At 38.1% G+C, this 244,633-nt stretch overlaps 9 protein-coding genes across 26 annotated transcripts in view; 3 read left to right on the top strand and 6 right to left on the bottom strand.

Annotated features, from left to right (window-relative positions):
• Window positions 1–1,185: 1,185 nt before the first annotated feature.
• On the bottom strand, window positions 1,186–10,066 carry LOC309498643 (cytochrome P450 2J2-like). The gene is made up of 9 exons (XM_082169487.1): window positions 9,745–10,066; window positions 8,144–8,306; window positions 7,794–7,943; window positions 6,400–6,557; window positions 6,037–6,213; window positions 3,310–3,451; window positions 2,971–3,158; window positions 1,676–1,817; window positions 1,186–1,582 (listed from the first exon to the last, which is right to left on the bottom strand). Exons 1-9 carry the CDS (start codon window positions 9,925–9,927, stop codon window positions 1,407–1,409), a joined length of 1,479 nt encoding a protein of 492 aa, XP_082025613.1. The 5' UTR covers window positions 9,928–10,066; the 3' UTR covers window positions 1,186–1,406.
• Window positions 3,462–5,718, bottom strand: LOC309500112 (uncharacterized protein; the record flags this gene model as incomplete). The annotated part of the gene is made up of 3 exons (XM_082171677.1): window positions 3,462–4,736; window positions 4,907–5,285; window positions 5,690–5,718. 3 exons carry the CDS (start codon window positions 5,716–5,718, stop codon window positions 4,194–4,196), a joined length of 951 nt encoding a protein of 316 aa, XP_082027803.1. The 3' UTR covers window positions 3,462–4,193.
• A 3,225-nt stretch (window positions 10,067–13,291) lies between the features above and the next one.
• On the top strand, window positions 13,292–170,263 carry ank1a (ankyrin 1, erythrocytic a). Of its 17 annotated transcripts, none has more exons than XM_082170914.1 (45): window positions 13,292–13,617; window positions 64,482–64,574; window positions 77,660–77,758; window positions 82,018–82,116; window positions 83,562–83,660; window positions 83,908–84,006; window positions 84,684–84,869; window positions 86,193–86,291; window positions 86,372–86,470; window positions 86,556–86,654; window positions 87,647–87,844; window positions 87,967–88,065; window positions 89,128–89,226; window positions 89,591–89,689; window positions 90,816–91,013; window positions 91,115–91,213; window positions 92,295–92,393; window positions 92,509–92,706; window positions 93,823–93,921; window positions 94,496–94,594; window positions 98,053–98,151; window positions 98,254–98,346; window positions 98,430–98,502; window positions 98,648–98,668; window positions 102,053–102,083; window positions 102,394–102,472; window positions 104,619–104,731; window positions 105,953–106,177; window positions 106,757–106,911; window positions 107,792–108,003; window positions 109,739–109,943; window positions 111,670–111,766; window positions 112,011–112,239; window positions 113,405–113,533; window positions 121,714–121,833; window positions 121,942–122,026; window positions 122,171–122,245; window positions 123,426–123,557; window positions 134,504–134,665; window positions 145,012–145,639; window positions 147,567–147,897; window positions 153,910–153,993; window positions 156,022–156,165; window positions 160,985–161,082; window positions 164,812–170,263. In XM_082170914.1, the coding sequence occupies exons 1-44, from the start codon at window positions 13,492–13,494 to the stop codon at window positions 161,057–161,059; spliced, it is 5,982 nt and encodes a 1,993-aa protein (XP_082027040.1). In that variant the 5' UTR covers window positions 13,292–13,491; the 3' UTR covers window positions 161,060–161,082; window positions 164,812–170,263. The 17 variants fall into 17 exon arrangements, with proteins under 17 accessions (XP_082027040.1, XP_082027035.1, XP_082027039.1 ...); XM_082170909.1 differs by having other exon boundaries at window positions 102,053–102,149; XM_082170913.1 differs by having other exon boundaries at window positions 13,293–13,617; window positions 104,616–104,731.
• Window positions 166,724–176,815, bottom strand: spaw (southpaw). Its single transcript, XM_082170985.1, has 3 exons — window positions 175,653–176,815; window positions 172,602–173,434; window positions 166,724–172,162 (listed from the first exon to the last, which is right to left on the bottom strand). Exons 1-3 carry the CDS (start codon window positions 175,906–175,908, stop codon window positions 172,010–172,012), a joined length of 1,242 nt encoding a protein of 413 aa, XP_082027111.1. The 5' UTR covers window positions 175,909–176,815; the 3' UTR covers window positions 166,724–172,009.
• Window positions 176,816–177,442: 627 nt separating this feature from the next.
• Window positions 177,443–186,643, top strand: sftpbb (surfactant protein Bb). Its single transcript, XM_082170999.1, has 10 exons — window positions 177,443–177,599; window positions 178,002–178,060; window positions 180,204–180,278; window positions 180,693–180,809; window positions 180,923–181,060; window positions 182,752–182,832; window positions 182,927–183,110; window positions 185,804–185,937; window positions 186,084–186,161; window positions 186,264–186,643. Exons 1-10 carry the CDS (start codon window positions 177,548–177,550, stop codon window positions 186,291–186,293), a joined length of 948 nt encoding a protein of 315 aa, XP_082027125.1. The 5' UTR covers window positions 177,443–177,547; the 3' UTR covers window positions 186,294–186,643.
• A 299-nt stretch (window positions 186,644–186,942) lies between these two features.
• Window positions 186,943–199,226, bottom strand: usp39 (ubiquitin specific peptidase 39). The gene is made up of 13 exons (XM_082170978.1): window positions 199,075–199,226; window positions 198,647–198,725; window positions 198,456–198,550; window positions 197,374–197,510; window positions 197,063–197,215; window positions 196,542–196,767; window positions 194,929–195,003; window positions 194,749–194,816; window positions 193,649–193,837; window positions 191,545–191,687; window positions 191,296–191,431; window positions 191,112–191,198; window positions 186,943–187,901 (listed from the first exon to the last, which is right to left on the bottom strand). The coding sequence occupies exons 1-13, from the start codon at window positions 199,124–199,126 to the stop codon at window positions 187,848–187,850; spliced, it is 1,494 nt and encodes a 497-aa protein (XP_082027104.1). The 5' UTR covers window positions 199,127–199,226; the 3' UTR covers window positions 186,943–187,847.
• A 55-nt stretch (window positions 199,227–199,281) lies between these two features.
• cUnh2orf68 (chromosome Un C2orf68 homolog) lies at window positions 199,282–205,201 on the top strand. Its single transcript, XM_082171023.1, has 4 exons — window positions 199,282–199,673; window positions 200,509–200,624; window positions 201,391–201,536; window positions 204,096–205,201. Exons 1-4 carry the CDS (start codon window positions 199,564–199,566, stop codon window positions 204,216–204,218), a joined length of 495 nt encoding a protein of 164 aa, XP_082027149.1. The 5' UTR covers window positions 199,282–199,563; the 3' UTR covers window positions 204,219–205,201.
• A 10,356-nt stretch (window positions 205,202–215,557) lies between these two features.
• Window positions 215,558–224,714, bottom strand: mat2ab (methionine adenosyltransferase 2Ab; the record flags this gene model as incomplete). 2 transcript variants are annotated; one of them, XM_082168818.1, is made up of 9 exons in its annotated part: window positions 224,531–224,713; window positions 222,225–222,302; window positions 222,004–222,126; window positions 221,334–221,446; window positions 221,114–221,257; window positions 220,031–220,249; window positions 219,735–219,917; window positions 218,632–218,765; window positions 215,558–216,566 (listed from the first exon to the last, which is right to left on the bottom strand). In XM_082168818.1, exons 1-9 carry the CDS (start codon window positions 224,625–224,627, stop codon window positions 216,464–216,466), a joined length of 1,194 nt encoding a protein of 397 aa, XP_082024944.1. In that variant the 5' UTR covers window positions 224,628–224,713. The 2 variants fall into 2 exon arrangements, with proteins under 2 accessions (XP_082024944.1, XP_082024945.1); XM_082168819.1 differs by lacking the exon at window positions 215,558–216,566 and having other exon boundaries at window positions 218,628–218,765; window positions 224,531–224,714.
• A 6,501-nt stretch (window positions 224,715–231,215) lies between these two features.
• The window catches only part of inpp5jb (inositol polyphosphate-5-phosphatase Jb), a 44,688-nt gene continuing 31,270 nt past the window's right edge, over window positions 231,216–244,633 (bottom strand). Inside the window, exons 10-13 of the mRNA XM_082170964.1 lie at window positions 240,030–240,167; window positions 239,799–239,882; window positions 239,578–239,682; window positions 231,216–236,450 (exon numbers count right to left, since the gene is read on the bottom strand). Coding sequence (XP_082027090.1) covers window positions 236,148–236,450; window positions 239,578–239,682; window positions 239,799–239,882; window positions 240,030–240,167 — 630 coding nt within the window. The 3' untranslated portion in view covers window positions 231,216–236,147. The remainder of the gene's footprint in view (window positions 236,451–239,577; window positions 239,683–239,798; window positions 239,883–240,029; window positions 240,168–244,633) is intronic.

Genomic DNA, 244,633 nt, shown 5'->3' with positions numbered 1-244,633 from the left:
AAAGAAAGAAAAAAAATTACTGACCCCAAATTACTGACCAGTAGTGGATATTGTTGTTACAAAAGATTTATATTTTTAAAACATTTGCTTCTTTTTTATTTTTTTTACTTTTTATTCATCAAAGTATCCTAAAAAAGTATCACAGGTTATGAAAAAATATTAAGCAGCAGAACTGTTTCCAACTTTGATAATGAATCAACATATTAGAATGATTTCTAAAGGATCATGTGATAGACTGGAGTAATGATCCTGAAAATTCAGCTTTGCATCACAGAAATAAATGATGATTTAAAGTATAATAAATTGAAAACCAATTATTTAAAATTGTAATAATATATCACAATATAAAAATAAAAAAATCTGTATTTTTGATCAAATAAATGCAGGCTTGATGAGCAGAAGAAACTTCTTTCAAAAACATTAAAAATAGTAATGTTTCCAAACTTTTGGCCTGTACTGTATATATATATATATATATATATATATATATATATATATATATTAGGGCTGTCAAAAGATTAATCGCGATTAATCGCATCCAAAATAAAAGTTTGTGTTTAAATAATATATGTGTGTGTACTGTGTATAATAAAATTTGTATATATAAATACACACACATGCTTGTATATATTTAAGAAAAATGTGTAATTTATATATAAAAAAATTATATTTATATATAATATAAATTATATATAAATATATACAGTATATGTATGCAAATATTTCTTAAATATATACATGTATGTGTGTGTATTTATATATACAAAATAATTATACACCGTACACACACATATATTATGTAAACACAAACTTTTATTTTGGATGCGATTAATCTTTTGACAGCCCTAATATATATATATATATATATATATATGTGTGTGTGTGTGTGTGTGTGTAAAGGAAATTGTAATAAAGCCAAAACAACATAACTGAAAAACTGAAATGCAGTAAAATGTGGAGTCAAAATAAGTCAATATTGTTTTTTTCTTCCACCAATATTAATGTAAGAAGATGAAACGCTTGATCACAAACGCTTTTTTTGTTGACTTCACATTTTAATTTCCAGGGAATAAACTGGATCTTAAATCAGTTGGAACAACCTCATATTCACATTTGCACTGTAATTAGCATTTTGCATTCTAAGCATTCTAAATAAAATAAAAAATGATCACAACATGACATGAATAAGTCATAGATGTTTAATACAGAAATGTACAAGCCTTCATCACTATTTCCATCAAAAAAATCTATGAACACAATCAAATTCATTCTAATGCATAGATATATTACCCGATATAAACACTGTGGCTACTGCATGTTGACTGCATTTTACTGCATGAATTAGCATAAAATCTATTAATAGAACTCAGTTAGTATAGGTCCAGTTGTAATTCCTATTGTTGCTATCAGCGTAATGACACACAGATCTGGAAGGGTTTAGGGGGCGTCTTGACCTTTTCCTGGGATTCGAGGCACGGTTGTGGTCCTTCAGGAGGTGAGAATGAGAACCTTTGGAGGAGTGAAGTGAAGAACAGGAACAGTGTATTCCGTGCCAGCTGCTCACCAAGACATGACCTTTTCCCTGGAGAAGTTTAAAGGCAGGATACACGTATGCACACATCGTCTTACATTAAACATCATCTGTAAGTGTGAGCGAAATACAATAAAAGACTACCTGCAGAAAATGGATAAAATGCTTCCCGTTTCCTGAAATTCCTTTGGTCATCTAGGAAGTGCTCAGGGTAAAACTGATCTGGTTTTTCCCATTGTGATGAATCCTTCAGCACAGAGCCGAGATTACAAATCACCATTGTGCCCTTGTGTGAAAGTAAACAGAGAAACATATTCATATAATTACAATTAATAACAGCAAAACTTTCATATCTGTAAATACAGTCCATTGTGAAAAAAAGTAAATTTTAGCGTACATTTAAAAAGTATTTATTACGGAAATAATATGCTTTAAAAGAATATACGTAAGTGCGAAATTTAACTGCATGTTATTTGCAATTAAATAAAAAAATTATTATAATTTCAATTCATAATAAATGTAGTAACTGAACTTTAGAGTGCTTCTTTTTTGGCTTACTTAAGTACATTTTTATATGTAATTTCATAATTATTTATATACTGTCTTTGAAATGGTTGAAGTCAATGTACTGCCAAATGTACTGACCAGAAATTATGGTAAACTAAAACATACTTTAATGTAATTTCTATTGAAAATTGTATGTATTTAAATAATTTGCACTTTACATTTACTTTGGTATGTTAGTCACACAAGTGTACTTCTTTAAAACATGACAAAATATTACTAAAACATGATTTAAAATGTAAATGTAGACTTTTTAAAAGTGTACTTAAGTGTTTTAAGGAACAGTTATGATAGTGTACTATCTTTACGTATCATGTTATCTGCAAGTACAGTTATTTAAAATGTACTTTTAAGATTTGTAAAACACTACAAACATTCAATACAATTAAGCAAACTTCTTTTGGTTACACTTTATTTTAAGGTGAAGTAGTTACATTGTACTTACTCGTATAAGTGAGTAATTAATTACATGTACTTACTAGAGTTACAGTTAGGGTTAGGGTTTTGTTTAGGGTAAGTTACTTGTAATTATGCATAATTTACTGTTATTACTATAGTAAGTACATGTAGTAACGGTGCAACTATGTCACCTTAAAATAAAGTGTTACCCTCCTTTTTTACAAAGAGCATTAACCTATATCAGGTGTTTTTAAACTACAGATTTAATTTAATCAGGCTCTTTAAGCACATTTGAACACTTTTCCTTACAAACCGTGTTCAAATATGCAGTATGTTCCCAATGCAATTTACAAATTACCCAATGCAAAAAATATAAGCAAAAGCAATTAATCCAAAGGACAAAACAATCCAAGAAGTGCAACCATTACCATACCAAATTTCATTACAACAATAGTACAAAACTAGAGAAGAAGTACTTTAGGAATGAAGTATCCAGCCAGCACAGAGTCTCGACTTGTCAGACGGGGAGCAATCAGAGGTAAGATGTTGCTCACTCTCTGAGTTTCATGAATAACTGCGTTTGTGTAAGGCATACTGGTTCGGTCTACCAAACATGGCTGCCGAGACTTCCCAATTACGCAGTCGATCTCATCTTGAACTTTCTCTATGAAGAATTACAACAATCATACAGCTGCATACAGTGGCTATGTTAACAACCACAGACCATATATTGTGATTACTTAAATTCACATCATGAAATATATTAAGTAAGTCTATTATTATAAATTTCAATAGATGTTTTCAAGTTCACTTACTTTGGACTTTGGGGTACTTGATCATTAGAAGTAAAGCCTGTCGTAGGGTGTCACTCACGGTCTGTGTCCCAGCCTTCAACAGGTCCACAGTGATACAGGAAAGATTTTCCACAGTGAAAGCAGCTTCTGTATCCTTCCTTCTCTAAAACAAAGCCATGATTTAGACAACACTGGACCAGATTTAATACTCAGTTCCAAGAATTCAATCAAAGCATAAAACAGTAGTAGTAGTCATAAAAAAAACTTTTAGGACCCTACAAGTTTGATTAAACCATCAAAATAGGAGGAAAGTAATATAGATTTTTAAACTGAACTTGGTTAAGGGATATTTCTCTGACAAAAGGGTTGGCAAAAACCCTGGAAAAAAACAGGCAAACTTGTCAGGTTTGGATGAAGGGAAGAGGCGAGGACTCGGGCGCAGAGTAAATGATAATGGGCTTTATTTAGGTGCCAAAAACAAACAAAAAGAAGAACCAAAACTACCACGTGGGAACATCCGCAATGGGAAACAAACAACCATAATGAACTGGCACAGGACAGAGAACACAGAAAGATTAAATAGGGAAGGAAATGAGGAAGGTAACGAAAGAGAGCAGGTGAGGCAAATTAACTAATAAAAAGGTAACAAAGGGGCAGAGCCAAGATGAGAGACATGAGAAGGACACATGGCACACAGAAACAAACAAAAATCCATGTATAAAAGGCACATAGCAAAGAAACATGACAGAAGCCATGTGCTCACATAAATACACAAGACAAGACAGAAGAGCACATGGCAAATAAACTTTCATTCACCATGTGCTCAAACAGAAAGCAAGACACAAGACAGACAAAAGTGCAGAGGAGAGACAGTTATCCCAGGGCAGACAACCTCACCAGGCTGTTCAGGCTCTGGCAGGTTGGGAGAGAGGGTGAGGAAGTGTAATCCCACAAAGATGACTGCCCCAAGGGTGGCACGGCCGATGTAGTAGGTATAGGGCAGGATGGAAAGGATGGACCCCTTGGCCATGACTGGGAGAGCAGGCGGCTCTGGTACAGCTGGATGAGCAGGGACCACTGGACTTGAGACCACTGAAGACAGGTCCTTCAGGTCCACTGGATTTGGGACCCCCAGACTCAGATCCTCTGGGACCACCGGACTTAAGACCACTGAAGACGGGTCCTCCGGGACCACCGGAGTCGGGTCCTTTAGGATCACTGGATTTGGGACCACAAGAGTCAGGTCCTCCAGGACCATCGGACTTGAGATAACCAGAGTCGGGTCCTCCGGGACCAAGAGACTTAGGATCTCTGAGACCACCGGACTTGCGAGCATCAGTACTTGGGAAGCGAGAGGAACCCTTCTTCTCCTCAGCTTGCTGGGTTGAGGCAGAATCTGGGGTTGGAGTGGAAGGAGCCAGGAGGGAAATGTGTGTGGCCCAAACACACTGGAGAGCGGAGGTATATTGGGAAAGAATGGCCTCCTTGGCCTTGACTGGGAAAGCGGGCGGCTCTGGTATGGCTGGATGAACAGGGACCACAAGACTTGGGACCACCAAAGTCAGGTCCTCCAGATCCACTGGATTTCGGACCACCAGACTCGGTCCTCTAGGATCACTGGACTTTGGACCACTAGAGATGGGTCCTCCGGGACCACCGGACTTAGGAGCTCTGGGCCACCGGAGTCAGGTCCTCTAGGACCACTGGATTTGAGACCACCGGAGTCAGGTCCTGTAGGACCACTGGGTTTGGTCCTCCATGGACCATGGGACTTAGGACCACTAGATTTCAGACCACCAAACTCAAGTCCTCTAGGATCACCGGACTTGGGACCACCAGACTTAGGAGCTCTGGGACCACTGGATATGGGACTACCAGAGTCGGGTCCTCCAGGACCATGGGACTTAGGAGCTCTGGGACCACTGGAGTTGGGATAGCAGGATTTGGGAAGCGAGAGAAACCCTCCTTCTCCTCCGCTTGCTGGGTTGAGGCAGATTCTGGCAGCTCAGGGGCTGGAGTGGACAGAGCAAGGAGGGAAGTGTGTGTGGCGAGGTGTGTGTGTGAGCAAGGACCACCGGACTTGAGACCACTGGAGTCGGGTCCTCCAGGACCACAAGACTTGAGAGCTCTGGGACCACCGGACTTGGGAGCACCAGGATTTGGGAAGCGAGAGGAACCCTCCTTTTCCTCCGGTTGCTTGGTTGAGGCAGTGTAAGGTTTTATTTTATTATACAAATAAAAAAATGTATAGAACTCACAGGAAAAAGCATACATTTACTACAAAATAATGAGTTATTAATATTTAGCTGGTTCTCTCTTGTTTTTTAATCAATTTTTAGCTAATTGTTAATAATATTTGAATAAAGGGTGAAGATGTCAATTTTCCTAGGCCGGACATCACCTTTTGGGCACTACTGTAGTTGAGCTCATGATTGATATTCAAACTAATGAATATCAATCATGAAATCAATATTATTTTCTTAATGCATGTTCCTGTTTTTAGTGTACACAATTCATGCATGTACATAACAAAAGAAAATGTTTGTCTGACTGTAATCTTTGATAAAAAATATAACCTTTTTGATATAACAACATATAACTTTGTTTTACATTTACAGTGACTTTCCTTTCCCTATATTTTCAGCTCCTAACATGGGTTGTGAACGCCATTTCATGTTGACTTAGAATGAAAAAATATGAAGTTATGATGCTTGCTAGTGAAAGAGTGAAAAGTCTTCATTATCTTACCTTATCGATCTCTCCAATGTAGGCATCTATGAAATCACGATGATCAAAAGGATCCCAATCCTTCTTTTGTTTCTCAATTTGTTTCTTAATGAAGGCTGTTAGCTTTGTGTAGTTTGATTGAATAGTTTTATGTGATCCATAGAAACGTTCGGCAAGCCCAGGAAAAGCATTATAAAACTAAAAATATATTAAAACAGAAAATTTGCATTAACATCAACTTATTTCACGTAATCTGATTCAAACTAAAAGCTAGTAAGCACTGGTAAACAATATACCGTCTAATAATTTATGAATAGGTCAAATAAGTGTATTTGGGGAAAAATTAAACCTCCATATTTCAGAGAAGGAACAGTGAAAAAGTACCTGAATTTGTGGAATATTTTCTATGAACATTGAGTCTGAATTTAGAAGTAGGTTCTGGAAGTCAGTGAAGTTGTGGTCAAAACGCTTCCCAAACACAAAACATCCAATTACATTAGCAGCGGCATTGTTTAGAGTGTCATGAGGATTGAAAGGGCACCCTGTCAAGGATAATATTGTTATAAGCAAAGAATGGGTAATGTCTCAAATCTCTCAAATCTTAATTGCATTCATCATTGACACAAAAATGCCATTGGTTGTAGTTTGTGTCATAACCAACATTACATGCCAACAAAGCGGAGAATATGTATCATATATTAGTTCTTTTTGTAGCTTGAGAAACACTATGAATCACTATGCACGGAAAAGAACTGCATGAAAATGCTAAAAAACAAATACCCTTTTGTGTTCGACAGAAAAAAGAGCAGCATACTGATGATTGGAACAATATAAGAGTAAAAATGTAAAAAAAAAAAAAAGTAAAATGGCAGTATTTTAAGTTGTGTGAATTGTACCTTTAAGACTTGTTACAGAGCTTTGTGAGTGTGTTGTTAACAAACAAATTTGCAGATTGATATATTATATAAACTTTTTCTCACTCGGACTCAACTCTTTGGGAAATTTACTTTAATTATGGCATGGAATATGTGTTGTAAACTAGAAATACAAAAAAATTTGAATTGAATGATTTAATAAAAATGTTTTGGCTTAAAAAACGCATGACATCACTTAGAGCACCTTTAAGCCATGTTAGCGTTTCAGAGCGTCCCGAGGATGCAGGTTTCGTGACATCATCGCGTACAATAGAAGTCCCATTTCATTGGCTAGGCACCAACCAATAAAATGGCTCCTTTGAACACCCCCCGCTCCCGCCCCCCTTTCCTCTCTCGCCGCCACTGAGTTTCAATTGCACAAGTTAGTTTTGCACCTAATATATCGCGAAAAGAGTAGCAAAAGTCAAGGAATTGAAATTGGGAAAATTTTAAATTGCAGTCACTGATTTGAGAAGTTGCAAGTGCCTAATTGAGGTTGTACTGTGAATGTGAATGTAATATTAAATGCAAATATATATTACAAGTTTGTGTCTGTCATTGTATTTTTGTGAATGGCATTTTACACATTTGTGACTACTTGTCTGCAGCTTCAAATTTAGAATACAGGTTTGTGACTATTGGCTGCGAGTTCAAATTTCAACATTCAACTTCAGATTTTTATTTCACATTGGAGCTGTGAGTGTAAATGTTTGCATACAAGTACGAATATTTATTGTACAAGTTCTCAAATTCACATCTACGTGCTCTCGAGTTTTGCTACTCTTTTACCTTCATAACCAGTAACTAACTAAGCAGTGGATTTGGCAAACAGTCCCAGAAACAGGGGCAAATATAGCATCACACCTTGTTCTTCCTCAAAGGTCTGACACAGAAAGATGCATTCTTGTTGAATGTGAAGCTCCAAAGCATTTTTGTCTTCAGCAAAGGCCTTCAGGTGAGAGGCGGTAAAATGCCGCTGCTTCCTCCAGTTGTATCCACTGCTCATAGAAATACCTGGAAAGTTCATAAAAATCAAGGTTATTTTAAACAATTTGCCAGCTTGATGGCTTGCAGCCTCATAATTCACTGGATTTGAAAAACAAAAACTTTTACAAGAGTATTTATCATTGAGCGACTGGGTTTCTATGTTTAGATTCAGGTAAACTGGTTGTGGCTCTAATCTATAATTCTGACACAAGAAACACTAGACTCACCATTTCCTTGAAATACTTCTTGAAGAAGAGGAGATATGGCCCGGTCCAGAAAGTAGTCTCCTTGTGTCACCAAAACCTCCTTTACCCATTCATACCCGGATACCAGCACAATCTTGTCATAACCCATTCTGAGGCTGAAAATGTTGCCAAATTTGGCAGCCACCTGCATGATAAACAAATTAAATTAAAATGAATATAGTTTGAATTTATTTAAACTTTTTTTGGTAGGATCTTTATTTGTTTTTTGTTTTTTGTTTTTCATGGACTCTTATTTTGACGTTATTTTGTCCCATACTGTCTCTGTTCATTTCCTGTTTTTCCATGGTTTTTGATTATCTTCATACCTATCTAGTTTAGTTATTATTATCACTTTGCATATATAGCCCTATGTTTAGCATCTGGATTTAAGTTAACTTTTATGTAACTGCTCTGTAGTTTTTCTCATGTTTTGATTTTGCGTATTTCTTCTAGTTTCAGTAAACTGCATTCAATGACATCCACGATCCAATAATTGATTCCAACAAAACATTACACATTTCAAATGAAACTTGTATGTCATGTGTTTAAATATATTTGTAATTACACATTTGCAATGATAACGTTGCAATTTAGCACTGTGCATATCAAATATGTACTAATAATAAATACTGAATAACACTACAGTTAAAAGATTAAGACAATGATTTTACATGTACTCAAAGTAAAACTTTGTTACACTATTTTACAGTGTCATTGTTACACGTTACATGTCGTTACTATAGTAATTACTATAAATTGTGTATAATTACATGCAACTAACATTAACCATACCCTAACCCTATAAGTGCATGTTGTTAATTAGTATTACTCAGTACTTAAATGTATAATTACACTGTAACATAGACACCTTAAAATAAAATGTAACCTAAAACTTTTAATTGAAATAATTAATCATGAAACTGTAATCTTTTTAAGTGGCCTTTTATTTAATTCATGTATATGTAGATATTATGTTATCTGCAAGTACAGTTTTTTACAGTACAAGTACGGCCTACTTCATGATTAGATGTGAACACAATTAAGGGTGCTTGTTTTCCACAAGGGTCACTTACCACAATGACACAATGCAAATGAATTGCAATAGCGTCCAGCTGCAAAGAGTTACATTAGGTTCAATTTGTGGTTCCTCTGTTATATAACAATTCGCTCTTTGTATGAGTTTTCAGATCGTGAAATTGTTAGGCCTATATAGCACAATCTGGCACAATATATAGACAGTATACTGTCAGTGTCAAGGGAATCGTTTCGCTAATAGGCTACTGCACAAAACAACGTGTGTAAACAAACAAGGGCGTGTGTGATGACTTTAGAAACACTTCAACCCCAACACACTAACTCAAAGATAAAACATCAGTGTTTTCGTGGTTGTTTTCAGCGCAACTGCTCTAAAGTCTATCGTGTAACTGTCTGGCAAAAAGCGTTATTATTGTCCCTGTCAGATTGAGCCAGTCCGTGGCTGATATATTGGCATTGCGAGTATAACATCAGCACGGCTTCAGAAAGAGTCTTTATCAGATATTCTTTAACGTGTGTTTAAGAAATAAGATTGAAACTTAGCCCACCTCATCCATCGCACGATAGTTGAAATCGATTAAAACGTTGCCAAGAAACGGGAAAGCCCATGGTCCTGGTGGGAAGTTCGGCGCATTCTTACTCTTCCAAAAGTCAAAAATGAGTAAAGATACGAGAAGAAGAACCAAAAAACTCTTGACATCCAAAACATCCAGGAATGACATCAAAAGCATGGTGGTGATTTGGGCAGAGTTTGCTTCCAAAGTCCATTCAAGTTCACGCGTCAATCTCACCAGACTGCATCACTGCCAGACCAATGGAGACCAGTGGAGACCAATGAAGCCAAACAACACGAATGAAGGAATGATGAATGAATGAAATGAAACAACACGACCATCAGGCGAAAACTGTTGACTCACAGCAAAGCCAGTGATAATGGTAAACATTTAAGCTTACCAAGTTACCAAAACAGTAATATTAATATTTTTTGTATAGTATGATAGGCTATTAACTATTAACTGTAAGGAGTTTTACAAATATATATTGATAGGTATATTTAATTTTTTTTAGATATAGGCCTATTGATATTGTGGTCTCCTTGAGGTCGATTGTTTTTGTTTTTTTTACCTGTTTTGTCTGCCAGGGGAATTTAATGTTTAGGCTTGTTGTAAATCTTGCTTACCATGACATTTCAGTGGTCACTATATCCAGTGTTGGGTAAGTTACTCTAAAAAAGTAATTAATTACTAGCTACTAATGACATCTTCAACTGTGTAATTAGATGACTGTATTAATTACTCTCTCTAAAAGTATTGCATTTATTAATAATTAATTTCTAAACCCCATATCAACCTCAACCAGTTGAACAAAACAAGGATAAACTGCACTTTTGATTCTTTCAAACAAACAATTGCATAAATTATTCTTGAACTGACCAAAGTGTGTAAAGGGAGAACGTTACATTAAAAACATAGGCCTACATGTGATGTTAAATCCACTATTGTTTTATATAGAATTGTTGTCTATACAGTAGGCCTATTTAATGCAATTTCATCAGAAATAACTGTAATTGATTGCAGACAATTTTAAAGTAGTCCCTTACTTAACTTTTTCAAGGGGAAAGTAATTCAATTACAGTAATTAGATTACTTAGTAATTAATTACCTAACACTGTTTACAATTTGGATATCAATATATTTACAATGGTTAGATATATTGATATTCTGGTCTTCTTGGGGTCTATTGTTTGTGTGTGAGTGTGTGTGAGTGTGTGTGTGTGTGTGTGTGTGTGTGTGTGTGTGTGTGTGTGTGTGTGTGTGTGTGTGTGTGTGTGTGTGTGTGTGTGTGTGTGTGTGTGTGTGTGTGTGTGTGTGTGTGTGTGTGTGTGTGTTTTGTTTTTTTACCCGTTTTATCGCAGGTGAATTTAAGGGTTAGTTACAGTTCAGTCGTTTGGAGTCAGTAAGATTTTACAGAACTAGAAACAGACTAAAATTAAACAAAACAAGAGCACAAGAAACAGATACACAATCATGACAACTCAGAACAGGCAAGAGCGGCCTCTGTGGCCATGACAGAGCACTAAATTACACTAAATATTACAATTTAGGTCCGAATTTCTCCATTTTCATCACCTTCATCATCTTAAATTGACAAATTAATATTTTTAAAGCACAAATATTCCATATAGTCTCTCAGTTAATGTAAGGTCATAAGAGTTTTGTGCATAATAATTATAAAAGAATGAGCAAACTGCTGTTTTTAAAATGTTCAGCATGTCACATTATAGTGCATGCAAATGTATTTCATGTCAATTAGCCTACCCATATTTATGTTCAATACTGTGCATGAGGAAAAAAATCGAGGTGTAGATATGTACCTGATTTTGCCAAGACATGTTCCTGGATCAACAAACTTTGTTTGAAAACAACATTCTGGACCGAAAATGTAGTCCTAACCCCTAAACCTAACCCTACCCATAAGTTATCCCTAAAATCAGAGGGAAATGATATAGGTGAATAACACTGATGTAGAAGCACATAACCCTAAAATGGACAGAAACTGTGAACTTGTCCCTCAAATCTGATTGGTTGATTGGAATGTTGTTTCAGAATCAACAAAGATGTCGATCCAGGAACACGTTGTACTCGGTGAAATCACGGTCACCTCCTCTGGTGTGTCTAAATGAAATTTGGTTTTGCATTTTCAAATTCCTTTATTTACGAGCTTTGAACATTTGGAAGGGGGTGTGTGTGTCATTAAAGCCTGTTTTTGCTTGCGTCCGCAAGATCGCAGTAGGATTGGAGAGAGATGTAGAGCTATTTTATGGGAGAGAGAGATAGAAAAAAGAAAGAACAGGTGCACGCTTTCCAGGATACACACTGCAGATGCTGTCTGAAATCGAAAAACAAAAGAAGCTCCCTCCCCCCGCTCGACTATCCCAAAGGAAACCTTTCCACTAACAGCTCTGTGTCCCGTTCCTACGCGGTTTTGTTCCATTTCTGTACAAAATGTCCCTGTTTGCACACACATACACAAATCCTGTATCCACGTCCATGTCTCCACATGGTTCCTTCTCGCTGCATTATTGGATAAAGGGAGGGGACTGAGGAATGAGGGAGCGTTCTTTTAAATGAGCGTTTTAAACATGCTTTATTTTAAGAGACTGTGGTGTGAAGAGCAGGACGGCTTCAATGCCTACGGTATTAATCGTGTCAGGTCCGTTTTACTATTCACATGCAATACTTATTGTTTCAGAACAACTTTACAGAAAATAGTGACACTAAAGAAACCGAAACGGTGGAGACTGACAAGAAAAGATCTTTAAGTAGATGTCGAAGAAACCTTGGAAGGAACCAGAATCAGCCGGAGAAGCCTATCCTCTGACCAGGCACATATTAAAATAAATCTCCATATGTCACAATTTGATTTAGTTGCGTAATATGCACCAAACTGGTTCACTCTTAAAAACAAAGGTCCTTTATTGGTTCCATGAAGCATCCATGGAAACTTTCCCTTGCACAAAAGGTTATTTATGGAAAAGCTCCTTTAGATTAATAAATGATATATCTTTAAAGAACTGTTCACTGAAAGGTTCTTTGAGGAACCAAAAATGGTTCTTCTATCTTACTGCAAACCCCCCTTCAACCCTTAACTTGTGTATGAAATAAATTCTCAAATGATGTTAGATTGAAGTATTCAGTTCAATTGTAAAAGTCCATACCAAACCCACGGTGTCCCGTGTCGCTGGTAATGCCATATGGGTTTTCTGCTGTCAGAATTGATTTATGAAGGTCCCAAAAATGGATGCAGCCCAAAGCCCACCAAAATACTTCCATAACGTGTTTGTCATAATATATTTTTTTTTGTTAATTGTTTCAGATAGGACACCAAGCAGAGAGAAGGTGCATGTATGAGGAGTGAAGGTTGTATCCACAAGAGGAGTGGCGAGAGAGTGAGAGATCGACATAGAAAAGACTCAAGAGAATACTGGCTAGAGAGAGAGGGAGAGAGAGAGAGAGAGAGAGAGAGAGAGAGAGAGAGAGAGAGAGAGAAAGAGAGAGAGGTGCGCAGTGCTGCAGCAGTTTCCCTCTCAATGAAGCCTTCTCAGGTCTGTCTGCCTGACTAACTAGTGCTGCAGCGGAGGAGAGAGGGAGACGGGACACACACACTCTCTCACACACTCAGTCCAGTGCTGCAGGACTGCATGAGAGGAACACAGACCACATCCACACCAGCATCAGCATCAGCTTCATCCATCAGCGGAGCTACAGAGACATCCAGAGCCTGTCAACGCCACTATGGCACAAGCCGCCAAACATCTGCGCAAGAACAAGGATTTAGAGGCTCTCGCCGAACAAGAGAGGAAGGAGAAAGAGGAGGAGAAGGCGAAGAAAAGGAGCCGCTCGCGGGATAAAAAGCGCAAGGTAGGGAAGAGGGATAAGTTGACAGCAGAAGGAAGGGAGGGGGACAGCAGAACGGGTTTAATGCTGGGATAGAAGCATAACACACATCCACTGCTGTTAACACGTGCATGCACAGGTGAGGAGAAGCACGCCGAGATCGACCGAACAAGAGTCTGTCATGATGATAATCACATGGGAGATTATATTTTGTATATTGTCACAGAAAAAAAAAAAAATTGCAATGAATTTAAAATACATTTAGGCTATATTAAATAACTGAAACTGTATTTATTCTATACACACAGATGTGTCATTTATCTCTACAACAACAGAACCTCACTGATGAGTAAAGCATCACTTCAGTCTTGCAAGAGTTTGAATATAGCCTACATATATTACTATAACACTGTTTCACTCAAACAAGAGAGAGAAATAACTCTGAAAGTCAGCTGACTTTAGATAGATAGGCTATTATATTTTGTGCGTGTAGGATGAACACAAACGAAATTAATATAGCCTAATTAATTTATCTGCATTTAAATACATTGCATCGTTCAAATCTGTAATGGGCTGAAAAAAGCAAATAAGGTGCAATAATGTATCAGTTGTGTGTCATACCTACAAATCACTCAAATTACATTCACTGTAAGTACAACAGAAAAAGCAGAAAGGTGCTGATAAGTAAGTTTTAAGCTTTAGTACATACACATACAGTCTCGTTCACTTAAAGAAGAGCAAAAACAATCACATGCGTATCGAAACAAAGGATTGCAAGTTTTCTCTCCTAAAATCAAACAGAGATGTGTTTTAGACTGGTGTGCTTGCTAAAGACCTTTATGTCAGTAGGGTTTCGTTCTGCTGGTGTGCATGGAGCTCGAACACTTATAAACCATTTTCACTGCAGAGTTTCATATTACAGCACCTTGCTGAGAAGTGCAGTGGGTATCAGTGATCTCTCTTTCTCCTGGATGTTTTCTTCATGTGTTCAGTGTAGAAAGCACTTCTTTGGCTGTCGGCTTGATTGCCAGTTTCAAAATGAGCTCTTCTATAGGCCGAGAGATTTGTTCCTGATGAAGGAATGCTTCCTCCTCGTTTAATACATCATCTTTTAATAACTGATTGTTGTTTTAGCTTTTTATGAATTTCAGCCACGTATAACCATATACAGCCATTCTTATGTTTGTATAGGACGCAGTGTCGAGTGTGTGAATACCTGCAGTGGATAGTTTTGTTTCTGCCACACTGCATCATTTCAATATTTATTAGGTGTATCTCGTATCAGCTCTGAGTCATCGGATGCTTTAAAAGTCATTTTCAATAGCAGAAATCAAATGCAAGCACTTCAAAACGGCTGTTAGTGGGTCATCTCCTTCAAAATGAAGTATTAACAGCAACTCACGAGGATTGTACTGTGCTTGAACATGTGCAGTTTTTATGTTACGTACATAACTTTCCAGCAAATTCTTCTTAAATATAAGGCTATTGAAAACCTCTGCACTAGTCTTTCTCACACTCACTGGATTGCTCACACTTCCATTGTGTGGATAAAGCCACAATTCTTGCTTAAAAGTTGTGATTGATTTGAGAATATGTATTTGTGGAGGCTTGTACTCTGATGCAGCAACTGCGACGATACTGATACTGAGAGAAACGGCTTCAAAGGGCTTTCTAATGTCAATTTTCACGCTGTTATCTCTTAATCTGAGCATAGTTCAGCCAAACCCCTCAGTTACAGGAGATATATAGTTGTCGAAGTGCAATTTAACTTTACCTTTGCAAGGTTTTGTGCAGTTTGCTGTAACATTGTGATTTGAAAACCTCTGTGGAAACAAACATTCTCTCATATACTCTCTCTTTTTCTTACACAAATACACACATATATGCATTCACTTATGTTTAAAGCTGGTCTTGTTCTTTAAAGCTGGCAGTCCATGCTCCTTAAGAAGGATTTATATGCTAAAGGAGAATTATTGCTTTGTGCTTCCCTTGGGCAAGGCATTTTCACCATCTATTTGTCAGGTCTATCACTGTATACACTGTACCTCTTTAATTCTTCCAGCAATGGTGCATATTTTATTGCAACATGTACAATTCACACACAGAAAATGTTGAAATGTAATGCAGTATTATTGTGAAAATTTCCAATAGATTATTATGTATTTTCACATCTAATGCAAACATGCATGTTTTTTTTGTTTTAACATAATATTCATGCTTTTCTTTGTGGTTTAGAGAGACAAATGTGAAATCAAAATGCTGACAGTGCTATTTATTATTATTGCATTTGTTCTTTATGAACTACTGTGGTTAAGTCCAGCTTCTCATATTGCGGATCACATTTCATTTTTGACAGTTGCCAGCTAACAATTAACTTTATAGAACTTTAGGATTGTAAATGATGGATGAAGTCGGATGTTGCATCGGTGCACATTGCTGTATATGCAATGTTCAGTGGGTTTTTGCAGGCTGTCGTTATCAATGTTACAAACATATGGTGTTTCTGTTTCACCAAACTCTTGTTGTAAACTTCTAGTGAATATTGGACTACATTTTCCAATAGAAACGAGCCTTTTTGGTAAATCATTTGCAACAGAGTTGCCACAAATAACATATGTTTGCAATAATGCTGTAAAATCAATTAATCGCTAACATAAAAGTTTTTGTTTACATATATGTGTGTGTATATTATTATTATTATTATTATTATATATGTCTGAGTGTATACAATATATATATATATATATATATATATATATATATATATATATATATATAAATATACACACACACACACACACACACACACACACACACACACACACACACACACACATATATATTATGTAAACAAAAACTTTTATGTTAGATGTGATTAATTGCAATTAATTGATTTGACAGCACTTTAAAATTTAAAGCAATTGCTTTTGGAACAGATCCATCTTGAATAACCTGTTAAATAAACTGTTGTTTTCATGGTTACATTCTTGCACACACACAGTAGTTTGTACATATACAGTAATGCTTGCTGACACATGATGTGTGTCCATCTCTGTGCACCAAAAACAATTACTTTCAAGATGTTTCTCAATCTGATTGTTTAAAAGGCAAGTCAAAATTATTTGTAGAGTGCCTTTCATAATATACACAATTTCAAGGCAGATTTATAGAAAGTCACACTGGTTATTTCTATAATGCCTTAAATGGGGTATATGTAGAATTCAGAACCCCTTGTCATTAGCGACACTTGTGGCCGTTAAGTGAATTGCAGCCAGTCCAGTACTGCTCGTGCACACGTAACGTGAGAAGAGACTCAACGTGATTCAAGGCCCCGATTAATTCACAGGGAATTTGTTTCTTCGAAGTAAAAATACGCTGTAAATAACTTTGCAGCAATATACTTTTAAAGATGTGGATATGTTTGCACCAGCTCTGGGATTCACCGGCATTATGTCGACAGATGAGGTAATTTATGAAAATTACACTGACAGTTTGATTAGGCCTATATGAAGTAGGGAAATGTCTCGTTTTTTAAGTTTCGTTACAAGCTGTTGACACATTGGCAATAAAAAGGAAATTAATAGGCCCTGCATGAAAAGTATTTCAAAAATACTTCCCCCCTTTGAAAGTCCCCAGGAGATCAAAATGTATTTATTTTATAAATACAATAAATATATCTTTTTTTTTGGCTTTTATGAATATATTCACTACATATTCCATAAAATATGTTGGCCTTGCTGTTATCTATAAACTAGTGTGCTCTAAAACAATGACAAAATTTGCATTTAGAAGGTATAAGCATTCACAACTTACAGTCTCTCACTTTCACCAATATGGATCAGTGATTTTGATTTCGACATCACTTCACATCACTGACAGCTTCCCATCAGATTTTCTGTCCAATCAAATGCTCTCTAGAATCTGAAGCCCCGCCCCTTGTGCAGCTGAAATCAGTCACTTGTTCCACATTTACTATTTTCTACATGGTGAATGGTGCATAATGCACTATATAGGGGATAGGGAACGATTCAGACAGTGTATATATGCTTTCCATTGGGGTGAATATACAGAGCAGATCATATGTGCGAGTCGGCGCAGATCCAGAAAACGTATCGGATTCATTTGAGTTCTGCAGAGAATGCTGAATTTTAAAGGATATGGATGAGATTAGGAGGAGAAACGGTTAGAGATTAGGAGGAAACTGAGCTCAACGGCTCTGGCTGAGCTGTGATATAAACTAAACGCTATTGGCTATTTTAAAAAAGGGGAGGAGCTTGTCGATTGCCTGTCTTCCTGTTTCAGTGGAAATTCCGTCAACATATTGAATAATGCTGCGTGTTTCAAAGCACTTCAGTGGGCCTTTAACATGAAGCAAATTTTAGCAAGTGGTGCTCACTGCAAAGTCAAATGACATCCAGCTCCACCTCTCTGGACGTCTAATGGGTGGAGGGATAGAGTTATGTGTACATTTCTGTGCACCTAAAACAATGACTTTCAAGAGATTTCTCAATCTGACTCAAAAGTCAAGTCAAAATTATTTGTATAGTGCCTTTTATAATGTCTTGTGTAGCAGATATATCAGTGCCACAGTGCTTCAGAAATGTATAGACACTAGACACTACAGCCAGTAGGAGGAGCTCGTCCCGCATGTGTTCAACCCGCCCATAGGGGGATCTCACGATAAAACGCCGTCTTTTCAGTTTCGAGTCGACTAGTAGCCTAGCTGTATCATTTCTCCCGATACTGCCCTCTGTAACCGGTAGGCGTGGCTTGGGAGTGGCCTCGTAGGGCAGCGAAGCAAGTGCATTCTGGGAGTTGTTGTCTTTCATCCACATGAGCCAAAAATACATTTTCTGGCTTTTCTCAGACTAGAAGGCACCAGCTTCTAAAATAATTTCACTTTTCTACTACATAAATGACCCAATTTAAATACACATTCATCTTTCCAGCGGTGAAATATCACCCCGAAAGAGTGGGCGTAATGAAAATGTCAATGAAAACTCAATGCAACTCAAGCCATCAGCTCAGGTTTAAGTGTAGTCTCTAGTGTTCTTCTATTTGCCTGGCAAGTCACCTTTTACATCTTAAAAGATTTTGAAGAGAAAATCTTTAAATTGAAAGTTTTTTTTTTTTTTACTGATTATTTACATTGCATTTAGCATCGTTTCAGTTTTCTCAGCCCTTTTAGTGTGCATTTGATCATGGACTGAAACATGTGTTTTATCAACACATAAATAAATGAATGAAACTTGATATTTCCTACAGCACTTCATAGTGTGCAGTGCTCTCATGCCACTGAAAAAGACAGTTCCAGGAGTCCTCGTTGCTGAGCTAAGCATCCCGATCATCACTTCTCGAGCAGATAATGCTTACTGCAGCTGATGGACTTGTCAATAATATGTAGCTTAAATCCTACATCATGTGCTGCTTATCATGGTATCTGGATAGATGGATGGATGCATGGACAGATGATAATTAATTAATTCACCCGACTTCTTCATTGGAATAGATCACATGCTGACAGTATTGATGGGTGAAGGTATGTGATTTAACAATATATACAATATATATATATATATATATATATATATATATATATATATATATATATATATGTGTGTGTGTGTGTGTGTGTGTGTGTGTGTGTGTGTGTGTGTGTGTGTGTGTGTGTGTGTGTGTGTGTGTGTGTGTGTCAAAGAATTTTTGTTCCATCAATATACTTAAAAGTTTATTGGGGGAAAAAACATAAAAAAAACATATTAAAAAACATAAAGATTCTGAAAAAGATATCCTATAATAGTTTAATGTGACTTTCGTTGTAACAATAAATACAATATTTTATTAATATAGTATTTTTAAATATGATGCTTTCATTACAAATATGGTGATTATTAATTATCTCAGTTGGAAACCCAATCTAATACAGTTTTTCTCTATTGCTTTGGCTCAATTCTCAAATTTGACTTTTTTTCTCCCAGATCTCTGAACCATTAGTTTCTTGTTCACAGGAGATTTGAATTTCTTATTGATTCAAGCAAATTGCATGTGCTTCGGCACATGTGTGCAAACGAGTATGTACAATTGTGTACAATTTGCACATTGACTAAATGCACACGGCTTGTTGATCAAAATTTGTTGAAATCTCAGTGAAATCTCTTCACATCTTCTAATTATTCTTTCATCGTGTGAACCAGCACATGCAAAATGATCCATTCAGTGATCAAAATCTGTCAGACATGTTATATTCCATAAATATTTAAGACATGGAATGTTTGTAATGTTTGCTAAATTGGCAAATGGCCCGCTGTTGAAATGAAATAGGAATCACAAATCTTATCAACCAACCAGTCAAGTTTGGAAACAGTAAAGTTGTACAGTAAAGAAAGCAGTTAGAGTCAACAAAAAAACATGAAACTTGTATATAACAAATATTTCCTTGGTGAAAAAGCATCTAAGCATTTTGACCAGTGTGGCTCACATGATGACAAAAACACTTTTTATTTTGGTGGCATCGGCCAATTAACTGACACAATAATAGGTTTTGAAGCATGAATTAAATGTTACTACGTTTTGCAGACATGCCATAGAGTTCTGATGTTCCAGCAAAGAGTTGTGACACTTGAACTCACAGTTCAGAGAATGTTAAGACTGTTTCGAAAAATGTGCCAAAGCGACTGAGAATAACTGTAAAATATATTGACCATCTGAATCTATCCATTTCATGTCAACAAATAGAAAATCAGCCAGCTATTTATTGTATCGTGAATGATTGCCTTTTTTTGGACATATTATTCAGATATTGAAAAACGGTTTATTTAATTACCTTGAAAAAAAAATTATTAATAAGACCTTTGTCATGTCATTTTATCTAAATATCAAAGATGTGCATAGTGAAACGCAGATGTTCAGGAAAGTGTTGTGGGGAGTTTTTTTTTACCATCTAGTGATATAGAGGAGAATAAAATCAAATGTGCCTTTAGCCCTGTTATACAAATTCTGGCATACTACTCATTTCACATAGGCCTACTGTTGTAGGATTGTAGGAAATCCACATATATGTGGATGTGTTTGCATGTTTTAGTACATTATTATGTTGAAAGGCCCACTTAAAGGGATAGTTCACCCAAAAATGAAAATTCTGTCATTAATTACTCACCCTCATATCGTTCCAAACCCGTAAGACTTTCATTCTTCTTCAGGAAACCGAAATCTGAGTTTCATTTAAAGAGGGAATTTCTGTCCCTCCATTGACAGCTACGCAACTACCACTTATGCTTCAAAACGTTCATAAAGAGATCGTAAAACTAATCCATATGAATTGAGCGGTTTAGTCCAAAATTTCTTAAGAGACACGATCGCTTTATATGATGAACAGATTGAATTTAGGCTTTTATTCACATATAAACATTGATCAGCAAACATAAACAGAAGCTCAACCGAACCTGGTTGACGAACGAGAATGAACCCCATTGGTTCTCACACATCAAGTGAACATGCTTGAGCTTCTGTTTACCATAACTGTTGTGTGAGTTGATGAATGTTTATATGTGAATAAAAGCCTAAATTCAATCTGTTCATCATATAAAGCAATCGAGTCTCTTCAGAAAATTCGGACTAAACCGCTCAATTCATAAGGATTAGTGTTACGATCTCTCCACCACCATGAGGTTCTTTTCACCAAACATGCCATTTAAAATTATGGCCAAGCAACTCCACTTTTGACTCATCTGTCCAGAGCACATTAATCCATAAGATCCCTTTCATCTTGTAGGTATTGCATGGCAAACTGTTTTGAAAGCAGAAGCATCTTCCTTGCTGATGTCCCATATAGACCAGTTCTGTGCAGTTTCTTTCTAATGGAAGTGATATAGATACTGTTTGTACTTTACACATTCAAACAGACTGATGATAGAGACAGATGATTGATAGATAGATAGATAGATAGATAGATAGATAGATAGATAGATAGATAGATAGATAGATAGATAGATAGACAGACAGACAGACAGACAGACAGATAGATAGATAGATAGATAGATAGATAGATAGATAGATAGATAGATGATAGATAGATAGACATATAGATAGATGATAGATAGATAGACATATAGATAGATAAATAGATGATAGATAGATAGTTATTTAGTTAGTTAGTTGATAGATAGATAGATAGATAGATAGATGATAGATAGATAGATAGATAGATAGATAGATAGATGATAGATAGATAGATAGATAGATAGTTAGTTAGTTAGTTAGTTAGTTAGTTAGTTAGTTAGTTGATAGATAGATGATAGATAGACATAGATAGATAGATAGATAGTTAGTTAGTTAGTTAGTTAGTTGATAGATAGATGATAGATAGACATATAGATAGATAGATAGATAGATAGATAGATAGATAGATGATAGATAGATAGACATATAGATAGATAGATAAATAGATGATAGATAGATAGTCATTTAGTTAGTTAGTTGATAGCTAGATAGATAGATGATAGATAGATAGATAGATAGATAGATAGATAGATAGATAGATAGATAGATAGATAAATAGATGATAGATAGATAGTTATTTAGTTAGTTAGTTGATAGATAGATAGATAGATAGATAGATAGATGATAGATAGATAGATAGATAGATAGATAGATAGATAGATAGATAGATAGTTATTTAGTTAGTTAGTTGATAGCTAGATAGATAGATGATAGATAGATAGATAGATAGATAGATAGTTAGTTAGTTGATAGCTAGATAGATAGATAGATAGATAGATAGACAGATAGACAGATAGATAGACAGATAGACAGATAGATAGATAGATAGATAGATAGATGATAGATAGACATAGATAGATAGATAGATAGATGATAGATAGATAGATAGATAGATAGATAGATAGATAGATAGATGATAGATAGACATAGATAGATAGATAGATGATAGATAGATAGATAGATAGATAGATAGATAGATAGATAGATAGATAGATAGATAGATAGATAGATAGTTATTTAGTTAGTTAGTTGATAGCTAGATAGATAGATAGATAGATAGATAGATAGATAGATAGACAGATAGATAGACAGATAGACAGATAGATAGATAGATAGATAGATAGATAGATAGATAGATAGATAGATAGATGATAGATAGACATAGATAGATAGATAGTTAGTTAGTTAGTTAGTTAGTTAGTTAGTTGATAGATAGATGATAGATAGACATATAGATAGATAGATAGATAGATAGATAGATAGATAGATAGATAGATGATAGATAGATAGACATATAGATAGATAGATAAATAGATGATAGATAGATAGTTATTTAGTTAGTTAGTTGATAGCTAGATAGATAGATGATAGATAGATAGATAGATAGATAGATAGATAGATAGACAGATAGACAGATAGATAGATAGATAGATAGATAGACAGATAGATAGATAGACAGATAGATAGATAGATAGATAGATAGATAGATAGATAGATAGATAGATAGACAGATGGATAGACTCATGTTTTCTCAGTGGTGCGCAGCATCTATATATCTGTGTTCCACTGCAGTTTTCTGTCAGTGTTCCTGTGGGAGCTCGGCCTGCAGACTCATGACTCAGCACTGTGTGAATCAATCATTCATATTTACAGCGGAGGGTAGGCCTCTTTACACCCCACCTTTACCACCCGCTTTAATTGAGGGAAGGGTGTGTGTGTGTGTGTGTGTGTGTGTGTGTGTGTGTGTGTGTGTGTGTGTGTGTGTGTGTGTGTGTGTGTGTGTGTGTAGGTTGTGTAATTAGTAAATGAATAATTACCGGATCCAAAACAACAATTAAAACGGCAACCCAAATTTTTTCTGTAACGTACAATGACGGCACTAAACGATGGAGGCACAACTAAATAAGAGCATCATTTACAGGTTTCTGCATTGGCTGTAACTACAGCGTAGTGTATTATTCTGTCACATCGAGAGCAAATATCACTCAGTTGATCAGTGATATTCTCTCTCACTGACGATCACTGACTGATCTGTCTCCCGTTGCTCGAGTCTCCTGTTATATCAGCAGAACTGTCCAGGGGTGCAGTTCAATCTTCACGGGATCTCGTTTGATCAGAAACACCATCAGCTTTACTCGCGGATATGAAAAATGAAAATGTCTTTTTGACATTTTGCCAATATTAACTGATACAAACAACAGCGTTCGCTCGTTTTCACCATGTAACACACTTGTTAAAGGGATAGTTTACCCAAAAATGCAACTTCTGTCATCATTTACTTATCCTCAAGTTGTTCAAAACCTGTATGAATTTCTTTCATCTGTTGAACACAAAAGTAGATATTTTGAAGAATATGGGAATATTCATTGACTTCCATAGCATTTTTTTCCCACTGTTTGGTTACCGATATTCTTCAAAATGATCTTCTTTTGTGTAAGTCCAAGGCATTTGAGAATGAAAAAATATATATATAAAAAGTCTTTATTATTTATTAAAGTCTTCATTATTTATTCATAGCTATAACACTTTTTACATTTTTACGTTTTTACATGTTTTGCATATGGAAGCGCCATATAAGAAGAAAAAGCATTTTTTTCTCTCTGCTCGCTTTTTCATGATTGCACACAATCTGCAATTTGTTGAAGTATTAACAAGATTTGACTTATAAATTCAAGGAAATATTGTCAGTGAAAAACAACTTTGATCTATTCCTCTTACAAAGCTATTTTATGGCATTAGTTTGTGACAGGTTTTTCATGTTTGTGAACTATGCCTTTAAGAAAAGCACCTCACTTACTAACACACACACACCATCACACTGAGTCAATTAGAAATGCGAGTGTAATCAAAGCTCAGTATGACAGCTGTCAGGGGGAAATGGTTTCTCTGATTACTTGGATCAGATCTTGGCGTCACGTATGATTATTGGTTTTCTGATGCAATACTTTCTCTGGAAGGTCTTAATGCACTTCAGAATTGATCTGAGAATTATGATTCAGCTTTAATGTTAATTCACTTTTTTTTTTTTTATCGATATTATTACTGCACTATATTCCCCAGATGTTTGTTCCAGCTCAATCTTTACATTACTAACCCTATGAAATATATTGTGCCTTTATATCGTCAGATGGGGGAGTATATCCTGCGAAACAGCCATTATTTTTTGCTTCATTATACTATTTTGTGATAGCTATAAAATAAATACCTCATCTTTAAGTGGATGATTCCCCCAAAAATGAAAATTATGGCATCAATTACACATTTCAAACCCATAAAACTCGTTCATATTTGAAATGCAAAATGAAAATATTATAAGTTTCCGTTACACCAAATCTTGTTCATGTAAAAGTATCGAGTGCTTTAATCCAAGTCTTCTGAAGAGACACAATCACTTTATATGATGAACAGAATTAATTTAGGCTTTAATTCACATATAAATATTGATAAGCTGCGCACATAAAGGTAAATGGAAGCTCAACTGTATATTTGATATTATATTTGATACCATAGAAGACAGATTAAACCACTCGGTTCATGGATTACTTTATCAATGTTTTTATTAACTACTTGAAGCATGAAAGTTTATTTTAATTTTTTTATTAATGATTATTTTAATAATGATTTGATTAAATTTAAATGATAAAATACATAGATTTAAGATAAGATATAGCTTTAGTGTAGTGAGCTTCTTTTAGATTGTTGTATAAAACATATGTTTTTGGAAGAGCAACCACTTTAAAATGATGAGTAGCTTGGCAAGGCCTATTTTGTTGGCTTCACCAACATTGTCTGAATCCACTTTTATATTGAACATCATGATAATTTCACCCATGTCGTCTTGTGTCCGTCTCCCCCTCTACCCCTCTGACTCCATCTGCCAGGGAATCGTAATCCCTCTTCAGAAAGGGTATTGTTTCATAAAGCTCTGCCGTAAGAACACAGAGATTAGACTGACCGAGACAGATCGTCATGGATCTGAAGCTGACGGGAGACGGTGGAGGAGGGGAGCGAAGAATAAAGCTACGACGAGTGTGAAGAATTCATCTTCAGCACCTTCTGTAGTCTGACCGTGTTTGTTCAAGGTCACGATAGCTGTATTTAGAGACATTTGTGTTAATGTAAGGAAACCGGTGGCTCAAATAGTTGCTTTACTGAAAAGCCCAAAGTATATTTCAGTTTTGACTCGAACACTTACTACAAGCACATCATACACTGCCATTCAAAGTATACTCTGACTATTTGATTCGAACACACATGCATACTAGAACGTTTCAACCTTGTTCAGTGTCTGTGCTATTTCTCTCCAGAAGATATTACCAATTAAAAAATCTCTTTGTACTCGTCTATCTCTTAATAATCCCCTCACACAAGAGCTTGTCAACGTGACTGTCTATTGTTGTTGCAACTCCCGTAGTTTGTAGTTGTGTGTAGTTGTGTGAATATGTGTATATTGTACTGAGAAGCCCAGCTTAAAAATATGTTCTAAGAACGTTTAGCTAACGTTCCCATTAAGTTATGAAAAAGTTATTGTTCTCTGAACATTCAACACGTCCAGTTTTTTTAATGTTTTAAAACTATTTTTAGCACTATGTACTTTCATCTAAAAATAAGTACAATGTACTTATTGTATTCATGTTGTATTGTAAAACACATTGCTGCTATTGAGGTGTGACACGGGTAAGGTTAGGGACAGGTGTGGTTGTATGGCTTTAAGGGTGGGTTAAGGTGTAAAGGAAGGGTCAACAGTGTAATTATAAATGTAATTACATAAATTAATTACAGCTGTAATTACATGCACAACAAGTACAATGTAAAAACATGTATGTACACAATAAGTCCATTGTATCAAATTATTAATTTCAAATGTTAGTACAAAATAGTTAAAGCCACTTAATATAAAGTGGGACCCTATTTTTTTTCTTGATTATTCTAATGTTAAAGGGTTAGTTCACCCAAAAATGTTAATACTGTCATTAATTACTCACCCTCATGTCATTCCAGACCCGTAAGACTTTCATTCGTCATCGGGACACAAATGAAGATGTTTTTGATGTTCCTCCAAACAGGAAAAGCGTTTTGAAACGCTTCAAAAAGTTCATAAAGGGATCGTGAAACTAATCCATATGAATTGAGCGGTTTAGTCAAAATTTTCTGAAGAGACTTGATCGTTTTACATGATAAACAGATTTAATTTAGGCTTTCGGGTAGCTTATTATTTCAGTCATGCAAGTACAGCTCTTATCTCTGTCCCTTTGTAGTCTTATGCTGTTCTTATACTTCTTATAATTTGATTAATAAGCCATTAAGCAAAGTGTAACTCAAACCATGGTGAATAAATCTTACCAGTGTAAGCTGGTTTATGGCTTAATGGTGGCTGATTTGTTGCTGTAACTAGCTTGACCAATATTGACCTTTGTTCTGCTGGCTGGTAATGTAATGGAAACTTTTTTTCTTTTTTTTTCTTGTAGAGAACACATTTAATTTCTTCCATGCGGTTTCAACAAGTCTCATTCTCTAATTGAGATTTTTAATGTATTATTGGGTGTGTGTATTGTAATGAGATGAGATGGAAAGGATTAATCTGACCAATTTATAATCCTTACCTTCGTCAGTAGCATTTGTTGCTGCATTGACCACAGCGCTGACCTCACATGCAACTTAATCTGACCTCATTGATCATTACCATCTGCCTTTCCTATAAAGAAATAATATTAACACACTTCTAAACTTGTCTCACACCTGATTTTGCTTTCTAAAATCTTCAATCCAACTGACCTCTCAGAGACATTTTCTGATGCAACATTACTGAATTTTATTTAACTGTGTTTAATGCAAATGTTTACCTTTTAAATGCAGAATTGACCTTTTTATCTTTTGTTCATCTTCAGTGTCTGCAATGTCCTAACGGTTAATAGTAGATTGTCAGTTATTACTTAGGTTTTATTAAAGGCACACTATGCAGCTTTCCGTTTTTGTCAAACAGCGACCCCTAGAGTCGCTGTGGAGTACTTGTATTTAACATTACTGTCGTAAATACCACTCGCGCAGAGCCGTCTCTGCACTCACAACGCGTTACAAAGCGTCGGACATCGAACAGGCACAGATAACCTCTGAAGATGTCTACTAGTCCATCAACAAGAACGATATTTACTCGAGTCTGACTCCTTGCTCGGTCAGTCTGCCGTTTCCTCTTTCTTTGGTCCTCCGACAAAGCTTTCCTAGCTTTCTTTTTTACCCGTTCAGCCATGACGAAAGTGTGAAGAACTCAATATCTAACGTTACCTTTTTCCACTTGTACGTGTGCAGTGCCGTAAAGCAATTCGTTACATCGCAAGACCTGATATCACGCGATACTTCCTGACGCCAAAGTTGCAAGGGTGGTTTTTCGACTCAGAGGCGCTTGGGGGGTGCGAGACGACCACCATTCAACCCGAAAAAAGTCATATAACTATTCCAATGACTCTGAAGCTGTTCGGTTAAGGTAAAAAAGTTACTTAGTTCACCTTTAAAAGGAATGTGAGGGAACATTTTAACTCTTTCCCCGCCAAGGTTTTCTAAAAAAGAAGCTGCCTGCCAGCGCCAACATTCTCGATCAGCCCACTTATTTCATTACTGAATGAATCAGCGTTTTTGAATGAATCTGTTGAATGAATGATTCGATGACAAATATACATTTTTTAACAGTCTGGTGTAACAATGTAATGGATACAATAGTTTTTTGATGCGCCATGTTACGCCAAGTGGGTTTTGCTCTATTTTGATATCGTAGACACCAGCGTTTATATCTGAACTATACACTTTTATCCCAGTACTTCAGCAATAATTTGAATAATTGTAAGACAAAAATAAATAACAATACTGTGTGGTTGAAAAATCTGTGAAGCTGATTCATACCTCATCATGATAACAGCTCTCTCTGGGTCAGCGCAGATCTGAATGCTCCGGTATGATTTTGTCAAAGGTTTAAGTGTTTAAATCAAGATCGTGATCTTTCAAAGAATAATCGTGCAACTCTAGTTCATGTGTATTGTAATGAGATGAGATGGTGAGGATTAATCTGAACAATTTACGATCCTAACCTTCTTCAGTAGCATTTGTTGTTGCATCACTATGTTCTCGTCATCTCTGTCAAGAAGGCAGTATCTACCGAAATCTTTTTTTACATTTTTTTAATGTTTTGATTCATGCTATAGTGCTTTCATTTCTCCACTCACACCCCAGCCTGCCTTATCCTAACATGGTGCAAGATAATGGATTCCCTCAAGGCAAACACAGTGCTTCCTCTACAGCTGCTGCGTCTGCAGTGAAATTGATCTGCTGCTTGTACATGAGGTTGAGACTTTACAAATCTGCCTCCTGCTGTGTGTTAAAATATGAGCTGAACTGTCCATGCATCTTCCGTATGCTGATGTGTAGAAATAAATGAACATAGAAAACATCAAATATCATGTTATCCCCCTCAAAAATGCACAGATGCTCAAAACGATTTCAACAGCATGATAAAGCTCAATATGTAGTTAACGCTAAATACTCTTTTAATTAACATAAAAATACTCTGAACAGCAATATACATCTTCGAAATGCATTAAGTGGTTGTAAATACAAGAAAATATACAATAACTAGGTTTTTATGTGTTCTGACCAGAGCCGGACAGTAACGGAGTACATTTACTTGAGTACAGTACTTAAGTACAATTTTGAGGGATCTGTACTTTACTCGAGTATCATTTTTGGGGAGTACTCATGACTTTACTCAAGTACATTTGAAAGGCAAATATTGTACTCTTTACTCCACTACATTTCTATCCATAACTGTGAGTACCCGTTACTTCTTCTAAAAAAAAAAGGAAAAAAGAAACATCTCGGAAACCCTCAATTTGTTGTTTCCCTCTCAAATGTGATTGGATTGTGCAGGCGCCACTGATTGGGACAGCCTATCAGCAATCACCTTCAGCTTTCGCCAAAGTCAACTCCATGGTCAGATTTAGATAAGAGACGAAACCATGGACGAAACAATGGATGAAGACGCAGCAGGTCCATCCCGGGAGCGATATTTTTTTTTTTTCAAGATGGTAGGGGAAGACTGATGAATATTCATTAGGGAAGTCATCCCTGATTGGTCTTAACCCCAGTGACGGGTAGGTTTAGGGGCGGGGTTATGGAGGTCATAAGACCCCCAGTGACGGGTAGGTTTAGGGGCGGGGTTATGGAGGTCATAAGACCCCCAGTGACGGGTAGGTTTAGGGGTGGGGTTAGGGAGGTCATAAGACCCCCAGTGACGGGTAGGTTTAGGGGTGGGGTTAGGTCATCAGACCAATCAGGGATGACTCCCCTAATGAATATTCATGAGTCTTCCCCTACCATCCTGGGAAAAAAAATATCACATCCCGGAAATGTGCCAACCTGTGCCCCACCTCGCCAGATTATTTCAATTTTCTGAACAAGTTAATGATAGTTTTCGCTTCAAGTGTTTGCTGTGTTTACCAATGTATGTAAGCACTGTGGCAGTAGTAATGCAATATTTAGAAAATGTACTCTTGTACTCTTGATACTCAAGTACTTTTAAAAACAAGTACTTTAGTACTTTTACTTAAGTAGACATCTGACTGTAGTACTTTTACTTGTACTTGAGTAAAATTTAGCAAGGGGTATCTGTACTTTTACTCAAGTAATTAAGCTGTGTACTCTGTCCGCCTCTGGTTCTGACGAATATGTGTGCTTGCCTGTGGACAATGCTGAAGTGTTCTGGGTGTTGCCAGGGTGTTACTGTGCAGTTGCTAAGGTGTTCTGAGGATTTCTTTTTACACGTCGATCACTTAAAAAAGAAAGGCAACAGTTAGGCAAAACTAAGTACAAAAAGCAATAGATGCCATTACACTAATTGCAAATAGAGATAGATGCTATTTAGACTAAGTGAAAATATCAATAGATTCTATTTACACTACAGTTGTATTTGAAATTATTCAACCCCCATTGCAAATCAGGTTTATTGGCAAAATGTAAAGACTTTCAACTGTTTGCAATGAACAAATCAAACAAAAGTAATTGAAATAGCTCAACACAACAAATGTTTCCCCAAATTCAACTAAAAAAGCAACTTTTAATGACTTTTGCAGTCTCAAAATTATTCAACCCCCTGGATAGAATCCCTCACAACTGCACAAATCTGCAAAACAGGTGTTGTCTCACTAATCAAGGGCTTCATTAGTTGCACCAGGTGTGCTTGAGCTAGAACACATGAAATATCTGAACTGGCTAGGTTTGTTGAGTGTCACGTTTGACTGCATGCTAGAAATGGTCAAATGAATGGTCCAAAAAGTGAGGAGAGAAGATATCATCACCCGTCACAAACAAGGTACTGGAAACAAAAAGATAGCGAAGGCACTAAATGTTCCTAGAGACACCGTTGGAAGCATAGTTCGCAAGTTCACAGTTAAAGGAACAGTGGTTACACTACCTGGACGGGGCAGAAAATGGACGCCATCAACGGCTGCAACCAGATTTCTGAGAAGGCAAGTTCAGAAAATCTCTGCAAAAGACCTGCAGCAAGACTTGGCAACAGGCACTTTGGGTTTCAGCTGCACAGTAAGGTGCGTACTAAACGGATGCCAGAACTCCAATACGTACACAACTACTTACCCAAAAGCACAAGAAAAGTGGTGAATATCATATAAATAAGCCACAGAAGTTTTGGTATTCTGTTCTGTGGAGCGATGAAACAAAACAGGAACTTTTCAGCCCTATGGATCAGCGTTATGTCTGGAGAAAGATGAATAAAGCATATTGTGCAAAGAACACTCTGCCTACAGTTAAGCATGGTGGTGCTTGGTGATGCTCTGGGGCTGCTTTGCATCCTCTGACACTGGAAACCTGCAGTGTGTGGAAGGCAAGATGGATTAATTTTTGTATATCAGCAAATTCTAGGAGAAAACCTCATGCCGTCAGCGAGGAAGCTGAAGCTTGGGCGTCAATGGACCTTCCAACTGAACAATGATCCCAAGCATGCCTCAAATTCCACCAAGGCTTGGTTTCAGAAGAAGTCCTGGAAGATTCTACAGTGGCCATCACAGTCATCTGACTTGAACATCCATAGAAAATCTCTGGTGGGATTTGAAGAAGGCGGTTGCCGCACGCAAACCCAAGAATATTACTGAACTGGAGGCCATTTCTCATGAGGAGCTACTGTAAGATTCCTCAGAAACGCTGCCAGGAGCTGGTGTCTGATTATACATCTCGTTTGCAGAAGGTCATAACAGCAAAAGGGTTTTCAACTAAGAACTAAAGATGCTTGCCATGAAAGGGTTGAATAATTGTGAGACTGAAAAAGTAATTAAAAGATGCATTTTCAGTTGAATTTGGGGAAACCACTTGAAACATGTTGTGTTGAGCTATTTCAATTACTTTTGTTTGATTTGTTCATTGCAAACAGCTGAAAGTTTGTAAAAGTTGCCAATAATCCTGATTTGCAATGGGGGTTGAATCATTTCAATCACAACTGTATATGAATATATCTGTATTTTCTTAGTGATATGCTATTTACACTAAGTGCAAATAGCGATAGATTCTATTTACACTATGTAAAAATAGCAGTATTTTCTTTGCAATAAGTGTAAATACTGTAGTTAGATACTATTTGCACCTCAGTATTTTAATACAATATAAAACATTATGCAATAATAACATATTGAGTGTAAATGATTATATTTATTAAATACTTTTCAAATTCGTCCTAGATGGTTCGTCTGACTTTCACCAAAATTGGCTTACATCATCTTCAGACCATGATGGCAAAAAGTTATTAAAATCTTTTTGATAAACCAAACCGTTCATGATTAACGCCCAAACGAATTTGGCGAAGAGCACATCAAAATGGACGTGAGCCTATATCTCCACAAAGCTTTAGCGTATTGAGACAAATCTTGGTAAACGTCATCACAAGCATGACCTGACTTGGCTGAAGTTACTTGCAGCATACTGGTCAGAAGGGTTTATTTTGCTTATAACTTCTGAACGGATTGCCCAAAAGTAAAACTGGTCTCTTTTGATTCAGTGAAGCAAAAAAAATTGTTGTAAAAATGCTGCATTTTACGAACGCATTAGCATCATTGTGAAGCTTAGTATGTGTCATCAGCCTAAAGATACGCAAAAAGTGCCATGTTGTGGTCAAAATTTATAATGAAATTTCAAAACATTAGCTTTTGATTAATTTGGCCTATTCTAATGAAACTTGAAAATGGAAAATGGTCTTGATAGATTCCTTGAGTCATACAGAGAACAATGAGAACAATTATTTGAAATTGCAGTCCGCCATTTTGAATTTCTTTGAAAACCTACTTTTTCAAACCCCTCCTTGTTGTTTGTCCGATTTCACCAACATTGGCACAGATCATCTTCAGACCAAAAAGTTATTTAAAGCTTTTTGATTGACCAAACCGTTCTCGAATAATGCATCAACCAACATGATGCCAAGTTGATTCTGAGGCGAACTCTGCAACACTTTGGCATATTAACACCAAACTTTATGTGTCATTGTCAATTGGCTAATTGGTCAAACATGATAAGCTATTAAATCGCTCACACTTTAGTTTAGGGTCCAATCCTCACTATTAACTTGTACAGTGCTATGCATAAGTTTAGACACCCATGCTAAAGTTGACCCAAAAGAGCAATAAAAAATCATCTTTTGGAAATTGAACTTAATGCCTTAATTAAAAAAATGAGGAAAAATCCAACCTTTAAGGACACCAATTTTCTTTGTGAATGAATAATGTATCGTAAATAAATACATTTTCTTCCTTAAGATACTATGCATCCTGATAAAGTTCCCTTGGCCTATGGAATTAAAATAGCCCCACATCATCACATAGCCTTCACCATACCTAGAGATTGGCATGGAGTACTTTCCATAAGATCATCTCTCAATGCAAATCAAACCAGCTATTAGGCTAACTGAAATAAAACCATGCCAATCTCTAGGTATGGTGAAGGCTATGTGATGATGTGGGGCTATTTTAATTCCAAAGGCCAAGGGAACTTTATCAGGATGCATAGTATCCTGGATCCATGAAGTATCTGGCCTTTAAAAATAAAAGTCTGCCTGCCTCTATGGGAATTTAACATAGGGGTGTCCAGACTTATGCACCCTGTATTTTAGGGAAGAACATTTATTTATTTACGATACATTATTCATTCACAAAGAAAATTGGTGTCCTTAAAGGTTGGATTTTTCCTCATTTTTTTTAATTAAGGCATTAAGTTCAATTTCCAAAAGATGATTTTTTATTCCTCTTTTTAGTCAACTTTAGCATGGGTGTCGAAACTTATGAATAGCACTGTATATCAAAATCCTTGAACTTGAACATTCTGAAGCACAAATTAGTTACATACCACAGATTGGTGATTTGGGTTAAAACCATGAGCATTAACAATAATGGTTGCATTAGCAAACACTGTTAATAAGCAACATTTCGTGCTAATAATAAATCAACAATCAAAACTGTCAGATCATTTCTTGTGACAATTCCAGCTTCTCTTTTGTATCGGCTCTAGTCCCAGAAACATTCCTTGATTTCCTGCTTGCTTATTTCTGGACATCTTGCCTTGGTAAATGAACCAGATCCATCCCTACAAATCTTCTGTGTCCATTTATAGGAGTAGTAGGTCTGTCTCCAGATGGTCCTGGTGATTTCTCTATGCCTCACACTGCTTTTGATCGGTGCGAGGCGCTCTCTTACGTCAGGCACGCTGCTGCCTCACAGGTGGGTTCATGCTGGAGCTGGAGAGGCTATGCAACCCAGTGTATCTGTTTGAGATTGCATGCTTGTCTGTGTTCCAACATTTATTCTATTGACTTGATGCAAGATGTGTTTGATATGCTAGATCTACATCGTGGCTCTTAAAGCCAATATCTTTATGCATTTGGATCTGCAAATGTCATCCTGTGCCCTTGTACCATGACAAGTTGGCACGATGGTGTCAGTCACATGCTTAGCCTGAGCATCTGGCTCAGCAGGAACATTAACCTGCATGAAGGTTACAGTTTGAGTCTTTGTGGGATAGATTGTGTGTTGGTACATTTCATATTTATTTAAATTTTTTACATAGTGAGAAAGAAAAGGGGGGGGGGGGGGGGGGGTCATTGATTTTCACAACATTCTGATGTTGCTTACTGAATATAAACAAGGCTTTTCTGTTGCCAGAATTCGTTTGTTCTCTGCATACAGGAACACAGCCGTCCAATAATCAGTCACTTTTTATGGGAAATATTGGGAAATACAACAATGTAATATATATACTGTAGGTTAAGTACATTTAAAGAGAACTAATATCCATATATGGCTGCTATTTGGTCAATAAAACAAAGATTACAGAAAATACTACTTCAAATTTTCATGTTTAATTCATTAATAGCTGATTCTTTGTAATTATTTGTGAAATTTGAGCAATTTTACAGTGAAAATTGTTTCTACACCAACCTTATTTCAGTGTATTATGCTGTTGTGATCATTTTAAGCTATTTGTGTCATTATAAACAAGCAGATATTGAGCATTAAATTACATTCTAACTGCAAGCTGAACTTAGTGTCTATATTTGGCTCGCTTTTCTTCCTTTTCCTTCTTTCTCTCCCCTACCTCCCCTCCCTACATCTTCATTTTTGCTGCCTCTGTGAGATTTCATTTTCTGCTGAGTTGCTAAAATATGAGCAAGTTTATCTCTGTCCGTTTCCCTCTTTTTCTGCCCTCCTCTCTGGGTAACTTGTTCTTATTACAGGTTTAACTTCTCAGTGCACAGATGCCATTTGATTTCACTAATCGAAAAAGTATTGTATTATTCTTCAATCCTTAGTAAACATATCTACACTGAAAGTGATCGGCTCGAAGCAACAAAGCTAAATCCCTGCCATCAGGGGTGAATTTTCACACTAATATGAAAATTCTGTCATTAATTACCCACCCTCATATGGTAATAAAAGGATTCATTTCAGAACATCTTCTCCTCTGCTGTAATATGGTCACACTAACAGGGATCTGGATCTTACTGGAGTGTAGATACTTAAATAAGCTTTCCTGTAGCTCAAACAGTAGAGAGTTGGCGTTTGCAACGCCAAGGTTATGGGTTCGATTCCCAGGAAAAGCAAGAACTGATAAGAATGTAAAATGCGTACCTTGCAATGTAAGTCACTTTGGATAAAAGCATCTGCCAAATGCATAAATGTAAATTTGCAGCAGCAAAGTCACTGGAAGTCATTCACATTTCTTATATTACAGTAGATAGTTGGCAATGTGAACATTGAGCAGTTGGGCCTGGTTTCACAGACAGGGCTTAGATTAAGCCAGGATTTGGCCTTAGTTCAATTAGGATGTTTAAGTAGCCTAGCTTTTATAGACGTGCTTTAGAAAGAGAAAACATTACTGGTGTGCATCTTGAGGCAAAACAATAGCACTGACCTATTTTAAGATTTATCAGTGCGAGTTGCTTTCAGTTAAAACAGCTCAAACATGCATTTCTGTCTGCGACTTGGATTAAGCTTTGTCTGTGAAACCGGGGGTTGATGTCAGGTTTAATTGTTGTTTTACTGTGATCTTGGCAATCGATTTTAGAGATATCTCTCCCATTCAAGGAGTTGGTCTTGTACAGTATGACTGAAATAGCTGCATGGAGGCATTACCAATAGTGAAGTAACTTGTCATTTCACATCAAGTATTCCAGAAGCAAATTATCTTAAAATCTTAGGAATTGAGGAGAGCCAAGTCTGATGATTTTCCTAGACAGTTTTGCTAATCACATTCACCACCAGAATTGAAGATCCAGATTTATTTGATCCTGCTTCTATTTTTTTTTTTTTTTTTTATAAATTATGATAGTTCTGTACAATATGAGGATTGAGGACTTTTTTTGTTTGTTGTATAATTACGTCAGCTACTTTTCAACTTTTGAAATTATGAGTCTTTTACATCATTCAGTATGAAAAAAAATGCTTTTGAATGTCGGAATTATATTGAATAGGCCCTAAACAATGAAATCATAAGCTTGAAAGTGAATGTTAGGATCAGAGATAAATATTACTGACCAGTGTTTAAAAATATTAAACCTCACGGAATCGTCATTGATGGTTCCATGAAGGTTCTTTATAGTGGAAAAAGATTCTTTCGATTATTTAAATATTCTTCGCACTAAGAAGAGAATGGTTGTTTGTGGAGAGATGTCTTTATTAGTAAAAATCCACTACTATTAGTGACTTGTTTCTAGTTAGAACTTAAGAACGGCTCAACAAATTCGCAATGAGAGAAAGAAACTTTGCTTTCTTTCATTGCAAATTGTGAATGATAAACTGCGTGAGAGCTTTATCACCTCAGCAGCAGAAACACCTCAGATGATTGGTGATATCTGAAGTTTGCAGAGCTGTACAGTGACTCACAGATGAGGAGGAATATCATAAAAGAGTCAAAACCCCTTCTTATAGCATTCAGTCCTGCCCACACCAACAGTGTGAAGAGTGCACTAAAAGTATTTGGACATCCATCTATAGGCCGCATTTACATTATGGTTCAAATGACCCAATTCAGATTTTTTTCCTCCCATGTGGCACAGATCGGATATGACCCAGGAAATGTATAAGCAGGAAAAAAGCACATGGATTCTGATACTCTCAGATCGGTTTCAGGCCTCATTTTGCATATGTGGAAATAAATCTATATGAATTGGATATGTGCGTTTACGTCTGCCATGTAAGTGGACAGATCGGTCATTCCTGTAAGACGTACATAATTGAAAAAGAAACGTTGGCATCAACTCAGGTGGACACCAACTGCGATCACATGACTCTTCTCAATATCTCAATAGAAGACGAAGGCTCTACCCAATGCTTTTCGGACCTTTAAAGCAAAAGCTTGTATTGTCATTTTCATTGCAAATTGCAACATTTTTACTTACTTTTTGGCCTAAGCCAAGTGTATAGTGTAAATGCAGATACCAGATATGGGTCACTTTTAAAAGATGTAAGTTGGTCATCAAAAAAATCGGATAAAGTCAACAAATTGGAACTGGGCATCAAGAACTGAAGTGTAAATGCAGCCTAATTAACTTTTGGCTATTCAAATAATTTGTGAGGACAAATCTTAATACAATACAACGACATAAATTGTGTGCTTTCTGCTTTATGATTCTGCAAAAAAAAGTGTAAAACACAGAATTCTTTCGGATGTTACAAGCGCTCAGACTGACAGATATTGCTAAATAAAAAGGGGTGCTCATAATTTTGGCTAATTGTAGTTGATTAGGGCTTTTTGTGTTTACATTTTTATGGAGATTTGATCTGGGTTCTGGATCCTAAATATAAAGTTGATAAGGAAGTCAGTGAAAGTTCAATGCTTTGAAAAGTGCTGAACATCAAAGAGGTCCAAATGAACCTGAAGTACGAAACTAGTTTAACAGATTTTTTATGCATATATTTAAAAGACATCACAATAAACATTAAATGTAGTGTAGGTATTTTTTTTTTCTCAAAAACTTTTTGTTATACTTTTGTTATATTGTTTTTGAAATTCACATCCTGATAGCAATCAATAATAGAAGTGGTCTAAATATTAAAAACTTCTGTGGAAGTCTCCGGACCAAATTCCATCTAATCGTTGCATAGGATGTCCTACCTGCCTCTCAACATAAAATATAAATGCAATTTCAACTATTTCTAAAGTACTTCTTTTATAAAGAACACCGCTTTCTCACATAATGCAGTGAAACAGCCCCTGCACGAGAGAATAATTGATTCTCGAGCCATCGATATCAACCAATTCAGCAGCATCGCCACAGACAGCACTGGGTAACGCCGCTCGTAACAAGGTACAGTACTGTGCAAAAGTCTAAGGCACGTTAGTATTTTCACTCCCAAAAAATGGTTTTAGGCCAGTTATTTATATCTCTTGCTATAGTGTGTCAGTAGAAAATATCATTTTACATTTCCAAATGTTCATTTTGCCATTAGTTTTAATAATCCAGTGAGATGTTTGAATGCACTAGGAGTCTGAAAACAGCCGGTATGCTCCACACGGATGATGCTCCACTCACCATCATCGAGTCCGTTTGGGATTACATGAAGAAACAGAAAAAAACTGAGACAGACTAAATCCAGAAGAACTGCGTCAACGTTTCCAAGTGGCTTGAAAAAACCTGCATGCGAAGTACTACAGTACTGTGAAAAGTTTTAGGCACAATCTCACTGGATTATTACAATTAATGGCAAAATGAATGTTTGGAAATGTAAACTGATATTTCCTTCTGACACAATACAGCAAAATATATAAATAACTGGCTTAAAAAAAAAAAAAAAAAAAAATTTGGGTGAAAATACTAACGTGCCTAAGACTTTTGCACAGTACTGTATATCTTAAGCAGCTTCCTAAGGTATGGTTTGGGGAACACACCTTGAAATGGTATACCTTTAGTTAAGAGTCTTCAGAGACAACGTTACAGGGAAACGCAGCCCTGGATTCCAATGAGCAAATGGCAGAGATTTCAAATTGCTCTCTCTGTGTTTTATATATAGACCAACTTGCTACTACAGATATTACTGAAACTGGTGTCCTGAGAAATCACACCTGGAGAGTGGATGTGTGGTTGAACTTAGCAAAATGCCCGAAAGAGCTTACATAAAATAAATGTGTACTGTATTTTCAGGTTGTACTTTTTTATCTTGATGAATTAATGCCATTTATATCACACTGACAAATGTTTGCATTGTGGCCAGTGAGTGTACAAATTGGCACATGAGCAAAAAACGAAAGAGTTGATTTCTTAAAATACACTAAACTAATTACTGAACGGGCACGAAGCCACTTTTCCCCTCGATTTCAGAGATCAAATCTGCAATCGTCTTATGCAGTGCCATAAATTATGTACAGCGTTATGGATTTCTCTATTCATTTGAAGTAAAAACATGAGGAGGAGGAGGATGGAAGGAAATGCGTTTCTTCTCTCATTTCACATTTCACTACAACCAATGATTTACAACATAATAATGGCATTTATAATCACAACAAAGCATAAAGTGGACACAAATGAGAAGACTGTGTGTTACATGCTGCTCATTAACATCAGATAATGCATTAACTGACAGCAATAAGCAATGTATTTTTACAGCATTTATTAACCTTTGCTAATGTTACTTAATAAAAATGATCATGTTCATGTAAGTTCACAGTGTATTAACTAACAGATTCACATTTGATCTTAAAATGTATTAGTTAATGTTGAGATTAACAGAAATAAAGATTAATAAGCGCTGTAGAAGTATTGTTCATTGTTAGTTCATGTTTTCACTTTAGAAAACTGTTCCGTCATTAATGAGTAACTACAAAGGAAAACATAATTATGTAATGCAATATTAAAATTAGAATAATTGCTGTTAACTAACAAGAAACCCTGATTAACGAATTGGTATGTAACAAAACTCACGATTAGCTAATCAGTAACTATTCTTTATACCTCAAAGAGGACAAGTAAAGCACTTTTTAAACATTGTTTATAAAGGTGCTAGAAAAAGTTATGGTTATGGATATTTCTCAATGTATATCATATGCATAATGTGTGTTCAGGTGATTTTACTCAGAAAAAAACATTGACTTACGGACAAACACAGGAAGCTTATTAGCACTAATGCATGCAACATAAAGAAATATGAATGATGTGTTTTAGGTGTGTGATCAGCAGGGACGTGTCTACGGGGCAGTGGACTAGAGGAGACCTATGATTCATAATTAATCTTATATTAACGCAATCACAATTTCTGCCTTTCACGCTTAAATAAACATCTGTGGTATTGATGTCTAGCAAGCAAAAAATATTGATAAATATACTGGTGTTTATTCTCAGTATGGGCTGTTAATGATAGATTAACACAAGCTTTTTAAGCCTTATTAATTCGTTTAGTCGTGCGGCTCACACTGAACTGGGCAGACAACACGTCGCGACTCGAAAATGCACTAGATCTTTTGCAATACATTCATTTATGAATCAGCAAAAAATGCTTAAAGTCCCCCTGTGGTGAGAATCATGCTTTTAATGTTGTTTATATGTCTATGTGGTGTTTTTAATATGCTTTAAGACAAACCATGTGTAAATTCATAAGTCGACCGCATTGCTGAGTATTTTTTCCTTAAAACTGCAGTGAACCAAAGACAGTCTCAAAAACACGCTTTGAAATCGCTGGTGTTTCTGACGTCACAAACTACCTTGTAACCAATCAGATCAAAGTGTGATCGTCAACCAGTGGATCTCTGAGCTGTGTGAGTGAGTGGAGGCGGGGCTCATTTGCATATTCATAGAACCACGTATACTAAAAGAGGCAAGAGTGTCGAGTTACATTCAAGCTATTAAGGCATGAAGAATTTTTATTCAAGGAAAACACGTTGAAATATGTCATTTTGGTGATCAAAGATGAGTTTTAAGGGATTAAATGATTGACTACAGGGGGACTTTGAGTGAACTAATCACATAGTGAAATACAGTAAATCTGACTTCTTTTAAGATGTACACATTTCAATTAAGACAAATTTCCATCAAATTGAATTATGATGTCAGGTCTCAGTAGTCTATTAGTCTAGTAGTCGATTTCTAAGCAAAAAGATTTAGAGATTTAATTAAGAACAGGGTCGGAGTTGAACAGGAGCATGGGGCAAAAGTTCAAAAATATGCCTCAAATTCAAGATATGGAAGCAAAAATTCCTCTCTAATGAGTTGAAGTTCAAGTTATAGGCCATTGTGTAGCACAACGAAATTACTCTTGTGACAACAACCCCAAAAGTGCATTTAAAATCTAGATTCAAGAGAAAAATGTCCATTTAAAATGAAGCAAAGTAAAAGTCATTAACAATACTAAAATACAATAGTTAAATAAATTCAAGATAAAAAAATTTCATAAATAAAAAATAAATGCAATTTAAAAGCTAAGAAAACAGAATCATCATACAAAATATTCAAAGTTGCTCAAAATATTGGCAAAATTCCATATACTCTGTTAATGCACTAATAACCAACACAGCTATTATTGCACAAGTGTATATGAGCGTGAATTATTACTGCACGTGTTGTTGACCAATGAGTCACACATTGCCAACATACAGTATGGTCAGACAGGGAGATATCAGAGTTTATCATAGTTATTGATGTTGGAAAATAACTATTTTTAGTCTGTTTGTGTGTAAACGGATTGATCTAAAGCGTCTGCCTGATGGGAGGAGCTTAAACAAGTTATGACGAGAGTGAGTGATATCCTCGATGATGTTTTGGCCCTTCTCAAACAGCGAGTCTTACGAAGGTGTTCAAGTGATGGCAGATCAATGTCCTGTGCTGTTTTTACAACCTGCTGCAGGGCTGTGTTGCCAGCGTACAGTTGCTATACCAGTTAGTCAAGATGCTCTTTATAGTGCGTCTATAGAAGTTGACCAACAGCTTCTGGGGGACGAAATATATAGCAAAATATCACGCGAGAAAGAGGGTCTGTTTATCTCTAATAGCCTGTCAACCTTTAGACATACTATTGTCAATACTGTATGTTTTTGTTGTATCACGCTTTCAAACAAACACAGCATCTCCGAGGAACACACAGTGGTGCTTCCTGAATGAATCCACGTTATTTATGAATGAATCAGTTGAATTAAATTATTCAATGACTTAAATTGCTTTAATGACTTCCCACTCGCAGATATTGAACCTTAATGGAAAAAGGTTATTTCTGACACTGTTTAGAACCTAAAATAATGTGTATGTCTATCAAGTAATCATGATTAATCTCATGATTTTGCATATAAAAATTATTTTCATATACTAAGCTTTATTGTTCTAAGGATATTATTGTAAAATGACCATTATCAAATTTTAATATTATAGTTATTTGTATTTCGTACACATCTTTTTTATTATTATTATTCTAAATCTTGAAGGCAATACTGGCATGGACATCAAATGCAAGCACTAAAGCAAATAACTAAATGCAAGTAGATCTAAAGAGGTTTATTCTTGAAATGATCTCAAATATACAGTATATTGTGTTGTAATGTTGCGGTAGATGGACAGTATTCTGCGTGTCACAGATTATTGGCATCCCTCTATCATAAAGTTCCATCGCCCATTCTTAGTTACTTAATTGAGCCAGATTAAATATACATAATTCATTAATTTCATAATTCCATGTTTCCTAACAAAGTTTCCAGGGCCTCAAAATACACTGTATTTGGACATGTATTAATCCAACTAACTACACTAGCAAAGTGCATCTAATGGAAATTGAGTAGAATTGGTCATTCCTAGGATGCAACAATCACTGACACCAGGAGTGGAAACAGTGGACCTTGGGAAGGATGTAATGACTTTAAAGGTTTTAGTCCCCAAAGGCATAAGTGTGTGCGTTATTAATTAGAAAAGGCAGCAATGCATATTGAAGAACAGAAGGAGAAACTGGCATCTAAGAGCAGTGGATCCTTAAGATATTGGCAGCCGTTCAATACACCATTAACAGCCATGAAAATGAGTGAGATGTTGACAGTACACAAATTCTCAGGCACTCATTAGTCAATCTCTGTGACATCAGATAGGCAGTGTACTTGTGTGACTGTTTACTAGTCCAGTGGGTCGTCATGTAACAGTTCAACTGGAGATTATGTCATGATTATTATTGTCAATAGAACCCAAAATCAAAATAATGTTTTTTTTTTCTTTTTTTTTTCACACTGTAGATTAGGGTCCAATTCTCACTATTAACTATGACTTTTGCCTCAATAAACTCTTAATTACCGCTTATTAATAGTTAGTAAGGTAGTTGTTAAGTTTAGGTAGGAATCAGGATTAAGGGATGTAGAATATGGTCATGCAGAATAAATTAACAGCCAATATCCTAGTAATGTGCACGGTAACAAACAACTAGTTAATAGTGAGAATTGGACCCTAAACTTAAGTGTTACCAAAAATGTTATCTTGCAACCATGCATTTAATCAAGTTGAGTAATTACTGCTAAAGGTAGTTAAACCTAAATCTGAAAGATTAATGGTCTGGCATCGACTAATGAAAATCGGCCAGCTCGAGGGGCGGCACCAAGCATACATTTGAAAATCTCACTGCACGCAATTGGATAACACTACGACCAATCACAACAAGCCCCATACGCTTAGCTACCAGCGGAGCTAACTGGTAGATTAGACTCTTGCCGTATCCGGTCGGCAAAACAGCAAAAACGCCCTTCTTGCAAAGGAACGATTCGAGCGCCGTCTTCTGTTCCTCTTTTAGATAAAAAGCCAAGTCTAACTCGTTCATTGTAGCGGCCAAAGCCGTTTCAAACAACTGGTGTTAATCCATAGCCATCTTGCAATGTTTACTAATGACTTGGTCACAGCGCTGTCGTCTTCTGTTTAGCTCGCCTCTGGCCCGCCTATATCAGATAACCCGATGTGATTGGTGCAGCTCGGATACAAGGACATATTTAATGAGCATCATTACTCGACGCCAGAGTAAACTCGCTGAGCAAATTCAACTTTGATTCAACTCTGGATTTCCAGGGTAAATTAGGCATGCAAATGAAAGAGACTTCAACATTTAAAATATACTGTACACCTAAATAATTTGAATAACACTTACTAGGCTGTCTCTTATTAATCTTCAATTTAATATAATATAGTTTAAATTTGATGCATTTGAGAAATAACTGACAGGGGTGATGAATGATGATCCTCACTGTAAATCTGGAGGCTCACATAAGTGCTGATTTATTATTAATTCACAGCTGATCTCACTCACTTCACCTAGACTTTAACACTGTCAGCAGTTCCTCCTTAAAAGCTGACGGCGCTGGTCATCTGAACACAACACTGTCATCTTTAAAGATCTCTGTAATATCTAAAACAGTTTCTCCATAACAAGATAAACTTAATCCATGAGATTACATAAGATTACACGAAGAGCGTATTGGGACTTTTTCTTTTCTCTTTAATCTCACATGTGTCGACAATAATTTCAGAGGACAGCTCAATAATGTCTCTAATTGTGCCCTTCTGGAAAGGAAGTGCACTTAGTTGTATTGAACGTGCACTTGTAGTGTACTTGTTAAGTTTACCTTAGTGAATTTCAAAATCCGATTTGATTTCGATTCCGATTCGATTCGATATTGATTATTTTGGATATCAGGTACAATACATGGCAAATTTTCTCATGGAAAACAAATCTCTTAACTAATGCTTTAAACTATGGGAGTCAGTTGTAGCCGACTAGGCTTCATTAGCCTACTATTATATTGAAGGTAAAAATGAACTGATTTGTATACAAACACTTAAATTACCCTTTTATTTATTTTTATAATAATAAAGTTATATGAAATATAAACATTTAAATGGTGGCTGTCATAAAAACTCGCCAGATTTATTCAGACATGCATTAAATATTGAAGAACATTAAAAAATGATAATGAATATGTAATATGGTGCATATATTTAGCAAAATGCTCCTCTCTAGAGTTCATTTTTCTAGCTGACTAACGAGTTTATGGTCACTGGATATGGTTTTTCTGAGGTAAATGTGACGTTACATGACATTGTTTACAAGCTGTTTTACTGTTGTCTTTCCACGGTTGAAACACTGATTGAGCGATTCCATGTGACATGATACGGAAAGTTGTACTCTATCTTTTAACACACATTCATGTTTATTTAGCGCTGTAAAGGCCATTGCACACTGAGTCCGAAATTTTCGGATGCGTTTTTTCGTGTTCGTCAGCCTTAAAATTCGTCACGCACAGAAACCTTGCACACTGAGTCCGATGCGTATTTATTAAACCTTTGCAAAAAATACAAAATGGATTCGTCAAGCAGTGAGGATGATTTTGTTGCCCTCTTTCTTCTTAAAAAGAGAAAAAGAAAGAGGAAATATTGGGTCCATCCAATCCTGAGATTGCGCCGAGAGGAAGGAGAGTTTCACCTCCTTATCAAGGAGTTGCGAAATTATCCCGAGCGATTCAAAATTTACCTCAGAATGTCAGTGGAACAGTTTGATGCTTTGCTAGCGATACTGGAGCCACATATTAAAAAGAAGACCACCAATTTCCGTGAACCAATCGATCCTGAACAGAGACTGGCAGTATGTCTAAGGACACACACACACACACACACACACACATGGCCGGCGTGTGACAGACACTTTTCTGCTTGTCAGACGCCATTCTGGATTTTGTCGTTCGCTTGTACAGTGGCTTTGAATTGTCAAAACTCTCAAAATACTGGCTGTGGATGCGAAAAACGCAGAAAATCGAACCCGATCCGATTTTTTTTATCACGGACGAAAGTTTCGTAGACAGTGTGCAAGCGTGATTGACATAACGTGAGGTCGAATAATTTTTTTAACGTGCGAAAATTTCGGATGCGAATTTTGGACTCAGTGTGCAATGGCCTTAACTGGTATTATTAAGGCGGAAGAGAAGATCATGTGATCATCAAAACGGTATTTATGGTTTTGAATTTCGTAAGAAAAGGGACGTAATTTGAAATCTGAGACTTTGTTTCATATCAATAGTAACAAAGCACAAAGATTATTGCGATTTATTGGATGGGATTCGCGCTACAACGTTCCATTCATTCATCAACTGAAAACAGGATGACTAATCGATTCTTGGGATTTAAGAATCGATATCGGTTCGTAAAAATGAGAATCGATTAAAATCGAGAAATCAATATTTTGATCACAAATATATTTAAAGACATGACATACAAGTTTGAATAGAAATTACATTCATTATATTAGTTTACCACAAATGATTATCAGTGCATTCAGCAGTAACTTAAAGGGGTGGTTCTGGATTTTCGACATCGGACCTCATTTTCAAGTGAGCCTGGTTGTTATTCATCAGTGGAGACAGTTTTCAAAAAAATTCATCCAGTCCTTACTTTTGGATATAGTTCGCCGGTGCTAGGCTAGCGCGAGTCAACGGTGCACGTTAGCCTGCCATTAAAAACAGTTTTACCCACTCCACAGTACACCAAAAGCAAATAAATTATAACGCCAGACTATCGATGTAAATGTCTGTTGAGAGAATAATGTTAGAAATCAAACTACCCTTTCATCGCATTGCATTAGTTATAATTTGTTCCCTGTATTTATAAGCAGTCTACAGCAGCGGCGGAGTTATATTTGGTTACCTAGGAAACCGAGAGAGCCGGTCCACATAACAATCACGCAAGTGTATTTACCTGCCGATGATGATGAGACTTTTGCCTGAGATGCAAGAGTACTTTGATTTCTAACATTATTCTCTCAACAGACATTTACATCGATAGTCTGGCGTTATAATTTATTTGCTTTTGGTGTACTGTGGAGTGGGTAAAACTGTTTTTAATGGCAGGCTAACGTGCACCGTTGACTTGCGCTAGCCTAGCACCAGCGAATTATCCAAAAGTAAGGACTGGATGAATTTTTTTGAAAACTGTCTCCACTGATGAATACGTGTCGAGCGCTTCGAAAGCAATTGGTTCAATTGATTCCAAGTTTCAAAAAGCTTAGGTTTTTTCCCATCACTGATATCAAGCAGCACAGCGAGCAGTTTTGCACAGTTGTAAGCAGATGACATCGGAAGATGGCATCAGATGGCATGAGTTGGAGAGTTTGACTGCGGATTGTTTTGTGAACGAGGCACAGTGTAATGGAGAGTTCGCAAAGAAACTTTTGTTCGATGATGAAGCTGTATTGGGTCTGACTCTAGCTAAATATATATTTGTGTGCGATTTTTTTTATTAACGTTATAAATGAACCTCAAGGAAAATGGTCAGATAAAAAAAAAAAATCCATGTAATGTCCCCTTAAAGGGATACTTCACCGCTGGAAAGATGAATGTGTATTTAAAATGGGTCATTTATATAGAAGAAATGTGACATTATTTTTGAATTTTCTAGCTTTCTAGACTGAGAAAAGCCAGAAAATGTATTTTTGGCTTATGTGGATGAAAGACAACAACTCCCAGAATGCACTTGCTTCGCTGCTCTACGAGGCCACTCCCAAGCCATGCCTACCGGTAAGAGAGCGCAGTAAACAACAAGGCTAGGCTACTAGTGAGTCTCCGTGACGAGTCTGCCCGGGATTTCGAGATCGCCCAAAATGTCCGGGATTCGGCTTTTGCGTTCTAAAGTCGCCATTCATTATGTTTACTGTGGCGAGCAGGATGAGACTGAGTGCCGTGGGAGAACAGCGCGAGGCCGGTGGCGTGATTACTGATGAGCGTGTGAGAAGCACCAGTCTCGTATCTCTCACGGAGGAGCGGGAATTTTCTTAGCAATGTTAAAACCCACATCAACCGATCACTTGTTTAGCGTTCATGTAAACACTACATTCAGATTCACCAATTGGAATGAATTCAGTTAGATTGAAACAAAAGGTGTGCATGTAAACAATGAATGGCGACTGCAGAAAGCAAAAGCTGAATCCCGGACATTTTGGACGATCTGGACGGCCGGACATGTCCGGGAAAAAGAGGATGGTAACCCCTACTACTCAGCTTTCTCCTACTACTCAGCTTTCTCCACAGAACAAGAGCCTGTTAGCTTAGCTTCCAAAGAAAGAAGGCTGACACTATGTGTACATTCTGTGAGTGAGATCCCTCTATGGGCGGGTTGAGAACATGCGGGACAGCTCCTCCTACTGGCTGTAGTCTTTAGCCTCTGGCCAAAAAATCCTCCGATGACGCAAAATGACGATTTTTGCGTCATCTGAGGATTTTTTCCAGACAAAAAATACATAAATCTCTCGTCTCAGGGGGATATGAGGGTGGAAAGTACAGTAATTTTAAAATATTACAGGTTTTCTACTAATACAAAGCTTAATGCTAAATCCTGAAGTATCCCTTTAAGCTTTATCCATATACAAAGGTGTGCATCACAGATCACACATAGAGAATCATTGATCACGTTGCACTTGTTTGATTATGATTCTCCAGCAGTTAAAATAATTTAAGTTAGATAAAAGGTGTTTGTCCAATCAGGATTGCCTACTAAAAGAACCAGGTCGGTTACTACAATATCTACAGATCTAAAGTCACATTCTCTGGCAGAATTTATCTGCAGTGTGTGTGTGTGTGTCTGGTGGGCGAGGTTGCTCACTGAAAGTTGCTGATTGTGTTTTTCGGCATGGGAATCAGATCCTTCTCTCTGCCTGGATAGTGTGTCTTGAACTGCTCGATATATCAGGAAGTAATTCATTCATTGGTATTGTATCATATTTAGGCGTGTACATGGTTTCACACATGTGTGCGTGAGTGTCTATGTGATAATGGTCCCAATGGTGACCAGAAAAATGCTGATAAGCATGTATGCAGTTTGTAGTTCACTGCAGTGGTCTAAAATAGCTGCAGTGCACGGGCCATTAATATGCATCAATATGCTCTACAGGAGAGGGTCTATGAACTTCATTCCTGCATTACTGTACTGTAGCTGCTTCTAAATCCAGATTATTTCCTTTTTCTACTTACATTTGGGTCACAGAATTCTGCTGATGTGTTTAAACATGATAAATGTGTTAAACAGAGCATTTTGAAAAAATACCTTTTGAATACACTGCAGTTTCCATCTGAAACAAACACTAAAACACCAACAACGTTTCTCATTTGCACACAAATTATGACTACAGGGGCAAATTTTTGGATTGATAAGATGTTTTCGTGGTTCCTTATATAATATTGTTATGACCTCAAAACACTTCTACCTCAAGGCATAATTTGTCATTCTGTTGTTTGCATCACATAACCAGTTATATATGTGTGGCTTTTCAACAGTAAACTTGCTCACTAGCTCACCTGATACATCAGTGCACTACTATTGGTTAGGTTTAGGGTAGTGTTTAGTGTAGGTGGTAGGTTATTTTTTGTGTGTAAGCAACATTCATTGAACAACCTTCATTCATTTTGGAGAAATGTCACCACAGGCACATATTTCCAATGCACATAAGTTGTGTATAGTCCACATCTTGGTACATGTTTAAGTCCACACATGGAAGGAGATCTGAAAATGTACTGCATAGAAGAAGGGAGAAAACTAAATGTTTAATTGAACTAAATGAGAGGAGACGTGCAGCATACATCACCAGAGAGAGAAGTCTGTCGGAAGATCGAGTTTTGAAATTTAGATCAAGCTGTTTTTAGATTTTATTCGATAAAAAAAAAAAAGTGAAAGAAATTAATCAATAAGATGCATTTAGAAAATAGACAGGGCGAAGTTTTATTTCATGCAAGTTGTTTAAGCTGCAGTCCGCAGTTTTTCCTCTTTGTCGCCATCTCTGTTCGAAATCTGCAATTGCAGTTATTCGTGGAATTATCAGCTTTACGTGAGTTGTGCCTCGGCACGGCACAGCGCGGACGAATCCAGTGTTTTGAGGAGAATGTGCGTCTGTCAGTCGCCGGCGGTGTGGATACTGGCATTTGCAATCACAGATTCTACTTTTTGGAAGTATGACCAACATAAGAGCTCGCACCAGAAAATGTCGCCTGAAAAAGTAACATCCACATTTGTTCTGACCAACTAAGGGGAAAAAAAAGCAAAGCAGTAAATCACGCCGATTAAATCTAACGATCGCTTATCATATCACGTCAAACCGTGCAAATTATACTTTGTTCTCATATTGTTAATGTCAACAACATCAGCATAGCGTGACATTTAATACCCTTCCGATATTTATCCTGGTTTTCGCATGGGCCGGTTGCAGTCTCTTTTTTTCTGTAGCCACTCCAAAGTCTTTTGCGTTTTACAGCGGGTGAATCTCCAGTTGTCACTGGTGATTGTTTTTCGAACCTTTCTGGATCCGCCATCAAATTGATAAGTTTAATTATGTCAAGTGTTGTGAGAAAAGGTTATAAATCTCCACCTCCAGCATCCTCACACTCATAGCCTACTAGCCGAGACTCTTCTTTATGTGGACAGATGTGACGTAATGACGCGAAGACATGCTCGAATTTCCCGTGGAAATCCACCAGTACCACTGGAATTCAAAACATTATTACAAGCTTACCGTTGTGAATCGAGCTAAGGCAAGCAGAGAGTTTTGAACACTGGCTGGTTATGTACTCGCTCAGATATTTATTTTGGATAAATTTTAACCCAAAAAAGCTACAGACTGCAGCTTTAAGAACACAGGAATAATTCATGTTTGCAAAACTGTTTAGTTGATGTCAAAACTGCTGCTGTGCAATGTACTTTTTTTGGAGTGATGTGTTGCATTTCTATGCATTTCTATCCTATTTAGACGGTAAAAAAGGTTTTTGCTGGTATGGAAAAGTGAATGTGTGTGTGTGTTGCATGCGTAATCTGGGGAGGGAAAAACTGTAAGAGGAGAACAGCTGATGGATGGGCTTTAGGACGGCTAGAAATGCTCTTCATATACAGCAAGGTCAAAAGAACTGCAAGAGAATGCTTAGAAAGATGTGTTTGGCTGAATACTGTTATTCAGAGAAAATCCATTTGCATTATTAATATGCTAGTATAATTGTCTGTGTTGCTGTTTATCTTGAATACAATGTACAATAAGGCCTCTTTTGTTAAAGGGACAGATTTTTGGATCAAAATATCCAAAAACCACTAGAAAAATGTTATACATTTTGTTGGTTTGTGTACTTACATTATCCCAAATGTTTCTAAGAATGTTTAAATCCAGAGAAATAAGCAGTTTTAAACAGGAAATGGACCATATCCGTGTGTCGCCTATCATTAGGCACGTTTCCATTACAAATTTGCGCAAAACTTTTGTGATTTTTTTCTAAATGTCGACAAAAAGCTATTGTGGAATGACGGCGTTTCCATTAACCGATGTTATGCGACTAAAACATGCGACTATTTTTCCTCTCGCGAGTCATTCCAGAAATCATAGCAACGGATGTCGGTAGGTTTATGTATAGCTCAGCCACCGCACTGGCCATTATTATTAATCAAAGGAGACGTATGTGTGTTATCCAATCATTAATGGTAAGGAACGACCCTTATTATACTTGTGAGCGGCACATATGAGATGTTTCTGGGTGTTTCTCCCTCATTTCTGCTTCGAGGTCTTGATTGTGGCATTTCTTTGAGGTTTAGAATCCAGTATTCCTGTAATTCTTCTGTCTTTTTTTAATTTAATAAAGAACTCTGTCTCGTCTTCTGTCCAAACACACCGCGTCATCTACGTCAGGTGACCTGTAAATGCGCAAAAACAGTTTCCATTGCAGTTTTGCTAAATATTTCTTTTTCGAATTGCCTGAAAAACCACATCATGCGAGTGTAAAAACTTTTTTTGCGATAAATGGGAGTTTTTGCGAAATTGACGTGTTTCCATTGGGCGTATTTTCAATTCGCAATTTTAATTTGCGCAATTTGAAGGGTAATGGAAACGCGGCTAGTGACATCATACCCGCGTTACCCTTGATTTCCAACACCAAAGACAATTTAACATGTTATGTGTTTTATTAGACACGTAAGCGACTGTTTTGGATACATTCTCCGACAGAAAACGAATCATTGTTATAAAGCTCAATACAGTTTGTTTAAATCTTGTTTTCTTGATTTACTACGGGTACCATGTTTTACCATGCCTAATATCGGTCTAGCACACTGCAGTGTGCAACAAGTGTCTCATACTCATACACATACACATGACCGGAACAAGCGGAAATGGCGTCTGCGGGATAATAAAAGCTCCACTCCTCTCGAACCGTGTGTCGCGCTCGTCTCTCATTAGCAATCGCTCCAGCGACCTCGTACCGCTCCAACGGCTCTCGTAACGTTAATAAATCTTTCATGTATTACCGGTCATCCATGAATATGATTCTGCCCGAGTCCCGTCGTATTCTCCACCGGCTGTAGAGGTGAAGACAACAACTCCCATGATCCCACGAAATCAAGGCGTCATCAAGCTACGCCTTTGTTTTGAATAAACGACCTCTAGTGGCGAAAAATTACATAATGTGCCTTTAACATTAGTTCATATTAAAGGTGGTATCAGTGATTTCAGGCCCAAAAATATATATATTTTTTTTCCCTAACGATCCGCTAGCTGCCCGCCCCATAAGCATGCCGTCAAAAAACCGCGTCTCTGTAGGCAGCCTCTGAGATCTGCACACAAAAACAAATGGTTTCACCAAACACTCAAAACAAAAACAAATAGTGTTCCAACCAATCACCGACAGGGGGAGGGTGTTGTGAGGTTTTGAGCCAGCTTCTTCTTCAGCTCTGACTTCGCGTGCAGCCGTGCACGAGCACAAAACCTCACAACACCCTCCCCCTGTCGGTGATTGGTTGGAACACTATTTGTTTTTGTTTTGAGTGTTTGGTGAAACCATTTGTTTTTGTGTGCAGATCTCAGAGGCTGCCTACAGAGACGCGGTTTTTTGACGGCATGCTTATTCGGTTGTTAAGTCGTGACGTAACCACTCTCCGATAATACTCTTTCCGGGTCCAAAGTCCAGGTCCTCTCTACCTACCTACTGCTTTCGCTAGTGTTTTGGTTGTTATTGAGTGTTTTTACAATGCCGTAGTGCTGTGTCCCGTGTCCCGAGCAAACTCACTTCAACCTCGTAAATCTTCTTTTTCATTGATGCCTGGACTCTACCCTTAATTATGCCACCTGAGTGATGAGCTACACTAACCACTCTGTTGGTGTTAAAGGAATTTAAACCCTTTTTGACCGCCAAGGGTGCCTCACTAAGAAGGACGTGATCGTAAATAAATTTACAGGTTCCACCATTGTTATTTCTGGACGAGAGGAGCGCTTGGACCCGGAAAAGGCTAAACGTCACGTGTGACGTCAGACTTAACAATCGGATGGGGCGGGCAGCTAGCGGATCGTTAGGAGAAAAAAAAAATATATTTTTTTGGGCCTGAAATCACTGATACCACCTTTAATTTTAAATGGATTAAAAGCTATATATTCTAACAACATTTTAATAGTCTTTGTCAATGTTACTTAATAAAAATGCAATTTTCATTGTTTATATATTAACTAGTGTTAAAAATCAAACTTTTAATTTTAAAAATGTATTAGTAAATGTATATGCTCATGTATAAGCATATTTCATAAATGAATCAAAAACACAAATTTATTGCAGTTAGACATTCAGACGTGTAGAAATGTGCAGTTATAAAAATGATTAAGTGTTAGATCAAATTACCAATTTTTTTTTGTTTTTGGGCATAAATTCACAATGTCATCATGAATAAAAAATTCTCAGTTTACAGTGACAGATTTTAATAGTGTGCATATTTTAGTATGTATTTTATTGCATGTCATGTCAAACACTTACAAATGTATTTTATGGAGTTGTTCAGCAGTATATTCAAAAACATTTCTAAAATGTGTGTGTACAATGTGTGTCTGTGAATTTAAATGAAAGAGAGAGAGAGAGAGTGTATGCGTGTGAGAGAGAGCGAGATTGCTAAGGCTCAAGAGCTAGCACAAAAGAGCTAGTCTCAAAGGCAATTATGATGCTCTGACATGAATAATACCCAGGCCTCTCATGCTAAAAGGAAAGGAAAGATGAAAATAGGCTCTGAAAATCTGTGCATTTGGTTCTTTGTTACTGTCTATTCTTCTGCCAATGTTTTATCATGCTAATGCAGCGCCTGATAAAAATAGTTTGGGAAAGACGGGCTTCCCTCACGAGCGCTCGACCGGGGTGTCGGGGAGGCCTCTGGAAGTCACTGATAAACCATAAACAACTGCAGGAAATTCCTCTCGTCCTCTGTCAGCAACTCTGTTTTTTTCTTCAAACAGAACCATCTGCTCCGATTATGCAGCTAATTCTGTCTGAACACTTTCTTTTTATAGAAATCATATAGTAAGCCATATATATTGAGAATGTCTGCATTTCCTACATAATATGATAATAATAAGTGGTGTTTCTCATCTAACTTAAAAGTTTCCTGTGTAAAACAATATATATATACAGTATATAGTGTGTATGTGTTTGAAAGAAGTCTCTTCTGCTCACCAAGGCTGCATTTATTTAATTAAAAATGCTTTAAAAACAGTATTATTGTGAAATATTATTACAGTTTAAAAAGAACTGTTTTAATGTAATTTAAAATGTAATTTATTCATGTAATGACAAAGATAAAACATTTCAGGAGCTGCTGAATTTTCAGTTTCGCTGCTTAACATTTTTGTGGAAACGGTGATACTTTTTCCCCCCAGGATTTTTTTAATTGAAAGTTCAAAGAACAAAATTATTTAAAATAGAGATTTTTTTTGTAACATTATAAATACTGTCACTTCTGTTTAATTGAATGCATCCTTCATAAAAGAATATTACATTTCTTTCAAAATCTTACTGACTCCAACATTCTGATTGGTAAATTAGTTTTCATTTTTGTTTTAGGACTTGTAAAGAATAAGTTAAAAAAATTTAAATAACACTTACATTGCTGACATTGACATTTCTGTCCAAAAAGAAGAGCTTAGAATTGCATAACAGTTATTATAGCTACAGTAGAAGTGTACAATGTGTAATACAATGTTTGTCATTGCAAAAGAAAGTAATTCACATCCATTCGTTTAATTTTCATTGCATGCATGGTCTTGGCACTTTCATCCAGAATGAGATGAAAGCAAAGCAAAAAACTAAAATAAGTGCATACCTGTTACTAAGGCAGGTATTTAAGAATGCAAGCCAATGCTGTTATGAAATGACCTTACCTTAACGTACCTTAAAGAGATATTTCTACCTGATGTGACGCATAAACATTTGCTTTGTTGGTATAAATGAATGTGTTTAGGTGGATTTTTTACTTGAATAAAAGCAGTTCATTTAGATGTTACCATCAGTGTAAAGTAGTCTCATAATGTTTTTAAGTTTGAATATCTAAAGGCAGATGGGAACGGTTTTCCCTTCTTCTCTCTGTTTGTGAGCTTGCTGTGCCTCGGCACTGTTTGCTGATGCAGTGAGTCTGCAAGGACCTGGCAGCTTCCACTACTGAATTATTCATTAGGGTGAAATCCGTTGAGCCCCTCCCCCATGATCTTATTATAAGCTCTCTCACTAGTATTCACTCGGCGAAAAATGTACAGAAGGCACAAATCTCTACTGTACTTTCTCATAAACATACAGTGGAAGTACAATATAAGGAAATTCATAATACTATATATAAGATTCATTTTCTGCTGCGGTAAATTACACTCTAAAACCAAAAATGCTGGGTTGTTTCAACCCAACTTTGGGTCAAATATGGACAATCCCAGCTGTTGGGTTACATTTTTAACCCAATGTTTGGGTTTGTCTATATTTGACCCAAAATTGGGTTAAAACAACCCAAGATTTTTAGAGTGTGCCATTCACATGTAGAGACTACTCTAAATATTTCTTAAAGTCCCCCTGTAGTCAATCATTTTATCCTTTAAAACTCATCTTTGATCACCAAAATGACATATTTAAACGTTTTTCCTTGAAAAAAAAAAAATCGTCATGCCTTAAAATAGCTTAAATGTAACTCGACACCCTTGCCTCATTTAGTATAAGCGGTTCTATGAATATGCAAATGAGCCCCGCCTCCACTCACTCACTCAGCTCAGAGATCCACTCATTGACGATCACACGTTGATCTGATTGGTTACAAGGTAGTTTGTGACGTCAGAAACACCAGCGATTTCAAAGCGTGTTTTTGAGACTGTCTTTGGTTCACTGCAGTTTTAAGGAGAAAATACTCAGCAATGCTGTCGACTTATGAATTTACACATGGTTTGTCTTAAAACATATTAAAAACACCACATAGACATAAAAACAACATTAAAAACTTGATTTTCGCCATAGAGGGTCTTGAGTGATGCTGATAAAAATGACAGGATTTAAACAACATAATTATGATAGAGTGTTCACGTACAGAATCGTGAATATGTAAGAATAAACGGTAGAGAAGAATGGCACATTTCTATCGTACAAACCTGTCATGCCACCGTTATGCATGGCGCAGTGCTATAACAGCGCATATATCAGGTGATTAGTGTACAGAACTGCATTGGGGAAATGATTTATGAAGTCTGTGTTTCAGTGATACTGGCAGTCCATGAGAGAAAGAGGGCTATTGTTACTGTTCTCTGCAGAACAGGTGTTGCTGACTCCGTTTCTCTCTCCTGAAATAGCTCACATGATGGTTATAGTCCCTGTCTGGACTCTGGACAGAATGTTTGTTTTTTTCTAAAAATATGAATTTTCATGATTTAATGGTGACCTTTTTTTTCTCTCTCTCTTGTCACAGCAGAGACAACTGAACGTAAGCCATGTGTCAGGTGAATTTCCAAAGAGTGTAAATCCTGCAGCCTTTTGGTGCTTTGAACATCAGTTTGAACAGTCCGATATGTCCGATACTTCTGACTCAACTAGAACAGAATAAAAGATAAAAATGGCTTTATCTCACAATTCTCACTTTTTTCTCACGATTACGATATTTTTTTATAAAAAAAGTCAGAATTGCGAGATGCAAACTTTATAATCATTCAGACTTTAAAACATGCAATTGCGAGTTTATATCTCACAATTCGTACTTTTTTCTCACAATCTCAATCTCACAATTTAGTTTTTTTTTCTCAAAATTGTTAGATATTAACTCACAATTGCAAGTTAAGTCCAAATTGCGAGATGAAAAGTTGCAATTACCTCTTCTTTTTTTATCCCGTGGTGAAAACAAGCTTCCATACTTTGGGGAAATTGGATAAAGCAATGCTAGGGACAAACATTATGATTACTGGGTTTTTTTTTAGTATTGAAGTAATCAAATGTAGAAAATGCCCTTACTCATGCCATACTTTTTGTATTCAACACAGTATCTGAATGAAAATCCGCCCCCCTGCTTTATTGCACCTCATCATCACCAGCTTGAACACTCATGTTCTGTTCTCTCGTTGACCTTATCAGCTGACTGTGACTGTTCTTTGCTACAGTCTGCAGCGTAAGAGATTTTGTGTATTTCGAGTGACTTCTGTTGGGAAACTTGTTGTGTGTGAGTGTGTTATTGTGTGATATAGTGCATATTGTGTGATAGAAAAGCCTGGAGGCGAGGGATGTTGGTGTGCGTCAGCAGGTGAACATATTGTTCCTAAAAGTTATGAATGTGTCACAGAATGCAGCTTTAGGCTCAGCAGAAATTAAACATGCACTTTTTGAGTGGTTAAAGGCATTAGAAACATCAACATACTCTCAAAAGGAAATGTCACTCTATACTTAATTCTTTTCACATACCCCATAGTGTCACTCTGGTCTGTTATAAACTCTGTTATAACTAAACAGTTAAGCCCCTTTCACACAGAGATTCCGGAAAATACACGGATAATGTGTCCCAGGATCGTTTGATTTTGGTTCATTCACACTGCCAGTGATTTTCCGGAATCTGTGAGTGCGTTCACACACATCCCGTAAAGATCCTGTGAAGACACGTTGCGTCAGGATGTGTTGTAGAAAGGCCAGTCTAATCTTCCGCTACCGCTCTTTCCATTGTAGTCATGCACTTGGTGGATGTTTTTACGCAGCGTCTTAAGTTTACTAATGATCTGCGCTTTCGATCTCGAGAGACCACACTCAAGCATTTTTTTTCCGGATTCGGTCGTACACTAACGCATCGCGTATCGTTCCACAAAGTTGCCGAACGATCTCAGCTTCAGCGCGGTTAGTAAGGAGCTACTGGTCTCGGCTTCATTCTAGTTTGCAGACATAAGATGACGAACACAAACTTTCTTCTAATACCCCTTTTCCACCCAAAAAGAACTGGTTCGGAACTGGTGCTGGTTCAAAGTTGGTTCAACTTGCGAACCTTCTCAGAACCTGTTTGTTTTTCCACTGACTAGAGAGCCCAGCGAACGACGTCGTTACGTCACTGTGTACGTTGCCATACGTCTTAGCTTTCCCAGAAACGCTTGCGCCAACTTCAAGCATAACAATTACAATGGCGGACTACATCGTCTTTCTGCAAATGTTTCTCCTGGCTTTGCGATCCTATTGGGGTCAGAAGAAGACGTTTAGAACACATTTGTGCTGTTCGTCTGGATTACTATAGACGAAGGTTACGTTCAAGAAGAAGTTCGACAATAACTCCACCCCCAGCCCCCGACGTAAGCATGATGTGGTAAAAGAACGGTTCTAGTCCAGCAAAGAGTTGGTGCCGCTTTGGAACCAATTTTCCTGGCTGAGAACCGGTTCTTTGGCTGTCGAAACACAAAGAACTGGTTCGCGAGTAGGCACCGGCTCCGAACCGGAACCAGCACTGCCTTGGTGGAAAAAGGGTATAAGAGCAACTGCAATTCGTGCAATTCGTAAGAGCAATTCGTGGCTCAAATGACTTCCATGTTTTGCATCATTCAAACATGAAGTTTGCGTGACAGAATGTTTCAAACTGAGGTTCGAACATTTGCTGGTGCAAGGAAAATATACCAACGTTTCTGTTATAAGACGTATAATATTTGTATAATATTTATAATATTTATGCTTTTATTTATTACGCTGGCATTACCATTTGTTCTACAATATATTGAATAACTATGACGTTGTCTTCAGTCAGATTCTGACTGACCTGGGCCTGATTACTCTTAAACCTTAGAAAACCACATTTTACCTAAAATACATACGAATACTCATGAGATCGCGTTGGGTAAATCAATTACACAAGTGCTTGTCAACGTTTCAGTATCTCACTGGTAATATGTAATATCTATACTTTTAGATGGCATCTTTATAATTCTATCATAATTCCAGTTTGCATTATAGTAGGAAGTAGGGGTGTAACGGTACATGTATTCGTCCCGAGCCTTCACGGTACGGACGTCACGGTTCGGTGCATACAGTCAGACGACAAATACAGTCAGACACTGGCGATGCACACTTCACACCAAGAGGGGGCGTGCGTGGTAATGCAACGCTGTTTGTTAACCACCATAACAGGAAAAAGAACAGAAGAAGAAGAGTTGATCCATGCACCAACCCAGAACAATGCTGCATTTCAATTCGCCTACTTATGCTACTCCCTAAAAGTATGTACTCTTTTTGTGAAGAAAAAGTAGATACTCTGAGCGTGTAGCAAAAGTGTACACAAGCTTTGGGACACACTATCACGTCGAACAATTGCGTCTTTAACGGTTGCTGTCTGTCACAGCAAACTTGACTGTCAATCATCTTGTCACAGTTAAAATCCTCCACATTTAATTTCCTAGCGTATCTGAGAGAAATGCAGAAGCACGTTGATCTGCAGTCGCGGGTCTTTCATGCGGAGGCTCTCCTCATATTAATGCATAATGATGCATAGAAAAGTTAATGGCCAAACGGATCTTTATAAAAGTCCACATTGTTATTGCAGATGAAATATAACACAGATAACATTACATCAATATTTTTTTATCAGGTTAAACTTTGATTAGTCACTCAAACCTTAACCTTAACCGTCGGTAGCAGGGGTTTTTTTCACGTCTGTCGTTTTTTTAACACTTTTCTCCTCCAAAGCGCAGTGGGTTGTGGGTAATATCAGCCGTTATAGTGAGCACGGATCTACACTTCGGAAATCCACCGGAAATAGTAGACCATCCGGGGACTTTTGACATTCTCTTTTCAACATACTATGCTTTGGGACACACTTATTCTAATCTCACGTACTGTTCAGGGTGGTTAGTATGGACATTGAGAAGCAAGAGTTCAGATGGCACACTAGAGCTTGCTAGTAGCCTATACACTGAGTCTTGATTAATTTTCCTAGTGGAAGTCTCACTACAGTCCAGTGATAAAATATGCGTGTCCTGGAAATGGGAAACCTCAGGTGCCGCTTCACCAGAGGTGTCAAAAGTATTCACATTCATTACTCAAGTAGAAGTATGGATACTAGGGTTTAAAAAGACTTCGTTAGAAGTTGAAGTATCACCTCCAGCTTTTTACTCAAGTAAAAGTGTAAAAGTACTGGTTTCAAAACTACTTAAAGTATAAAAGTAAAAGTAATGCAAGGAAAAAAATACCATTAAGGACAAAAATTATAAGTGCACTACCCCACCTCCTCAAAAAAACATTTTTCTAAAGGCCATAATGACTATAATGTTATATTAAAATGTTAATGTTGAAAAATTTGGGATGCACTAGGCTACTGTTTCAGCCGCATATATGCCCATTGAAAATGAATGCATTTTAGTACAATGCCAATACATTAAAGAACCATATACAGTATGTGTACTACTGAGCATTAACGTGTTTCATGGAGCGGAAGATATGATGACTAGTTGTAAAGGTGTTGCCAGATTAGGACGGTGATTTCCAGCCCAAAAGCTCACCAGAACCCTCCACCTCCAAGAAAAAAAACGTTCAAAATATTACTGCCAAAAATAATGTGATATCATTTTATTACCATGTCATTCAAGGTTTATAAGCACCATTTCTATCTCCTTAAAACAAAATAACGATGATAAAATAAAATAAAAAATAAAAAAAAAATTCCAGGAAAAAACAGATCAGAACAGGGCAATAATTAAGGAGAATTAGCAAATATGACAAAAATGTCCAGGTGGACAGTGTCAAAACGGCAATCAAGAAATGAACCGATGACTTTAACCCTCGGAAGTACACATTGCAGAACATAACGCAGAATTTAGCAGTCAAACCTGATTCATCGTTGATTCAAACCTTTTTCAGCAGCTGTCAGGGACAAGTAGAGTGCATGCAGTCTGGACGGTGTTAAAGTTGCAGATGTCTGGTTAGGCTAGTGTGCATATGACCATGGACAGGAGTCGCTATATTCGATTTCAATTCAAGTCATTCAATTGTGCTCTCAGAGTTATATTCACCATCGAGTCATCTATCACCACATGTGTACGTTTTAAGAGTAGCTCACTATCTCACTCTTTACTGTAGATACAACTTACAGTATAGTATATCACTTTGGCATTAGCGATCACTTGAATATAGCTACAAATTATCGCGCTAAATCGCGTCTGCCTGCTGATCGCTGATTGGCTAAAAGTGCGTGCTCGTCGGTGACGTCAGCACCAAAGCCAGCTGCATGGGCGTGTGTGTTTAGTAATGTCATGATGACTGTTTTTATGGACTACATGCACACTTTAGTTTAGTTTTTTTTAACCAATAAGACTTTAAAATGTAGATGTTTGAAAACCGCCGAACTGACCCCAAACCAGCCCAATTTTTTTCCACCCGCACAATCAAATTCAAAACCGCCCAATCTGGCAACACTGATGGTGCAAAAAGTCAAACTTTAGAGGCAGACGATCGCATACAAACCAATAGGGTTTCGGAATGGTATATGTTTATACTTCTCATCCAACCACAATCAAATTAACTCTATCCGGATGGCGCGATCCATCTGGATAGGTTTTTATTTTATTTTTAATTTTTTACGATGATAAGCCGGAATGAAAACAAGCCGAAATGATATAGGAGTAACGAGGCTATTTTTAAAATGTAAGGAGTAGAAAGTACAAATAATTGCGTAAAAATGTAAGGAGTAGAAGTAAAAAGTAGGCTGAAAAATAATTACTCCAGTAAAGTATAGATACCCAAAATTTCTACTTAAGTAAGGTAACGAATAGGGGTGGAACGGTACACCGAAGTCACGGTTCGGTTCATACCTCGGTTCAGACATCACGGTTCGGTACGAGTTCGGTACAATGGAGGGAAAAGCAAAACAAAAATGTAGAAGGCAATTTTTTTTTTTATTGTGCATGTCTGTAGGCTGTTCCACCAAAGGAAAATAAATGTTTTAAGCCTTGTATTTTTAATAAAGTAAAGGCATAGAACCAGTTTATTTGTAGTGCATTGCCAATAGTTTTATATAAGTTTATTAATTAAATGAATAAAAAGACAAAAAGACCTTGAGATATGTTTGGTAATTGTACCTGAATGAATTTTAAATTCATTTGCTATATTTCAGATCAATATATTTGTTTTGTCCTTAAAATTTTAATAACACTAACTTTATTCTCATCTGAATTATAAATTATTTATTTCTGTATAAAATAATACTACCATTAAAAACAAATTTGATTTTCTTTTAATCAATGTAGAATGTGTAACTTCACTGTGTTGGGTGACAGTTGTAGGTTACAGTTTGACAAGAGTTTAGTTTGACAAAAGCACAATGTTGTGTTTTATTACGAGTGTACACAAATATAAGTAAACACTTTGCAGTTTGAATGATGTCCAATGAACAAAATGAGTATGTTTTTATGTTTCCACTGTTCGATCGCGCCCGCGCCTCTCTGAACACATACACACACACACACACACACGCACGCAGGCACGCACACAACATATTCCAGCATTGCAAACTTGACATCGCAGCCTGTCCATTATAGCCTGTCTATGATTATAGCCATAGATATTATGTCTATGATTATAGCCCATAAGTTATAGCCACGGAGCTTCAGAGCTAAGGCGGAGCTACAGATTAGGTGTCCCTAAAGAACCCGCGTATCTAACAGTAGTTCTGCATTACATTAATTAATTTGCACGCAAGTTTTATTTATTTTTATACCGTGTATTCTCCGTGTGTATTCATGCACCGAACCGTGACGCCCGTACTGTCTCGGTTCAATACGAATACATGTACCGTTCCACCCCTAGTAACGAAGTATCTGTACTTCGTTACTTGACACCTTTGCGCTTCACTCGCTGTCTCCTCATGGAAAGGTTAAAGGAACACGCCGACTTTTTGGGACTTTAGCTTATTCACCGTATCCCCCAGAGTTAGATAAGTCCATACCCTTCTCATATCCGTGTGTGTAAATCACTCCGCAGAAGTAGCAGTGCTTCGCCTTCTGAGAATATAGTTCCCAGTATGTATACGGTTAGAAGATGGCTGTGTCTCATGTGACCTTGTTATTTGTACACGCTGTGACTATACAAATCTCAACATGTAAATAGGAAAATGTTGGCGTTATTTTGTCACTTATTGGGAGCAGTATGCTAGCTGGAGCCGTTTACCTCCAGTCTTTGTGCTAAGCTAGGCTAGCGGTGGGTGCGTCAGACCGAGTTACAGCACGCACGGAGATGAGAAGGGTATGTATGGACTTATCTGTGGGATACGGTGAATAAGCTAAAGTCCCAAAAGTCGGCGTGTTCCTTTAAGTAGGCTCTGATGTAGCTGGCTCTTTTTGTGCATCCATGTTAATGAACTCTTATACGCATTGCGCAACAACGCGTTAATCAAACCAAAGGTGAAGTTGGCTCAGATGTAGATGGCTCTTTTTCTCCTTCTCATTTTTCCTTGATTTCTTGAAAAAGCGTATTATTGAACTTTGTGCGGCTCTTACGTGCAACAACACGTTAATCAAACCAATACATTTGAAAACAGCCATTGTATTTTACAGCTCAGCATTGGTCAATCTATCAATTAAAGTAGCAAATCAACAATTCCTTAATTTTTATTTCAAGCAGTCAGGAATCTGGAGTATCGAACAGTGACCCTTAAACCGAGGTACTTACCGAACTGTGACTTCTGTGGTCTGTTACACCCCTGATTATAGTATATATTCCCACAGGGGGAAAACACAAATGAGATGTCAACTGTCTTCCTTGAAAGGAATTGTTTGGGGGAAAAAGTTGAGAACAAACTGAGAACTGCATTTGAATTATCCTCTGAACCACCAATTTCCCCCTGGATTTGTTTGTGCCTCTTTGTCCTCCTGCACTTTCCTCTCATTCTGCCTCTCTTTTTCATGTTTGTCTGCCTTTTCTCGTTATGTGAACTGACTAATTCAAGCGTAGGCTCTTTTTTTTTTATTATTCATGTTAAGATATAGTTGGGACTCTTTTCTCTCTTTTCTCCAGCTCTGTGTCTCTCTGTCGCTCTCTCTGTAATCTGTCTCTCGCTCTCTGTTTTTACCTCAAGAGTGTGAAGATTTAATGGCTTCTTGTGTTTATGTCGTGTGTCCTTTTAGGCCCACGTCGTTCATCGCTGGCTAATCGATCAGGACAATAGTGTGAGCTCTGAGCTGCCGGATGGCCAGGGAGTGTGGCACTATGAGGAAACAGTAAATATCTGCAACATATATCTAAATTTTTATTCTCATATTTATCTATATATATACATATACATATTGTATATGGCGTTATCTGTCACTAGATATGCTTCTGTCATTGTTGTTAGTGTTTTTTTGGTGTAGTGGTTCTAATTTCATCCGCATTTTTTTCTTGTGAATTTGATTTTAGCACCATAAAGTTTTTGTGTAACATTCAGTTTAACAAACTCTGGTTTTATTTGAGAGTTTCGTATTACTGTTTGGTGTTAGACTGGCTTTTTATTTAAGTAAGGGTAGATGTGGTCGTGGTCTGGACAAGTTTTTTGTTGGTTTATTTGTTTAATTGTTTTTCTATCAGTTTCACCTATAGAGATTTTTGTGGTTGCGTTCAGATTTTGAGTTCTGTTTTTGTGATGTGTGGATTATTTTTGCGTTTATTAGTGTACTCACATATAAAAGCATATAAAAAGAGTCCACGGGCAAAAAAATTAAAATAAATACCAATACATCACGTTAGTTACATAAACTACATAATGGGTAAAATACAATAAGGCTTGTACCTATTTTACCTGTGGGTTCTTAAGTGTACTTTTCACATGTTTTGATGTGTTACTCACAAACACTTTATCATGTGAACACATTTCTATCCAGACACCTATGCATGCACTGACGTGTGTTGATATTCACATTATCCACATCTTTCCATGTTGTGCAGTGAGAGCTGAATCTGAGTGGTGAGTGAGGTTCAGTTGGTTTCATCTGTGTTTTGTTTCACATCTGTGCTTGTGGTGTGTGTTCATGTGCTGTGATAGTGCCCATTTCATAGTGTGTGTGTGTTGTGGATTTGATGTTTAGTGTAGTGTTAGTGTTTGTGTTTACACAATGCTTTGACTATCTTTGACTCAGGTAAGTCTCCAGTTTTTATTTATTGATCTGAATTAAAGACAGATTTCCAAGTCATCTTCTTATCATAGTTCTGAATAATTTTAGAATAGTTTGTAAAACAGTTTTGTTGTGGTCATGAGCTTGAGGATGTAGAGAGTGGGGTAAGATGTGTCACTGTGGGTAAGCTGTGTCACAGCACATTTGTGCAAATATGCACAATTTGTTGTCAAGAAACTGCACATTCACAAATGCCTGTGATTGAGATAAGCACGAGAAAAGTGATACGATTTTTTTTTTTTGTATGTCAAAGTAATTTTTCTACATTTAAGGTATAAACAAATTTTATGTCACAGCAAATGTATCAAGTTGTTTGATTATCCACTTGTTTATTTTTGAAAAAAATGTGAAATACTATTAGAATTAGAGTTATAGTTAGTGTTTTTAGTATTAGAAATTGGTTCACTACATTCAAATATTTTGAATATAAAACTTTTTCTTACTGTAAATGTGAATAATGTGCCGCAAAAGAAGACTGGGATGTGTTATATTTTTTCAATTAAATGTTTTTTTATTTTTTATTATTATACATGCAGAAGTGGCTGCATGTTATTGACTCTTTATTCTAATTTCAGTTGATAACAGACATCCTGAAACATATTTAGGTGTGGCACATCTTACCCCAAAAAGTAGCACATCTTACCCCACTGTTCCCCTATATTAAAAGCCCTAAATTATCTATCCAAACAGGCACAATACACAATATGTAAAAGAATATGACACTTTTTTGAGAGGCTGAAAGATGTCTACACTGGAAGTCAGCCACACACAGAGATGCAACAACACGAGGTCATGCCCATTATTATCAACAAATCTGCTCTCATGTTCTCACTGCAAGTGACGTGATGGGATGCACCAGGGTAGATGACACATAATATTTCTGTTAGATTGTTTTTTAATCAACATCAAAGATTACTGGATAAAATGTATATAAATGAATGATGAAAAGCGTATATCTTCCTGTAACTGGTCATCATTACTTTAAAGTAAAATTTTTTTTTACAAATTGCAATTTTAAAAGTACAAATATTCCATGCAGTATGTCAAATAATAATAACCTGCATGAATAAAACATAATAATAATAAATAATATTTAAAATAGTTGGATAGCATAGCACATGGCATCTTCTCAAAAGTGCTTCAAGTCAACATGCTTGGAGTTGATGGATTGATTGATTGATTTTGCAAGTTATTTTAGTTGCAGTTATCAGTTGGGTGAGTTAATTGCTATGAATTATAGTTATTTTAAGCCTGTATTAAAATACCTTATGACTGATACATCAAAGGTAGTTTCTGGCCTTCTAAATTAAAGTTCATATTTCATTTTCTTACCATATTTCTAACCACTGTTTTAGCAATTATTGTGTATTATGTGTAAAAACTCCACCAAATGCAATGCAATAAATAAAAATAAATAAAGTAGGACAAAGTTATTCACCCATTTTACTGTTGCTGAGTTTAGTCTTAAGCTCAAAGCGTTGATCCGACGTTGGTCACTTCCAGTGTAGACATATATACTATGACCACGGATTGACTCATGTCACATTTATCAAGCAATGTCATGTTTTCTTGCTCTCATGTCTCAAAAATGAATTTACTGTTTGCTTAGGTAAATGATCCTCAATGGATAATTATGCTTTATTTAATGTTCATGTTACATACTGTGTGCAATGCATAAGAGGATGTTCTTTTAGCCAAATTAAACGCTTTGTTGAAATGGAAAAGGCCATAGAAAATATGAAAAGGGCTGTGATAGAGTGTGTTCTGTTCTACCCAATCCCTAGAGCTTCCCAACAAGAGCTTACTTTTAAATGACAAAATGTGGGATTTTAAACATGCACTTTTTAAAAGTGTACTCATTCAATACAATACAATCTTCTTTTTCAGAACAAAAAAAGTCAAAAACCTCACATACCACTGAATTATATGATTTTACTATTTAAAGAATGTTGTGCTTAATGTTCCCCTCAAGAACAAGAACAAGAACAACAACAACAACAACAAAAAAATCCTTATTCATTAGAAGATTTGTTTTAATCATAAATGAAAGCAATAGAAATCCGTTCTGCATATCTAATGGCAAAATATACTTCTTCAGGTTTGGCAGGCCGTGTTCGTATTGTCACACTAACTGCTGATAAAAAGGAGTCTGACTCTTCCCTTCAATTTGTTTGGTTCAGTTGTTCTGTTCTACTGATGAAAACTGAATCTGAAACATGAACTGACTATATTGTGTGGTCCAAGCCTAACGTATAAGTATTCCTACATTATCATCCTTGTTGAAACAAGATTGTTTTTAGGGGTAAGGTTTGAGGTTAGTGGCTTAAACAACATTAGTATCCACCATAATTCTCTCTGATTTTAGAGGTTGGATAGTGTATGTTAGGTTATTGTTTGGTTATATGTCAGGATATGTTTGGATATTTCAGTTGGGTTAAGGCAATGGGTTGGGGCTATAATTGATTGATGGGAATGCTGTGCCAGGGATAAGAAAGGACGGTGATCAAGAGTTTCCATGTCAAATACAACATCAATGGATCCACATCAAGGAAGTTAGCCATGTCTTGATCAGGAAGACAATGCTGCAGTCTTTAACACCTCAGTGTTTAATTCTGGTCTTGATTAGGCCCCATTTGTCTCACAAGGACTGGGTGTTGACTCGCTGGATACTTGGCAGGTGCAGGCTTGGCTCTCCGCCTGGCTTGCTTCTGAAGCACCTCTCATTATGTGTGTTTGTGTTGGTTGCTTTTACTGCTTTTATTCTGCAGAATCTCTCCCAGAGTTTTGTCAAGTATTTAAGAGCATGTGTCGGTGGTATGGATTGTGTGTCAGAGTAGCATGTGGTAAAATGTCTATACAGAAAGTAAGTAAAAGTGAGATGACAGAAGGACTAAGGAGGATGACTGCCTGTAGTCATGCCTTCTTGATTTACCATTTTTAGCCTTACTTACCTTCATGCTGAGGTAATTGTGCAACACATTCCTCATCTGAAGCCTTTATTCTCTTGCAGTTGAAGACCATGTTCAGAATATTTCTCTCATACCCTCTAAAGAGATGGATCAAGATGTCCCGAAAGCACTTGAATGGGGCAAGTGCACTCCTTTTCCAACTTTCCTGTCAGATCAATCTTTGTACCCTCTGTGGCAAACCTTTCATGATACCAAGTCTTGGTTGGATTCTGCTGCATACTTGTCTTTAAAAAACAGTGTATGGATATTGGATGGTGAACAGGTAGAGGTGTGGAAAAGGCCATCTATGTCAAGATGGAGAAATCATTCCTGAACAGATTCCCTATCCTGCTCCTGGAGGGCCATTATCTTGCAGATTTTTAGCTCAAACCACAATTACAAACATCTCAATCAAGGTAATCAAGGTCTTCAGGATTACTAGAAACTCCAAGGCAGATTTGTTTGGGGCAAGTTGGAGCTAAACTCCAGAACCAGGATTGTACACCCCTGGATGAGATGATCAGGAGCTGAAAATGACACTCAACTGATGATAACATGACGGTGGAATACAGGACACAGTTGTGAAGCATCACTCTCTGCCAGCCTCCTGAAAGATGCTAGGAAAACATAAAGGTAAGGTTTTCAAGACATCAACTATGAAATATGCTTGCTTTTTGCAACTGTGAAGACATCTGACAATTCCAAAGAGGATTAACCCAGGATTAATCAGTTGTTGTATTCTGGATCAAAACTCTTACTTCATGTTCCACCTAAGCTCTTTTCTCTCCTCTTCCTGGTGTAAGGTGGAAAATAGAGGAAGCTGTGACCATCCATAATGAGTGCAATCTGGGTACAGAGGAACGCAATTTACTGCCTGACCATTAACCACTATCAACTCCTTACCAGGACCTACCAGGAGCATGTTGACATTGTGGCTCATGACTGGCATTGGTCATGCTTCATGTTAGGCCTTTGTGATCAACACAAGCATGCAATTCAGAAAATTACCTCATAGGAAAAGAAGTGGTTCAAACATGTACAGATACAATTAAAACCTGACTTTCAAAGTTGATTTGGGTTTGCGGACAGAAAGTTGCCCAGTACTGCTGTATGAGATAAGGTGTGGAAGTTAATCAAATTTAACATGTTGGCATGGACTGGATATAGGAGGGTGCTTGTCTGCCTTGTAAGCCAGAACAAGTGTAATGAATTTCACCTTAGCTTGAATAGAGAATCAGTGAAGGGACGGTCTGATAACAAAGTACTGTACTTAGGTTCAATATCAGCTGAGGAACTTGAGGAAGAACAGAGGTTACACTGAGAGACTGGACAGGAATGATAAACTGTATGTAGACTAGGACCTGTACTATGATCTGAGCAGCTTGTCTAGAAAGAAAAGGTCGGACTCTGCAGAAAGAATGAATTGACTGCACACTTTCAGAAAAATGTGCAAAAAATTTACGTTTAGAAGTACAACAGCTTGTAACTGGGGCATTACCCTTAAAAGCACTTTGTACTAAATTGTGCGTATTAGTACTAAGTAGGGAGAATAAGGTACAGAGATGTCCTTTTGAGGTAACTGACCCAGATGAGCTGTTGTACCCCCTAAAGGTACATTATTTTCTGAGAGTGTGGATAGTATGTGGGATGCATATGACAGACCGTTGTCCAGTTGGGTGCCAAGGTTCTTGGCTTTATGTGTGGGGAAATGACTGTGTTGTCTATGATGATGACTTGGCAAGGATGTTTTTTGGCTGGGATGTAGAGCAGGGTAGTTTTCAGTGAATTCCACTTCAGATGATCGGCATTTATCCATGCACAAATACTTCCAGACATTTGCAGGTGATAACTTTAACCAAGCAATTTGGTATGAAGCCAGAATACTAGTACTAATCTTTGTGGAACGTGAATGGGTAGTTGGTGTGGAGATCAAGCAGATCCTTTTTTATGATATCTGGTTATTTATGTTCTAAGCCAGTAATGTCTACTTTATTGAGGGTAAAGAGGAGGATTTGGTGGTTCACAGTATTGAATGCTGCTGATAGATATGGTAGAATGCATGACTGATGACAGTCTTTCGCTGGTGTACTTCAGCGATGCTTCTGGGTGCTTTTAGATTAAGTGAAAACAAAACATTAGGACAGTGCCACATTGCAGCAGCTACTGTAGCACAGAATAATAACAGGCTCATTGAGTGCTTCTTACGCTTGTTACGCATGACAAATACAGCACCCTCTAGTGGCTTGTATTAAGTCCTTTTTACCAATGATGTGCTGTTTGTCCTCTTAGCATTTACTTTGTAACATGCAATTTGAGCAACAAAGAATATTGTCTACAGTTCTAAATATTATTAGACATGTTTTTGTGTTTACCCAATTGAGTATTTCAATAGAACGTTTTCCTCACTGTAACTAAAAATGAAAATGATAATTTACTTCAATGGCCAAGGTAAATAATACATACAATTTTAAGTTAGATTTTCACCAAACCTTATCGTATACCCACAGAACACTTGAGATATACTACACGTGTAGCATGGGATCATTCTGTGACATTTTTGTGTTTTTTTATGACTTAATTTCCATTTTAGGGTGAACGATCCCTTCAGTTGCAACAACAACATATTCTCAAACACCAGTAGTGCAGTTATAAGATTGACCCTTACATTTTGGCATTGATAGTTTAAAGTTAAAATAGCAGTCACATTAGATAGTTAAAAGCAATCACATTAGTGAAATTTAGGCAAAATTTAGTGTGCAAAAAATGGTCCATTGTCAGTAGTACTGCAATGTATAAAGCACAACTCACACTGAAGTCACGTGGCTAACTTGAACCCGTTGAGAAATCTCAGCGAGGAAATGCAAAATCGTGTGGATTCTTATTGAAATGACTGGATTTTGAACATGGAAATTTGCAAAGCAACGGTAAATGTGCACATAAATATCTATATGTAAAAACCTATATGTACAGTATATATCCATAGTGTATAATAAATATGATTTTGTCATAAAAACATACTGCACAACAGGAATAACTCAGTTTGTGGTCACATTAGAGAAATGTCATGCATGCAACAACAAAAAAGTCCATTGTCTATTATCAATAGTGTAAAGTTGTATGAAGCAAAACTTACACAGAAGTCACTTTCAAACTGAGCAGAAATGACTGGATTTTGCCCACGCAAGTTTGCAGAGCAGCTGTAAATGTGACCTCACCTTTATTTCTTGAAAGAATCAAAGACGAGTACTCTTGATTCTCGAGTCACCTCAAACGGCCTTGTGATTCACTGCCATTGCAATAAATCCCCTACAAAGGGAATCACTGGCAATCCCAATTCCTCAATGCCAGGCTGTTCGCTAGAAAACGACCCCATTTTAATTGATAACCTTAGTTCTAGATGTACTTTCTCTCCGTCCACTTCTGCAACACATATTTATTTGGGTGCATACCGTTGGCATAGATGTGCTTTTCCCAGCATGGGCCTAGGAGAGAGAGGACGGAGGGGCCTTTTCAGGCTGGGAGTGACAGATCTTTTATTGAAAGAGACTGGGCCCCCCTCATACACACACACACACACACACACACACCATGCCCTCCCCATCCGTGTCTGGGCCATTGTCACCAGGCTTGGTACTCCTGAAGTACCCCCCACCCCACCCCTCCGAGGGTCTTTGTCACTGTAAGTCCTTCTGCAGACTGAAACAGTGCCAAAGCTCAGATACACACACACATAATGTGTCCTTTTCCCTATAGCTCATTCAGAAAGGCCCTTTGCTTGTCAGAATGCATCGGGCAGGTCTGCGCAGATCGAGAACGCTCTACGGAATGGAAAAATGGGGAGAGAGACTTATGCCATTATCTAGTTTTGGCTAGAAGTGTGTGTGTGTGTCGATATTGACAGCATTCCTCTGGAGATAAACCCTCTGGCCTCAAAGCCCCCAGCCCCACCCATCCCCTCACAAGTGTAAGTGTGTGTGTGTGTGTGTGTGTGTGTGTGTGTGTGTGTGTGTGTGTGTGTGTGTGTGTGGGTGTGTGTGTGTGTGTGTGTGTGTGTGTGTGTGTGGGTGTGTGTGTGTGTGGGTGTGTGCGTGCAGGGGGAAAGGGGCAGTGCCCGGACCCCTACACCCAGATAGTGTAACAGGAAAGCAGTGAGGCAAAGACGTAGAGAGGGTGCACTGGGATGCCAATGAACACCATCATTTGTGGAGTAAGTACAACTTTCCTAAATATTCCTTCATCTACTTTGTTGTTGTCTTTAGATGTTGTGAAACTTCTAGAATTGGTGTTGGCTAGCTCATGTCTCCAACTTACCTTTGCCCCAAAATACTTCACTGTTGTCCATGGAGGCATATTGCTTTTGAACCCCAACCCTAACTATTATATGCAGTCATATTTTTTCTATCTTTTGTACAAATTATTTTACATTGCAGAGAGAGAGAGAAAGAGGGGGAGAGAGAGGGGAATCTGCATTGTTGCAAAATGATCTATCAAGTAAGTTAAAAAGATGCTTTGTGTCGTAACATGAAATTGAACTGGTTGTACTGTAAGTGTAGCGTGACAGAATCAACCAGATTACACCAATAAAAGTCATTTATAAGCTCATAAATATGGCAATTGCACATTTGTATTCTTTACATAATGTGCAAAGGATAGTTATTTACATATTGTGCAAAGAATATGCATGGGACTAAAAAGAAAGAGTAAGGATAAAACTTTTGTTTTAAAACACATTTATACATGAGAGGGAAAAAAAGTTAAAAGGTGTTCATGGAGACTTTCAAATTGTGAATTCAAGATGCTTTTCATTTGCCGTGGCCCGAACAGAAACACCTTTGCACTTGGTTTATAAATTGATGCAGGGTTCATTCAAAGCCTCACCTTCATCTTTACATAAATGATGGGAAATCTCACATTAGCTTCATTCTTTGATGCAAATTTAACTTGTTCCCAAAACTTTGGACACTTGAATAACAAATAAAATTTATTTATTTCTTATTTTAAAATATCAAATTAAGTGGCGTCTGCAAACTAATTATTTTAACCAAATGATTTTCAAATTAGGTGATTTTAGGGGATGTATGAAGTCAGTTCTCCTCAAGTTCACACAGGTGTCCCAGCAGAGGAACCAAAGGTGTACTTCATCTTACTAGAAATGTTGCACCTATTTTGAAACAGTCTATTTTAATATATATATATATATAAAACTGTATTATTGTTCTTTAAAACAAATGCAATGCAATTCACAGACTTTTAGATGTAGCTTAAATATACAAATTCTGGCTTAAGTTCTACACCTTTAAATAAAGTGTAACCCTTAGCACTTTAAAGGCCATTTACACGACCTACCCCTAAAAACAGAAAACTTTTTATGCGTTTTGGCCGTTCATTTACACGACAACAGTGTTTTGGAGGCCTGAAAATGCAAACTTTTGAAAATGGGTTTCAAAGTGCAAGTTTTTGAAAACGATACTGTTATCGTCTCAGTGTAAACTACAAAAACGGTGACGTCATGCGCATGTGTATTACGCATTCAGTCTATAGATGCATAGTCTTTCTTTACAAAGTGCCATCGCCATCTACTGGCCTGGCAGCAGAATACAGCGTTTTTAATTTAGCGTTTTATCTGTGTGAGCGGGAATCGTTTTGACAATGTTGTCGTCTGAACGTCTGATTTTTAGTACATCAGTGTCATGTAAACGTACCTTTAATATGTCCTTGTTACACTGCAATTACACAAAGATGTACTGAGCAATATTAATTAACATCATGTACTGTAGGGTTAGGGTTTGATTTAGTGTTAGTTGCTTGAAATTATGCATACAGTAATTAACTGTTACAGTCTTAACACATGGAACATTAGTAACAAGGACACATTGAAATAAAGTGTAACTAAACACTTATAAGGGTGTGACAGCCATCCAGCCCACTATAGTTTAAATGTATTTGTATTTATTTGTTTCCGCTAATTATAATTCATGGTTTCATTGTGCATTTATCATTCAATCGCAAACATCACTGAAAGCATATTTTCTCTGTAGATAAAACATAAAACAGTAGTTATCTGTAGCAGGAATGGTCAGTGAAACAAGTTATTACGTTACCCATGCACGCATAAAAAAAGTACTAGTTATTACGCATTCTGTAGATTTCTCAGTTGGTGTGAGAGTTTTTATGTTGTGTGTGAGTTAAAGGTTTTTACCGGAGCTGCACTGAAAGACTGGAATACTCATGATAGTTTAGCTCTCCACAGCAATGCATGAAGAACACACCAAACTCACACACCTTTATGATCCTGGATAATACATCCAGTTCATCATCTGAACTTCCGATGTGGAGAAGGAAGAAGGCAGCAATTTTAAAACAACTACAGTTGGCAGAAAGAGTCTCAGTCATGCAAGATTTATATTACTAATGCACGAATACAGCAATGCAATAATATGTGCGAGTGGAATTTTATGGGAAATGCGCATCACCACCTGTTCTCGCTGCTGTTCGCTATGCAAGCAGAGTTATTTAGACGGATTGGATCCTCTGTGTGTTTCCCCTTCATCTATGTGTGTGTTTCTCAGTAGAGGGGAATTTAGAGACTCGTTCCTCCACTCGCTCCGTCTCTCTCTCGGATGCAGTCATAAACACACACACTGCAGTGTTGCGTCTCAGTGATGATGTCATCCTGTCTGCTGCAGTACTCTTGATCTTAGAGAGAGGGGGGAAAGCTGGGGTGGGTGCTAGCAGGCTTATTTATCCTTTTCCCTAAAATTATTATAGGTTTTATTAGCTATATTACACGTTATCATTTGCTTTTTGCAAGATTATTACAGCATTGCATTGAAAGCTTGATCATTCACAGTGAAGAGTCAACAGGACTGCATTGCTCTAATACATGTCAATTTATTTTGTTTCTAAAATCATGCTTTCATAACAGTACTTGTTAGGATGCATTTTCCTAAGAAAACCTATCAATTGTGGCAGCTGTTGAATCATGCAATATTAATATCCATGAGGAGGTTTAGATTGTGGTGGACGTTCATTCTTTATTTCTGCTTTATTTCACTGAGGGAATTTCCATTTTGAACTGGAAGGGTCAAAACAGCATCTTTTGCTGCGTTTGGTTTGTTGTCTTGGAGGTGTGGAGAGTTTGGCAACCCAGAGGCAAAGCATTAGGTGTGGTCTACATGCCTTATCATCTGCAAACACACTCATATACAGCGAATGCACTTTTTACATATGTACTCCTAAAATGGTTACTCAATGGCAGTTTTAAAAATGCATTAATACTAAAAGAAAAAAAAAAAACATCTAGACTGGAGGACTAAAACTTTAAAAGATTTTAAGAGACAAGACTGTAATCATCTTAATTACTGAGATGTCACTCTTCCTAATGTTTTTTGCAGTAACCCACAAAAACCAACCAACTTATATACCAACCTATGAATTTTTTTGAGCAAACATTTTTACAAAAATTAATTAGGTTTTTTATTTGAGATTTGAAATATCAGACTTTTTATGGATGGCATGATGCCATCTCTTTTGTTTTGTCTGTGCAAAATAGCATGTAGTGTTAGGATTGACAACTGTAAAAATCATATGTAAAAAAATAAAAATAAAACATAGAGCCAAAGTTACATTGGATTTTTGAAGTGTGCATCCATGCATGTTTTTTGTGCCAATATTTCCTATAAGCATTGCCTTGCCGAGTGTGACTGTTCAGGTTTCATGTTCAGGTTAAAGTTTTTACGGGTAAATTCAAAATTCATACAAGGTCAGAATGTGGTGACGTCAGCTCCGCTACTTGAAATAGTTTTTCTATGTAAACATGCACTAGACAGACGCTCTCGAGCCAGAGAGATGGGGGGAGAAAAATTGTGCTCCTAATTCTTGGGAGGTCACCAAGTCATCCCCATGCCAACTCACACTTTGTTGTTCTGCATGTGTGGCGTGTCTCCATGTACTTGTCGAGGATGTTTGATCAGTGAGAAGCCGTCCTGCTGCTAGGGAAGGTACACACTCTCACACATTCCGATTGTCATCGCCACAGCAACAACGGAAGTGATACAATGTTACTCACAACTGATTCAAAAGAAAATCTCAGTTTCAAGGACGTGTTGATTTGTGGAAATCTGTTCATATGCACTTAAGACACAGAAGCGTATCCACATGTGGGATTTAAATCTATGGGTGTTGGTTGGAATTGTTGTAAATGTGTATCTAAATAATTTTTCTAGAAATCTTTCAGTCTTTGTCTAAAGTGAATTTATTGGGCAGAAGAAACCATGGTGTAGTGATCAATGTTTTTTAATTCTTTTAATTAATTACACAATGTGATATGATTCTCACACACCAGCTGCAGTTCCTTCATGAAAAAGCTGGTCTGTGGGTGAGAATGTGATTTTATGCCTGTGTTGCTGAATGTGATTAAGTATAAGTTTGTCTCCACGCACATATAATGTGTAATTTATTATTTGAGACTCGATGCCACAAATTCTTAAGATGCTTTTTAGGATGCACTACTGAGAAGAGAAAAACTCGTTTAACTTTTTCCAATCTTTTTCCCAATGTTTTTCTCTTTCTATCCGCTGTCTGATCTCGAATTCTCTCTTTCAGTGTTATAGAGCTCAGTAGCACTGATCAGTGAATGAAGCACAGTTTCTTGGTTATATGTTTAATATTAAAAGACCCCATGAAAACAAAAAGAGTTTTGTCTATTAGAGACCATCTAAATGTTAGTGTACTTCTTAAAGTTGACAAAATAATCTTTTAGCAGATATACAGCACATTTTTGCACATTTGTCTTTCTCTTCCAGGAAGAAAATACCCTAAAATATTGATATCTTGGAAGGAAATTGTAAATTCATTTCATGGGAGCTTTACACTTTGGTGTGTGTACAGTAAATATGCATTTGTGTATTTAATGTTGAAAAGTGTGTCCTTTATTATGTTTTATTAGTTTTTCTGGTGTTGCCCCATTTAGTTGTTGTTCCTGTCTTCAAAAAATTATACTACTATTAATCAAATTTCATGTCACAATTGTAAAAATTAGTCACAAATTATCTTATTAAACACTCGTGAGATTCTACAATTTTACAAGTCTATGAAAATAAAGAATGGCTGACCTGTAAAGCCTTTCGTTTTCATGTTATAATTATGTCAAAAACTCTTATTTTATAAATTCTATCTTCCTGTATTACTTCCTGTATTTTTCCTCAGGATGCCACCACCAGTTTCCTCCGTGCAGCTCGCTCAGGTAATATGGACAAGGCTCTAGACCACATCAAGAATGGCATCGACATCAACACAGCCAATCAGGTAAGACTCCCTCAACTCAGCCAATCATGCCATCTATGGTTTTTCAAAAGAGGAACACATTTTGTCTGATTGACATTGTAGTCCATTGGGCTTCTGAAGCTTAGAGTCACAGCCAGGCTTCAGTAAGAGATAAAATGTCATCTTGCAGATCAGATCGTCTTACAGATAAATACGTGATCTTAAAAATGTGCTCTCAGAGCGTTTGAAAGGTTTGTTCCCTGATGAGAAATCCAGCTTAAAGGGGAACTATGCAGTTTTTTTAGCTTAATTTACCTTAACTGAACAGCTTCAGAGTCATTGGATTGGTTATAGGACTTTTGAATGGTGGCCGTCTCGCTTCTTTGAAAACAAATGCACATGACCAGAGGGAGAAGATGGGAGGGGGGAGAGTCGCCAACGAGTTTTTACGACAGTGTTGTCAAACATCTATTCTGAAGCTGTAGAGAAACCAGCGAGCGAAAAGCGAAGAAATTGCCAAAACTGCATAGAGCTGCTTTAACCAAGCATGATATCCATTTTGGTCCAGACTGGTTTATGCTGGATAGAGTGATGGTGGACCAGTCATGCTGTTCTCAAGCAAAACTAAGCATCCCTTTTCTGGTCTCAGCATGCAAAACATGTCTTGTGCTGGTGACCCGCACACAGTTGCATGTGCTCGTATATTACACAGGGACACCTTACTCACATGTAGCGTGACATCATTATTTCTGTGAAGTGGCAACAGTTCTTACTCTTTTAAAAATAAAAGTTCCAGAAGGAGAGTTTTCGCAGTGATGCAAAAGAGGAATCATTGTTTCACTTTATTTTGATGGTCCTTTTAACACATTCTGTTGACTGTAAGTAACATTGCACCTCCCTGTACATGTCTACTAACTCTCATTAGAGTGTTAGTAGAGTATTACTAGACTGGTAGGGTTCGGGTTAGAATAAGTTGACATTTAGTTGCAAAGTTACTTATAGTCAGTATAATGTCTGTTGAGGAGCATCACAATAAAGAGTTAGCAGATATGAATTAGACAGTCTACTGATACTCTAATGCGAGTTAGTTGACATGTAGTTGCAAATTGACTTATAGTCAAAGAAATATTCAAAAGGGACCATCAAAATAAAGTGTTACGGGAATCTTTTTTGGTTTCCCAAAGAACCTTTGAGTGATCAGTTCTTAAAAGAACCATTTTTTTCTTAATGTGAAGAACAATAAAAAAAGAAAATCTACTATAAAGGACCTTTTGTGGAATGTAAAGATTCTATGGATGTTAAAGATTCTTCATGGAATCATCAATGCCAATAAATAAACTTTATTTTAAAGAGTGAGAGCTGCCGAGCAGAAGAACCTTACCTATAATGGGAAGGGGATCCATATTTTTCTGGACTTCATTTCAGAGATGGCAAAGCACAGGGTAGAGAGCAACTTTTGGGATAAGCCAGGGATTCAGTATGAACGCTGGTTAACAGGGAACTTCAACAGCAGCGAAACTGTATTCACAGTTGATGGCATCAATGCTATACATAAGTGATGGAGATCAGGAGAGTATAGGTTTAATCTTTATTGATAAATATGTTCTTCTTTAATGGACATACTCGGTTCATCTGAAGTTGATGTTTATGAGTTATTTGGACACTCCTGCATAGATTACGAGTCTTGTTACCTGATTTTTGTGCTGAAACAGTTGGTACATGATATGATGGTGGCAGTTGCATAAACGTTTGCACTAAACATGGAGTCAGAAGAGGAGATAGCTTTGCCATAGCTTTGGATATGGATTCTTCAAGCTAAAGAAATCTATGCCTGTTCCGAGATGCAATAGTGATATCTGGTTCATGAACGAGCTGGCTCTTTTCAATGAACCTGTTCAATCGGTTCGCAAATCGCACTGAATGATTCGTTAGAGAATTGGACTCATCCGATTGTAGCTGTTCTTGACTCAACAACTCACAATGATCCAATTCAAATGATTCGGTCTGAGCAAGTCTTCATGTCTGACTCTAAATGTGCCAAGACTCGCGAGCTTGAGTACACATGCGACTGACGGCCTGAAAGTAAGATATTAATGCTGAATTTGAATAATGACTGTCCATTATTTCTGAACTAAATCTACTGTAACAGGGTGAGCTGCCCTGTCTTAACAGGTAGCCAACTGGATATATTTACTTCCTACTTTACCTTAGTGGACCTGTGGGGTGAAAAATGATTGTAAATGTTCTGTTTCCATGCCTGAATCCACTTTTTAATGGCACTGCATGTCTATTGTGCACAAATGCTATTGTGTGTGTGCCCAGTAGTTGCATTCATGTCCACTTGTTTTCCCTTTAGCCTGTTTTTACCCTGACATTTCCTGCTGTGGGGTGGGTCTATCAGGAACGCCAGCAGTAATTGAGATGATAATGCCCTTTGATTAATGACCGCATGTGTTGTGAGTGATGACTTCAGCGCTTTTCTCCATTTAGTCCTCATACTGTAGCAAACGTGTGAGCTGGTCCTCAGAGCTCTCTGGAGGGTTTCAGTGACCCCGACTACATGCACCGCTGAGCTCGTTGAAAAACTCCTTAAGCTGCAAGAAACTGGAGCTAGGATACGTGAAAGCTATACTGGAAAATAATATATTCTTAGTTAGTATTATTGTCTTGCCCTCCATTAAAATATATACTTAAAGCAAGATACGCTCACTTGACAAACAAACTTGTTAAGAGTTATTTTCAGTAAATATATCTTGAATTAAATGTACTATTCTTACCGCATAAGTAAAATGTTTTACTTTCTTTTTTAAGTTTAAATCTAATACGGTTCCCTATCAGTCGGTCACTCACGACGTACGTCTCCGTTCCCTCCTTCAGGGAACGAGGGTTACCATACGTAACCGAGACGTTTACAAAAAAAAAAAAAATCAATGGGGTAAGAAAATCAATGGTTTATTGATATACAGTGTATTATATGTTCTCTGGCTTAATATATTGTCCAATTTACAAAAAATACAATAAATATTTTTGTTTGGAGATTTGTGTTGTGTTTGGAATAGAATAGGGTTTCTAACACACTACTTAGAGCTTAGACACTGCCTTTTCAGAAATAGCATGTTATTCAGTGTACAATATACTCTACAGCAGTGGTATTTTACTATTATTTGTTTATTATTATAGTTTTTAATCAATAATTTTTAGGGATGCACAAATACCACTTTATCCAGAACGAGTCCGATACCGATAGCCAACGATACCGAGGACCGACACCTGTATTTTCATTGCATTTGTAAAAAAAAATTACATTTAATTTTTTATTTTTTATTTATTATTAGCTGACTTAATTAGTTTTCAATGACAGCTTATAAGGTGCATGTGATCCACTTTTTCCAGAGATAGAGACCCAGAGTTTGACATCTCCACCTCTAAAAGAACAAGCCTTCGTCCTTCGGATGAGACGTTAAACCGAGGTCCTGACTCTCTGTGGTCATTAAAAATCCCAGGATGTCCTTCGAAAAGAGTAGGGGTGTAACCCCGGCATCCTGGCCAAATTTGCCCATTAGCCTCTATCCATCATGGCCTCCTAATCATCAATCATATATACTCATTGGCTTCATCACTTTGTCTCCTCTCCACCAATAAGCTGGTGTGTGGCGCAATATGGCTGCCGTGTGATCATCCATGTGGTGTTGCACATTGATGGTGGTTGAGGAGATTCCCCCATGTAAAGCGCTTTGAGTGCTGAGAAAAGCGCTATATAAATGTAATAAGTGAATTAATGAATTGAATTAAGCTTTGTGCATCCTAGAAATGTTTTAGAAACCATTTGTTGTGTGATATTCTTCAGATGGAGCTTTGTAAATGTTCAGTATTTTTTCATCCATCCATCCTTTTTCTTTTGTTTCTTCGTTCCCGTGCTTGTTTCTTTGAGTCACGTTGAGATGGGGTGAGTGGTCTCTACACTCAGAGGGGATAATATCAGCAATGTGAGAAAGGTCCAACCTCACATGTCCTGTGAGGCTGAAGGAAGGCTGTGTGAGGTTAGACCTATCCCACATGGCCCGTATTCTTCCCAGCAGAGAGACCACCGGCCTGCCATCCACCTATCATCATCATCATCATCATCTTCATCATCATCATCGGTTGATGTCTTTTGACAGTTCTCCATGTGTTTTGTGAGAGTGGGTGTAAACTACAAACCTCCCACTTCCCCATTTCAGTCTCTTCGGGATGTTGCAGTGTGATTTGAGATTGAATAACCTTCAGAGTGAGTTTGCTCTGCTGTCTCTTTCCCTTCACAGAATGGACTCAACGGGCTGCACTTGGCCTCGAAGGAAGGCCATGTTAAAATGGTGCTGGAACTACTGCACCATGGTATTGTACTTGAGACGGCCACAAAGGTAAGAGTTAGAGCTACAAAAAGCCACAAAAATTATTTAGATGTTAAACCTTTCCCCACCATTGACGGAAATGTCAAGCTTTCCGTGTTTTCACTGTTATACAGTAGGGGGCGCTATTACGCATCTTCTGAAAGAGTCCAGAATCTCCTGATCAATAGACATGTGAAGCAGAAGCAGAAACAAGCGATATTATATGAAAGCGGATGCATATGTAAATAACGCGATCAACAACATTAAACAGCATATAAATCAAAACTGCTTAATGTTACTGAATGAAATGTCGACCCAGGACGAGCTATAGGACTGTGAAGCTTTGGGTGTTGATGGACTCGATCTACCCCATCTGTGTTTTAATCATCGCTCTGAATCTGATCCAGACGTAGTCTTTGATAAAACACGATTTTCTCAGCTTTTTGCTCAAAAAGTTGCTTTTTTATGAAACTTACCCACATTCAAGTGTTGATAAAAAAGGAATGCATGAAGCTATAGTTAAATGGGGTTTTGTTTTGTTTATAAGCAGCGGGTCTTGTTCTTTCTTTTGATATATTGCATGGTCAGATATTCATACATCAAAATATTCTGGGGGCCATGAAACTTTTGTGAAAATGATCAAAAATGCTGGCGGTGGCTGGCAACTTTTTTCAAAAACTCTGGTGGGGAAAGAGTTAAAAAAGTATAAAAAAAAATATATATATATATATCATTGCATTAGATGCTAGAGCTTTTGGCAGAATTAACTTCACTTTTCACATTTATTTCGAATACTTTTTTTGGCCACATTCTTGATGCAATTAAAAACTTAACACAAAATCTTGATTAGACGCTTCACAAACCGTAAAAACCATTGCCAAACACTTTAGCATATTTATAAAGTCCTTATTATTAAATATATAATATACATTCAAATAATAATCTTAAGTGCAAACTGATTGTAATGCTTTGGACGCTTAATTGCATGTTACAAATTAAAATATATTATATTTTAAATGTATATTAAATGCAATCAGCTGAACGTTTTGTTTTTTTATGTAATTTGATTATTTATATTATCTTTGAAATATGGTTAAAGTGTACTGCCAAATGTAAAGCATTAAACTAAAATATACTTTAATGTCATTTCTATTGAAATTGTTTGTAATTTAGTACGTTTTTAAAACAATTATTATCAAGTACTTTATGTGCTTTAGTATCTTAGACATCAGATCAAAATAAGTGTACTTCTTTAAAGCACCACAAAATATTATTAAAACAGAATGATTTTAAAACTTTTATTTTGATATTATTACAAAGTGTGCTTAAGCATGTTAAGAAACAGTCATGAAAGTGTATTCTCTTTAAGAACACTTAGTGATATTGCATTCATATTATATTACCTACATGTACAGTTTTTAATGTACTGTATAATGTTGGTCATTGAGTCATTAAATCAGATATTTCTCTTGTAGAAAGGAAACACTGCTCTTCACATAGCAGCGTTAGCTGGTCAAGAACAGGTGGTCACGGAGCTGGTCAACTCTGGAGCCAATGTCAATGCTCAGTCTCAGGTGAGCAACAAATAAAAGGGATTTCTTTTTAAATGGGTTTGAGGCATTGATAAGTTGTATTATCTGTGAGCATTTACCTAAGTTGGATGTTTTATAGTTCATTTGAACAGTTGAATCATTTTGGATTTATGTAGTATTGCTGCCCGAACTAAAATCTCTCTGGCTCTATTGTCATCTGTGTATTTGTGTGCTTGTGTTAGTTTGGGTATTGTATCTGCATATGGGTGTTTATGTCTGTCTGCAACAGAAGGGCTTCACTCCTCTCTACATGGCTGCACAAGAGAATCACCTGGAGGTTGTGAAGTTTCTCCTGGATAATGGAGCCAATCAGACCATTCCAACTGAGGTAATGAGAAAGACTTTTAAATAGAGGACTTGTTGTGCAAATCATATTCTTTAAAAGAGTACTTAAGTGTGTACTGAATGTAATGTTTGTGGCATGTTAATTCAAAAACTCAACTGTGATTCGCACTCAGAATTCAGTGTTTTTGTTGTTGTTTTATTTTACATAAGTGGAAAAGTCATAAAAAATGCGAATCACAGTTATGTTTTTGAAGTAATTAAAAAGATTAGCGCACCTAAATGAGTTAATATATGAGACGAGAGAGTAAACAACTTTGATTCGGCATGTTAATTGCAATTAAATGAAAATGTATTATAGTTTAAATGTATATTAAATGCATTAGAGTGGTTTTTTTTAGTGTTTAAGTGTACTTCTTTAAGGCATGAAAAAAGATTTCAAAGTGCGCTTTTTAAAAGTGTACTTGTGTATTAAGAAACATAGTCATGAATGTTTACTCTTGAGGTAACTAGCCTTTTATTTCATTATTATTATTGTGTTACATGCAAGTACAGTTTTAAAAGATTTGAAGTACACTACAAGTGCACATTCAGTATAATTAAGCGCACTTATTTTTGGGTGGGATCACACTGTTGTTCACCTTTAACCTGCTATTTTCACTCAGGTTATTCAGAGAAACATGGATGTTCCCGTGATGTGTTGTATGTTTGTCTGTCTCTCAGGATGGCTTTACCCCTCTTGCTGTGGCTCTTCAGCAGGGCCATGAGAACGTGGTGGCCCTGCTCATAAACCACGGTACTAAGGGCAAGGTCCGCCTACCCGCACTGCATATCGCTGCCCGAAACGATGACACCCGCACTGCCGCTGTGCTTTTACAGAATGACCCCAATCCTGATGTCTTAAGCAAGGTTTGTGTAAACTGATGAAAACGTTATTTTTCTAAACTTCTGGGCATCTAGTATAAATGTCACATTATATTATCTGATTAAATGAGCCAGGTTTGAAGCCTTTTGAAATGTAATGTTTTGGGCACTTAGTTGCATGGTAATAGCAATGAAATTTAAATATTTTATAGTTAAATTTAAATTAGTTTTATGTATTAAGCACTAGGGCTGTGCGTTTAATCGAAATCCTAATAAAATCGTGATGTGAGTACATTCTAAAAAAAAAATACTGGGTTGTTTTCAACCCCATGTTTGGGTCAAATATGAAAAAAAATATATATTTGATTCTAAAAATTTTAAACCCAACTGTTAGAGCTGCACGATTAATCGTTAAAAGATCACGATCTCAATTCAAACACCCACTTGACAAAAAAAACTTGTATTCATTTTTCCAGAATCCTACCACTATACCTACGTTTGGGTTTGTCCATATTTGACCCAAACATGGGTTGAAACAACCCAACATTTTATTTTATTTTTTATTTTATTTTTTTCTGAATGTAACACGTCTAAATCTAATGCGAGAACAGAAAAGAATGGATTTACCTCTCTGACATTGAAGAAAGCACAGAAATGATTTGCACCTGTGTTTAGTTAGGTTGAGTTTCTCTTGTGTATACAGTGTTTAGCTCTGAGTTTCTCTTGTTCCTGTTGATTCTCATCATTGTTTAATGTGTTGTGTGCATTTTCGTTACCTGAAGTATCTCCTGAGTATTTGATTTTTTGGATTAAAGACTATTGAAGTTAACATTTTTGAGTCATTCACGCAAGTGTGACATAGCCATACATTATAGTGATTTTACAACAGTTAAATTGTTGTCACCAACATTAACCAGCTGAAGGTTGCACTGCAAGCCTGACTTACTGCTTTAATCTGTGTAAACACACACTATTGTTCAAAGGTTTGGGGTCAGTAAGATTCCATTTTTTAAAGAAATTAATACTTTTATAAAGTCAAGTTGATCAAAAGTGATAGTAGAGACCTCATCAAAGAATCCTGAAAAACATGTATTACGGTTTCCAAAAAAAAACATTTAACAGCAAAACTTTCAACATTTATAATGAGAAATGTTTTACATTTTAAATTGTAATAATATCTCACAATAGTACTGTTTTTACTGTATTTTAATCAAATAAATGCTTCTTTCAAAAACATTCAGAATTCTTACAGAGCCCAAACTTCTGAACGGTAGTGTGTACAGTTCATTGAAATCTGCACTGATATTGAAGCAATCAGAGGAACAACTGTTACTGGTTACTAACTCAATTTCCCATGATCCTCTGCAGACAGGCTTCACACCACTCCATATCGCAGCCCACTATGAAAACCTGAATGTCGCCCAGCTGCTTTTAAACCGAGGAGCCGATGTGAACTTCACACCCAAGGTCTGTCTTTTATAAATGTTTCTTCACTGATCCTCAAGTCTGTTTACAGCTACATGCAAACCAGTGTGTTTTTCCTTCAGAATGGGATCACACCTCTACATATTGCATCCAGGAGAGGAAATGTTATCATGGTCAGACTTCTGCTGGACCGAGGAGCAAAGATTGATGCTAAGACAAAAGTATGTTATAAAGTCATAATTCTAAACATTAACGTGACTAGAGGATTTGTATACACGTTTGCTCTTCCTCCCTTTGTCATCACAGGATGAGTTGACTCCTCTTCACTGTGCTGCCAGAAATGGCCATGGGAGAATAATCGAGATCCTTCTGGACCAAGGAGCCCCAATACAGGCCAAGACCAAAGTAAGCATACACCCAAACACTTGGCGTTTACATATAGCCACAAAACATTTGACATCGAGACCCCCTAATTTTGTGGTGTAGTCACATGGTGATCTGAAGTAACCAATAAAAAAAAGAAATAATCCAACATCACCAATCCTGAATCTTTTTGATTTGGTTCACCTTGGAGGTCAAGCTATTGTTCTTGTATGGCAATTATGCAAGAATTTTTCCCACCAAAAAAACTGCCATTTTTAGGTATTATTACATTTTATTTACTGAATTTGCAGCTTTGCATCCAAACAGCGTGTTTGGAGAAAATAGAAAAAATTTAAGTCGCGTATCTTGACTGAATATTTACACTGAAGATCGAATTTCAAATTACTTTCTTTTTTTTTTCTTTTTTTTTATAGTTCCCAATAGTCTGTGTCAGCAGTGCACATATAGTAATATGCATTAATTAAAAAACAGAAATCCACTCCAAAAACATTTAGGATTAATTTATTTGAATTGCATATAAAAATTCCATTTATCTGGCTTACACAGTTTTAACACGTAATTTTTTTGGTGCGTTTTTGGCTTTACGTAATGTGATGCATATTTGTCATAAATGAAATGGGTAAGATTTCTGCAAAGTTTATTATTACCTATGTGCATCCATTTGGTCATATTTAAATAATAATTATAAAAAAATAATTTGTTCATATTGCTTAGAATCTGCATACATCTGTATATTGTGAAAACAATTACATTTATTCAGTTATAAAGTATAAACATGGTTAAAATATTTCTAGTTGTGGAACAAGAAATATTCAATTGAAATGAATTTGATTTGTTGATGATAAATGTATAATCCTGGTTATTGTGTATTTTGAACACATTCAGTTCAGAAATCTAACCTGAAGGAAAAGTAAAAAAAAAAAAAAAAAAAAAAAAAAAACTGCTTGATTGCCAGAAATGTGAAAGAAAGTGCATTTGGCAGCTCTAAATGTTCCCATATGTTCACTGCACAGAATGGCCTGTCGCCAATACATATGGCAGCCCAGGGCGATCATTTGGACTGTATCAAACAGCTATTACAGTACAATGCAGAGATTGATGACATCACTCTAGACCACCTGACACCACTGCATGTGGCGGCACACTGTGGACATCATCGCATGGCCAAGGTGCTCCTGGACAAAGGAGCCAAACCAAACACCCGTGCTCTGGTCAGTACACGTTAAAAAGGCACACATGGCACAGCTAATGCTAATATTAACATTTACCCTGTTATTCTGAAACATCCAGAAACTGTTCACAAAATTGCACTTATTTGTCCACTTATGCTTAGAATGGCTTCACGCCACTCCATATTGCCTGTAAGAAGAACCACATGCGTGTAATGGACCTGCTATTAAAGCATTCTGCGTCCCTGGAGGCGGTAACAGAGGTGAGCAACAGGATCATTTCACAGTGTAAAATACTGTAAATACTGTTTAAATTTAAATGATTGTAATGTATTCACTGGTTTTAACTGAGTTCTAGAAGTTATTGTATTTGTTTGGTGTGTTGTGGGACTTTTATTATGAATTTTACCTTGTATCTTGATTGTCAAACCTAGAGCAACCCATAGCACAGTTGAGTTAGCTTCTAAAGGTGTATCATTGTGCTGCCAAAAAGCATGTTTTCCCATTTCCCACGAACAAGGAACTAAACGAGACAGAGACTAAAGGTTGTGTTCGAAATCACACCTTATATCGTTAAATATGGCACTATTTGAGGGAACAGCCATTTGTAGTGGTGTCCGAAACCATAGTGGACGTTATTGAGTGCACTTATTCAATCCCATAACGCAGCGCAATAACAAGTGTACAAACAATGTACGCTCAACGGCTATAGAATACCCATAATGCACTGTGAGAGTCGCGGACCGAATGAATTCCCTCGTCTGACCAGAAGATGGCGCCGCAGCTGAATCATCCATTTTCCAAACCGCTGGTCCAAAGTGGCTACAGGGAATATCATACAGTATAAATTCCTGAATGTAATCATACAATGTGACTTATACACCGATGTAGCTTATCTGTGTGTGTTTTTTTTCCTCTCAACAATGCAATTTTGACTCGGAAAGTATGGTAACGATATCACAGCTCAGTATACAGTAGATGCTACTAAGAGCTACAGGATTGTCCTATCAGCCACCAATACATCAGTTTTATCAGGACTTTATTTTTGTGGCTCAATGGTTATTATCATTAGATGAATGGTAGATTTCTCCAGATATTATAGACCCATTGGGAAAAAAGGATATGGCAGACAAAAAATCCACCAAAGCATAAAAACAGATACAGTGATTCATTAAGACTGGGAATGAATTTCACTTCAAGAACAATAAAAAGGAACATGCATTTTAGGTAGTTTACGTTTTGAGTAGAGCAAGATCTACTAAAGAGGAGTGAGCATTATCACGATTTCAGACCATGACATGTTCTTTGTGTTCTTTGTCCAACAGTCAGGTTTGTCCCCGCTGCATGTGTCTTCCTTCATGGGTCATCTGAATATAGTGAAGATACTAATGCAAAAAGGAGCATCACCGCATGCCTCAAACGTGGTAAGCAACAAAGTGAAATATCAGCAGTTAAAGCAATGCACTGAAGTATGTTAAAATAAGGCCACGTCAACATGGAATTGAACCTTTTCCTCACACAGTTTTATCTCTAGGACAGGGATGGGCAGCTTCGGTCCCCGGAGAGTTTAACTCCAACCCTGATAAAGACCAAAACCTGTAGTTCTCTAGTAATCCTGAAGACATTGATGAGCGTGTGTTTGATTAGGCTTTGAGTTAAACTCTGCAGGACAGACGCCCTTAGGACTGAAGTTACCCATCCCTGCTCTAGGTGATTTAAGATGTTTTGACGGCGAGTTGTGCTGTTGCTGTGATCTTACTGTGCGTGTCCATTAATGTGTGCTTGTAGAAAGTGGAAACGCCTCTGCACATGGCATCTCGAGCTGGTCACTGTGAAGTTGCTGAGTTCCTGTTGCAAAACGCAGCTCCAGTGGACGCCAAAGCCAAGGTACATTTCACCTTGTGTTATTTTGTTGTGTTTAGTTGTTGTGACATTTAATTCAATTTTAGTTTAGTTTAGTTTGTATACAGTATGTTGGTCTTTTATTCTCTTTAAGCAAAATGAGGAAAAATGTTATTTCATGGAAGCTTGTTTCCGCCACAGAATAAAAAATTAAAAAGGTAATTGCAACTTTTATCTCACAATTGTGACTTTATTTCTCAAAGTTGCGAGTTTATATCGCAATTATATCATATATATAAATTATATTTTTATTGCGAGAAATAAAGTCAGAATTGTGAGATTAAAAAGTTGCAATTTTGTCATGACTTAAAATAGCTTGAATGTAACTCGACACTCTTGCCTCATTTAGTATACGTGCTTCTATGAATATGCAAATGAGCCCCGCCTCCACTCACTCACTCAGCTCAGAGATCCACTGGTTGACGATCACACGTTGATCTGATTGGTTACAAGGTAGTTTGTGACGTCAGAAACACCAGCGATTTCAAAGCGTGTTTTTGAGACTGTCTTTGGTTCACTGCAGTTTTAAGGAGGAAATACTCAGCAATGGTGTCGACTTATGAATTTACACATGGTTTGTCTTAAAGCGTATTAAAAACACCACATAGACATATAAACAACATTAAAAGCTTGATTTTCACCAAAAGGGGACTTTAACTAACTATTAACTACTATTTTTGCCTGAATAAACTCCTGATTACTGCTTATTAATAGTTAGTAAGGTGGTTATTAAGTTTAGGTATGGGTTTAAGAGATGTAGAATAAGAGCATGCAGAATAAAATATTAATATGTGCTTTATAAGTACTAATAAACAGCCAATATCCTAGTAATATGCATGCTAATAAGCAACTAGTTAATAGTGAGAATTGGACCCTAAACTAAAGTGTTGTCAAATATAGTCAAATAAAACCTGTATGTATAATAATATATAATATAAAAAAAAATATTATAATATATAAACCTGTATACCTGTATATATAATAAAAATCTAAATTTTTTACATAATATAAATACAATTTGAGAAGAACTACTAATGTGGCCGTAACAAAGTTTTTTTGTGTGCATCATGTTATTAAAAAAGCATCACTTCTGGATGTTCTCCTCCATCAGGATGACCAGACGCCGCTACACTGTGCAGCCCGTATGGGCCACAACGAGATGGTGAAGCTCCTGCTGGAGCACAAAGCAAACCCCGACTCCAACACAACAGCAGGACACACTCCTCTGCACATCGCCGCCCGCGAGGGACACACACAAACTGCCAGCATCCTCCTGGACGTCAACGCCCAGCTTACCAAAATGACCAAGGTACAGTGCTCTACCCAAGACCTAAGCCACCAGCATATTGTGTGAAAATAGATTTGGTTTTGTATTGAAACTCTCTCTGCTGTTGGGTTGGTGTCGTGCAGAAAGGCTTCACTCCTCTTCATGTGGCGGCCAAATACGGGAAGCTGGACGTGGCAGTGCTGCTTTTAGAGAGAGGAGCCAATCCAAATGCTGCAGGCAAAGTATGAATCAGCTGCATGCATTTATACACATTTATACGCATTTATAGTTCATTCTATAGCTATATATAGATAGAATGGTTACACTTTATTTGAAGGTGTCATTGTTACAATGTTATTATACATTTAAGGACTGAGTAATATTATTTAACAACCATGTACTTATTATAGGGTTAGGGTAGGATTAGGATTTGGTTGAGGGTTAGTTGCATGTAATTATGCATAATTTACTGTTATTACTATGGTAAGTACATGTAACACTGTAAAATAAAGTGTTATGATAAAATGGGTCTTTCAATGGCTTGTGTGTCGACATGTGTAAACAGACACAACCAATTTGAAATTCAGTAACAGTCAGTAACTATAATCTGAATACAATTTAGCATATAGCATGCAATGCTGGGTATATTACTTACAAATTGTAGTCGGTTACTGATTCCCGATTATATGGCAGTTCGTAATGTAATCTAGATTACTCATTTTAGGCAATGTATTCTAACTACTTTTTGCTTACTTTTGACCTAGCTCGTCGTTTATCACATTGATTTGAATAGGATAATCTTGTACCATAATGATATAAATTTACTAAGAGAAAGAAATTATATTCCAGTCTTTGTTAGGGTTTCCTAGACTGGGGTTCATGGTGGAACTGCCGGCGGTTCATGAGTTTAATGAAAAGCTATTAAGCAATTAAGTCTTAAAAATAAAATAAAACATTTACAAAAAATTGTTTTGTTTGTTTTGTTTACTTTGCACGTCATGTGACCATTAACCAACATCAGATTGATTTTATTACTGATCTAACTTATTAACTTCAAGTAAAGATATTAGGTCAAAGAGGTTCAGCTGCGACAAAAGTTGGGAAATCCTACATTTAAGTGGCCTTTTATTTCATTAATATGAGATTATCTGCAAGTAGTTTTTTTTAAATATACTTTTAAAATTTGAGGTGCACAATCAACATAATTAAGCACACTTATGTTTTTTTCAGTGGTAGAACTACTAGTGTTCTATCATTCATATCTATTGCATTTTCATTGTGTATTATTGATGGTGGTGATGTAAGATGCCTTCTCCTCCACAGGTCGGACTCACGCCGTTGCATGTGGCCGTCCATCATAACAATCTAGACGTGGTCAATCTTTTACTCGGCAAAGGGGGATCGCCACACAGTGCCGCTCGAGTATGACACTATTATTGCCCTGCTTGACACTGCAAAAACTCACAGTCTTAATCATTATTTTCATCTAGTTTACTTTAGCCACAAAGTGCATAAACTTGCTGATTTTTGTCCTCAGAATGGCTATACTCCGCTCCATATTGCTTCGAAGCAGAACCAGGTGGAGGTAGCGAGTAGTTTACTGCAGCATGGAGCTTCTGCCAACGCTGAGTCACTGCAAGGGGTCACACCTTTACACCTCGCATCCCAAGAGGGGCAACCAGACATGGTGTTGCTGCTGATCTCAAAGCAGGCCAATGTAAATCTGGGCAATAAGGTGAACTCATGCTTACATTATTGCACCCTTTTTTAAAACAAGGATCCCCCCCCCCCCCCCCCCCCCCCACACACACACACACACACATTCCAAAAGCAGTCTCATTCATGAAAAGAGCAAAAACAACATAGATTTGCTTGAATAGCAGTGTTTGTATGACAGCAAAAGGAGTCAATAAAGGAGTAATATCATGAGGATTCAAAATGTCCTTGATCATTTGAGATAAAATCACTTGATGTACTCAGGTATGATAGACAATCACCATGTAATTATTTCCAAAAATATCAAATCTGTCAGAGTGAAAATAGCAGTGAAAAAAAAAATAGCTCAAGTTGCTGCTTTTTATAGTTTATGTCTCACAATTAGGACTTTATAACTCGAATTTGCGAGTTTATATCTCAATTCTGAGACAAAAAGTCAGAATTGCAGGATATAAACTCGCAATTGTGAGAAAAAGTCTGAACTTTATTTTCTCAGAATTGCAACTTTATATCAGCAATCCGGACTTTGTAATTCTTTCATAATTCTGAGAAATAAAATCAGAATTGTGAGATATAAACTGAATTGCGAGATATAAGTCAGAAGTGTGAGATAAAAATATATTTACTGTATATAAAAAAAAAAATATATATGTATTTCATGGCAGAAACTAGCTTCCATATCTTAGTGATTAGGTTCTGAATGATGGAGAAGTACAAATGAATAAATAAAACATTTATGCCACTTCTGTGTCAGATTATAAAGTCTGCTCCTCTCTAAGATGGCTTAGATGTAAGAAGTAAAAGTAAATAATGTCATGGTAACACAATACAGTGAGGTTGTAATTGTTAACACTAACAATGAACAAGATCAGTATACAGCATTAGGTCATTTATCTTAATGTTAACTTACACATATACTAATGCATTTCTTAACATTCATAATAGCTTAAATCGTTAACATTAATTAATACATTAGTTATATTGAAGAATGTCTGTAACCAAACAGACTTCCATTATATATGTTTTATGTATTATATTTGTATGGAGGCAAGAGGTTCGAGCCATTTAGAGTTGTGATAGCATGTTATGCCTCTCTTTATGTGCGTAAAATGACAGGTGTGTTGTGTGTCCTCAGAGCGGTCTGACCCCTCTTCACCTGGTGGCTCAGGAGGGGCATGTTGGGATTGCTGATATACTAGTGAAACATGAGGCGTCCGTCTACGCTGCCACACGGGTAAAAACTGCAATATGTTGTTTTATTACATAGTGCACATAATGATTCACATAATCAATGACTAGGCTTACATGTGCACTAATAATGTGAGTCAGGACACAGTAAGAAGTTTACATGACACGAGCAAACCTCTTCACTCCCGTTTAAATGCAATTTTCATCATTCTCATTATTAATCGCAAAAAATTGTGGTTATTTTTACTGCCATTTTTCACATACCCCAATGCACAGCACAGATGATGAACTCTATATAGTAGATGTGCTACTGGCCTAAAATGTCTCCATTTCGATGTTTTCGACATATGTATATTCTGATGTATACCTCAAAAATGTGATGCCTTATTTACCGCTATGTTTATGAATCTGTGCATGACAACGTTATCCACAGAGTGGAATAGATGCGAGTTAAGTGTTTAAATGCCTGTTTATTGTGATTAAAATCTGCATATTTTACCGGGAATATGGTTTCTACGATTATGACCTTAATCGGATCAGTATTGTGTTTACATGAGGTAAAGTTTTGCGCATGTAAACGTAGTCAATGATTATGACCATCATTGTTGATTTCTCTTCAGATGGGTTACACTCCCCTTCATGTGGCTTGTCATTACGGCAATATCAAGATGGTAAAGTTCCTCTTACAGCAACAGGCCAACGTAAACAGCAAGACCAGGGTAAGTGAAATATTGCTTTTGCTTTTTCAGTTGTTTCACTTTTCAGGCGTTCAACTTCATCTCAGATGTTCTCCCTTGGATTCCTAATCCTAGACCAGGAATACGAATCAGTATGTTGACAATCCTTGCAGTTTATGACATTGCTGATATCTGAATAGACAAATAGCTGATATCTCTATAGACAAATAATTTTTCTCAGAAGACAAATCTGAGAAGCAAGAGTGTTAATTTGCACTTGCCTTAATCTGGTCGCTCTCTAGCAGAAACAAGTGACATGTTAAAGAGATCTTATGGGTCCTATTTTAACGATCTGAAATGCAAGAATGAAGCGCGAAACGCAAGTAACTTTGTGGGCGGATCTCGCTATTATACCAGTGGGATAAATGACTCTTGCGCCCGACGCAAATCTAAAATGGGTTGGTCTGAAGTAGCTTCATTCTTCATAGGTGTGGTTTGGGCTTAACGTGAAATAAACCAATCAGAGCGACATCTCACATTCCCTTTAAGAGCAGGCGCGCTTGTTCCATGGCGGATTGCTTTATAACGGCGGATTTGCCAGGCGCACACCAGGAGCGGTTCACAGCCGAGGAGACCGACGTTCTCGTCAGGGCCGTAAAACACAGAGAAGTGACATTGTATGGGGATGGAGAAACTGTCATGATTCTGCCTTCTTGTCTTTGATTTTCTCTTGTCTTGCGGCAGAATCATGACAGGCCCATGTTTCATGTGCAGCACATGGCCATTGGTTTGGCCATGTGCTTGCGTTGTCTCGTCATGTAACCCCGCCCCCTTGTTACCCTTGTTTAGTCATTGTTTCACCTGTGTCCCTGGTTAGATTATTGCTTTACCTGTGTCACCTGTTCCTGATTAGTTTCTCCCTTTTTAATCCCCTCATGTTTTCTGTCCTGTGTCGGTTCATTGTGAATACTGCTGTGATGTTACTCTGTGAAGCTTGCCTGTGCTATTATTTCATGTGAGTCATTGCAAAATAGTTCCTGTGAGTATCCTGTCTTCGTTACGAGTCCTGTGAAGATCCTGTTCGTGTATTTGCTGTTAGTTAGTGTCTAGTCTTCTGTCAAGTTTATAGTCTAGTTAGTATCCTCAGTCTTGTCTTGTTTTACCCCATTGTGGGCTTTATTTTCCCCTTTTTGCCTATAATAAATCGTGTTTAGTGTACTTTGTCTGCGCCTGGGTTCTCCTTCCTCATCATCATAACAGAAACACTATGAAGGTAAAATAGTAGCAAAACTCGAGAGCACGTAAATGTGAATTTGAGAACTTGTACAATAAATATTCGTACTTGTACATGAACATTTACACTCACAGCTCCAATGTGAAAACCTGTAAAATAAAAATCTGAAGTTGAATGTTGAAATTTGCACTCGCATACAATAGTCACAAACCTGTATTCTGAATCTGAAGCTGCAGACAAGTAGACACAAATGTGTAAAATGCCATTCACAGAAATACAACGACAGACACAAACTTTTAATATATATTTTGCGTTTAATCTTACGTTCACATTCGCAGTACTACCTCAAATAGACACTTGCAACTTCTCAAATCTGTCACTGCAATTTCAAATTTCGCGCCTTGACTTTTGCTACTCTTTTCGCGATAAATCAGGTGCAAAACTAACTTGTGCACTTGAAACTCAGAGGCGGCGAGAGAGAAAGGGGGGCGGGAGTGTGGGGTTCAAAGGAGCCGTTTTATTGGTTGGCAGCTAGCCAATGAAATGGGACTTCGATGATGTCACGAAACCCGCGTGCACTGAAACGCTAACATGGCTTAATGCATTAGGCTGATATTAAAAGAAAGAAACGATATTATCAAACTCAGTAAACACAATGCTTATAATGCATACTACAGAAAAGCAGATGAGCACAGAATATGAACGCAACGCGTTTAATTGAGACAGTGGTATTAAAAGACCAAACTCAGGAAACACCATACAAATAAAGCATAAAGTAAAGCAATTGAGCTCAGAATATGAACGCAACGCGTTTAATTGTACGTTTTCCTCCCATAGAAAACGAAGAAAACGCTTAATGAGGCTTAATGGACCAACAGTTATAAAATAAAATAAAAAAAACAATAAAAAAAAACACATAATTCGTTACACTATTAATAAAACACAGGCAAGTTTATTTGCACTGAACACACATTTGCTTTCTTTCGTCATATTCTGTGCTCATCTGCTTTTCTGTAGTATGCATTATAAGCATTGTGTTTGAGTTTGATAATATCGTTTATTTCTTTTAATATCAGCCTAATGCATTAAGCCATGTTAGCTTCAGTGCACGCGGATTTCGTGACATCATCGAAGTCCCATTTCATTGGCTAGCTGCCAACCAATAAAACGGCTCCTTTGAACCCCACACTCCCGCCCCCCTTTCTCTCTCACCGCCTCTGAGTTTCAAGTGCACAAGTTAGTTTTGCACCTGATTTATCGCGAAAAGAGTAGCAAAAGTCAAGGCGCGAAATTTGAAATTGCAGTGACAGATTTGTGAAGTTGCAAGTGCCTATTTGAGGTAGTACTGCGAATGTGAACGTAAGATTAAACGCAAAATATATATTACAAGTTTGTGTCTGTCGTTGTATATCTGTGAATGGCATTTTACACATTTGTGTCTACTTGTCTGCAGCTTCAGATTCAGAATACAGGTTTGTGACTATTGTATGCGAGTGCAAATTTCAACATTCAACTTCAGATTTTTATTTTACAGGTTTTCACATTGGAGCTGTGAGTGTAAATGTTCATGTACAAGTACGAATATTTATTGTACAAGTTCTCAAATTCACATTTACGTGCTCTCGAGTTTTGCTACTGATTTACCTTCATAAAACACACCCAAATTAGCTTCGATTAAACAGGCGTATAATAATTTGGGTAAATGTGTAAGCTAGATTTATGCCTATTTTTTCACATCTTCATGGACACAACAATGATTTCCCTCGTGTGGTAATATTTTTCCTTGTAATTATGTATGGTTTGCAAAAATGGGAACTGCTGTGTAGATGAGAGAAGCAAAGTGTATGTGTGTTGTGCACACGCTACATTATGGCCAAGCACGCACCCTTAAAATAGCATCTGAATAACGCGGCGGAATTCTGGCGGAATTGTTTTCTGAAACTGCAAAATAGCACCAGGGAACGTTTGCGCCGGAACACGCCTCCTCTTTTCGCTGAACCGCCCCCGGGAGCGCAAGTTCATTCCCTAGTTTACCGATGTCTGTCTGTCGAAGGAAAAGTCCGCTGTGCGTCGGGTTCAAAATAGGAATGATACATGCGTCACAAACGTTCCCTGGTGCTATTTTGCAGTTTCAGAAAACAATTCCGCCACAGACCAGGAGAAACCTAGTCTAAAGTCAGTGGTACAAAGTCAATTGTGCCAGGTGCAAGATAGGGCCCTACTGTATGTGTTATTGTTCTTTCTGTCTTCTCCGTTGGACTGTTAGATGGGGTATATGCCGCTCCATCAGGCTGCTCAACAGGGCCATACGGACATTGTGACGCTTCTCCTGAAACACGGCGCACAACCAAATGAAATTACATCTGTAAGAGCCCAGACACTTTTAACTAATTACCGTCATCGATTTTTTTAATATGCTGGATGTTGACTGATGAAATGAACTCAATAGTATTTCCATCTGCTATAGAATGGCACATCAGCTCTTGCCATTGCAAAGCGACTTGGATACATCTCAGTCATTGACGTGCTCAAACTGGTCACCGAAGAGACAGTCACAATGGTAAGTTACATTTTTCATATAATTAATCTGATACTATGGCTGCTATAAAATAAACTTTGTCGTAATAAACATTTTCCTTTAAGACCACCACAGAAAAACATCGCATGAGTTTCCCGGAGACAGTTGATGAGATCTTGGATGTGTCTGAAGATGAAGGTAAATACAGATCTCGATTTCATTTCATGGTCTGTTTTAGAGTTGTGTATATTTTAATACGAAGACGTACAATAAGTATAACTTTTTTTTAAATGAGTGGGCATTTAAAGAGCATCCTGAAGTAGACTCCTCTTGGTTTTTCTAGGAATTGCACAGCTAACGTTAGGTATGAATTTCCCTCTTTTTTCTTCGTACAGTGACTTCATTTCAAGCGCGCACACACACACACAAACACATTGTCATTCTCTGGTGCACTTTGACAGTTATGATGGACATGTCATCAGCATGTGTGCATTTATGTTAATAAGCCTTCCAAAATACTTAACTATTCCTGAAACCTCTCCCACTAACCTGCTACATCTCCTTTTACATTTTCTTTCTGGATTAGCACAGATTTTCTTGAATTTAGTTATCTGGGTAAAACAGTTATATCCTGCAGTACCTGTATAAAGGTAAACGCACAAACTTGTGTGATTGAAAGTTCAGTGGGCCAGGAACAAAAAGTGCAGCATGGTCAATATTATAACACAGAGATTATATCGTAACTCTTGTAATGCATAAATAAACTGTATACATCTGTTGCATTTACTTAAGCTTATAAAACAGTCATAACTTCTTAATTTCTTTTAACTAAAACCATATTGTATACAGTAACTTCTCATTAATGAGTGATTGCGCACAATTTTTAAATATTATCATGTTTTTACCATGCTATTACTAAATTGAACCCCTTTTTATTAATAAAAAAATGTATAAATTTTTTGAAATACAAATCGTTTCATTATAAAAACTATGGATTTTTTTTTTGAAATTGTTATGTAACTCTTTCGGGTCAAAATGGACCTGAATGCATTAAGGAGGGTTACATTTTTAGTTTTTTAGTTTTATCTTTTTTTTAGGTGTCCTTGTTACAGTGTGATTATACAAATAAGTGTCGAGTAATATTAATTAACAACATGCACTTACTCTATAATTAGGGTTAGTTGCGTGTAATTATGCATAAATTACTGATATTACTATAGAAAATACATGTAAGATGTGTAACAGGGTCCCTGTAAAATAAAGTGCTACTGTTTAGTTTTGTCTTTTTTTTACTCCACAAGTAAATACTTTGTACCCAATAGGTTATGAGGAATACATTATAGTCTCTGAAAAGTCTTATCTTGTGCAATTTTTCTTATCAAATAAATGTACAAGACAAAAATACTGATTAACGATTTGCAAATATAACATTACTACATTATATTCATGCATTTGTTAATTTCTTCCGAATTATGATTGGCAAAATCAGGAATGTATAAAGTGTCACCACTTTTTTTAAGAGCTTGTTGTAGAATCAATAATTAAGTCATGTAAAATCAGACCTTATAATGTGGACAGCACTGTATTTCAGCTCCTGGTGAAGTTACAGATATTAAAGGTGTGTTTACATAATGTCCTGAAAATGTTTCATATGCATCCAGGCTCTCACACGGATGCACTTCACATGGCGGCCTTGTGCAGATCTAATGCATACATTTAAGTTTCATCATTCAGTATATATATATTGAGTATACACAGTACTATATACAATATATATGCCATATTTATTATAGGTTATACACACATACAGTCTATGAAAGAACTGAAGCCTGCTTGACCTTTTGTTTTTGAAAGGCAGGTTTGTTGATTATATGGAAAAAAAATCATAGTCATTTTCTGCTCTACTAATTATGGTGTGTTTGTTTGCAAGACAACTTCCCAAGAGAATTGCTAATAAAATTACCTTAATAGACACAATTAAGATTAATGTCTTATTTTTTATGAAAACAAGCACAGTTTACCAATGACTGTGCATTTAGCTGTGTGATATCACTGAAGGCATTGGGTTGTGAAGGTCATTTGTGCCTCTGCTTTGTAGTTAATTTAACATTATAAACATACACACACACACACACACACACACACACAAATGTTTCTCATTAATTCGCTTTGATATGTTTTGTTGCAGTATGTCCATCACAAATCTTTCCCTTTTCTTCATTCTCACTCACTTGCAATTCAGTGTTGGGAAAGTTATTCAAAAAAGTAATTAGTTAATACTTGCTAATTACTTTTTCAACATTGGAATGAAACACATTTGAACAGTAATCATGTTACATGATTGAATTTTGAAAACCTACAACAACCTTTACCAGATGGACAATACAAAAATACACCAAATTGTCCTTTAAAAGTTTGTAACCAAAGTCATTGCTCATGGATCTCTTACCATTATCTGCCGTGTCAAGCGATTAATGTTCAATAGTTTGCAGAGTGAGTGACCGAGTTCACAGGCTTGTCAACCAATCGAAAGGAATCAAAATCACTTTGAACAAAACAATATTCATTGTTGGATGTCACATTTAGGCTTGAAATTATTCATTGTTTATGAAAACTGTAAATGCAAAGGAAGGAAAGACACAACATTAATTGTGACAGGATTACTGAAAGTAAATAGTAATCTGATTACAATAATGCATTATTTCCCCTTTTCAAAAAAGTATTGTGGAAGTACCATGGTACAATTTATAAGGGCATACTTTGGTATAACATATGAATGAATACCATGGTGTTTACATAGTACTCAGGTTCTTAAAGGGATAGTTCACCCTAAAATGAAAATTATGTCATCATTTACTCACCCTGGTGTTGTTCTAATACCGCATGCATACATATCGAACCACAAAAGCTGCTCACCTTCTCGCGCTTGTCCATATAATGGCAGATAATAGTGACCAGCATCAAGCTTTTTAAAAAAAATTTGATCCCATGTGACACATACCGTATATCTCAAGTGTTCTGGTGGTGTACGATAGGGTTTGGTGAAAAACGAACCGAAATCGAATGTATTATTTAATGAAAATCGTGACGTTGGCCGACGTGTGCATTCGTGTGACTGTATTAGCGCAGCAGTTCAATCCGTCTCGTCCAGAAAAAGCACACAAGTCGTGAGAAATCAAGATTAATAAATACGCTACATGAAATACAATGCCTAGAAATCCCAAAGTCAAATATCTCCAGACCGGAACTGCAAGAATGTTGTTAAATAATACACTAAATTTAGTTTTTCACCAAACTGTATCGTACACCCCCAGAACACTTGAAATAAACGACACGTGTCGCATGAGATCATTGTGTGATACTTTTGCATCTTTTTTTTTTTTTTTTTTACTTGATGCTGGTCACTATTCACTTACATTACATGTACGAGCACGAACAGGACATTTAAAAAAAAAGATACTCCTTCTGTGGTCCATAAAAGAAAGAATGCCGTTCGACATTAGAACAACACCAGGGTGAGTAAATGAAGACTTAATTTCCATTTTAGGGTGAACTATCCCTTTAAAATGAACCTTGGTAGTACCATGGTGCTTCTTTGCTACTGTCATAACATTTTTCACTCACTCCATTTATATCCTCTCCATATTGTCCAGTCAGTTTTCATTCAGCTTTCTTGATGGCACATTCAAAACCCTTTCACTAAGTCTTGTCTTTTTCTCTTTTCTCTTGTCATCCCTCGCTGCGGCAGGCGAGGAGCTGCTGGGGAACGAGGGTGCCAGGTATTTGAAGATGGAGGACATAAAGGACCTTGATGAGGATTTCCTTTCCCCCAAGAAAGTTCTAGAGTACGAGGGAGAGTTGCAGTGATGATGTTGAAGATGAATCAGATAAATCAGGAAGTAGAGAACAGATTAATGTTGGTGGAAGAATTCTGTAGGATATTTGGAACCAGATTTAGTATTGTTTGAATATAGAAAAGACTAGAGCCCAAGCAGAGGAAAGGCCACTGAGATGAGTTAGGATGGGACCGAAGAATTGTCATTTTCTGATTCCTTTGTGTCAGACTTATTTTTAACTTGTGCTCCTTAGGAATCATTCTCCTGCTCTTCCAAGGATCCCATGCGTGTCTCCCGAAACAGTCATGCTGAAAGAACATGACATTGAGCAGGTAAACATCATCATAGGTCCCACATTATAACTGGTGGTTTTAGACTACTACTATGTACGATTACATTTTATTTTAAGGTGTCATTGTTACAGTGTAATTATATATTTAAGTACTGAGTAATATTAATTAACAACATGTACTTACTATAGGGTTAGGGTAGGGTTAGGATTTGGTTGAGGGTTAATTGCATGTAATTATGCATAATTTACTGTTATTACTATGGTAAGTACATGTAACCTATGTAACAAGGACACTGTAAAATAAAGTGTTACCCGTTCTTACATTTTAAGATTTAACAGTTTGGGTTTAGATTTTATATATATATATATATATATATATATATATATATATATATATATATATATATATACACACATTAATAATTTTATTCAGCAAGCATGCATTACATTGTTCAGTGACAGTAGAGGCTTTAAAATTGTTATACATTTTTTTATTTCAAATAAATGCAAAAAAAAAAATTGTTATCAGAAAATCCTTTAAAAATATCATGGTTTCCACAAAATATGAAGCAGCACAACTGTTTTCAACATTGGTAACAATCAGAAATGTTTTTTGAGCAGCAAATCAGCATATTAGAATGATTTCTGAAAGACTAGTAGTGATGCTGAAAATTCAGCTGGAATAAATTAAATTTAAAAATATTTTCAAATATAAAACTGTAAAATTCTAATTTCTAAATTGTAATCAATTATTTTTTTATTTTTTAAATGTATACAATATGCTAATTTTCAAAGGTGTGTAGCAATGTTTTTGAAAGAAGTCTCTTACCAAGGCTGCATTTATTTGATTAAAAATACAGTAAAATGAATGTGAATTGAATAAATTTTACTGTATTTTTAATCAAATAATTGCAGCCTTGGTAAGAGACTTTCAAAAACATTGCTACACACCTTTGAAAATTAGCATATTGTATACATTTTTAATCTTAGTACAGTTCAGACACTTAAAATGTGCTCATATCATAGTATTCTTGAAGTACTTTGGAGTACCATGTAATACCATAGTTTTATATATATATTTTTAAAAACAATTTTAATTACTGTAAAACAAAATGCTATGATAATAATTATAGGTTACAGGTGTATGTAATCAAATTGTATTTTTTGTGGAATACTTTGTATACACTTTATCACTACATATTAACTAGTTTTATATGGAGTCAATATAGGGCCATATATATCTGCAAAATAAAACAATGTTTTGCAAAAAAAAAATATGTTTTGCAAAAAATAAATATATGTTTTGCAAATAAAAATAGAGTATTGAGAAAAAAAAATGCTTTTTTGCAAGTAAAAAAAAAATTATTGCAAAAGAAAAGTTAACCACTGAGAGAAAAAATAAAGTTGGGTGATGGATCCAGATCACAGGTATGTATTATTGACAATAATACATACCTGTGATCCCTCACCCGCATGTCTCTGCTCCGCCATTTCGATCGATCCACTCGGTCTGGGGCTCGCGCTGATGACGTTACGAGAGGGACGCGCCTTCGTCCCTTGTACACACCCCAACCTCTTGACCCCTCCCCCCACGTCAAATCAGGCGCAAAGGGAAATATGTGTTGCAAAGTCAATGCTGCTGAAGGTTTACTTTGCTAAACTTGATTTTTTCTCTCAGTGGTTAACTTTTCTTTTGCAATTATTTTTTTTTTTACTTGCAAAAAAGCAATTTTTTTTCTCAATACTCTATTTTTATTTGCAAAACATTTTTTTTTTTTTTGCAAAACATTTTTTTTGTTTGCAAAACATTGTTTTATTTTGCAGATATATATGGCCCTATATTGACTCCATAGTTTTATTCCAGTTAAATAAATTATTTAAAGATGTAATAAAAAAAGCATGAATACATTAGGTTAGACAAATGAAAGTTATTTTAAGTGTCAAATCAGATAACTTATAAAAGATAAAAACGGCACATTCACTTTGTACAGTGTATTTATGTGTGTGTGTGTGTGTGTGTGTGTGTGTGTGTGTGTGTGTGTGTGTGTGTGTGTGTGTGTGTGTGTGTGTGTGTGTGTGTGTGTGTGTGTGTGTGTGTGTGTGTGTGTGTGTGTGTGTGTGTGTGTGTGTGTGTGTGTATGTGTGTGTATTTGTGTCACGTGTCAATATCTACACATGTACAGCAGCAGACGCCACTTCCTTTGGCCAAGGAGTACGATGAGGATTCCCTGATTCCCAGCAGTCCCGCCACAGAAACATCAGACAATGTCAGTCCGGTGGCCAGTCCCATCCACACCGGGTAAGTGTCCTGCCCCTACCTGAAATATTGGTGACATTTTGGAGGAATTCAGTTGAAATTGAAATATTATGAATTGGTAACACTTTATTTTGATTTATTTTGTCCCTTTTGAACATTCCGTTAACTAGAAGTAACTTTGCAACTACATGTCAACTAACTGTCATTAGAGTATTAGAGTATTCATTAGAGTATAGACTGTCTGCTTAATATCTGCTAACACTTTATTGTGATGCTCCTCAACAGACATTATACTGACTATGGGCTCTATCTTACACCCGGAAATGCAGCGTCAAGCGCGACGCAAGTGTTTTTTGCTAGTTTCAGCCCGACGCAGTTATCATTTTCACGTCCTGCCACGTTGTTTAATAGCAAATGCATTTGCGCCCATTTGTGCGCCCATGGGCTGCTGGTCTGAAAACGAGGTGTGTTCTGGCGCATTGTTGGCGCTTTGCTATTTTGAGGCAACAGAAATAGACTGAGCCACTGACCAACTGAAACCTGCTCTAAAGTCAATGGCGTAATATTATAATTTTTTGTTATTTAAAGAGCGCGTTAGTAATGTGTGCCTATAGGCGGGTCCACAACACACGTACACTCTGCTTATTAAACACACAGGGACGCACAGCAGCACACAAACATGCCAAATATTTAAAATAAAAGGATTACAATGTAAAAGATTATTATTGTGTACATAAAGATATGGTGGAATCCGGCTTGTCCTGCAGATGTTCTGCTTGCGCACTTTTACCTCACGCACGAGCAGATCCGTTTGCGCTCTGGAGACGCGTTCGGTCTTTCCACTATCAAATTCCGTCATGTAAATAGTGAATCCGCCATGGCGCGAGCACAACTGGCATTTAAAGGGAATGGGAGATGAGACTCTGATTGGTTTTGCACGTAAATCCCAAAACACAGCCATTACTCATTAAGAGAATAGGGACGACCCTTTTAGACCATGCACCGGGAGCGCCGACCATTTTTCCCATCGTTAAACTAGCAAAAGTGGATTCGCTTTAGACCATGTGCTTAGATCAATAAAATAGGTCCCATTAAGTAACTTTGCAACTACATGTCAACTTATTCTAACCCAAACCCTACCAGTCAACTAATACTCTACTAATACTCTAATGAGAGTTAGTAGACGTGTAGTAGAATGTGTTAAAGGGACCATCAAAATAAAGTGAAACCTATGAATTCATGCATGTCCGTATGGTTCTGCAGTTTCCTGGTGAGCTTCATGGTGGACGCTCGTGGCGGCTCGATGAGAGGGAGTAGACACAACGGTCTGCGTGTCATCATACCTCCTCGAACCTGTGCGGCTCCGACACGAATCACCTGCCGCCTGGTTAAGCCTCAGAAACTCGCTACACCCCCTCCTTTAGTGGAGGGCGAGGGTCTCGCCAGCCGGATCATCTCTCTGGGTCCCGCCGGCATGCAGTTTTTGGGGTGAGGAAACCAGATTAGACAGAATACAGGATTTTTTTTTACCAACTCAAAGGTGCATTGTGTCATATTTAGGAGGATCTGTTGACAGAAATGCAATATCATACACATAACTATGTTTTCAGTGGTGTATAAAGACCTTACTTAATGAACCGTTATGTTTTTATTACCTTAGAATGAGCCATTTCTATCTACACACACCGCGGGTCCGCTTACATCGACATGTTTCTACGGTGGCCCTAAACGGACAAACGCATTTCGTCACTATGTTGTTCTTCGTGCAAAGAAGCTAGCTAAAGTCAGCGAATAAAACACTGACACAATGATGAACAAACACAATATTATTCGCAATAACATTGTTTTACTGAATAATTAAGTAAACCTAATTTCTTAATTTATCTTTGTAAAGAAACCTCATTGATTAACTGGCTACTCTCCGCTGTCTCAGACGACGATATCTTTTCCTGTCGGCCACCGTAACTTCTGTTGGTTGCCATTCGCAACCTCACCACTAGATGCCACTAAAAATGACACACTGCACCTTTAAATTGCAAACTAACACTTTTGTAATTGCTCCTGAAGGCCTGTGATTGTTGAGATTCCTCATTTTGCGGCACTCGGCCGTGGAGATCGTGAACTTGTGGTCTTGAGGAGTGAGAACGGATCAGTCTGGAAGGAACATCGTAATCGATATGGTGACGAGGTGTTGGAGACCATCCTCAATGGCATGGATGAAGGTGTGTACTAACTGTTGCTGCTCTTTAAAGTGGGATAAATGTGGTTATACTGTATCGACGGCTTATGTACAGTATATACAGTAACATTTGCTGTTAAATTATAGCAAATCTTATACAGTCAAACCAAAATTTATTCAGACACCTTCAACATTTCTCACATTATCACAGTTTATTTGCTATAGTTTAGAAAATGGTAATAACATATGAGTTATCACATCAGTTGATATTTCACTGGTTTTGTCCGTCCTTCTGTTAGACTCTCACAGATGAATCATGCTGAATATCTGTCAGCTGTTAAATGTAACTACACAATTAGATAATTCCAATTTAGGTCAACAAATTACCAAGCAATGCTTCATTTTGTTCAGTCTGTGGTGTAAAAAGGTCGCATTAGCAATTAAAGAAGAAACACTTCAGCAAAACATGGTCAGGTCAAAGTGTCTGGATGATTTTTGGTCCCAAATTTGAAATTTTTTCAAAGACTGCAACGTGCATAAGCAATGCGTTTATCACTTGTTTCTTCTTGACCTGTTTTGATCCGGAGATTCAGTACTCTTTCAGAAGATGCGTAATAGCGCCACCTACCGTATAACAGTGAAATAGCGTCAGTGGCGGGAAAGAGTTAAAAATTGATATTTTTTACATTACAGCAATGAGATTTTAAGTGTGTGTGTGTTTGGGGGGGGGGGGGGGGGGGGGGTCATTGTTTTAAATGTAAAATAAACTTTTTTTGTTTACTTTTAATCTGTCAGACATGTTCTTGCCAGGCTTTGTAATGCCTGCATAAATTTCCTGTTTCTGAACTGTGGTCATTTTGTCTCATCCATTTGCAAACGTTGTTCATTCATTGTCTTTTCTCTCTGTTGACTGTGTTCTGAAGACCTGGAGAGTCAGGAGGAACTCGTGAAGAAAAGGATCAGGCGGATCATCTCCACCGACTTCCCGCTCTACTTTGCTGTGGTGTCCCGAATCCAGCAGGAGAACGATCTGATTGGCCCAGAAGGGGGTTCTCTCACCAGTAAGCTGGTGCCATTGGTCCAGGCCAGTTTCCCTGAGACGGCCGTCACCAAGCGTGTCCGTCTCGGACTGCAGGTGAGATGGGAGGATGATGAGGAGGAGGAAGAAGTGATGGAAAATAGTGGAAGCTTATCTCCTGCGTATTACTATAATGGATCTGGCAGCTTTTAGATTTTTTCTGTTTTGTTTTGTTTTTCCTTATCTTTCATTTCTTGCTAATTTAACCTTGTGCCTTTGGAATGTGAATGAATGTAATTTTGTAAGTTGCTCGGTGATGGTAAATATGAATGATGAAGAGTGGTATAGTATGGGATGGTCTCTTTCTACTTCCTGCTTGGATGAAACCATAGATCAGCTTCTACAGATCAGCATTTACAGACATATTTACAGTGCAGGAGAATAAAACCAGCAGAAGGTGAGAATGGATGGGACGTTTGTTTGAGTGTTTCTGGGTAATGGCAGGTTTTCTTAGAGGGAGTTGTAAGTTGAGAAGGATAAAAAAGCAAGTTGAAGCTTAGTAATAATTGGATGATGACTATTTTTCTGTACTATTGAAAATATCTGAAGCACCTTATATACACAAACGTCTAACTGAGATACTGAAATTTTTATTATATTTTTTAGATCTTTATAAGCTACACAAACATCTTTAAAGCAATTTTATATTTTACATTTCTGGACCTTAGAATGAAATGCATGTTTTTTACTTTTATTTTTCAAGTGTAACAACCAGCTCGTACCAAAGCTGTTTTTTTAACGTGTTTTTTTTAACCCATTATATGTTTAATCATTTATATCATTTGTTACATTATTTTTGCTTCATTTTTGCTGTTCTTTTCTTTGTGAGAAGTGACCTAATAATCTAAATGTATTGACAAACTTGATCAGTTCTCATTGTGCTGAATTATAAATGATACATTGTTTCATGTTGTTCAAAAACACTGGAAGTCCGGAAATCTGGAAAGTGGCATAAAATGAAATTCCCAGTAATAGTTCATATATTTTATCCGCAATGACGTACAAATATGTTTCTCAGATTTGCACTCAGTTTTTGGTATTTTTGGATGATTTGTTGCAGATAGCTCAGGTTGGTTGAATTACAGAGACAATAAAATAAGACATATGATCCACGAAACACAAAATTTGTGAGAAATACTTTGTCAAATGTTGTTTAATTCCACTCCTGATCCAGCAAATACCCAAATATGCATATGTTTTACAAATGTACACTTTATTTATAATTCATTCGAATGTGAGAACTGACCAAGGATTGTAATGCTTTGATATGAACATATTAACCGCAATATATAGCACACCTGACAACTTAATATGTAATTCACTGTAAATAAATAACATTATGATTATAATGAACTGCACACTCAAAAATCTTCAAAAGCTTTATAACTATACAGGGTCAAACTGTTGTGTCCGTGTCTTTAGTTTCTACTGCAAGTGAATCAACTTTGGTTCAATGTTTGTAACACATTTTGCATTAATAAATAAGACTGATTGACAAGCTAAATTTGGTGTCTTGAATTGCAATGTTTGCAATAATTAGAAAATAGAAATAAGTTAAGATCTCTTCTGTCTATTCTTTCCCATGATTTCCTCACATAAAAACATTTTTTTTGTACTGAACCTCGCTCTCATTTATTCCTCCCTCCATTCATACGTAAATATACCATTTGCTGTTTCTCTGTGTCTGACTCTCATTCCGTTTTCTTCTCTTTCACCTTTGCTCTTCCCCACCCCATCTCATCATGTACTTTGCGCTCTTGCACACTGTTTTGGTGTTCTCGTCGGCACTCAGGCCCAGCCGGTCCCTGATGAGCTGGTGGCCAAGCTTCTGGGGAACCAAGCCACGTTCGGGCCTGTGGTGACAGTAGAGCCTCGCCGGCGCAAGTTTCACCGTCCCATCGGCCTGAGGATTCCTCTGCCTCCCTCCTGGAGGTCGAGTCCACGGGACGCCGGCGAGGGCGACACCACCAGCCTCCGCCTGCTCTGCAGTGTCATCGGTAACCAGACACGCAGCGTTTTTACATTGCAAACAATGGTTACACTTTATTTGGTAACACTTTATTTTACAGTGTCCTTGCTACATGTGTTACATGTACTTACCATAGTCATAACAGTAAATTATGCATAATTACATGCAACTAACCCTCAACCAAATCCTAATCCTACCCTAACCCTATAGTAAGTATATGTAAAAAAAATTATATTACTCCATACTTAAATATATAATTACACTGTAACAATGACACCTTAAAATAAAGTGTTACCTTTTATTTTAAGGTGTCACTGTTACACTATATTTACAGTAATATTAAGTAACTAAATGTACTTACTATAGGGTTAGAGTAAGATTAGGGTTTGGTTAAGGGTTAGTTGCAATGTAATTATGCATAATTTATAGTTATTACTATGGCAAGTACATGTAACACATGTAACAAGGACACTGTCAAATAAAGTGTTCCCAAATAATGTGTTACACTTTATTTTAAGGTGTCACTGTTACACTGTATTTATACATTTAAGTACTGAGTAATATTAATTAACTACATGTACTTACCATAGGGTTATGATTAGGGTTTGGTTTAGGGTTAGTTGCATTTAATTATGCATAATCTATAGTTATTATAACTACATGTAACGTGTAACAATGACACTGTAAAATACCCCAACAAATCTTTTTCTTAATCATTATTTTCTGGTGATGAAAAGTTTCTTGAATCAAAATTGTGTATGTTTATTTTTCTTATTCTATTAGATATTACTCTCTACATTCAGATTTATACAATTGCAAAACGGTGTTGTTATTGTTAACTGCAGCTACTTTTTTGTTCATTGCAATAAAGCTAAAATAAAAGGAAATATAAGTAATAAAAATTACTAAAACTGAAATGCAAATAAATGAATGCTATATATATAATTTAAACTAATAAGTACATAACAAATTTACCAAAACCTAAATTAATATTAAAATCTAAAAATAAAAAAGCTAATTCAACATATTAATACATACTATATTAGTATATAAATAATAATATTGTTTCATTTGCATTACAGTTTTTCTTCTTACCTTTCTTATTTTAAGGGTGTTTAGATAAATAATGATTGGCAAAATGAGTTTATATCATTATGTAATAAAATGGGGGAAATTAAAATGTACAGATATATGTGTAGGAAACAATAGGTGCTAATTAAAGGTGATGTAGTGTGTCGTTTTTAATGTTAATATATTGTCTAGTTTAATGTGCAAATACAACTAAGGAAGCCATTCATAGTTTGACTGGCTCTTTAAAATGTAATTTTTCAGGGATGAATGATAGCTTAAATCATGCGGCTTGTTAAAGTGGGTGTGCTGTTACTTTTTTAAGTAATGAGAGAAGATTTATTACATGTTATACTAAAATGAGCACAAAAAAAATACATTTAAGGAGATGACAAATCTATATCTAACTAGAATATAATAGACACACCTTCAGAGAATTTCAAAAAAAGACACAAACATGATTTGCAATTCCGTTTGTTGCCACTAGTGGCACAGAAGTTGCACAACTTCAACAAAAGTTCAATAGTGATCAATGCAAGGATTATGCTTTTAAGGTAAAACATATATTTATATTAAATAACCATCATTTTAAAACCAAAGTAACCAGATTTATCAAACAGGACAATTTTTTTGTGTTTTTATCTATTGCATGTTTATTTTCACCCGAATTACTCCACGTTTCATAGGTGGCACAGCTCCTGCCCAGTGGGAAGATATAACTGGCACCACCAAACTTATGTATTCCAATGATTGTGCCAGTTTCACCACCAATGTCTCTGCCCGGTAAGACTTCTCTGAATACCATAACCTCTACATCACATATTAGTTCCTCTAGGAATTCTCATTGAGTGTTGTCTTCACAACAATGTTTTTATTAAACTTCAACAATTTTTTATTCAATTCTCACTTTGTGAAGCACTTTGGGCAACAAAGTTGTGTTTAAATGTGCTATATAAATAAATAAAAGTTGAATTTGACCTTGTTCACATTAAAAAGCTCACTCACTCTACGTGTTGCTCTCCCGCAGTTTCTGGCTGGCAGACTGTCCTCGGACGGCGGAGGCCGTGTCCTTTGCTAACCTTCTGTACCGCGAGCTGTCAGCCGTGCCGTACATGGCCAAGTTTGTAGTTTTTGCAAAGATGAATGAAGCCAGAGAGGGTCGTCTCCGTTGTTATTGCATGACTGATGACAAAATGGACAAAACCCTGGAGCAGCACGAGAACTTTTCTGAAGTGGCTCGTAGCAGAGACATTGAGGTCATGTGATATAGTGTGTTGTGTGCTTCATATAGACGATACATCTACAGTGCATCTATTGTGTTTACAGCAAGTGCCATTATTTCTACGATAATACATTTAAACCTAAAAACAGAAAGTCAGTATGAAATAAAAATGGACCCTGTTAAAGTCGGCATGAAAAGAAAGTCTTTTCTTCTTTATTGTGACGTATATCCGAGTGAAACGACTTCTGGAGCAAGAACAAATGTAGGGTGGGGCTTGATTTTGTCTGTGGGGATTTGATTGGATAGTTGGATGGTTGTGGTTTTCTATTGGTGGATCTCATGTGAGTGACAGGTTGCCCCGCCCTTGTCATCAGAGAAGAGATGATGTCACTACATGAGGAAACAGTTATTTTGATTAAAGATCACAAGGATGCATGAATAAAAAAATAAAAAAATGTGCACGAATAAATAATTTATTATAAATACCACAATATTCCATAATAATACAGATTTGTCAAGTTTGATTTCATGGTGACTTTAATACACATTCTTGGTCTTACTGTACCTGATTAATGAGTGAACAATTCTCCAAATTAAAGTACTAACAAAAATAATTGTTTTTAGTAATTTTTCATATAAACACAGTAACATGTTCCACCATTTAAACAACTTTCAGCTGACATCACCAAGGCCGCACATTGAAAAAAAAAAAAGGTAACATCTAAATGAACTGATTGTATTCAACTTATATAATTTTGTTTTGTTGGTATACATTAAAATAGTTAGGTGGATTCAGCAATATTATATATATATATGTATGTATATATATATATATTGCAGGCTATCCCTTTTTAAAGTGTGAGAGTGGAAAATAATTGTAACCAATAGCCAGATGGTGGTGTTTCATAAAACAAGTATTTCTACATAATTGAAAGCAAAATTGCATTTGAGGTTTGGCTCCATTCTGGAATGGAAAACCCACTTTTCACAATCCAATCAAATCCGCATAGATAAAATCCAAACCTGAATTTTTTTCTCTCTCTCTTTGAATATTCTGAAATACGTGACATTACAGAAGTAAATGTGTTGCTTATGAAGTTTAATGTTGACTTTACTAGATATTGTCAAATGTGATTTAGGATGCATCTACTGTAAATCTACTGTAACCCTAAATATAGCGATTGGTGTTTGTTGTGTAGGTCATGGAGGGCATGCCGTTGTATTTGGAGTGTTCAGGAAACCTGGTTCCCATAAGGAAAGCTGCCCAGCAGCCGCGCTGTTTCAGCTTCCAAGCCTTCAGAGACAACAGACTGCCTGTGTCTGTCAAGGTAAAGCCACTTCAATTCAATTCACATTTATTTGTATAGAGCTTTTCACTATACACATCATTTCAAAGCAGCTTTACAGAAAATGCATGAGTCCATATTACAATTTAGAGTGATCTGTTATCAGAGGAACTGTCTAAGTTATGTATTTCAGAAATGTACATTTACAAAATCACAGTTAGCTAAAAAAATGTATTAATTTAAACAATGTAATAATTTAAGGCAGAAACAATGAGCTCATTGAAGAAATGCATACGACATTTAGAAAAGTTACAGTTCATCTGTGCTCAGTTGCTCAAAACTACATAATTATTGATTACAAAATCGATTATTTCACCCATAGTGACTTTAGGGTTTATTTGGTTGGTTGGTTGGTTGGTTGGTTGGTTGGTTGGTTGGTTGGTTGGTTGGTTATGGCGTGAGTGTTACAGTAGATCTACAATGACCTACAATGTGCAAAATAGTTCTCTTACGAGAGGTCTCTCGTACTGCGTAAGATATCTTACGCTAGGGGAAAATCCTTTTCCGCGAGATATTGAAGCCAAAAATTATCCTTAATTTTGTAATAATGCAAAACGCGTTGCAGCAGCAATGCAGACATAGGCGAGACAGCTCGCGCGCCTATTGGCTGCTCTGCGGCAACTGCAGCAGCCTATCGAGCGAGGCCTGGCGTGACGTCAGACCCAATCAGGGCACTTCGCGCCCGCTGCGTCACGTCCCGCCGAAATGGGCGTGGTCTAGGCCTATAAATATCGCTCGCAGGCAGCTATTATCTGATTTTTCATCCTTCAAGCGAAGCACACGCATCGCTGGAGCTGGATTAGAAGCCGCGCCGTCGAGAGAGAGCACCTTCAGCGGGACGAGTCACTGAAGTCGCTGGCCGCGCCACCTTCCTGCCTTCCTGCTGCGCTTTCCGGCGCTTATATCCTTCTCTTTTAATTACACTGTATTTCTGTGTGTGTGTGTCGCCGCCGCGACACACATTTCTAAAAGAGCTAGCGTCTTTTTAAAGATGCCTTCCTGCGGCTCGTGCAGAGCCACACTCAGCGACGGGGACCGCCACGTGATCTGCGTTTCCTGCCTGGGTGAGGAACATGCAGCTCTCGCGCTCGCTGATGGCGGATGCCCTCACTGCGAGCTGATGGCAATGGCGACTCTGAGGACTCGCCTAGCCGTCTTCACCGAGACTGCTCCCCCGCCCGCCGCGGCGTCGCGCCGTAAAAAGCGCCGTGCCCAGCGGGCCCCGGAACCCTCCCTCAGCCGCCAAAGCTCGCCGGTTCGCCCGCTTGCTTCCCCGGCTTCTTCTGTTTCGCTTCCTGACGGACAGCGGCCGCCGTCTGCCGCCGCTTCCGTTGATATCGCGGATGAGGAAGCCCTGCTGGGAGAGGATGATTCCTGCTCTATCCTGGCGTCAGGCAGTGAGGATTGGGCGGGCTCTGAGGACCCCGCACCCCCTGCCCGCACTTCGTCAGGCAAGAGAGCTTCCATTGAGACGGAACTCATGCGAGTACTCGCACAGGCCGCGGCGAGCCTCGGCCTCGAGTGGTCTTCGCCTGAGCAGCCCGCTCACAACCGGCTGGATGGATTTTTCCTGCCTGGGGAGCGCGCTTCGCCTGTGTCCAGACCGGCGCCTTTTCTTCCTGAGTTACACGAAGAAGTCGCCAAGTCCTGGAGCGCCCCCTATTCTGCTAGAGTGCGTCCTGCTGTTTCTTTGGCATTCTCCGCCGTTGACGATGCCAAGAACAAAGGATACCTCTCGCTGCCGCCGGTTGAAGAGGCGATAGCGGCCCACTTATGCCCGCCCTCCGCTGGACGGCGCGCTAAGCCGGCCCTACCCTCTAAAGCTTGCCGCACGACGTCAAGCTTGCTCCACCGCGCTTTCTCCGCCGCCGGGCAAGCTGCGTCAGCGTTGCACACCATGGCAACGCTCCAGATCTTCCAGGCCGATCTCCTCCGTAAGCTGGATGAGGAAGGACCTGACGCGATCTGCGTGTCGGACTTAAGGAGTGCCACGGACCTCGCTCTTCGTGCTACTAAGTCCGCAGCACAAGCCATTGGACGGACTATGGCTTCTCTCACCGTGTCTGAGAGACATCTCTGGCTGACGCTCTCGGAAATGGCCGAGTCTGAACGCACCGCGTTCCTCGACGCCCCGCTTTCCGCCACAGGCCTCTTTGGATCCTCCGTCAAGGATTTCGCGGAGAGATTCGCAGAGGTACAGAAAGCGTCTCAGGCTATGAAGCACTTCCTCCCGAAGCGCTCCAGCTCTGCAGCAGGCTGTGCGAAACCGTCTCCTCAGAGCTCACAGCCACAGCCACCGTCCACTGCCTCCACTTCACAGCGCCGCCAGGCCAGAAGCGCGAGACCGCGCTCCCGCTCATCCGGTCGCCGCCCCGCAGGACGCGGCTCGCGACCTAGGATCACGGTGAAGCCCGAGGCCCCGAAGTCGTCCTAGCACAGCTAGGAAAACGACGGTGTTCCAGTCCCGCTGCGGCCGGACTCACACCAAAGCTATTCGCTCGTCCAGTTCCAGAAAATGTGACTGTTCCAGTGTTTTCTGCAGCCAACAAGTCGGTTCTGTCACCCGCTTGCCTGCACACAAATGCCGTTTTCACGGCTACCCAGATAAATCCCCAAAAGAGTGTATTTTCTGGTGTCCCGGCCACGGCCGATGGTGTTTCGTGTGTAGTAAGAATGCCCACTGCCCAGTGCCCATCCCTACACATAAGCACAGCCTGTCACACAGGGCTCGCGCACATAAAACCGACTCAGATCGGTTGCGCTTCAAACATGGTGAACGTGCCCACTACCCAGTGCCCACTAACACCACGTTATGCATGTCTCACGGTTTCTGTAAAAACGAAACCAACGTGCACTCGCTTCACGCAAGCGAACGATGCTTTCGGTGTGATAAATGTGCCCGCTGTCCCGCGCCCACATCCACACATAGACATGACAGTTCCCACGGGAACCGCCCAGCCCTCCCCCTCGCGGTTAACCATCGCAGAGGAGTCGAGCGCGGGCAATCTGCCCGCTGTCATCAGCGCGCCTCATGCCTCAAATGTCACGAGCGACACGCTTGTGTTACAGCACACCGAAGCTTCTCCATCGCTGAGCGAGCGGAGCGCGCTTCGTATTCGACCCCTAGCTATCCATGCAGACGCATGGGCAAAGCTACCCGGGGTTTCGAAGTGGGTGCTGAACATTATAGAAAGAGGCTATTCGCTGCAGTTTCGCCGACGCCCTCGCCACTATGTGGCGCGCGTCGAGACCACGGTAAAAACAGAAGTAGCACATCTACTTCGAGCCGAAGTGACGAAACTATTGAGCAAAGGGGCCATAGAACCTCTCTTAAGATCAGAGCGAGGGAGGGCTATACAGCAGATACTTCCTGGTACCGAAAAAAGACGGGGGTCTCAGACCCATACTAGATCTAAGGCAACTGAACAAAGTGCTTGTGAAGCGACAGTTCAGGATGCTCACGACCAGGCAAATCCTTGTGCAGATTCGCCAAGGAGATTGGTTTGTGTCAATAGATCTGAAAGACGCGTATTTTCAAATACAGATAGCGTCACGTCACAGGCGATATTTGAGATTCGCCTTCGAGGGCCAGGCATATCAGTACACAGTCCTGCCGTTCGGTTTGTCCCTAGCACCCCGTACATTTAGGAAGTGCATGGATGCGGCGCTCGCACCCCTCAGAATGAGAGGCATGCGAGTGCTGAACTATTTGGACGATTGGCTGATTCTAGCGCAATCTCGCGCAGTGCTCATAGAACACACGACCATTTTACTCGATCACCTCGAGGATTTGGGTCTGAGTGTCAATTGGGCGAAGAGCTCCCTGTCACCCAGTCAGAAAATATCTTTCCTGGGCACAGAACTGGACTCACTATCCATGATAGCGCGACTATCACAACAGCGCGCGGTAGACATTCGACGCACAGCGAACTCTTTTCGCTGCGGCGCGTCTGTCCCGCTCAAGAGATTTCAGAAGATGCTAGGTCTCATGGCCTCAGCATCGTCAGTGCTCCAGCTGGGTCTGCTCCGCATGCGCCCGCTGCAGTTTTGGCTGAAAGCGCGAGTCCCACGCGAAGCGTGGGCACCCGGTTTGCTTCGCCTCAGGGTCAATCAGAAATGCGTTACAGCTCTGAAACCCTGGAAAGCGAACGACTGGTACCAATCAGGTGTAAGCCTGGGGACTTCCTCGAGGGTGAAAGTGGTCTCCACGGACGCGTCCACCTCGGGATGGGGAGCGCTGCTCGAGGGCAGACCGTTCTTCGGCCAGTGGTCAGAACGGGAGAAGCTCCTGCACATAAACTGCCTCGAAATGCTGGCAGTAGACAACGCGCTGACGCGTTTTTGTCCCCAAATAAAAGGTCACCACGTCTTGGTCCGTTCGGACAACATGTCTGTGGTGTCCTACATAAATCGCCAGGGCGGCATCAGATCCGAGAAACTGTACAGGCTGGCAGAACGCCTCCTGGTATGGGCTCAGTGCAACCTGCGCTCGCTCAGAGCAGCGCACGTGCCAGGGATCATGAATATAGGACCAGACAGACTGTCCAGGAACAATGTTCCGGCAGGCGAATGGTCTCTACACCCACAGACAGTCCAACTACTGTGGAAGAAATTCGGCAGAGCGGAAGTGGACCTGTTTGCGTCTCAAGAAAACGCTCACTGTCAAGAATTTTTCTCCAAGAGCAGGAGCGCGCTGGCCCATGTGTGGCCCCGCCGCCCGCTCTATGCTTTTCCCCCCGTCTCTCTCCTGCCTCAGGTGATAGAACGGATCAGGGAAGAAGGATGCTCAGTACTGCTGGTAGCACCGTTCTGGAAAAAACAACCTTGGTTCCCAGCCGTGATGCAGTTAGCAAGTACTGCCCCCTGGCCAGTACCAGTGAGGAGAGATCTCCTCTCACAGGCCCGCGGCTCGATCTGGCATCCTCACCCGGAACTATGGTCCCTTCATGTCTGGGCCATCAACGGGTACATGTTGGACTCCCTAAAGGAGTATTAAACACGATCACGCAGGCTAGAGCTCCGTCTACAAGACGACTCTATTCTTAGAAATGGTCAGTGTTTTCGGGCTGGTGCACAGCCCGTGGTGTGTCACCCACAAACTGTGATGTGACGGAGGTGCTTTCCTTCCTACAAGAGCTGTTGGATGGGGGCAGGGCCCCCTCCACACTCAAAGTTTATGTGGCGGCTATAGCAGCGTTCTCAGAAACAACGCTTGGTCAGTCAATAGGAAGGAACGATTTAGTCATCCGCTTCCTTAGAGGAGCTAAGAGACTGAATCCTCCCAGACCTCCCTCAGTCCCCGTATGGGACCTTTCTACGGTTCTGGAAGCCATGAAAGGTGCGCCATTTGAGCCTTTACAGTCAATCGATTTGAAACACCTGTCTTTCAAAACGGTGTTTTTGCTGGCTCTCGCTTCAGTGAAGCGCATAGGGGATCTGCACGCGCTCTCTGTGAGCGCGGCGTGCATGGAGTTTGGGCCCAATGACTCAAAAGTTATACTCAAACCTAAGCACGGTTATGTTCCAAAATCCCTCAACACACCGTTTAGGGCGCAGATTATCTCTCTGTCAGCCCTACCGGTCCCTGATGAGGAAAGAGACGCGAGCCTCCTTTGCCCAGTCAGGGCATTACGAGCTTATGTGTCTCGCTCGTCTGTTTTCAGACAGACGGAACAGCTCTTTGTTTCGTTTAGCGGACGTTCTAAGGGACTAGCCGCGTCGAAACAGAGCCTATCCAGATGGATAGTTGATGCTATAGCGCTGGCATACGCCTCCAAGGGCATGCAGTGCCCTTTGGGTGTCAGAGCGCAAGGTCAAGTGGGATTGCCTTGCAAGATATTTGTATGGCGGCAGGCTGGGCCTCCCCGTCTACATTTATAAGGTTTTATAACCTAGAGGTTCCCGCCCTGCAGGCCAGGCTGCTGTCGGTCTAAACTACCAGTATTATCTGACCTGATGCGTTCAGCTCAGAATGCTGCGTTTGCTGAGCACAGCTCAATGTTCGACAGTTTAAAGCTGGGCAAACTGTGTAAGACCCACATTTTTCCCCATCAGTTCAGGCCGTACCCCGCCCTGTCTGTATGATGAAATTCGCGTCCCATCGACGCTACTTTATGTGGAAAAGTGAGGCTGCACCCCTCCTTCTTCCCGGACTCTCTGTGAGTTCACTGAGTGATTGTGCACTATATGTACCCCGGGCTTTCGCCCTTGGGTCTTTGGTGTCAGATCTCAGCATGCACGGCGTTTTACATTGGGTCCCCTAGCGTAAGATATCTTACGCAGTACGAGAGACCTCTCGTAAGAGAACGTACTCGGTTACTAACGTAACCTCGGTTCTCTCTAGAAGAGGGAACGAGTACTGCGTATCTTGCCGTGCATGCACACGCTCTGGTTGCTTCGATGATGAAAAACCAGATAATAGCTGCCTGCGAGCGATATTTATAGGCCTAGACCACGCCCATTTCGGCGGGACGTGACGCAGCGGGCGCGAAGTGCCCTGATTGGGTCTGACGTCACGCCAGGCCTCGCTCGATAGGCTGCTGCAGTTGCCGCAGAGCAGCCAATAGGCGCGCGAGCTGTCTCGCCTATGTCTGCATTGCTTCTGCAACGCGTTTTGCATTATTACAAAATTAAGGATAATTTTTGGCTTCAATATCTCGCGGAAAAGGATTTTCCCCTAGCGCAAGATATCTTACGCAGTACTCGTTCCCTCTTCTAGAGAGAACCGAGGTTACGTTAGTAACCGAGTACGTTATTTCGCACAATATCCAATTCTCTCTTCTAAACTAACTTAAAGAAGACAGTCTGCAAGGGCTGTCAAGATGCATCAAGTATTTGTGTGTGGAACAGACCTGACATTCACATTGTGTAAATCTCATTCACACTTGCACACATTCAAATTTGGTTCACGTTTTTGAGCCTTGCACGTCATGTTCACCAAATGCTTTCATTGAAAAAAGGAAAGAAAGAAGAAATTAGACATACTGCAAGGGCTAATCGAAATTTTCATTTGATGATATTTTACATAATAAATTACATTTTTATGTAGCCTGGCTAACGTCAGACCTCATCTCATTGAGACGCGGTCTGGGAACCACATGTTAATTTTCTCGTATTTGAGGCGTGGTTTACGAATGCCCAGAGCCGTTTATTGGGCGCTACGAATGTCTATCAAATGCGCCTGTACGTAGCTCATAGCCAATAGTTTCAATTATACCAGATGACGTATGTAGAGCGACAGAAATTCGACGAGGAAGAAGACGAAATAAACTTGCGTTCCAAACTACTTAGAACACTATCTAAGGCTGCATCGAAAGGTAACTTCGCGTCTGCTGCCATGTTGGATCCATAGATATAAACAAACTGCTTCGGTGTGTCGCATAGATGTCGTCATCGTCTTGCTCCTCCCTCCCCGTTCTGTGATTGGTTCCCTTTTTAAAGCAGCACTCAGTAGCTTCGGGACTTCTTCGCTGTATTCTCGCTTTTTGCTCGCAGGTTTCTCTCTAGAGCTCCCCCCACAGCTTCGGAATAGATATTTGACAACACTGTTGTAAAAACTCGTTGTTGATTCTCAGACACCAGAGGCTGTAGATCAACGACATCAAAGCAGATGGGACATTCTTTAAAACGTCTTCTTCATTCGGGTTCGGACGGCGTGAGGGAGCGCAATAATGACAGTATTTTAGCATATTTCTTTTGGCCGTAAAGCAATTGTTTACATCGCGAGACCTGATATCACGCGAGACTTCCTGACGCAGCGGCCGGCGGCCCGCCGGCTCAAAGTTGCAAGTGCGTATTTTCCGCTCACGGGCACCAGGGGGGTGCGAAACGACCACCATTCAACCCGAAATAAGTAATATAACCATTCCAATGACTCCGAAGCTGTTCAGTTAAGGTAAAAAAAGTTACTTAGTTCACCTTTAAGGGGAAAATCTGGTCCGTGGTATCCAGGCTGCCTAGCAGCGTGAATAAAATCGCGCTGCGCACAAGGCAGCATGGGGAAACCCAGGCTAGTTTTTATGTATAATAAAAAAAATTAACATAATTATTTATGGCTCAAAACAGGAGCCCATGCTTGGCTCCAATGTAATTATTTATGAACAAATAATTACCTGTATCATCACATGTTCATAGTATATCCACTTCTTTTCCTCTTCTCCCAGGTGAGAGACAGCAGTAAAGACCCCTCTGGCTTTTTGTCTTTCTTGCGCAAATCAACCAAATACGAAGATTGTCAACACATGTTGTGCAACCTCAACGTGACCATGCCACCATGCATTAAGGTAATAATACAAAGGTCAAAATATGTCACATGCTTGCTTACATTCCCTACACAAACACTCATATATATATATATATATATATTTGTTCTCTTTATTTCTTTATAACAGATCATAGGAAGTGATGAACGCAGGAGGACTCTGACACCGTTGGCTCTGAGAGAAAGATACAGTGCTTTAAATGAACCAGCCTTGGGTAAGATTGCTCCCACACTGACAGCTCCTGCATGTTAAGCCCCCAAATCTCATACAACCTTTGCCTGACCCTGCTTTGAATAAGATGTGAGCTGCAGCATCAGATTGCTGAACTCTTGAGCCAATGATGGTCTGGTTTCTGCAGCATCACTGAGCGCCATGGAAAGGACGGAGTTAAAGATGGCTTTAATAGCTGAACAGCTAGGCCTGAGCTGGGCTGGTGAGTGTGTGGGTTTGAATGCACTTCTTTCGCTTAACAAGCAGAATGCTTACCTGGCCATGTCTTGTCAAGGCATATCTGGATGTCCATTTCTCTGCTACATAGAGAATTCAAAATGTTTTGACAAGTCATTTACTTTAAAGGTCCCAAATTTACCTCAATGTCTAGCATGTGCAGATGAGATAAAATATTGACTAGCTTTGGCTTAATTCTTTGGCTTTACAAGAGAACATTTTGCACAAGCTAAACTTGTTTCATGCTATAGGGGCTTCACACGGGGGCCTGTTCATGCAACCTAATAATCAATTAATTGACAAATCAATAATCAATTAATGATAAAATTATGAAATTTGAAAGTTATTGTATAAACAGATAAATAATACTTACACAAATAAAATAAAAATGTTGGAAATGATGGAAAGAATACTAATTAAACAATTAATTATTATAACTATTGTACTTAATTATTTAAGCACTTTCCATTGAATTCAGTCTGTAAATTAACTTAAAATTAAGGAGATTTAAATTGAGTAGATTCTTATAAGTAGAGTCTTATATATATAGTTTCATTATTTTAGTCAATTTAGGTCTACAAAATGTAGCAATGATGTAAGGAGGCGTGTCAGATCATGTCATATACTTTCATATCAGATATGCAAATAAATGCACATTAACGCTTATTTCAACGTTCCATTGTCTGCGGTGTTTTATGTCAATACAACTGTCATAATTACTTTAATCTTCAAGAGATGCGTATTATAATGTTTTTTTAACCTAATGACCATGCATATTTTTCAGCAGAAGTGGCTAGGGATGCACTGGCGTAACACTAGAGCGTAAATATAGACCTACAACATAAATCCGTGAGAAAATAAATGTGCGAAGCTTTTCAAACGTGTTAGTTTTGTCCACATGTTTTTATTTTGACTTTCTGATTTCTTTGTTGATTGTTGATTCATTTAATTTTGCTTTATCTGTTTATCCACCAATTTCTACAATTCATATGTAATTGATTACTGATTTATCAGTTTATTCATACAAAAGTATTTTATTGAGTGGCACAAATGTAGCCCTCATACTTCAGTAAACCATGCTTTAGTCTAAAATGAGTCACTTTAATAGTGAAGGAACAAATTCATTCATGCTAGCACATAATGTATCATATCTAATTCCTGTGCAGAGTTGGGACGTGAACTGCAGTTTAATGTAGATGAAATAAATAAGATCCGTGTGGAGAATCCCAACTCCCTCTTAGAGCAGAGCTCAACACTGCTCAACCTGTGGGCCGCTCGAGAGGGGAAGAAAGCTAAAAGTGAGTGCCACAGTGTCCATTCACTATGATCCTATAAGAATACCTAAATTATTTGCGAGCAAATTTGACCTTATTCATCTGTCTCATGTGACGTAACTGTATGAAAATGCTGCCATATTTGTTGCGATACATATCAGCATGCTTTTAATCTGCAGTGATGTGGGATGTAGAGTTAGCAAAACTTGATGAAGTGAGTGCCCAGTTTGCAGGAATGCCATTAGCTGTCTTGCTGCGCTTCAGGCCCTGCCTTTATCATGCAGTCTCCTCCCTCTCACCACCCCTCTACCCTCCCACCTTACCCTGGCTGTCCAAACCCCCATTTATGAACCCTTTTCAAATCAGACGTGTGAATAACTGTTGTTGAAACAGGAGAGTTTCGAGTGTCTTCAAGGCTTATCATCTTGGGATGTCACATCTATTGACTGTCAGGGCTTGACATTAACTTTTTTGCTCACCAGCCACTGTGGTTAGCAGTTTTCCAAAGTTACTCAGCATTTACATTTACATTGGCCACAATTATGACATTGATACCATGGGGAAAATATAGATATTTTTTATATTATCTCATAATACAAGGTATGTAAGGCTGCTATCACTTTAAGACCTCACGCACGGATCCATTATACTGTTACACGTGTGTTTTCTTTCTCAATTGTTCACGTTCACTTAAAACATAACTGACTGTGTTTACGTGAATATAATGTTACGTGACATTATTTTGTGTGTATTTGACTGTGTAAGCGCAATAAGCAGAGGAAAAATAACTCAATTTAGTATTGAGAGGCGGCTTTTTTTGCCGCACTTTGGGTGTGAGCACAAAATCTGCTTGCCTGGGTTTCCCCATGCTGCCTTGTGCGCAGCGCGATTTTATTCACGCTGCTAGGCAGCCTGGATTCCATGGACTAGATTTTCGCCTCAGCGAGGGAACCAATCACAGAACGGGGAGGGAGCAGCAAGACGATGACGACGTCTATGCGACACACCGAAGCAGTTTGTTTATATCTATGGATCTAACATGGCATCGGACGCAAAGTTACCTTTCGATGCAGCCTTAGATAGTGTTCTAAGTAGTTTAGAACGCAAGTTTATTTCGTCTTCTTCCTCGTCGAATTTCTCTCGCTCTGCATACGTCATCTGGTATAATTGAAACGATTGGCTATGAGCTACGTACAGGCGCATTTGATAGACATTCGTAGCGCCCAATAAACGGCTCTGGGCATTCGTAAACTACGCCTCAAATACGAGAAAATGAACATGTGGTTCCCAGACCACGTCTCAATGAGAAAGAGGTCTGACGTTAGCCAGGCTAAAAATCTGCGGGAATGAGTAAAATTATGTGCAATAAACGCAATCCCACACCGAAATTCAAGCCCTGTAACACCAACTATATTCATCCAGAACAAATAAAACAAGTGAGTGAGGAGAGGCGGGTTTGTATGTAACTCGCTGTCGGAGAGATGAGAGAGCGAGAAGGAACAGCAGTTATCGTATCTATTCTGAGGAAAATGAGTAATGGAAGCTTTTCAGATGTTATGGTATCGATATGTAATGAAAAATCTGTATTTTTGACAACACTACATTGCACATAGTTTATTAGTTCAGATGCCTTTTTAAAAGACTACAATTTAAAAATGTATATATTTTGAAGCTTGAAAATTCAACCCGACAAAGTGGCTGGTAGGAGTGACTGTGTAACACGCCACTGCTGAATTACAAACCCGCATTTGGCAAGTTGGCATGTGTTAATGTCAAGCCCTGTTGACAGTATTTGCAGATATCTCAGTGATTAGGTTGGAACTGATGTAGTGTGTGCTGCATCACTCAAAGCCTTCCGCAAAACACAGCCGTGTCCAAATCTGTGTGGCAATCATATTGAGAGGAAGGACTCCGGATGTGGACTTCTTACCTGGGACTGAAGCAGTACTTCCCAAATCTGTTCCTGGAACCTCCCTAACGGTACATTGGTAATGGAGGGTGCAGAAAATGGGCTTTGTTGAGGGCCCCAAGGTACAGAAATATGACTCCTTTCAGTTGTCCCTTGTCATGCAAAGCGTTTCCTAAAAGCATTGTAAGTCTAAGTAGATCGTAGAACCATTGCCACCAATGGTCTCCATGATAAACTCACAATGCTTTTTGAGAAACGCAACCCTGACCCTTTCATTTGTCCCTTGCCCTGTAGTTCAGGTGCCAAAAGCTGTCCCGTATTTTGCTCCAGTTGCCCAAAGCTTCAAACACACACATTATCACAGTGCACCTAACAAGTGAACCCAGGCAACAGCCTGCCCAAAAGAACACACCTCTAGTGCCACTGTGCCACATGGGGTTTGGGCCAGGGGTCCATCTCACCATTCTCCAGTGCCTCTGTTTACAGCTGGTATTAAGATGCGTTTTGGTCGATCAGATCCCAAATAGACGAGGGAGACACATTACCTTTTACACCTGGTATTTTACTCTGTTTCTTTTGTCCACTTTCAACCACTTCTGTCCTGATTTCTTCGAGGGGAGGGTCTATGGGTGGGTTAATGTATGGGCTTAATCAGATATTTCGCTCTAATGGACAAAATAAGCTTGCAGAATTTACAAATGAATGCGCCCGGAGACGATGGAACAACATACGGAGAGCAGTAGTTTTAGTTTCTGCTCTGACAGCCGCAAGACCAGCCGAACGCTGTGAGTATGTGTTAGAAATCAGGAATGCTGAGAGAGAACATTGTGCTTGGTTTGTTTTTCGTCTTCAACCAAACTTGGGTCTCCAGTCGACAAAGTTTAAATCCCGTCTGGCTAGAACGCTTCCCACAATAAAAATATGTAACACAGAACAGCTAATGTCAAATACATCCATTCAACTTTCATTTTGGAACTATTTTTCAACCATGACGGGACATGTCGGAGGGACGTCTTTTCAACGGTCATTAAACGTCCAAATGTTTGCTGGATATTGCAATGTTTTAAGAGGAGTGAGGCCAGTGATAGCTTGCCGTGCCTCCCCCTTTCCTAACTTCGTAATATTAGAGCCCTGCTGGCATGCATTCACAGCCGGCTTCTGGGTGCTCAGTACAGAGTGGTTACAGTTTGCAAAATGTTGAAACTGTTTTGGGATGTTACAGTTGATACAATTGCATACCAGCGTGCAGGAGAGGAGCCGCTATATTTGGTTACCAGCCGTTCTTGCTAGTAGTTCGTAGCATCACCATTATTTAAGGCCATATCGGTAGAGGAGATTTGTGCAGAAGCTAACTGGGCCAACTCTCATACTTTGGTAAAGTATTGCTGACGTGATATCACCACGCCTAATGTCACTCACTTGGTCTTACAAGCAGGTAGTACATTTTCTGGACATGGATGAGCATTATTCTATATATCCTTATTTAAAATTCTCCCATAGAGTTGTATGTGTGTAAAGGACTTGACTGAAAGAGTACATCTGCTTACTTAGTGTAACTCTCAAAGAAAGGAGAGAGACACAGACTAGGGGTTCCTTGCAACTCTTCCATGCAACTCCGCTTCTCTTCTCCATCTACATGTCATCACTAGGATCTGTCATTCAGAAACATGTTTTTTCCTATCACTGCTACGCTGATGACACACAGCTCTACCTCTCATTCCAACCAGAGGATCCGACGGCTTGCATCTCAGCCTGCCTGACAAACATTTCTTGCTGAATGAAGGACCACCACCTTCAATTCAACCTTGCGAAGACAGAGCTGCTTGTGGTCCCGGCCAACCCAACACTTCATCACAACTTCTCCATTCAGCTAGGCCCGTCATCCATAAATCCATCAAGGTCATCCAGGAACCTTTGAGTTGTGATTGATGATCAATTGAACTTCACAGACCGCATTGCTAGATCTGCCCGGTCCTGCAGATTTGCCTTGTTACAACATTAGGAGGATCAGGCCCTTCCTATCAGAGCTTGCTACACAACTCCTTGTCCAAGCTCTTGTTCAATCCACACTGTACTATTGTAATGCTCTCTTGGCAGGTCTTCCAGCTTGCACTATCAAACATCTTGCAACTGATCCAGATGCTGAAGCAAGAGTGTCTTTATCAAGCCGAAGAGACACACGTCACAACTCTCTTCACAACATTGCACTGGTTGCCAGTTGCATCAAATTCAAGGCACTGATGCTTTCCCACAGAACAACCACTGGCTCTGCTCCCTTTTACCTAAACTCATTATTCCAGACTTACGTGCCATCCAGAAGCTTGAACGTCGCCATGTGGTGCCATCTCAATGTAAATCTCAAAGAGACACAAAATCACATTCACGGACCTTTTCCTTGACTGTTCCCTGCTGGTGGAATGATCTACCTTACTCAACCCGAGCTGCTCTTCTCTTCTACTCTCTCTTCTATTTTTAAATACATAGACTGCATTAGACTAAACTGGGAAGGGTCACAGCACATATGGTTGTCCTATTGTTTAACTGCTACTATTGCTCTCCTCATTCGTAAGTCGCTTTGGATAAAAGCGTCTGCTAAATGATTAAATGTAAAATGTAAATGTCACTCCAGCTCTTCTTTTAGAGCTTAACTGTTCTGAATGAGAATTGGGCTGCTGGTCGACTTTATATGAGAACAAATAGATGTGTCTCTCCAAGCCTGCAGCTTAAACTCACTGCGTTAAAGGCCCTGACACACCAAGCCATCGCTGACCACCGGCTGGCCCAGTTTTTGCGGTGTGTTCCGCACCGTCAGCACAGGTTGGAAATGTCAGGGGTATTTTGGCTAAAGAGCATGTTGAATTGGCGTCGGCGTTCAGCTTAGTGTATGAGCCAGTGCATGAGGATGAAAGTGAAAGTGATGATAATGAGCAAAGAAGTCAAGACGGCACAGACAGAAGGAGATTGTCATTTTATGTCATTTTACCTGAGCATTCCGAAGAAAGTGATTGATAATCAAAATGGTAAGCAAGCGCTGCTTTATTTACGCTTTGTATTTCTCCAGTCCTAGCTAGTCCTACAAATATATACTGTTGATACCTGCTGATACAGACAGTTATTTCCTTACATGCAGAAGACATGTGCTAGTTGATATTCACCTGTGGTCCCTTTGGTGTGTTCAAGCGCTGCTCTTGTGCTGCGACACAGCCGACGCAAGGCAACAACACAGTCAGATTTCAACGCCGCTAGTTCTTATACGTCGGCTTGGTGTGTCATGGCCTTAAAGCTCAAAATTCTCAATCCTTTCATCCAGAGAACGTCTCGGTTACGTATGTAACCCTCGTTCCCTGAGTAGGGAACGGAGACGTTACGTCGGATGACGACGAATGGGGTTTCGCTTAGAAAGCCTGTCATCTTCGAGTATATAAAACGAGCCAATGGCCATGAAATGCCATGGGTCTGCGGAATTTGCATAGCGTAAGTCCGCCCCACCCTGGGGGTATATAAGGAAGTACGCTGGCAACATGCAGATATGTCTTCGCTGAGGAGCCGAGACTGAACTCAGGCGTTTCCCAGCGGTACAGCGGAAGTGGCAGGGAGACGTAACGTCTCCGTTCCCTACTCAGGGAACGAGGGTTACATACGTAACCGAGACGTTCCCTTTCGTTGTCACTCCGAGTTACGTCGGATGACGACGAATGGGGTTCCCAGTGTAATCACGCCACCTCCCGACTGTCTTCCAGTGCCCTGCGTAAGTGTGAGCTCCCTGTCGTGAGACTGGCACGGACGAAGGACTCCTACTTAACACAGGATTAAACCAAGGTACACTGGGAAGCATATCTCAGTGGAAATATGCAATCATGCCCAACCCGAAGGGGGGGACTTGGAATACACATATGACCCAGAGGGCTGCATATGGAAAATCACTGGGGTGTCCAGCCGCAGGTGGAATTTTAAACCCCAGGGGTGGCAAGGTGGCTTGCCAAGGGAAAGACACACGCTCACAAGGAGACTTACAGTGGAATACACATGTGGGGGTCGCCCAGAGGGGGAACCATGCACATGGAGGCACCTAGTCAAGCGCAAAAGCTGTGTTATGGCAGATTGGCATAACTCAGGCGTTGACGTAACCAGTGCTGGAGGAAACTCAGAGCTTATCAGACTCACCTGAGAGAAATATCGCACGTATCCCGTCCGTTGAGAGGAATGGCGAGCAAGCGAAGACACCTGAGCAGAATCTAGCACCGGCTGGTTGAAGCGAGTACATGAGAAGAAACTGGCTCTACTCGGAGATTATAGAATCTCGCGAATGTGTTGGGTGTCGCCCAGCCTGCAGCTCTACAAATGTCTGTTAGCGAGGCGCCATGCGCTAGAGCCCAAGAGGAAGCCACACTACGTGTGGAGTGGGCTTTCACACCAAGGGGGCACGGACGACCTTGCTGCTGGTATGCCAAAGCAATGGTATCCACTATCCAGTGGGATAACCTTTGCTTTGAGAGAGCCTTTCCCTTCAGCTTCCCACCATGACAGACAAGAGCTGGTCTGAGGTCCTGAAACACCGCGTTCTGACTACGTAAGCACGGAGGGCGCGTACTGGACAGAGCAGTGCCAAGGCTGGGTCTGCCTCCTCCAAGGGCAGCGCTTGCAGGTTCACTACCTGGTCTCGAAAGGGTGTGGTAGGAACCTTGGGCACGTATCCAAGCCGGGGTCTCAGGATCACGTGAGAGTTAGCCGGCCCGAATTCCAGGCACGCTTCGTCAACCGAAAATGCCTGCAGGTCCCCTACCCTCTTGATGGAGGCCAATGCAACCAGGAGCGCTGTCTTCATTGACAGGAACTTAAGCTCCACTGACTGTAAAGGCTCAAATGGAGCACTCTGCAGGGCAGTTAGAACCACTGAGAGGTCCCAAGAGGGTACGAAGGGAGGACGAGGAGGATTTAGTCTCCTCGCTCCCCTCAGGAACCTGACGATCAGGTCGTGCCTTCCCAGAGACTTACCATCAACTGCTTCGTGATGTGCGGCAATGGCGGCAACATACACTTTCAGGGTGGAGGGAGACAGCCTTCGCTCCAACCCTTCTTGCAGGAAGGAAAGCACGACACTGATCGGGCATTTCGTGGGTTCTTGATGTTAGAAGAACACTAGTTGACGAAGAGGTTCCACTTCAACGCATAGGCATGTCTCGTGGACGATGCTCTAGCGGAAGTGATGGTAGCCACCACCGCAGGTGGTAGGGTACTCAAACCTGCCTCGTCCCGTCCAGGAGCCACACATGGAGGTTCCAAAGATCGGGACGAGGGTGCCATAAGGTGCCCCGTCCCTGAGAAAGGAGGTCCTTCCTCAGAGGAATTGGCCAGGGAGGTGCTGTCGCGAGGAGTACTAGTTCGGAGAACCAGGTCCGGTTGGGCCAATACGGGGCAACCAAAATGACCTGCTCCTCGTCCTCCCTGATCTTGCGCAAGGTCTGCGCAAGAAGGCTCACTGGGGGAAACGCATACTTGCGTAGGCCCCGCGGCCAGCTGTGCGCCAGTGCATCCGTGCCGAGCGTGCCCTCGGTCAGGGAGTAAAACAGGTCGCAATGGGACGAGTCGTGGGAGGCAAACAGGTCTACCTGTGCGTCGCCGAACTGATCCCAAATCAGCTGGGCCGTCTGGGGATGGAGTCGCCATTCTCCAGCGAGAGGCCGAACTCGAGACAGCTCGTCGGCCGCCTGGTTCAGGTGTCCCGGGATATAAATGGCTCGAAGCGACCTCAGATGCTTCTGACTCCATATGAGGAGGTGGCGAGCGAGTTGCGACATACGGCGGGAGCGTAGACCACCCTGGTGGTTGATGTACGCTACTGTTGCGGTATTGTCTGATCGGACTAGTATGTGCTGGCCCCTGAGCAGCGCATGGAAGCGGTGCAGGGCGAGACGTACAGCCAGCAACTCAAGGCAATTGACATGCCAAAGGCGCTGGGGTCCTGTCCAGGAGCCCGCGGCAGCATGACCATTGCACATGGCGCCCCAGCCCGTGTTGGAGGCATCTGTTGACACAACAACATGCCGGGAAACTCGTTCTAAGGGCACTCCGGCCCGTAGAAAATTGAGGTTCGCCCACGGGGTGAAGGTCTGACGGCAGGCTGGAGTCACTGGGACTCGGAGCGTGCCGTGTTGCCATGCCCACCTCGGGACTCGATCGCGAAGCCAAAGCTGAAGCGGTCTCATATGAAGCAATCCGAGCGGCGTTACTGCGGCTGCGGATGCCATATGCCCCAGGAGCCTCTGAAACTGTTTCAGTGGGACCGCACTCTTGCCCTCGAACTGACGAAGGCAAGTCAGTAGTGACTGCGCGCGCTCGCTCGTAAGCTGCGCGCACATGGCGACCGAGTCGATATCCATACCGAGAAAAGAGATCCTCTGCACGGGGCAGAGTTTGCTCTTCTCCCAGTTGACCCGAAGGCCCAGACGAGCTAGGTGCCGGAGCACTAGGTCCCTGTGTTCGCAAACCTGGTCTCGAGAGTGAGCTAGGATCAGCCAGTCGTCGAGATAATTCAGGATGCGAACCCCGTGTTCCCGAAGGGGAACAAGGGCTGCCTCGACGACCTTCGTAAAGACGCGAGGAGACAGGGCTAGCCCGAAAGGGAGAACCGCGTACTGGTATGCCTGCCCCTCGAAAACAAACCGTAAGAACGGTCTGTGTTGAGGAAGAATGGAGACATGGAAGTAGGCGTCCTTCAGGTCGATCGCTGCAAACCAATCCTGCGGCCGCACGCATTCGAAAATGCGTTTGGCCGTGAGCATCTTGAACGGCATCCTTCTTAAGGGAGAGGTTCAAGACACGAAAGAATTATTTCACTGAAAGAACTGAGCCCTAACTCCAGGCTACCTGTCTCAGGAGTGCTGCTTAGCCAGGTGTTAGCCGGCTAAGGGCAAGGACAGGCGGTGCCAGCCTCCAGCGACCTCCTCATGCTCGGGCCGGGAAGGGTCGAGGGGAGGAGCCGCATGGAAGCGGCGTCGGTGGGAAGCAGACTAAGGAGACCGCACGGATGGATGACCGTCGGTGCAGAAGGCCTCAGTCTGCTTCTGGGGGGGGTCAAAAACTGTAGGGTACAGTCCTCAACCACACCGCCGAGGAGCCCAGCCTGGGACATGAGGGAGCTGAGAAAATGAATTCTCAGACCCCCTCACATCAACCTGGCTGAGCCCATGTCTGGACCACTCTAGTGGACACCACCTGACCCAGGATCACGCAGGTACCGATGTCGCCCGAGAGCGAGGTCAGTAGTGTGCGCGGCGGAACGACCAAGCCGGGCATGGGAGGCATAGCGTCCCAGCAAGGGGGCGTGGTCGAGTTTCCGCGTTCTGTCAGTGTTGGCCAGGGAAGGACTAGCGTTCCACTGCGGCCGGTTCTGACAGAACTCCCGAGTCAGCACTGCCTCGAAGGCGAAGGCGACACACAGCACTGCATGCCTGTGCCACGATAGTGACAGAGAACATACAGCCCATGATCGCCACGCGATCGAGAAGTCATGTGGACTCCCGCGGGCCGGAAGCGTCCTGATGCACATCCGGGAAGCCTACAGCGCTCGGGGGGAGGGCGGCGCCACTCCTGCCGATGCTTTCAGCTGCCCGGGAAAGCATGGCCATCAGCTCTGGATCTGACCCGACTAACGCTGACACTCCAGAGGGAGGCAACGCAGTCGAATCCTCATTTCCAGAGGAATCAAGCCCGCCTTGTGATGCTGTGAGTGACATGACACCACCTGCTGGAGCCCCGAATGAAAACACTGGGTCCCCGAGAGAAACCAGGCACACACGGAAGCCCCACGGTTTGCGATGTGGAGGGGGGCGTGGCCCGAGGAATGCTCGTCGGTATTATGCCACACTGTAACCCTCAGATCACCCTGGCCACCAGCCAAAGTATCCCCTCTCGAGGAAGAGATAGATTGGGGTGTGGCAGAGGGGACTCTACCCACACGGAGATCATTGAGTCTCGATCTATAAACATCGCGATGGTCACGTTCCCGCAAAGAAAACGTGACTCATCCACGAGCGCTGCCGAGCGTGAATAAGCCCAACACGCGAAACAGCGCTCGTGACCGTTAGGCAGATGAATCACGCGCCCACATCCAGTAAATACACGGGCGAACCGTCTTGAAAAAGACGTGCCGCGTGCAGCTCTTTTAGAGAGAGGAAAAGCTCAGCAGAGTGCTGAAGCGCCCAGGGAGAAACACACACACTGTCGGCAGATCACTGCACAGATCAGCAGCAGGCAATGCGATCTCGCTGGAACACGCCGTCACACAAACACACTGAAGAGCCGCTCGTCTCGTAGAGTGAAGATGATACAGAATAGCTTGTAGGAGTGAAAAAACTCTTGGCTCCGAAGCGAAAACATATCTGCATGTTGCCAGCGTACTTCCTTATATACCCCCAGGGTGGGGCGGACTTACGCTATGCAAATTCCGCAGACCCATGGCATTTCATTGCCATTGGCTCGTTTTATATACTCGAAGATGACAGGCTTTCTAAGCGAAACCCCATTCGTCGTCATCCGACGTAACTCGGAGTGACAACGAAAGGGAACCAAGGTTACACAGGATAATCAGATGTTATGTGGAAATGAGGAAAAGATCATTGGTCACACGAAAGTATACCCAAGACTGCCTCCAATCATTTAAAAACTTACTGGATGTTGTTGTAGGATTTGGATTGTTGTTCTTAAAAGGCTTCAGATTATAAATGAAATAAATGTAAATATCTGCACATGTGTGCTTTTGGATTGAGGTTGATGTTATGCTTGTGGGATGTTTTTGAATTCCCTGCCATTGCTTCTCCCCCCGATGGTGATAAATATGGTGGCTGTAAAGATAAGGTCACGTGACTGAGACAGATTCATCCACAATTGTTTTGAATAACAAAAGTAAATCAATTATTGTATTTTGGATGTTTTTCCTAATAGTGTCTTGAAATCCTTTGGTTTTGTCAGTGGTGTGTCTCTGTCCTCATCCTTTATGTCCAACTACCCTGTCTTCCCCTTCTCCATTTCTCCACCATCTGTGTGTCTCTCACCACTGTAGTGGACAGCCTGTACGTGGCCCTCAAGAGTATTGACCGAGTGGACATTGTGAACATGATGGAGGGACAGGGACCACCAACAGGTCAGCAGGGGGGCTGGGAACAAGAGGCTTCCAGGTCTAGGCATCATGACAGAGACCATCTATCTCCTGCCATTACAAATGGTAAGAGAGAGATATTCCCTTGTGACATTCTACACTTCACTTGTCCCACATAATGCTTTTTTTCCCCCAAGAGCTGGCTTTTCCTCTCATCCAGTTGATATCTGCTGCTGTATCTTCTGTTCAAACCCTTGTCCCCCTATATTTTGGCCATGAACCTAACATTTCCTCTTCCAATTCTGCTGTCACCAGGACCAGAACTGATGACACCCCTCCAGAACTATGTTATGTTGCCTATCTTTGAATATCTGCATTTTGCCTGTAAATGTTTTTTGACTACTGCAGGGAAATGTTCTAAAACTCTGCAAATACCTCCTTTGTTTCTTTTAAAATTGGGGAAATACTTGAGATTAAGGAGATTTGCTTCTGTGTTTGGATAGGACACATTTAGGGGTTGTAACACTATTCGTTCTAATTAAATTTTTTACAGTTACAGTTCATTTGTACAGTTTAATGTATATTACAAGGGAAAATATAACTTAAGCTCTGACATAATCTGATTTGCAGTTGTTCTAAAAATTTACTTATTTTGTAAATTATTAATGAAGATATATTTACCCATAAATCTTGTACATCTGTAACAGTTCGACATAGGCAGCATGTTAGCATGAAACTGATGTGAAAGATCACGTCATGGCCACTTTTGCTTGATATCTACAAAAAGATACTGGGAAGACGCATAATACAGTCATAGGTGGAATATTATCAAACTGGTTTAACTCGCTGGCTTTGGCAAAGCCTTAACACTTGTCTTGGATCACATGTACCTTGTTACCAATCGTACCAAGACTCTGACTTCATAGAAACCGTTCCCGAGTTATAACAGACAGTTACCATCTGATATTTTCATAGATCATTGGGTGGCAAATGTTGCATCTCCATTATTAACTTCCAATTAGGCAAAGCAGCCTTTGGTTTTCCTGTTGGGATTGCGTGTTTCCAATACATTAACTCTGAGATTTCACCTGGAGTACGGTCTCTGAATTAACTATTCATAAATGGGGAAGAAGTTCCACCCATTGTAATTATTTCGGTAATCAAAAGTTCTTCCATCTAAAAAAACAATATAGATACCTTTACAGCATGCAACAGATCCTGTCATATACAGCTTAAGTTGTATTTATCCTCAATTATATAGTCTGTCACATTGCCGCGCATTGGCTATCTGATATATGATGATTTGGTTCCTTTTTACCATTAACAAAGGTAACCTATTCAATTCAGTATCAGTTCATTCAGTAGCATGCTTCCTGTGTGTTGTGGTACCTTTAACGCACATTTTACAAGTACAGAGAGATGCACTTATTTACGATTAAAAACCATCATTAGTGAAACATGTCAGTTCAACAGATGCTGTGAGTGTAAAATAAAGTGCAAAGTATACATTCATGTCACTGGAAGGGATATTAAAAGGGTCATGACATCATTTTTGTTGTATTATTTTACCAGAGATTCACAATAATGTAAATATCATATATAGTATTTTTAGTTATACATGACAATTTTCCACCTTCTCTATGGCGTTCTGATTTAAAGGTGCTATGATTATGCTTCTTTTCTTTTAAGATTTCAGAGTAAACTCCCATTGTCATGATTGGGAAACATCTTTGCATATGTAGGTTGAATATATTGCAACAACCACATAACTAATCCATTATAAGTCCAGGCATTTGATGAAAGCTGAATTTCACAAATTATGTGAAGCATACATTTGCACGACTGAAATAACTTAGAAAACAAAACAATTGGCACACTATTAAACTTCAGCTGTTTTTTTTTTTTTGTCTTAAAAATGCATCACTCAAGCATTGAGATGTGTTGCAATGGTCAAAGACATCAATCTATAAGATGTTTACATAGAAAAAAAGGTAACACTTCGGTATGGGGAACACATATTCAATATTTTTAACAACTTTTGTTTCAATAAACTCCTAATTTACTGCTTATTAATAGTTAGTAAGGTAGTTTTTATAGTGTTTAAGTTTCGGTATTTGGTAGGATAAAGGGATGTAGGCATTAATATGTGCTTTATAAGTACTAATAAACAGCCAATATGCTCGTTATTAACTAGTTGCTTATTAGCATGCATATAACCATGCTAATAAGCAACTATTTAATAACGAGAATTGAACCCAAAAATAAAGTGTTGTCGAAAAAATAAGCAATTTATGAAATGGTGCAGATGGACATGAATTCTGCAGAAGAACCTTTGATGTCTATCCCGCTCTCTATACTCACTACTGTAAGTCTATACTGTTCATTAGGGAGGAAGTTTTAACAGATTAAGGAAAAGTTTATTTCTCATGTCATGACCCCTTTAAGAGATATCAGATCTCAGAAGGCATTTAGTTCTTGCTCAAGGGTATGTTAAGATATATTAAGACAAATGGATGGGTAATAACTGTAATGGAACAGTTTTAAGCAAAGCTTCTTGACTCTGCCATTAGCCACAACCTTTGAAATATTCTGTTCAGCAAAAGGACATAGGCCACATTGCATCAGACACTGGTTCACACATTATTATGAATATAGTACAGAGATGCACTATAATGAGGTGTCTCATTATTAGATATGCCAGTTCTGTGAATTCTTCATTATCCCAGCCCCTTTTGCTGGCAAACACGATGCTTGTGTCTAGTCGCCCCCCTTACCTGGACATATCGCCATTTTATTAATAAAATAACTCCTCTTTCTCGCTTCATTCATAAACCCTTGTTGAGTATGTATGGTGAGGACACCTGTATTGTGACCCCCTAATACAGATCCAAGGGTGTCCATATTCCCCTTACCAAATATGCTCATAAACCAGTTTGCGCCATCAGACTTCTTTTGAAATACACTAGTGCAGAAGTTGATGATTAAGATGCTTAGTGATTAACTTCCCCAGATTTGGCTTTGCCCAATACAAGTACTAAATCTGTCTTGTCACACTCAGTTTCAATTCCCTGTAAAAAGAGTTGCCTCCAGAAGGCAGGTCCACTCCCTGTGCATCTGAGAGCGAGGCCTGACCACGTGCTGAGACTCATGATTTGTTCATGCACAGTACCATGGTGGCATCTAGTGGTGGAGCTGCAAGAGATGTTGTGCACTGGACTGTGCGATTGGCGTGTGCTGGACAACTATTGAGTGACTCACCACCTCAAAGGGAGCAGTAGCTCTCTGCATGCTCTCCCAATTTTTGGATTATTTTCTCATGCAATGCTATTTGGTGGTAAAACTGTAGATTTTGGAACTGTGAGAATGTGACATGTCTGCACTGCTTATGTGCTTATTTCCCTGTAGAGGGAACCCATCAAGCTAACCTGCTGAAGAATCCAGCATAACCAGCATGAATGGCTTGTTGGTCCAGGCTGGTTTATGATGGCTAGAGCTGGTGTAGGCTTTCCTTTACCTCAAACAGTAGAGCGTTGGCACTTGCAACACCAAGGTCATGGGTTCGATTCCCAGGGAAAGCATGAACTGATAAGAATGTAAAATGGGTACCTTGAAATGCAATGTAAGTCGCTTTGGATAAAAGCGTCTGCCAAATGCATAAAATGTAAATGTATAGTGCTGGTCTCAAGCAGAACTGAGCTGGCGTAGCTGGTTCACTAACACTCACGCTTCACATTCTGCTCCCAGCATGCAATACATACCTTATTCTGGTGACCAGATATGCTGAATTTGTCAGCAGTGTACCCTCTTCTCTTTCCTCAATCCTTGAGTATGTAGAGTAGCAGGTTGGTCCATCTACGGGGCAGCAGGATCCCACTCTGAGCCAACAAGCGTACGTGTTGCATGTTGCCTGTTGACACCTACATAACAATCTGGCAAGGTGATGAGAGAGGGAATGATTGTGTCTTCCTTGGAAGAGCCTCGTCATCCCTTTTATTCCCCACACCTCTTCAGCATCAGCATCAGAGCTGTGCCAAAAATCCCCTCTGGGATCACCGGTGCATCCAGGATAGACTCTTTCTCTGTCTAAGACTGGGGAGATCAAGCCATCATCTTCTCTCCTGTATGACTACGAAGCTCTGGTCTTCTCCATGGCTCAGCGCATCTGTGGCAGAAGTCATGGCAGATACCTTGTCCCACAGTAAGTGAGCACTAAAATGGAGTTAAATGGACAGTAAATACATTAGAAGCTCATTTCAATTATGCTTGACTGGAAAGTGCTTGACTGATTTTGATGGGAGTGTAGAGCTTGTGGCTTCCTTACTCCTGGGGTGTTGGTGAGCTGTCAATAAAAGCCCAAGCAGGAGAATCCCATTTACCCGGAGCACAGATCTCCTTGGATGGGTAATGGCTGGTGAAAGGCTTGTTTTTGCATGACACTGCAACCTCATCCAGGAGCTCTGGAAATATTTGGTTTTACAACCTGGTTTTCAGTCTGCAATTTTCCTTTCCAGGCATAGCGAGACTTTGCACTTACACAAAACCCTATTTCCACAGAGGTCGAGCTGCAAAGGTTTTTCCCTGCTAGCCAGTGTTTTCTGAGTTGCCACAACCATTTACTTCAAACCAACTGAACTGGGAGTAAATTGGTGAAAAAGATCCAGTAATTTGGCTTGAGTGACTCCTAGACACAAGCATCAATTGGGGAATACACAGAAACCTTGTCTCCATAGTGAGATCTTGAAATGAATGCTAAGACTTTAGCATTTTAAACCCTATATTTGTGGCTATAGTCAGTATCATCTACTATGAATAACAAGATTAGTTCACAAAAAGTAAATTTCTTAAAGATACAGCTATGCTTTTTTTGTGTAACGTCTTGGATAAGTGGGCAAACTGGCAAGAGTACTCTGTTCATTCAGGCAGAGCATTAAACCTGTTCCCTTTACCCCATGCTTTGTGTTTTTCTTGATATGTCAAATGCAGCCCAGCCTTCTTCCTCTCCTTCTCCTCCTCCTCCTCTTCTGCACCTCCTCTCTGACCTTTGACCTCATACAGACATCATGTTGACCTCTGGCCCTCATTTATCTCTCTGTCCTCAGACCAGTTGTGTGTTTTCTTCCCCCACCCTCCCAAACCACCTCTCCCCCTCCCCCTTCAAAAAAAAAAAAGGAAAGTTATTGCTCTGTTCTGTGATCAACCCCCTCCATCACCAGTTTTATGCTTAGCGCCCCCTACAGGAGGGAGGTGTTTCTGACTCACCTGTCTCCTTTTCTTTCTGTCTCTCTCTGTCTATCTCTCTCTCGCTCTGTCTCCTTCCACCCAAACAACCCTCTCTCGTCTTTCTGCTAAGAGGCCTGTTTACATGCTCTTGTGGCACTTTCTTGGATGTACCTCATTCCATGATCTCTGCATGCAGGGTCCAAAAGTAACTTTTTGCCACATCTGCCAATGGCGGGTAACATTTTTTTTTATGTTTTATGTAAAAAAGTTATTTATGTATTTATTTTTCACCTCATGACAATTAAACAATTTAGCTACTTATAAATATTGGTGACAAAAAAAAGTTGACCATATAGGAGCAGAACCTGCAAAAAGACTGAATTTGATTTTAAAAAATTTGCTGTGTTGACTTAATGCAAGGAATATTTCATATTTCATAACTTCAAGCATCTTAGATAAATACAGCACAGCACTTGTTTTGTTTAGCAAACTTTAAAAATGAGATTTAACCCATTATTTGATCAACCAACTGGTCAGTAACCTTGTTTTATCTTCTCACCAAATCCGGTTTTACTCACATTTGGCTCTTGGCGAGGGTTAATTTTGGACCCTGTCTGCATGTATCAAAGGAGGGCATAAAGCATGAATGCTTCTCCATGGAGATGTTGAGAAAACTCTAGCTTGAAGGGCTCTGGAACAGGACACAATGACACATTGACATGGCATATGCATTACCATAAAGAAAAGTGAAACAAAAATAAAGGCTCTGTTTAGGTAAAGTTAACTTCACCTAACCCGAAAACGTGCAAATATTCATATTCTGTTATCGCTAAACTGTCTTTATGGCATATGCTGTTATCGTCCATGTGTGATGCCCTTAAAAAAAAATGTCACTTTTCGGCATGATGTCCGACAGCGGATCTTGCATGGCCTGTTAAAGCTGCACGAAGGCCTTGCTGGTGCTGATTGTGCTCTTTGATAGTTGTTGAGCTCAGAAATATGTTTGTTTCTTCGTTACCTTTCTTTTTTTAACTGTTTTGGTCACTGTACAATCTTTTATTTATACTCAATGTTGTCATTTTCCTTATGTCTGTCTATTAGCTGTGAATTCAGGGACCCTGTGAAACTCCTCACAATCCGTTTTTTAAGTGCTTATGTAAATAAGTCTTTTTTTTGTTCACAATTATGCATTTTCTGTGCGTTAGTGGATGTTATGTTTCTGTTTATACATAACATGTTATGGACTGGCCTGTTTTTGTTTTTTTTCTTTAAGAAACATTTTCTATTGTTTTTTCTTCTGTGACTACCTTTTTATCTTCATGAGCTTGTGACTTGTGTGTTATTTGTTGGGTTTTGTGAGTGTATTTTGTGTGTCTGTCTATGTCTGTTTCCCACTCTGTCTCTGTCATAAAAAGCCTTCAATACACACAAATGCACAAGAGCTGATGTAGTACTGAAATATATGTACTCAAATGGATGCTGGCCTGTACATAGCATACATACTACATTTTTCTTAGGGCTCATGTTCCCTTTTTAATTTCTTTACAAATTATATTGTGTGTCTGATACTCCACACACAAATTCACCATTGAAACCATGGTTCCGGCCAAAAGTTATTATAGTTGTAGTTACTGCAGTGAAATTGCATGGGGGGGAAAAAGAAAAGAAATTAAATAGCAGGAAGATTTGAAAACTTTGTACGCTGTTTAAACTAGATCCAAATTAGTTCATTAACATTTTGAATAGTCATACTGATATTGAAATTTTAAGTGCTTTATTCAACTGTGTAAGATTAATAAATACATGTGTAAGATGTTTAAATAATTTTGACCACTTTCAATCTTATTTAATCTTCTGATTAACTTTTCATTTTGCAGTGAGACCATGCATTCTATTCTATTCTGTTCTATTCTATTCTATTCTATTCTATTCTATTCTATTCTATTCTATTCTATTCTATTCTATTCTAATCTATTCTGTTCTATTCTATTCTATTCTATTCTATTCTATTCTATTCTATTCTATTCTATTCTATTCTATTCTATTCTATTCTATTCTACTCTGTTCTATTCTATTCTATTCTATTACCTGCATTATATATTTTTTTTTTTAAATCCTAACTTTGCGTTCCAATCTTCCTTTTAGTTTGATTTTCTTTTATGAATATTCTAAAATTCATAACGTTTTCATAGTATTTTTTTTTATCTACTTAGAAAACAAGGTACATTCCATTCATTATCACATAAACTAAACGAACACATAGAATGATATGCATATGAACATGATACTTTAGATGCACATCATACAAAATGTGTCACTATACATTGCAATTTAATTGAATTATTATTTAAATAGTGGTTCTTTGGTGTAGCTATGTGACAGTATTTGATTTTTCAATAACACTTTACAATAAGGCCCCATTAGTTAACATTAGTAAATGCGTTAACAAACACTTATTAACTAACTTGGTTAAAAATACAACTATTAATTGTTAAGTCATGTCTGCTCAGGTCCATTAAATAACACTAACAGATACAACTTTTGATTTTAACAATGTATTAGTAAATGTTGAAATTAACATTAACTAAGATTCATAAATGCTTTTGAAGTAGTTTTTATAGTCCATGTGAACTAATGCATTGAACTAATGTTAACAAATAGAACCTTATTATATAAAGTGTTACAGATTTCTCAAATAAACCACACAGGCATGAGGTCACATGATTGAGTATTCCCACCCTCTGAAGTCCCATTCCAGGGCCATGTGGTTAATATATGTCTCCGGTGTGTGTAGTGTGCTCTTTATGAGAAGTCTTATCTGTACGGGGGTCGTAAACTGGGGAGAGGAAACAGACTGGTCAATAAGGCCCGTTGTTTATGTCAGAGTAAGAATGTTTTTGTGGACAATACACATAATTCTCACTCCCTCTCTAACAATACACATCAGTCTCTTTATATTATAGTCACACTTGTGTTTATTGGCATTTCTGTCAATGAGTGTGTAACAAAACACTAAAAGCTACCAAACATCTGCTCCTTGTGAAAAACAGACAACAAGTACTAAGGTGCTTACGTATTGTTGGCTTATAAAGCATAATTGTTATTTGTGGAAATATGAAAACACGTATTGTCAATTTTGAATGTATTTTTTCTCCCAATTAGTTTTGCATTTAAACCACAATGATTTGTATTGGTGTACTCTATCCATATCTATATATCTACCTACTGTTTGTTTGTTTGTCTGTTATCAATTAAAGGTGAAGTGTGTAATTTCTGCACCATAAAGTCACCAAATGAAATCACAAAAAAAGGGCATGTTTCCATTGGTCAAACTGACAATATTGCACAGTGCTCAAACAAACAAAAAATGTTTTTTTTTAAATACACACTTCCCCTTTAAGACTGGGCTCTATGTCATTTAAATTAGATGAGTTTGAGAGCACATGTTTTTACACTTTATATAGTTGTATTTTATCATTTGACTTGTATCAAAGTTACATAAATGTAATGAAGCTACTTTTTTTGAGTATACTGTGGACTTTTGTGAATGTTTACAAGACCTTACACTTCTTTTTTATGAGAACAATGATTATTGAAGATGATCTGTGCTGGTTGCTTGCATGCATGTTATCTGATAGAGGCCAAAATGTCATGACTCTGAGAATGAGAGCATGGAAGACTAAGCATGTGTGTGTGTATAGGGTGCTCTGCCCCAACTCCACAGTTCTGAAGGGGTGTCTTTTACTTCCTGGTTGGTGACAGTCAAAAGGTTCTCTTTAACCCCCGTTATCTCTTGTGACAAAAAAAGAAAGAAAGAAAAGTGGGGCAGCAACAGTCTTTTACAACTGCATACTTGGTGCTACCACAATTGCCTGTGCTCTTGCTGCCGGCCCGAAGCTGCTGTAAGCGATGTTAGCCATCTTGCTTTCCTCCAGACTTGCAGTGATACAACACCACTGTTTTTCTTTAAAAGCTACACTATTTCATATTCTATAATTGGCTGAGCTGCTCTCAAAAAACTGAAATGTACCCTTATCCTTTCTTCGGGTCATTTTGACCCGAAATTCTTTTTTAAATGTTTTATTGAGTGATCATCAGAGGGGTCCAAGACCCTAGGACTTTTGTCGCACTTAAACTATGAATACACACACACACACACACAAAAGAATGGATTTGAGGAGTTTTGTGGTTGAAATTTAAAAAAGTAACAAATCCTTCCCTCATGGGTCAATTTGACCCCCATAGGAATGAATGGAATGCGAGGAATGCTTCATTACACATAGAAAAAATCTAAAAATGCTCAAAATTCTAACTAAAAATGATAAAACATTACCAAAAATTATTTTGTTGTCTACATGTGTATATGAATGCATACTGAAGTGAAACTGACTTTAGGACCCAGAGGAACTGCTCATTTGCTCCATATAGAGCTATAAGGTCATCTAGTGGCAAGAGTCATGAAATATCATGTTATATTATTATTTTCCCACAAGAGGTCGGCAAAGACACCCAATGTAAGATATTTTGAGCTGAATTAAAAGCGTTATGCATGAAATTGTGAGTTATTTTGAATTTAAGTTGAAAGAATATGAGGAATGTGCTTAAATGACTATTTATTTATTATTTATTTATTGATTTATGGTCAAATCTAGTAATTTAAAGGTAAATATATATATAAAAAAATGTAAATGTCCCAAAAAATTTCTATAAAAAATACAAATAGGACAAATTGATTTTGTATAGGACAAATACAAAATGAAATAAAATAAGCTTTCTGGACAAAAAAAAAAAGTATAATTTTAGGGCTTCCGGTCATTTTTGACCCATGAGGGAAAGATGTGTTACAAAGTGCAATGGAAGGATGAGGGTTAACAGTGCGTTTACACTCTCAACACTGTTAGCAGCAAATCCAACGTCTGCCAACCCAAACACGCAAACTCTTTGACGAGCAAAGAAGCGCCTCTTTTCTAGAGCTTTCCAACCATGCAAGATGCACTCAAGTGCATTTCTGGACACCCAGATCTGTCAGGTACTTGGGATGAGAAATGGCTTACAGCAGCTTCAGCAACCTCTCTCAAAAAAACGTTATTCCCCCCATTTGCTTTCCACCAAGTCAGTGGGCTTGCTCTCTAATCTCCCTTCCCTAACCCCCTGATCTGGAGCACATCCCTCCTGGGTTAAAAGCGTGTGGGGCTGACTGGGGGGCGCAGTGGGGGGCCTGTATCAGTGTGCCAATCTCTGTGTCACTCCAGGTTACGGGCTGGTGGTACAGGAGGAACTAGTCTCACCGGCCTCCATGCAGTACAGTCTACCTTCGCCACTGGGCAATGAGCCCTACTGGCAAGAAGTCTCGAGCATGGAGTGTGCGCCAATCGCGACCACTGAAGAGGACACACTCATGGAGATGTCTGAGGTACAGGTTTGGCCCTCAGGCAATAGTCCTTCCATTGTGACCGTTGAGGATTCGTCACTGGAGTGCAGCAATGCTGACGACCTGGGCCACTCGAGGAGCGGGACTCCCGGTGGAAACGGACCCGAGGGACTTGCTACTCCGGGAGGGTTGAGTGGATCCATCGAGCTTCTCGAGGATCAGTCCATTGGGGCGGATTCAGATTACAGTGCCGCTGGGATGCTGTGTCTGAGCGAAGGGGTCAACATCAATGCTCTGGACAGAGGTCAGGGGTTGGAGAGGTCAGAAGGGGCTGTTGGTCAAGAAGTCAACAACGTTAAAGACGCTTCCAATGGAGGGTTGGGAGAAGGAGGAGGTGACGGCACAAACTTAGAAGATAGCGTATCTCTCATTTCAGGGCAACAGCGAATTTATGCTCGAGTGAGTGAGTCACCTGGGCTAAGAAGACGGGCAGATCATGGGGAAGACAGGTGAGTTGCCCATTACCTTCTGAGTTACTTTATGGACCAGCAGGGATATGCTGATGCATATTTTTCAGGAAGTTTCTTCAGGTAATCATTTTCAACTCCTAATTTTGAAGAGCATTGAAAATGAGGCTAAACTTGACCAAATGTTAGTTTAAATGTGTCGTTCATGGGCTACTAGCGTCACCAAACGGGATTGCAGGCCGGAGCGCATTAAAGATTTTCTGTTAGAACTGTGTCGTGTAATCGACCCGTAAGTTAATAACTAATTATGGAAGTGAATCAATCAATCAAAACTAACTTTTGCTGGACAATAACTTTACTCTAGAGCTGCTGTAAAGCCAAAACAATCTCTGTTACTGTAATTTCCTATTATCACTGTAAAGCTCCTCTGAAACAGTCTATATTGTTAAAAGCGCTGTATAAATGAAGGTGACTTGACTTGCAAAAATACTGCACTTTCCCAGTTCTCTTCACGACACAATGGTTTTGTCCCAGACTGATGTAATTAATTTGACCCATTGTTGCTGTGTCAGGCTGGTAGAGATCCTCAAATGGATCGATGTTTTATTAGTGCCACAGAATTTAGTCTTTCTTTTCTGATGGACCGAAAATATTAATGGCTAATGATCTCCTACTATAAAAAAGTTTCAGCCTGTAGAAAGAGAAAAGCCCCTCATCCTAAATTATAATTAGACTTTAGTCAGGGTAGCGGCATGTTTAATTTATTTATTTTGACAGGAGTGAAAACCAAGCTGTGAAGCGTTGAAGTGCAGTTTATTAAATGGATTGTTCTGTTATTTAATTACCAGCCGATTATTCATCTCACGAAACTTGTTTCCAAAAGACTTTCAGAAGACTTCATGAAGCAGTTTTGAAAGTTGAAAATCACATTTGATCTATGACCTTTACATAGTGCATGCTATTTTAAAGACAGTCTAATTTTTATGCATGTAAAATTCAATATAGAGTCTACCCTGAGTGAGGTCTATACCAAATGACTCTGACTAGCAATAGTAAATAGCAAATCATAGTTCTTCAGTCTTTCTTCTGAAAATGTAAGTGGCATTCATTGTGTTTGTCTATGGTACAAGCTGTGGTTTGTAAAGTAAACTAAAGGCTTTTGGCTCTGTAAAGAAAAGGACGATTCCATCAGTACATCCCACCTCAACTTCATATTGCAATAATCCTGAGTTTATCTTCAACAAACATACATGAACTTGCTAATCTTGGCCTCTTGAGAGCATGTGACGGGAAGTAAGTGTGCAAGACTGTCCAATGCTAAAGTTCAATTCTCATAATGCACATTAAATCTCTAATACGGCTTCGGAGTAGAATTTGAGGCTAAGAGTATCCCATCATTCATCATGTGCAGGAATTCGCGTGCCCTAAAATTGCGCAAAATTGCAAAATTGTAAGTTAAATTTAATAGATATTACAAATAATTTGGTCGTTAAATGTAGTGTTGCATGTTGTGTTGGTGGAGAGATGAGTAGGTGTATTTTGTAAAACATAAGGACTACTTAACAGACATTTAGAGGTTTAGTGCTTTAAAACGTTCTGAGAATATGTCATGTAAGTTGCCAAGTGGTCAAGTGCAAAGACCGCAAGTGTGGATATTGGGACAAGCCCCTTGAACTATCTGTGTTTCTTTGCAGCAGAACAGAAATAAGGCTGTACTCAGACACTCTAAAAAATGCAGGGTTGTTTTAACCCAAATTTGGGTCAAATATGGACGAACCCAACTGTTTGGTTAAAAAATGTAACCCAACGGCTGGGTTTGTCCATATTTGACCCAATTTAACCCAACGGTTGGGTTCGCCCATATTTGACCCAAATTTGGGTTGAAACAACCCTGCATTTTTTTAGAGTGTAGTGATTACTGCTGACTACATTGTCATTACCTCTTCTAATATTCTGTCTTGTTTTTCAGGTTATGTGGTGGGTCGTTCCTGTCTTACCTGCAGGATCAGGGGTCTCCCGGTTGGCACTCGCCCCCAGATCCGACCCAGAACCGAGTGGGGTCTCTACAATGCTCCCTTCCTAGACAGGCGATCGAGTCAATGATGTCCTCAGTGCGCGCCGCAGTGGACTGCGACTCTAAGCTGGCCCAAGAAGCCCTGATCGAGCCGGTGCGGGACATGGGGCATTCGGAGATCATCCACGGGCACTATCAGGGGACTCAACCTTTTGAGAAAGGACTAGGGTTCCCACACAGAACAGCCAACATTCGGGCTTGGGAGGACATGCGTCTAAGAGGACAGGTAAGAGAACTTTTTGATTTCAAAATGTTATTTAATTCATATCAAGCTCCCGCTGACTGTTTTTGCTTTGACCTGCAATGGTGTGATGGATGAGGTTGACTTCATTGCAAGGCTGTAAACATTGGGAGGACCAAACCAATCATTCTCTTAAAAGGATTTAAGAGAACAAAAAAAAAAAAAGGCATGCAGCATGTTTGCCATTAAATGCATTTTGGATTGATCTATCTTTGGGGTTTACACTGAAAAAAAGGTGTTTTATAAGAGAAGTCACAGACAATTTTGTCACTGCTAGGATTTGTGTTATAGCAGTTCTCATTCATTTCTGTGGTATCCACAAAAAGACAACTCTTGTACAACTCTGACTGCATTTCAATGACGTCAAGGCTGTAATGTGATTGGTTATCAAGGCTCACGTGATCGGTCGTGCTTTCTCCGATGGTTGAGATGCAAATGTTGGTATCTCCACGTAAAAGAACATCGCTGCTTTTACTGCTATTCTTCTTGAAAAAGCATTGTCAAACCTAAAAGTAAGCTGTAGTGACACTGAATCATAATTGTTTCACACTTGTAGTTTTTGACAGAAGGCTTGGTTTGTGTGATTTGGTTTAATTGAACAAAATATTTCATACTGTAGAGGAATTGCTTTCATTGTTTGTAGTTGATGTGCTCTGGGTTTAGATTCCAACTCTGTGCTCCCTCTTCTTTAATGATAAGCCTGTATCCCTGGAAGCTTGATTCCACCACAGAATAAAACATTTAAAAAGATAAAACGACTTTTTATCTCACAATTGCGAGGTAACATCTCGCAATTCTGACTTTTTTCCTCAGTACTTTATAACACGCAATTGCGACTTTATATCATGCAATTCTGACGTTATATCTCACAATTGCATGTTATAAAGTCAAAATTGCGAGACATAAACATGCAATTCTGAGGGGGGAAAAAGTAATAATTGCGAGTTTATTTCTCTCAAATCTGACTTTATAACACACAATTGCGACTTTATATCACGTAATTCTGACTTTATAACACAATTGCAACTTTATGGGCCCTATCTTGCACCCAGCGCAAGTGACTTTGTACACCGACGCATGTATCATTCCTATTTTGCACCCGCGCAAAGCGGACTTTTCCCTCCACAGAAGCACGTCGGTTAACTAAGAAATACACTTGCGCTCCCGGGGGCGGTTCAGCGCAAAGAGGAGGCGTGTTCCGGCGCAAACGTTCCTTCTTGCTATTTTGCAGATTTAGAAAACAATTGCGCCACTAACCAGGAAAAAATAGTTTAAAGTCAGTGGCGCGTTGCGCATGTTATTCATAGGCTATTTTAAGGGCGCATGCTTGGCCATAATCAATGTAGCGTGTGCACAACGCGCACTTTGATTCTCTCATCTACACAGAAGCAGCAGTTTTCATTTTTGCAAATCATACATTATTACGATAGATAGATAGATAGATAGATAGATAGATAGATAGATAGATAGATAGATAGATAGATAGATAGATAGATAGATAGATAGATAGATAGATAGATAGATAGATAGATAGATAGATAAACAATTTATTATAAAAGCATACATCTAGCTTACACATTTCTCCATTTTCATGTAACTTCTCTCTTTTACGGCCGTGACGAGAGCGTTGCTCTCCTTGGCTGTGAACCGCTGCTGGCGCGCGCCTGGCAAATCCGCCGTTACAATAGCAATCCGCTATGGAAAAAGCGCGTCTGCTCTTAAAGGGAATGTGAGATGACGCTCTGATTGGTTTATTTCACGTTACGCCCAAACCACACCTATGAATAATGAAGCTACTTCAGACCAACCCATTTTAGATTTGCGCCTGGCGCAAGAGGCATTTATCCCGCCGGTATAATAGCAACAGCGCCGAGACCCGCCCACAAAGTTACTTGCGCTTTGCGCTTTGACACTTGCGTTTCAGATCGTTAAAATAGGGCCCTATATCACACATTTCTGAAAAGTCAGATGAAAAGTTTTAGATAAAGACAGAAAATTTTATTTTTTTATTTTTTATTCTGTGGTGGAAACAAGCTTCCATATATATCAGTCGTTTTAATATTATGTGACTAGATTGGAAAAACGGTGTGCATTTATGCATCATTGGACTAGAGGAGGAACTGGGGGAAATAACGTGGAAGAAATGGTAAAACATGACGTTATGTGGAGTGAAACTCAAGCAGTTGGTGGGAATATTGGACAGCTGTGATTAGTGTCAGTCCGACTGTATTGTGCTATAAATGCCCTCTGTGACAGACCATAACACTAGTTACTATTAAAAAACAAGCCCAAAGTCACTTATAGCATACAAGGATAATTGGCTTTATTCAGTAAAGTCATTTCTTACAAAAGCATTTATTTCCCTAAGGCTGTTGGAAACTCAAGTGTGCACAATTGTTTGCACTTGCTTGTGGTGGCACACACACACACACACACACACACACACACAGTATACAGCCAGCCCTAGATGGACACACAACCCATTGGTTTCTAAATATAGATCTTGTTTGCTTCTGTCATCTAAAGGGCCAGTCCTGCTGCAATGGCGAGTAGGGGAGGAATATTATATATGGATTTGAAAGGCATGGACAGTAAGGTCAATGGTCTCTCAAAGACATGTAATGCTGTTACCAGCTCTGAAAATGGTGTTTAAGAAAATGTAACAGGAAAATAACTGACTTTGGTATCATTTGCAGGAAAAAGGTTTATATTATAAAGGTTTATGATGCTGCGGATTTCCACACAAAATAAAAAATGCATGGTCAGAAATGCACTTACAATGTACAGTACACTACTCTTCAAAAGTTTGATATTTTTTGATATTTCAGTAGTCCATATTAGACATTCTACTAATTATAAGTAACTACGTGTCAGCTAACTCGCACTCTAATGACTGGTAGTTGACATTTAGTAGAATGTCTAAAGTGGACTATGAATTCTTTCAAGATTTGGTTTTGAAAGAAATGCATATTTTGCAAGGACACATTAAGTTGATCAAAAGTGGCAGATAAGATATTTATAATGTTACAAATGCTGTTCTTTTGAAATTTCTATTCATCAAAGAATAATCCCGAAAACAAACATTTCCACAAAAATATGAAGCAGCACAACTGTTTTCAACATTGATAATAATAAGAAGCAATATTTCCTGAGCATCAAATCAGCATATTAGAATATGTATACAGGAATAGATTACATTTTACAATATATAACAGTTATTTTAAAGTATAATAATATTTCACAATATTACTGTTTTTACTGTATATTTTTTTAATAAATGCATCCTTGGTGAGGAGAAAAGACTTCTCTATAATTAAGAGCTCGTATTAAAAACTGATTTTATAGTTAAGTCATGGCCATAAACTGTACAATTAATGTAAGATTAATGGAGAGAGCAAAATATAACTTTAGGCCATGATCCTTGTCTTTTATTCCCACCGTAGTAAAATTGAAAATGTCCTGGAAAATGATCACTGGAAAAGAGTGGGAACCCTGATTACATTTGAAAATATATTACATTAGATAAGTTCTTTTAAAGTGTAATAATATTTCACGATTTGACTGTTTTTACTCTGTTTTTAGCCTTGGTGAGCAGAAAAGACACTTTCAAAAACATTTTAAAAATCTTACCGATTCCAAACAGTAAGTTTGAGGGACAACCATTTTTATTTTTATTTAAATTCAATTCAATTTGGGGGGAAAAAATCGGATTGTGAAAAAGAAAGTTTGGATTGTGTCTGCAAGCTTTTGCTTAGTTTAAATTACATGTAAACTAAAGGAACCTGGTGTGAAAATGCGGTTGTTGAAATGTTAGCAGCTGTTTGTTCGCTCACATACAACAAGAAAGTTGTCCTCACATTGTGGGTATTTAAAGCATAACAGATCACATGTGCAATCGGACACTGGACAGAAGGGAGATGTTTTAGGAAGGTTGAGATAGAGATAGAGAGAGAGAGAGAGTGCAGTCAAAAAAAGAAAGCTAAAGCCAACCACATTCCCAACACAGCTGACCGAATGAGGAAATAACCGGAGAAGGAATGGTCTCGCATTAAGAACTGCCTGCTTTCTTCAAATGAAAGCTGTGGAGAGAGTGGAAGACTGAAACTAGGGGAAGATAACATCGTTCCCTGTCTCTCTGGATCTCGACCGGCTGGTGGAGTGTGTTTCTGTGAGCCCGTGAGAGAGCGAGCGCTTCACTATGTGGGCACTGGTGACTGAGCTGCTCTTCAGCTTCGTGTTGTTGGCCTTCATGGTCATCAGCTGCCAGAACGTCCTTCATATCGCCAGCAGTTCGGTCCGATCGGTCCTGGCCTACATCCACACTCAACTGGACCGTGAGCTGGGTGAGAATGAAGGTGTGTCTGACGAAGAGGAAAACGTCACCACTCGAGTCGTGCGCCGCAGGGTTATACTGAAGGTACTGGCGATTGCTGTTCAATACGGAATATTCCTTGCAGACGAGACGCAACCCTAAAAAAGTGGCTTCAGCTGTTGTAAAATGTGCAAGCTTGTAAATCTAAGGGATTGCAATGATACGTGGGTGCTTGGTTTCAGTTTCATTGGAGCTCATTTGAGTGCACTCCTGCAAACACCAGAAGGCTAGTCTGTAAGAACCACAAATAATTGATCCGGTGTATGAGATACTTTAGAGTGAATATTAAAAGAGCTTTGTATTTAAAGTAGGTCTGGTCACTGACACATGCTGAATTCCTACATTCCTCATAAACATCTTGGCTCTTGTCACATTGCTGTGGGTTAGTTTTATGCGGTATATCACAGATTGACAACTTTTCCTTTCTGTTGAACTCCTGAATGAGACGTTTAGGGCTTTTAAAGGGGTCATGGCATGCTTTTTTTGAAGTTCACTTAGGGCCGGTTTACACAGAACACGTTTTTCCATTCCACTGCACTACTTTTCCATTGTTTTTCAACGTAAATGTGCGCTAGACATACGTGTTTACCGCTGTGCTCACATCTCATGTCTTTTGCAGCGTCTCGTACATGACCTGTTATTATAAAAACGTGCCGTTCAAGTTATAATAACTTTTTTCTTCTTGCGTTTTTTTCCATTCCACTGCACTACTTTTCCATTTTCAATGTAAACAGGCTAGACAGAGGTCAGAGGTCTTTTACCTTTGTGCTTACATCTTTTTCGAAAAACACAAAGGAAAAACGTTTCCGTTTGTAGTTCATCGTTGTCATGTAAATGTGCCATTGGATTAATTTATCTTTTTTTTAGATGTAAATTGCTGCCATTTTTTACTCAGAATTCCAACAAAATATAATGATATGGTTCCTGAGCCTAATGTGTGACCCTGGATCACAAAACCACATATATTTGTGGCAATAGCCAACAGTATGGGTCAAAATTATATATTTTTCTTTTATGCCAAAAATCATTAGGATATAAAGTAAAGATCATGTTCCATGAAGATATTTAGTAAATTTCCTACCGTAAATATATAAAACGTTTATTTATGTGAGTAAATGCACCTTTAAAGGAGATTTTCTCAATGTTTAGATTTTGCACCCTCAGATTCCAGATGTTCAAATAGTTGTATCTGGGCCAAATATTTCCCTATCCTAACAAACCATTCATCAATGGAAAGCTTATTTTTTTCAGCTTTCATGTGATGTATAATTCTCAATTTCAAAATTGTGACCTATGTGACTGGTTTTGGGGTCCAGGGTCACATATGTGCTTCGAGGGGTGCTCAAAATCTCCCGGATTACAATCAAATATGTTGAATATGTTTATTACAGACCTAAGTGGTGAAGGTGTGAAATCTGAAACCTGAGAAGGTTCAGATAATCATCCAATCAGAGAGAAGGAATAGTGATGCACTGCTTTTTGTGATGGCCAATATACTATGAATCATTTTGACCATTTCTTGAAAAACTAAAGGACTATTGCGGGCAAGTCCAATCAAAAGAGCGAGTGAAGCACCCAATGGAGCATGTCGCCCTTTTAAGTTGCTTTTGTCATATCTCACCCAGGGTGATGAGGCAGAGGATCTTCACGGAGAGCAAGTGAGCGAGGAGCAATTTACAGATGAGCATGGCAACATCGTCACCAAAAAGGTCAGCGGTCTCATCCTGCTTTATTCCTGTCATTTACCACTCATTGCCATGTAATATCCATCTCAAATCCGTCTCAGTGATCATTTCGATTAGCTTTGCGAATTGAAATGATTCAGTGTTCGTAATGCTGGGTTGGGTTTGTTGCTCTGTTCCAAAGCCTGAGCTGACCGCGTAGACGGCATTTTAATGCGTCCTGATGTGGGGCTGTTGTGTTAAAATGTGTCCCACCTCATTTATAATCAAATTCTAAGGCATCATCTCACGTATCGGAGAAGACAATCCCAGAATACATTCTGACAAATGTAAAAATGTGAATGAAATCCATCAAGATGGTGTAGAGTGAAATAACTAATGGACCCTAGAATACATTTTTTTTTTTTTTTTATCTAATGTGCATTTACAACAATACTTTGTGTTTGGCTTTCAATTTGTTACAACTAGTGTTTCTAATACAACATTTTTTTTTATGAATGTTACATCTTTCTCTCTTCTGATCAAACAATCTCTCTATATTTTTTTCCTCTTTTGCTCTTTTGGAAAGTCATAGAAACTCTATTTTGAACTTTTTTCTGTAGCTATTAGAGTAACACTTTATTTTACAGTGTGATTGTTACATGTTACATGCAGTATTACTAGTAATAACTATAAATTATGCATAATTACATGCAACTAACCCTCAACCAAACCCCAATTCTAATCCTAACCCTAAGTACTGTACATGTAGTTACTTAATATTACTCAGTACATAAATGTATAATTACAGTGTAACAACAACACCTTAAAATAAAGTGTAGCCCAAAAATTGATGACTTGACTATGATGACTTCCACTTCTGAGAACAACTGGAAACGTGAAAAGGGTTCATATGGTTATATTTCATCAAATACTGAAATTTATAAATAAATAAATAATAGTTCAAAGATTTCATTTACCCAATAATTGCATGTACAATGTATTTGTTATTACTCTACACTCAAAAAATATTTAGGCTTAAATTGAAGATTTATGCGTTTGAATTACACAGTTTAAAATTAAACAAACTAATAAATTCAATTTGATTCATATTTGTCAGTCACACGTAAATAAAACAAGAAACAGGTCAAATTTCTGGACTCAGAAATAGAATACCAGAGCTTAATATTAACTATCAACTATTTGCATCTATTTGATTTTATTTATATAATAATATTTTCAAAATGCATTTATTCAAATTGCTTAAATTCAGCATATATTTGTTTATCATAAAAACGATTAAATGTATTCTGTTAATAACTATGAACATGGTTAAAATCTGGCGAGCTGTATAACAAACAATATTCAAATAGTTGAAATAAGCTTGAAACAAATTTGGTTTATATTTTTTATGAAAAAATATACAACAATACATATATATGGTGATTGTGCATTTAAAACACATTCAGTTTATTAGTACTATTACAGAATTCCTAAATGTTTAGTTTATGTATGACTGAATTTTATTAGCAATTCAAATACATAAATCGTACATTTAGGCCTAAATATTTTTTAAATGTATTATGTCGTTAACTTAGCAACATGCCCTTCAAATTCTTTTGGAGTTGACCTTAATTGTAAGGTTAGTTGACTCTTTTGTACCAATAATGCGCTATATGTGAGAGTTACTGTCTATGTAAAGTGTTTAAAATCAGCCACATGTGGGACTTCATTTCAGTAAAGAGAGCCTCTGTGTAGGCAGTAGACAACAAGGCAGCTCACTAAATTTTGGAACAATTCTTGTTAAGTTCTTAAAGTCAACATGATTCAATGGCGATTAACAAAGAAACGTACCATCATTTCGAGATGTTCTTGAGGGTGAACTTGACCATCCAAAAATAGAAGGTTTGCAATAATTCACCTTGATTTTAAAAGCAACATCAAAGTTTACGTTTCCTTCGAAAGTCATAACTTTTGCATGTTTCTTGCATTGTTTCTCATCTCTCACCTTTTTTCATTTCTTCTCCTGCTCCCTCTTCATGTCCACCGATTCTCAATGATCTCATCCATCCGTAGATTGTGAGGAAGGTGGTCCGGAGAGGAAAAGGGGAGGAAGGGGTTCAGGAGCTCATCATAGAAGGGCTGCCGCAGGAGATCAGTGAGCCAGACGTTGATGGAGAGCAGTACATGAGCTATGCAGTCCTGGGCCGTGACAGCAAGGTGGGCTTTTGAGTTAGCAGAGCTGGTCACACTTTATATCAAGTGTTTTTAACTACTATGCATTTACATTTAAATTAATCACTTGATACAATGCACTCATTGGGCCCTATCATACACCTGGCGCAATGCAGTTGTGCACAAATTATATTTTGCTAGTCTCAGCCTGACGCAGTTATCATTTTCACGTCCTGCACCACGTTGTTTAAAGAGCAAATGCATTTGCGTCCATTTGTGCACCCATGGGCTGCTGGAAAACGAGGTGCGTTTGTTCAGTTTTGAGGAACTGAAATAGACTGAGCCATTGACCAACTGACACCTGGTCTAAAGTCAATGGCGCAGTATTTGTTTGGTTATTTAAAGAGCGCGTTAGTAATATGAGCCTATAGGCGGGTCCACAACACACATACACTCTGTCCCGTAGATAGTCTGCTTGCACTTTAACCTTGTGCACGAGCAGATCCTTTTACTCACTAGAGAAGCGTTCAGTTTTTACGCTAGCAAATTCCGCCATGTAAATAGCGAATCCGCCATGGCGCGAGCGCAACTGGCTTTTAAAGGGAATCGGAGATGAGACTCTGATTGGTTTGTTGCACGTTACTCCCAAAACACAGCCATTACTCATTAGACTTCCCTTTTAGACCGTGCGCCGGGAGCGCCGACCATTTTTCCCGTCGTTAAACTAGCAAAAGTGGATTCAGACACGCCCTAAGTGCACTAGTGCCGTGTGCTAAAGACCATGTGCTTAGATTGTTAAAATAGTGCCCATTGTGTACATACATGGTGGAGTGGAGTTAGACTACCTTAGTCAACTAGTTGGTTGCAAAATTTAAATTAGTCATTGCGCATATCTCTAGTTTTTACATTGTACTTGTATTTAAAAATACCTGCATTTAATTACAGCTGTAATTAATTTCTGTAATTACATCTATAATCACTCTGTTACATCTTAACCCACTCTTAAACCAACCCATACCACCAAAACTGTGCCTAACCGTACCCATATCCCACCTCAAGTGTCAATCAACACAATAAATGCGTTACACCTAACAATACATTTTTTGATGTAAGAACATAGCTGTTAAAGACACCTAATATAAAGTGTGAGCGCTGGGCTTGTTGCACCAGGACTGATAGGATTTGTTTTGAAGAGGAATATGTAAAGTGCGAGATGGTTGAATAAAATCAAGGCTCAGTAGACCAGGAGAACACCAAATACATAAATGCATACTTTTTCTTTGCATTATAGATCTTATAGAAGATGCAGCATATACATGTGATCCACATCAGAAGATTATAATGTATCTGCAAGAATGTGCCATGAATCATTTAAAGTTGCTTTTGTATGGAAGAAATAGAGTGAAAGTATTGTGGCAAGTGTCAGAGGACAATATATGCTCTGGATAATGTGAGAAGCTTGTAAGCCTGTAGATGCACCTTTGAAACTTTATTAAAATTGTCCTTAATATTAGACATGTTCAGCTTTATTATAACTGTGCTTCATATTATTGATGGCTTAGTATCATGTTAGGTAACACTGGTCAGAATTGAATTGATAATCATATCATTGGAGTTTAGTGTTTAGTTTCTCCACAGTGTATCATTATACTTTCTCTTGGGCACTTTTGTCATTTCCTGATGTTGTTTCCGTTCAAAAAGAGGAATCAGTCAGAACCGGGATTTGGTGGTGAACAACAAATAACACTGAACATTGCATTTTAGAGGCCTAATGTGGTGTCATGGTCACACTTTAGTTTGGGGGAATACACTATGACTTCTGCCTCAATAAACTCCTAATTTACTGCTTATTAATAGTTAGTAAGGTTGTTGTTAAGTTAAGTGTAGGTATTGTGTAGGATTAAGGGATGTTTAATATGGTCTTGCAGAATAAGGCATTATTTTGTGCTTTATAAGTACTAATAAACAGCCAATATCTAAGCTAAAAGCAACTAGTTAATCGTGAGAATTGGTCCCCAAACTAAAGTGTTACCGGTGTTATTTATTAGACTGAATATATCTGGTTATATTCTGCCATTCTACTCGACTCGGACTACTATTTCTGCAGTATTCAGTATGTACTGTGCATATAATGCAAACGATCTGCATGCGTGGAATACAGAACTATTACAACCGCCAAAATATAGCGTATGCAGAAGAGCACACTGGGAAAAATTAGCTTCTCTTCCCAGTGTTATAAATAAATTAGGAGCTACATCTTTTTCTTGACTCCTTATTTAATCCGACTGACAAATGGTGAGACTTTTTTTCACAAAATAAGATTATTATTTAAATGTATTTAAGTGTAAAAAGTATTTAGATGCTATTTGTACTTGGCAGATGTTGTTTGCACCTCAGTGTATTGTAGTAATTCATATAACAGTATGCAGTAATAACAACACGTTAACACATTATATTTATTAAAATCATAATTGGATGCCTCCTTATTGGGACATTATTGTCCCTGACCCTAAAGCCCTCCCCTAGCCTGGGAAAACCCAGACAACTTCTGGAAAATTTAGATTTGCTCTGCAAGTAGTCTGGCAAAGAGCTCATTCAAGACGATTTCTAATCCGTTGAAATCGCGGCACCAATCAGAAACGTTGGGGCGGGCTTTACACGATGACGATCGCTCTGATTGGTTTTAGGTCTATCCAATTGCGCCCAGAGGCATTTGAGCGACGTCCGTTCAACTTTTAAATGCATTATTATATTCAAATTGCAAACACATGAGGACAGTCTCCATGAAAGACCCACTGGCAGATGAACGTGCTGCTACATTTCTCTCCGAAACGGTAGGAAATTAAATTAGATTTAATAGAGGATTTTAACTGTGACAAGATGATTGACAGGGCAGTTTATGTGACAGGACGCACGCGACAGATCCGTCAGATAAAGATGATGAAGTAGGATGTCCCAAAGCTTGCCTACTTTTTTGCTACACATTCAAAAGTAAATACATTTTCTTCACAAAAAGAGTACATACTTTTATGGCGTAGTGTAACTTAGGCGAATTGGGACGCAGCATATGGCTTTACACGATGACGATCGCTCTGATTGGTTTTAGGTCTATCCAATTGCGCCCAGCGGCATTTGAGTGACGTCCGTTGGTGACGCCCCTTTGGAAATGAGTTATTAATGAAGCTTTGCCAGACCATAACTCAGTTACTACTGAGAATGGTCTGGTTTTAACCAGGCTAGCCCTCCCCTATACCTACCCCAAACCCCAAACCCCAAACCCCAAACCCCAAACCCGTACCCGATAAACACTTTATTCCCACTATTAAATACCCTTTAGGCACTTTATTTCCACTCTTCAAGTATTTTCTATGATTTTATTTAAAATAAACTCCTCTCTGAGCTGATATGCGATGGGAAAAGGGAGAAGAATGGGTTGGGAAAAAGGCAGATTTGAACTCAGGTTGGTTGTCAAGTCAAGTCAAGTCACCTTCATTTATACAGCGCTTTTAACAATAAAGACTGTTTCAAAGCAGCTTTACAGTGATAATAGGAAATTAAAATAACAGATTTTGTTTTGGCTTTACAGCAGCTCTAGAATAAAGTTTTTGTCCAGTTAAAGTTAGTTTTGATTGATTATTTTTGATTACTGCTTAAAAACTTTTACACTGAATACTGCATATTGTTTCACACACTAAGCTTAAATTAATATGCACTGTGTAGTCTGTAGTGTATACAGTGGAGTATGTGGTCAGCAAAACATTAGTATTCCATTCTGAACATATTCTGCCTTGTAGACCCTTGTAGATTTTGAGGAAATTACATCACCAGGTTGGTTCATATGTGACCCTGGACCACAAAACCAGTCTTATGGATAATTATTATTATTTTATTGAGATTTATACATTATATGAAAGCTGAATAAATAAGCTTTCCATTGATGTATGTTTTGTTAGCATAGGACAATATTTGAAATTAATGAAAATCTGGAATCTGAGGGTGCAAAAAAAAATCTAAATATTGAGGAAATCTCCTTTAAAGTTGTCCATTTATGTTGCCGATTGTGCAGCATTCACTCACAAAAATACATTTTTGATTTATTTAAGGTAGGAAATGTACACTGTAAAAAAAATTGCTGCGATTATTTATCACAACTTAAAATCCAACATTGTTTCAACTTTAAAAAGTATGTGTTCATGCTTGACTTAAAATATTAAGTTTAGTTAACTTTAGTTAAGTTGGATATTTAAGTTATCTCAACAAATTTTAAGTTGTTATAACTAATCGCAGCCACAATTTTTACAGTGTACAAAATATCTTCATGGATCATGATCTTTACTTAATATCCTAATGATTTTTGGCATAAAAGAATAATCGATAATTTTGCCCCATACAATGTATTGTTGGCTATTGCCACAAATATACCCGTGCGACATGTGACTGGTTTTGTGGTCCAGGATCACATATGTGATTCCTCTTTATGAGCATCCCAGTTAACCCTCACTTCATTTGATGTTCATTATCATTTGTTTACATATGATTTATGTCAAGTTTCCCTGTATACGCTCGACTTTAATTAAACTTCTCTTTGCCCAGACTGTGAATGTGCCCGTCCTTCTGTGTTCTGATGCTATTTGCTTTTTTTCTCTTTATCCTATCCCATTTATTTCCTCCTGTCTCTCTTCCGTTCTCACCCGTTCTTTGTTTTGAGTGCACTTGCACGTTCTGCTTATATTTCTTTTTTCATTAACACCTCACCTAATTGTTTCACTCTGCCCTCTCCGTCTGTCCCGTTACCCTTCTTGTTTCTACTCGTTCACTCTCCCGTTGTCCTCCCCTGGATGGTCCCGTCTGCTCTCCACCGTAGCCGGATGTTGTGGATGTGAAGAGGGGAGGCGCTCAGATAGTGAAATGTGCGAGTCTACGGAGAGTAAAGCAGTGAGTCTGACTCGCGCCTCCCTGCAGGTACAGGACATTGCTGCACTTTGTGCTAATGTAATCCTGCTAACCAATGGGATTCAGTCGTCATTCTGAGCCATAAGACTGTGATGCCATAGGTCATTACCAGGACACGGTGCCATTTATGACGGAAAATCCTGGTATTAGGACCACGATTGCTTCCCCAACACTATTCAGACTAGTGATGGGTTTCTCAGTTGGACAATTCTCAATCTATCAATCATGTAGATTCAATGTGTTTTTTAATAAATCACATATTTATCATTTAAACATTATTTTAAGCGGAGTGGAAGATGCCACCGCATAATGGGGTCGAACAGAAGTGCTGGGACAATGAAAAATGTTGCATTTCCAATAAATACAACGTATTTTGATGAAAAAAACCTTGCATAGGTATCGAAAACAAGATATCATTTCAATAAAATCTGAATTTGGGTGGAATGCAGGGTTTTGATTTTGGTAATTAATTTGACAAATTTTATTCTGATATAAAACAATAATATAAATAATGTGACTACATTCTGTATCTATTTCTATAGAAATATCTATTTACAAGTCATGAGGATATAACGCACCGTTCCTGAGAATGATCCAGGTATTCTAGTTTTAGGTTGTCTGAATATTTAAACATATTCAGATAAATCAAACTATCGAAAACTTAAACATACAGTAGTATTTCATTATCAAGCAGTATAGAGACCATAGGAATGTATAAGGAGATTATACCAATAACCTGCTTAGCTGCAGATAGTAAGTGTGTTTGAAAGGATCAATGTCTCTGAAAGTGAATCTCAGTTGAGTTAGGCTATTATATGAGCTAGATTTTAAAATAAAGATGAAGCACTAGTATTCAGGCAGGGAAATACATATAGGCCTATTGATTTTGTATAAGGTTTGCCTTCTGTTATGCCATTTGATGTTCTACTTGGACACATTTCACCTCACTGCATTAACTCCAGAATTCCTCTGACATCTTGTCCATTTCTAACTAATATATATATAAGTGTCCAGTCAGAAGTTGTGTGCCTTTCCTCCCTTTTAACTTCTGAATAACTCTTGATTATGTTTTTTTTTTTTAATCCTGTTGGAATCTTTGCAGGATTCTATCTATTCCTGTTCTATCATAATTTGGAATCCTAATGAGATCAAACCGTGTTGAAATGACATAATTTTTTATTGTTGTTGGATGTTGTGGAATATTTATCGAAATTCTATTGGTGTTGGAATATTGTCTTTCTGGTACACCTAAAGCACTTTACAGCGGGAGCTTAAATTACTCCTTAAATCACTTAAAGGTACACTAAGTAACTTTTGGCCCTCTTGCAGTTACTGCATGCATTTTGTGGAAGAACATTGTTTTGGTTGTGCTTCGGCTCTGCGTGACTGTGCGGATGAATATGGTTATGATGCTGCTCATATAACATTCACTATAGGCCTAAGGCCGTGTGTCCAACAAAGCGCTTTTTCACGCGGCTGGAGTATTTTTTCAATTGTTTTCAATGGGAGCGCCGCGTTTTTAAAAGGCCATGAGCGTAACGAGGCGCTGAGCATCTTTTTCACGCTGAATCGCTGTTTTTTACAGGTCGCCGAGAGATGAAGAATGTTCAACTTTGGGTAAAACGCAGCGCTCATCACTGTCATTTTTTACCCAACCGTCCAATCACAGTGGAGGAGGGGCGGGACTAATACCACACCGACCAACCGCCACATTCTGCTTGTACAACGTCAACAGATGACGACAACAAGCATAATAACGGGAAAAAATCATATAAAACAAGAGCCAGAGAAAATACGTTACATTGTATCGACATTTTAATATAGAATCAAAAGAGAAACAAAATGTGTGTGAAATGAGATACTAGTAACACTTTCACGTATATTCCGTATCATCACAAGCAAAGTGTCTCTACTGGAAAAAAACACAACGCTACCAAAACGCTCTCAAGCGCCCACAGCTAGGTGTTTTCAGCAGAGCGCCTGGGGTTTTCAGCCAGCTTTGGTGGACACACAGCCTAAGAGATTTAACCAGTTTAGATGGAAAGGATCTCAAGCTGACTCGCTGAAGACGTTACCATAGCTTTACCCATTAATAGACACGCTACTTCCTTGAGAGTAAATTCCATGTCAGCGTTACAACAACCATAATGAAATGACCCTTCACAATAGATGATGCTTTACAAGAACTCTGTTAGAGAGATGCAAAATATAAACACTTATAATAGGCTTACCATAGTGAATCAGGGTAAGACAAAACACCTTTTAGAAGAAGGATTGATGATGTATTGACTCATTATTTAAATTGAGTTCATTTTGAACAAAATAAAGTTACATAGTGTACCTTTAATTTACATTTTTTCATATTGGGAACATCTTTTATCCTATTAAAGACTCTGAAAGATCCTGTACACATTCCTTTAATTGTTGTAAACTACTGATGATTGGTGTCACTCAGACCTGTCAGAAAAGCATGCTGTATTTTTGTTATATTAAGCATAGTTTAAATAATCTTATAGTTGTCCAGTTGGAAAACCCAACTGAATTCAACTTAAGATCATTTATGGCCATCATCTGATCTAGACGGTTTGATCAGATGAACCTCCGGTTTGTAGATTTGGTTTTGGCCTGGTAAGAGCTGGTAAAGCACATTCACTGCAAAAAAAGATTTGCTTCCTCAGTATTTTTGTGTTGTTTTACAATACAAATATCTAAACCTTCTTAAATCAAGACATGTTTACTTGAGTTGCTAAATGACATAAGATATGAAACATTTATCAAAATGAACAAATATCTGCCAATGGGGTCAGAAAAGGGAAAACATGTTTATTTATTTTTACCCCACTGGGATATATATTTTTCTTAATTTAGACAAATTTTTCAGCAAACAAGACTTAGGGCCAGATTTACTAAAGAGGGCAAATTAGCATGAGAGCATATATAACCAAAAAATAACCATAACCAAAAAAAGCGCAGATGTGAGTGTAAAGTTCTGCGTGTGATCTAATGACGACACACAAATTAAAGAACACAGACTCGGCCGGATCATTTCCATAATGACCAACACAATCTACCAAGAGCAGCGCAAATTAGCGACTGGTAAGACATAGATAAATAATGGCGCAAACACCAGTACATTGACAAGCGCAAACCTTAGTAAATCACCTTGCATGATTCATTTAAATACTCTCCTCCCATACATTTTGAGTCTGAAAGGGAAACTCCTACAAATGCATATGCAATAAGGTCAAACGCAAAAATAATAGTTTTTAATGCCTTTTAGTAAATCTTGGCCCTTAATACTTCTGTTATTGAGCACCTCAAGTAAAAGCATCTTGATTTAAGAAGGTTTAGATATTTGTACTGGATAAAATATGAAAAATTTACCAGAATGAACAAATATCTGCCAATATGAAAATATGAAAAATGTATCAAAATGAACAAATATCTGCCAATGGGGTCAGAAAAGGGAAAATATGTTTATTTATTTGTATGGCATATATTTTTTTCTTAATTTTGGTCCTTAATACCTTATGTTATTGAGCACCTCAAGTAAAAGCATCTTGATTTAAGAAGGTTTAGATATTTGTACTGGATAAAATATAAAAATAGTTTTTTTGCAGTGTTGCACCAGCTACCACTCTCCAAAACATACAATGACCATGTCTTTAATCTCAATGCAAATGTCATGATTCTTGTAAGATTGCAGCATCGTAACCTTCCTTTCTATTTTTCCAATAGGACTTGACACCTAGACCCAAACCATCCTTCACTGACACATGATGGGCGTCAAATAAAGAAGAAAACCGAAGTAGAGCGCTGGCGATAGGCGATGGATATCAACTACGAAAAAGAGATTTTAGGAATTTTTTTAACAAGCAAAACCAACACTAGAGGCTAGAGGCATGATTTCTTATAAAATGAAACCAAACAATGAAAAAAAGCAAGCATTTGAGAAGTGCTTCCTGTAATCTCAATATCAGCATGTGAAAGTGCTGTCGCATGGCCTGCCTTTACATACAGCACTGACTGCAAGCAATTATGAGGTGAGAAAATATTGTCGTACCGCAAGGGCTGTAAAATGGTGAGGGGAAGGACTTTGGCCAACCGGAAGCGTACGCTTGAGATCGGGGGGGTTTTGGGGGCACGTGGGACACAAAAGCTAGTTTTAGTCCAATCCAGCAAGAGTTTCCTGAAATTTAGTCTTCCAGAACACACTAGTACTGAGATGATTTCCCACCAGGAGGAGTCTGACCCTCTTGTACTGGTATTATATTCATAATATGCACTCAAATATGATGTGAATGTACTCTCTCTCTCTCTCTCTGTGTGCGTGTGTTCTTCTTCACAGCCAAAAAAAAAGTGAACAATCTATGCGATGATTATGCTGCTGTCTCAATACTTGCTCCTGAAGTCTTGTCCAGTCCAATAGTACGTGTCTTGTGTATTGTAAAGGTATAATTGTGTAGCAAATGAGCTGTGAACTCCTGAGATATGCTAGGCTCAAGGGTTACAATATGTGCAGTTTAAATGTGTTTCAGTGGGATACAGTACATTGGACAGACTTTGAAAACACTGTGGGGATCTATATGTGCACGTTTGCAGATTATTTTCATGCATTCCTCTGTGTCATATGAACCCTGAGCTTCCATTTAATAACTTGATATGCACAGAGGAGCATAAAAGCATTATATTTACACATTATCCACCATAAACATTTGCTTTATTTCAAATAATCACAACATTTCCTTCTGTATTCTTGTGAGCAAACAAAAAGCAATAAAATAATTTTTTCTTGTTTATTAGTTTAATCCGAATAGTTATAAGGTCTACTAACCTTTCAGTGAAGTAAAATTGACATGCGTTGTTTAGGAAAGAAAACAAAAAATGTTTGGTAACACTTGGTTATCAATGAAAACGACTTCTAAAGCATTTATTAATCTTAGTTAATGTTCATTTCAACTATTACTAATACATTTATTATCATCAAAACTCCATATTATTTAATGGGTCATGAGCTAACAATGAACAGCTGTATTTTATTAATGTTAACAGATTAATAAATACTGTTAAAAGAACGAATAGGAGCTTTTTGTAAAGTGTTACCAGATGTGTAATTGATGCCTTCTCACTATTAGAAAGTCCTACATGTCGAACAATCTTAAGGAAGAAAACTAGAACAGATTGAAACTATTTCAATATATTGAATGACATTAAACAATAACTTTGGCAGCCCAAAAATCAATATCATTTTTCCCTGGACATGTCACAGTTATTGGCATCCCTGCAACAATATTTGTTAATAACTTATACAATATTTCATCCATGATATCCCATATCCATCTATAACTTCATAAATAGCGTCATCAGCGTAGTGCAGTATGTGTGTACTGTACACACACACACAACTGAAGTACTGACACACTAAAGTATACTCTGGCTTTAAAGGATTGTCATGTCTCCATGAGCCACACATTGTGTCACCTCTAAAAAATTTTGCTCCATATGCTAAATAAGCCTGTTTGGCTTATATTGATGTGTACCCATCTAACAAAAATACATTCTTAGAATGTTTTGCGAACATTTCCATTAAGTTTTGAAAACGTTGTTTCGGAAATTTCTCAGAACGTTCATAACATCCAGTTTAAAAAAAAAAAATCTTTTAAAAAAATTTTTTATTGGTTATGTGAACGTTGGAGAAAACATTGAGGGAATGTTTGGTAACACTTTAATTTAAGGTGACATAGTTACACATTACTACATGTATTTACAATATTAATAACACCAAATTATGCATAATTACAAGTAACCCTAAACCAAACCCTAACTGTAACTCTATAGTAAGTACATGTAGTTAATTATTATTACTCAGAAGTATAAGTACATTGTAACTACGTCACCTTAAAATAAAGTGTAACCGGATGTTTTATGGGAACATCACTTCAGTGTTCTCTGAACCATCTAAACATTCAGCTAAAATGTTCCATGAATGATGTATAAATAAAATGTATTATATATATATATATATACACTATACTGCCAAAACTATTGCGACACCCCTCCAGTTGTATAAAATCAAGCACTTAGGCATGCAATGAACCAATCACAAACTGGCTTATCCACCTGGCGCACTATTGGTGGGTTTAATCCAGTTCCTTCTTACCTCTCGACGATGCTCAATGGCTTCTTTAGTTTAGCAAACGAATCGCTCGAGTGGGTGTAAATACTGCTCACTTTCATGTTTTTTTGTGCACAACCTGCAAAAATCGCTACACGTCAGTGGACACGTTTCCTGGCTGGAGTTTTCGCTGCAAGTACGTCACCCGGATCGCTGGTCTGATTGGTTGAAGGACTATCCAATTGCGTACAGAGTCATTTGAACTATGCCGTTGATCACGCCAGTCGAAAATACAGAGCAGACTCCCCAGACTAATGTTCAGTCTTAAAAGATTGAGTTTGGTCTGGTGATAGGTTGCCACATGTGCAATAAGTCCATCCGTGAAGAGTCTGGGTTTGGCGGTTTCCAGGAGAACGGGACTTGCCTGACTGCATTGTGCCAAGTGTAAAGTTTAGTGGAGGGGGGATTATGGCGTGGGGTTGCTTTTCAGGGGTTGGGCTCGGCCAGTTCCAGTGAAAGGAACTCATAATGCTTCAATACCAAGACATTTTGGACAATTTGCTTTGGACAAATCAGCTCCCAACTTTGTGGAAACAGTTTGGGGATGTTCCTGTTCCAACATGACTAAAGACATGGATGAGTGAATTTGGTGTGGAGGACTTGACTGGCTTGCACAGAGTCCTGACCTCACCCCGATAGATCACCTCTGGGATGAATTAGAGCGGAGACTGCGAGCCAGGGCAAATGCACTTCTAATAATACTAATAAACACACTCCTAAACCTTGTGGAAAGCCTTCAGAAGAGATGAAGCTGTTATAGCTCTAAAGGGTGGGCCAACTCCACATTAAACCCTACGGATTAAGAATGGGATGTCATTAAAGTTCCTGTGCATGTAAAGGCAGACGTCCCAAAACTTTTGGCAATATAGTGTGTATATATATATATCTTTTTCCTCATTATTATTGCATAATATTTTTACCAAAAGTCCCTTTTGTAAGAAAAGTAAATAGAATTTTTTTTTTTTTTTTTTTTATCTATGTGAAAATGAATGGCAATTAGATGCCGTTCACAAAGTTGTTCTTTGGGTGCCAATTATTGGTAAAATATTCAATAATAATAATAATATGCAATTTTTTTTTGAACAACTTTACTGAAAGGTTAGATTTTTCCTCATCTTTTTAGCATAACAAACAACATTGGTTATTAGTATATTTTTCATTTCCTTTTTGTTCACCATTACAGGTGATGCCAATAATCATGGCATGCACTATATATTGTTTTTAAGGAAAACCACACAGTCTGTATTTTTGTCACAAATAATAAGATTTGATGCCTAATAATTGTATAGGCACATGCAACTCTTAAGCTTGATGAAGACACGCAGCCACTGAACACTGTGATCAGACTGTCCTACAGCAGAACAGATCTGACTTCATACACACACACACACACACACACACACTGAACTATAATGTGGATTATCTGGATTTGCACTTAAGTTATTCTTCTCCAGCAATTCAACCACTCGTCTCTTTCTTCAGGAGGTTTTTTGCAGCAACTGCCAGTCAGTCCAGTTGTAGACTGTAGGATTGATGCTCATCTCGTCACTATATCTTATTATGCAAACAGCGATTGGTGTGCCATCATCTCGACTGATGCCCCGATCATCAGATCCAACATCTGACAAATCAACTATAGTCCTTATATGTTAGTATTAATGCAGCAAACCCCTTCAAGGCTTTCATTTATATTGACTTTATATTGAATTAGCAAAGACTCGTGACTGCATGGCCTCCATGCAAACTAGCTCATTTCATTTGATGTTACGTCTGAGTACAGCATAAATACTTGATCCTGAAATTATCCTGTGATGGAAAAACAACGGAAGCTACATTTTCAGGCGTTTCAGATGTGTGCAAATAAAAATAAGATCCTGTTAATATCATAAAAGCACAATACCAAATATAGGCCATTTATTGTAGCATTGTGTGTAATGCCTTAGCATTGTTATTCCATCTCTGTTATCCCTTGTTCAAGTCACATGAATAACACTAGAGTGAAATTTTAAAGTGTCACTTCTAATTTTTACAGTCTCGAATTATTAAAGGTATAATTTAATATTAGGATGCACTGATAAAATAAACTGTAAATGCATGTCTTCCATCCCAAAATTTTTTTTTTTACATTTTTTATTAATCGTCCATTTTACAGATGGATTATTAAAGGACATTTTTTTTTATGTTGCTTGGACATAAAATGCACAGACTCGCTGCATGGTAAAATAACTTCCCAACCATGCAGTAAAAGTCTAGATGTCAACAAGATCTGTGTTCATACTCTATGTGCTTGTGTTTCCCCATAAATTCCCATTTATATGCTTTGGGTTTTTCAGCCAACTTGACTAGAGTTTCTAGGTAATAAAACAGATCCAGCCAGTGTTCTGGCCTTTAGTGGATCCTCCTCCCTCCCTCGAGTCCCTCATGAACGAACCCAAAGCGCACAGATCAGACGGGCCGGTCCGTTCCAGTATGGCAGCAAGGATTCGCCAGATTAGAAATGCAGTTTGATGTCCAAGCAATGGTTTGAAACAACCTCTTGCAAAAAAAATGTGAACTGCTGCAAAACGAGAGAATATTTATACTCCTATTTACTACAGAATGATTTGAAATCAATATAAACGCAATAGCATATTACTTATGAAAAGGAATGCAAAATGCACACTTGCACAGAAAAGATGTTTTTAATACATCTTTTAATACATATATATAATTATATTTAATTAGAATGCTTTGCACTTGCAAATGGGAATTTATGACCTGCTATTTGGGAATATGGGAATACTTTAATGTCATGGATGTACTTATAGCATCTTAGCAAACAAGACTTCAGGGGGTTGCCTGTGGGAATATAGAAGCATTGTGCTTCGGTCATTTTATTTATGTATTTATTTTTATTGCTACTATAGGTCTTTGAATCAGACAAGGTTTTAAATGTCTATATAAATATATAGAAATATTCAACCCTGTACACCAGCTGAAAATACATTTACAGAATTAATAAAGAAATAAAAACTGGCGCTGTGTGATCATCCTTTTTTTTTCTTTCTTTTTTTTTTTTTACTTACTCGTACAATAGTTTAAAGGAAGAAAACTAGAGTATTAACCTTGGCTAAAAGCTTACTGAGATTTTTTGATTTTTTTAGACTCTTTTTGTCATTTTTTGTATATATATTTTAAAATAATTTCTAGGTATCTGTAGTTATAATGTTTAATATGTGAACTGAAATCAGTTATGTACCATTGTGTTTGTTTTACTTTAAATCGTTCTTGTGATTTCTGGTATATTGAAACCTGATTTCTTGCATATTGAAACCTATTGATTAGAGGATAAAAAAACAATGAAACCTCACAATGCATATTAAAATAGTATAATGTAATGCCAAATGCTTGACTTACCTTGGTTGTGATAATATATATATATAATCCCGAAGCCCTTTTAAGTGAAGCCATTTGACAGTCATAGTAAGCATGTTAACAGACTCACGCCTAATGGCAGCTTTATTGTTCAGCAAGTTTTCAGACCACCCAACTCTCATGATGACATCTACACACACCGTGACGACCCAGACACCTCTACACACCACCACTTTTGCTTCTCAACACCTTTTAGTGCACTTATTCTCCCGGCCCCCATCCTGCGAGGGTTTGGGGTGCTTCCATTAGACAAAAGGACCCAGACAATGTTTGTGTATAATTTCTATAAAACTTTATCAAGCCTGCTGATAAGATGGTAAAAAACACATTTCACATCACATTTTATCACATTTTTCTTAAACGTAATACACCCATATGTACATGAAGTAAAAATATACACTCGCTTAAAAAATTCAAAATATTTACAAGTGTTTCTTTTAAATATTAAATATGTCCGTACTTTTGACAGCATTTCAGCGGTTCTCATTTGAAATTCTCCAAAAACACGTACTTTAGTTCAGGAACAGAATTATGGAATGTTTTTGTTCACTCTTATGAAAAAAGTTCCATTGGGGTTCTAAATAAAACTCTAGGGTTCCGGACTCAAATTTGAAAGAACGCTTTAAGCCAAAAATGTTCTATATAAGGAGAAATGTCGACCTTTTGCATACTTTCATGTTTAACAGGTTATTTACATTTTTGTAGTCATTAAGTATGTTTACGAGCTATTTACTTAATTTTTTTTTTTTTTTATGTATTAAAACAAAATGAATTCGTTGAAAATAAATCCATGTAATGATCCGATGATGTGAACCCCTTTTAGGTCCTATAGAGCCTTTTTTGTAAGAGTGTATATATGTGACCCTGGACCACAAAACCAGTCACATGTCGCACGGGTATATTTGTGGCAATAGCCAACAATACATTGTATGGGTCAAAATTATCGATTTTTCTTTTATGCCAAAAATCATTAGGATATTAAGTAAAGATCATGTTCCATGAAGATATATTTTGTAAATATCCTACCGTAAATATATAAAACATTTCTTTTTGTGAGTGAATGCAGCACAATCACCAACATAAATGGAAGAACAGAGATTTTCTCAATGTTTAGATTTTTTTGCACCCTCAGATTCCAGATTTTCTAATAGTTGTATCTCTGCCAAATATTGTCATATCCTAACAAACCATACATCAATGGAAAGCTTATTTATTCAGCTTTCATATGATGTATAAATCTCAATTTCCAAAAATTGACCCGTGTGACTGGTTTTGTGGTCCAGGGTCACATATTATGAATATTTTACATGATCGGCCCACTGAAAGTTCATCATCAGTCTTCAGTCTTCAGTGACAGCCGCACTCCTCCACGATCATGTCCTCGTGATGCCGCATGACCACACCGTCTCCTTCATAGTACAGCATGGAGAGCGAGCTGAGGCGCGTGGGCACACAGGACGGGCAGCTCACCCGCTCCGGCTGGAAAAGCTTCAGCAAGCTCTGGAGAGAGAGAACGCAGAACGTGAGTTATTATAACCCAATAACTGTCCCTTATAAAGCTTTTTATTCCAGAGCGTTTGACATGTTGTTGGACCGGGTCATATTTTACCCCACAAAAAAATTCCATTAAGATATGTTATGTCTTTCATCTCAGAAATGATTCTTTACTTGATAGTTTACTATAACCATAGCAAAAAATCATCCTGTAAGCTTGTTTTTATTTAAATCAGCATAAAATTGCAGGCATTACAACAAATACTACTATGATGAATAAGTTAGTTATGTTACTATTTAGATCATTTTCTTCCTTTTTTTGTGCATTTCAGAAAACTTGTAGGCTACTTCTGCAAAAATTGATTTCTTAATTTTTTTTCCTTCTGAATCTGATTTTGTCGTTAAATGACACTGACGTTGACCTGACCACTGTTCAGTATCTCACCTGCATATATGCGTGGTTTGTTGGGTTGAAAGACTCATCCAGTGGACTTGGACATTGGCCTTCGCATCGGTATGCGTTATAACGCTTCGGGTGCACGATCCACTCATCCCATCCGATTTGATCGAAATCCACCCACATATCGACTCGCCGGCAAAGTTCTCCTTGATGTTGCTCTGTTCCCGTCGCGTTCCTGTCGTCCGTCTGGATGCGCATCCTCTCGACCCGGTTCCTCTTGTGTCGACGGCCTTGAGCTGCGTCTGGAGCCCGGCTCAGGATGACATGTTTGGAGTGAGCAACTGTGTTCATCAAGCTGGAGGCCCGTTGGCCACTGTGGGAAAACTTGTTTTTGTAGAAAACTACAATCATAACTCGTTCTGCTGTGGGATGCTGAATTTTTCGCCGCCAACTCTTCGTAACCGGTTCACTTAAGCCTTCCCCGCTTCCAGTGTCCTCACTCTTTGTAACCGGCTCTGTTAAGTCCTCACCGCTTCCAGTGTCCTCTCCATCCTCTGGTGTCGGGATGTTCTCGGGAGTCTCCGTTCCCTGACTCAGCCAGTGTTGGAGCAGCTCTGTGACGTTGAAAACCCTCCAGGTTGATGCTGGAGTGCCGGGTACCGACTTGATGCTGCCCAGAAAAAGTCTCTTAGTGCGACAAAACACTGAGTCTGACTCGCAGTCCCGTTTACGAGAGTGGAAGATGTCCACCATGACGCGTCTGGATGCAGAAAACGCTGGGAGACGGATGCGGAGCTCCGAAAGATGAATGTCGTCACTCGCTGAGAGGGAAGACATGTCAAAAGTGACGCTCCATCGCTCACCAGTTTGATGACAGTCTGGAAAATAAAGAAAATTTTCGTGTCACCTCTTGCAATTAGCTACTAGTGAATGAAAAGAAAATAAGACACACAATTAAGCTATAGTAGGTAAATATTAAGTCAAAAATACAATGTTAACATTAAATCAAAAAAGAATCAGTTTCACTTTATTTCGATGATCCACTTTAGAAATAACTTCTACCTTTGCAACTGCATGTCAACTAACTCTCGTTAGAGTATTAGTATAGGCTACTGTAGTAGACTGTTAGTAGAATAAGTTAACAACTTGCAAAGTTAGCTTCAGTATAATGTCTGTTGAGGAGCATCAAATTATAGAGTTAGCAGATATTAAGCAGACAGTCTACTAATACTCTACTGAGAGTTCGTTGACATGTAGTTGCAAAGTTACTTATAGTTAATAGAATGTCTAAAGTGGACTGTCAAAATAAAGTGTTACCAAATTATCTTCCCTTTTCCCAATAACAAATTGAAGATCCATAATATTTGAGGTTGTGTTGTATGGCCATTATATTGTTAAGAGTTTCTCCTTAAAATGTGATAGGATTTTATTTTGGTGTTCATAACAAGCATTAAGGATTCTTGCAGCGACTCAGTTTCTAATAAGTTGTAACACTGAAATAGATCGGAACGCGACGCAGCTACAAGAACGCGTCATGCAACGCGCGGCACGCGCCCTAAAGTCAGGGTGAAGTAAACATTTGAATAAAATAAAATTTGAATAAATTATATTATGTATAAATTATCAATTATAAGCAAACGAAGCCTAAATGTAGAATGTCTAAATAACCACGCACATATTAGGCCTCTACCATTTCTCAACAGCGTTTTTCATAATTATTTTACGCTTAACGTTATTTTCGGTGATTAGGCCTATTTAAAAAATTAAACTTTAAATTGGGTATAATGAAGTGGGTGGACTGTTTTCAACAGGTTTCGTGAGATCCCCTCAGGTTCTGTCAGAGCCAAATGTCAGCGCTGTCAGGATGGAGGATCTGCTTGACAGGAGATGTGTATTGAACCTCGCGCTAACAGACGTCTGAAGAGCTAATACACACACACCCGTGTACATAAAACAGCCAGCTCTTTAAAGTCGAATAAGCATTGTGACACTACTGAGTTGTAAAATCTGAGGGTCAGATAGCAGATAATGAGCCCACAAGTTCCCCAGATGCGGGACTTTAGGCTACTCTTCTTTCAAACGCACTGAATATACATCCATCAAGACTTTATCAACGTGTTAACACGAAACAAAATGTCTGCTAAAATGTTATGCAGTAGTCAAATTGTTGCCAAATTGCACAGAAAAAAAGCATTTAAATAAAAAGGCATTTTATATTGTACAGTTATGTGCTGCATCTATGTAGCTTATAGTTAATACAATAGCTGTGCACATGTATTAATATAGGTATTAATACTCGGTATTAATGCAGAACCTACCCCTAAACTTAACCTTAACTCATGAAATGACCTTTTATTATACTTTCGGGATGCATAGGCCTACACTTACAAATGCACATACTATAAAATAAAGTGCAACCTACCAACTTTGATATAAACTATGGTCCTGATGGTGAATGATTAGTCATGTCATGTACTATTAGCATGGCACTTTAATGTATATCCTATTTCCAAGAGTATATTGTCCAACCATTACACATGCCACATGAATTGTGGTACCATTTTGGTTATTGGTAACACTTTATTTTACTGTGTCCTTGTTACACATGTAGGTTACACTTTATTTTAAGGTGTCATTGTTACAGTGTAATTATATATATATTTAAGTACTGAGTAATATTAAGCAACTACATGTACTTACTATAAGGTTAGGGTAGGATTAGGATTTGGTTGAGGGTTAGTTGCATGTAATTATGCATAATTTACTGTTGTTACAATGGTAAGCATGTAACATATATGTAACAAGGACACTGTAAAATAAAGTGTTACCAAATAAAGTGTAACCCTTTATTTTACAGTGCTGTTCCCCATGTACATATTATAGTAGGTTAATTAAAATAACTAGGTACTAACCCTGAACCTACCCTAAACCTTAACCAGTGTAGTTACCTTATATTACCAGCACTGTAAGTGCACATACTGTATAAAATAAAAAATAAAACAAAGAAGAAGAAGAAAAAAAGGTGCAACTAATTTGATTTGATTTTGCATACAAAATAAGTAGGCTAAAGAAGGTTAAAGCAAGAGCATGTTTTACCTTGCGCGATCAGGCTGAGGATGAAGTCAGTCTGCTGGACAGTGGTGTTGTGGACACTGGCTGGAGAAGGGCTCATGTTCCCGCTGAAGTCTCTGTATAACTGCATCATGTACAGCGGGTACCTCGGGTGCATCTGGAGACTGTAGTCAGAATATGACCCTGCGAAAGCTCTGTGATGTCCTCTCTGAATATCGATCTGGACGCAGTCAACGTGTATCAGAGAAACCACCAAAGTGGCGAACAAAAAGATCGGCATTGCGAATCAGTGAAGTTTTCAGCTGCGACTCTTTCTCTGCGCGCCTGTGGTCCGAGTGATCGGGGTGTCCAGGCTTCGGACAGCGCTTTTAAAGCGCACAGCTGGCCCCTGATGACCCCTGTCATCCTGTAGTGTCCAGGAATCCCTGTGATCCATGAGGCACATCAGAGGAGAGCAGAGCTGTCAAGTTCACTGCTTCTGGAAACTGTGCAGGCTTTAAATGCGCGAGGCGTGAGACTCTCGCGCTCGAATGTGCACGCGACATCCTTTGATTCCGGCCCACCCAAAGCTGAAGCGCCGTGTGTATTCAACATTTGTTTTTATATGAATGCAACAGGCAACATTCAATTACGAATGCTTATTTTAAGGCTATTGCAATATGATTTTACAGTACATTTGGTATTTATATTTTAAATATGTTTCGTCAGGTATTCTGTTAATGGGACACAGGAAAAGACTTTTGTCGTCTGTAGTGCATTATATTTTAGTGAATTTCTCTGACATCACACATGTCAAAGTTTTAACACTGGATGACAACAACTTCTCCTTGGTCTTTAAAAATGACTGAAATTAGTGATCAAATTTGGCACTCTTGTGGAAATATGATATTTTACAATTATCATTTCAATCTGACAAATTTTCAAACTGTTTGTCATAAATCAACATCTCAGGAAAATGTTATGGGTTTTCTAATCAAAATATGACTTTTAGAGACACCAGGACTTCAATCATGTTTATAAATAGGGAAAGAGATTACTGTATATGTCAATATTCCAATGCAATATTAAATAATATTATGAATATGTTGCTAATTATTACTCCCATTATTACAGTTCTTTTTTTATTACATATTGCCCCAAGAACACATTAATATGCAAATTAGATACAGTGTTTAGATCCATTGTATAGAATGGGACTACGCATTTATGGCCATTTTACCCACATATTCCATTAAGTAAAATGGTATATCAATTCATTTCATTATAGCTTTCATAACATAGTTGAGAATCATCTTTATGCAAAGTTTGTTTTAAAAAAAATCCTGAAACCTATTAAATGTATTTGTGAATGAAAAAAATGTCATTTCAAAATGTACAACTGAGTGCTGGTTTCCACTACAGAGGACAAAGCATAACATGAATTAAATGTTTCTTATGCTCTAGTCTAAACAATGTAATGGCATGAAAAACTACTAAATTTAAAAAAAAATTAAAAAAAATTCAGTGTCTCAGGAGGATATGAAAATAATAGGGAGTTTTAGATTTTATTTATCCATCAGCCCATTTGTGTATGTTTGGTAAGTGTTTGAAAGGATATATATAGGGCTTATAAATATGACATAAATAATCTTTTATTTTTTTTTACAACATTCACACAAAATGTAACCAAGTAGTATTTAGGGTCGTTTGAAGCTTTGGAAAAATGGCTTGAAATGGCTTTAAATTCAGTTTAATTTCATGCATGTTACATTAAAAGCCTCTCACTACATTGCAGTTCATAGGCTAGTTTCAGCGAATCAGGCAGACAGTCACGATCTGGTGGTTTTACTTCCTCATCAAAATACAATAAAACGTTTGGGTTAAGCAGTTGCACACAGACAGCATCGGGTTTATGGAACAGCACTTCCGATTAAAACATCATGCAGTTCTCCTTCGTCTCTTTCTTTCTCTTCACTTCTACCCTGTCCTCAGGTAAGAGAGTTGAAATATTGCCTAAAGATGGCGGTGTGATATTTTGCTCCAACATAACCATTACATTTAATAATGAAACTAGGCCTAGGCTACTTAATTTTACTGTTAAAAGTTGAATTAAAAAAGCTTGCAGGCGAATTCCTGGTAGCCTATCTCTAAGTCAATTCCATATTAGCTAGAAATACTTTACATGGTCTGGTTTGATAATTAAAACACTTATTTAAAAAAAGAAAAAAAAGTTAAATGTTAAATTAAGATAGACAGATGAATTAAAAAATAGCTCTATTTATTTTCCAAAGCTGGCAGTCGATTTCCTGGTAGCCTCTTAGTAATAGTCAAGTAGTTTATATATATGATTCCATATTAGCAAGAAATGCTTTACATGCTCTGGTTTCTCTATAGGATGGGCAAGAAATGTAGACCTTCGGCCCACAGAACCACGAACATCCAGCCTTTCCCAGGTGAGTCACGAGTGCTTTAATATAACCACTTGCATTTACAGTAGCAGCAATGCAGATGAAAACTATCCCTTTACATAGCCTACATTTTCATTTATTTCATAAACTACAGGCATACCAGCATGCACCTAGTTAACCTTTACATTGGCTATATTAAAGGCTACTTCAGAGGGGAATCACAGATGCTTTTATAGGGATAGTTCACCCAAAAATGTGAAAAGTCAATGGGGCCTGTCATTTGACGTGAGTAAATGATGAACTATCCCTTTAACAATTCAAGAACTCGTTGAATTCTCAGTATTGCCTCAAGACACACCGTAGTACGCAGCTACAGTGAAGAGATTACTCGTTTACTCTTTCTTCCATTTGGCTGGAAATGAAACTTGTGCACAGGAACTAGACTAGGGCGTATACACAATCAACTGAATTGACAAACTATTCATTTCTAGATTTTTTTTTTTTGTCCAAATCACCAACAAGTTGCTTCCACCTTATTTATTATTCGCAAGTTTTCTAACGTTTCTTATTGCTATTGCAGTGAAGGCCTTGCATTGTCACAAGCTGTGTTGGGGAAAGTTACTTTAAAAGTAATGTGTTACAATATTGTGTTACTTAGTTACTTTTTATTGAAAGTAATGTTATAGTTGAACAATTATGAATATTTATCCAAATTTTATTGTATGCAAATATAATGACAATAAAGGCTTTCAATAATATTGCGTTAGTTCCTTTTAATTGAAAGTAATGTGTTACAATATTGCGTTACTTAATACTGTAACATTACTTTCCATAAAAAACACAATATTGTAACATTACTTTCAATAAAAAGTAACTAACACAATATTGTAACACATTACTTGTCATAAAACTGTCAGCTACTTTTTATTGAAAGTAATGTTACAATATTGTGTTACTTAGTTACTTTTTATTGAAAGTAATGTTATAGTCGAACAATTATGAATAGTTATCCTAATTTCATTGTATGCAAATACAATGACAATAAAGGCTTTCAATAATATTGTGTTAGTTCCTTTTAATTGAAAGTAATGTTACAATATTGTGTTTTTTATTGAAAGTAATGTTACAATATTGTGTTTTTTATTGAAAGTAATGTTACAATATTGTGTTACTTAGTTGCTTTTTATTGAAAGTATTGTTACAATATTGCATTATTGAAAGTATTGTTACAATATTGCATTACTTACTTTTATGACAAGTAATGTGTTACAATATTGTGTTAGTTACTTTTTATTGAAAGTAATGTTACAATATTGTGTTTTTTATTGAAAGTGATGTTACAATATTGCGTTACTTAGTTACTTTTATTGAAAGTAACGTTACAATATTGCGTTACTTAGTTACTTTTTATTGAAAGTAATGTTACAATATTGTGTTTTTTATTGAAAGTGATGTTACAATATTGCGTTACTTAGTTACTTTTATTGAAAGTAATGTTATAGTTGAACAATTATGAATAGTTATCCTAATTTCACTGTATGCAAATACAATGACAATAAAGTTTTTCAATAATATTGCGTTAGTTCCTTTTTGTTGAAAGTTATGTTACAATATGGCAAGTAATGTGTTACAATATTGTGTTACTTAGCTTCTTTTTATTGAAAGTAATGTGTTGCAATATTGCGTAACTTTACTCACCAGGGCTGGGCTTATTTGTTTGTTTGTTTTTAAGAAGGCAAATGTCAGGTATTCTGTAATTCTTGGTCAGGTTCTTCTCCATTTGGACCATTAGTAGACAGATTCTCATTTGTCACATATACTAATCTGTATAAGGTTTCAGGAAATTGCTACCCTTCAAATAATAAAAGATCATATCAATATATAAAATCTGACTGTGATCCTTAAAACAAGATTAGAGAATATGGTAATTTTTACACTTCCTTCTTTCTATTAAAGATAGATTCGTTCTTTGACCCATCCAACCCTAGAAAAGAGGTTGTGAGAGTTTGTGGTTTTGTGTTAGAAACTGCAACACATGGTTTGCTCTTTTCTTTCTCGTATTTGACCATGCAGACTAATAAACAAAGCTCTGAAATGCACCAAACTGAAATGTGTTTTAAGGTTTTACGCATATTACATCAAATGAGTTCACAGAATATAACCTTATACCACTGTCATCATCCTGTAGATGAACAACATGTGCAGCGATTGCAACAAGATGGTACAGTTGCTGACGGACATGCTCTCCAATCAAGACACTCAGGTGATATTGTGTGTGTGATGTACACTAATACTGAAACATTTAACAGGACACTTTCGGTAAATCAATGTTTAAAACTGTAAATTTAATCCATTGTTTGAATGCTTGTTTTCTTTATGCCAGACCTGGTAATTTCCTTCTGTTCAACACAATCTCATGGCAATAATTCACATATGATCTCCTTCATGTTTTCACACAATCTGCTTACGCCACAGTCGTTGTACTTGTAGAGAAGTGAAATCTCCAGCTGCATTATTTTCATTCTTATGCCCGCCGAGTGATGTAGTTTCTGTTTCTGTAATAAGTTGCTTTTGAATAGAAGCTTCAACTAAATGACATGTTTTGTTTTTTTAACTCATTGTTATGAATGATTTGGAGTTGGTTATATATTGATCTTAAATTGTTCCCTCTTCACAGCATCTTGTTGAAAACGCTTTGGACAAGTTTTGTTCTGAACACCCCGTCATCCCGTTGTGTATGGATGGAGCAAGGACATATGTGCATTTGGTCATCAAATATTTCAGTGCATTTGCAGTGAGTTCATCCCAATTTGACTTAATTCTTTCTTAAATCTCAATACTTAAAATAATAATACCATGAATAATACCCTAGCACTGAAAACCAGATGTTTTTAACCCTTGTTGCAGAATCAAAATGGTGACATATGCTCAATGTTGGGACTGTGTGGCGTCCAGTCTGAGAGAGAAGCGCCGCCAGAGCTCATGGTTGGCCTGAATGAACATGGTTTACTCTATGCAAAACCCTCAAGAGGAACTAGTCAAGAGGTACGTGTTAGACAGGCCAAAGTTTACACAGTTTTAGACTTGAAAAACTCATCACTCAGACCATCTGATTCATTGCTTTCCAATGAAGACTGTAAAAAAGAGCCTGGCTTTAGTCTAGATTGATTTAAGCAGGGAAAACAAATTCTCCAAAGTTGTTTTTTCTTCTCTCTATCCCTCATCAAATGGGAGTTTTTAATCCTTGCACACTTGAGGACTAAAGATAACAATTATTATGGCATGACTTTCAATTAACTTTTATGAAACTTCTCAGGAGTGGACGAGATTACTAAAATCTTAGTCTGTGATATTATAAATATAGCAGTGAATATCATCTTATCATAATTTTAGCATAATTTTAGCTTTAGCAAAATGTTATAAATTGAAACCAACACCATACAGATTTTACAATCCTCAATATCACCACAAAACAAACGACTAACTTAAATATCCAACTTTGCCCACATACATGTAGTACACCCACATAAAGCAATATTTGCCAGTGTTGGGAGTCACATGCATTACATATTCAAATGTATATTTGTTGATGTAACGAGTAAAGTTCGTATAAACGAGTCAAAAACGCATTACTTTAGAAATTTACACATTAATATTTGAGTTACTGTTTTTACAAAGTAATGCATATTACTTTTCAGTTTAATTAATTTGCTTAAACATTTTTCCCCTCTATTGACAGAATTTTCACGAAATCCATGTTTTCACTGTTATATGGTAGTGGGCGCTATTGGACATCTTCTGAAAGAGTAATGAATCTCGGGATCAAAACACAGGCGAAAAAAAAGAAGAAACAAGCCATAAACGCATTGCATGTTGCTTTATGAAACTTACCCACATTTAAGTCTTGATAAAAAATAAATGCATGAAACTAGAAGAAAAAAACACAGCAGAGGCTCTGTTCTTTCATATATACTATATATATATATTCAGATATTCATACAGTAAAATATTCTGAGGGCCATTCTGAGTTTTGTGAAAAGGAAGTGCTTTGGATATACAGTATAATATTCTAAACGTGTTTTTAAAAGACAATAAAGATGTATTTTAGTATGTTGCTGAATGCATTACTGCATTAAAAACATGCACACACACACACACACACACACACACACACACACACACACACACACACACACACACACACACACACACACACACACAAAACACCTGTAAGGCCTGAAGGAGAGCCAGCCTCAACCAGGTGAGGAAAAGTAATGGAAAAAGCATAAAAATGCATTACTTTCCACAAAAAGTAACTGTTACTTTTACTTGTAACACAATATAGTTACACATTACTTTTAAAAGTAACTTTCCCAACACTGATATTTACTATATAACAAATCTCATCTGGTTAATCATTTATATCATCGCTAACTGTAAACTTTCCTATCGCCCAGCTCTAATCTGCTCAATGTGGACTATAAGGCATTAAGGTATTATAAACTATAACTTTATGAATTTCTGCAACGCTGTTGTAAAAAGTGCTATGCACTATTTTGGTTTTATTGGGAGACAAAATTCACGATACATTCAAGTATCTTTAAATTTTGAGAAAAGGTTTGAGACCATGCTACTAGTTTGAGTAGTTCTAGTCATAAAACACATTAAATAAAGCTCTCTTATGAATAACTCAATATATGATTGCCTTGACTCACATGTTCTACTTTGTTTCTTAGGTTCATAGCAATCCCATCTGCAACTTCTGTCTGTTCTTCATAAAGACACTTGAGGGCATGTTGCCAAAAGAGAGAACCGCAGTAAGTTTTTACTAGTTAATATGTTCATATTTTAATTATCACCTGAGTATTAAACGCTCCTGGGTTATTTTCCACTTGTTCCGTCTTGTTTTAGGAGATTATAGAGAACCTTCTGGAGAAAATCTGTGATCATTTGCCTGAGCATTATAAGCAAACGTGTAACACCTTCATACAAACGTATGGAAAGAAGCTGATCGATCTCCTGTTGTCCTCTCTCCCTCCACACGCCATCTGTGCAGCTCTGGGTCTGTGTCTCTTCCCGGAGACTCCCATGACATGTGAGTAGTGTGAGGGCCATCAGTGCCACAAACTCACGGGAAACTGCTTTACGTTTTGGAGAATTGGTGTCATGAGATTGGGTTGATCAGTGTTTTCACATAGAATAGTTTCTGTGGAAATCAGTAAGAGACTGAAAGTTTAAAAAATATAACCCAATCTTAATTTTGCATATATATTCCCCTTTTAAAATTTTGTTCACTACCTAGTGGACCTTTGTTTTTGAGCACATGCGCTCTTGTGGTGACGATTTCACATGAATTTCTGATTTCGTTTAATCTGCCAATGAACCAAATACAAATCACATTGTACAAATGAATAGGAATCGCCACTTGGTAAAATAATCTCTTGAGATCGGGTTCATCAGTCTTATCACATAGACTCGTAGCTTTCAAACTGTGGCAATGTGTTGACATATTTTAGCAATCTGTCAAAAACTTGTTTAAAACTAAACATTTGATTGTCATTTAACAAACTGAAACAACTTAATCGTCTTTATTGACACATAATAACCAAATAACTTAATATGGTTACACTTTATTTTAAGGTGTCATTGTTACAGTGTAATTATATATTTAAGTACTGAGTAATATTAAGCAACTACATGTATTTACTATAGGGTTAGGGTTAGGATTAGGGTTTGGTTGAGGGTTAGTTGCATGTAATTATGCATAATTTACTGTTATTACTACGGTAAGTACATGTAACATATGTAACAAAGACACTGTACAATAAAGTTACCCTTAATATTTTGTATGGCGTTCTTTGGCCTTGATAACAGCTTGCATTCTTGCTGGCTTTGTTTTTATGTACTGTACTTTTCCACAGTTTCTGTTGTTATTGACTTCCAAATAGTTTCTGGCTGTTCCCAAAAGATTTGCTTTTGATTAAACTTTGGTGCGATCTATCTTTGAATCCACCAAATCCCAAATTTGTTCAATGGGATTCAAGTCCGGACTTTGACTTGACCAACTGTGACGAACGAGCTCACACATACTGGTGGATTAACCATTACAGAAACATAAAAATGATTTTGGTTATAACCAATACTGTTAGTTTAGGGCAGCTGTGGCTCAAACTTTACGTTGGGTGGAGGTCTAATAAATTTATAAGCACTGTATATATATATATATATATATATATATATATATATATATATATATATATATATGCACTACCTAGGGCAGGGGTTCCCAAACTTTTCCATGACAAGGCCCCCCAAATACTACTAGGTTCTGGCCAAGGCCCCCCTTTTGCAGGATGTGTTATTGAACCCATCGACAATACTGCGGCAAATGTAGAAATAAATAAATAAAACATCTAGGTGAACATCAGATTATGTGATGGTGTTTGATACCAGCCAATCAGAAAGATTATAGAGATGAACCGATTACAATTTTCAAGACCGATTCCGATTTTTCATTGAGTTTGACCTGCCGATACAGATTTTAGCCGATTCTGATTTCATTTTTTCTAACCACTTTACAGCACACACAAATATTTATTTTCTATAAATATATTTTTTATAAAACACCACTTTTACCCAAACTGATTAAACTGATTAATAAACTGATTAATAAACTGATTAATAAAAACAAGTTTAAATGGGTACATTTTCTATAAATATTTTTGAGTCTTCATTTTCTTTTCTGACATAGCCTACTCCAGTTCTTGTTAAAACACACTATAGCCTACATGCAAATTATGTGCATTTTTGGTACTTTTTGTGTGAAATCATATTTATTTTGTCCATCAAAAGTGTGCTTTCGCTTTAATTGAGCGTGAGCAGCGCAGCAAAAATAGACGGCGCCGAAACCCTCCGCTGCTCACGGCACGCGACGCTCCTGCTTGACGCTCACGCGCTGCTCCTGCTCGCGGTGTGAATGCACTCACTGAACATGCACGCCGAAAAAAAATTTGCGCTGCTCACGCGCCGCTTGCGGTCTGAAACGGCCGTAATTCACAAGGTTTCCTACATGTGCGTTCTGTGCACGTGTGATGCTGATGTTACGCAATGTTAATCATGCGGCACCCGAGTGCATTTGAATCGGCATATGTCAGACTGAAAATCGCCCGAAAATCGGCAAATTCTGGTCACCAGCCGATCAATCAGTTCATCTCTAAAAGATTAGCATTAAAAGTATAATGTTCAGATAGGCTATGCAACAAATTATTATAATGTTATTTCATAACAATACTCATATTAACACTTTATTTTTTTTGACGTTTTAAACTTTTTTTTCCGCTTTTTTTTTCAACTTTCTGCGGCCCCCCTGGCGCCCCCTGGCGGCCCCCAGTTTGAAAACCCCTGACCTAGGGGACCTTTGTTTTTGAGGCAAATCACTTGCAAATGCGCTGTTTCGGTGGCTCATCAAATGAGATCCCATTCGTACTTTTTCATAATCTGAATATGAATCACATCATACAAATCAAAACACCTCATAAAATAATTGTTTCTCAAGAACGGGTTGATCACTCATCACATCGAATAGTAGCCTGACCTAAGTTTATTTACATCTTTTTTTTTGTGTGTGTGACTAGGTGGTGCTTAATGATCAGATATTCTGACATAGTTCTTGCCATGGAAGGTTTGAGAACCACTGACTTTAGTTTCTCAGACCAGAACTGATTGAAGAATCATTGTTTGTAAATGACTGTGATCATGCTTTATATGAATTATGCATATTCTCTCCAGTGTCCACAGACTGCGATTCCTGTAAGATACTGGCGGTCCTCTCCCGGTTTCATCTGGGTCACAACGCAACTGAGATCCAGACCTCTGACCTGCTCCAGAAGATCTGCCACCTTCACCCTAATGCTATTCCTCAAGTAATGATCACACGTACAATACATCATAACAATCCTTGGACAAGATCTGTGTAAAATAGTGACGTACACACTCAAAGACTGTCTGACAGTGACGACATGTTACAGGAAAAGCAGTAGACTGACTGTATTGTTTCTCCTTGTTCTAGTGTGAAGGGTTTGTGAAGCTTCATGGCCACAGGCTCCTGAAGAGCGATGGGAAACCACCATCCATCAGCGAGTGTCAAGTAAGAACTGCTCAACTTTACCAATATCTTTGGGGTTGTTGAACGGACTGGAGAGATTTGGACATTAAGTAACTCTTTTTTGTGTGTGTGTTTTGTCAACAGGAAGATTACCTTTGCAGGGGACACAAGTGAAAGTGATCAATCCAATAAGATTTCAATCGGAAAAGCAACAAAAATAACTGTTCACTTGACCAAGCTTTTTGTATCCACTTCCTTTAGACACAAAATCAAGGGAAATTTGAGAAATTACCTTTATTTACTGAACAGTTTTTAATATAACCTTTCTTAATTACTGCTAATCATTTATGTGTTGTGTTTGCAGTTCCATAATCCAAACCACACTGGGTAGACATGTAATAACAAACTAGTGAACTTAGCCTATAGGAAATATTATAGCATGCATTGTGTGTAACATTATATGAAGCCTTTGCATCCTCATTTTTGTGTTGAGAAGATGCAAGAAATAAACATTTGTATTTCAAGGCATTGTAAGCAGTTAATTCAGGGAAAAGTGTCACTTTTAACAGTGACAATTCAAAATAAGGCCTTTTATAATTAAATTCATGAAAAATCTGTCAAAAAACAAACTTCCTTTGGATTTGTCTTGTTGTTTGTGGTAATGCTGTATAAGAACACTACGTATCCTATTATTAATCTCACCAACAAACACATAAGCATTGATTGAACTCTTAAAACAAAAGCACTCTCAAGTGTGAGGGTTTTGGTCTAGCTGCTTATTCACAATACTCGTTTTCTAAAGAGCCGAATGAGATGCAGTCTATAGTCTTGAAAACTTTAATAAAAGGTCTCATACTACAAACTGCCAAACTGTATAGGCAAAGGAACACGAACAATTAAAACTGAAATCATAAAAAAATCAAAATAAAATAAATCACCATAGGAACAGAAATGCGTTCACAGATTTCTTAGCATCATTATATGAAATGAAAGCTCAGGATTTAAAGGGATAGTTCGTTCAAAAATGGAAATACTCATTCACTCATCCTCTTCCCATCCTCAATGTATATGACTTTCTTCATATAGACACAAAGGAAGATTTTTAGGGGGAAAAGTCCATCTCTTTTAGTCTATATAACCCCATTGATTGGCTGAAGCTTGTTTGACGCTTGAACCACACAGCGTTCGTGACAGTGATCCATACAAATCCAGTGGATGAATCGATGTCTTCTGAAGCCAAACGGTAGGTGTGTGTAAGAGAAATACTAATAGATTTAACTTTTTTAATTATAAATCAATGCTGTTTTGTCCCTCTCAAGAACGCCGTACGACTGTAGACTGGAAGCATTGATTTATAATAAATCTATTAGTGTTTTTCTCATACACCCATCGTTTGGCTTCAGAAGACATCGATTCATCCACTGGGGTCGTAAGGGTCACTGTCATGATCAAGCTTCAGCCATTCAGTGGCATTATATGAACTGACAGAGATGGATTATTTTCCTAAATATGTGTGTTTATCTGAAGAAAGTCAGTCTTATACATGCGGAATGGCATGAATGTGAGTAAATGAGAGAATTTAGATTTTTGAGTGAACTATCCCTTTAAGGTGAATGTCTTCTCTCATTGTCACGGTCACTCATCTCGTCATTCTTGAAGCCAGGGTTCCAGTGTTGCATTCAGGAACACTTCATTTACAACTCTCGTATGCTGCGTTGTTTGGGCATCCTACGCCCCTTTATGGCTTTCTGCTCCATCCTCTTTATCTTGTCTCTTCCAAATCTGCAAAAGAAGAAATATGTGAGATAAGGTTGGGTGGTGAAGTCTCAAAAACATTTACAATGATTCAGAATAGAGATCTGCAAGACACATACATATTTAACATTTTTGATTGCAACGACCACAGTATCCACCATCTTATATAATGCTAATATATATATATGATTCAAAAAAAAACAAAAAAAAAATAATCATCATACAAATCGCACTTCCTCAAACATATTTGAAAAGAGAAACTGAGTTCTTCATTGGGGGCTTTCGCAGTTCTAGGAACTCAGTTTTAGGAACTAGTCGTCAAGGTGGTTCCCTGAGAACTTTCAGATTCAGATTGTTTTATTTAGTTATGTTGCCATGATTCAAAGCTATTTTCATAGCAAAAATTATATTACAAAAATACAAATATCATATAAATACAATAAAAACCAAACAAACAAAAACAGCAAGTCATATTATACAAGATTTTTTAAAATAACATATAGTACAGGTCAAAAGTTTGGACACATTACTATTTTTAATGTTTTTGAAAGAAGTTTCTTCTGCTCATCAAGCCTGCATTTATTTGATCAAAAATACAGAATTTTTTTAATATTGTGATATATTATTACAATTTAAAATAATTGGTTTTCAATTTATTATACTTTAAATTATCATTTATTTCTGTGATGCAAAGCTGAATTTTCAGCATCATTACTCCAGTCTTCAGTGTCACATGATCCTTTAGAAATCATTCTAATATTCTGATTTATTATGAGTGTTGGACACAGTTCTGCTGCCTAATATATTTGATGAATAAAAAGTTTAAAAGAACTGCATTTATTCAAAATAAAAAAATATTTTCTAATAATATAAATCTTTACAACCACTTTTTATCAATTTAACACATCCTTGCTGAATAGAAGTATTGATTTATTTCAAAAAAAGTAAGAAAAAAAATTACCGACCCCAAATTACTGACCAGTAGTGTATATTGTTGTTACAAAAGATTTCTATTTTAATAACATTTGCTTCTTTTCTTTTTTTATTCATCAAAGTATCCTAAAAAAGTATCACAGGTTATAAAAAAATATTAGGCAGCAGAACTGTTTCCAACTATGATAATGAATCATCATATTAGAATGATTTCTAAAGGATCATGTGACACTGAAGACTGGAGTAATGATCCTGAAAATTCAGCTTTGCATCACAGAAATAAATGATAATTTAAAGTATAATAAATTGAAAACCAATTATTTTAAATTGTAATAATATATCACAATATTTAAAAAAAACAACTGTATTTTTGATCAAATAAATGCAGGCTTAATGAGCAGAAGAAACTTCATAGTAATGTGTCCAAACTTTTGGCCTGTACTGTATGATAAAAAAAAAAATCCAAAACCTTTTCAGGCATAATCTTACTAAATAAGTCCTTAAGTGAGGTACCTTCATAAAAGAGCAATCTACTTGTATTAAGTCCAGGACAATCTAATAAAAATATGTTTAACAGAGAGGGGAATCTTACAAAACATGCATAAAGTTGGGTCTTCAACCTTTATCCCAGAGAACTAATATTGTGACTTATTTTGACGGCGCAGAGAACGCCAGAGCCTGAGTGAATGTATAGGCTATAATCTGTGTGTACACTGCTTTTAAATAATTGTCAAGTGCTGTTGTTTTGCATGCTTTCGGCCAATCAGCGTACACTAATGCCGAGTTCAGACTGCACGATTTTAGCCCCGATTCTCCGACAGGTTTTGAGAAATCGCAGACAAATGCCCGAAATCACAGGCAAATCGGTGCTCGTTCACGCGAGTGACAATCACGCAGTGTGAAAGAGCAAAGACGCGATCTGAGAGAATCACCGACGAGTCGCCGACGCCCATGTGATATTTGGCATGCTAAATATCTGGACCTGTCGGCTATTCAAAATCCTGCTGTGTGAAAAGTGTTCTGACTGAAAACTACATCGGCGATGACCGACAGCCAATGAGAGAGCAAGATACAGAGCAGCGGGGAGTTCAGGGAGGAGTTATAGGCCACAATATCAGTATTTTAATAGATATATTTACAATTATATCAAACAGAAACAAAGCACAAACATTTGCTTGACCAGCAGCAACAGCAGCACATTGCAAAATTATTTATTTATCCCCAACTCTCTTTGCATAAGAGTTAGTTACAAACTAGCTAGAAGTTACTAAGCCTCTAGTGTGGACTTTACGTTCCAATTTAAGAAAGAACTTACGAACGGCTGGTGCAACCCTACCCTGTACACTAGTTCGTTTGTTTCAATTTCGCTTGAAGTATATCGAGGCCTTAAAGTGGACTATATAAATAAAGTGTAACCCAGTTTTCATGTACCGTATTTTCCGCACTATAAGGCGCACCGGATTATAAGGCGCACCTTCAATGAATGGCCTATTTTAGAACTGTTTTCATATATAGGGCGCACCGGATTATAAGGCGCATAGAATAGAAGATACTGCAGTCAAACGTTTGACTGGGTTTGCGTTATGCAGTGGTCACCAACCTTTTCAAGCCTAAGATCACATCCAAAGTCCAAATGTAAACCAAGATCTACCACTTGCAAAAAAAATATGAAAAAAACAAGTGGCTGAGCTGTAAAACCTTGTTTATACTCGACGCGTCCGCATGAGCGCGAAGGTAATAAAAAACTAATATCCGTCTGCTCGGGCAGATTCGGCTCAAAGTCGTGCATCTTCGGATGCGGAGGCGCGCGCGCGGCAAAATGACGTCATTGTGACAGCGCGTGCGCCTCCGCATCCGAAGATGCACGACTTTGAGCCGAATCTGCCCGAGCAGACGGATATTAGTACATCTCATCACACCGGCACCCAGTTTGCGCGTCTAAATCAGTTGTATGGTCTGGTGCTCAGTCTAAAACAAAACAGTTGCGTCAAGTATAAATGCCTCGTCTGTTTGGGGAGGGGCGCGCGCAGTCAGCGGAGGCTCGCGCTCCGGTGCCAGGCGAAAGTATAAACAAAAGGTTTAAGTCAGCGGTTGTTTTACAGACATTAATATTAGGCGCCAGATCCATATATAAGGCGCTCCGGATTATAAGGCGCACTGTCGTTTTTTGAAAAAAATAAAGGCTTTTAAGTGCGCCTTATAGTGCGGAAAATACGGTAATATCCACTTGATAAAACCTCACGCTCAGCTGTGTTTTTATCTCCATCAACTTGCGAATGACAAAGAAAGTAATAAGAAGCAAACCTGTATGTACGCCTCAGAGAGTGTGATCATCTGAGGAAGGATGTCGATCACCTGCAGGTCCTGAAGCTCATACCACTTCCCTGTGCCCTGTCAAACATTAGAAAGCAGACATATTATACAAAACATCCCAATAACAAAGCTGCTATTGTTTTGAATGGAGTAAAGTGTTGGTTGACACACTCACATGATGCAGAACATGAATTCTATAGGAACCCTCAGTGGGTTTTCCATCATGAACAACATTGGCCACCAGGTCATAGGTCGTGAACTTCTCAGTAGTCTGCGCTTCTTCTGTGAGGTACTCGCGCAGATCAACGTTCCTGTTGTGCATGAGTGTTTTCACAAGAACATTTCAAAATACATGTACAGAGAATATATACAAATCTAAAAGAGTGTAATCTAAATATATCCGGAGCCGGCGCCGGTCACATACGTGATGGGGAAGTTGACGATGGTTGGGTTCTTCTCAATGAAGAAGTTGTTCTTTGTGAATCGTTTGATGCAGAAGATAAGGTATGGGGGAAGTTTGGTGAGCTGGAACTTCTTCAGAAAGTTCTCTTTGTAGGTCTTGTACTCCTGTGACAAAAACGTCAAAAGTTCATTGTATATAATTGGCCGTAAACTAAGTGGCATATTCAATATCAGGCATTTTCTTCACAAAAACCATCGTATTAACAGTCCCATAGACATATAACTAGTGCTTGAATATTTGTGGATAAAGATATAAATTATTTTTAAAAAAGCATAATAATAATACAAAAAAATTACATTTTACAATAAGGTTTCATTAGTTAACTACTTTAGTTAACATTAGGGCTGCACAATATTGAAGAAAAATGCGATATGCGATAACTCATTAAATACTGCGATATTCGATATGCTTAAAGTATGTAAAATAAACTTAAATTATCTTTAAAATATATTTTAAATGATATAACCAACATGTGTTTCACATTCTTTTTGTGACGAGAAAACGCCCTACAACTTCTGAAAGTGAACATCAGTGTTTTACTGTAGTATAAGAAGTGTTATTTTAACATCAGTGTAAACCTCAGGGTTCAGGTTATCATACATTAGGGTTATTTAACAACAGAAACTGAATAATCAAATGTAAAAATAAAACACGGCTTAGTTTTCACTGTATGAATTAAATATATCCTGATTCTTATGAAAGCTACAAACATTATTCAGCCGAGAGCAGTGAGTGATTTTCTCTTTGTCTTTAGTTCATGACCCCAGTTATTGCAAGCCTTTGTGATATTCATATCGCGATATATACATTTGCCATATTTCGATAATTTTGATATATTGTGCAGCACTTCAACTTAATCAAAAAATGGGGGGGGAAAGGCAACATTTCTATTTTTTATTCATTTCAGCTTTAAGGAAAATGATTTTGGTAACACTTTACTTAAAGGACAATTCCGGTGAAAAATGAACCTAGGGGTAATTAACACATGGTTACCGAGTCGATCGTTCCCTGGGATGCGTTTTCATGAAAATCGAATGTAAAAAGTTTTATCTCTAAAAACAGATTAGCTTATAATGCTAGTATATGGGGCACAGAGTAAGTAAAAGTAAATCGCTAGTTAATACCACTAACAAGGCTCAAAATAGCCTCACACTAACACGGTAGCATAATGAGGGTCCATACATGCAAACCGAAGCATTGAGAACTTTGTAAGTGTACAGACAGTTTAATAAGAAGATACTTTATAAAGACAGTACATTACGCGTTTGCAGGCAGGCGTCATCTTGGAAAACAATCTCGATTAATGGAGTCACGAACTCCATACGAAGTGAGCTGGTCGATAGGAATTACGTTTGTGAAATCTAACGTAGCACGGCGTTCGTGACTCGACTAGTCGAGACTGTTTTCTAAGATGGCTCCTGCCTGCAAACGCGTAATGTACTGTCTTTATAAAGTATCTTTTTATTAAACTGTCTGTACACTTACAAAGTTCTCAATGCTTCGGTTTGCATGTATGGACCCTCATTATGTGTTAGTGTGAGGCTATTTTGAGCCTTGTTAGTGGTATTAACTAGCGATTTACTTTTACCTACTCTGTGCCCCATATACTAGCGTTATAAACTAATCTGTTTTTAGAGATAAAACTCTTAACATTCGAAGCATCTTAAAATCATCTTTAACTTAAAAGCATCCCAGGGAACAATCGACTCGGTAACCATGTGTTAATTACCCCTAAGTTCATTTTTCACCGGAATTGTCCTTTAAAGCCTTTATATACAATGCATTATAAAGATGAACAACGTATTATATATTTTTTTATAAATAATTGTAACCATGTTCGTTGTGTGTTTCAATGCATTATACTTTCTAAAAGTGTAAAAATAAATAGATATATTTTATAATGTATCATTACTGTGAATACAATAATTCATGAGACCATACAATACATTATAATGCATAATTAATGCATTAAAAATACTTATATATGCATTATATATATAAAGGCTTTATGACAAATTATTATTATAAACAATAAATAATACAAAATCTGAAAGTAAATCCAAACCTTCTCTGTGTTTCCGTTGAACTTGCCCAGGATGTTGAAGAGAGGAACCTGAGGAATGATGAGCTGCTCCTTCTCATCTTTGTAGAGCGGTGCGGTGGGCAGGTCAAGGGTCAGGTAGAGGAAGGTGGACTCCGACATCTTCTCCTGGTACTCCTCCTTAAGGAGAAGGGCTTCTTTCTCTTCAGGAGGCTGATAAAACAAGGACGACACTAAATCATTTATCTAATCTGACATTGCAAACACAGCATTTTTCTGTCCTCTTTCTAAAGACGGATGGGACACCAGCACAAGCGTTATTGTTCAATGTTCACAACAATCCCATCTCATGTATCAATATATAATATAGAAAGGCCTTCTAAACTGTTTAAAGGGGGGGTATAATGCCCTTTTCACAAGATGTAAAATAAGTCTCTGATGTCCCCAGAGTGTATATGTGAAGTTTTAGCTCAAAATACCCCACAGATATTTTTATATAGCATGTTAATATTGTCACTTTTTGAGGGGGAGCAAAAACACATTGTTTTTGTGTTTGTTCCTTTAAATGCAAATGAGCTGCTGCTCCCGGCACAGGGGGCGGAGCTTCAAGAGCTCGTGTCGTTTTATCTCACACTGACATGCACTGATTATTTCAAAACTTTTAGCCTTTTATGTTCAAACCGGAGTCAGACAATGATGGATGAGAGACTCAAGAAGAAGTGACAACATGTAGAAGCAACAGGACATTTCTGAATGGTTAGTTGAAGAATTTATGTAGCTTATGTGATTGCTAATTGAATCTTCTAGTCATTGATTAGCATATTTTTTCTTGATAATCTATAAATCTTGTTCCCGGGGGAGGGGTCTATGTACATTTTAGGGTTGGTGATGTCACTAACCCGTGAGGAATGTGGTGTAGTCTCTACCAGCCGTTTGCTGTAGTCGTTAAAAATGTTTTTCTTTAAAAGCAAATATCTTCCTTTGCTTTGAACTTTGCAGATGTTGTTTATGCTCAAACAGCAACATTACACACTAACTAAAGTTAGAAAAGTGAAATCATAATCAACCATCCCTTTAAATGGTTTTAGCAAGCACAAATCAGAAAATGTCCAGCAGAAACCTACCAAGTCTGGATGGGGAAGCTTCTTTGAGAAGATTCGCATGGACCCCTGAAACACCTTGGCGAGTATGGCTGTAGACAGAAGAGAAAAACCATTTCACCCTGTACTTATGAAGATTACAACTGAGAAGAAAACCGATACACTCCTATAATGTCAATCAGAAACACACAAAACAAAACTCACATGATTTCTTCTTTGTCCCACCAAGAGCACCATGCAATGCATTCAGGAACCAGGAGAGAAAGTCAACAGCGTCCCCTGGAGGACAAAGAGCACAACACCGGTTTAAAAAGTGCACAGTCCTGTTTTAGGAGAATGACGGACTTCTGTTTGAGCATTCTACCACACTAACTTTACACATACAAAGACGGCGAACTCATATTACTTGGTGTAATAAATCCCGCCTTCTAAATAAAAGATCCAATCGCTGATTGATAAAGTCATCGCATCACTGCAGCTCTGCCATTAGAAGCTCTGGTTGCTATAAAAACTGTCATCACTGCACATCCGCATCTAGCCTTAAAAATAAGCATTTCTAAAGCTATATGAGCATAAGAAACAACATTTATGGGATAGTTCATGTCAGATTTTGTTGCTGATTTAAAATATGTTGTTTCATTGTGAGTGTGGCAAGGAGTTTTTGAGAGTTCAGGATTCCCCAATTCATGTGGGACTTGGACTTGGTCTTGGATGCCTGAATTAGCTGGATGCCGGATTGCAAATATGTCCGCAGAGTGAACAGACTCTAAGGGACTTAGGTCCTGTCCCAAATGGCACACTTCAAATGCACTTTCAGTCCTGTGGACTTACAATGGCTGCTGCGTGCACGTGTCCGTTAAGTCCACGAGAACGTAGAGTGTCCCATTTGACATTTTAGATGTCAGAAGGGTGCTTACGAGCACTATCTGCGGTCGATACGCCTTTAATGCGCACTTTTGCGAGCTCCGCAACAGACTTCTTCCCGACAGTCAAAGCAGTGTTACGTCACGAAAGTGTGCACTCGTAGGAAGACCGCGAGTGTTTAGGATGCCATTTGGGACAGGGCCATAGATGCTACTACACTACTTTCTGAATTAAACATGCAAGCTAGAACCTAAGATTGCAGCTTAAGAAAAACATTAACCCAGTGCACTGTATATACAGCACAGTATGCAGTACAGGGCTTGATATTAACCCGCCAACCCACCAAATGTGGGTGAATTTCAGGTTGAATTTTATATACTTTACATTTTTCAATTTTCAAGTATTTTAAATAGGCATCTGAAATAATAAACTAAGTGCAATGAATGTAGTGTTGTCAAAAATATAGTTTTTTCGCTACATAACGATACTGAAATATCTGAAACTCTTCCGCATGATATACAGTTATAGCTGTGCATTCTCGCTCTCTCCTCTCTCCGACAGCGAGTGACACACAAACCCGCCTCTCCTCACTCACTTGTTTCATTTGCTCTGGATGAACATTGTTGGTGTTACAGGGCTTGAATTCCGCCGTGGGATTGTGCGCATTGCGCATAATTTTACTCATTCTGCCAGATTTTGTGATAACGGATCCATGCGTCAGGACTTAAAGTGACAGCAGCCTAATATAACGGCTGGCAAATTATGAGATAATATAAAAAATATCTATATGGCAGTTTTCCCCCATGGTATCCATGTCAAAATTGTGGCCAGTGAAAATGCTAAGTGGCTTGTAACTTTAGAAAACCACTCGCCACAGTGTCTGGTGAGCAAAAAAGTTAAAGTCCAGCCCTGATGCAGTACATTAGTATTCACAAGTGTGTGTTGTGACATACCTTGCTTAGTGATCTGAAAGTTCTTTTTACTGCACAACACCACAGCCTGCAACATTTCATGCGGCGAGACGTGGGCTTTGAAGTTGCGCGGGTTCCACAGCTTGCGCATGAGCTCCCCAAAACGCTGCACCAACAGAAACATGATGTCGCCCGGCGGCCGGCGAATTCCACGATAGTTTTCCTCCTCAAGGAAGTAGTTTCGCAAAGGGGGCACGTTTGACAGCGCCTTAGGAGAAAACAAGTGGTGACATAGTGCACTCAAAAAAATATTTACACACTGAAGTCTGAAATTTCCGTATGTGTTTACTTTTTTCGTATTCGTCATTCGGTGGATCTGAATTGTCAAAACACTTCTCAGAAAATCGAACCTAATCGGAATTTTTTTATGACAGACGAACATTTCGGACTCAGTGTGCAAAGACTTTAAGATTTATGTATTTGAATTGCATATAAAATGTCCATCCATTTGGATTACAGACAGTTTTAACAAACTTATAAACTCAATATGAGACATATTTTACCTGCAAAACCACATTAGCATAGTCATTGGCCTTGATATTATTGAGACCCACAATTCCAGGCAAATATGTGGTGCCATCATAGGCTCTGTACAGCTTCCCCTGCTTATCCAAACCAGAGATGTGCGGCTTGGTGAATGTGGGTTTCAGCACATACTGAAATAAAGAAATGAATCAGAGATTTAGAACAATCAGTGCAAGACTAACAAGACAGACTTTTTATTTTACTGTAATTACCCTTTTCAAAATGATGGTAGAACAAAATCTCAATATTATATTGTCAATAAACAGATTAAAGGAAACCCGTATCTCACTGTAATGTCCTCTAATGAGGAGTCAATGATCTCATAATTGTCTGGCAGGCAGTAGAACTTTAACGTGTGGAGATTCAGGAAAACGTGGTGTGTGAACTGAACGCTGTGGATGTACGCATGAGACTTCTGACCTCGACCTGACGGGAACAAAATAAGCCAAAGCATTAGCCTGAACAGTGTTCTTCAAATTGACACAGATCACATAGTCACTTTGATTAGTTAGCTCATGCAAGTATTTCCATTTAGAGAAACAGATGTCCTCATTGTATGAAAGCTTGTTTTCGCACAGAATTATTTATTTTTTTATCTGTTGACCATGGATGGATGGAAGCTTGTTTCGGCCACAGAATAAAACTATAATGCCCCGGTTTCACAGACAAGGCTTAAGCTAGTCCCAGACTAAACTGCATGTTTGAGCTGTTTTAACTGAAAGCAACTTGCACTGACGTATCTTAAAATTTCAGTGTCATTGTTTTGTCTTAAAGGAACACGCCGACTTTTTGGGACTTTAGCTTATTCACCGTATCCCCCAGAGTTAGACAAGTCCATACATACCCTTCTCATCTCCGTGCATGCTGTAAGTCTGTCCGACGCACCCACCGCTAGCCTAGCTAGGGTGTTAGCCTAGGGGGATACGGTGAATAAGCTAAAGTCCCAAAAAGTCGGCGTGTTCCTTTAAACAAACACCAGTCATGTTTTTTTTTTAGGCACATTTTTAAAAGCTACTTAAATGTCCTAATTTAACTAAGGCCTAATCCTGATTCCTGGCTTAATCTAAGCCCTGTCTGTGAAACTAGGCCTAAAGCTAAAGGTAATTGCGACTTTCTCACAATTCTGACTCTTTTTTTTCCCCTCACAATTGCACAAGTTGATATCTAAATGAGTTTATATCCTGCAATTATGATAAACATATTCAGAATTGCTGGCTATAAACAGACAATTGAGAGGGAAAAAAAAGTTACATTGTAACTCGTGAGCTAAAAAGTCACAATTAAGTATTTTTCTATGTCATGGTGGAAATAAGATTCCATCATCTTCCACTGGTCAACAGACATGAAAAAGCATATATTGTAAAAACTTACCTTGGAAATATTTCCCACAGATCAGACAGGCATAGACGTTAATGTGTGAAAGAGAGATTGAGCAAAGCTTCTCGAAGTCGAAATCCAAAACACTCCTAAAAAACAAAACAAAGAGTGAGTGTTACAGCAGAAGAGCAACATTGGGTACTTACAATAATAAACATCATATAACGTCACTCATATTAATGAACCTATTGATTGTGTCCAGATATGGACAATGGCGGCTTCTGCGATCTTCAACATGACCACGACCGATTTTCACACGCACTTCTGAAAGTAAACAAACACCACATATTAAAATCATGTTGTTTACAGTTCCACGATGATGAAATCCAGACATGCAGGTCTCTATGATGGAGATCTCTCAGACAGACAGAAATACAATACACGACATCAAAGCAGATATTAAACAGATATTATCATCGGTGTTGCTGTGCATTACACCTTTGCACATGTGAGAACATAAACATACGATCTTCTGAAGATAAACCGTTTGATTAGTAGGTTTTCGCCTATTATTAAACGAATAACAGTAAAGGAATTTTAGCAGCTACGTTAAAAACAGACAGAGGCCTCCACATTTAACCCGACTTCAAGCGAATAAACGCTTCAGACATACCTTCATCTTCGTCTTCATCAACTTCCCTCTCCCGTTTCACGCCTGCGATCATTTTACGTTTAATAACAAATAAATTCAAGTCAACACACTGTTGAATGAACACTCGTCGCACGCATTCAGCGAGCGTTACAAATATCCCGCTTCCACTTCCGCTCTAAAATGGGGTGGCCAAGAGCACGTTAACTCGGGGTGAATGCGAATAACAAACACTGGACACGTCCTGTACTGTACTTTCTCGACTCGCCACTTTCTATTGCATGATGGATTTTGCTTTATGAAACAAAAATACGCGCTGCTAGATTTAAAAAAAAGAGCAATATTCAAGCGGAACTGTGGAAAAAACAAACTCGACAGCTAGGAGTGTAGTTTTTATTGGCCAACGTTTTCTTTTTATATCTGCAGTTCTCGGCCACCGGTGATCGGAGATGCAATGTTTAATAAGCTAAAATGAATTTATTTTGAGATTAATTTAATAAACAGTGCAGAACCATGGAGATTATGTGTGATGCAGAGGGGGAGAGTGTTAAATACAAGCCCGGTGGTCGACTGGACATGAGCCACGGGTTCCTGAAGCACATCAGGAGGAATCAGATCGCCAGGTCTCTCTCTCTTACACACAATAACAGTTAGTTGTAGTAGCTAGTTATTGTGTTTTCATTGTACGTTATAGTAGCCAGACTTATCTGAGAACTATAAACATGTAGTTCGAAAGCTTAAAATGACAAGGAATATCTAAATGATTTCTGTTGGACGTTCTTTCATAATTTGAATCCAGTCCTAATGGGATTCAATAAGAATCTTGTTTGAATTAAATTGAGAAAAACCTGACATTCCTATGTACAGTATAATAAATGATAGCCCCACTGGATTTTATAATATAATAAATACATTGGAGATTATACTAGATATTCTTTATTATAACTCCACGTGTATTAGATTGAGATATTGTCTTACTACTGGAAATTAAAAGGGGAGTTGTATGAGTTTTAAAAATCCTGAAAGATTACCATTAAATTCCTTTTGCAGTCCTACAGTATTGCAGCTTGCTTCTGTCACTGGGTAAACAATAAAAAAAAGGTAATTGCATCTTTTATTTTATCTTACAATTCTAACTTTTTCTTGCAATTCCAAGTTTATACCCCATTATTATGAGAAATAAAGTATAAACTCAGAAGTCAGAATTGCAAGGAATTTTGTAGTTGCAAAAAAAAAAGTCAGAATTGTGAGGTAAAAAGTCGCAATTGCCAATACAGGGCATTTTACTTAAAGGAATAATAATAATAGTCATATTGGAAAGTAGATGAAATGTTCTTGTATGTCTAGTTTTCTTCCATTCGAATGAGCTTTAAGGCTGCTGATCTTCTGGGTAGTGTCTTCATACCCTTCATTAAAATTGAAATATGTGGTATATATATATTTTTTATCTTTCTACAGGGATGATTATGACAGAGAGGTAAAACAGGCCCAGGAGAAACAGAGGCGTAGACACACCACCACCCCTCGCCGTCCACGAAGACCCGACCGCCAGGTCTACCATCCACGCCATCAGAGTACGTTACAAAGGCAGAGAGAGTTTCTTTCATTATTATTTACCAATGTAAAGTGTGGTCTGTGGTTTTGTTGTAGGATCCAGTGGGGATCAACACAGTGCCAAAATTGCGTTTCAAACCTGTAAGACTCTTGTTCATCTTCAGAACGCGAATGAAGATCTTTTTGATTAAATCTGAGAGCTTTCTGTCCCTCCATTGACAGCTACGCAACTACCACTTTCAAGGCCCATAAAGGCAGTAAAGACATCATTAAAGTAATCCATGTGACTCATGGTGGTCTAATCTTTTATGAAGCGTCTCGAGCAAAAATTTGGAGCAGTGAACGAGCATTGGAGATTCATATTTTGTAAATGAAGGGGTAAATTATGTTTTTGCGCAAACAAAGACTCGTATCACTTCATAATACTGAGGTTAATCCACTGGAGTCACATATTACTTTAATGATGTCTTTACTACCTTTATGGGGCTTGAAAGTGGTAGTTGCGTAGCTGTCAATGGAGGGACAGAAAGCTCTCAGATTTAATCAAAAAGATCTTCATTCGCGTTCTGAAGATGAACGAAAGTCTTACAGGTTTGGAACGACATGACGGTGAACTAACCCTTTATAATGCACCAAGAGTAATCTAAATAATAACCAGTTTAATAAGCATTTATAATTGTGAATGTAATGGGCCAGGTTGGCAAAATGGCTTTTAAATAATTAAAATTGACAAAATATTTTTCTGTGCTGCTGGGCTCATGTTTTTGGACTCCTGGTTTATTTCAGATGGATCTGAACCTGGTGTGAATGCAGAGGCAGAGGACTGGAATGAGAGCAGCTCGGGTACAGAGCAGGAGAACAATGGCACAGAGTTATTCTGGCTCGATTATCAAGCTGACAACGGGCAAATAACATCGCTGATCGTTCACAAGGTTGGCATTGAGATTCTAATGCATCACAGGCTACAAAGAGTTTTCAAGCTACTGGATTAGCTTATCCATAAACGATCTGTGTTTATTTTATAAAATGCAGACATTCTACATTAGAATTCAACCAAGCCATGTAATAAATATATATAAAGTTGGATATATCTAACTTTAGGTTACACTTTATTTTAAGGTGTCATTGTTACAGTGTAATTAGACATTTAAGTACTGAGTAATATTAATTAACTACATGTACTTACTATAGGGTTAGTATTAGGATTAGGGTTTGGTTCAGGGTTAGTTGCATATAATTATGCATAATTTATAGTTATTACTATAGTAACTACATGTAACATATGTAACAATGACACTGGAAAATAAAAGTGTTACCTAACTTTATTTGCATACATACAGTATACTCGCATACATATACTATATAGCAAACAACAACTGCCTGATTTATTATGTCATCACAAAATGTTACTATATTTTTGCCCAGCTCTTTATCTAAAGTTGGATATACAAGTATGCCCATCTTTATCTGCACACACAGTTTACTAGCAGAGAGCGATATACACCCATGAGCCAAAACATTATCTGTTGTTTATGGATCACAACTTATAATTATGTCTTGTTATTTCTAGTTGCGTTTTCTATTAACGGTTCCAATTATAAGTTTTATGTATTTTGCTATGATGTAAACAAAGGGCAAAGCAAAATTACAACAAAAAACATATCACTCTGAAACGTCAAGTCAAGTCACCTTCATTTATACAGCGCTTTTAACAATATAGACTGTTTCAAAGCAGCTTTACAGTGATAATAGGAAATTACAGTAACAGATTGTTTTGGCTTTACAGCAGCTCTAGAATAAAGTTAGTTTTGATTGAATGATTCACTTCCGTTGCAGAGATCATTAGTTATTAACTTAGGCAAGGCAAGGCAAGGCAAGGCAAGGCAAGTTTATTTATATAGCACATTTCATACACAATGGCAATTCAAAGTGCTTTACATAGAAGAAATTAAAATAATAAAAAGAAATAAGAATAATTAAAACAGTTTAGAAAAATAAAATGAAATACAGTACAGTACAGTCGGACGAACAGCGGCACAGTGCTCATTCAGTAAATGCATAGCTAAACAAAAGTGTTTTGAGTCTGGGGCCGCTAACACGACACAGAACTTAGGGGCCGCTAACACGACACCGTTCTAACAGAAAACACTCAACGCGCTCCGGCCGCTCATTTGCACAACAACAGTGCCTGGTGTCTCGAGAACGCAAACCTTGAAATAGGTTCCAAGGTGCAAAGTCCTGTGAAATCCATGCTTGTAAAGTCTGACCATGAAATCAGTTCTTAAGTCTGAATCAGGCTTAAATTGGTTTGAAATTGATGCCATCCTTAATATTTACATCTGAGCAGAAGCAACTTGCGGTTATGGTAAGGGGCGAGACATTTCCCAAACATGCGGTGCCAATCACAACACACTGGGCCAGCTAACCAATCACAGCACATTTCGTATTTAGGAAGGAGGGGCTTCATCGAAACATGAACTCAAATCGATGCATTCGGGCCAGACTGGGGAGAGAGGTGCTGTAATAATGTAAAATATGTGAAAAATAATGTGTTTTGAACAATCAAGCATGAAAACATACTCTAGTACACCCCAAAAACAAAATCAAGACTTTGAAAAAGGGAATAATATGACACTTTTAAATATTTTATAAACATTAACATCATGATTTTCTGTAAAGATGCTTTGAAATAGTGAATATTGTGAAAAGCGCTATATATATTTGACTGGTCTTAAAGGCTTTTGTTATTGTTAGTTGTTAAAGGGGTGGTTGATTATGATTTCACTTTTCTAACTTTAGTTAGTGTGTAATGTTGCTGTTTGAGCATAAACAACATCTGCAAAGTTACGACGCTCAAAGTTCAAAGCAAAGGAAGATATTTGCTTTTAAAGAAATAATTTTTTAAGGACTACAACAAACGGCTGGTAGAGACTACACCACATTCCTCCCGGGTTAGTGACATCACCAACCCTAAAACTTACATAAACCCCGCCCCCGGGAACGCGATTTATAGATTATCATGACAGAATATGCTAATCAATGACTAGAAGATAACTACACATAAACTCATCAACTAACCATTCAGAAATATCCTGTTGCTTCTACATGTTGTCACTTCTTCTTGAGTCTCTCCATCATTGTCTGACTCCGGTTTGAACATAAAAAGGCTAAAAGTTTTGAAATTTTCAGTGCATGTCAGTGTGAGGTAAAACGACACAAGCTCTTGAAGCTCCGCCCCCTGTGCCGGGAGCAGCAGCTCATTTGCATTTAAAGGGACACACACAAAAACGGTGCGTTTTTGCTCACCCTGAAAAAGTGACAACTTTAACATGCTGTATAAAATATTTGTGGGGTATTTTGAGCTAAAACTTCACATACACACTCTGTGGACATCATAGACTTATTTTACATCTTGTGAAAAGGGCATTATACCTCCCCTTTAATGTATGTGTTAAAGCAAAAAACAAAGATTTCATATTTTTTCCAACCAGGAGGACAAGCCAGAAGTTATTGTGGAAAGAGTGGCGGAGAAGAACATTCTGGACTCGGCCATGAGGGCGGCGCTGTTGGCTCGTGTGGGACTGGAAATGGGCAAGCGGTGTGACAAATGCTGAGAGAAAGAGAAAAATATTTAAATATGAGCGAAGATGACGCTGAGACACTGTTGAGCCAGAATCGAGACTGAACTGCATTTCTATATGATGGCACCAAGCATGCAGCATTCATAAATATCATGGAGATTCCATGTATCCTAATATGTGAATATGAGTGGACTCTAACGGTAAAGAGAAAAGACACTGATAAGCATGAACTCTTGTTTGATCTAAAATAATATGTGTTTCAGTAATACACAGAAAATAGGAGCTGAATTGTTCTTTCAACTGGAAATGGGAATCCTTGCGTCACTCCTCTTCACACTTGGACCAGACGTTGGACAAATGTTAAGCGCTCTGGATCTTGAAGTGTTGACCGTGGCTCTTTTTACACCCGAGGTGACTTTCTTGCACTCGTCTTGTGAGCGATTTTATAACCACAAGGTCTGCATTGCCTCACTATGTCCAATAAGTCTGTATTTTATCTTATAGGCTTTCAGATAAGAATGTTTAAGATATGATTTAGGCTAAATCAACATGGAAATCAGGTCGAAAATGAAGCCTTACTTCTGCTGTGATGTAGTTCATGTAGATGGTACTGGAACTAGCTGACAAAGTTTAAAGAATGATATTGAGGTCCTCATTCCTCTGATATTTATATCCATGCATTTGGATATCTGCCTTTTCCTTTCATGCCCATATGTATTTATATTAAAATATTGATATAAATATAATTTTTTTCTCTGTTGGTGCTCATGATGTTCTGCAAACAGAAATGATCTATATGTTTCTTTTTTTTTTCTTTCTGTCTCTCTTTTTTTTTTTCTCATCTCTTCATTCATTGTACAGGTAGATTTTTATTTTTGTAATTGTATTCCAACAGTGTACAGATGTGTTATTGTTTTAGATTGCAGGATGAATTGTTCACTCTGTCATATGGACAGATGATGGCAGTGTGCACTATGTTTACATCATGTGCAAAAATACATGTTTCTTTGGCTGCTTCTGTAGTTTCATTCATTCAGCTTGTCAGCAAAGACTTTATGAATGGTAACTCACCACAGGAAAGCTCTTCAAATGAAATGCAAGGACATTTCTGACTCTATATAGATCACAGGTTTTAGTCTCATAATTATGACAGTGGGAATGCAGCATATATATGTGCAATTTCCCACAAAAAGTAATCCTGGCAGGGTGTTTCACCTTCTTTTTAATAGCATTATATATATATATATTTGATCAAAAAAGCTATATTGTGTAATCTTAAAGGGATAGTTCACCCAAAATGAAAAGTCTGTCATTAATTACTCACCCTTGTGTCGTTCACAACCCGTAAGACTTTCGTTCATCTTCAGAACATGAAGATGCTTTTAATGAAATCTGACCGATTTCTGTCCCTCCATTGACAGCTACGCAACTACCACTTTACCGCTTCAAAAAGTTCATAAAGAGATCATAAAACTAATCCATTTGAATTGAGCGGTTTAGTCAAAATTTTCTGAAGAGACTCGATCGCTTTATATGATGAACAGATTGAATTTAGGCTTTTATTCACATATAAACATTCATCAACTCACATCAGTTGTGGTCAACGGAAGCTCAAACGCGTTCGCTTGACGTGTGAGAACCAATGGGGTTCATTCTCATGTTACGCATCACGTTTGAGCTTCTGTTTATGTTCGCTGATCAATATTTAATTGTGAACAATAGCCTAAATTCAATTTTGTTCATCATTTAAAGCGATCGAGTCTCTTCAGAAAATTGGATTAGTTTACAATCTCTTTATGAACTTTTTGAAGCGTTAAAGTGGTAGTTGCGTAGCTGTCAATGGAGGGACAGAAATCACCCAGATTTTTATCAAAAAGATCTTCATTTGTGTTTCTGAAGATGAACGAAAGTCTTACGGGTTGTGAACGACATGAGGGCGAGTAATTACTGACAGACTTTTCATTTTTGGGTGAACTAACCCTTTAAAAGGTGTCAGTAATATCAGGGAGTGGCAGCCCTGGTTAGCCTGTGGGCTGCTTATTGCCTGTACTAACTTGGTTTTCAGTTGTAGTGTTATCTCAGGTATGTACATTTTGGCAATTTGACAAATACCTTCAATGAGACTCATCGGATTTTAGAGCTGGAATGATCTATTTTAGATATAAATACCAAGTAGCAAATGCTCTTATTCAAAGCTATAATTTGATATGGTTAGAAAGCTTTACTTTGAACAGTACTTTGAATTTGACAGTAATGCTACTTTAAATGTTAAAAAACACAAGTATCTAATCAGAATTTGTGCACAATGCACATATTACATAAGAGTACTCCAAGGGAGGGGCCATTTCCACAGGCTTTAGAGGCCCTTCGAGGGAGTGAGTGTCTGACACTGGATCAAACCACCCTCCATATAGTGAGTGAGTGCGCTTGCCCCTCGTGTGAGAGAAGACAAATGTTCACATTCCCATGTATCCATGCTCCGCCCACATCACGACCTCACCCGTCACGCCGCATCCTGATTGGATGCTCAGGGACCAAAGACATTTGGGGGAGTCTAGCACATGCACACCCCTGCACGTGCATGTCTCCATGTTGCACTTTTACAGTATTTTAATTGTAAATGTGATGCTTCCCATTCATTTACCATATTTTAAACCATAAGCACTATATTTTTTTGCAATTCAAGCATTACATAAGTCGTTTTTGTTTTTATTTTATAAACTAAACTTGTAGACACGGTGTAAGACATCGCTGTGTTAATATGATGTTGTCATTTGATGTTTTCTTTATGTGGTTTCATAGAGAATAAGACTAAAACATCAATCTAGAGTCTGGTGGCCTCATTGTACATGTGAAATTTTAAATCGCTTGGCCTTTCCACATGTCCTTGCATTTCTATTTCTCTCTCTTCTGGACATAATCCAGTAGCGCGTATTTAAGTATTTACTTCTTGGCTCTGATGACATCCTGACCTGCGTCTCATGTTCTTCTCACAGGATAACTCACGTTAGTCAAAAGATAAATGTGTAGGCTATTAACGAACTACACCATACACTTCAACGTCATCATTAAGCTTCCAACAACTCTTCCAGTCTTTATTTTATAAAAATGTTCTTAAAGTTTGGGCTAAATAGTTTGTAAGATCGTGATTAAAAACACAATGAGGCTGTGAAAGCGACTGGTGAGTGAGTTTATCTGTTCGGTCCGATGATGTTTAATGTCCCCGACATACTCTGTTGACCCATTTAGCCACTTGTTAGCAACCTCAATTATATATCATAGAATAAAACGTGAACATTTCTTGAGCTTGTGTTCACCACAGACCTTATTTCAAGCATTTAACCAAAAACCCATTTAAAAAAACCCATTGACTTCGGCACAATGGAAGCGGAAGTGCTAAAATGCTAATTTGTTTACAGGTTTTGGCCTATAAAAAAACGTTGTCCCTGTAGCCACTCTATTCCAAACAAAACTTTAGCAGTTGCGCAGTACCTCACGTTCAGAACGAAAAAGCTGCCGTGATTATGTTAGAGATCTTATTATAGAGGGTTTTCACTACACGTCATCAAATCCGGAAGTCGGCCATTTTGGAGGCACTGAACGTAAACAATGCCACTGAACTTGCAAATTTGGCTGATTATTGCTGCTGAAAAATGGTCGTGGTTTGGTCTGTACTAATCGGTCGAGTTACATTTCGAGTTCTATAGACTGCCGAAAGTTAAAGAGAAGAGTGCAAAAAACTGATGAAAGATGGCGTTTGTGGTACAGAGAGGCACAGCATCAGCCACATGTGTAAATGAAGCGTTGACTATGGCTAATATGTTGACGTGAAGTAGTTCACTATGGCTACATTCACACTGTCAGTCCAAATCCGATTATCTTTGTATCCAATTGGAATATGATCTAAAATGATGTCCACACTGTGCATCGCAACTGTTCAGATCCGATTTGGGTGTCCACGCAACTATTTGACAATACGGCAATGATGTTGCGTTGATGGAGGGGTTTGCATTTGTAATAGAAATGTTGTCTTATTTAAATTTTACAACATGGAGATGTGTATCCGCCGCGCTGGACTACTGCGTCTGGAGCCGGCTGCAGAAGTGTAGGACGCTGGTATGCACAACTCTTTTTCCGCGCCGGTTTCAAAATACGTTTCAAAAATAATAATTTTCTGCCTGTCCGGCACTTTGCAACAACACAGCCTTGTTTCGGCAGCGACTTTCAGCATGTTCCCTATAACAACGTCTGATGTTTACATTTTAAGTGGCGTGAGAAAGTCACATAAACCACGCGAAATCCGATCAGAGCGTTCAGACTGAAGCCGATTTCCTGATATGTGATTTGAAAAGGATTTCAAACCACATATGGATGTAGCTTGAAACGGATTTCATGTGCTTTTTTTTTGGACTGACAATCTGAACGTAGCCAATGTCGGGATTAGAAATAGAAGGAAGAATTGCAGTAAGGACTAGAGAAGCAAGCTCGTTCGGATCTTTACCACATATTAACTTAAGTTTGTCAAAATTTTGTGCTCTTTCCTGCTTACTAAGTCCTTCTCTATATGATTTCGCAGCTTTCATGTGTTTTTTCCGTGGTTTAGACATCATAAATTAGTGTAACAATGTGTTCAGTAGTACATAAACAGTGCAATCCATGCCGTTGTTTACATCCGAGTACCTCCAATATGGCCGTGCATCCGGGTAACTGACCAAATCGTGACGTAGGTGCAAACCCTATATAAAAGGGCTCTGGTAAACGCATCGCTGCGCTTCAGAAGGCCTTTACAAACCCCCCAGAGCCGTGTGGATTACTTTTATCATGGATGGATGCACTTTTTTGGGCTTCAAAATCTATTCCTCTATTCACTGCCATTATAAAGCTTGGAAGAGCCAGATAAAAAAAAAAAAAAAAATTTTTTTTTAAATAACTCTAATTGTATTCGTCTTAAAAAGAAAGTCATATACACCTAGGAAGGCTTGAGGGTGAGAAAATTTATTTTTGGGTGAACTATCCCTTTAAAAAGATCGGATTGAAGTATTTACATGCTTATTTCTTTCCTATTTGGATTATTTCAGGTCTACACTACCCCTTTTAATGCAAATTGAGCTCATTTGGATCAAGTAAGTGTTTACATGAAGACTTTTCAGTCCGTTTGAGCCTTCAATCTGATTACTATGGATTATTTGCCTGCATGTAAACCACTGTTCTAGTAACAATAGGAACTACTGTTGTTGTATATGGGGATGGAAAAGGGAAACACAAGAGAGTAATCACATGTGAAATGTGTGTAGTGGTCTACAAGTTTATTAAAGAAGAGTCAAGTTTGTCTTTATTAAATTGAAAAGACACATACAAACAGTCCTGGCTCCTCTTTTGTCCCGTGGCGTTAGGCTCTCTGATAACTGTGTGTGGATGATGCAATAATGGGCAGCGTGTGCAACCTCCAAATGGAGCTGATAATTGTGAAGGTCAGAAGGTATTTCCATTCCCAAAGTTCGAAGTTGTTACTGTCTGGAATAAGTGAAACATAACGCAAAATGATGCACAAAGCAACTGGTTTCCCATGTTCAGCTGTGTTGTATTATTGCATAATTTCATAACTGGGCACGTGGTAGGTATGGCAAGCCGTATTAACTTTTGTTAATTTCCAGGATATGAATTCTTGATATCAACAATTCAATTTTCACTAGTTCAAATTATAGTTATTGATATCAACAATTACATTTTTACTAGTTAAAATGCTCATTCTAGATATCAAGAATTGAATTTCAACTAGTAAAAACTATAATTCTTGATATATGTAATTGTATTTTCACTAGTTAAAATGTCACCATAGGCTGCCATTCAAAATCAATGGTTGATATCAAGAATTGATTTACTAGTTGAAATTTCAATTTCACATATCAGAAATACAATTCTTACTAGTAAAAACCTTTATTTTTGATATCAATAATTCCATTTTCACTAGTGATAATGTTGTCTGATATCACGAATGTGATAATTACTAGTAAGAAAGCCATTTTAGATATCTGAAATTATATTGATATCAGAAATACATGTTCAGATATCAAAAATTAACATTTTTACTAGTAGCAATTCAATTGTTGATATCTAGAATAGACATTTTTATTAGTAACCACGTCATTCTTGATATCAAGAATTCACATTTTTACTAGTAACACTGTAATTATTGATATCAAAAATTATATTTCTACTAGTAAGAAATACAAAGCTCATATGTGTATTCGGAATTTCAACTAGTAAGAAATCAATTCTTGATATCAACAATTGAATTTGAATGGCAGCCTATGGTGACATTTCACTAGTGTGAATTCATTCAATATCTAGAATGAGCATTTTAATTAGTGAAAATGTAATTGTTGATATCAAAAATTGCCATTGTTACTAGTATAAATCTAATTCCTGATATCAGTAACTATAATTTGACCTAGTGAAAATTGAATTGTTGATATCAAGAATTCATATCCTGGAAATTAATAAAAGTTAAAACGGCTTGCCATAGTAAGGCCTAACACGCTGCGTGAGTTTATGATTTAACCTTTAATTGAGCTGACAGTTATTTTTAGTAGAATGATGTAAGATACTGTTTCACACCAGTCAGCTCATATCAGTACTGTACATGCCATTCATATTATGCAAGATAAAAATATAAGCAAGTGAAACGCACTGATGGTGTTCCCTGACCCTTGGCAAATGAAACGAAACATGTTCAGTGATTGATATTTGAATTTGGAAAGTAAGCATGCTAGACGTAACTTGATCACTCATGCGAATGGTGCTTGGTACAGTGTAACGGTAGAACTGTGTTACTGAAGAGCAGAATATGAATATGATTCTCTGGGAGCTGTTTCTGTGCTGCATGCAACGGTCAAAAGCACTAATGCAACTGTTGATTCACCATTGAGCACTTAAAGCAAACACTAAATAATGCTAATGAAGTCCCCCTGTGGTTAAAATCAAGCTTTTAATGTTGTTTATATGCCTATGTGGTGTTTTTAATATGCTTTAAGACAAACCATGTGCAAATTCATTTAATTCGAGTATTTTCTCCTTAAAACTGCAGTGAACCAAAGACAGTCTCAAAAACACTGTTTGAAATCGCTGGTGTTTCTGACATCACAAACTACCTTGTGACCAATCAGATCACTGTGTGATCGTCAACGAGTGGATCTCTGAGCTGAGTGAGTGAGTAGAGGTGGGGCTCATTTGCATATTCATAGAACCGCGTAAACTAAATGAGGCAAGGGTGTAGAGTTACATTCACGCTATTAAGGCATGAAGAATTTTTTTCCAAGAAATACGTCATTTTGGTGATCAAAGATGAGTTTTAAGGGATAAAATGATTGACTGCAGGGGGACTTAATGCTTCATTTGAAACAACCTTTTCTAAAACGTAATAACAGTTCTAAAAATATATCTATAAAAACACGTTATTCATAGCTGTAAACTAAAAAGGTGTATTTTTCATTGACAGAGAAATACTGTATTTATCTACAGTAATAATCTATATTATACAGCAGGACCAGTGATAGATAATACTCAATGTGCTAGGAGTAGACAGCACAGATCAGCTGACTGCTCCTACTCATAAAGATGAACCCTATTAAGTTATGACCACTCAGGGAAACCACAGAGAGATCGGTAGCCAGTTGTGAATTACAAGGGGATTTGGGGGGGTGAAACCGTATGTTGCTGAAATGGTTCACTCGTAGAATAGGAGAAACTGCAATGCGCAATATGGCAACTCTCATAAAAGAAGCCAATTGGTAAAGTCATCACATCACCGCAGCTGCTGTTTAAAAGTTCCCATTGAAACAGTTAAGGCCCTAATATACTTCAAACGAAATTGAATGATGAATGGTTGTGATGCCATTTTGAATAAAATCTGGCAAAAACTGGGGTGTTTTAGTGGTTCAGATTACATAATCTGAGATTACATATAGGCGGGTGTGATCAGGGTCTCGATGTCTTTACGGTACGTTCACACGACAACGATGTACTAAAAGCAGAAAAGAGTTTCCTTTGTATTTTTAACGTACAGGCAACAACGGGAGAAACGTTGAAAACGCTGCATTCTGCTGCCAGGCCAGTAGTTGGCAGTGTCACTTTGTGAAGAAACTACACGTTTATAGACTTAACACATGCGCACGACGTCACCGTTTTCACTAATTCACGTTGTTGTAGTTTACACAGACGTACTTCTGTACGTTAGGGTTAGGGTTGGGTTGGGGACAGATAACGGTGTCGTTTTCAAAAACTTTGTAACCCATTTTTAGGCCCCCAAAACTCTGTTGTGTAAATGAACAGGGAAAAAAACACAAAAAGGTTTCAGTTTTTAGTTGAAAACGGTGTCGTTAAACAGAGCGCTGTGGCGATGACATATTCCTGTAGGCCGACAGTAACATCACCCTAGTTCACTTGACAAAAGGCAAATGGGATTTTTCCATTGGCTTTTGGATGGTAATCGCCACGAATGTCACAAAACTTCCCCAGAAATGAAATGTTAAACGTAAGGCTATAAACGAACGACAACACCCGTAAGCTTTTCTTTATTTAAAAACACTTCTCCTGAAAATTCCTTGAGTTAAAATAGTTTGCGGGAGCACAATTATAAACACAATAAGGGTGTGAAAGCAACTAATGAGTAGATGAGTTTCTCTGTTCTGTGTGATGTTTAAAGGGATACTCCACCGTTTTTCATATTAAACTATGTTATTCCCTTAACTAAGACGAGTTGATACATACCTCTCTCGTCTCAGTGCGTGCACACAATCGCTCTGGCGCACGGCGACACTTTGATAGCACTTAGCTTAGCCCAGTTCATTCATTAGGAACCAAACAGAGATGAAGCTAGAAGCGACCAAACACCTCCACGTGGCGCAGTAAAAATCCTCTCCCTCTCACTTCTGTCATTAGAACCAACGTGACTTTTTACTGCGCCGAGTCGAAGTGCTCCCAAGTGCTATTTCGCTATACATTATAGTTATCCTTTTTACCCGCTTAGAAAAGCACCACGTTTTATTTTGTGTCACCATACTTGGTCGTGTAACTACTCGTGTAACTGTATTTAAATAGGGAAAACGTGGAGGTGTTTGGTCGCTTCTAACTTCATCTCTGTTTGGTCCCTAATGAATGAACTGGGCTAAGCTAAGTGCTATCAAAGTGTCGCCGCGCGCCAGAGCGATCGAGTGCACGCACTGAGACGAGAGAGGTATGTATCAACTCGTCTTAGTTAAAGGAATAACATAGTTCAATATGAAAAAACGGTGGAGTATCCCTTTAATAATCCGACCACCTCTGGAGTCCCATTTAGCATCCTCTTTTTCATGACAAGTAAAAGAGAGAAGAAATCACAAGAGGGTCTTACTGATGAATTTTATGTCATATAATAAAATACCCTGTTCTTGTTTAACCATGTGGTGGATTTTTAATATATAAAATAGTAAACTGTATATTAAACTAACCATGTTTCTAACATCTAACGTTACTTCTCTTTTTAGGCCTAACATGATGATAACACTTTGAAACACAATGTACTAAAACGTTCTGTCCTGTGGTTTTGGATGTTGTATTGTTGCCATACCCCTTTTACTTTGGTTGTGTGAGTGTATAAATAACAAGTTTGGGAATTGAAACTAGACCGATGACTAAATTTGAACCTTGTGATTAACAATGAAGTAATCATTAAAACAAAGTTTGCTTTACCTGGTAACCGAAGGGTTTGTCTATGAAAACCAATCAAATTGTGGGGAAATTATGTAATGCAGTATGACATTTTTTGCCATACCTCCTTATTCTATAAAAACTGTTGTATTCGTGTTAGCTGGTGGGATTCTCAATGGAATTGGTCTGAGATCCTCCGGCCTTGCTTCTTCTTGGGGGAGATTCTCTGAGAAGGTCTGTTTGTCAATTATTCCTGCGCAGGAAGTAAGCTAGTTACGGGAACATGTATTAGTACCCAGCCGACGTCGATGTGTAGACGCGCTAGAGTATAAAAATGATAGGCCCAGGTAGGCTTAGGTCAGATGAGATAGGACTTAGTTAGGTTTAGGGAAACATCTACGACAACCACATACCTTATTTCAGGTATTTATCAAAAAACCCAGTGACATCAGGACGATAGAAGCGGAAGTGCTAAAATGCAACTCGTTTCTGGGTTTGGCCTACAAAAACACATCATCCTTGCAGCACTCTATTAACATCGTCTTATCAAACATGAACCATTCAGATAACACAATGCATCTTTCCAGCATCACCTCAGGAAATATTTTACCAGAGTAAAACTTGTAACCATAATTTGTTTCCACCTGCCGGTTTAAATCACGTCAGTTCACTGTCTCTTGATAAACTACACATTTGAGTTTGAATGTTGATATAACGCAGTACAATCATTAACTTATGGCCATCTTAAATGTTTCAATAAAGTACATACAGTACTTTTGTATTATATGAATATAATTCAAACCCTAATTTCTAATTTTCTATTTTTCATATTTCTATAAACAGAGAGAAAAAGACACGATGACTTCATAATAGAAAACATTTTATTGTTAAAAATAAATTAAAACTGGAAGGTAGGTAGAGAAATATATATATATATATACTGTGTATATATATATATAGAGAGAGAGAGAGAGAGAGAAGAGAGAGTATGCATGTAAACATGGCTAGTTTCTCTGTACAACACCAGCCAAAATTGCTATCCCTCTGTTCAAGAAAAGACGAGAGTGTGAAAGAAGAAATACAATTAGCATCTTACAGTGCATTAGAGTATTGGCCAAAAGAAGTGGCACTGCAGCAAACACTTTCCTTCTGGCTGGTCCCCAAAGTTTTTCTGTAAGACACTTGGGAACCACAGAGCACTAGGGAAGAGACCAAGAACAGCAACATACAGCATAACAGTTGACCTCCAGAGTACAATATGACAGCACAAATAAATAATACAGATTAGCCGCGCTTCCACTGTCGTGCTAGTAGTACGTGCCGGGGCCAGTCGCGTCTCCACTGTCACTTCCGGGGCTTGATCGGGCCTCGTTCAGTCACTTTCATGTTTGAATGCGTTCTGTTTGTGATCCGATGTGGATTCTGATCACCGTATAAGGTAGAAATATTTATACGCAATGCAAAAGACTATGCACGCTATCCATTACCATAGTAAATATCAACGCTTGAAGAAATCATAATGGCTATCACAATCATGTTTGTATTTTATCTGTCGGTAGCCTACGTCTCGTCTCTTTATAACGGACTATTATAAAATAAAGCAGCTTTTTTTTCGGGGGCTTCCTCTGTTTCTCTGACTGAAAATAACTGTAGCCTATTGGGAGTCGAGGGAGTGCTAAAGCTCCTCAGGTCGTATTTATGGTGGCATATTTGTAGAGATTATCATTCTTTCTAAATGTGATGTAAATATGTCCTGTAACTACCAAATAAACAGAAACAGCCTCGACTGAATAAGTGTGTCCTCTTTCTTTTGTGAAATAAACGGTAAACCACTTTATTTCTGTGTGACTAAAGTGCAATTTTGACACATATTGATTCATTATGATCAATGTATCACTTTTTATTGTAAACCTGTGGTAAAATATCGATTCTTGGGTTTTATATATTCAAGTAAACAACAGAAATGCCAGCAAACGCTCGCTTTTATCATGTTTGTTTCGCGATCACGCCGTTTCCAGTGATTTCTTTCTGATTGGTTTTCTGATAAAACTTCCATGTGTTGGTGAAATGATGTGTTAGTGTGCCGTTGTTCCAGAGAGGCGTGTTACGGGTGTGTTTTAGTGAAGCGCTCTGGAGCTTCTGGCCCGACAGTGGAAAGTAACGCAGCAGATTTTGGGCTCGTTGCTCCAGACCCGAGGCTATTAGCCCCGCCCGGCACGTTTGAAGCTCTGGCTCGCACTGGCCCGACTGTGGAAACGCGGCTATTGTTTAAAAGTGCTAAAAATGGTTGGGAATGCTTATAATACAGTGGTGAAAGTGGCGCATAAAATCAAAAGCCATTGTTAATACTGGCCAACCAGTTTACAATTCTTGAATTTAAAATGAACACATTAATCTGTGTAGTACACTTTCTTTATCCTAATGCTGATGAACAAGTGCAATGTAGATGATGATGTAAAATGATGGGAAAATGAAAGAAAAAGATGGACCAGCAGGACTTGTACCAGAATAAGACTTCTCCCCATAAGCCATGCGGGCTTCTCTGTAGAATACACCAGCAGGCCTAGAGAGGAAAAACCTTAACAAAAGGTTTAGTAGTGCAGCTTTTTGGGCACTTCCCAAGAGAAAGAGTCACGGCCAAAGTGGCCGTAAGCAGCAGTCTTCTGATATATTGGCTTCTTCAGCTCCAGCTCCCTAAAACACATTGGCCATGGATTATTGACTCATCAAAATGAAACTGTGTGCAGTTAAAAAGATGATCATGTAGCAAATATTTCAAGTGTGCGTTTGTACACCCAGCCAGCCAGAGAGGAGATGAAGCGGTCACTTACCGTTACACGCACTAGTCACCCTGAAGAAGGAAACCGCAGCATGAAATAGAGAGCAAGTCTAATAGCAAACACTAGCTAACCACTGGAACCTTTCCACTTTAGTGTACCATGAATCCAGAGAGGAAACATGATGGCTCTGTTCCACACCAGAGAGCTTTACACGGGAAGTTTTCTAACCACAAGTGGCTGCTTTGAAACGCTCTTCATGCTCACTAATGTGTGTCACACAAGTAGAGATATAAAGTGCATGAGAGACTCGAATGCTCACGGTCAATTGAGTGCAAAAGTCAGATCCCGGAAGTAAAAACTCCTATCATTTTCTCTAGAAATGCACCGATATGAAAACTTTGGCCGATACCAATCACCGATAATTCTTTATATTTGAAAGCCGATAACCGATATATTGGCCGATAAATCTAAATCCAAGCCATGTAATTTTTGAGAGCCTGATTACAAAGACAAAAGTCTCACCATTAAAAGCCATGACCCAAGCACACAATTATAATGTTCTCATTATAATTTTATATAGCCTATATGAGACAGACTTGTGTTGCACTGAACTGTATTTTCCTGTTTTGAAGTGATTCCAATCATATTTCAAGCAATTGAAAACCAAAGTGTCTCAGCTGAAGGAAATAATCCATTATTTATTGGCTTTAATATATCGGCTAAATTGTTTTATTGAGCCGTATATAAAAAATAAAATTTATATTTATTGTAAAAATGAACATATATCGACGACACCGATGTGGTGGCCGATATATTGTGCATCCTTATTTTCTCCAAAGAGGAATTGATTTTTAATGCTGACTTGGTAATATGCTTTCGATGAAGCCATCTGTTTGCATTATTTCAAGTTATTTTTTTAAATAATTGTTTAACAGTGGAAATTGTGTTGAAAAACTACATTACCCATGATGCTGTACGGAAGATTTGACCAATCAGAGAGTCGCGCTGAGCAAATCACACCAAAAGAGCTTTGGCAGGGAACACCCAGTTCCATGAAGCTCTGCAAATTACGTAATCAAGTTGGCTTCGCTATTCTCTCAAAACACTTAAATATTTGTATATATAACTTGCATATAACTTTAAAGAATTCACCTCATTGCTGGTTGGCTTGGTTAATGACTTATAATGCTTTAACAAAGACTTTTTAAAAATCTCTATGGGAAAAATGAATGGAAAAAATACTTCCGGAACCAACGCCACTGAAAAAGTGGACAGGCACTAATGCATTTTATTCCAAACAAGTTTGACTTTAGCATGTTGTTAAGCTAACGACTCAATATTCACAAAGTACACGCACATTTTGGGTAAAAATGTGAATTCTGTAATTAGATTAAGTTCATTAAGGTATTGTCTAATCTGTGACTAAAATAAAAAACAATACTCATCTTTCTACATAGTATGTACTGACTGCTTTAAAAGAGCACTGCTTTGCAGTAGTGTGTGTGTGTGTGTGTGTGTGTGTGTGTGTGTGTGTGTATGTGTATGTGTGTGTAATAATCATGTTGTAACAATTCCAGTCATTTCAGTTTTATTTTACATTATTACTTTTCAATTTCTGAATGTCTACTTTAGGCTAATACTTGATGCTGTATTTGTTAGATACAAACATCATGCACTGTTTGGGGTCAGTAAGACCAATTTCTTGCTTTTCATTCTATTATTGACTCTTTATGTACTGAATCTTGAATAATTGCGTTGAAAATATTTGAACGAGTTTGCTAAGAGTTATTATACTCTGTCTGACGGAATCGAGGAATGCAAAGACCCAAATAAGGTGAAGCACAGACAGAAGCAAAAGAAAAAGGAAAGATTTACACCCAAACCTGTTAAGCTGAAAGATGAAGAGCTATAGAGATATAAAAGATATAAAAGAGATATAAGAGCGAGTGAGAGGAGTGTGTAGAGACAGCAGCTGTTACCTCACAATGACTCCTGGACGAAGATCAAAGTTTTTCTTGACTATTTTCAGCAGCTCCTGCTCACTCTTTTGGGATGTGCCATAGTGGAAGATGGAAATGGAAAGAGGATGGGCCACTCCAATGGCATAAGCAACCTGTATCATAGTGAAGGAAATTTCAAACATATATTGATGAACTTGATTATTAAAATCTTTGCTTAAAACTCATTATTTTTCTATTGCTTTTAATGTTCCTTGATGATTATTTTTGTATTTGACTTCTGTTGCTGTTTAGTTTGAAAATTGTCTCTGATTTTATTTTTGTGATATTAGTTTTCTACTGCTTTTGCTTGTATTTTACCCGATGTTGTAAAGCACATTGGTCAGCTTCTGCTGTTGTAATGGTGCTATATAAATAAACCTAACTTAAACTTACACCGTGTCCTAACCAGACGCGATGCGATAAGATTCCAACGACAAATAATTTGTCTGTCCACACTAGACGCGACTGCGAGATGCGTCAAAATCAATCAAAACACACAGCCAATCAGAACAGCGTGTGGGCGGAGTCTCGCGGCACCAGAGAGTAATCTTGACGGCACTCGCAAGAAAATGGAGAAGTAGCTACATAATCAAATTCACTAATATTACACCATTTAAACATTATTAAAAACACATAGGCTACTGAGCTACTAAAACAATCTTTGTCAAAGAATTCACTTGTTTGTTCACAGTTTGTTTCCATTTGTTTAATTTCAAGATCTGAGGTGAATTATCCATTGTTGCTTTTACATCTACAAAGCTGGAGCACTAAATGATATTCAAAGTCACATTACACGCTTTTAACATTAAATAAAGCACATAAACAGTACCTGAGATTATCACTGCCACACTTTGTGTTTGTTGTTCCAGTGCGACGTCGCAAAAAAATAGAAATCGATACTATAATAGAATCGTGGCGTGTCGCCGTCGCGGCCGGTTAGGAGAAAAACTCTGATTAACATGGAAAAGACGCCTTTTATCGCGCGTCGCGTCGTGTGTAGTTATTAGGACACGGTGTTAAACTTGATCAACTTCAAAGAATTATACTTGCACAGCAGAACACAACATATCTGGGCGACTGACCTGCACAAGAACACGCCTGCACAGTTTGGCCTTCACTAGAGATTTGGCCACCCAGCGGGCAGCGTACGCAGCAGAACGGTCCACTTTAGTGTAATCCTTTCCAGAGAACGCTCCTCCACCATGGGCTCCCCAACCTCCATAGGTATCCACAATGATCTTACGACCAGTCAGGCCGGCGTCACCCTACATCAGTGGAGTAGCGTTTATATTAGTGTGAAGAAAAAATAAATAACTCCTTGCTACTCATTCATGTACGTATTACAACTTTATTGAAGATTTACAAAACTGGTCTCTACCTGAGGGCCTCCAATGACAAAGCGGCCACTGGGCTGCAAGTGGTAGATGGTGTCATCATCCAGATACACGGAGGGGACCACGACTTTGATGACTTTATCTTTGAGCGCATCACGCATCTCATCTAGACAGATGTCTTCATCGTGCTGCACTGAGACTACAATAGTGTGGACCCGCACCGGCAGCATGGCACCACGATCCTGTCTGTACTGCACAGTAACCTGTTCACAGAGTCATGATGCACTGTCAGGACACACACTCTACACAAGTACCTGCATGCACTTCTAGCTATGTTGTTTTTGTGTGTTCTGAAATGTAATACCCAGCATTGCTGGTTACCAGGATAAGGTATGTTTTGCATGCTGGGAGCAGAGAGGGAAGCGTGAGTGTTAGTGAACCAGCTACGCCAGCTCAGTTCTGCTTGAGAACAGCTGGTTTACCAGCTAGACCAGCACTATACCAGCTCTAACCATCATAAACCAGCCTGGACTAACATGGAAATCATGCTGGATTTTCTAGAATGCAAGAGTCGGATTCTGGAAGCAAAAACTCATATTTTTTATTTATTTTTTATTGGGAAATGTATTTTGAATGATTATAATGATTATTATAAAGCGTTATAATGATTATACACATGACAGACAGACCTAATGTGTGCTATGACGTTGTTAACTGATGGTATATGCTTTACTTCAAATAATTTTTTAAATAATCATGTTAACATCTGAATTTGTGATGAAAAATGACATTACCCATGAAGCTATGTATGTGTATATATATATATAACATATACACACAAACTTTTATGTTATAAGCGATTTTTGATATAAATATAAACTAAAAACATATAGTTTCTATAGATATAATCAACCACTTTAAAAGAATTGTTTTATATTTCTCCAACATTTTTTATTTGATTATGCAGTTCACAATGCGTGAAAGGGATTTTAGTCACTGAAGCCGTTAAGTGTCTTTTTGTCTGATTTTTTAATAATTTTTTTGCTTCAAAACAAATTCACCTCATTGCTGGTTAGTTTGACTAATGGCGTATAACGTTTTAACAAAGACTTAAAAACCCAGCAGACCTGAGTCTTGGAGTCGGGCCGGAGCCAGGGCAGGGTGCCGTTGCGCCTCAGTTCTGCCATCTTGGCATTAAGTTTGTGGGCGAGCACAATAGTGAGTGGCATACATTCCTCTGTCTCATCAGTGGCGTAACCGAACATTAGACCCTGAAAGAATAACAGGAAATATTAATATTGAAATAGATTCAATTAAAAGAGTTTAATTGACAGTTTTTGGACTCACCTGGTCGCCGGCCCCAACGTCCTCTTCGTCGCGGTCTAAGTGAACTCCCTGGGCGATGTCTGGAGACTGCTGCTCCAGAGCCACCAGAACATTACAGGTCTTGTAATCAAAGCCTACGGGTTCAGGACAGAGAATATGGATCTGTTTCAGTTGCATAATATGACATTTTTTTTTATTTTTTTTTACCTTTCAGAAGTACACTAGCATTCAAAGGTTTGAGGTCAGTAGGGTTATTTGAATAATTACATTTAAATCAAAACCATTTTTTTAAGTTAAACTAAAACCATTCATTCAAGTTAAATGGACACCATTGATTCTAGTTGGTTGTACATGGTTGGTTCTATTGGGTTTTACTTGTTTCAATCACAGTCCATGACTATTTTTTCCTATTTTTTTGAGTGAATGATTTCTGAAGGATCATGTGACACTGAAGACTGGAGTAATGATGCAGAAAATTCAGCGTTGATCACAGAAATACATTACATTTTAAAATATATTCACATCGAAAACAGTTATTGTAAATTCTAATAATATTTCACTATATTACTGTATTTTTGATCAAATAAATGCAGCCTACAAAACATTTAAAAAATCTTACCGACCCACACTTTTGAAGGCTAGTGTAAACACTGCAGTATCTAATAATAAATTGTAGGATCATAAAACAAACCCTTGGCTGAGTCGTCGTAGCCGATGTGTTTTATGGTGTCACGGACCACCTTCTGATAGTCTACAACAGCACGGGACGTCACCTCTCCTGCCAGCAAAATCATTCCAGTCTTGGCTACAGTTTCTAGAAGAAAAAGAATGAAAAGGGGCCATGAAACATTATTATTCAGACCTTTGGGGAAGACTGAAAAACACATGCAAAACTCCAGAAAGTCAACGTACCACAAGCCACTTTTGCATCTGGGTCTTGCTTCAGGTGAGCGTCCAAAACCGCATCACTTATCTGGTCACATATCTTATCTGTACAATGCAATAATAACAATAATTAGTGTTCTATGCGTTTGTCAAAATCCACACCAAGCTTATCCATTTTCCTAAAGACGTTATTCTTGTGTACATGCATTTGAAATTGTATTTGTTTCAGTAAAAGCACCTCTGTGTGAGACGGATGATAGATGCAGCATAAGTGTTTTACATTTCTTTATACACATAAGAAACGAATACACTTTATTTTCAGGTGTTCGTGTTACTGTGTAATTATATTGTGTAATAATGAACTACATGTACTTGCTATAGGGTTAGGAATAGGGTTTTGTTTGGGCTAGTTACATGTAATTATGCATCATTTACTGTTTTTACTAAACACTGTAAAATAAAGTGTTGCCAAAAAAAAAAAAAAAAAACATCTTCAACTTCTTTCCTGATTAATTTCGATCAGTTTTGGAATTTATATTTAAATACAACAAGTTTGCTGATGTACTGCAGGTGTTTAGGAAAGTGATTTAGTGTTTATTGTCACTGTTTAACCCTTCTACTGTCTGTTAGTAACAATAGTTAACAATAATATCTTTTATCTCTTATCACAAGCACAATAAAAGCAAACTACGTGTAGTTTTCAAGTTATAAAAATGATTGGAAAAGAAGTATAGCATCTGTTGTCCTTATGGTTCACATGTGATCCTCATTTAGTTATAGGCTATGTTTCAAAGGAAAGTGTAAAAGATAAAAGTGCAGAGAATGTTTTCTCTTTTATGCTTGTCTCTTTAATGATTTAATGTACGCTCTCTTTTTTTCTGTATAATACATTTTTTTATAAAAAAAATCAATTGTTAAAAAAAAGTTACAATTTTTACTTATTTTTATTGTTTTATTATTATTTTAGTAAATCTCTCTAATTAGTTTAGATCCACTAATATTTTACATAATCCAAGATCTTCGGCGTTCAATGGCATTTTCTACTGAATGTTCAACTATCACATCTGAAACTATAAGAAATAAAAATGTGTTCATGAAATAAAAACAAAATGGTTGCACTTTATTTTACAGTACGTGCACTTACTAAGAAAGTACTGGGTAATATAAGGGAACTACAGGTACATGGGTTAGGGTTAAGTTTAGGGGTAGGTTCAGGGTTAGTAGTTATTACCCAGTTATTGTTATTACTATAATAAGTACATATATGTACATGGGAAACAGGACTGTAAAATAGTGGGTTACACTTTATTTTAAGGTGTTGAGTGTTTTAAAACACTTTTTTTTTATTAAACAGGTGGGTTACACTTTATTTTAAGGTGTTACACTGTTGTTACAGTGTAATTATTTAAGTACTGAGTAATATAAGCAACTACATGTACTTACTAGAGGGTAGGATTAGGGTTTGGTTGAGAGTTAGTTGCATGTAATTATGCATAATTGGCTGTTATTACTATGGTTAGTACATCATGTAACACTAACAAGGACAACTGTAAAATAAAGTGTTACCCAATATTATAACGAACAAACCCATTTCTGAAACAAACTAAACTGAAATGTAAAGTATCTGAAAATAACCTTCATGGTATTTTTTTTGTTATTTTGGAGATACCAGTCTTCGCTCAATTTAATTGCAGATGAAAGAACCGAGTTTATAAAACCATATGGATAATAACGCAGAGTGGGCGGAGTCTGCGCGGAGATCCCGCGTGTCGCGAGGCTGTGTCTCAATACAATACCTGGAGAGCTGCCTAGAGAGAGAGAGAGAGATAGAGAGAGAGAGAGAGAGAGAGAGAGAGAGAGAGAGAGAGAGAGAGAGAGAGAGAGAGAGAGAGAGAGAGAGAGAGAGAGAGAGAGAGAGTGTGAGTGTGTGTGAGTGTGTGTGTGTGTGTGTGTGTGTGTGTGTGTGTGTGTGTGTGTGTGTGTGTGTGTGTGTGTGTGTGTGTGTGTGTGTGTGTGATGAGAGCATGCTGTCTAGGATGGCAGCTCACTAGTTTTTGAGACACAGCCATGGAAACAAAAGTACAATCGCGTTTCCAAGTCTACAGCACATCAAGGCGGTCATTTATTATGAGCATTGATGAATTATGTACATGTTTGCAAACAAAAGCAAATACAGTTATATGAATAGAAACAAAATCGAATGAAATAATACGGAAAATAGAACCGTACGTTATTAACGTTACAGTGAGCATGCAGAACAGGTGCTGCCATATTATGTAATAGCGGAGTTGAATACTGTAACGTCAACTCAAAGTTTAGTTTGGATATTTTACCTGGATGCCCTTCTCCAACGGACTCCGATGTAAACAAAAAGCAGTCCTCCTCAATGAGAGAGTTATGGAACCCGTTTATTTCTCCGTTGCCGTTCATCGTTTTTAGTTTCTCTTTTGTTGTAGGCTACTTTACTCAATCGTTTGGAAAGCGCAGGGAATCTGTCACCCCTCTGAGGAACGCGGGAGTATTTATGGAACGGCCCGTCTCGCGTCATCAGGGGCCCGCGCTCTTTCGTCCTCTCGGGTGACTGGACGAAACCATGTTGCGCGGAGGGGGTGTGGCAAAAAAATCTGTGGGGCAGTATGGCTATATGTCAAGAATGATGTAAACTTGCATGAGATTGCACCCGCAGCGAAGTCCACAAATACACTCTTGCGCAACGTGCTCTCTTTACAAACATTTGAAAACATTAAGGTACGTATTTACACAGAAACATACACCAAATAATACTACACTAACAAAAACTTACCGTGATAAAACCACTTATTTTCTTGATATGTGTCATACATTTAAGTACACGAAGACGTACATGAAGTGTGATCAGTGTAATCTATGAAGTAAGTAAATATCATATCATGAATATTAAAACTTGCCACTCTAAAAATGCTGGGTTGTTTCAAGCCATGTTTGAGTCAAATATGGACAAAAACCTACGGGTGGGGTTGTCCATATTTGACCCAAACATGGGTTGATGCATTTTTAAGAACGTGGTAAGAACTCTTTTTTTTTTACTTTTTTTTTTTAGCAATGAAGACTTAAAATATAATTAACCATTAGGATACTTGTTATGGTTTTATACTGTAATACAGTGATAGGCTACTACATTAACAAATTATAGGCTACCATGTTTTGGACACGCACCATGGAAATCTTATTTTTTTGAAGGACACTGGAGTATCAAGTAGCCTAAACAACACGCACAAACTTACACAACTCTTAGTGATAACAAAGACTTAAAAACAACATTAACCATTAGGCCTACTTGTTAAGGTTTTACACACATAATAATAAACTTAGACTACTGCTTCAACAAAATGTGCAAATTACCATGATTATGACGTGTACTTTAGGAGTATCATATAAACAACATGGTATATGATTATGAAATCCAGGTTTCCTCACAATCTTGTGCAACCTGTGGTGAAAACAAGCATCAGTAAAATATAGGCATATTATAATGGACTAACTGACCACTGCAATAACACAAAAGAACCAGAATGACCGTGAAAAACCTTCATACAATAATGCATTAATGCTTATTTGATGTTTCTTGGAGTATCATGTAAATGTCATTATATCAATATGAACTCCATGTGAACACAGTCTTGCGCAACTTACTGTGAAAATAATGAACACTTAAAAACATGATAAACCATAATGTTGGCTTCAGAGGAAACCAAAATACAATTACAAGAGATAAAATGGATGCCCTGGAGATTTGTCATGCTTTATCGGCTGTTCTGATGTGATTTGAAGACAGGTGAATTGTATGTTGAGCATTGCCTCTTTTGTCAATATTGCCATGGGGAAAAACTGTGTTGTCGATTTCTACCAATTATGTCTGAGAAAGGACACGTAACTGAAGCAAAGTTCCTTGATATTGATCTGAACTGAACATCCTCTCATATAAATGAGCTTCATAACCACCGTGTGACGTCATCAGTTCTGTACTTTTGTACCTTGAAGGAATAGTTCATGTAAAAACTAAAAAAATTACAAATTTCCCCAAACAGTCAGTAAGATTTTTTTTATAAAGAATGATTTCTATTTCAAATAAATGCTGTTCTTTTGAACTTTCTATTCATCAAAAAATCATTTTTCATGGTTTTTCAACATTGATAATAATCAGATATGTTTCTTGAGCAGCAAATCATCATTAGAATGATTTCTGAAGGATCATGTGACACTGAAGACTGGAGTAATGATGCTGAAAATTCAGCTTTAATCACAGGAATAAATTACATTTTACAATATATTCACAGAAAATAGTAATTTTAAATTGTAATTATATTTCACAATATTACTGTTTTTACTGTAAACTGTATGTTACTGTGAATGCAGCCTTGGTGAGCACAAGAGTCCTCAGTAACACTTGATTTCGATGGCCCACTTTAGACATTCTACTAACTATAAGTAATTTTGCAAAATTTGATTCTAAATGTAAAAAGAAAAAAAATATTTTGCGTTTTTCACGTACAGACAACAATGTTGTCCACGAAAACAATTAAAAATGCTGCATTCTGCTGCCCGGCCAGTAGATGGCGATGACACTAAAGAAACACTAGACTCTAGACCTGTAGCCCCGCCCCTTTTCAGCGCTGCGCTCGTTGTCTTTTGACTTCCAGTCTGTACTTTCACAGCGATTTTGCGTGTTTATTAGTGAACGGCTCGTTTTAAAATCTTCCCGGTCTACTGACATTAGTTAAGTCATCTGCTTTAAACAATACAGTCCTCATGATAACGTTTGTTAACTTTACATTATGTAAATCCACTTCAAAAGCTAATTACTCCAGGACAGCAGCGCCATAGAAATATACAGAGCAACCGCAGAAACGGAAGTTAAAAGACAATATTCTAAAGATGGCGGCGCCCTCGTTTCTCTGGCGCATAAGGTCTATAGACTAAACATGTAACACGCATGCTCATTTCACTAATTCACGTTTTTGTAGTTTACACGGAGACGATAACGGTATCGTTTTCAAAAGTTTGCACTTTCAGCCCCCAAAACGCTGTCGTCGTGTAAATGAACGGCCAAAACGCTAAAAAGTTTACATTTTCCAGAAAATGGTGTCATGTAAACGGCCCCTTAGTAGACTGTCTGCTTAATATCTGCATGTATGTAATATATCTCCTTATTATGATGCTTCCCAACACACATTCTACTGACTATAAGTAACTTTAATTACAACTACATCTCAACTTATTCTACAAACCCAAACAGCTACTACCTAACAGTCTAATAATACTCGGAGAGGGAGTTGACATGTAGTTGCAAATAATGTAACCCTAACACCTAACAGTCTACTAATACTCCAATGAGAGTTAGTTGACATGTAGTTGCAAAGTTACTCATAGTTATTTAGTAGAATGACTAAAGTCTTTTTTTTTTATCTAAATGTTGACCGGTTGAACTAACAGCAAGTTTGGCTACAGCTCTTAAAGGAAGGTCATGACACCCCGGGTGCGTTCCAAAGGTCAATGTTATTAATTGTTACATAATCCAAACAATATATTACTGTTTAGTGGGTCAAAATACAAGTTATTAGCCTGACATAATCACCTTAGAGATTAAACATGGAAGCAATTGAAGCCTGCAGAATTTCATTCAAAACTACAATGATGAACTTCACAACATAACTTTGCACTTTAAATGTATTATTATTATTATTATAGTAGTAGTATTTATCATTGCTGAAATGAGAAAGAGCATTCCAGTAGGCTTTATTCTTTAAGTGAAACATAATTTTTTGATCTTGAAAGGTCTGTGATTTGCGAATAGATGTCCTCATTCTAGACTCACTGATTGTCATATATTGCCTTTTTACTAGGACAGCATGACAATTCTCTCTGTATCATCTATATATTCATACATTCTCCCTCCGCAATCCACCAATTCTTATCATGTTATTCCGTTTCTGCATGTAAAGACACAAAACGGATATTACATCTTGAAATCTGTTGTGTCATATTAGAGCAGCAATTCTGATTCAGATGCAATCTTAATAAATTGACAGTGACTCAGGTGTTTTATTATGACGCATAAAAAGAATGATTTCCAAGCCAGGCGACACGTGTGTCCTTGATGCGGTCAGGATGAGACAGCAGTTTATAGGCACAAATGTCCAGCACAATGGCACAGCTAAACACCACTCCTCTCAATCCAGACAAGTATTGCATCAGAAATGGGCAACGCTGGCATGCAAACACTGCACTGTATATACAAACACTTCCCTGATGACCGTTCTCGTGATCAGGCTGTTTTTCTTATCAAGCTCCCTGTGAAATATCATTACATAACACCAGGGGAAGTTTTCTTTAGTTATGTTATATGAGGTAAACCCTGTTGTTCAACACTGATGATTGACAGTTTGAATTCACTCAAAGACAAGTCCTGCCTTGTGTCTTTGATAATGCGGTTTTCATTCACAACGTGTTTGTACCATCTTTACTATTGTTATGCATGAGACAGTTGCAGTCCTAAACAAATAACATTCTGAAAAAAACAAAAACGTATTGCATAACGTGTAATTCAGGGCACATTAAAACGTATTATTGCAGCAGTAATCTGTGTGATATGCATGTTATCCCTCTGGTGCTGTTCATTTTTGATCGAAAATGTTTACAAATAGTATTTATTTATTTTTTACTTTATCTGAATGGTACGGAACTTGGTAAAGGTTTTGGCACTTGCTGTGTGAACACGCACACACACACACACACACACACACACACACACACACACACACACACACACACACACACACACACACAAATCATGGACATGATTTGAAAAGGTTAAATGGTCCTGAAAAGAATAGTCACACTTGTATAGGACGTATAAAAAATGAGCGCATTGGAAATAAATGGGAGACGCATTTTATCTAGTGGAAACGTTTGGTACTGCGCCCAAACAAATAATTACTGAAAGCTAATTTACCGGTATTGAAATATCAACCTCAAATTTGAAACACAACTTGTTTAGATTTATGGCTTTGATTTTCTCTTTGAGTTTTAGAGTAAAACGTGTTTTGAAAAAAAAAAATATATATTTCATATAAAACTTGAAAATGGTATTTTTGTGTATTTTTCATGAATAAATGTTTAAAAAGTTCACTTTTTAAAACTTTTATCACTTCAGAAATAATCTTCCAGGTTTCGTCGTTAATAAGAGACCAAACTTCAGTCTGTGCTCCAAAAAATTCAAGATTTAAGACAGTTTAAGGTGGTAATTTCATTTTCCAGGTCCATGCTCAAAAAGTGAATTAATTAATTATTAATATTGCATAAATATAATTTAATACCATAAAATACAAAATATTAAATAAAAAATATTATCGAACTAAAAATATAGTGCAAATTAGTTTTTTTGACCGACACGCGAACAGTACCAGAGGGTTAAAGAGTGGAATGTATAAAACTATGCACGATTGTTTGTCATTGGGCAGGTGGGGATATTTGTTATCATTCACCCTACAAGTTTGAATAAACCATCAAAATCTTTAACAAAGTATTTTTATACTATTTCAATAAAAGGTGAAGATGTAAAATTTCCTGAGCCGGATATCACTTTTGGCCACTACTGTATGTATACATGCATGTAAAAAACAAAAACAAAAAAAACATTGTGCAAACAACTAATTTAAAGTAATACGGTATTTAAATGTTAATCATTCAGATATTCGACCATGACGTGTTACATCTTACTGAAAAATCATTTCATTTATATATCATGAAGGCCTGTATGATTTCTTCTGATTTCAGCCAGAGCATGATCATGCTGACACCCAAACAGCTCAATCTGAGGATTAAATGGTTTTGTCACATGTGTTGCAGAGGTGCGTGACTGAAAGGTCACAGGTTTGAATTCCTGAAGAAAGCCTCTTATCCTCAGGCTGACGCAGGGAGACTGTACTTACTGAACTCTGAGTAGTTTTGGGTAAAAGCTTCTGTTACGTACCTGTGTGAACTCCAGAAGTGACTCATTGTTGGCCTTCTGAGAACCGGCTTTCTTTGGTAACACCTCTATATAGTTATGCAAGCTTCTTTCTACTTGAATGTGGAACGGCTAGAATTTCAAGTCAATCAAATCAGAATACAGTGGTATATCTCTGATCTAGTTTGAGTAATTGCTAAACATATTTGAAGTTCATTGAAAACTTCTCCCACTAGATAACACTGAGGAGGTTTGGAACAACATGAGGTTAGGGTAAACACTTCGAATTTTAACATTTCATAATTATCAACCTTTTGGGTGAACTTCACCACTTCAAGGCTGATGTAACGTACGGATTTGGAATAACAATTTAAAAATGCATTTTGCTTTATGAAAACGTTATTTCTGAATGTTCTCAAAACTTCCGTTTTTTAAATCTTCTAAAAATGTATTTATTGGTCATGCAAACATTAAGGGAATGTTCCATTTTATCATTTTGCTCAATTTGAATGTTCTCTGAACGTTCTGAAACAGGTATTTAGTAACATTTAAAAAATGTTAAACAAACGTTCAACTGAAACATGTCAGAAAAACGTTCCATGAACAATGCATGAATATTATATTTGTGAGGTTAATAAAGACCAGGGCCTCATTTATAAAACGTGCGAACGCACAGCTTTGAACTGATTTGAATCCACGCCAACGTTCATATTTATAAAAACAGTCTTTGCCGTACAAAAAGTGCTTCACGCCAGAGTCTAAGCAGACATACACACTTTTCCTTGTGGCAGAGAGTCAAAGTACAGCAAATCTAAGCCATTCTTGACACTCACAAGTAGCCTAAAGCATTTGGACATGACTGGTGCTCTCTTATGTGCTAATGACACTAATTAGGAGGCGTTTCTCAAACCATTCAGCTGAGCATAATTTCAAGATCATTTGCCATAATTTATAGTCTAGCAGAGAGGCGTAACTTTTGAAGGTTAGTGTTGGTTACAGATTTCCTAAATGAAATAGTAAGTAATAAAATATTCCACTTTCAAAAGGATTTATTTTCATTTTGACAGCAATGTTTGACAGTGGTCTAAGGCAAGACACCATTACACAACAACAACCAAGAACAACGGTTCACAAGCCTATAAGTCCATACATTCTGCTCAATACAAGTCCAAAAAAAGTGTTTATTTATAATCAATGTGAATATAAAGCAAACAGCAATGAGTGAGTGGCATTTGCTTCAATGAACAATAAAGATGCAGAACTGTAAAACAATGCATATTCTCAATATAATCATAAATCACCGTCTTTATGATGATTTAAACTGACCAGCAGAATCTGCCATGGATAAGAAAATAAATATAATCTTAAATAAAGTTTCTTCTCTGTTTTGGCACTGATTGTCATCTGTTCTACATACTGTATATATACCCACTTCTCATCTAATAATCATAATCACTGAGCTCATTTCATCCAATAACATTTCCGACACATGCTTAGTTATATGACATCTTGCAAGCTAAAAAATAAATAAAAATTGGAAATTGTCATAAGGAACTAGAAATTAAAACACTGCATAAGTATCAAACACTGGCACTTGCAAAACATTTATTTGGCTTTGAAAGGAAAATTATTTTTTCCAAATACTGCATCTAGCTTTCAAATATTGTAGGGCTAATGGAGTATAAAAATATGAGTATTGACAAACCCGATCCTGTTGCAAATGATTTTTTTGAAGAAAATGTGTTTAAGATCTGTTACCCTCGATAGGGCTTGCTATGTGAAATTCAATAAGTCTGATCATTTAAAAAAAAAAAAAAGTAATAGCATATCTCTGCTCAACCGTGATTGGAGGAATCATCTGGACGAGTTCTGCACAAAAGTCTAACAATCAAGTTAAAGGACTTGTTCAAAACCTTAACCCTAAATATGAGCGATTAATTAATAGTCATCATTGCCTTAGCAAGCACCACCAATAAACATGACATGAAACACACTCTGCGCTTTACATGACCCACCATGATGAAACACACACAGGATCATCATCAGATGTGTGTGTGTCCTACAGATAAACAGATTTAAACACATTACAAATCTCAAGAATGCAGTTGTTTGCAGTTTTGACAAAATGCCAGGTCTTGTTAGAAACTATTAACTTAAAGTATTTCTAGTAAAAAGTGTCTTGTTCCAGAATGCCTGATTGTTTTTAGATTTCCAAAGATATCCCAAACTACAAAGATTTATTTAAAAAGGTGTATAATGTAAAAGAACGGCCATTTTCATCGTCAACCCATTTTCTATTCCATCTAGAAGTGGCTCTTCCTCCGCGATATTAAAAGGTGGTGGACCACACGACACTGTGAATATCCATGCAGAAACACGTACACTGACACGCTTATACTCTCACTCAGCTAACCATGTAAACAGTGAGACAGCACGCCACGTGTCCTAAGGCTAAGTAGTCATGGTACAAAATTTCACGATCTACTAATAGATTACGATATCGGAGCGCGTAGTAGAGCCCTGTAGACGACGTCAAAACCTGGAGGTCTCGATGGAGACGAGAAGACGAGATGATGAGGAAAGGGAAATACAGAGAAAGGCAAGGAGATGAGAGAGATTTCACCATGTCGGATAAATCCTAGAAAGCCCTAGACGACAAATATGCTAGGATTCCTACCACAAGTACAGTCATGATACAATACTTGACACGAATCAGACTAAAGATCAGATAGAAACCACGCAATTATCGTTTAAAGTCAACATGAAATCAAAAACTGATGCTTTCTTTAATGTGCGCTTCTGGTCTGTACAGGCGTTCACACTGACAACCTATCATCTAATAGCACAGCAATTTCATCAAAGTTGGCATGAACGCACCTTAAAGTCACCATGAAATCAAAATTATTGGAATGCTGCAGTATTTATTAAAAAAATATTTTTCCGTGCATATTTTTTTCAAATTCATGTACCCTCGAGAATCTTTAATCCCTCTTGCATCTCTTCTCTGAGGGCCTGTCACTCACATGAGATCCACCAATAGCAAACCACAACCATCCAATCAATTCCCCACGGACAAAATCAAGCCCCGCCCTCCTTTTTTTTTCTTTTTTTTCAGAAGCCATTTTACTCGGATATGTATAGGGGGAGAATATAAGGGGTCGTTCACACAGAATGCAGTTTTACATTCCACTGGTTTCTTTTCCATTGTTTTTCTATGAACATGCACTAGCAAAGGGTTGCACTTTATTTTAAGGTGTCCGTGTAACAGTGTAATTATACCTTTTAAGTACCGAGTAATGATAATTAGCTACATGTACTTACTTTAGGGTTAGGGTTTGGTTTAGGGTTAGTTGCATGTAATTATGCACAGTTCATGCAGGGTTTTTTTCATTCCTCTGCCCTGCGTCTTATGCAAAAACGCAGCCCTTAGTGGTAAGCATCATAATTTAATCTTAAATAAATTACTCTTTCTTTTTGCCACTTCCACTTGGTTCGAAAACACCCACACAATCCAATCACTTCCTGACTGATTAAATCAGGTCCTGCCCTGCGTTTCTTTCATTGACTATCCTTGTTGAAAACCATTATGCAAATTTGGTTTGTGAACGGCATTTCATGTTGACTTTAAACTGGCAGGTCAAAGAGCTGGACATCACTTTTAAATTATTTTCGAGAACATTAACCACAGGAACATGACGGCACAGCAGTCACAACTGCAATAGATTTCATCGTTGTCCTATAATATCATAAAATGCTAACAGTTGGTTAAACCGGTAATCGACATGGATAACATACTGTACTTTACCAAGTGCTGTCAACCCTTTATATGCATCTGCCTTTCAAGGACCTGAGGAGAGTGTGGTAAATACATGCGATTGCAGAGCATGTGTATTGTTATTAAACACAATTGACCTTTCCCTGTTAAAATAAGATGATGACAACAGCATTTCACCTTTCAGGTCATTCCCAATGTCCTCTATGGCAGAAAGTCAAAGTCACGATTTCTGCTCCAAAACCTATTGAGCTGCCTCGCTCTCTACTATCTACATAGGCAGCAACCTTACAAGGCAGCATCCTATCCGAAATGCAGCTTTATTAGTAACTCTGTTAATGCACTATTTGCTATGAGAAACTTGACTAAAGGGCCGTTCATACCAATAACGATAACTATATTTGCGTCCACTTTAACGAACGATAACAACACCTAGTGTTTTTCACCGCAAGTTCAAAGGAACCAATACAATGTTGTCGAAACGAGCGCTGGATACCTGAGGTAATACTTCTCACCATTTATTCAGAGGGTATGAACGATTGTTTTCCATATCCCTTTTTTTTTAAATGGCCTTGACTTGTCAAACATTGAAGGATTTTTTCTGGACCTCAGCGATTAACTTCTCCGCAATGTCGTCTGCCATTTTAAATGCACGAGCCCTTAAATTAGAATGGATTCTGATTGGCTGTCAGTGTTTTATCGTTCAACAGCTGGAAAAAAAATCGTTACAAAAGTGATCCCAATGATATTGTTTCTCTATATCGTTATCGTTATAGCTGTGGTGTGAACTCTGCTATTCTTTAATACTGAGAAAGATTTTTAGAACTTTATCTTTATCTTTATCGTTATCGTCCTTGGTGTGAACGGGCCTTAATGCTTAGCCTACAACTGATTCCAAGAGTTATTCCAAGTTATTCCGAATTGTGCCGAAGTAGCACACACAAATGTTGTCTTAAATAGTCAATGAGATTGAGCTTTTTATCTCCGCTGATTTCAGAATGTAATAAAATATTTTAGTTTATCAGTTTTTCTCAGAGTGCATTCTGGGAATACCCTATCCTTTGCCAAAACAAGGGCTGCATTTAAGTCCACTTTTTATGTCCTTCCCTCGCCAACTTCTCTTCATCTCGTTCCCTTGGGTGTACGTGATTGCTTGTGGTGCACAGTGCCCACTACTGGCGAAACCCTTGCAATGGGTTTAAATGAAACACCCTAAGCCCTTGGAATCTGCCATGGAGCTATTTTGCTATATTTTGCTACGTTGCTATTGTGACGTCACAGTCGTGTTGCATTCTGGTCTATGGATCTGCCTTTAGTGTTAATATGAGTAGACTCGGTCAAAATCAAGAGGTCGAGGGCCTGTCCAAATAAACTCCCTCGAACACTTGACGAAGTTGAAAGCAGTTTAAAATGGCGACCCTTACCGAAGTTTGCGAGTGTATGTCTAAAAGTGGAGTTAAACACAGCCAAGTTATTTCAAGAAAGCATCACATCTGGGAGTCTAAAGGGTGTCTATGATGCCTAGATAGGCAGCTCACTAGAGTTTGAAACAGAGCACTGGAAATCATACAGAGGATCTGCTCTAATAAATCCAAGAAGAACTAGAATTCTTCCCGTTGTGCATTAAACCCTGGTTAATTCTGGAAAAATCCTCCATATGGATCAATTAAAAGCATTAATATTGTGCAAGTATATCTACACTCTGAAAAATAAAGGTTCTTTAGTGGCATTGAGGGTTCCATGAAGAACCTTTAACATCCATTGATCCTTGTACACCAAAGGTTCTTTAAAGTGGAATAAAAAAAAGTTATTTTAAGAACTGTTCACAGAAAGTTTTTCTGGGGAACCCAAAACCCGGCATTGCTGCGGAAACCCCATTTAGGAACCTTTATTTGTAAGAGTGTTTGATTATTTCTTAGAGTTTCAGGTTTTGTCTTGTGCAGTTGGAGAGACAGAAAGAGGAGAAGGAGAAGAATATTAATAGTATGACTGCACAGAACAGAAGACGACAAAACAGTTTAGTCTGCCCTCTTGTATTTGCTGGAGGGAGCCACACACTAAACGCTCACTGCTGCCCTGCAACATATTACACAACATCTCCAAACAAGTAAATCTACAACGACATTACAGCAGAAACCTGCAACCCCAGCCTTGAGCTGATATAATCCTCCAGAGAAGGTGGTGTGCTTAGCTAAGGTTCCTCTGGCTTGGTAGCATCTTTTCCTGAGTTAGCGCTATCATCCGCAGCGACAGGGTCACCCGAGGACTCGACTGGACCACCGGCCTGCCCGCTCGAGCTGGTGTCTTTGGAGTGCGTTTGCTTCGGGTTCACCGTCTGCTCTTCGGGGAGTCTGGAGCTCCTGCTGCTGTGCTGTCGCTCTTCAGTCTCGGGACAGGAGTCACAGGAGTCGCCCTTCTTTACCTCGTCATCAGACGTGAAGTCGGAGCTGTCAGACGGGCTTAGACCAGCGGAGGCGGAGGCTGGCAGTTGAATCTATTAAAGGAGGAGAAACATACTGACTGGAAAGCAGCCTTAACTTCTTAAAGACCCCCTGTGCTGAAAATCCAATTGTTGTTTATATGCCTATGTGGTGTTTTTAATATGCTTTAAGACAAACCATGTGCAAATTCATAAGTCGACAGCATTGCTGAGTATTTTCTCCTTAAAACTGCAGTGAACCAAAGACAGTCTCAAAAACACGCTTTGAAATCGCTGGTGTTTCTGACGTCACAAACTACCTTGTAACCAATCAGATCAACGTACCGGCGGGCTTTAGCATATCATTAACAGCGAACTAGCAGGGGAGTCTTGAGAGAAGCCAGGTTATCACAGTATATTTTTTTGTTGATATGAAAAATCAAGTAGATTTAGCAATATAGCGGGTGTATGATGTATATTACGATGTTATGATGAACTATATGCCTTTCTCCACTGACATTCTTGTTCAAAGTGTTTCTGATGATTGTTAGAAGCCGGACTGAGATGGCGAACGGGAACATGGTTGTGTAACATTAGCTACACATTATTAGCTGTATGATAACATAGTCAAGCAAAAGGCTAATATTAATTACCGTTATGTGTTCGACGTTGTAAAGAGCTATACCATTGTGGAGAGTTTACCTCAGTAAGTTGACCGAGTTAATCTGTGAGCTGATGTTAGTGAGTGGAGGCGAATTCTGAATGAAATCATTCCGATTGATGAATCGGTTCTCAAGAATGCCTCTTCTGTAAAGCACTTTGTAAACACTGTTATAAAAGGTGGACCGAGACGCTGGAAAGATGGGTCTCTGTCCACTTCCAAACGAACTCTGATGAAGTTCTAATGAAATATGAACACAACACGGACTAAAGACATGTAAACGAACCAAAAACAGGACGTGATGTCACAAGATGCAACACTAAAAAGGACAGAGCGCTGTTTTTTCTCATCATAGTCACAATGTTTCCCATCACAGTTCAGTTCAGGCATCAGAACCGTGTCTCCTCACAGCAGATATGTGTGTGTGTGTGTGTGTGACGGAGGGATCACTGCTGCTGTTTTGACTTCTTTACACATTTTATAAGCTCTTCACGAGTTCTCAACTGGTCTAAATACCATCATATGTAGCTACGCACACACAACAAGCGCATTTATCCCAGCACACAGCATTGTTTGCTGTTGTTCGGTAAGTTTCTACGCAAAATATTCGTAATAAAAGCCGACCAATCAGGTTGTGAACATATCCCTATGCCTTTAGGTTCGGTATCTTTAGGTTTGTTGATAAAAATGCCAATGTGAACGCTAAGTGGATCAGGACTAAATGGGTTTTTTTTTGGTCCAGACCAAACGAACCAAACTACAAGTGTGAACACACCCTTAAAGAGTAGACTTAATATTTATCTATTTCAGATCCGAATTTAGGAAACGACGAACACATGAAGCTTTGTGCCAGAGTCCTGCACGGGTCCATTTTTGGAGACCCGCCCCCGCCCGTAACCGCAAAGTTCAGCACCAGATCCGACCCGTCACCCATGATAATATCAAAATTAAATCCGCACCCGCCCAGACCCGTTAATATTTGGCCCGTTACCCGACCCGTGCCCACGATAAACCACACAGGTGACGCGTTCATGTAACAACATGTAAGGGTGCGCTGCCAATAACGCACCTAAAAGCTGTCACAAAGAACTTGGAAAAGTAATGATTATTAATAGGCCTATGTCAAATATATCAATGAGACATTTCAATTGTTTATTAATAAGCAAGTGTTTTCTGTGTCAAATATGATGATGCTGACTCGCGATCTTCGCAGTAGTGAACGCGCCAGAGAGAAATGCACATTTCATACGGATTATAAGCATAGAACAGTCTGTTTTCTTTCGTTTTGAATTGTTTTGTTTAAAAGTACACATTTAATGCTTTCTATTTCTCAGGTCTGTGAGGCAAGTAGCTTATACGATGAGTTTCAGTTCATTTAAGAGACGATCAGTTCACGCGCGGGCGCCTCCGGCCGTGTCCTGATTATATTGCCTGCCTGCTATATTTACTTATTTATTAAATCCAGGAATTTGGTAGATGAAACATTGATTAAAATTAAGATACAATTAATACAAAACGAAATTCACTTTAAAGAAAGGCTGAACAAACTTAATGAAGTGGTCAAAATCATGTCTGCCCACTCCATTTGTCTCACGATATTCGGGATCATCTTATCTTATTCATGCTTTTCACTTTTCATATAATCAACATGAAATATATAAAACAAATTATATAATTTTATTTAAACATGAATATGAAACTAAATCGTTTTTTAATGACTGGGCTACAACACAGGCCTATTAGCCTACAGTACAGAGAAATTTAATGTCGCAACTTGGTCGGACTAAAAGGGGAGAAAAAAATTAAATTGGGTCGGTCCTAAATTGACAGGGTCGGTCGGGTTATGGCAAACAAGAATATTTTTAAGGATGGCCTGACTACACATATTTGCGTATGTGTAATGCTGGTAATTTAGACATACAAATATTGCACATATTTTTCATCCGCTACCCGCCCGCAAGGAGTTCATTATCCGCCCGCGTCCCCGCCCGTGAATTTTAGGAATGTCACAATCCACCCGTTTTAGCCACTTTTATGCGGGTACCTGCTTTGTGCCGTGCTGCTTATATTTATCAAGCTGTAAAGACGGCCCAAAACTTGGACGAGAGTCCAAAACAAGAGTTGGTGGGACGTTGTCCTGCTCCACTTCACAGATGATGAGTGGAAGGAGAATTTTAGAATGACACAACAGTCATTTATGACAATTCATTCATAACTAAAACAGCTTGTTACACATGTCATACATCATTACGCCATTTCTACGTCATTGCACATGCGCAGTCCTTTCGGTTTTGTTTTTTAATCCAATCAAGTGTTTACATGTCCTCCTGATCGGTTTAGAAAAGGAATAAACCACCCCTTACAATACAAATTAAATTTTAATCGGATTCATTCTGATTGACGCGGTTACATGTGACTTTTTTTACTCTGGATATCGGATTGTTAGGGTCCATGTGAACGCAGATACTGATTCAAGTATCTGAGAACTGTTTTATGGCGCATAGGAAGTACATGCTGGAATTAAAGTAAGAGATTATCTACCTGGAATGGCTCGGTGACGCCCACAATGGAGCTCATATTGTTGCTGTAGTAACCCAGTATGAAGTCGCCAGAATCCTTTGGCAATTCTTCTTCGGTAAAAGTCACCTGGAGATTGCAAATCAAAACCTCCTAATTAAAATTCACAAGCTTCAGTGTGTAGCTTTATGAACACAAGTGAATGCTTTTTCATGCAACTAAATGCATGTGTGATTTGTCCTTACCTGGTGCTCCTGCCTCAGGAAGTCAGACTCCTCCTGCTTGGCCCAGGTGTAAGCCACATAGTCTTTATGGTGCTTAAACCCAACCTGTGAAATGACATATTTGTAAAGTATGTTCAATACATTTTATAGCTGCATATGAACTTAACTCAAGTGACTATATGAATATATGATTTTGACCATCGTACTCCTACATCAATAGATGCTCAGAACTGATGAAATGATTGTAATAACCTTGTAAAGCCCAATCCAGTCCCAGGAGCTTCGAGCAAAGTTGGGCACCACCTTGAATGTGGCCACTGCATCTGATATCTCTCTCCATTCATCCTCTACAACGAGTTCTACTAGAGGCATGTCCACCTTATATGGGAACTGAAAGGACATCACATGTTAAACACATTGCACAAACAAATAATGGAAGTTGCATTGATGTAGACATTATGTGACAACCTTGAAAATGAAAGGATTTACTTCCAAAAAGGTTTTATAGTCTGATGTCTTAGGAATTTCCACCTTTCAATTAAAAGAGCCAATCATCATACGGACCCTTTTCACAGACTGTTTTATGAAGTCTTTTTTTTTTTTTAGGGGCAAACGTTCATACATGTTCAAATGTTTGAAGGTTTGCTTGAATGTTCAAAAAACAATTTTTTAAAAATATTTTTTATATTGTTGCAGCTCCTCTCTTCCCAGTCTGTCAGTAACGCTCTGTTTAGTTCCTGTCTCTATGAAGCCCCTCCTTCTGAAAAGCACACTGTGCTCTGATTGGTCGGCTGGAACAGTGTGTTGTGATTGGTCGAGGGCTTCGAGTGTGTTTGGGAAATGTACCGCCCCTTACCGCCAGTTTCAACACACTACTAATTAACTCAACCATGCCCCGCCCCATTATTCTGCGTATTAATTATTTAAATGAGGAATATTGTGACGTGTTCGTTCCCGTAAGAAACTCAAGTCTACAATGGAGGCGTTTCAGGAGTTCAGAACCACTGACACTGATATAGAGATTATCTCCTGCTGGAGGGACTTTGTGATTTTGCAGAGCTTTTTCATGATCAAACAGCAACATCAACACTAAAGAAAGATGAACATGTGCCTTGGCATTAGGGTTGGGTATCGGTTGGGTTTTATCCGATACCAGTACCTACTCGGTATTTTTCAAACGGTTCCGGTGCTTAAACGGTTCTTAAACCGGTACTTAAGAAAATGAAACCACACACACTTTATCAAAAAAATAATACCTGTGTGTGTTTTCTGAAAAAGATTTTCTGATTTCTGATTAAATAAAAAATTGTGCCGTTTAAAAGGCTACTGATGTAGCCGAAAACACTTAAGTTAAGATCACATTTTTTTCTTCTCATATTATTTATATATATTATATATTATATTACGTATTATATATTATAGACTTTTACAAAACAGAGAAATATCTGACACTGAGCAGAAATATTTAACACACATAGTATAGCCTCATATAAATATACTTGATATACTTCATACTTGATATGCAAGATTTGCAGTTGGCATTAAAATACTAGACTTACCCGAAGAGGAACACTGCAGCTGAACTTGAACTTTAGTCAAGAATGTCAGAGGTTTTGGGTTCTAATCCGCATTCGTAGTTTTTTGTTTGTTTGTTTGTTGTCGTTTTTTTAAACCGATTATGCTCATCAGTGGTTGTATATCAAGCAGGGACTTTTTGTGTGCATTAGGCTATATTTTGTGATTTCACCAGAACTCTCCGCGCACATACTCATCTGAGACGCGAGCACACACACACACACACACACACACTCACGCACATTCTCATCTGAGACGCGAGCGCACACACACACACACACACACACACACAAACTCGCGCACATACTCATCTGAGACGCGAGCACACACACACACACACACACACACAAACTCGCGCACATACTCATCTGAGACGCGAGCACACACACACACACACACACACACACACAAACTCTACACACACGAGACGCGCGGAACTCTCCGCGCACATACTCATCTGAGACGCGAGCTCACACACACACACACACACAAACTCACGCACATACTCATCTGAGACGCGAGCACACACACACACACTCGCGCACATACTCATCTGAGACGCGAGCACGCACACACAAACTCTCCGCTATGGCAAGCCAAGAGGCTCAGAAATACGCCATAGATTAATCGCGTTTAAAGCCAAACGGCGTAAAATACGGCGTTTTAAACCGTATTGGACGCCGTAAAATACGCCGTTGTAATTACAAACGCCGTAAAAGACGCGCGAAATACGTCCATGACGCCGTATTTGACGGCGTTTTAGTGTGCATGGAAAGCGCCGCTTTTTACGCCGTTCATCTCGCCATATGACGCCGTAAAAAACGCCGTTTTGGTTGCACAGAGCGCGCGCTATTTTACGGCGTTCTGCTTATAGTATAATGAGACACGCCCGCTGATTTCCACAGCCAGTAAGTTTGAACTGTTCTCTCCCAATCAATGATGAACTGAGTCAGACCAGACGAATTCAGCACGGATCATTTGTGGTAATCCAATTCGTATGCTCCCAAGGAATTATTAATTTTATGTATTAAAATAATCCAAGCTAAATAATAAACTGAAATTAAAGAAAATATTAAAGAACATTCAAATCAATAAAGCAAAATGAATAGGATTTTCACATTTTAAAAGGGTACAGGGCTTAATTTGAGCCGGAACATGTGAACATGGGTGACACATGACTTGCGCGCTTGTTGTGCTAGTTGAGATTGCTGTTAGCCTCGATCGTTTCACTCAGGGGAAAAAATGTCAAAAAGACAGCAAAGTTTGCTTAACTTTTTCAAATACGCTGGCCAGTCAGATCCCAAACAAGCAAAAATCGTTTCCGCTGATCAAGAATGTGGAGACCATGGTGGACACAGCAGTAGTATCGACATAATATCTCGTTATTTCCACATAATAAGGGGACATTCTAATCTGCAATAAGCCACATTAAGCGTTCTTATAATGGTTTTCTATGGGGGGAAAATACTTAACGTGTAATTGCGTTCTGGGCTCATCTGATTTTTTTTTTTTTTACATAGCATAGCCCACATTGTTATGATTTTAGTATCATAATGATTAATAAATGCACGCACAATTATCCGTGAACTTGATTTGAACAAATGCCTTTCAACTTGTGTGTGCAAAATTCAGTATTAAATGAATGTGCAGCAATTTGTACAAATAGAGAGTCTGTAGGCCTACTGTACTGTTGTAGCCATTAAATAAGCGCATTTAGTTTCATATTTGTTAAAATATTATATATAAATATATGTTATTTTTTCCATTTATGCTGATTTATGAAAAGTGAACAGCACGAGTAAGATAGGATGCGCAATATGAGACATGGAGAGGTTCAGACATGATTTTGACCACTTCATTAAGTTTTGTTTTGTAGAAAACCTTTCTTTAAAGTGAATTTCGTTTTGTATAAATTGTATCTTAATTTTAATAAATTTTTCATCAACCAATTGCGGACAATATAATCATGGAGGCGCCCGCGCGGTCTCTTGCATTGCACGTTAACTGGAGCGCATCTCATCCTAACACTTAACGAAACTCAGTGTATGCCTCACACAGAGAAATACATAAAATACACAAAGCTTGAAATGTCTTTAAACTAAATAATAAAAAAATAAAATAAAAAAAGGCTAGGCCTACTCTCTGATTATGTAATCCGTTATGTGCATTTCTCTCTAGGTGCGTTCACTTATGGCGATCGTCAACTTCATGTTTGCAGCAGACAGTCAGAAACACTAGTTTATTAATAAAAATCAATGCACACGTCACCGGATTTACAAACGCACATCTTGCTTGTTGCACGCACACATATTATGTCGAAATAACGAGATGTTATGTTGATATAACATTATTATTAATAATAGCCTACATCTTTTTGAATAGCCTATTTGATTGTGCTGAATGCTGAATGTTGCGCTTGTTCAATTTAATACAACTTTAATTGTGATCATTAAAATAATTGAATATTAAATATTTAGTGGCCAAGTTTTGCGCTGCTCCCCCTGTCAATGATCTAGCACCCCCTCAGCACATGCTTTAAAAATTCTCTGGCGCCGCCCCTGCAGAAGGCAGTGTATTTTTTTTTTTTTTTTTTTGTTACCTCCAACCCCCGTTTTGAGTCGCCGGATACGCCCGAAATTAATCCAGTTTGTTGATAAAAAATTATAATTCTCATTTCCGTTTAGTTTAAGTTTTTCAACTAATAGTTATATTTTCCTTTATTTCAGGTTTATTTCGATTAGCATTTAAATGTTTTTAATAGTTTTAGTTTTACTTTACTAACCCTGCCTGGGCAAAACATCAACAGAACTGTCAATTTTCCAACTCTTTCAAGCCACGAATTTTTACAAATATTCACGAATTATTTAATGCCGGTCTGGGACACAATATTAGGCCAATCACACTCATCCAGGCCAATTAACCTACAGCTATTGTTGCAAGCATAATTTACATTTCTTTTAAGAATAATGACTCAAATGTGGGAAAGAAATAACTAGGCTATGTTATTTTTATTTATTTATTTATTGTCATTTGCTGAGTTTGCTCCCCTTGCACCTTATGTTTTATCTTTTAAAATGACGGAAATTATTTCAAAATTCGTATTTTAAAAACGGCTTTACTCACTGAACTTCTATACCCACAAACGGTTGACTTTTTCCCCCAAGTCGTTTATTTCACTATGAACTGGACGATCGAAAGGGCAAAATATTTGAATCTTCATTTTACAAAAATATATTGGATATAACGAAATGTAATAATGCTATTTAATGAATATATAATCA

Source organism: Leuciscus leuciscus (genome assembly GCF_965113295.1).
Source record: "Leuciscus leuciscus genome assembly, chromosome: 5".
Taxonomy (NCBI): Eukaryota; Metazoa; Chordata; class Actinopteri; order Cypriniformes; family Leuciscidae; genus Leuciscus; species Leuciscus leuciscus.
This window is presented reverse-complemented; position numbering and strand designations above follow the sequence as displayed.

Excerpts from the sequence above, each read along its gene's own strand:
- sftpbb (XM_082170999.1), top strand. The coding sequence starts at position 177,548 with ATGCAGTTCTCCTTCGTCTCTTTCTTTCTCTTCACTTCTACCCTGTCC. Across the intron at positions 181,061-182,751 it reads CAAGAGGAACTAGTCAAGAG|GTTCATAGCAATCCCATCTG; the intron begins GTACGTGTTAGA and ends TTTGTTTCTTAG. Across the intron at positions 185,938-186,083 it reads ACCCTAATGCTATTCCTCAA|TGTGAAGGGTTTGTGAAGCT; the intron begins GTAATGATCACA and ends TCCTTGTTCTAG.
- cUnh2orf68 (XM_082171023.1), top strand. The coding sequence starts at position 199,564 with ATGGAGATTATGTGTGATGCAGAGGGGGAGAGTGTTAAATACAAGCCC. Across the intron at positions 200,625-201,390 it reads CTACCATCCACGCCATCAGA|ATGGATCTGAACCTGGTGTG; the intron begins GTACGTTACAAA and ends GGTTTATTTCAG. Across the intron at positions 201,537-204,095 it reads CATCGCTGATCGTTCACAAG|GAGGACAAGCCAGAAGTTAT; the intron begins GTTGGCATTGAG and ends TTTTCCAACCAG.
- spaw (XM_082170985.1), bottom strand. The coding sequence starts at position 175,908 with ATGCCGATCTTTTTGTTCGCCACTTTGGTGGTTTCTCTGATACACGTT. Across the intron at positions 173,435-175,652 it reads CCTCAGCCTGATCGCGCAAG|ACTGTCATCAAACTGGTGAG; the intron begins GTAAAACATGCT and ends TTTATTTTCCAG. Across the intron at positions 172,163-172,601 it reads CAAACCACGCATATATGCAG|AGCTTGCTGAAGCTTTTCCA; the intron begins GTGAGATACTGA and ends CTCTCTCTCCAG.
- usp39 (XM_082170978.1), bottom strand. The coding sequence starts at position 199,126 with ATGATCGCAGGCGTGAAACGGGAGAGGGAAGTTGATGAAGACGAAGAT. Across the intron at positions 197,511-198,455 it reads CTGTGGGAAATATTTCCAAG|GTCGAGGTCAGAAGTCTCAT; the intron begins GTAAGTTTTTAC and ends TGTTCCCGTCAG. Across the intron at positions 191,688-193,648 it reads TCAACGGAAACACAGAGAAG|GAGTACAAGACCTACAAAGA; the intron begins GTTTGGATTTAC and ends TTTTTGTCACAG.
- LOC309498643 (XM_082169487.1), bottom strand. The coding sequence starts at position 9,927 with ATGCTTTTGATGTCATTCCTGGATGTTTTGGATGTCAAGAGTTTTTTG. Across the intron at positions 7,944-8,143 it reads AGAAGTATTTCAAGGAAATG|GTATTTCTATGAGCAGTGGA; the intron begins GTGAGTCTAGTG and ends TGAACTTTCCAG. Across the intron at positions 3,159-3,309 it reads CAAGTACCCCAAAGTCCAAA|AGAAAGTTCAAGATGAGATC; the intron begins GTAAGTGAACTT and ends AATTCTTCATAG.
- ank1a (XM_082170900.1), top strand. The coding sequence starts at position 13,492 with ATGGCACAAGCCGCCAAACATCTGCGCAAGAACAAGGATTTAGAGGCT. Across the intron at positions 84,007-84,683 it reads ATCAGACCATTCCAACTGAG|GATGGCTTTACCCCTCTTGC; the intron begins GTAATGAGAAAG and ends TCTGTCTCTCAG. Across the intron at positions 86,471-86,555 it reads AGATTGATGCTAAGACAAAA|GATGAGTTGACTCCTCTTCA; the intron begins GTATGTTATAAA and ends TTGTCATCACAG.